Source organism: Halichoerus grypus, chromosome 5, assembly GCF_964656455.1.
Source record: "Halichoerus grypus chromosome 5, mHalGry1.hap1.1, whole genome shotgun sequence".
Classification (NCBI taxonomy): Eukaryota; Metazoa; Chordata; class Mammalia; order Carnivora; family Phocidae; genus Halichoerus; species Halichoerus grypus.
In genome coordinates this window covers 91530682-91819039 of record NC_135716.1, presented here as the reverse complement: position 1 = coordinate 91819039, position 288358 = coordinate 91530682, and the positions used below count along the sequence as shown (strand labels likewise).

Sequence of the window (288358 nt, the reverse complement as noted above, 5' to 3'; positions counted from 1 at the left end):
CCAGGGACGATGCACCTTCACTTCTATTGATCTTCAATTGGCAAGGACACTGAACTCCCCATCACTGCATGCCCTCGGCCTGGTGCTTAATGATTTATGAAAAATCCAAATGCCCCAGAGGTGGTCCACACTTGAAGGGACTACCAGAGTAAATATTTTAAGTGGATCCTTTTTGAAATGAAAATAATCACAGCAGTGTTCATCTCCTTGGTCAGGTGGGATTTTGCTTCCTCTAATTACGGGAGGGAGGGGCTGTTTGCATGTTGTTTGGGGGAACACACCTATACCTTCCAAGCTCATTTTTCTCAATGAGTAAGTTGGTCTCACTTTAACTGAAAACAAAACTTACTCTCTTTATAGCGTAGAGCCACCTGGATTTCCACGCAGTAAACTCCATTGCTTCAAAGAGTTCTGCCCTGGAGTCTGGGCACCTTTGAGAGACAGAAATGTGCATCAGGGCATGACATTCAATAATGAAGTTATTACTCAGGTTTTTACATCCATCGTTTTATTCTTTTATAGCTAGTCAGTGCCACCCATTTTTCCGCTTTGGGTCATCTCAGACATGCAGAACCTTTTTCTTATTTACAGAACACATTTGAATATAAATTCCCATTCCCACCGTTCCCACCCCAAATAAAAGGCCAGCTGGAACTGCGTGCAGGGAGGGCTAAGCAACCACGGGATTAGCTGAAACTCTGCCTCTCTTGCTCTGGGCAAGATGGTGCTTGGACCCCAGCTGTTCCCAACACAGCATCTGCTCCATGGTTTCAAGTTACTTGTCAGCACCAACCATGAGTGAAAGAAATTCTTACATTTTCCAATCAAACACCCTGTCTCTAAGTCCTAAGACCTATTTCTGACTCCTCTTAATATCACGAGTTACACCCTTCTTTCCCCAAGTCCACAGGAGGCCTGCAGACACAGAAAAGTCCTAGAATAGATTAAATTGATGAGCATTTGAGGCAATTTGGGGATGAAAATCAGACTCCTGGAAATCTCAAAAGTTACATTTTCACATTATGCAGCTGAATTCCCTTTCAAAGGATCAAATTGTCCTTTTATTATTAGAGATTATGGTACATAGTAGGAACTCCATAAAGTTTTCTTTAGTTTTAAGAAATCACAGAGTAGAATTCACATTTTGGTGCACAGTGTGTACATTTTTACACAGGCATAGATTCTTACAACCAGCTTTACAACCAGGGTAAAGAACAAGTGCAATATCCCAAAGAATTCCCTCCTTCTACCTCTTTTTAGTTAGACCCTCTTCCCATTCATAATCCCTGGAAACCACTCATCCGTTCTCTGTTCCAACACTGTGTCTTTTCCAGAATGCCTTATAAATGGAATCCTAGAGTATGTTACCTTTTGATACTGAGACTTAGCATAATGCATTTGAGTTCATAGTTCATTCATTTTTATTGCTGGTTAGTATTCCATTATGTGGATGGATTATAGTTTGTTCATCCCGTCACCCACTGAAACTATTTGGTTTTTCTAGTTTTTTGTGCTTATGAATAATGCTGCTATAAACATTTGTGTGCAGTTTTTTGGGTGAACCTAAGTTTCATTGCTCTAGGATAAATGCCTGGAAGGAGGATTGCTTGGTCATATGGTAAGTACATATTTAACTTGATAAGAACTTCCCAAACAATCTTCCAGAGCGACTGTACCACCTTATATTACCACCAGCAATGTATGAGAGTTCCTCCTGATTTGCATCCTCACTGACTCTTAGAATTGTCATTTAATCAGCACATCACTAATAAATTATATTGAAGCATCTTTTCAACCATGTTATTAATCTTATTAGTCTTAAGCAGCTTATTTGCTATCCATATATCTTCTTTGGTGAAGTGTATGTCAATGTTTTGCCCATTTTTAAATACGGTCTTTGTTTCTGGTCATTGAATCTTGAGTTCTTTATGTATTCTGGATACAAATCCTTTTGTCTTACAGGTGATCACAAATATTTTCTTCTAGCTTATGACCTTTCTTTTCATAAGATGTTAACAATGTCCTTTGCAGAGTAAAGGCTTCTTTATTCTGATGAAGTCAACTTCGACCATGTTTTCTTTATGGACGATCCTTATTTCTTGTTTCTAAGAACTCTAACCTAAAGTCAAAGCTTTTTCCAGTTTTTCTTCCAAGAGTTCAATTTAACTTTATATTTAGTTCTAATTTAGCTAATTTGTTTAAAATTAAAACTAATTTTATATTCAGTTCTGTGATCCATTTTGAGTTAAGCTTTGTCTATGTCGTAAGGTAGAGTTCTTTTCCAGTCTGCTGTTGAGTCTTTCCAGTGAATTTTTCAATTCTAAAACTTCCATTTTGTTCCTGTTGATAGCTTTTGTTTTTATTGCAAACTTCTATCTTTCCACTCATATACAAAATATATACCTTCTTGAAGCATATTTATAATAACAACGTTAGGGTCTTTATCTAGCAATTCTAATATTTTAGTCTTCTCAGGGTTGGCTTATATTGACTGCATTTCCGTTGAGAGTGATTTAGGTCTCCCTGGTCTTCTGTATGTGGAGTGATTTGTGGTTGCCGCTTGGATATTTTGAATATTATGTCATGAAACTCTGAATCCTTTTTAATAATCTAGAAAGTTTGGGCTTTTTTTTTTTAACCAGGTAGGCAACCTGTTTAGGTTCAGACTGCACAACCTGGTCTGCTTTCTATGGTCTGTGATTCCAGTGTCGATTTAGATTTGAACGTATTTACAGTGCTCTTCTGATCTGCCCTGCCTGTAAACCACTCAGCTGCGAGTCTGAATCCTGGGCCGTGGTCTACCCTATAGTTCCAAGTTCAAAGTCTGCATGGTGCTGATTCTAGGCCGTTTTACACATGCTCAGCTCACATGTGAGCCAGGAACTTCACATGCGGTGGTAAAGGAACGATTTCTCCTGCTCCTTCCTCATGACTCCTCACCCCACTCTGTAACCTCTGGTTCCCAAGGTGTCCCCTTCCCAGTGTTCTGGTTGGAAAGCTGGGGCTTTAGCTTGCCCATGGGCTCAGCTATGTGTTAAGAAGGACCTCTGCCTCTTTGCTAGGACTCGGCTGGTATAGGGCAGGTAGGATCAACAGGACTCTGTCCCTTAGTGACCAGTTCAGCTGCCAGGGGGGAGTGGGTGTGTGGAAGGGTAACCAGTTTTTGCTGGTGGTTACCTGGAGAAGGGCTGGTAAAGTCAAAAGAGTTTGATCCCACTGGGTCCTCCCTTTCCAGATGCCATGGCTTTCCCTGGGCGTTTTTTTTCCCCCAGGTTTCAGGCTGTTTTAATATCTGGGTCAGGATATATAAGAGGCAAAAAGAGGAACCACCCCCAAAAAAAAAACCCAAAAACAAAAACCTCAGAAATCACTGCCGGGTCATCTTCTTGAGTCCAGGGATCCTTACCCACTGTGCCTTTTTCATCCACCTGTCAAAGCCTTCTGATAGTTAAATTATGTGTGATTTTGTCTAGGGTTTTTAGCTGTAGTTAATAGGAGAGGTGAGGCTGAGTGTACTTATTTGATCTTGCTTGGAGCCAAAAAGGTAAATATAAATTTTTCTGAGTGAATGGGGAAAAGGAAAAAATTCTGTCTCATTTTGGGAACTGCCTGTTTTCTATTCCCAGATTCATGTATACCTAAAAATGTCAGCCTTCTTATCTCTTAAGAAGTAACAAAATTTCTTTATAATCAATCCAGGCTCCAGAGAGATTAGCACTGGCTTTTCTTTAAACGATGACTGTCACAATGCCAGCATTGCCACCGCCCTTCGCACGTGGCTGATGTGGACTGGAATGACGGGTACACGCATGACATTCTCACTTGGGCTCACACGCTCTCTGGCCGTGTGCCTCCAGAAGAGTTCTGTGGTAACTCAGGGCTCCATTCATAAAACAAGCAACTAGGACTAGCGGGGGATCTCTAAGTTCTCCTCCAGCCTTCACTTTCTAACAGCCCAACCCTTGGTAAGCCTGGTGTTACCACATCATCCTCCCTCCCGCCCAGGACACACTCTGCTCATTTCCTCCTGCAGACGATCTACTCCAAGAGCTGCCAGGTTTGCCCTCTGCTCCGGCTCTCTGCATCCACCATCTTGTGTCCACCATGCGATCCTTGATTCTCTCTTCTTTGAACTACAAGCTCTGGCCCTTCTTCTGTGAGGAATCTTGACTTAATTTTCCTCAGACTTAGTAATGACAGCAGGGGGTTTCGTCTAAGCAATCATGAGCAATCACACCCACAACTCCTGGATCAAGACTGCCATGAGGTTGACTGCCAAAGACCATGCTCTTGAAGCTTTACACTTTGCAGAACTTTGCAGAACACTTTGGTTGATTTCTCCTGACACACTTGTCAGAGAATATTCTGGAATCAACAGAAGCATCAATAGGTTCCTGGGGGTTGCTAAGCCATTCCTTGGCCAGACATTATTCTTCTTATTGGCCTCCTGCCCAGTGGTTCTCAACTGTGGGATTTTGACACATTGGTGTTCTGGAGCCAGTTACGGTTTTTCTGGCTGGTTACTTGTTACTATCCATATTTTGAAAAACTCATGTTTAAGAAAAGGTTTCCTTTTTTACAGTAATTGTCCCTTCTTTGTAGTTTTGCCTTCCACGGTTTGTTACCCATGGTCAACTGTGGTGTAGAAGCAGATGATCCTCCTTCTGATATGTTGTCAGAAGGTCAATAGTAGCCTAACGTTACGTCACAATGCCTGCATCCTTCACCTCACTGCATCTCACATCATTCCAAGAAGAAGGATGAGTACAGTACAAGAAGATATTTTGAGAGAGATTGAGGAAAACCCCATTCATATACCTTTTATTACAGTATAATTGTTCTATCTTATTAGTTATTGTTAATCTCTTACTGTACCTAATTTATAACTTTTATCATAGATACGTATGTATAGGAAAAGACAGAGTACATACAGGGTCTGGTACTTTGCGCTGTTTCAAGCATCCACTAAGGGTCTTTAACATATGCCTCACAGATAAGGGGGGATTACTGTATTTTTTAAATTGTTATTTATGATCATGTATGAACCCAGATTGTGTACACCAGCCTGAAAGAGTATTTCACTGAATATCAGCCCCACAGGTTGGAAGTCAGATTTATTTGAAAATACGATGCCTCCATGATCACGTAAGTTTTAGAAATATTGGGCTAAGCAATGTTGATCTTTCCGGTAGGACTTGACCTTATATATAGTTACTTTGTTTTATGACTGTCTAGATGTGCTAGGGAGTATACAACTGCTTTGAAAATTTATTTGAATGCAGTACTTTTTGAAAGCGACACCTTGAAGGATTTGTGTGCAGGGAAACTCACTCTAGCAAATGGTGGTTTCCACTGTCCCTCCTTCACATTAGCAGGATACGGCAGGGAACCCTAACTCTAGAGTTAAGTTATTGAAGGTCATTGCTGCTTTTTCACATAAACGTTCCCTCTCTGGTCCCCCATCCAGAGATTCACACAAAAGGAAAGGCTTTTTATTACAGTTGAGACAAAGACCAAGTTCTTAATATAACCTACAGCATGGCTTTGTCTTTTACCACTCTCCCCCTCTACCTCTACACTCTGGCTAAACTTTTTTTGTTTTTTGGGGTTTTTTTTAAATTATTATTATTATTTTTAGTTTTAAAAACTTAAACCCTTCTATTCCAGACCCTTTGCCCCTATATTTCTCCTTGCCTAAAACCACTTTTTACCCCTAAACTTGATTTGTTCAATCCCTAGTTATTCTTTAGATATCAGCTCCAACATTATTTCTAGAAAGGCACCTCTGAATGCCCTGCGTACCCCTCCCCCCTTTTCACTTTCCCTCCTTAGATGGGGTCCTATTGTTACATGTTTTCATAGAATGGTGACCTTTTCCTTCAAAGTACATGTATCAATTTTAATTATAGACTCATTTATGTGTTTGTTTAATGGCAGTCCTCTCCTCTACCCCTGCACTGGTATGAAAGTTCCATGAAAACAGGGACCATGCTAATAGTCATCATCATCTATGCAATGTTTGCTAAATGTGAACAAATGGTATCTGTTGGTTCTTGAGTGATTAATTCAAAGTCAATAGAAGAACCTCGTAGGCTTTAAAGCAGTCCAATAACCACTCAGAATGGCCACAGGTCTCACGATGAAGTGGACTGGAGCCCTGTGTCATGTACATGCCATTGATGATCTTGTGGATTTTCTTGTTGATCCAAAGAAATTTGTTCTTCTGTCTCCTTCAAACACACTTTTGTTATGCCACAAGATCTTTTACTTGGCTTTGTTAATATTTAGTGGCAGCAAAGAGCATAGAGCAATGGATCCACATAGCAGCAATGGTTACCCAGGGCACCCTTCCTTCCAGGACTCTGATATCAGAAAGTACACAGTTGAGGGTGCCCAGAAAACCCATGTGGGGGCCTCAGCTAGTAATCTGGAAAAGTCACTTTTGGAAGATTCCTTAGAAGTCACTCTTCATTCTTTGGTCAGTTGGTCCCTAGAGTATGTCTCAGTTATTTTTCAAAAACTGACCAGGTGCTTCTAGTGGTATGAACATTAAAAAGACATGGTCCCTTAGAGATACTAGATTGTTAGAAGAGGGACATGTACATAGACTGAACTGCCTTTCTGCTCTTCCTGGGTATCCTGTTAATGTATTTCAGCTGGCTTTGCAAATCTTCCAGAATTATAATAACCCTTAGATAGCACCAAATAGGTCACAGTCAATTGGATTGTTCACAAGTATTCTGCTTCTCCTTCCTGTAGGGATGTGGTAGGCTCACAATTCCTTGCCCACTTGAAGCAGTCACCTGCTTCAGCCAATGAAATGTGTGACATATCTGAGAAGAAACTTAAGACCAGTGCACATCCTATTGTGTCTCTTTCCCTTGCCAAAGCAATTGACAGTTCTAATAGTGGAAGCTCTATCTACCTAGATCTTGCAATGAGGAGATACGGAACAGAACCTGAGCAGCAAAAACCACATGGGGCTCAATGGGCATTTCTTGGTGTTGGGTAAAGAAAGCCATTATAGAGCATCCTAAGTGTTCTCCCCCTGGCCTCATGGATCTCTGTGCAAGGGCTCAGAGATACTCCATTCCAAAGCTTATGCATGGGATTGTTTGCCTTGTGCTACTTGGCCTTCTTTGCATGGAGAATACCACTTTTTTATTAAGACGCTAGTATTTGGGATTTCCAGTTACTATACCATAACCCAGACCATTCTGACTTATATTATTTCCCAGGCTCTGTTTTAAGCAACTTAGGTATAACGAGTCATTTAATTTTTATCACCACACTACAGAGAAAGTACTATTATCCCTATTCTAGAAATGTGGAGATTAGGTGACAAATGGAGAATGTGGTAGAGCTGGGACTCAAACCTAGGGAGTTTGACTTCAGAGTTCATGATCTTAACCATTGTACCCTACTGCCTCCTGATAACCCTGTGGCCTATTTCTTTTGCTGTCTCCCTGCTTCCTTAGACCTGACCCAGAGGCTAGATTTATACTCCTAAAATTCTGAACTCCAGGCCCTAGTTTGTCTGAGAAGGAGATTACCAGCCAATCCTTGGAGAAAGCCCATGTACAGCAATGCTATTACCATTTAACTATTTTCTCTGCTCCGGTTTGAGCACCTGGACTTTGAACATACCATCTAAGATATCCTCAATTGGGACATCCCAATTCCAGATTACCATATTGGGGAGATCCTAACAAACCCATAATTTAATCTGTGATATATAGGCAGTGTCTCGTCCATCAATAGCTCAGTCACTAACAATTAGAAATAAATACATCAGAGCATAGGAGAGAAAAGAGACAATATTTTTGGACTCAGAGTCATAGAATTAGATTAACGATAATTCCTTTCTCATGAAACACTCTCATTTTTGATCCATGCATGGCCCTCTTTGTTTCTATGCATGTTTTCATATATATATATTTACTGACTCATTTTTCTTAAATAGAAGTAAAATGCACGAGCCCTCTACTAACAGGGGAACAAAACTACTGGCAATAGCTTACGTCGCAATAGCTTCCGTACTCCTTTTGCTCCCTGTCCTTCTGCGGCTCCCCCTACTACCCTGATTCCCGTGTCTGTCATTCCCCTGCTGTTTTTAACATGAAGTTTTGTTTTGGTATTTTTATTTTTGTATTTAACTATTCTTTATATTAAGTTATATTAACTGTTCTCCTGGATGCAGTCTTCTTGGTTTTATTTCCCCACTCAATATTATATTGCTAAGGCATCTGTGGTGACCATGAGAATGCGAGTGTACTTGACCAAGCGCCCTCTTCTGCACTCTCTATTGTGAACATGGCACGCAGCACCACGACCATGCCTCCAGCTGCTTCCTGGCACGTTGCTCCCAGCTGGTGACTGAGTGTGGTTGAGACACTGAGGCAGTCCCAGTCCTGGGAGACACAGGGCTCCTCTGACAGCTGACGCTTGCTCAAAGACACATAGGTGACCTTGCCAAACCATCTGTAGACTTAGTACAGTCTACTTCCCTTCCATCCTGCCCTCCTTTCCTCCTCCTTCCATTGGGGTCAGAGCCGCATCTCAGGCTGTGGCTTTCCCAGCCTTCTTCCCATTTTCTCCCACAAGCATTTCTCCTAAGAAAATCTTTCCACAGTTAATCCTACCTTGGCATCTTTCCTCAGAGGACCTGGTCAAACACAACATTCACACTGTTGCATGTAACTGAAATTTATTGCTTCCACTGTTGTATAGTGTTCTATTATATGAATATGCCAAGAGAACAGATGAATACATTGTAGTATATTCAAATAATTGCATATTTTGGTTGTTTTCAGATTTCTAGATTCCATTATGAAGAATCTGCTATAAACATCCCTTATATGTTCAGTAATGTGTATATATGTCTAGAAATTTCTGGGTCATGGGGTAGGTGTCTGGCTAACATTTAAGATAATGCCTAACTGCTCTCTAAAGAGTTTGTACACATTTACACACCTACCAGTAAAGTAAAGAAGATCCTGTGGATTCCTAGCTTCTCCCATACTTAGTATGTTGGAATTCTTAATTTTTGCTACTTAAGTGAATATAAAATATCCTTGTGGGTATGATTGGCATTTCCCTCAAGCTGAACAACTTTCGATGTTATTTCCTTTTCTGTAAACTGCCTGTTTATGTCTTTGCCATTTTGGGAAGTGGAGGGTGGGGCGTTTTCTGACTGAACTGAAGGAACTCTTTATGCACCCCTGATAGTTATCCTGATAATCCATTGCTGGTGACCTGTGTTGAAAATATCTCTTCCCAATTGAATTTGTAAGTTGTCTTTCACATTCTTTAAGGTGTCTGTTGATGAGCAGAAATTCTTAATTTTAGGGGTGCCTGGGTGGCTCAGTCGTTAAGCATCTGCCTTCGGCTCAGGTCGTGGTCCCAGGGTCCTGGGATCGAGCCCCGCATCGGGCTCCCTGCTCCGCGGGAAGCCTGCTTCTCCCTCTCCCCCTCCCCCTGCTTGTGTTCCTTCTCTCACTGTGTCTCTGTCAAATAAATAAAATCTTAAAAAAAAAAAAAATTCTTAATTTTAATAAAACTTATCAGTTTTTAATTTCATAGTTAACATTTCTGTTTAAAACTTTCTCCGTATCCCAAGATTAGAAATATATTCCTTATATTTTCTCCTAAAAAGAAAAGAAAGGTATTGTTTTTTCCATTAAAGTCCTTGAATTATCAAGAGTTATTTTTGTGGGGGCGCCTGGGTGGCTCAGTTGGTTAAGCGACTGCCTTCGGCTCAGGTCATGATCCTGGAGTCCCTGGATCGAGTCCCGCATCGGGCTCCCTGCTCGGCAGGGAGCCTGCTTCTCCCTCTGACCCTCTCCCCTCTCATGTGCTCTCGCTCTCTCATTCTCTCTGTCTCAAATAAATAAATAAAATCTTTAAAAAAAAAAAAAAGTTATTTTTGTGTATGGTACAAACTTAGAACCAATTTCGTTTTTTTCCCCACCATATGGATATCCTTTTTTCCCCCCTCAGGTTAATTTATTACATGGTCTTTTTTTCCCTGCTGACTTTCCATGCCAGGTCTTTCAAATATCAAAATTCCATATATTCAGGGGTTTGGGTTTTTTTATTATTATTTAAACTCAATTAACATATAGTGTATTATTAGTTTCAGAGGTAGAGTTCAGTGATTCATCAGTCTTATATAACACCCAGTGCTCATTACGTCCCATGCCCTTAATGTCCATCACCCAGGTACCTCATCCCCACCCCCTTCCCCGCCAGCAACCCTCAGTTTGTGTCCTATGATTGAGAGTCTCTTATGGTTTGTCTCCCTCTCTGATTTCGTCTTGTTTTATTTGTCCTCCCAAGGGTCTGTTTCTGAGGTCTCTATTGTGTTGGACAGTTTGTCTCCACTAGAAACACAGAATCTTAGGGGCGCCTGGGTGGCTCAGTCAGTTAAGCGTCTGCCTTCAGTTCAGGTCATGATCCTGGGGTCCTGCATCGGGCTACCTGCTCTCGGGGAATCTGCTTCTCTCTCTCTCTCCCTCTGCCTCTCCCCCAGCTTGTGCACTCTCTCTCTCTCCCTCTGACCCTCCCCCTCTCATGTGCTCTCTCTCTCTCATTCTCTCTGTCTCAAATAAATAAATAAAATCTTAAAAAAAAAGAAACACAGAATCTTAATACAGGTTCTTATAAACTCGATATCTGGTAGTCTAAGTCTCTCTTCCTTATTCTTTGAAACATCTTGGCTAATCCTGATTCCTTTATTCTTCCAAAACTAAATTCTGTATTCTTTAAAAGTTACTATTTTTAAAATCAGTTTTTCAACCTCTATGAAATAATGTTGAAATTTTAATTAGAATTGCCTTGAATCTGTTGGCTCATTTTGTGAGAAAAGACATCTCCGTTGCTGAGGATTCCAACCTAGGAGCATGTTCTATCTCTCCATTTTTTGAGGTCTTTCTTTTTTCTCGTGGAAATATTGCAGATATTTTGTTCAGTTCACTGCTTGGGTACCTGTTTTTGTATGTGGTGTTGTCCTTGTTGTAAATGGTATCTTCTTTTCCATTGCACTTTCTAGTTTATGATTGTTATTGTCTATGAATGCAATTGACTTATGTATTAGAAAAAATATTCTGGTGAAAATAATGATCATGGTAGCAACTATTATTCAGTATTTTTAGCTTTCATTTGCTGAGCACATATTCCATGCTGGCCATGATGCTAAGTGCAAACATACATTTTCTCCTTTATTCTCAACACAGCCCATGAGTTTGAAAATAACTCTAATTAACAGATTAGAAAACCAAGGTACAGAGAGATTGGAGCACTTAAAGTCACACATCTAGACAAGTGAGCAACTAGGGTTCAATCCTAGACTGTTCTGACTCTAAAGCATATACTCCTATCACCAATTCACAGCAGTCCTTAGTTTTAAGGGGAAGCAACAATAACAAAACTAACATCAACCACTCTATAATTTTTCTGCATTTCCTGCTTTCTCAGTTAGGACTTCCACATATAGGTGGTATCTCAATGTTGTTAAGATAGACCATCCACAGAAGGTGCGGAAAACTGGTTCTCTAAGAGTATGGTCACCAATGTCTTTAATAGAGGAGCCAATTCATTCTTCACTGGCAACAACATCCACCTACTGTATCTGTCCCTATTATAATCAAAATTTTAATTTTGATCTAAGGCTAAGGAGAGGGCTGTGACTCCCAGAATCTGGATTTCTTCTCAGAGAGAGAGAGAGACTTGTTCTGCTTTGTTTATTTTTATGTGGCTTTCCTGGTCACGTGTTAATTGTGGTGCACTCCATTCAGCCTGGTTTGTGATGAGCAGGGAAATGCTTTCAGTTGTGAACCTGATCTGTCCTACACTCCAAAACCACCACAGCAGTGGATTTACAAGATCATACAAGACTTAAATCCTCACACCATCATAAGCCAACGTAGAGTAGATACATAATCATTCCTTAGATGTGCATAACAAAGCAATTTCACAGTGCCTTGGGAAGTAAGCTGGGTAGGTGCCACTATGCCCACTTTATAATGAAGAAAGTGAGACCCAGAGAAAGTGACTTGTCCAGGGTCACCATGCAGTTGAGAAATAGGAGCTCCAGCTCGCCCCATGGAGATTGACTTCCAGCCTGGTGTTCTCTCTACCTCTCTATAGACCGTCTCCTTTAGGTTCTACTTCCCAAAGCTGCCAGGGAAAGGCAATCCCTTTTCAGCTGCTCTGCTCTAGAGAGGGTTAATTTCCTATGAAGGCAGAGAAGCACTGAGCAGGCCAGATAGCCCTGACCATCACAGGCTGATGCAGATAATCACTGGCTTTCACCTTCTCTTCCTCAGTTTAAATTCACATTCCTGCTAATGAGGTAGAATTCTGTGTGGCTCTTCTCAAAGCCACAGCTCTTTTCACTGTATATTGAGAGGGGAGAATCCTATAGGAATGTTGGTAGGATCCTGTGACCCTGGGGACAAATCTGGAAGAGCACTTCTTGTCTTTGAGTGATCCTAAGTGCTTTGGATATGTGAGTGAAGGGCTCCCCTTTCTTCCATCATTGGACCTCCCGTACCCCCACAGTGAGAACCAGACTTCCTTCTCCATAACCATGCCAGTGTAGAATCCGTTTCCCAGGTGGGCTGGGGTCCTAAACCAGGAACTCCAGCACGCTCTTGAAGCAGGATTTGGTAAATATGTGCATTTTATTCCAGTATTTTTCAATGTGTGTATTTTGTTTTATTGCATGATGAAATCATGATGTATGAAGTTTTATATCCTTTCTAATTAACATATTTGGGGCATCTTTGAGGTCTCCAAAATTTTTTAAATTTTTATAATTTTTATTTATGTTTTATTCTTTTATTCAAGTACAGTAGACACAATGTTACATTAGTTTCAGGTGTACAACATACTGAGTGATTGGGCAGTTTCATACATTATGCTCTGCTTGCCACAAGTTAGCTACCATCTGTCACCATACCACACTATTACAATACCATTGACTATATTCTCCATCCTGTACCTTTTATCCTGGTGATTTATTCATTCCGTGGGTGGAAGCCTATACCTCCCACTTCCCTTCACCCATTTTGCCCATCCACCCCCTCCCCCCCGCCCCTTTCCCTCTGGCAACTATCAATTTGTTCTCTGTATTTATGGGTCTGTTTCTGCTTTTTGTTTGTTTTGTTTCTTAGATCCCACATATAAGTAAGCATATAACATTTGCCTTTCTCTGTCTGTGTTCTTTCATTTAGCATAATACCCTCTAGGTCCATCCATGTTGTTGCAAATGGCAAGATCTCTCTCTTTTTTCTGGCTGACTAATACTCCATTGTGTGCATACACCACATTTTCTTTATTCATTCATCTATTGGTTGATACTTGGGTGCTTCCATATCTTGGCCATGGTAAATAATGCTGCAATAAACATTGGAGTGCACATATCTTTTCGACTTAGTGTTTTAGTTTTCTTTGCATAAATACCCAGTAGTGAAATCATTGTGTCATAGGGTATTTCTATTCTTAATTTTTTGAGGAGACTCAATACTGTTTTCCACAGTGGCTGCACTGATTTATATTCCTACCTTCAGTACACAAGCGTTCCTTTTTCTCCACCTCCTCGCCAACACTTGTTATTTCTTGCCTTTTTGATTCTAGCCATTCTGCTAGGTGTAAGGTGATATCTCATTGTGGCTTTGATTTGCATTTCCCTGATGATCAGTGATGTTGAACATCTTTTCATGTGTCTGCCGGCCATCTGTATTTCTTTGAGAAAATGTCTATTTAAATCTTCTGCCCATTTTTACTTGGATTTGTTTTTTGGGTGTTGAGTTGTATAAGTTCTTTATATATTTTGGATATTAACCCCTTATTGAATATGTCATTTGAGAATATCTTCTCCCATCCAGTAGGTTGCCTTTTCATTTTGTTGGTGGTTTCCTTTGCTGTGCAAAAGCTTGCCCTTTTTTTTTTTTTTGGTGTAATCCCAATAGTGTATTTTAAAAATTTTTTTGAAAACTGACTTTTAAAAGCCTGCAAAATATTCCATTATTTTGATATACAACAATTTATTCAGGCAATAACACATCCTTACTCATTTAGGTAGTTTTCCTTTTTTGTTAAACATCTTTGTGTATAAAATGTGTTTGCCCTTCTGATTGTTTAGGATAGATTCATACATGTAGAATTCTTAAGGGATAAGACCATTTTTAAGATTTTTGATATAAGACTGCCTAACTGCTTTCCAGAAAGACTGCACTAATTTATACTCCCTCCACAGTGGGGGGAAAAATGCTGATCTTACCAGATTTTGAGTGTTGTCATTTTTCAAACACTTTGTTATTTCAATAGATTTAAAAATGGTATCTCAAGGTTATTTTATTTGTTTTGGTACTCTTGAGGTGAACTTTTGTTTTTCTAAGTCAATCATTTATATTGTCTTTGCCTACTTTTTCTTTTTTTTTTTTATTGTAACAACAGTGCTTCTCTTTCCTTCTTTAGTTATTAAGGATATAAATCCTTTTTCTGAAATATTTGCAGCAAATGCTTTCTGCCAGACTGCTGTAAGGCTTTTAAAAATTGTAATAATTTTTTGATGTACTTAAGTTTGGTGTTTTCATTAAGGAGTCTACTGTTTTGTTCTGACTCCCCCTCTTAGTTATCTGTACAGGAAATCCTTTCCCATCCAGAACTCTGACAAATATTCATATCAATATTTTCATAGTTTGGTTCCATTTAAAATTTTCTCCTATCCATCTGGATTTATTTTGATATATGGTATATGAGGCAATAAATTTTCTCTGTTTGCAAATAGCCAGATTTTTCAACAGATTTGCATAGATTGAATCTTGATGTTAAATTAGACCCAAAAAGTCAGGGAAGGGGGAGCAATAGGAAGATTTGGTGCTGGAGGGATTCATACCTGGGGTGTTGAGAATGCTGATGGATTGCTGGGTAAGCACCAGGAAAGGAAAAGAGGAAAAACAAGTATTTGACAGCTACTGGTCGGATTCTAGATTGTTTCTCCTTTTCCCCTTCTCCACAAGTATGGGATCTCCTGTATTACAATGAACTGTCCTAGGTTTAGGTAGTCAAACGCCAGGGCAGACCCCAAATTGTTTCCTGGTGTTAAGACCTCAGTCAACTACTGGAAAATGGGATTCTCTCAGAGCAAGTTGACAAGGATGCCAGGACGGGGTAGAAAAGTGTAATTCTCATGTAGATAGAGCTCAGCTGGAAGACTTGTCCACAATCAAGCTGTTTTTGCTCCTTCCATGTTCTCCCATAAAACTCTGTGCATGTCTCTAGCATTACACTTACAAATCATATTATAATTTTTCTTCATGTGTTTTCTTCCCCCTTTTCCTACTTCTGTTTTTTTTTTTTTTAATATTTGCTTATGGAGGTATAATAACAGTAAAGTGCCTAGATCTTAAATGTACCATTCAATGAGTTTTGATAAATGTAAGAACCCATTTAACTAACACCCCAAATAAGACATAAAACATTGCCGTTACTCTAGAAAATTCCTTTGTGCCCCTTTCTTGTCCTCACCCTCTCCATCCAGAGGCAACCACTATTCTGATTTCTATCCCCACAGACTAGTTTTACGTGTTTGGGGACTTCATTTTAACTTTTAAGTAATATTCCTCTGCATCTGGCCTCTTTCAGTCTGCTACACAGTATTTCTGAGGTTCATTCATGTTGTTTCAAGTATCCATAATATGTTTCTTTTGCTACTGAGTAGATTCCAGCATCATTTGTTGAAGAGCCTGTCCCTGCCCCATTGATTTGCCTCGGCACCTCTGGCAAAGATCATTAGATAGTAATTGTGGGGTTTTTTTCTGCCCCATTGATCTATTTGTCTGTCTTTACACGATAACTTACTGTCTCAGAAACTGACAAGTTAATACTAACATTTAGATGGAAACATAAAAAAAAAAAAAAACCCAACAAAATCGTCTTAAAAAAAATACCACAAAGTTTTACAGTGACACTTAAAATCAGGTTGTGTAAATCCTCCAACTATTTCCTTTTCATCAACTCATCAATTTCTACAAAAACCTTCCTGGGAATTTGACTGGAATTGCATTTAATCTCTAGACCAGTTTTGGGAGAATCACCGTCTTTCCAATATTGGTTGTACTGCCCTGTAAGTATGGTGTATCTCTCCCCATTTATTAGTCTGTCTTAATTTCTCTCAATAATATTTTATAGCTTTAAGTGTAGAAGGCTTACACGTCTTTTTAAAAAGTGATTTGTAAGTATTTCATGATATTGATTCTATTGTAAATGCTATTACTTTTAATTTCCTTTTCCAGTTGTTTATTGATAATACGTAGAAATATAATTACATTTTCTATATTGGCCTTGTATCCTTAAACCTTGCTGAATTATTAGATTCAGTAGGATTTGGGCGTAGATTCCTTTGAATTTTCTATATGCAAAATCATGTCTTTGTAAATAAAGATAATTTTATCTTATTTAAACTTTGTCTTTCCCAGTCTTCATGACTTTTATTTCTTTTTCTGCCTGATGGAAAGAAGTCATAGCCAGTGTTGACTAGTACTAGTGAGAGTAGACATCCTTACCTTGTTTCTGACCTTAGAGGGAAAGTGCTCCATGTTTTATCATCCACTGGTTTTTATAGATGTCTTTTATCAGATTGAGGAAGTTCTTTTCTATTCCTAATTTGCCTAGAGGTTTTATCATGAAATGACGCTGAAGTTTGTCAAATTCTTTTCCTGGATCTGCTGAGATGTTAATAAGATTTCTCTCCTTTATTTGTTTAATGGGATAGGTTACATTGTTTTCTCACTTTATTTTTTTTATTTTTTTTTTATTTTTTAAAGATTTTATTTATTTGAGAGAGAGAATGAGAGAGAGAGCATGAGAGGGGGGAGGGTCAGAGGGAGAAGCAGACTCCCCGCTGAGCAGGGAGCCCGATGCGGGACTCGATCCTGGGACTCCAGGATCACGACCTGAGCCGAAGGCAGTCGCTTAACCAACTGAGCCACCCAGGCGCCCTGTTTTCTCACTTTAATGGACTTTGCATTTATTTGTGATAAACCTCACTTGGCCATGATAGTTATCCTTTTTCTATATTGATGGGTTTGATTTGCTAATGTTTTGCTGAGGATTTTTGCATCTCTGTTCATGAGGAATATTGGTTTGTAATTTTCTTGTAGTGCATTGTCAGATTTTGATATTAGGAATATGACAGCTTCATAAAAAGGGTCAAGAGATAGCCCCACCTCCTTTGTATCTGTAAGAGATTAAGACTGGTATTATTTCTTTCTTTTTTTTTTTTTTTAAGATTTTATTTATTTATTTGACAGAGAGACACAGCGAGAGAGGGAACACAAGCAGGGGGAGTGGGAGAGGGAGAAGCAGGCTTCCCGCTGAGCAGGGAGCCCGATGCGGGGCTCGATCCCAGGACCCTGGGATCATGACCTGAGCCGAAGGCAGACGCTTAACGACTGAGCCACCCAGGCGCCCCTGGTATTGTTTCTTTCTTAAGTGTTTGATAGAATTCACCATTGGCAGTATCTGAGCCAGAAGCATTCTTTGTGGGGAAAAAAGTTTAATAGTGAATTCAATTTCTTTAACAGATTTCAGGTCATTTATTTTTTCTTGTGTCTGCTTTAAAATCATACATTTCAAGTGATTATTCATTTCATTCACATTGTCCAACTTGTTGGCATAAAGTTGTTCATAATATCCTTTTATTATTCTTTTAAGATCTGTAGGATTTGAGGGAATATCTTTCCTTTCATTCTTCATATTGGTCATTTGCATTTTCTCTTTATTTTTTTCCTTGTTCAGTTTAATTAGGGATTTATCAATATTGATCTTTTCAAAAAATCCTTTTTTTTTTTTTTTTGGCTGTTTATTTTCTCCATCGTGTGTTTTCTATTTCATGGATTTTCACTCTTTATTATTTCCTTTCTTCTATTTACTTTATTTACGTTATTAGCTTAAGGTAGAAGCTTAGATCACTGATCTTAGACCTTTTTTATTTTCTTTTTTAAAGGAGCTAGAAGTTTATTGAATACACTGCAAGGGGGTGGCGAGCAGGACAGCAGAGGAGAGGCTGTCTGCCAGACCTTTCCTATTTTCTAATAGAAGCACTTAAAACTCTGAATTTTACTCTTGGCATCACCTTAGTTGCATCCCAGAAATTTAGATATTATGTGCTTTTATTCGCTTTCAGTTAAAAATATTATCTAATTTTCCTTGAGATTTTTTTCTTTAGAAGAGTATTGTTTAATATCTAAATATTCTAACATTTTTGAGATCTCTTTTTGTTACTGGTTTATAAGTAAATTCCAGTGTGGCCAGAAAATATACTCTGTATGATTTTTATGTTATCCAAATTCTTCTTGGTGTTCCTACGGGAATGAGGATGTGCTGCCATCTTCGTGCTAACCCAAAACAGAATTCTCTCCCTACTTAACTTAGTTTCTCGAAGGCAGGAATTACACCTTAGTGGTTTTACATGGTAGTGCTTGTCACATAACAGAAATTCAATAAATATAAGAATTAACTTATTAACGTTGAAGATGGGAGGGTGGGGTTATGACTGAAGCATAGATTTAATGTCCAGTAACTCACAGTATAACACATAAACACATGGCTCTATACTCTTTTTAAAAGAACTGTAGGAAGATGGAAGGATGGGTATGAACTCTAAAAATCTAAATATGGTTGAAATTGATCTCAAAATATAATAATACAGTAATTATCATTTTCATTGTACTTTACAGTTGATAGTTTAGATACATTTTCTCATAGAGAGGAAGGCATAATCTAGAATGATCCATGTGGTTTCTAGAGAACTCACTATTGAGCTCAGAAATTTAGTGTACATAAAAGAAGAGAGTGGTACATAACCAAGAGCAAATATAATAGAATTACAAGACACTGTTAATGCCCCCCACACACACTTTCTCTCTCTCTAAAATAAATAAATCTTTAAAAAAAAATAGAATCTGTTAAGGAAATGGATACTAGCAAGAAATATAAAGTATGGAAGGCCAGTGCTAATGAGGCTGATAATAACAGCCATCATTTACTGAGCATTTACTTTATAATAGGCATGATGCTGAATGGTGGATGCTTCCAACAACCCTATCTTATGATACCCACCTTACAGATGAGAAGACTGAGACAGGAAACTGACTTGCCCAAGGTCATATGGTAAAAACATGAAGAAGCCAGGATTTGATCCCAAATACTTAATGAGATATGTGAAAAAGTTCTGAGGGCTGCTATTCCTTACTCCCTGGGACCTTGGCTGTCCGGGTAGGGGATAGGATTTTGCATACAGACTTGGTCTGTATTTCCAGAAGTAGAGTCAGCATGGGATTTTCAGCATAAAGGGAGTCTTGTCAAAAGCCAGGGTGTGGGGGCAGGGTGGGGGGAGGAGGGTGAAGCCAGTCCATGAAGGGCAAGTAGAAAATTAAAGTTTGAGAGAGACATAGCACAGGCTGAGAGGGGATAGACAAAGGACTGGTGACAAGAGTAGAACCAAATAGAGACAAGAACAAGGCAGAGACCAGAAGGTAAGAGTGTACAACCACTGTTCAACCCCACATGGGCCAGGCACTGTACATGGTACTTATAAAGCAATTATGTCATGTGATCCTCACAGTCACTCTGTGGGGTAATTGCTAGTGTTCCTCCCTTACAGACTGGCCCCTGGCCACATATATAGTGTGTGTTGGCATTTGATGGACTTAGAATTCCACGATCTTAAACACTTTCTCTGCAGTGGTAGTGGGGGTTTTGGACCAGAGTCCACGGATGGGAGATGGAAGCAGGGGACAGTCAGGAAGCCAGGCACTGGGACAGACACCCCTTAGTAAGCTACTGCCATGGCAAGCTGGCTTGTGGTGAGCCATCTAGCTTTTTGTTGATACTGCTCCCAGGACTGCTAAGAGACACCCAGACTCTTCAAACAAAGAAAAGTTTTCAGTTAATATTTGGTAAAGGACAAAAACATGTCCACTGCTTGATCAATATTGTTACTGGCACAGTATGGGAACAGATGACGAAACAGACCCGTTCAGCATTTATATTCTTTCCATACTCCCTATCCCGGAAAGTAACTTCAAGTTGGAAGAGGTAAGGTTCCCACAGATGTTGGTGACAAAAAATGGAAGCCCAGGCAAGAAAGAAGTTTCTAAAAGCCCCCTTGGGGTCCCAGGGCCTGGCCAGATAAGTTAAGCTCTAGGAGGCTCACTGTCTGCTTTGAAGGGCTGAGGCTTTAAGGAAAGGTGCTAGAAGCCCAGTCATAGGAAAATTGTGATTTATTTTATTTTATTTTTTGTTTTTAGGGAGAGAGAGGGCACAAGAGCATGAGCAGGGGGAAGGGGCAGAGGGAGAGGGAGAGAGAGAATCTTAAGCAGGTTCCACACCCAGCACAGAACCCTGACATGGGGCTCGATCTCACAATCCTGAGATCATGACCTAGCCAAAATCAAGAGTTGGACACTTAACCAACTGAGCCACCCAGGCGCCCCTGTGATCTTTAAAAAAAAAAAAAAAGGCAGGCATGTTAGACGATCTTTGGTCAGGTGAACTGGACATGGTCTCCAGGTGAGAGGCAAGGAGTCAGTGCATTTTCTCAGACTTAGCACGTTTCTGAGAGTTGCTAGACTGGTTTTGGGGTATTGTACAAACAATGCATTTAGGTTTCAGCAGTAGGTTTGGCAGATAAAGTCCCTGTCCTTGAAAACAAGATGCACTTCTGGGCAGGAGCTGAAGGTAGCCAGGTCAGGTAGATGAGTAACTGATTGAATATAGAGTACTAATTAATAGGTTGATGACGATCTGGAGAAAGGATCTTTCCCACCACAGGTTTCTGGCCTCCGTCTTGCCTTGTTAACTATTTTTATTAATGACTTGGATGAAGACATTGATGGCCTGGTGATAAAATTTGTGGGTGACACAAAGCTGGAAGAGCTAGCTAATACATTGGACGACAGAATTGGGATGCAAAAAAGACTTGACAGACTGAAACAATGGACCAGATCTAATAAGATTATGTTTAATGGGGATAAATGTAAAGTTCTGCACTTGGTTAAAATAAACAAGCAAATAAGATGGAATAAACAGCAGATGTGCTTTGATGGTAACCTATGAGAACATGATAGAGATGTTTCAGTTGGTTATGGGCTCAAAATGAATGACTAGTGCACCGTAAACTTAGATTGTAACGGGAGGGCAGGTCGAATATAAGGGAGGCAGTAACCTTTCTTCCTCCAAAATGATGGCTCACATTTGCAGTGTTTGCCATCTGGTAAACATCTCTCTATGGATTCCCTCATCTAGTCTCACTCACCTTTCAGGGGCTACTATTATCCCATTTTACAGATAAGGAAACTGAAACTCAGGGAGATTAAGTAACTTGTCCAAAGTCACATACAAGAGCCAGGCTGTGAACACAGTGTCTGACTCCACTTGTACTAAAACCACTGCCCCAGGCTGTCTTTGGGCCCTTTAGTTTGTCCCTAGAGAACTGTGCTAGGTTTTGGTGTATCAGCTCACCTTATAAAAGTGACATCTCTAAGCAGACAGAGTTGAGGACTTGAAATCATAGCCATATAGAATGAGAAAGGATTGGTGCTGAGCTATGGTGGGAGGCATGCAGGGGAGAAGGCGGGTATTAGGATCCCTGTCCTCGTAAGTGTAACAGGCTTAGATTGTTCCTTCCTGGGGTCCTGAAAGGCAGAGCCATGGCCAAGCAGGTGAAAATACAGAAGCATATTTAGATCCAGGCAAGCATGAACTTTCTAATAATTCGAGCACTCTGACAATGGACTGGCCCCATCTCATGGGGGAATGTCATTCGGTGGCATCCGGCATGGTCCAACTTGTCAGGAACAAACGCTGGACCAGGTGATCTTTGAGTTCTCCTCCTATTGAGGGCTTCTGTGCTTCTAGATAGATCCTAACATCTGGATGAGAGAGTCCAGGCATTTTCGGGCCCAGGGGAACGTCCCGGGGTTTTCAATTTATTGCATTTCAACAATGAACACTGATAACTTGTTCCCCTCCAGGGAGTAGCTTTATTTTTTTTTAAATGTTTATTCTTTGGGGATTTTTTGAAGTATGTACTACTCTTTATTCATATAATGACAGCTACCAGACCACTGCCTCGGAGCCCCCATGGAAGGATTTAAGAACAACTAAGGAAACAAACATATAAAGTGTTCTCCACTTCATTGTGCCTATTTGTGCCTCCTCACTTACTGTCAGATTATCAGATAGCACTTTCTGATACTGCCAGGATTTTATACAGACCTAACAGGCTCTCCCTCCATCTCTACTATCCCATAGTTGGTCATTCTAAATCCTATCTATTCTGCAGTGGTCTAGTGAAAGAACGATCACATTAATAGTTAGAATTACAAACAGGAAATGAGTAAATAGGTTTGGAGCAAGGAACTGAAGGACCTGTTCAATTAGTAAACTGCCCGGTATGCTCTCTCTATAATACAGGGACTTTGGTCCATCGATTTGATTAGAGCCTTCCTTTTCCCCCGCTTCCAAAAATCTATAGAGTATTTTGCATCTATGTTCTGGGAAAATTAGGACGTATGGACTCGTGGCCCCATATATAAAATGTTTTTAAAGTGCGGCCTCCCATTTCAAGAGAAGACACAGTGGCCCAGCAGTGAGACCGTCACCCCACCCTGCACAAGCCAGCTAATCCATCCTAGCAGCTTGTCTGGCTCCCAGGTGGTGGGGAGCGCAGCAGCCACCCAGTGTAAGAGACCCCCATCCAGCCCTGTAGGCAAATCTGCTTGGGCCTATATTCCACAGTCTCACGCTGCAGTTGTGTGTTCCTAGGGAGCCCACACCATCTTAATCACGCCTGCCAGGGAAGAAATTCTCCTTTCTCTTTTTTTCCCCAAGTCGTATTTCCCCGGTATCGTTTAAACATATTAAATCACTGTTAGTACGCAGAGTGGGCATCATGTTAGCATAAGATCTAATCAGAGCGAGTCTGCTGGTCTCCAAAGGCTTTATTCTTTTTGTCTCTTTCCTCTGTTTTCTTGTTAGACTGAAGAGCCTTTTCTGACATCCTCATTTGTTCTGCTGTGTAATAGCATGGGATCTTTCAGAGCTGTCGACATCTGCTCCACTCTAGAGAGCTGCAGAACCGAGCCAGCAAAGCAATAATAATTATGCCCGAATGGACTGCAAAGGATGTAAGAGATAAGAAGGAAGACAAGAAAAAAAAAATACATTCAATGCAGTGGTGTTCCAACCCGGCGTAAGTGTGTGTGTGTCTGCGTGCGCGCACTCACGCGTGCGTATGTGTGCATATAAATGTACGTGCGCTGAGGCCATACACCTATACATGCATTGTGGACACAAATCATTTTCCTGAGAGCAATGAACTGGGAATCAGTCCAGCTCAGAGTTCCCCAAATTCCCAATCCTTGCTCCTTCCCCAAGAAGGCCACATGCAATGTGGGTGCTGCTTCCTACATGGCAATGGTGGTTTATAGGACACTGGAGAGAGGGGTCTTTTTCCTTCTGCCGCCACCTTTAGACACAGCTGTGTCTTCTTCCCTGGATACCACTCTGGGGATAAATTAGACTTGTTGGGAAGATGCTATAAGTGTTCCTGATTGTCAAGACACTAGGTATTAAACAGCTGGCCTGCTGGCCTTAGACTAATATTAAAAAGAGCAATTGGCATCTATTGAATACTTAGTATTTGCCGGGCACTGGGGGAGCCCTTCATGTGCAGGAACATTCTTCCTTAAAGAACTCTACAAGGCTGGGGCGCCTGGGTGGCTCAGTCGGTTAAGCGTCCAGCTCTTGATTTTGGCTCAGGTCATGATCTCAGGGTTGTGGGATTGAGCCCTGCATGGAGCCCCACCTCGATTCCACATTCTCGGCATGGAGTCTGTTTGTCCCTCTCCCTCTGCTCCTCCCCAACTCACGCTCTCTCTCAAATACACAAAATCTTAAAAAAAAAAAAAAAAATCTACAAGGTCGGTGTTACTATTATCCCTATTTGCAGATGAAAAGATGAGAGCATGGAGTGGTCCCACAGCTAACAAAGAGGGGTTTCAGAAATTGACCCCCGGCCTCGATGACCCCAGCATCTGCATTCTTAGGTACAAGGCCATATTCCCAGAGGCCTCGCTTATGCACTAAAAGAGACTAGTTTTTTTGTGGCTGTTGTTACACAAGAACAGAAGAACCGGTCATATCATTCGTTTGTGATTCTTCGGCAAAGCCACCAGGCTGCTCAGTGACACACTTGGTCAGTTCCATGAACAACCAGTCAGTTTAACAAAGAGAACGGAAATAAACTCCCCAAACCAGAGAGCCCAGTTTCTTTTTCATTAGGTTAGTGGATTATTTTGCAGAATCCAGGAAACCTACCGAGGCCAGTTGTCTTGAAGTCAATTAGGGCCCAGGGCAAGCAAGCCCTGCACCTAGTCTCAGGGTCCTGCGTCTTCCGGAAGCCAACGCACCTAGGGTGGACCAGCCCTGGGCAACGGCGGGAGGCAAAGGAAGCTCGTCAGTCCAGAACATATTCTTCCAGCCTGTGCCATCCACCGCCCTCGACCTTTTTCCCACCTTGACCCCACCATATGGCCCCACCATTCCCACTCTGGAACTTACACCATAATCTCCTGACATCCTTTGCTTCGTCAGAAGCCTCCTTAGAAGGCTCAGGTGACTCATTTATGCTGAAGCAACCCCTCTTAGAAAGATTCATTTTAACTAGAGGAAATGTCTTAATTAGGCCAAAGGATTACATTCCAGTAGTGGCCTCAGAGGTTTCCCCTAACAAGGGAGCTGGTGGCTTAGGGGAGGGCAGCCTCCATGGCGTTTTTCTGATCATACTCTTGGAAGAGGGAAGAACCTTTATTCACCTGCTTCTGTGGCTGGATGAGGATGGAGCAGAGACAGGGGTACAGAACTTCACACAGGTGCCCAGCTCAAGACTTGGGAGTCATGAGGGTCTTTATGGGAAAGCATTTCACAAAGTGAACATTGTGAAATATGAAATGCAACCCTCAGTGACGTTTTAGAGAAGAAAGAGAAAAGGACTGACCTAAAAATTAAAAGCTTAGGCAGAAAAAAGGCAAACAGATTATTCTGGGGAGGGAGGGAATAAACCTTGAGTGAGAGAAAAAAACCACGTGCATCATGACGTCTGTCTGCAGCTGAGCTGCTGAAAGTCCCCCACCCGGCAGAGTGGGCAGTCAGCTGGATGGACACTGCCTGTGTGACCAAGCGTCCAGGAGGGCCAGGGCTGGGGATGAAACTGGAGCACATCTGAAACCAAGAAATAACATGGCTGCCCTCTGTGTGTGCCCAGCATCGGCACACGTGCCTTCAGGCCCAACCTGGGCCAGAATGAGCATCAATAGCCCAGTGACAGTAATAGCGATGGTCACACCATATTTATAGATGGTAGCTCCTAGGACCATGAGTAGCCAGCAGGTGAAATGTGCTCAGCCAACCAAGATTCCGGTTATAACACCTCACATTGTCTTTTTGGCTTTTTTTTTAAAAAATAATTTATTTATTAGAGGAAGAGTGAAAGCGGGGTGAGGGACAGTGGGAGAGGGAGAAGCAGACTCCCCGCTGAGCAAGGAGCCCGATGCAGGGCTCCATCCCAGGACTCCAGGATCACGACCCGAGCTGAAGGCAGATGCCTACAGACTCAGCCACCCAGGCGACCCTGGCTTTTGTTTTTTAATGTGATAATTCTTCCACCTCCGTTAAGAGTTGTAAGCCATACAGGAACTCCAGTGACAATTTAGGAATTCAAAGGGTATCTGGAAGATTCTGTATTGCCTTCCTGAGTCCCTGAGTTCAGTCATTTGGGTCTATAGTTGATCCTCCCTGGTGAGTTGGAGCAATGTGTCTGGAGCCCCCAAGGGAGGGAGCCCTGAGATCCCAGTGAGGCCAGTGGGTGCAGGGTTCCCGTAGCCCTTTCTGGAAGGGGTACCAGATGCGAGAGAGCTGGCCCCTGAGAGCATCTGTGCAGCCTAAGGCCACTGCCTGGCTCAAGTCCATCCAGATCAGCAGATCTGCATATTGTAGTTCAGTAGGGACTGCTGCTCTTGATTTAATTAATAGTTTGTTTGCATAATTTTCCTTAGGAAGGACTATTAGCACATCAAAAGGACATTAAAAGTATCCTTGGTAATAATAAATACAAACCTAGTTTATCACTTTGTCAGTTTCCACAAACACCACTCTGTTGTGCTAACCTTGCCCATCGAGGCGCCCTGTTTAAGTCAACAGCCAGCCAAGTGGGAAAAGTGAACAGAGGCCCGGTCTGTGAACTGGTTGATGGTGAAAGCCAAAATAATTTTTATGAGGATATATTTCTTTTGAGTTCCCAAATACCTGAAAAATGCCACAGGCATGTGTATGACTCTCCCCCCTCCCCCCGCCACCCCCTACTTAAACGTAAACGCTTTTGTGGAGAACCTGCTGCGTGACAGCACTTTTCTTTGCATCTCAAGGGAACACTTTGTAAAAATGTTTTTAGAACACTCATTTTTATAACACCCCAGGGGAAGAAGGAAAGGTGGGTCATTTACATAAAATTAAGATTCCTGTACAGCCCATTTCTGTCCCACCGCCAAAGAAGAGAGCGGGAGAATAGCCAATGTCCTTGAAACGTCAGCAGCCACAGGAGGTTTGACTCAAGAAAGAAAATGCCTCTGAAGGCAGAAGGTAGAGAAGCAGAGAATCTGACCAAGCCCCTCCGTGGCTCAAGACACGCCAAAGTGCAGGTGAAACCAAACCACCTCATGAGGTCCACCTCTGGGCGGAATCAAGGAAGCTTGGGTCTGTGTGGTAAGTCTACCCCGTAAAATCTCTCCAGGCTCTCCTTGGAAACTCTGGCGGTTAAAGCCTGTGGACTATTTTCAAAAAACTAAAATTCAACTCCTTTGACTAAAAATGAAGTGTTTATTTTAGTCATGTATGTACTACACCCCACCTCATTCTCTCCAACAAAAGATACTGAACATAGTGAACTTTTTTTACAGTCATCACCTGGCATGTCCAAGCCTGATCTTACTAACTGAAAACTGGAGGGATAAGTCCAGAAATTAACAAAATCTCACCAAGGCCATGAGCGTGACATCCAAAATGGCAGGGCGGTGTTGCCCTTTGCCCGCATCTGTTCCTGTTCCTCCTTGCTGCTCGGAACTCTGGCACTGTCTGGCATTTCCCTCTTTGCCAACGAGCCCCGGGCCTCCAGGGAAGTGGATCCAAACCCAGTTCCTCACCTCCACTCGCTCCAGGGGAGGGTCTGATCTGGTCAAGGGCAATCTCAACCCATTGGCTGTGGTTGGTTCAGAAATGAGCGTGTAATCATTTGGGCCAATGAGGAAAAGAAGAGATTTTCTGAGACCCTCTGGGGAAAATATCCTTGTTCTTCAGAGCCTGCCTTGGTGAGAGTTTCTCTGAACGTGGTCGTTCGTTGGATGGGAGGTCTCTGCTGCAGCTGTCCTATGGCCAGGCTGAGGATGAAGGGGCAAGTACAAGAGGGCAGAGTTATGAGAACGACAAGAGAAGGGGCAGGAGCCACAAGACCCTGTCAACCCCAAAGCCTCAAGTACCTCTAGACTTTGGTTTTGTGAGCTGTACTTTATTTTAGCTTATAAGCCAGTTTGAGTTTCCTGTTGCTTGCAATAAAGGAATCGTAACTACTATGAGTTGTCAAAAACTAAAAACTTCTAAGTAGTACTAATGAGAAAGACAAAACATGTTGCTTGTGTAAAGAAAAAATGTAATATTGACTAATGGATAAAAAGAAGAGAAACTCAATGTAATAGAACTGAGATAAGATGGCTGCCTCCTCCATGCAAAGGGTTTAAACTATCAAATAATTTAGCACTGAACCTAAAGCACTGTCATCACTCAGGATGGTTTGAATATGACCAGGTAAAGGGAAAAATCTTAGCTACCTACCAGGGTTGTACTCAACCTCAGCATTAAGACCTGTTGTAGAGCATGAAGTAGATACAACCTAACGTACAATTTAAAATGGCCCTCAAACACCCTGGTCAAGAGACCAGAGACTGTTCTGGAGGCTCTAACAATAACCATACAGTTCCCAGTGGAAGGGCATGGGCTGGAGGAAAGTCATTTAACTTTGTGGAAGCCAAAGTCCGTTTTGTGCATAAATGAAAATGGAAGGCTTTAAGGAGGTGGAAAGAAAAATGGAAGGCTTCATGGACTTGGAAAAGTGTTCCCTCCCCATCTGAAATACACCCCCCAAATCCCTGCTGTTTGCAATTGTTACCTCAGGAGTAAAGATAGAGATAAAGGACCCCAAATGCAAATTTCCTGAGAGCATGAATATAGTACTAAAAACTTAGCCACCCAAAAGTCTGTCTCGCTAGCTCTAGAAAGGAAGCTTTTCGAGGCCAGAGATATTTTTGTCTTGTTCATTATTTTATCCCTTCTATCCCTTATAAAAGGGTGTCTAATCCACAACACATGCAAAATAAACAGTTGCGACTAAATGAATGACCGATATCTGAGTCTTACCAAGAGCAAACTTTTCTAGGAGAGGAGAAAATCTCCAGAGGTGGATTTTTCACGCAACTTGTGTAAGGTAAGCATTAATGACCCTCAGTTTGCTAGGAGGAACCCTACCAGTGCATTCACTTGTCACATGTTTTTGCAAAATTTGTAAAAGTTAGATATTTTAGTCTCAACAGGTCAGACTTCTGTCTCTTTCTAATCCAACCTGCTCTCCTACCAGGTTGCATCAGTCACTGTGGGCATGGATTGGGGGAGGGGGGCAGCTAAGGCAAGTGGATTTGGAAATACATTAGCTTTGGTGTAGCAGGATGTATTTATGTGATTCCCAATCACTTGTACATATGATATTTCTAGCCTTCCTCTTGTGGGAGTGGATTTCAGGAATATTCCTACAGCCTACTGTGGAAACACAGCTGATGTCTTCACATAAAGTGGCAGATCTAAATGTTGTATCACAATATGAATGTGTTCTATGACCTTAGTGGAGGAAAAGAAATGTTTGAAATGGAGCCAGAAGCAAGTCTGTGGAAAATTCTTTCCAATCAATTGTAAACAAAGCATTCGGTTTTCATTGACACATAGTCAACATGAAGTTTTCTCTTATTGGGAATACACATGAAGATGCAGTGTATACTTCTGTGGTTTTGTACCATAGAATAAAATCATTTTTCATATATTTGCAAATGATGTTAATAGAAATTATTCTGACATTTAGACATGAATTGTAACAAAAAAAAAGATGATTCCAAAAGTAGTTAATCATTAAGAGGAAGAGTTAAATTGCTAATGGAAATAATAAATAGGCTCTTAGATTATTTAATCCAATTAATGAAGAAGAGTGAGTTATGTGAACGTATTTGAAAAATATTTAAATTTCTTTACGATTTGACAAGAATTTCATATTGACAAAGATAACATAACTCATGATACACCACTACAGTGAAGACATTGACAACAAATTTCTTCACAGTGAGCACCATTGACTCAAAACATTTAAGAATAGGCACCAAACAACAAAACCTGGAAATGCCCTGAAATCTTATAACTTATATATGACAAAATGTTTCCCCAAATTGACTATAAGCCTGAACATTTCTGTGATGGTACCAATAATGAGATAAGGAGCTCACAAACTTTTCTAAATCATGAATGAAAGACAAATTTGATCGACCATGTACAGGAAAGATTGATTCACACTCTCTAGGTAATAAATATCACAAAATCTTTTCCATATGAAGAGGTAATCCAGTGTACAGAGTTAAAAAAAAAAAAAAGAATGAAAAATCATACAGAGGTTTTAGATAGTCAAGTAACAAATATATCGTGGTAGAATAGTATATGTGTGTTGAGGATGGAATTCAGGAACCCTCTTAGAGTTTCTAAAGTGGAAAAATAAAAATGAGGGTCACTGCCCTGAGCAATGGTATCTAGTGGAAAGAAAACTGACTTTGGACTTCAGGTGTCTTGGGCTTAAATCCCAATTCCTCCACTTAAATAGTTGTGTGACTGTGAGCCTTGATTTCTACATTTGTAAAAATAGGCAGAATATTAAGTGTCTTTTAGAGCTTTTGTGAAAATTAAATGCTACTACTGAAATTAAATGAAGCTATAAAAATTAAATGAATAGGGCTGTCCTAAAGTCAATGTGCTCAGTAAGAGGTGTTCTGTAAATGTTAGCTTCCTTCTGAAATATATAGAGGAGGATGTCAACTTATGCAAAGAATGTAAATTTGTTCTGGTCATAAATGTCAACGCATTTTCTGACAATGCCGGTGAATTTGTACAGACTATATGGATTATGTTTCACCTTTTTGCTTTATCCTGAAGCTAATACCAAATAGGGCAATGACATGTATGGGCAATTTATGAAAGAAGAAATAAGAATGTCTGGTAATATAGCAAGAATTGTTTAACATTCCCGGTCATCAAACATGATGTAAACAATCAAATACCATTTAATCACTCAGATTGGCAAAGAGTAAGAAGAATGGAAAAGCTTACCCGCAGTTGGCAAAGGAGGGGCGCTCTCATAACATTAGGTGGCTGGAGTTCAAATTGGTACAACTGTTTGGAGGTCAATTTAAAAGTACAGTTGACCCTAGAACAATGTGGGGGTTAGAGGCTCCAAGCCCCCACTTCCCACACAGTTGAAAATCATGTATAACTTTGGACTCCCCAAAAACCTAACTACTGGTAGCCTACTATTGACCAGAAGCCTTACCCATCACCCAAGGAGTCGATTAACACATCTTTTGTATGTTATTATGTCTCATCTACTGTGTTCTTACAATAAAGTAAGCTAGAGAAAGGAAATTTTATTAAGAAAACTATAAGGAAGAGAAAATACATTTACAGCGGACTCTACTGGAAAAAAATCTGTACACATGTGGGTCTGTGCAGTTCACACCTGTGTTGTTCAAGTGTCAACTGTAGAGCAAAACAACAACAAACAAAACCCTTTAAAAAATATTTTCCCTGCATTTAAATCTAAACATGCCTACCCGATGATCTACTCATTCCACTTCTAGTTTGCTTTGAAATAATATGTACATATGTCCTCCAAAAGGCATGTACAGAAATATTCATGGCAACTTTATTCATAATGGTCAAAATGTCCATCAGCAACAAAATGAATCAATTGTAGTATATCCAAAAATAACATATTGCACAGCAATATAAAGGGTGAATTACTGCTATACACTACAGCATGGATGACTATCACAGACGTTATGTTGAGTGAAGGAAGCCAGAAACAACAAAAGTACGCACCCTGTCATTCCATTTCAATGAAGTTCAAGGACACGGAGTAGGTACCGATTAGGAAGGGGCATGAAGGAGCAGTCTGGGGAGCCGCACATGTTTAATACATTGATCCTAGCTAGTGCTTACAGTTGTACACACATATGTAAAATTCAACTAGCTATATACCTAAGATTTATTCATTTGATGTATATATGTTATGCTTCCACTAAAAAGTTTTATGAAAACATACGCTTTGATTTAGCAATTATGTTTTTATCCTAAAGGAAAAATCAGAGGAATATTAAAAAAGGTTTACATGGAAGAACGATCACCACAGCATTGTTTATAGTACCAAAAACCTAGAAAGCAGTTAATAAGGAAGTAGTTAAATAAATTATGGTACCTTCCAACAGTAGAATGCTGTGTAGTCATTAAGTAAGATGAAATAGAATAGTTAAAAATATGGAAAGATGTTCATAATATATTGTTGGGAAAGGGTAGGTTAACCAAATGTTATTTAAAGTTTAATACTATATTCGGTTAAAATATGTGAGATAGACATATATCTATATCTCTCTATATAGAGATCTCTCTCTATATATATGTATATATATGTATATATAGATAGATATTCCTATGGAAATGTATATACCCATAGAAAATGCCGTGTAGTATGCAAACCACACACTTATCTATAACGGGATTTTTTTCTTTCCCTTCCTTTAAACCATTTCCTACATTGAATATGTCTTATGTTTTGTAATCTGCAAAAAAGTTTAACATTTAGAAAGGGAAAGAAAAAAGCAAGAGCAAGCGAACTGTTAACCTCTCCCTATACAAGTAAACTGTTACACACATTCTGCCTTCTAGGTGTGCCCTTAATGAAGGTGAGTTAACCTCTCCAAACCCAGTTCCTATCTGTAAAATGTGGATAATAACAGCACCTGTCTTATAGCATTGTTATCTGATTGCATTAAATAACCTACATAAAATAATCTCTCTACGGTGTGTGATGGCCACAACGTCATAAACACATTCTCAATAATAGCCATTGCATTACTCTGGGCCATTGGCCAAGATGCCCGAGTTACCGGCACAGACTTAACTGTTCTGTTGACCTTGGGTATCTGCTGACCTGGTCATCACTTGCTCTTTAAAGGGTAAGCAGAACACTGCTGGCGATGGGGTGGCACGTCCCGTAGCATCCGGCCATCTGACAGGCCCCGGGGAGACCCCATCTGATCAGGGGCGTGCATTCTGACAGCCAGGCCTCAGCATTCTTGGGCAGATGCATCAAATCCCAACTGACAGGAGAGCCTAGAGCCGGAAGCCCGAGCTTGTGAGTGCCCCTCAAAGAGGCGTGGGGGCCCAGGTGCCACAGCGTTCTGAGCCCTATAAACACAAGCAGAAAGTTAGGAAAGCGCTCATTGCTTTCTGTCTGGTTTTTCTGCCCCTGCCCCCGCCCCCTGCTCCCCTACCCCTACCCCATCCCTAGGGACGGGGATTGCACGGTCAGGTTTAATTTCATTTTTTTCATTGTGTCCTCTTTCCCTTACTCCTGCTTTCCTTGTTTTCTGTTTCTGTTTCTACTTTTTTTTCTAAAACGCTCATTTCCCGGAGCTGCCCCTGTGTTTTCTTCTCCCCACACCAATCCGCCCCCACTTTGTCTCCTTTCTCCCCTCCTTCCTTCCCTTTCTCTCTCTTCCTTTTCGTCTCTCTTGAGACAGGTCTAGTGGCCTGGTTGCCATCTGCTGTCTTTTTTTTATGAGGTTGAGATCAGATGGCATCTAATCGATCGTCATGGTCTCCATGGTTACCAGGGTGACAGAGCACTTGGGAGAGACACATTCTCCAGCCTGGGGCTGTCAGACCATTCCTGTGAGGGGGAAAGAAAATAAAACCTCTTCCATCATATTCACACATTTACATCTTTCTCAAAGGCACCAAAACACAGACCCTGAGTATGTTTTACATGGCTACCTAGTGGCTTGAGGCCAGGGAATGCAGAGTGACTTTTTTCTATGAAAAAAACAAAAAACAATACACACAAGCACAGGACTTCACTTCCGGTAAAGATTTTTTTTTTTTTTTTAGCCCCAGAGTACCCCCTTACTTCCATATACACAGAGCTTCACCTTTTTTCTTTCCCCTTTTAATGTTTGGACATTAACTTACTAATTCTAATGAGTTGTTATTCTTACAATAAATCACAGAGTAGTTCTGCAACTAACCATTGACACCTATTTGCTTTAGAGAAAAGGAACAGCAGCTACTCCTAGAAGGATCCACACGTACTTGAACCTTTGAATAGGATCAGTGGTAACGTTTCTCGTGACTTGTTCTTTGGCCAAGAACTATTTGTAGTACAGGAAGCCATTTTTCCCACGAAGAGCAGTCACATATGATGAAATGTAAACAAAAATAACCCTTCCTAATGCAAAACAGTGCGGGGGCATGACTGTGGTCTGTAACGCTTTACTGCTCTGGGCGGGGGGCGGGCGGGTGGAGAGGCAGAGATGCTCCCGGGCCTTATTAGAATAGAATACGGTGGCGTCGACAGCCAAGGTCCGGTTGAAAAAGACAGGAGACATGTCTTGGTGGTCAGGATATATATAACTAATGGAACACGTGCTAGATTTTTGAAAAAACTCATAGAAAAGAAAACAAACAATCTGCGTATCATTAAGTAACGGTAAAACCGCAAATAGAATCCTTTGATTTTTTCACATACCTTGAATGTCAGGCACGGATGACTGGAGGCTATAGACTGTTTTACTTCCTCTCTTGGTAATATTTCATGCTCCATAATGATTCTTAGGAATTCTGTTCTTTTTTTGTCTTTGTCAGAAAAAAAACCAACTTAAAATTATGGCACAGGGAGAGGGCCTCTAATTCTTTGTCATTTAAGGAAACGTGTCACCCCAAAGATGGGCAGGGCCTCCTTCCTGCTTTCTTTCCTTTGTCTCTGACGTCCCCTCAGACCTCCTCCGCCTCCTTCTGTACAGTATCTTAGTAAGATTCAGATATATTCATCCGCAGTGCCTTTGGCTGTTAAGCAAATATCACACTGATATTTGAAATAGAAATGATGCCATCAATTGGAGGAGAGACTTTAATATAAAGGGAAAATAATTTCTCATGAACATGAACCCTCTTACTCACTTTGCACCTCTGCATCTTCGCTAATGCTTGTCTCTCCCCTCCCTCCCCGCAGCTTTTCCACCCTCCCCTCTTCCCTGGGTCTCCCATCTCCGTAGCAGGGCCTCTGGGAATTGCTTTGACTGCAAGTCCCACCTCCTCAGAAAAGCTCCTCCCCACCCCCTACTCCCCATCGCACAGAGGCTTGAACTCCTAATGTTCTTAAGGTCTACACCCATTCAGAACTTAGCTCTGCTACCTGTACCCTTGCTGATATATTTGTTACGTGTATCTCTTGCCTCTCGTTTCCGTGTAAGCTCCAGAGGGGGAGAGACTGTGTCCCCTACTTCTGGGCTCTTCCCTGACTTTCCACCTAGTCAGCCCACACCAAATGTTTGCGAGAGGCGGTAGCAGCCTGTGGTGCCTACAGTTTGCGGGCTTTCCTTCTTAAGGAGTTGGTTCTTAGCATGTCTTGACCCGCAGTGGTGTTGCTTTGTGTCAGCCAGGAAGCTTTCTCTACCTCCTTGTCTCGTCTCCCCTACTCTTGCATACAAACCTGCTTTTCAGAGAAGGTGGGTTCCACCTTGGAATGAAATGAGTCATTTGCTCCCATCAGGACAACTGCCACAGCATGGTGTCAACTCAGTCTTGCCTTTGGTAAATTGAGTTTGTCAGTGCTCAGCCACACAGCTGAGTGAAGTGTTGTGTGATGCGGGCTGTCTCCTGGGAGAGAGAAACTGGCATAAACCACATCCTAATGGGATCCAGAAACAAAGAAGCGTGAATGAAGTGTTAATTGCATTCATAAAGACATTAACAAAGGAATTAAAATGGCAGAAGCTTCAGTCCCCCTCTCAAGATTCACAGGAAAACATGTTATCCAAAGAATGTTTTAACAATAATCGTCGAAGTTTATTGCTTGCCCACTGCCAGAGCTAACTCTCAATAAATATTAACTTTTCAAAGGACAAACATTTTTGTTCATTATCTCGAGGATATTAACTAACAGACAGTTTATTTTATCCAACCTCCAGTTCTTTTCTTGCTCCTTGCTGCCTTTGTATGATTTAAGTTTCCAGAGAATCAAGAGGCATTTTCAATGCTGCTTCATTAACCATAAGGATGTCTGTTAACAGTTTGAACCTAATCAATCCTACAGTTCGTATTAGAGCAAAATGCTCATTATCTGGAAGCTTTTTTGCTTTTTGAAGTAAAATTACAGGACTGGGGGTTTATTTTACAGTCCTTCTTAAATATTCCCGAGATAATCTGCAACGTGGGCAACCTGGGGCTCCCTCCCCCTGCCCTTTGGCAGGGCCCTCAGCTGCAGACAGCAGAGCTAAGCTGGTAAAAGGTCAGAAGGCTGCATTTGACTGAAGATGGGTCACAGTGATGAATATCGCGCCTGCCTAATGAAGTCAAGGCCACGGATTTGGGGCGTTTATGCTTCTTCTCATTTCACTCAATTTCACCTTCACAGACCGCACCACTAATCCCAGCCACTCATTTTGCATCTATGTGCAACCGGTGACAGAGGGACAAGAAAAAAAAAAAAAAGTCAATGAATCTCATCTGGAAAACGGTGACCGGAAATCTCTGTCCCTGCAGAATGGGAACTACAAAGTGCCTCATGTAATTCACACAGCAACTCCATGAGATACACGGAGCAGACACTCCTACCCTCATTCTGCAGATAAGAAAAGGAAAACTCCAATCCTGTCAAATGCCGGGATTAGAACTCGGGTATTTTTGATCATCCGACGGCTCTTTCTATGCAGCAGGGTCTAACTCTCTTGGGATGTCATTTGATTCTCACACGAATCCTGTGAAGTAAGGCAGGCTGTATAAACAAGTGGGTTGATTTGCCAGGAGCCAAATTCACGCAACCAGAGGAGTAGGTGCTATCGAGCTCATGCCTGGAATTTGGCGGAAGCCTCTGGTGACCTAAAAAACTACATTTTTCCGTCTAGTCTAAACCATATTCATGGATAGTGGCAGATTTAAAAGTGACAAAATGCTGGCATGTTGTGTGTGGAGGGCTGACCAACATGGGTCAGTCAGAGGAAGGGGGCTCAGGAGTGCTTACTTCCTGTCTTCGGAATCAGACCCACTGACTCGCCAGGGGCATCTGCTTCCATTGCAGATACTGGGGGCACTTTCTCCCAGACATGAGCTGTGCGTTACATTTTGGGATATTATAAAACCTAAAATAAAAATGTTTGCATTCAATGCTGCTTTGTATTAGTTGTGCTTGGTGTCCTATATCACCGTATACTCAAGAGCTGGTTGTCTTTATTTCTTCTCATTAGAACACATCGTCAACAGTACTTGACTCCATAATGTCCAAGTAATGGCAGATTGAGCTCCAGTGTAGACGTGTCGCCAAGTTGTTCAAGAGTGCAATCCAAACAAATATCTAGAAGTTATTAATATTACTTGTATCTACATTTCTATTTTCATAATTTTTTGTCCTGGTTAGAGGACCTTAATGTTGCTTCTAAGATGGGAGACTAGTAAATTGCGATCTTACTTGTCTATGCCTAGGCGTGGGAGGCCAAGATGCATGATGGGGGGAAAAAAGCAAGTAGTCGGTCAGTTACATATTTAATATAGACAGCTGAGGTTAAAGCTTTACTTTTTTTTTTATCAGTAGCAGAAAGGCTGAATGTCTTTCCTCTGAATTCCCTTGATCAGAATGCATAACTTTCAATTTTCTATAAATGCTGACTGAAGACACGAAGAAGCCTGATGCTATAATTATCTACTGATATTCCAAACACCTAGGTAATCATGGGGTAAGAAATCTAGTCTTCTAAATTATTTTCTTTTTATCTTGATATTTGGGTACTGAGGAGACACAGCCTGAGGCCACCTGAATACCAGGACATAAAATCTTTCAGATACTTATTCATTCTGCTTATGTCAAAAATAAAAGAATTAGTTCATGTTCCTAAGTCAAAACTGCGTCATTGTCATAGGGCGATCATTAATTCACTTCTCTTCGTGGAAATCCAAGTGGATGAAGTCATTTCATAAGGGCCATACTGGCCATTCTGGTCGCTACTAGCCATAGGTAGCTATTTCAATTAAAATTAATTAAAAATAAATAAAATTGAGAATTCAGTTCCACATTCCCGGTGCTCCATAGCCACAAGTGGTTAGCGCCCACTATATCAGAGGCTGAGATTTATAGACCATTTTTGTCCTGTAGAAAGTTCTGTTGAACAGAGCCGTTCTAGAGCGAGAGATCGGAATTCACACCGACCACAGAGATACATCCCATATCCGATCATATAGTTGTCTGTAAAACAATAAAGTTTCAGTGACAGTGACCTGTGGGACCAGGCTGCTGGAACCTGGGCATCGGGGAGGGGGTGGCCTGCAGCTTTCTTTCCGAGTGTGCACTGGCCTTCTGTGTCATAGGAGAGGATGAGCCAGATCTCTGGAGAAAGGGCAGGTGCGGATGAGCCATTTCCATTTTCCACTCCTGCACTCCCAGAACCTCGAGTCCAGACCTGCCGCCAAATCACACTTGCACAGAAGCCCAAACCAAAGCGCGTTTTGGATTAATTTTCTGGCGGTTATTTCCTTGCAAAATCTATCTTGTGCCTTTGATTAAGGACTTTCTTTCTTTTTGCCATGAATTTCAATGAATCTGAACCTAGCAGTGTTTTCCACCAGCCATGACATTTAGCATAGGCACTGACCAAAAGAAATAAGGTTTCAGACAAGCCAGAATTATAACAGAGACTGAACTATACAATCCAGAACTCCTGGACTGACCATCTTTAGGTGGATGACATTCACTGGCTCATCATCATTGCTAGTCAGCAAGCAAACATATCCATAGACTGAAGAAAGGTCTCTTCCTAAGATGGAGAAAGTGGGAACCATCTCTAGTGTTCACTGCATTAGCCACTGGAAATTTTTTTTTTTTTTTTTTTTTTAAAGATTTTATTTATTTATTTGAGAGAGAGAGAATGAGAGAGAGCACATGAGAGGGGGGAGGGTCAGAGGGAGAAGCAGACTCCCCGCCGAGCAGGGAGCCTGATGCGGGACTCGATCCAGGGACTCCAGGATCATGACCTGAGCCGAAGGCAGTCGCTTAACCAACTGAGCCACCCAGGCGCCCCACCACTGGAAATTTAAAAGTACTAAATCACCAATCGTATCCTTGTCTCCCATGTATCTCACTATCTCTGCTGTACATATTCAGAGATCGAGTCATGGTGTTTCTATAACATTGTTCAGTCATTTGCAGCAAGCACATGAGAAATACAACGTTATTTTATCACGTAATTCATCTGATTTGGCCTTGTTAGGAACACGTTTTATTTTCTTAGTAGACTGTAAGCCCCTTGAGGCTGCTGATCATACATATTTGCATCCCACAAGCACCTGATACGGTGGGAGGTGCTCAGCACTTAGGTTCAACCCCATCAATAAGTAAGTGTTGAACAAATTAATGAATGAAAGATCACTGGTAACAAATGTGCCCAGCCTGTGTTAGGGTAACCTTCAGCTGACAGCTATAGAAAAGGGGGCAGGGTGCCTGGGTGGCTCAATCAGTTAAGCGTCTGACTCTTGATATCAGCTCAGGGTGGTGAGTTCAAGCCCCACGTTGGGCTCCACCCTGGGTATGGAGCCTACTTAAAAAGGGGGCGGGGCAGGAAGCAGAGATGCAAAATTTGAGAAGAAACACAGAGTGTGAGCTGATTGAAAGCGTATCACTTCAAGGTTTTGAATCTCCATAGGGATGCTGTGGGACAGAAAACATCTTTTTATGGGCAACTGTGTGTTTCAGTTGTGCATTTGGTCTGTCGTCTCCTTTACAGAACTTCTTTTCTGACATTCTGCCTGAAAGAGGGGAACTTAAAGGTATCCTATTAACTTGGATTGGATTGGTTTGTATTAATGGCTGAATGGCACAATAATGGAACTGGCAGACACTGAAAACATTGACAGAGTTGAGCCCAAACCCATGCACTTCCAGATAAACCAAAGGAAAATGAATCCTAAAACGGAAGTGACCACAGGAACATCTTGTAATCCACCCCCATATTTCAAATCATCCCTGAAAATCAAGGTCCAACCCAATCTTCGACATTTCCAAGAACAGAGAACCAGAGTAGTATGTGTAAGGCCATAAAGAGGAGTTTTAAAAAATGTGTGTTCAAACCTCTTTTGGGTTTTAAAAATGCCAGTCCCTAACAAATCTTGCGATGTAACTTTTTAGGTCTTGCATCTTTAAATCATGACGACTCCTATTTGTCTCTTGTTCCAACTGTTTTCTGGTGTCTCTCTTGCCGAAATGGTTTCAATTAGAGCCTGGAAAGGCTTGATATCGAACTCTTGCACAGTGCTTGCCAACGTGGGAATTGGTTTTAAACATTGCTGTTTTTCATCCAAAAAAAAAAAATCCCCCCTTCCTGCTTTTGAGTTAGAAGAGATTATTCTCAGACAGGCGGTTAGCTGATTTTTAATGTCAAAGAAACTTAATTTGCAAACTCGTTAGAAACTCTTCAGTAAAAGCTGCCTAGTAAAACAGATGATTAATAGTAGTAAGTCTTCATTTGCATATTAATTAGTCTCCATACTCAACTAATTAAAACTGCACTGCCTGTTGGAGGACTTTTCTCTAGACTGGTGGTCTTGTTTCGATGTACAAGCGTGTCTTTTAACTAAAATAAGGGTACAAATTATGTCTGTCCTTTTCTAATGTACTCATTTCCCCCTCTGACATTTAGGTCTTCTTGAGAAGTCAGAACCTTCCAAAGCAGCCATTTCATTCGCCCAAAGATCACTTTTGTCCCAGAATTTGTGTGTTCCTTCAGGTTTTGATGGGAAGAAAACAGCTGGATTATCCATGACTGGTAATAATTGAAGATAAGTAAGAAAGGCACTAAATAGTGTCTCAATATTTGTTTTCTTAAATCCTGTTCTATAAAGGTAGCTTTCCAGTGTGACATTTTTTTGGCATTTAATCTTAGCTACTCTAATAATTTATTCTACTTTTTAATTTTTAATAAGCAATTATTGGGCGGGGCAGGGGGCGCCTGGGTGGCTCAGTAGGTTAAGTGTCTGACTTTCAGCTCAGGTCATGATCTCAGGGTCCTGGGATCGAGCCCAGCATTGGTTGGGTTCCCAGTTCAGAGGCGAGTTTGCTTGTCCCTCTCCTTCTGCCCCTCCCCCCACTAGTGCTCTCTGTCTCTCTCTCTCATATAAATAAATAACCTAAAAAAAAAAAAAAGAATTATTGGGTGGGAAAGTAGCCTAATCTGTTTTAGAAAATTATGCCTGCAGAAAGCTCAGTTATTGGAACCACAAGACTCTAGTTCTTATTGGTGAGAACATACTTCCATTGTAAGCAAAACAAAACCAACTAAACAAACAAAATACCTATGTAAATAAACAACCTTTGAGTAGAGTGCCCTCAAATGAGAGTCAGCAGAAATTGTATTAGTCCCAATAATCAAGTGACATCAGTCAAATAGCTGAACTTCTCTCTCATCTACCACAACCAAAAAATAAATATGCATTGTGTGTCTACATTAGGCATTTTCCTTTGCTGCTCTGTCCCCAAACTGAGTTATGTGTCACTGCTAGGATCTTAAATAGCACCCAGAGTTTACCCTTCAGATAGCCCATATCTTGTAGTACTGTAATCATACCTTTATTTTTTTCATACCCTTTACTGGATGCTTCTCTATGGCAAGGCCTTTGTCTTGTTCATTTACATCTCCCAGTGTTTATCACAGAGTCTGTGATATATAGCATGTGCTAATTAAATCATTGCTGAATGAATGAGTAAACAAGTAGTACATAGATACAATAATAAATAAGTTATGGTTCAATATCTATTACTACATAACAAGCAGCCCGAAGGCTTAGAGACTAAAAACAATAATTTATTATTTCTTATGATTCTGTGAGTTGACTGGACGGTTCTTGCTTTTATGTGGGCCCATTCACAGTGCTGCCTTCAGTTGGGGGTCTCTAAGGGTTGGGCTCAGTTGGGATGGCAGAGGGTCTGGAATTCTCTCTCTTGCCCTCAAGTTGGCTCCTTGGATTTCCTAACATGGTGGTAGCAGTGTTCCCATGCACAAATCCTTACTGAGCTTGCATCAAGTGTGCTGACATCTCACTGGCCGAAGAAAATCATGTGGCCAAGCCCAGCGTGGGTGTGGGAGGGGATTGCACAAGGGCATGACTATTTGGGAGGCCCTGAATGTAATGATCAACTACAACATGTCCCTACCTTAAGGGAGCTCCTAATCAAGGGAAATGAGTGAGTGTATAACTTTCCCAGTGTGGTAAATGATGTACCAGAGATGCCAACATCCTGCTAAGGACATAAGCATTAGGGCCAGAAGATGTTAATTTGAATCTCTTCCCTTTTACGAACTGGTACACAACCTTCCGTGGGTAAGCTCGTTAACCTCTCAAAATGCTGGCTTTACAAAAATGCCTGCTTGACATTTGGTGCAACCTCCTTCCAGTATGGCTGCCTGATCTGCAAAGCCTTAAAAAGTTAAAAACTATATTCATTAGACTCCTTGAAGCTAAAGATCTTGATGTGACTTGGCTGCATCCCATCAGGTGTACAGCATGCAAGCCAACTTTGGGAATCGTGGGCAAACAGGCTTGGAGGGCGTCAGCCATCACTGCTGTGATCTAACAGCCACAGCACAGCCCTGGGGCCAACAGTCCTTGTTGGAGTCATGTCCCAGATGCCCGGGTTTGATGGAAGGCTCTTAGAGTCTGCAGTAGGGGGGCAGCTTCCAGACTCCTGCAGTCAAAAGAGCAAAACTAACCATGGCAGGTTAGTTCGATGGTGGTGTTTGGGGAGCCATTATTCCTGGAGGTCTGGTCTGAAGCTTGCTCACTGAGGCCTTCCAGTACTTTTGTAGGTACTAAATTCCCTTTCTGTTTAAAATAGCCAGAGTAGTTTCTGTTTCCTGCACTGAACCCTGATGGGTATATCTCCTTCCAGGATTATTATGGAGTTCGTGTGAGATTTTTTTTTATGTAAAAATGACTGGCACTTAGTGAGTCCTTAGTAAATACTAATTTTCCTTCTCTTATAATCTATATATAAAAAAACACAGATGAAACATCCGGATGCTTGAAAGATTCTGATTAACTCTTTCTTTCTCTCTCTCTTAGTTTTCAGTTGATGAGTCAATGCAATCTTTAATCAAAAGCCTAAAGTCGGGGCACCTGTGTGGCTCAGTTGGTTGGGCAACTGACTCTTGATTTCTGCTCAGGTGGTGATCTCGGGTTCGTGGGATGGAGCCCCATGCATCAGGGCTCTGCCCTCAGCACAGAGTCTTCTTGAGAGTCTCTCTCCCTCTCCCCTTCTCCCTACCCCCCACGCGCACCCCTCTCTCTCTCTCAAATAAATATTCCCCCCCAAAAAAAACACCTATACACAAACATAGAAATAGAGATGCAAACTACATCCTTCTTTTACACATTCTTCTAACCAAGTCTGATTGACTATGTATTAAAATTAAGTACCTGATCTTAACCTTGAGCAAATCATTTTATCTCCGGGGGCCTCAGTTTCCTCACTTAAAAAATGAAACATTTGGACTACATAATTTCTAATGTTTCTTCCTTCCTTTTTTCAATATCATGTGTTCTTTGTATCATTAAGCAATCAACTCCCAGTCCTGAGCTATACACAGGGAGCCCCAGTTTGTCTCGGGACACAAGGTTTCTCTGGAGGTTTGGAATTATGTGAGAAGAGTTGATATGTCTTTATATACTCATTATGTCTCAAATCGGTTAGGACAGTCACTCCCTTATCAATAATAATACATTTTCTTAACCAAATGGATTGTGGATCTGACCTTCTTAAACACAATTCCTCTTTCCCTTCCCCTTTTAAGAAAGCACTACCATCATTATCATCACTGATAACATTTATTGAACAATTATTATTTATCAGGCACTTTATATTTTCTTATACACATGATTTATTGCCCATGTAACATCCACAGTGCTCTATATACTTTTTTGATATCATGAAACTGAGGCTAACAGCAGTTAAGCAAGTTGCCTGGAGTTGCAGAACTAGTAAGTGGCAGAGCTAGATCTTGACCAGGTTTATTTGAACTGAAATGTTCTTTCTTAACCCCTGCATTAGATGGTCTCTCAGTAGTAATAATAATAATAATAATATTAGCAGTAGTAGTAGTTTTGAAAGCAGTGTTATTTTAGCTCCACTTTATTGAATATTTACTATATGCCAAGCACTCTACTCTTTTATTCATGTTCTGAATTAATTCTCATAATTTACAGCTGACATTTTTTATAATCTAAATAATTTACAATCCTATTATAACCCCCATTTTATAGATGAAGAATGGAGGCTTATTAATTTCAACAGTCTTGACTAAAGTTGTTCAACTTGTCCTTGGTGTAGCTTGGCTGAGAGCTTAGGGAGTATGGAACCAAAGTGTTCTCACATGTCATGCCTTATTGCCTCCTGTTTCCTCTAGCGATGGTATTGAGGAAAAACACCTCAATCTACCTTAATTTATGGAAAAAGAAAATTATCTACAAACTTAAAAGCCATAAGTAACAAGTAAACGTGTTGCTCCCCACAACCGACTCTGCCCAAAAGTGCGCCATGACCGACGCCATGACACCATGGCTGGAAAGGGAGACTTGTGAGCACAGATGGAGGGAATGAATCAGTGATCTGTGTAAGTGAGAAGAGCTGTGGTCTGGACACATTCTCCTTTTTCTCATATTGGTTTGGAAGAACCATAACAACCCTTTTCATTATCTTCCCGGAGCTGGAGTTTCTAACCCTGTTTCTATCAGGGTGGTGGTGACTATAGGACACCATTTTATATTTCCGTTTTAAACATAATTTCTAATGTTATATAGACTGTGTGTTTAAAATTTATGTTGTTTGGGAAAAGAGTATGGTCATTTTAAAATCCGAATCAATCTTATAAGTGCCTATTAGATTTAATAAGGAAAAAAATTATAAATCCAAGTAATTAATTATTAAACATCTAACAGCCAAATATAGTACCTGTGGGCAGAGAGGCCCTCTCCTTTGAGGAGGTAAAAACTAATTGCAAAAACAGAGTTGCTGAGAAGTCACACTGGGAAGCATGGGGTGCCCATAGTGGTTGTCGTTTTCTGCGTGTTGAGGCACATTAGAAGAAAGGTGGAGATCTAAGAAAAAAATATTTAAAGCCCCTCTGGGAATTTATTCAATAACTACACATGAAAAAGAATAGGTGATAATGAGAGCCAATGAGGAAGGCAGTAAAGGGGTGTCTACTCTGGGTTGCAGGGAACTCTGTGAGCCCTGAGGCTTTCAGTCCCTGAAAGATCGAAGGTCGGGCACTTAGTCGGTGCTCAAAGATAAAATTAAAATAACCAGGTAATCAATGAATGGACGGATGACTTTTTTCCCCCAAGTTTGAGAAAAAAGGAACAATGTTTATATTCTTAAACATTATTGAAAATGGAGCCTGTTATGTTTATGTGCCCCGCCCCCAGATTCATATGTTGAAGCCCTAACCCCTATTGTGATGGTATTTGAAGATGTGGCCTTTGGGAGGTCATCAGGGTTAGAGATCATGAGCATGGGCCCCTGGTCTGATGGGATTAGTGCCCTTGTAAGAAGAGACACCAGAGCGCTTGGGCTCTCTCCCTGCAAGGACACAGCCAGCAATGGGTCATCTGCAAGCCAGGACAAGCGCTCTCACCAGGGGCCAGAAAGGCTACCACCTTGATTTTGGACTTCTCAGCCTCCAGAACTGTTAGAAAACATTGTTATGGCAACCTTAACACCCAAGTCCTTATATATCTTTAAATCTTGCTCTACTTGGGAACACATATAATTATACCATACATAGACATACCTAGATAGATAGATAGATATAGATATATACACATATAATACATATACACTCTATATTGTATACTATGTTTTATTTTTCATTGTATTAATGTTTTATTTTGTAATAAATTGTAAACTTTGAATGTAAAATAACTTCCTAATTGGATGAAAACCACACTATTTTCTGACTTGGAGGTCCATGTCTGAGGAGAAGTTGGTATTTAAATCATGGGGCCCAACATGTAGGCAGCATATCAAGTAAGAAATTCAGATTTCTATAGTATGGGTGAGGCACAAATCCACACGTTGCAACTCACTTTCTCTTGTTTTCTCTCTTTTTCTTTTCTCTTTGTATTGGGCCTTTGGGATACATAATAGATAGAAAAAAACAAAAAACACAGACCAGGTGGTCCCAAGATGGAGTGTGCTGGATGCACTATGGGGCTGCCGTAACAAGAGCTTTCAGAGGAGGTTCAAAGCCCTTGGGGCCTACTTCCTGAGGTCAAGTTTCTAGAGCTAGAGAACAGCAGGAGATCTATTTCTCTCTCTCTATGTCTCTCTCTCTCTCTCTCTCAGTCCTCCTCACAGTGAATGCAAACCACTTCTGAACATGACATAGACAGAGTACTAACAAACCCCCAGTTAGGAGAGCTCTCCCTTCACCTGTGGGAGCAGCTCCTTCCTTGGGTATGCATCGCCAAGAGCTGATAGCTTTTTCCAAAATTTGTTGTAAAGGTGAATATCTACCTGGGAGCATGGGAAAAAAAAGAGTAGCAGATTCTGGAGACTAGGGTCAGATCTAATTTGTAATTCTTATTAACTGTGATCCATAGTAGATTACTCGGTCCTTCTGAGACTCTCCTTCTCTGTAAAATAGGGCAAATAATTTCTTCTCTACCTGCTTCAGTGGGTTGATCTCAGAAACAAGTGAGGTACGTTTGGGTATATGAAATCCTTTTGTGAATTCTAATATCCTACACCAGTGGATGGCAACCTCTGGCCCACAAGCCAAATCCCTCCCACTGTATGTTTTTGTATGACCTGCAAACTGAGAGTGATTTTTACATTTTTAAATGGCTGAGAAAGAGAATACTATTTATGATGTGAAAATTATATATGATTCAATTTTCAGTGTCCACTCAATTGAGCGTAAATGCATATTATCTACGGCTATTTTAACACTATCATGTCAAAGTGGAGTATGGCCCACAAAGCCCCAAATATTTACTCTCTGGCCCTTTACAGGAAAAGATTGCCAACCCCCGCTGTATACAATTCAAGGGATTGTTCTCTTTTTATGAAATGGATGCACCTTTATTTATGAGGTTTTCCCAAGCAACCTGGCCTGCCCATCGTTGAAGGGTAAGAGCTGACCCTCTCCTAGCCATTAAGCTGGGCATACCCAGCAGCTCCTTATCATCAGGAGAAGTGGTATCATGTAGGGGCAGGCTGAAAGACCCTAAAGATACCATAGTCACAGGAGCAGAACCTTCTCCATGGCAGGTCTTTTTCAATCCACTCCTATGGTCTTGAAAGAGGGGGGAAGAGAGAAAGTCTTGTTGAGAGATGGCTCTGCATGATACGATGACCTCAGTGGAAGTAGATGGCACAGCATGACAGCCCTACTCGGGGTGGTCCTAAAGGACAACCAGGAAAGAAAATCACTCCAGAAGGCAGAACTTCAAGAGGGACACCCGTGCACTTTTCTTAGAAGGAGACATGGCCTGAGGTCAGGATCTATTCTGTCTCATAGACAGTAGCCAGTGACATGGTTGAATGGTCAGGGACTAAGAAAGTACAAGATTGGAGGATTGATTGCAAGAAGGTTTAGAAGAATGGATGGTAGATCCCTGAGAATGGTCCAGAAATGTGAGGCTATCAGGGTCCCATGGAAATATTTACCCCTTCTAAAGAGGAAAATTTTAATCAGGTGGCTGAAATTACTTGCTCTGTGACTTAGTCACCCTCCTCCCCCAGGTACCGTAGGACTTGTTCAACAGGCTCCTGAACAACCATCACCAGCTATGATAGTAGAATCAGAAATATTCCTAGGCTTAACATCATGAACTGCCCTTCTCTCCTGCTGTTGGCTTTTGCCATTTCTGAGTGCCCAACTTGCTCTCAGTGTTCACCAACATGGAGTCCTAATATGGTACCATATCCTCAGGAGCCCAACTGACACATCCCTGTTCCGCCCTGGTAACATTGGACTCCAGCCTCCAAGTGTCCTCTCTGGAGTAGATCTATGCTCTGAGTTCCCTGCCCACCACGATTCTAACTCCCTTGTTAGACACAAATATGCCTGACATACTTCCATGGCATCCCACAGAGCATTGGTTCTGACCAAAAAATTTGCTGTTCTCTGAAAGATGTAAAGCAATGAGACTCACAGGATTTATTTCCCATTACCCAGAAGCAGCTGGCCTGATAGAATAGTAATGACAACCAACATTTACAGATCTTCCTTGACTTACAATGGGGTTATGTCCCAATAAACCCATCGTAAGTCGAAACTATCGTAAGTCAAAAGCGCATTTAATACACGTAACCTTCAAAACATCACAGCTTAGCCCAGCCCACCTTAAGCATGCTCAGAACACTTATATTAGTCCTCACTTGGGCAAAATCAGCTAACACACAGCTTATTTTATAGCAAAGTGCTGTATATCTCATGTAATTTATTGGCTACTCTATTGAAAATGAGAAACAGAAGTGCTGTGTGGGACAGAATGGTTGTCAGTGTATCGGTGGTTCACCCTCAGGATCCCAGTGGATGACTGGGAGCTGTGGTTGCTCAGCATCACGAGAGGATCGTAGCACACGTCCCTAGCCCAGAAAAAGATCAAAATTCAAATTTCAAAGTATGGTCTCTCCTGAATGCGTATCGCTTTTGCACCATTGTAAAGTCGAAAAATTGTTAAGTTGAACCATCATAAATCAGGGACCATCTGTGTATTCCGGGCACTGTTCTTAGAACCTCACATGTGCCGGCTCATTTAACCCTTATAACAGCCCTCCAAAGTAATTACATCATTACACCAGTTTCTAAAGATGGTTAATAAATTGCTTCTGGTCACCTGGTTAGTAAAGGGGGACTGAGATTTGAATCCAGACAGTGTAGCTGCAGAGCCTGTGTTCATAACCACTACTATATACAGCCTACAACGGGGGAGTGGAACGGGGTTGTGGAGCCTCACTGGAAGCTAAAGCAGGTTAGGTTAGCATGTGGCCTTGTGAGACCAAGTTTATTCTCTAAACCAGCAGCCAATATGTGGTGCCATTTCAGCCATGGCGAGGATAAACTTATCTGGGAATCAGGAAGGTAGAAGCAGGAGTTATACCTCACTACCACTTGTAAAATTCCGCTTATGTTCCCCATAAGGGGAACCCACTGATGTAGAGGGCCCCACTGATGTAGAGAACTGAGAATCCAAAGAAGGAACAGTCCTGGGGGAGAAAGCAAAAGTCCCACTGAATTAGAAGCTGAGACTGTCACCTGGCCATTTTAAGGTCCTCATGCCAATGGTGAACAGGCAAAAAAGGGAGCTCTGCTGTAGGTCAGTGTGCTTGAGCCCAACTATTTAAAGGGAATATATCAGGGTTCATTTGGCTCTAAATAGCAACGACAGCAATATACTTAAAAGTGATTTAAATCGTAACAACGTAAATCATGGGAAGGCTGGTGGGAGGCATCCAAGGGTGGATTCAGCTGCTCTACAATGTCATCTGAGAACCAGGCTCTCCCCAGCTTGCCACTCCTCCATGCTCAGCTGCTTGGCCACGTCTCTCCGCATGGCGCCAAGATGGCTGCCACCCAGCCTGAGGGAGGAAGTGAGGGAAGCAAAGCACCAGACACCAGTAGGCAGAGCACAGGGGATTTTTAGGGCAGTGAAAATACTCTGTACGGTTCTGTAACTGTGGATACACATCATTATACATTTGTCCAAACCCGTAGAATGCGCAACCCCAAGAGTGAGCCCTAGGGTCAACTAGGGACTCTGGGTGATAATGGTGTGTCACTGTAGGTCATCAAGGGCAACAAATGCACCACTCTGGTGGGGGGGGGGGGGTGTTGATAACGGGGGAGGCTGTGGAGGTGTGTAGGTACAGGGTTGATGGGGAATCTTTGTACCTTCCTCTCAATTTTTCTGTAAACCTAAAACTTCTCTTAAAAAAAAGAAGTCTTAACAAACAAACAAACCAAGGGATAGCAGAGAATGTATTTTGCAGCTGGCCCTCACATTTTCCAGGCCAGCAGTGCTTTGTGGCAGCATCAAGGTCCAGTGCTGGCGGGGTGCTGGCCCAGGCACCCCCACTCAGCTGTGCAGGCAGTCCCCGTGGGCCTCCATTCGTTCCCGGGCATGCCCCTGACTCTCCAGCTTTCCCAGTGAGTCAGTGAACTACCAGTACCTCTGCGGTGGACCTTCTTTCTGCTTCTACCTGCAAGAACCAACTTTTGTTGTTTGTATAAGAAGTCTGATAACGTGGCTATTTAATCAGTTCATTGAAAATGAAGAGAGGTTTTCTCTTTTTGTTGTCATTCTTTTGGGTGTTCTCAAGGGTTTTAAAAGATGGCCAGAGAATAAATATACTTTACTGAAGTGTAGACCACATAGACTTTACCAAGTCTCTATTGTCATGGCCCCTCCGCAGTCAAATTCAGGCCAAAAAGATGTCCTCGGGAAAGGGGTATGGCTGCTGACCAACAACATTTACTGAGCACTGAATATGAGCCAGGTACTACGAAAAGTACCTTAGTACATAAAAGTACTTTACTTGTTGGGTACCTGGGTGGCTCAGTCGGTTAAGTGTCTGCCTTTGACTCAGATCATGAACAAGTCCCAGGTCAAGCTCCCTGCTCAGCGGAGGAGTCTGCTTCTCTGCCCCTCCCCTGGCTCATGTGCATTCTCTCTCTCTCTCTCTCTCTCTCTCTCTCTTTCTCACCCTCTTTCTCTCTCAAATAAATAAATAAAATCATTTTTTAAAAAAGTACTTCTTAAGAAAAGTACTCCTAATAGCCCCATAAAGTTTAAAATAGTACTATGCTATCTACGCTTGCAGATAAGAAAGCTGGTTTGGAGACTGGTCTCACTTGGTGCACGTGACAAATGACCTGGGTGTGCCTGACCGAAAAGGCCCCGGGCTCTCTCCGGTGTACCAGACCATTAATTTCATCTCTTTATGCTATCAGAGGGTAAAACAACAGATTTTCCCCTACCGATCTTCATAAGACTGCTCAGCCATAATACCAAAAGCATCTATCTTGGAGTGCATCCAAAGGATTTTGTTCTGGAAGGACCGTAAAGACACTGATCACCGTTTAATGCAGAGGGAGGTCAGCAACACAGATACTGAGGTTACCGTGAATGTGTGGCTGTAGGCAGTGTGCTCATTTTAACTCACTTCACCTGCCTTGTCCTGCCTGGCTCATGGAGCATGTCCGCCCACACACCCTGTAAGAGAAACTTCCCACCCCCATCCGTCCCTGCAGTCCAGGCAGACGCATTTAATACTAATCGCCGCCGCTGATGGACGATGGCCAACTGGCCCAAAGGCCACCAATTCTGAGACAGACTAGCCTGTGGCTTATGCAGCCTGTCTTGAAAAGATGGACCTCTCAGAGAGCTCTCCTAGGAATTAAGAACCGGGAAACGGGAAGAGTGAGTGAGTTAGCAGCAGAGATGAAGTGAAGGGTGCTTGATGCCAAACAGATGAGAAAAATCACACAAAAGCTGATGTTATGAGGAGGTAGAGTCTATGCTCTGGGAAATAGAGGGCAGGGGATTTGGTTGGCGGAGAGAAGATGACCAAGCCAATGGGCAGAGGGACACACAGAAGCTCCGAGAGAGGACAAGGAAGGGGCAGAGAGGGAGGAAAGCAGAGATGTCAAAAGAGAGACCTGGCCGCAGGATTCTGCGATTTTCGGCATCGCCCAGGAAACTTTGGTGGAGATCTGTTGCTCACAATCACATGATCCTGTTCAAAACTCTCATTCTATCTACTTTTAAAAAGGAAGCTCGCAAACGAATTTGTCTTTCCTCGTTTTGGTTTTACCCCTTTCTTCCCCCTGTGACTTGACTAATGGTTCCAAAGGCCGGAACCCCGAGAGAAGCAAAATTGAAGCAAGCCGTGGGGATCCTCGACAGATCTCAGAAGCAGACTCTGAGGGGGAAGAACCTGATTATGTGGCTGAGACCGGGGCTTTGATAACCCCTCTGCTCCCCTCGGGGGATAAAGGCAGAGCTAAGAGCATTTTTCATTCTATATATTCTAAAAGCAGAAGCAAAATGGAATTCTTTCTCTTTCCATTTCAGGACGATGAACTCAACACATAGGTCCATTTCCTTATAAAAGGTATCTTTTTTCTGCTTTAACAACCTGCTGTACTCAGACAAAGGTGGTCCAGACGCGCATGTCTGGATCGTACCTCTGCAATGCCAGGCAGGTGGTGGGTGAGAAAAGGTGCAGCAAGCATTTGCTATATTTGTTCCCTGAAAGACTAACATGTTCCTCTTTCACATGAATTTGCTTCAGCCCGGAGGTGTCAGCTAACAAAGACTGGGGGCCTCTCTCACTCTCGGAGCCCACGATACTGATCCCTTCCCTGAACCAGCTCAGGAGTTGACAGAGACACAGAGGGTAGTTCCATCTCAGGCTGTGTGGCTTCCAAAGCTTCTTCAACCAGTCCACAGAGCCAGGTCTCTCGGCTCCTCCCTGTTTCTATCCCCTCTTATATGCTGTTGTCTTACTTTGCCCGCCATAGCACAGAACATGAGTTAGCAAAGAAGGAAATGGTGCAGCGCTTAAGCCCCTGGACTCTGGACACAGACTTCTCGTGTTAAAATCTTGCCTGTGCCACTTACAAATAGATCTCTCTGAACCTCAGTCTCTTCATCTGGAAGATGTTGATGATATTATTAGTTTCCACTGTAAGAGAGAGTTCATATTTGTAAGGGGTCTGGATAGTGCCTAGTACATAGTACACCAGAGAAACGCTTGCTAAATCAGTCAACAAACCTGCTCCAAGGAAAGGAGACTCCTCCCCAACAGAAGAGCCAGGCTGGTAGAAACAGAACTTGGCTTCAAAAGAACTGAACTGTATTTCTTATTATTGAGTGATTTTTTTTTCCCTTGTAGGAAATTTCCATTTGCTAATTAATCTTCACTAGGTCAGTGAATATTCTAAAGTGAGAGAGTGAGTGTTTCAAATTATTGGTGGTGACTTGTTTTTAAGAAAAAAGGAAATTAAATACAGAAACGCACCATTTAGGTCGAGGTTAATTAATTGGCAATTTAGAGCATGGCAATCAGCGCCGATGCAAAAGAATGGAGGACTTGAGGGAGTTGTGCCAGAAGACCTGGGCTGAATCCCAGCTCTTCAACCTTTCAGGGGACATTTGGCAAGGCCCTTTCCCTCCCCGAGCTTCAGCGTCTGCAGAATGGGGACACTTTGACCCAACTCACAGTGTGGTCCCGAGGATGAAGTAAGAAACGCAGCACAGTGCAGGCCACAATGTATGGCGCTTCCTGACTCAACCGTTTCGGGAATTAAATTTGAAAATAGTTTCCACCGAGCTCAGACACAGAGCCCTTTGGTGTTTGGCTCGGGACCTGTCACTTCTTCAGGCTCTCTCCTAGCAAGCCGGGCCAGCTCATTCCCCAGCCACAACCGACTCATGAGGTGGACAGCTCAAGAAGACTGCTGGGGAGGAAACACCCTGACAAGTGATAAAGGAGACAAGGCTCAAAGATACAGTCAATACACAAAGAAGGAGAAGACGGAACATTTTATAAAAATAAGACAAAACAATTCCAAAGTAGAGTGGTCTGGTTTTTAGTGTAGGCAAAAATAGCTTTCCAGACCCAGGTCGCCTCTGAGGGCCCCACTGCCACACAGCCCGCTGGGATGATTGACGGTCACATTGTCTCAAGACTGTTGGTGTACACAAAGATACATAAAGGATCTCTCTGGAAGATCCCGTGAGGGCTGAATGTGCCCACACCCCAGGGCAAAGGGACCCGGAGGAGGCAATCACCATATTGTCTCGGGTTATTTGAAAACGAACCTTGAGAAGACTAGGAAAGAGGCTGCTTGAGGTCCCAGCACCTCACCACAGGACCTTACAAATTTGAAAGGCCGGCCTAAGAGGATACGCTTTCCCTAATTAGGTAGAAGAATCACTCAGAGGCTAGTTAAGGTGTGCTCCTATCTGCTAGACAGGAAACTGTTTCCCCTTGAAGAGGAAAAGAAGTCCCATAACAGAAAGGATGAGCTGGGAAAGGGGGGGCGGGGACGGTCAGCCTCACAGGGCAGGCAACCCCTTACCATAAGTGGTTCAGTGCTCGGCTGCTGGAGCCAGATTCCTGGGTTGAAACCCAGCCCTGACTCTCATTGTTAGCATGACCTCTGGCTTGATCCGACTCAACCTCTTCTGTGTTAAATATACACTTTATAACGTTGTTGTGAAGATCATTGTGTTAATACACTTGAGGCACTTAAAACACGGCCCGGGACACTGCCACCATTTGGCCAGTGTTAGTTGTTGTCAAACACATCCCTCCCATACCCTTTACTTTCCTGTGCTTCTAGAAACGGATGATTGGGTTGCCTCGAATCCACTTACCAAAAACCATGTTGTGATGAACACCTTCAAACTTTCACTCAACATGCATTTATTGCTGAGCAATATTTCATCTTGGTCGTGGGCAAGAGTTTCCCAGAGGCACATACCCAGGAATGGGTTGCTTACCTGAATGTTGACCCCCTGCGCACACGAGGGCTTTTGTTTCCTCACACTTTTGTCAACACTCAGTGTCGGCAGACTTTGAATTTTTGCCAGTCTAATAGGTGAAAAGTCATATCTTAATTTTCATCTCTGCGTAAAGTGAGCTTGAACGTGTCTTCATATACTTGTTAACTATTCCGATGTCCCCTTTGAGAATTGTCTAGACATGTGTTTTGCCCATTTTTCTGTTGGGCTTCCTGTCTTTTGTTGTTGTTGTTGTTGATTCAAAGTTGTTTCTGGTCTATTTTAGATGTGGTGGACATTGGAAATATCTTCTCCCAATTTATCACCTTTTCATTACCTTTGCTTAGATTTTCTTTATTGAACAGAAATCTTGTGCTGTACTGAAGCTACCAAACTCAGCTCAACTCCCGGCTATATTTACTTAACCCTCCATCTCTAGGGACAGTCAGAAAAAAAGCATCTGTTTATCTCAGTTTTGACTGTGTTTTTACATACAATGACCAGTATTCAACCAAAAATTATAAGACATACAAATATCAAAGGGTAATAACGTTATCAAGACAAAGCAATCAAAGATCCTGACTCAGAGATGACCCAGATGGTCCAATTATCAGGCAAGGATCCTAAAGAACTACAATTAATACACAAGTTGGAAAGGAGAACAAGAAGCAGGAGGGAATTTCAGCAGAGGTAGAAACCATAATAAAGAGTCAAAAGTCACAAACATTCTATCTTTATTCTTCTGGTTATTTTCTTAAATTATTAAGGCTTTTTCTTACATTTATTTTTTTTCTCCTTTCTCAATATTTTTGTTTGTTTTGTTTCTCTCTTAATTTGTTTTGACAGTGTGGCCAGTTTGTCAACCTCTCTCTCACTTCTTTGGCTTCCCTAGGACTGAGACTGAGCGATGAAACAAAGTTTACCTTTTTGTCAGGAATCGGAAACCTCCCATGCCTCAGCTGTGGTCTTCAAGCTCTGAGAAAAGTGGTTTCAGTGAAAATATCAAGAAATTGCCCCAGAGCTTAAATGGAGGACCTATATGATTTTATGAAAAGGGTTAATTTTTTTTTTATTCCAGTAGATTATCTCATTCTCCGATAGGGCCACAAAATGGAATATTGCCTACATTTAGAATAATATTACTAATAGGCAGTCAGATTATAAAACAAAACAATTAAAGCAGCTCATCAGCCAATGATTATTTGTCCTATAATTAGGTCCATTTTTTTTCTCTCAGTTATATCAAAGTCACTATTTTTTATGTCCACAGCCACGTACCCTGAAATATTCAGATTTGGATCAGATATTTTAATGTTTACTGAGCTTTGGTTCTATTGCAATTTTTACATAGCTCATATTTCCCTTCATTCATTCACAGATGGTTTATATCCTAGATTAATTCTTTTTATATTCTAACTGCAAGGTAGGAATTCTTTGAGGCTAAAGAAAGATTGCCAGAGGAAATGGAGGGATGGGCACATTGGCCAGTTCTGCTTCATCTTGTTCCATCGCCGGAAATCAAGAAAATTGGACCCTTGGAGACAGGACACTGAGACACCTTCCCCTAGGTTATTTATCCATCAGGTACTGAAGGCATGGTGCCATCAGCCTCTGAGTTTTTAAGGACTTTCAGAAATGTTTGAGATCTGAAAAAATTGTCTCTCCAATACCAAGAGAAACTTGTATGTTTTATACGCTGTAGGATGGGGTAATTCCAAAGGAAAAGTGCTTAGACCCTTTGCAAGTCCTAAGGCAGCCTTGAACCTTCATAGGAATGATCCCCCACCTACTTTGTTGTTTGTCTGCTTTGTTCTTTTTCTTGTTGGTTGAGAGCATTGGCTGATAGAGTACAGTGGAGAATAACAGAGAATTCGAATGTTTAATGCTGAAAGCTATAGTGGAGACCATTTGGCCAGAGTTTCAAACTGTGCCTCAGATGCAAAGGGTTTGTTGAGGCAGGGGGCTCTGGTCCGTCCTGCTCCTGTTTGTACCCCATCTCCTTCTGCTCTCTGTTCTTCCTGCCATCAGACTAGCTCCCCTTGGATATATTTATTTATTTTATTTATTTATTTTTTTAAGATTTTATTTATTTGACAGAGAGAGACACAGTGAGAGAGGGAACACAAGCAGGGGCAGTGGGAGAGGGAGAAGTAGACTTCCTGCCGAGCAGGGAACCCGATGTGGGACTCGATCCCAGGACCCTGGGATCATGACCTGAGCCAAAGGCAGACGCTTAACAACTGAGCCACCCAGGCACCCTCCCCTTGGATATATTTAATGTATTGAGATTTTCCGTAAAGTTTTGTCTGGAAACAGAGTTCAGGGGCGCCTGGGTGGCTCAGTTGGTTAAGCGTCCGACTGTTGATTTCAGCTCAGGTCTTGACCTCAGGGTTGTGAATTCAATCCTCACATTGGGCCCCACCTGGGATGTAGAGCCTAATAAAAAAAAAAAAAAAAAATAGACTTCTGGAAACAGAGTTCACTGCTTAGCGTGAAAAAACCACTGACCTGTCTGACTTCATCATTTTACTGATGAGTGCTCTGAGGCTCAGAGAATTTAAGTAACTTACCCAAGGTCTCCCAACCAGCTATTAAAGCCAGGTTTCCTGAATCCCAGTTCAGGACTATTTCTTTAGGCAGAGCAAGTTTGTTCCAGAATCTGGTCTGTTTTGAGAAGGTGTGACTTCTGCCTTGGGAGGCATGTGGGTTTTGCTAGAGTCCTCGAGAGGTGGTTCTATCACTCTCTCAGCACCCATGTGCTGTCTTTTGGGCCTAGATCACATTCTGGACATTTTATCTCTTTTTTAGTACATGGGTTATTCTCCAACTTCTGCCCCTTAGGGGAAAATTCCCATTTCCCCACTGAAGAAAATAAAAACCAAGACTTACAGCTAATAAGAAATCCAATAAGCAAATATACAACAAAACCAGAAAGCATAAAAGAGTAAAGGAGTGCATCCATAATGGTGCTGTGCAACTACTGACCAAGTAAAGTTTTATTAGTCACCCCAAAAGGCCAACACTGTAGCCACTAGCTGCATGTGGCTTACCAAGCCCTCGAAATGTGGCTGGACCAAACTGAGATGCACTGGAGGCATAAAATAACACACCAGAATCACGACTTAATATGAAAACATTTAAAAAGAATGTACAAATCCCTCAATAATTATTTTATGGATTCATGTTGAAATAATGTTTTGGGTATATTCAATTAAACCATCATTAAATTTAATTTCACTTGTTCTTTTTACCCTAATATTAAAGATTTTATTTATTTATTTGTTAGAGAGAGAGAGAGAGCACGAGCACAAGTGAGGGGGGAGGGCAGAGGAGAGGGAGAAGCAGGCTCCCCCATGAGCAGGGAGCTCCATGCCAGACTGTATCCCAAGACCCTGGGATCATGACCTGAGCTTAACTGACTGAGCCACCCAGGAGTCCCTCCTTTTGCTTTTTTAATGTGGTGACAGGAAAAATTTAAATTCTGTATTTAAAAATACCGCTTACGTCATACTCCTATTCAAGGCACTGAACGTCCAGAACACCTGTCCATTGCAACTCAGCTGAGAAGGCTGGGGTTCTTTCTAGGAGCAGCTTCCTCTCTGTGGGCCTGAGACTAGGGTCTCCTTCAAAGACCAACTCCAGGCTTCCCAACTAACGCTCTCTCGAATTATGTGCCCTCAGGGAGTGATCATTAAAGTTAAGAAAAGGGGCGCCTGGGTGGCTCAGTTGTTAAGTGTCTGCCTTCGGCTCAGGTCATGATCCCGGGGTCCTGGGATCAAGCCCCCTCATCGGGCTCCCTGCTCAGCAGGGAGTCTGCTTCTCCCTCTCCCACTCCCCCTGCTTGTGTTCCCTCTCTTGCTGTCTCTCTCTCTGTCAAATAAATAAATAAAATCTTTAAAAAAAAATAAAGTTAAGAATAATTTGACTTTCACCTGGGGATATGTAGTTTAGCAGGTTTTCACGGGCTGGAGATAATGGCCTCAAGGGCCAACTCATTTCAGTTGATTTTCAAGCACCAGTTCCGTCAAGTCAACGTAGAAAAGCACAAGACCCCCAGCAGTGAATTTCTCCCTCACCTAGGAGGGACGGAGGGGACTGGGTCTGCTAAGATCAGAAACACGAAAACATGTCACTCAGCACTTTGCTGAGTGACCAGAAATCTCTGGGTGTTTTATTTTCTGACATCTCTAAAACAGATTTTTAATCAGATAAATATTTACTTTAGTTTCACTTGAGGTGCCTTTCCAAAGAGATGCCTGATGTAAAACAAGACTCTTGTGTTGTTGGCTTATGATACATTTGCTCTTCCTGATAAAAATAAAGTTTTGGTCAATGAGAAATGAGAGGCAAAGTTTGATTAGCATTGAAAATTGCTGGAGCTCTGAAGAATAAAACAAGTAAAAAGAACCTGTTGAGTTGTAAAAATAAACCCCACGCCAAGCAAATAGAGCACCTGCTTTTTTTAAAGAGGCAGTAGGCTAGAGATTCAAATTTGAGATGGACCCGCGGTAGCCTGATTGATGGCCCTCAAAGATACATATCCACACCCTAATCCCTGGAACCTGTGAATGCTTCCTTATATCAAAAAAGGCAGGGGCGCCTGGGTGGCTCAGTCGTTAAGCGTCTGCCTTCGGCTCAGGTCATGATCCCAGGGTCCTGGGATCAAGCCCCACATCAGGCTCCCTGCTCAGCGGGAAGCCTGCTTCTCCCTCTCCCCCTGCTTGTGTCCCCTCTCTCGCTGTGTCTCTCTCTGTCAAATAAATAAAATCTTAAAAAAAAAAAAAAAGACAGATACTCTAATTAAAAAAAAAAAAGGCACTTTGCAGGGGCGCCTGGGTGGCTCAGTCGTTAGGCATCTGCCTTCAGCTCAGGTCATGATCCCAGAGTCCTGGGATCGAGCACCGCGTCGGGCCCCCCGCTCAGCGGGAGGCCTGCTTCTCCCTCTCCCACTCCCCCTGCTTGTGTTCCCTCTCTTGCTGTCTCTCTCTCTGTCAAATAAATAAAAAATCTTAAAAAAAAAAGAAAAAGGCACTTTGCAGATGCGATTAAATTAATGATCCTGAGAGAGAAAGATTATCTGTGGTATAGGAAGAGGATCCCGGTTTGTCCAGGTAGGCCCTAAATGTGACCACACATGACCTGGCAAAAGGGAGGCCGAGGGAGACTTGACCACAGAAGAGAAGGCAAAGTGAACAGGAAGCAGAGATTGGAGTGATGTATCACAAGCCAAGTACTATGGCAGCCACTGCGAGCCGGAAGGGGCCAGGAACAGATTCTCCCCTGGAGCCTCCAAGGAGGTTGCTGACCCTTGAGTTTAGCCCCATAAGACTCTTCCAGACTTCTGGCCTCTAGGACTGTAAGGGAGTAAATTGCTGTTGTTTTCAGCCACTACGTTGGTAATTTGTATAGCGGCGATAGGAAACTAAAATAGGACCCCAGTGACTTCACAAAATTAACCCAGAGGCTGAATATTTTTTCCCTTCAATCACATTAGTTTTTGCAGGCTTAAAGCATGGAAAATAGAAATCTCTAAGGGAAGGGTCTTGGGACAACACAAATCAAAGGCTAAATGCTCCAAATGCCATTTGCTCCCTCAGTTTTCCTATCATCCCCATTCTCCAGCCCTGGGCTCTCCAGCCCTTGCCCTCCCCCTCCCAGTACCCTCCACCCCTACGTCCAGCGAACCATCCAGATGCACCTCCGGGTTACATCTGACTTGCCAAACCTCCACAGTTTAACAAAAACATCCCAATGTTCCTCATGAACCTATGTACGGCATGGCAGTTAATAACTGTCTGTCAGCTCATGGTTTATTATCCATATCAGTTCTTTTATTCAACAAATACTTACCGAGTGCCCACTATGCCCAGGGCGCTATGCTAGATCCTGGCAGAACAACACCAAGCAAGGTCCACGTGCTCCCTGCCTTCACTCACAGATTACGGGTTGAAACAAGTAAATACACAAATGCGTAAAATTACCACCTGCAGTCAAATGCTATGGCAGAGACAGAGAGCGTGGCGACAGGGACAGCAGAGCTGGCCTCTCTTAGGAAGCCACACTGGCGTATTCAAGGAGCTCCCCTCCTAAAGAGCGAGGTGGGGAAGAGCTTAGTGTGTTTTGGGAACAGAAATGAAACCCCTCTGGGCGGAGCACTGTGGGGGGGGGGTGGTTAGGGAGGCAGGTGGACGAGGACCTAGGGGTTCAGGGGTGATGGCAGAGTTCCGGTTGCCTTTTCTCCTAGTGAACAGCCGCCTGGAAGTGTCAGGAGCTGAGAAGTGGCTACCTAAGCAATACGCCAAGAGTCGAAGCTTTTCCAAGAGAGACAGGCTCCTTTAAATTCATCAGAATATCCTCTAGACCAGCACTTGAACACATTATCCGTTAATGCTTTGGTGTGAATTAGCTTTCTGGACTCCTTTCCTTCATCCAGCATTTCTTGCAATCCTTTCTGTGCCAGACTGCCCTGCTTGGGGTGCAGTGTGTGCCCTGGGTATGGAGGGTCGGAGACCCCGGCCCTGCCCTCGTGGAGCAGAGTGGCGGTCAAGCACAATGAGGTAAAGTGGCAGGGAGCAAATGTGAGGGGCTCGAGGAGCCCCCAGACTGATCGGGGCAAAGGAGGAAGGCTTCCAGGAGGAGTGGCCCCGGAGCCAGGAACTGAAGGATGGGGTATGTGTGCAGGGGACCCAGGAGACACGTTCCAGGCAGAGGGAGGCCTATGGAATTAGCGCCCTAGAGGAGCTGGGAGAAGTCCAGTGCTTGAGAAGGAAGGAGGGGCCCCTGAGGGGTAACCGGCAAGACAGTGCCAGGCCTCAAAGACCCCAGTAAATGGATACGAACTCCACTCTAAGAACAAAGAGAAGCTGTTAGGGTTCTAAGCAGAGGAGTGGTAGGATTAGGTTTGCACACCAAAAAGATCACTCCTATTTTGGGGAAAATGAGATCAGAGGAAAGCAAGAATTTAGGTGAGAGAATATTAAGGAGGTGATTATTGGCTTTCAGGCAAGAGATGACAATGGCTTAGGTGAGGATGGTGGCCATGAGGATTGCCTGATTGCAGAGCCTACTTCATCTTTGCATTTATACTTATTCACAGTTTAAGGCAAACAGCAAGTCTTCGTCCATGACGTTGTTCATATACTGGGTATGATTTTTATTCCTTTGCAAAGAAGGAGAATATTATTTGGCATATATGTGAAGTTAATTTCGGTGTCAAGCTGTCATTCTTCTGGAAGTTGGGAATCTGATTTCAGTCAGTTTGGGGGTCTTTCCACCTCCTTGGTATTGATCTGAATTTGGGGAGGAAGGTATGCTGAGATCTTGTACAAGGTGGGTATAGGGCATAGGGTGAACAATCTGGTCTCCTTGATCATGTCTTACTGGGAAGCCCTTGGTCCCATTTGACCTATGGTCAGAGGTTCACCCAGCCTTCCGCTGCACCCTCTTTGTCCCATCTTGAAACCTCCTCTGGTCCCCTCTTCCCTATACCGTGTCTAATCTGTTCTCCACAGGTATAGAAAATGTTCTGCTTCTTCCAAAACAATCTGGCTGTGGACAACACTCTGAGGCCGTTTCAACCCTGCCATATTAATACTCCATGTGTCTCCCTTCTGCTCTAGAATCATGCTTGGTGTGCGGGCCAACAGATTCTTGTTGGGTCTTGGAGACAGATCCAACAGATATCTAGAAGGAAAAAAAATGATTGTATTTGATAGTCATATACATCAAGGGCGAAGCTACAGGAATGACTCAGATTTTTTTTTTTTTTTTTTGCATGAGAAACTGGGTAGTGCCTTTTCATGAGAGAGAATGTTGGAAGAGAAGCAGGTGTAGGGCAGTGGGCTGGAATTATGAGGTCACTTTAGTATGTGATGTGTTTGAAATGTTCAAGAAGAGATACTGAAGATGGGGCTGGTAATGGGGAGTACGAAGGGTGGAAAAAGTCCAGGATTGAGAGCATACACCTACACACACACACCTACACACACACACCTACACACACACACACACACACACACACCCTGAGTTTTTTCCCTGTAAGCTAGATGGGTGTGGAGGCCATGGTGTGGCATGAGATCCCCCAGAGAAAGAGAGTGTAGAATGAAATGGAAAGGGGGCTTCAGGGAAACACTGAGGAATATTGAAAGATTAGGTAGAAAGAGCACCAGCCAAATTGCCACAGAGGTAAGAGCAGAACAAGGAAAATGGCATGGAACCAAAGTCTCAAGAAAAGAGTGTTTCAAGAAGGTGGGAGTGGTTAACAGGATTCAGTGCCACTACCAAGAGATCAAGTAAGATGAAAACTGAAAAGTCTCCTTTGGACGTCAGAGTTATTGGTGTTCCCATAAAGAGCAATTCCAGGATAGAGAAAAGGCAAAAGCCAAATTGGTGTGAAGCGACTACAATGAACACCTGGGGTAGGACTAGACACTTCAGAGGAGTCATGCTTTTGTTGGAGGACTAAATTAGCCCTGCAGTAAAGGCTACTCCAAACCCACTCCAAGAAAGCTTAAGAAAAAGCTTCAAAAGGTCAAGCTGATGCACAAATAGATTAACTGCCTGCTAGAATAAAATCTAATACGCTTTAACTCAGACAAACTCCAGTGCTCAATGACCAAAATTCACAATTTCCAGCATTCAATAGAAAAAAAAGAATTATATACGAGAAGCAGGAAATTGGGACCTATAATCTGGAGAAAAATCAGTCAATACAAACACACCCACAAAGGAAGAGATAACAGAATTGGCAGATTAGCAGACAAGGACTTCAAAAGTTATTATAAATATGCCCTTGTACTTAAAGGAAAACATACATATAATGAGAAGTGGAAGCTATAAGAAATGAAAATATAAGCAATCATATCAAGATTTGTTTTTCAGTGAACTTCCGTCTCCCCCCCCCCCCCGCCCCCCAGCTATAACTAGCCGGGCAGCTCCTTTCTATGAAAGATATTGTTTCATGTAAGTTTCTCCTTTTGTTTCCCTGTATGGAAGAATGTTTAAGTGATCTTGGGGGAACATATCATATATAATCCTGAAGGAATAAAATGAAGCCGGGAGATGGGTACGACTGCCATAGAGTTCCAATGCACTCCTGCCCAGAACTGACATTGTTTGTAGCAAATTCAGGACTTCCGGGCCTTTGAGCACAGAGCAGTTGGCTAGGGCGGAAGGCACCACCAGGTTGCTCGTGTCTCTGGTGCACCTGCCTCGTGGCCCATCTGAACCTGAGGTCTACCAGTCCTGAGCCTATTACAGAAGAGTTCTCTCTCTCTCTCTTTTTAAAGATTTATTTATTTGAGAGAGAGAGGGGGGAGGGACCGAGGAAGAGAGAGAGGAAGAGAAGCAGACTCTGCTGAGCATGGAGCCCGACACGGGGCTTGATCTCAGGACCCTGAGATCATGACCTGAGCCGAAATCAAGAGTCCATCTCTTAACCGACTGAGCCACCCAGGCGCCTCCAGAGCTCTCTTTAATTGCTGGCTATATTATCTTCTTTTCCTTATTTGTTTTCCCTCCTTTTAACTATCCTTTCAGAGCTTTAAGGGCATTTTTTTAAGGTACCCTTAAAATTAAAAAAAGAAATATTAATGAAAGGGAAAGCATTAACATTTAAGAGCTCATTTGAAATATTTGTGAGTCTTTAGCATGGCTATGCTGATTCTAGGTCAAATCAGTCAATTTAGGGTAAAAGGAGAAGGGCTGAATCTTCTCGCTTAGCTCTGCATCCCCATCAAGGTGGTGCAGGTCTCCCAGAAAGATATTCATCGCATAAACACTGCCCTCAAAGCTGAATTTTCAAATGTGAGATCTCTCATATCATCAGTCTTTTCAAGTTTGTTCCTAGGGTAGAGAATGCATGGGGCCCACATGACTTTGGTTCATAGATCACTCAGTTCCTAAAACACGACTACCAAGCGTCAACTTGAAAATTATAACTGTTTGGACATATTTTTATTTAGAATCTTTAACTGAAAGTTCATTTATTTCTGTACTGCCCCACGCTAGTAAGGGAATTAGAGATCGTGTTTTTGGCCATTCCCTGGATGGAGGAAAATAGAAACGTGGGTCTCAGTTGAGTGCACCAAGCTGTCATGCTTATATTTGGTGCCAGCTGGTCACCTGTTGGCAGGGCCAGAAGAGAGCCCCAGGATGAAATCCATCCTTGCCTTCTGCATCCAGCGTCCAATAGAACATCTCCATCAGAATGCCTCTTCCCTTTGCAAGCCACTCCACTGAAGAGGAAACCTCTCTGCCTAAGTGATGTCTAGTTATCAGCTTGTATTTTAATAGCCCACAAATTAAAAACTAAATGAGCTTTGAGGAATTATCTTTCCATTGTATGTTGTTCGAAGAGACACCCATCTCCTTGCAACCGAGCACGTTTTTTTATCTCACAGACATACAGCTAGAAAAAAGCAGGGATAAAAATAAAGACATAGACTCCAAAGGACTCAGGGATCTTTATTCAAATATCTTTGTTATCATTTGTGTTGGTTTATTTTATGCCCTAGCCATTGTGCTCCTAAAATCCCACCTTCTTTCACCTATCTTAGTTCTTCCTTTGACCCTCCATGGACAGGCGTGGGAGGAAGATGGAGAGGAGAGGGAAAGCTGGTCACCAGGACACTGTCGTGACAATGACGCATCATTAGGAACACAGCCATTTAACAGACCAGGCTGAGAAGACATCATCAACAACTCGGACAGAAGTTCATTACCCCCCATCATCACCTGAAATTAAAAAGTACCTCCAAAAGAACCAGTTGCTGCTTTGTCTGCAAGAGGTGCTCCGAACAGTAAACCAAAGAGACAAACAGTCTTTAGTGGATTGTAGAGGGCTTAAGGAGGTATGTGAATTGCAATTAGCCATATGCTAGACATTCACAGCCCAACAGGAAATATGCCTGATGGTGCAGGATCTCTGTGGCCCAGTTTTATCAGGTCAAAAGCAGAATGGCTGTTGAGTGAGGAATAATCCACAAAGGAAAGCTACAACACGATTCCATTCTTCGGCTTCAGACACAACAGATGAGAGCTCGTCCTGTGTTTGTGATTGCAGTCCCGTTGCTGAGTTATTACATATGCCCACCTAGAGTCTCTGGCTTGGGAGACAGGCAGGGAAAGCCCTATTCAGCCCTCAACCTCAACTTCAGTGTGGATCTGGGGGCACATTTACTCTGTTTACAAAGGAATCAGAGTGCAAATGTGTTACAAAGATAATATTGTTCTATATTCATATTTCCACGTGAGAAAAAATTGCTCAGAGATGGGGCCTATAACGTGAGAGTGGTCTCCGGTAGTTTTAAAAAACAAAAAGGCACAAACTTTTGAGAACTTGGGTTTTCTTGTACTTCTCTACCAACTGTGTGACTTTCTCGACGTTCCTTAATCATTCTAAACATATTATCTAACCACCTGAAATTCATCATTTCTATCATGTCAGGGTTGGACTCCATGATTTTTTAAAAATAGTATCCAAAATATGTGTGTGAGTGCGCCCTCTCCTGCACTCTCCTTTTCCTGAGAAAATCCATCCGCTTGCATTAGATTTGCAAAAAGGCCACGTGACTAAAAAAAAAGGTGACAGAAGCATCTCAGCCCTGGTAGGAGTGCAAAATGAAACTGAGACTATTCAAAATCTTGTGCTAGAATAGCAAATTGACAGGAGGATCTGATTGGTTCTGTCTGGCTGTGAATAAGACACTCCTCTCACGCAAATGAAGACTGATGAAGAGGAGTTTATATTGTTTAAAATGCATTATGATCTTTTGGCTCAAATAGCTGTATGCTAGTAAACGAGGGATTCTTTTGGTTCTGAGGATCCTGCAGATTCTTTTTGTGAATTTGTGCATTATTGTAACTTTCTACTAAGTGACTTTCATTACCGGGAGATAACGATGTTTGGCTACATTCTTCTTAAGGCAGATGAACACAGGGACAAGAGCCGTTAGACTGAAGAAGGTTGACTGGATTGCAAAGCCCCCTTTATGATTTACTTGGTCCATGTCGTTAAGTTTGGATTTGGGGTTGATTTCATGATCAGATAATAGAGCAAGCGTGCAATTTATGTAGTTGCCAACTCCTCCTCCTCCACTCAGGCCATCCAGAATTGTAGCCAAGAAGGAAGTCTTCACTGGAATGCAAGGGCCCAGACAGAGGGAGAGGCTCTGCTGGCTTAATGCCGTATTCCTCACACCCAGAACATCCCCCGGGACGGAGGCGTTGCTCAGCAAGGGTTTGTCGAATGAATTTAATACTTGCATTTTCAGAATAATTTAGGATTGGCGACCTCTCCTTTCTGAGATTGAGTAGATCACACTTGATTCTCTGAAATCTACTTTGGCTGCCTATTTTCTGAGAGCAATGTCAATTGTTGGTTTTAACTGGAAGGCCCAGTTGTGGTTAAAACTCTCCATATGCAGGTTATCATCAGCTTTGAGCAACACTCAACAGCTAAGGTGGTGGAGGCAGTTCCAGCCGCATCCAGATTTTAATCTGGGGCAACTTGGAAGCACTTGTCCTCGTATAGGGTACATGTTCACCCATCCTACTGCACTGTAGTCCCAGTTTATTGACCCCATGAGTAAAGCAAATTCATCATTTTGGGCTGTATTCCCTTGTTGGATAACTCCCGGGTAAGAAATAGTAGCAGCAACCACAGGAACAACAACACGGACATTTTCATTAAAGTTGAGCTTGTTGAATTAAATGAATGTCCTATTATCTAAGCTCAGTGCCTCTTGGGACAGCATGTAAAATTGGACTCTCAGCAAGCAAAACACTCTACTATCTAAATTCAAGCACAATTAATGGCTGATTTCCCTCATATTTCATATCCCTCTACCATAACCTCCTGAATTTTAGACTTAACTCTATTCATTCTTTTTTGTTTTCTGTTTTTTGGGTTTTTTTTTTTTAAATTCAATTAGCCAACATGTAGTACATCATTAGTTTCAGATGTAGAGTTCAATAAATCATCAGTCGCATAGAACACCCAGTGCTCATCATATCATGTGCCCTCTTTAATGCCCATCCTCTTTTCCTTTATTGCTAAGGTTTAAGACATGGGAATGGTCAATTTCTCCCCATTAATTTAGATTTATTTTAGTATGTGAATGACAGTTGTTGGTTTGGGAGGCTGGTTGATGGAGACACATTCATCTCCCTGCCAATTCCATCTGCTTTTTGCTTCTCCTCCCTCAGTCTTCTTGCTCCTTCCTCCCGGGAGGGAGGCTTCCTTGTGATCTGGTTATTCTCATCATATTTGCTTTGTTTATATCAACTTAATGTTGACAGAGGTATTTGTACTTTGGTTATCTTTATTAAGGTGTGTTGCTGTGAAGTATTAACAATGAAAGGTTATCACAGCATGGAAGTTTATGAAGAAGGAAAAATGTTCTTCAGATTTTTAAAGAAGATAGTAATTCTCGGTACATTTAGGTGGGTCTATGACACTGATTTCCGAGGACTTGAAACAACACCTGACATGCGTGAAGTCTTGTTATCTTGCACACCAAATTTCAGTAGCCTTCTGGGACACGAAATTACCAAGAGAGCAGAAGACATGATACGGTGGTTAGGTGTGCAGCTTTTAGAATAATAATTTAGAAAGATTATAATGACTGAGTCTATTTGCCTCAAAGCCTTATATAATTTACCAAATAAAGCTTACCGTTTTTCTTCTCAGATCCCCAAAAGTATGTATTTGACAGACACCCTATCCTAAACATTATTTTAATTTTTTGTTTTAAAAAAAAAAAACAAAACCCGCAATGCTCATTACTCCTGAGTGATAAAGGAAAGATTCAGGTACTATAAAATTATGGTAGGAAAGGGCTTAAGAAAAAGAAAAATGAGAAAAGAATAGTCAGATGGGGAAAATACGCTCTGAAAATGGAACTCTTTGCTAAGAGCCACAGATGCAATACCTTGAACCTCAGGAGAGCTTTAATTAGTCCAGCTCTTTCTTCAGAGCATGCTCAGAAGCTCTGGTGCCGACTGTAAATTAGGGCAAGGAAATCCAGCAGGGGCCTGGGTGGGTTAAGGGGGAAGGGCAGGATCTTAAAGGGGCAATGACCATTTAAAAGAGTAATGCTGGTCTGTGCCACCATTCCTGTCCTAGGCCCTGCAACCCACCACTACCAAGCTACTCCACCCTCTGTGTTCCCTACCTTAGTTAATAGTACCTCCATTTTCCCAGCCATCAAGGTCAGAAACATAGGAGTCATTCCTGATTTCTCTCTCTTTTGCCTGTGCAAAATGCAGTTACTATCAATTTTTGAAATTTTACTTTAAATTTGACTTCACTTCTCCATCTTTATTATTACTGTTCTGGTTTAAGCTCTCAGGTCCTCATTGGTTCTTGCCTGGGCCATTAGAGCAGTGTTTCAACTGGTGTTACATGCTTTTAACACTGCTGTCAAGTCATCTTTTAAAAATCATACCAACTCTAGCTTAAAACACTTCAGTGGTTCCCTATCACTTGTAGGCGAAAGTTTAAGCTCCTTAGCACTGCATCCCTGGCCTCTATCAACCCATCAGATCTCAGTTCTGACAATCCACAGGTTGCACTTTCTGTTCTCACACTAGCCAACTGCTTTAAGCATATATGTCCATATATGTCTAATACAAGATGAATTAATATACAAACTTTTAAGAAGATGAAATAACCCAATTTCTACTTAACAATTTATTAAGTTAGCCATATCATATGAATATTTAACTTATAGTTTTTCCATTCCCCATACATCATGATGTCAAAGAAAAATTTTCAAAAGTTAAAACTATGACTTTCTTACCAATAGAGAATGAACCCATGTCAAAAATTTTATTTTAATTGATGAAAGAACCAGTACTCTGGAAAAGCTGGTGCTAAGAACAGTTGAGGAACTGGTAATTTCTAAAAAAAAAAAAAAAAAAAAAAAAATGTTAAAATAGGATTTCTAGATTTGTACAAAACAAGTGAATGTTTTATACAGTAATGAAGTAATAGGTTATCTTTTCTATTGAACATAGTCGTTTACATCTCTACCAAAAAAAAATCTACAAATTTACATGGAACTGCACAGTATCTGGACTCTAATTTGTAGTAAATACAAAAGTTAAACACAGGTAAATTCTCTTAGAGAATTAAGTAATCCTAGGGTGGATCTGTTAAACGATGCTTCATTACTACATTGAAAGGACACACAGTCCTCTTCTTGCTTTCTTATTATTTCCAAGTGCAGGCTAATTTTTCTTAACAATAGAAGTTTTTTAATAAAACACTTCACACGAATCTTCTCCATCAATGTTTTAGCACCACAACAGTAACTTCTTGAGTCACCTAACAAAGTTTTCCGGAATATAACATCTTTATGCTCTCCAGTGTTTTCTCAGATAAAACGTTCTTGGAATTGTTGGGGAGAAAACATTTTCATTTTACCATTCTAGGTTCTTCGGGTGGTCTAATAATAACATAAAATGGATTAACAGGAGAAAACATTTAATTTCATCCATACAGGGAATATAAATATGAGATCCAAGGACAAGGAGGGCACTTGAGGCTTATATGCTATCCTGAACTAAGGAATGGGATAGGGGCTTGGGGCTTCAGAGGGGTAAAGGGTGATTCATAGGACAGTAAGAAGAGCAGATGTTTGGTAATTAGATGTTTGTCCTGCCACACAGGTAAGACTTTCAGATAAAAGAAGTTATCTCTTAGTAATCATTCTCTTTCTGGGACAGGCCTCCTATCTAGATTCTTTTACGTAGTTTAAAGGAGAGGAAAATTTTCCTTGAGTCTGCTGTGCCTCCATTGCCTTCTGCTAAAAATAGTCAACATGCTAAAGTGACAAATTTTGGGGAGACTTGTTCTGCATCCCTTCAGAATCTTGTGTAGTTTCCTGTGAGTTTGAAAAGAGAATAGATGTATTAAATAACTATGAACATTATAGAAGAGTATATGGTTATATAGATGTTAAAAATATAAGCGTAACTACCAAAATAATAATAATAATAATTAATAATGATAATGCAATCTGTAGGTCCCCAAAAAGCAAAAAGAGAGAAGGGCAGGATGAAAATGGCTTTCAGACTCCAACAGATGGCAAAGAAGGGGGGAAAAAAAGATGATGGCAAACAGAAAATGAAATGGTAGAAATCATCCCAAATATATTGCTCACAATAAATATAAATGGATTTAATTCACATGTTAAAAGACAAAGACTATCAAATTGGATGGACAAAAAGATCCTCCTTCCATAAACATGCCTAGAACATAATGAACACAAAAGGATGAAAATAAAGATTATAAGGAAAATAATACCAAAAAACCCCCCTGATGCAGCAATATTAACATTAGACAAAATTAAAATCAAGACAAAAAGCATTAAAAGAGAAAAAAGCTATTTTATCATGATAAAAGGAACTGAATAATTGGTACTTTTATGAACCTACAGAAATAAAAGGAACTTGATAAAAACTCAAAATGATACACATTTTGGAAGATTTTGACACATTTATTAAAAATTGGTATATCCAGTGGCAATACACATTACTTGAATATAATTAACAAGCTTGATCTAATATATAGAGAACCTTACACCCAAACAAATGGAGAATATTTTCAATCCACTCAGTCTATTTTTCTAAAATGACTGCATTCTTGGTCACAAGAAACCCCTAACAATTTCCAAGATTTAATCATCTCTATTCAAAAAGCAGTTAAATACTTAAATTAGTAACCAACAATAAAAGGATAGTTAAAAAATAGCAATAACATTTACTTGTAAACTAAAAAAAAAAGAAAAAGCCTTAACAAATAGTTCATTGGTTTAAAGAGGACATTAGGATGTCATGGAATGGAATATTCCAAACTAAAGGCAAAAAAACCACATGACAAAACTTGTAGGTCAGAGCAAAGAGAAATGCATAGCCTGAAATATAATTATTCTTAAAAAAGTAAAACTAAAAGTAAATAAGCTAAACTTTCAAGTCATGTAGCTAATAAAAGAATTACACAGTCACAGAAGTAAGGAGGAGAAGAATTCACATAATCCACAAAATAGAAAACAAAGAAATACAGGAAGAAAAACCACAAAATAAAAATTGGGTCTTTAAAAAAAAGAGAGAGAAACCTCTAGCATGACTGGTAAGAATGAAAAATAAATAATAAACGATATTAACAATGAAAAATAGGGCACAAATAGAGCCAGAGCATGATTTTATAAAACCGTAAGGGAACAAGATGAGCACGTTTATTAAAAACCAACAAAAGTCGATAAAATAGAAACATTTTTAGAAAAAAAAGTAATTTGAAAGCAGAAAGCCATTAAAATGTATGTAATCTATCTATCTATCTATCTAATAAAGGGGATCGCCCTGCAAAACAAGCCAATCCAGATGGTTTAAAGGAGAGTTTTACCAAACACTTCCAACTCCTTTTAGGAAGCTGCTGTGAGCTCACTGCCAAACGCAGACGGGGACAGCAGGAAGAAAACTAGAGGCCTATCTCATTCCCTTAGATGTGAAAGCCTAAATAAAACATTCGTTGGTCACCTCTTCCGTCCACATTGTATTGGGGGTCATGGCCTGGACGAGGGAACCGTAGGCAGCTGTTAAAACCAAGCTCAGGAGGTGCGGGAATGAGGGGACTCAAGGCCGGCGACCCCTCACTCGGCCCTGCCTCATCCTCCTCCGCACCTTTCCCGCCTGGCAAATGCTGCTGATCCTTCGAGCACCTTGGCATCCATCACCTCCCGTCCCACACCTTCACCTTCGCTCTTCGGTATTTCCTTTCTACCTCCTGCATATTTCTGTTTGCAAATGAAGCTCGCGGCTTTACGAGAATTCGTTTACCTGTGACCCCTACAAAGCTAGCACGGAGTAGGACTGCAAAGCAAGCCTGAGCAGCACTCTGCTCCGAAGGCTCCACAACGCCCCCAACCCCCCCCCCAACCCCGATTTGTGCAAAAGGACAAACAGTGCTGAGCCGCCACCGGGTCGCCCAGTTATCGCGCCCCCGCCCCAAGCAGGGCCCGGGCGCCGCCGGCCGCTGCTTCCGTGTTTCTCCATCCGCGAGCATGCCTCAGCCCGAGCCCACTTCCTCTTCCCTCGGCCCGTGAGCCGCGCGCTCGCGGACCCAGAGCCCCAGCAGGAAGCCCCGCGGCCCCGGCGCCCCGCCCGCGCACACGCGCCGCCCCGCCCCCCGCCCCTCCCCCGTCCCGGTCCCGGCCACCGCCCCCGCCCCCGCTCCCGCTCCCGCTCCGCGCCGCCGGGCCGCGCCGGGGCTGCCGGGCCAGGCCCGCCATGGAGGTGGAAGAGGCGTTCCAGGCGGTGGGGGAGATGGGCATCTACCAGATGTACTTGTGCTTCCTGCTGGCCGTGCTGCTGCAGGTGAGTCCCCCGCCGCCCCCCCTCCAGCGCCCCGCTTCCCCGCCTCCCGCGGACCATTCCCCCCCCTCTGGTCCCCCCCCCCCCGCCGCCGCGAAGCCCGGCCCGCCGCCGCGTCTCCACAAACCCCGAGGGGCCGGCCGCGAGCCCCCCACCCCGCGCGAGGGCCGGCCTGGGTGGGCCGCAGCACGCCAAGGTCGCCGGCGGGCCTGGCCTGCGGTGCCCGCCCAAGCCTCAGAGCCTGCCCCCTTGGGCGGTTCCGCCAGGCCCCCCCACCCCGCCACTCTCTCGAGTGGGAGAAGGAGTGGGAGAAGGGGGGGGGGTGTACTTCAGCCCTTGAGCTGGTGAATAAACGATGCCCAGTTCCGCGGTTACCTGGACTACACCGTGAAAGCACCAGGGAGTTGTTTCTCACCTGTGGCTACGTCACCTTGGAATCTGGAGCCCAGAGAGAGCCCTGATCGGCAGCTCACGAAGGTCCGATCTGGAGCGGGCTCCTGCAGTTCTGGGCATCTGCTTACCATCTTTTCCCGATTCGAGGGGGCTTCCTGGGCTAGATGCTTTCCGTGCAGAGGCTTTATTTCTCTCCGGTTGAAGTTCTGCTGGGTCATTCTGCCCAGAGGCCAGCGTCGGGCGGAGACTCGTATAAGTTGAATAATGCCATCTGCGAAGTGTGGTTATACACTAGAATCGTTTCTTCCTCGTACAGAACTCTCAGACTGCTTGCCCACCCAGCCTAAAAATGTGGGTTTAGTATGCTCAAGGTCACTATAGATACGCTTTGCCAGGCAAGAGTTACTCCTTTGCCCTTCTGAATGGCCCATTTAACATCAATTACTGCTCCCAGTATTCTAAAGGCGGTTCATTCACAATTCTTTAGTAGTATTTACTGTGAGTGGGTCATTGTACTACTTCAGTCAACACATATTTAGTGAGTGCCTACTATGTGTTTGGCAGGGGCTACAACGGTGGAAAAATCAAAGCCCCTTTCCGGTGAAGTTTGCCTTCTAGTGAGGGTGGGGTGAGGCAGGCAGACAGGTAAGTAAGGACAGTGACCATGACCATGTGATGATAATTTTCCTAAGGAAAGTACAGGGAAGTCCTGAGTCTAACCACCACTCCGCCAGTTGCTTAAACCTGGCATAAGGCAGCTGCTCAGCCAGCAGAAGGGGGTGTGGGGGAAGGTAAGGGTTGTCTTACTGATTCTGTTTTCCATTAAAATGTTTGCAAGTTCGGTTGATTATATCACCAGCCAGAAGAGCTGTTCAAATGATGGACACATAGATGATGTCAGTCCTTTTTCTGGCAAAGCAAGTTCTCAGTTCACAAATATGCAGTATTCTGAGGTTCCTTTAAGTTCGTTCTTTCAGCTTTAAATGTAATTTTTCTGTGGAGGAAAAGGTATTTCCTAAATCACAAAAGAGTATTTCATACAGAGAAAATAGAATTGTGTCCGTGATGCCTGATGTTCATTTATAATACTTTTTCTTTGAGAAAATTCTTTTTCTTTCCTCTTCTAACCAAGAATTCCAGGCACCTGACTCCTCTTCTGAACAATGCCACCCTGCCCCCCCCACCCCTATACTCCACCTGCTGTCCTCTTGCAGGCCTAGCCAGGTATCCACCCACAGGGGATAAGTTTATCTTGAGGGTGTGCAGCACTAAAAAGGCCACTGATCTGGGTTCAGGACCTGCTGTTTCCCTCACTTAACTTTTCTTTATGGCTGACCCAGTTGGTTAGAGTTTAGTACCAAAGAGCTCTAAGCCTGAGACCATGACTGTTGACTGATGCCTGCCTGACATGTGGTCAGTATTTGCCATCAAAGAACCAGGTCTTAAGAGTGTTGGGAATGCGTGACTTTATCTTTAGGTGTGGGCTGGGAAGTGCCTGTGCAGGGGAGCCCTGGGAGCCCCATTACACGGTTGTAACACGATGCTTCCATCATCTTGTGGGGTTTGCTTCTTCCAACAGAGGAAAAAGTTACGAAGCCCTTTTCAGAGTAGGCTTAGATGGGAGGTTGATGTTTGCTTTAAAACCCAAAGCCCTGGGCGCCTGGGTGGCTCAGTTGGTTAAGCGACTGCCTTCGGCTCAGGTCATGATCCTGGAGTCCCGGGATCGAGTCCCACATCGGGCTCCCTGCTCAGCAGGGAGTCTGCTTCTCCCTCTGACCCTCTTCCCTCTCATGCTCTCTGTCTCTCATTCTCTCTCTCGCAAATAAATAAAAAAAAAAAAATCTTAAAAAAAAAAAAAAAAAAACCCAAAGCCCTGGGGTGCCTGACTGGCTCAGTTGGTGGAACGTTGATCTTGGTGTTGTGAGTTCGAGCCCCGTGTTGGGTGTCGAGATGACTTCAAAAAATAAAATCTAAAGAAGAAATAAATAAATAAAAATAAAAACCAAAGCCCTGGTCTCCCGTTGCCCAAGGAACGTAGAGACCACCTGCACAGCAGCCCTGCCAGGGAGAGGGAACCCTGCCAGAGAGCACTGCACATTGTGGATGGGACTGCCAGGGAGAGGGACAGCCAGACAGGGAGCCTCTGCTATGGCAGGATCCTTTTCTGCATCTGCGGTTTGGTAATGGCCATCCCCAGCTGAGAAACACAGCACTAGGGGGACAGAGATAGGAAGTTTATATCCTTTTGCGTTTTCTTCCTTCTGGGGCCATTAGTATTATTTCTAATGGTTTTAACTCCCTTTTCAAACACATCCAAGTTCAAACTAAAAGGACAAAACCACATTACAAAGCCAACTGTAAGGGTCTTTAGGTTAACTGTTTTCTTGGATTATTGATACCATCACATAGCTCATCAAAAGTTACCTCAATATCCAGTTTCCTTTAGCTAGGAGACTTATCTTCACACTCTTTGCAAACACAATCTTTGGAATCTCTATAGTGGTCACCTTTCAGGTATGAAAAGAACAGATGCAGATTTTATAGATTTCTCTTCGCATGATAAGATGCAGATGCCCCTCATAATAGTGCTATGTGGTTTGAAAGTACATAAGCCAAAAGCTTAAAGGAAAAAAATATTTGCCTTATGTAAAAATAGTTGTCTTATGAACAAGCAGTAATATTTCATTTTGCAGTTAGAGAAATTCTTACTCTCCAGATATATGTGCCCTCCCTTGGGTAAGAGCTATTTGTGGTATGTAAATATGAATAATTCTGTGTACTTTATTTCTGTTTCTATTTCCTGACAGTGATTCAGACTTGACGCCATCATCATTATTTGGTGTTTGCGTCTGTGTATGTTTGTTTGCCAGGCTGTCTGGAGGAGGAGTGTTGGAATACAATTCTTTGTTTTTGGATCCCTTTAGACACAAAGTGAAAATGGATCCTACTTCTTTGTTCTAAGCCATAGACTCCAGCTCCTTCATTTTCCTAGGGATCACGGATCACAGATTGTAGTATAATTTGAACAAGATTTAAAACATCCATTAGCCAACATGTAACCTGTAACAAGCATTAGTTTCACCAGCAAAATTGTGATGACATTGTGGACCCAAGCTTGAGGTACGATCCTCTGGTGTTCTGGAATGCATTATTTTAATGTAAACTCTTAATAACCCCAACTTTATTTATCAGCTCCTGGAACTAACAGTGCATTCAAATCATTCACACAATAAATGTCTTTTCGTGGTGCCTTGAAAAGTGGGATGATTGACCAGGCAGTGTTGCAGAAGAGGAAAGTGCATCAGTCAACTCATGAAAAGATGTTTACCTCCAGTGGTCATTTGGGACAGGCATATTAAAATGACTATGAAATATCATTTCACACTTATTAGATTAGCAAACATTAAATGGTCTAACAGTACAGGTGTGATGAAAATGAGGAGAAGTGGGAAACACCGGTTTAGAGACCTATTTGGCCCTGTCTAGTACAATTAAAACCTAGCATTGGACTCCTAGGTGTGTGTCCTCCCAATTTCTCTTGAACATGTGCATAAGGAGGTATGTCTAGGATGTTTATTGCAGCACTGTTTGTAATAATAAAAATGAGTAGCCACCTAAATGACTCATAAAGAGGGACCGGATAATTAAAATGTGGTATAAATTTGATAGAATATAACAGTTGAAGTGAATGGAGCGGATCTATAAACAGCTACAGGAATGAATTTCTAAAACACAATGTTAAATGAAAAAAATAGCCAGCATGATGTATACAGTGTGACACATAACTTCATAAAAATTTGTAAAAACTGGGGCGCCTGGGTGGCTCAGTCGGTTAAGCGTCTGCCTTCGGCTCAGGTCATGATCCCGGGGTCCTGGGATCGAGCCCCGCATCGGGCGGGCTCCCTGCTCAGCGGGAAGCCTGCTTCTCCCTCTCCCACTCCCCCTGCTTGTGTTCTCTCTCTTGCTGTCTCTCTCTCTGTCAAATAAATAAATAAAATCTTTAAAAAAAAAATTTGTGAAAACAGGAAACAATACCATATTTGGTTTATGAATATGGACAATGTAAAAGTATAAACATATAGAGTAGAAGACTCCACACCCAATTCAGGAGATCGATTACCTCCAGGGGATGAAGGGACGAGTGGGAATGGGAGGGCTACAAAGGAGATTTGCTCTGTATTCATAATACTGTATTTTTGAAATCTGAAGCAAATATAATAAAATGAAACTAGTTAGTTGTGATGGCGGGTTCATGAATTTTGTTTTGCTTCTCTGTGTTAAATTTTGAAAAAACTACAAATGTGGTGTAGATAAGATGTGCGTACTTAGAAGAAAATGCTACAGTTCACTGTATGAGACTAACCGTCCACTTTCCCTATTGCTGTTCCTTTAACCTGTTAGGGCTGTGAGTCGTGGTCTGTGAATTTAACATTTAGGAGCGTGAGGTAGAGGGAATTTTGTTCAGGGTGCTTTATTAAACTCTGTATAGAACACTGTCACAACGAACGTCTCCCACCTGCTTGCATTTGCCTCCATGTCTTAATCTCCCCAGGAGATTCACGGAAAGGCTTCTTTTGGTGAGGTATCTCTGAGGTGGTTCTAACCTCTCAACCATCAGCAAGTAATGAAGTTCCTTCCGTACATATTGGTGAAGACCTCACTGGGTTAGTCGTTAAGACCAGCCCTTGTGCCTCAGGGGCTTGTCACCACCACCAGGGGTTCAGCCATGATGAGAACATAGGGCATTCGTAAGAGCTGCTCTGTCATGAACTCCAGAACACAGGAGCATCTACCAGCGTTCTCTGCTCGTTTGAGCAAGTGTTATGCTGCCCTTACCCTCAGATTTAGTTCTGCTGCCCTCAGACAGTGGCCGTGAGTTTGGGTGATAATCTGGGGAACCTTGGCTGGTGTTCTTCCATCACTTCAGGTGAGTGGGGCACCATAGTTCAGAGAGACCAGAGCTACACTGCCCCCAAGTCTGGCCTCAGGAAAGCTGTTGTCTATAGACAGACACTGCCCCCTGGCGTAAAGCAGATGAAGTTGCAAATTGATCAGACCAGATTTCCATCCAGGGCGGTTATGGACATACAGGGAGTCCCGGGGAGGTTTAGAGAGCTCCTCTGAGCCTCGGGCATCTCAAGAATTGGAATGTGCCTTGGAAAGCAACCAGCTCAACACCTCTACAGCACCCAGATCCCCAGCAGCATGCCTGCCAGGGCCTTCCACAGCACAGCTGCTTAGCATGTGCCCTGACAGAGAAGGTATTCCCTTAATAAGACAGTACACACACACACACACACACACACACACACAAAGTCATTAAAAGTGTGAAGACAAACAATGTGTGACAGAAAGAATGCTAGACTTGAATGCTGTGACCCTTTGCTGTGAGATGGCTGAGTGAGTTTATGCAGGTGACTCCTTGGTCGTTACTGTGCTCTGGGAAATGGCTGGATCATGAAAGTTTAATTAGTTTGTTTTGCAAGTTCAGAATTTCTTAAAGTTGCCCAGTGCCCGGCAGTTGGTTGGCATTGTGTCAATGTCACCTTGAGGTTTGCAGAATAGGAGCTTGGTTCATCACCACGGTCAGAGGCTGCCTTAGGAGGGAGAGCCAGCAAATCCCAAGACACACGCAGCACAGGAATCTCACCTCTGGTTTCCTTAATCAAATGCTCAGACAGAAATAGACATCTGCACTTAAGGGAGTCATATGATGCTCATCAAGTAGTATATGGTGATTGTACAAAAAAGAGGAAATATAGAAAAAAGAAAAAAAAACACCAGAACTCGACCACCCAGACATGAAACATGCTCACATTTTGGTGGATTGCCTTCCAGACTTTTTATTATACAAATGTGTACATTTGCCTTTTTTGCATAAATTTGTATCTTAGCCAGATTTTTGCCTCTCAACAGTATCATGAATGCCTTGCTGTGCTCATAAGTGAACAATCACCTATTTTCTAATGGCTACGTTTAGTGTTCCAACGTATGGCTGTACCATAATTTGCCTATTCCGTGCTCTCTTGTTGCAAATGTAGGCTGGTTGGTTCCTGTTTTCCACAGTTCTGAAACCCATGCTCCTGGGCCGTTGTCTGGCTCTGGCCTGCACTTCTCCTACTTGGCTGTTGACCACGCTTCCTAAGCTCAAATTTCTCCCGACTCCATTGCTCGCTTTCTCCCCAGACGTTCTTTGTTCCAACTTTATGGGTGGACTAGAAATGTAAACTTCCTAAACATCCCTTCCTTTTACTTCAGAATTAATTTTGATCCTCACCTATCATTATATTTCTCCACAGTGTCCAAGAGACATCTCTCCCCTCCTTCCAGAGATATCCTCTCACCTTTGTTCTTGATTCTCTATTACTCCATCAGTCATTTCTAATCTTTTTTTTTTTTTTTAAAGATTTTATTTATTTGACAGAGAGAGACACAGCGAGAAAGGGAACACAAGCAGGGGGAGTGGGAGAGGGAGAAGCAGGCTTCCCGCTGAGCAGGGAGCCCGATGCGGGGCTCGATCCCAGGACCCTGGGATCATGACCTGAGCCAAAGGCAGACGCTTAACGACTGAGCCACCCAGGCGCCCTCTAATCTTTTTTTTTAACCTATTTTGTTAGTGAACATACAGTGCAGTCTTGGTTTCTGGAGTAGAATTCAGTGATTCTTCACTTTAAATATACCACACCTGCTTATCACAACAAGTGCTCTCTCATCGTTTCTGATCGTCAATCTTTCTGCATTCTCTGATGTCCCAAAGAATGGCTTGCATGGTAGATTTAGGTGGTATATGGAAATAGTATTAAATAGCATTGGCTTATAAAGTGAGAGGGTTGTTTCCTCTTCCGTTCTTCCTTAATCTGTCTTTTATCTAAGAAGAAAATCTCGTGTCATACTAGCACTTCCCAAAACATTTGCAAATATTTCTGTTTTAACAAAGGGAATGAGCTAGAAGTAAGAACTATAGAAGGGGCCAGACGTCGGCAGAAAACATTGCCTAGTTGGAATGTAGTGACATTTTTCTGTTTTCATTGTATTTATTATTCCTTTTCTTTTAAAACTTCTTTTTAAATTATGAAACATTTCCAATGAAATACAGGAAATAATATCACAAACACACATGTACCTACTTCCAGATTTGGTAAGTCCTAATATTGTGCCATATTTGTTCAAGGTAGTGTCAGTCACAGTTCAACCAGAGAGGCAGGAAGCAGAACTCCTGGGATGGAGACTCACGTATGTGTGTATATGTGTGTGTGTAGCATATATATTTATATGTATATGATTATACATGTAGTCAATGAGTAATTTATTACAGGGATTTGACCATATACAATTGTGGGAGCTGGCCAAGCAGTCCCTGTGAGGCTGTTGTCTTTGTGTCTGCTGTTGGAGCTTGAAGTCTGCAGGAAAGTCTGGAAGGGAAACTATGACCTGGAAGCCATCAGAATTGACCGGAATCTGTCATTCTCACTGCTTCCAGTCTTGATGAAGCAACTGCCTTCCATCACGGAACTAAACGCACACCTGGCCAGGAGTCAGAGATGCTGAGAGAGGGTCCAGGGGAACGTGGCTCAGTTGTAGGCCCAGCTGCCTGCTGCACCAACAAAGTGAGCCAGCAAAGAAGTGGCATGTATGTGAGGCACCAAAGCACCTGCCCCAGGCTTCTGAGCATAAAAACAAGATGGCTGCTCCTTTGCTTTCATCCCTCCCCCCCTCCAAATCCTGCTTGAAAATCTCTCTTGTGAGATTAACAAGTCAGGAAATGACAGATGTTGGCGGGGATGCAGAGAGAGGGGAGCCCTCCTACACTGTTGGTGGGAATGCAAGCTGGTGCAGCCACTCTGGAAAACAGTATGGAGGTTCCTCAAAATGTTGAAAATAGAGCTACCATACGATCCAGCAATTGCACTACTGGGTATTTACTCCAATGATACAAATGTAGGGATCCGAAGGGGTACGTGCACCCCGATGTTTATAGCAGCAATGTCCACAATAGCCAAACTGTGGAAAGAGCCAAGATGTCCATCGACAGATGAATGGATAAAGAAGATGTGGTATGTATATACAGTGGAATATTATGCAGCCATCAAAAGGAATGAGAGCTTGCCATTTGCAACGACGTGGATGGAACTGGAGGGTGTTATGCTGAGCGAAATAAGTCAATCAGGGAAAGACATGTATCATATGACCTCACTGATATGAGGAATTCTTAATCTCAGGAAACAAACTGAGGGTTGCTGGAGTGGGGGGGGTGGGAGGGATGGGGTGGCTGGGTGATAAACACTGGGGAGGGTATGTGCTGTGGTGAGCGCTGTGAATTGTGCAAGACTGTTGAATCACAGATCTGTACCTCTGATGCAAATAATACATTATATGTTAAAAAAAAAGACAAAGATGAAGAAGATAGCAGGAAGGGAAGAATGAAGGGGGGGAATCAGAGGGGGAGACGAACCATGAGAGACTATGGACTCTGAGAAACAACCTGAGGGTTCTAGAGGGAAGGGGGGTGGGAGGATGGGTTAGCCTGGTGATGGGTATTAAAGAGGGCACGTTCTGCATGGAGCACTGGGTGTTATGCACAAACAATGAATCATGGAACACTACATCAAAAACTAATGATGTAATGTATGGTGATTAACATAACAATGAAAAATTAAAAAAAAAAAAGAAAATCTCTCTTGTGGCCCACCCTAAATAAAAACATACTAACCAACACTTGGCATTATGACATGCTGTTTATTTTTATAGTTTCTATCTGGCTGGCCGTATCTCTATTGATATAAAATTGTATTTCTCTGCAAATTTACTTCAGTTAAAAATTTTGAATCGAATTTGCAAATGACATATCTGATAAAGGGCTAGTATCCAAAATATATAAAGAACTAAAACTCGACACCCCCAAAAATGAATAATCCAACTAAAGAATGGACAGAAGACATGAATAGATGTTTTTCCAAAGAAGACATACAGATGGCCAACAGACACATGAAAAGATGCTCAACATCACTCATCATCAGGGAAATGCAAATCAAAACCACAATGAGGTACCACCTCTCACCTGTCAGAATGGCTAAAATCAATGACACAAGAAATAACAGGTATTGGCGAGGATATGGAGAAAGGGCAACCCTCTTGCACTATTGATGGGAATGCAAACCGGTGCAGCCACTCTGGAAAACAGTATGGACCTTCCTCAAAGAGTTAAAAATAGAACTACCCTACGATACAGCAATTGCACTAGTAGGTGTTTACCTGAAGAATAAAAAAATGCTGATTCAAAGGGATACATGTACCTCGATGTTTATAGCAGCATTATCTACATTAGCCAAACGTGGAAACAGCCCAAGGGTCCATCAGTTGATGAATGGATAAAGAAGATGTGGTATATATATAAAATGGAATATTACTCAGCCATAAAAAGAATGGAATCTTGTCATTTGCAATGACATGGATGGAGCTAGAGAGTATTAAGTGAAATAAATCAGAGAAAGACAAGTACCATATAATTTCACTCATATGTGAAATTTAAGAAACAAAACCATTGAGCAAAAGGAAAAAACAAGGCAAACCAAACAACAGACTCTTAACTCTAGGGAACATACTGATGGTTACTAGAGGGGAGGTGGGTGGGGGGATGGGTGAAATAGGTGATGGGGATTAAGGAGTGCACTTGTGATGAGCACCAGGTGATATATGGAAGTGTTGAATCACTATATTGTATACCTGAAACTAATTTTACACTGTGTGTTAACTGGAATTTAAATAAAAAAGAAAAAATTTGAATCTATTTAAAAGACTATTAATAGTAGAAAACAGAAAATGAGCACATAAAACTCTTGCAGGGGGTATCCAGGTGACCAAAGTTTGGGAAAAGCTGAGCTAGCCCTGTAATACTTCTTCAGAGAACACTAAAAATATGTTCTTTGCTGTCCTGGCTCTGATTGGCCTGGTTTTTGGTTTGTTTTTTTTTTTTTGGCCTAAAAATTTTGGTTTTGATTAACCCACTACCAGCTTTCACTGCCTCACTCAGGTATCACATTTGCAACCTTTTCCTTATTCTCCCAGTTGGAATTCCCATCCACTTTCTTTGTGTTCTCATTAATCTCATATCTACCCTGGCTAATATTGCATTTGTCAAAATCGGCCTTGTTTGTCGCTTTGTGTATATTTGTTGTCCTCACCTGAATGTATTTGCCTAGAAGGAAGTAATTGTTTCTTATCTATCCTTATTATCGCCTGAGGCTCATAATACGAGACGTGTTGCAAAGTGTTGGTACTCGCTCAAATTGAAGAATGAAGCTGAAGTAACAGAAGGAAGTGGTCAGGTGGTGGTATTACCATTTTATTCGGGAGAAAGATTGAGAGAGAGGGGGAAACAGATGCAGGTTAAATCACTGTTTACCCAAATGCTTAATTTGTCCAAAGTCTTAATTAGTGGTTGGAACCAGGATTAGGTCCTGGAATTACTGGGTTGTCATCCATCATCATCTTTTTTTTTTTTTTCCCTACACCATTCTGCAAGGAATTGATTAACAAAATATATCATAGGCTGTTACATATACAGTGGTGTGTTGGGTTTACTTGGAAGGATATAGAAATGTAAATTCGGGTTTCTTTCCTTCAGGAGAGAATCATTAACAAATTAGAATATCACCATATCTACCCTGTTAAATAATTATACAGAATAGCATTTTCGCGGTAATAGTGTAGCCACCGAATAGATGCTTTGGAAGTTAAGAAGGGAGCCCTCAGTGTGGTCTGGAGTGGTTAGTTGAAGACTTCAGAAGGGCTGAGCTTGAGCTGAACTTGGGAGCTTGGGTTTAAAGAGAAGTGGGAAGGTCATTTCACATGGGAAACCAGAAAGGTGGGAAAAAACATGTAGAAGAGAGAACAGCCTGTACCCTTGTACACCAAGTGTGACCCAGAGCAGTAGCCTTGAGCTCACGAGAGCGTGCTAGAGCTGTGTGGGACCAGGTCTCCCCCAGGCTGTAGGATCAGACCCTGCTCAGTAACGTTTGGGAAGCGCCGATAGATACCATTTGTATGGGGCTGTACAGTTTAGGGTTGGCTAAAGAAGCATCCTATTTGACCCTCAGAATAGGTTAATTAGATACCAATGAATTAGATAAAGAGGGGGACTACTAGTGTCCAGTCTCACTGAAAGAAAACGTGACGTTTGGAGAGGTTTTGATTTGCTGAGAGTTTACTTAGAGCTGAGGTTCTAACTCAGGCATATAGATTTCATATGCTTTTCACACCACGTGATGAGAAGTCACGTTTTGGGATTTAAGTAGGCTAGTACAGAAAGCTTGAGTGTGGATTAGGTAGCAGTTGGGCCATACAGTGGAGATCTGGAATGCTAGGACATTTATTACTTATCCACTAATATGTTTTGGCCAGAAGAGCTTCATGAGGAGCGTCTCAGGGAGACCTATCTGGCGGCATTACGTGGATGAATTAGAGTTGGGAAGAAACAGGACTCAAGACACCAGTTATTCAGAGCACAATAACTAAATATTTTAAATAAATAAATAAAATAAGTGGTATCCGTAAGTCACCCAACAAATAGTTATTGAATACCCAATTTGTGCTGGGCGCTGGGCATTTGGTCCTGCCGTCCATGATATGCTTGCTTAGGTCATGCTACTGGTTGAGTCAATTACATAACTGAGTCCTAAGTGCAGAAAAGACTAACAGTAATGATAACAATAAAGTCATCTTTGAATGTTCCTCGTTTGTTTGTTTTTTCCTCTGAGGAGCTCTGGCCTCAAAGTTAGGTGACTCCCATTCTCATCCTGGTTTCGCTAATAGTGTCATACGTGACCTTGAACGATTCACTTAATTGCTCTGTTGCCCATTTTTCCTACTTAAAACATCAGCGTCATACTTACCATGACTTCACAGCACAAGATATTGTGATGAGATCATTAATGGGGGACGTTTTTGGTTTCCGGAGTATTATAAAAGCTTATAATGCTGTCGATATAAATTCATTTTTTAAAACCTTCACTTTTTGCAACTTCAAAAATTTCAGTCCCCTGGTGCATGTTGGTCACTTTTCTAATTATAATGACATTGAAAGGGGGGAAAAAAGTGCAGCCATCTGGGGCACTCGTTCTTCCCTAGAGGTAGCGTTGGAGAAGATAATGGTCTGTTTGCGATGTGGTGGGCCCCATTCCGAAGGCACATGGATGGTGGTTTCTGATTGTGGCTTTAAGGCCCATCTGCTGATGGGTGCCATCATTAGACAAGAAGATGTGGGTGAATGTGTGCGCGGTTGTTGTGGAGTAATAGCAGAGACACGATCGAGAGAATATTTGGACTCTGGGGGAGAGAAGTAGGTGGCACCATCCTAGAGTTCTGAGCTGCATATGCTGGACCCTTCTGGTGTCATAAAGCCATGGCGCTGGGTGTGCGGTTGAGGTCCCTGGGTGTACGAGTGTGCGTTCAGGGGCCGGGTGGGCACTGGAAACATTGTGAGGGGTGGGAGGAGGACAGAGAAGATGAGAAGGTGAAAGTGCTTATTGAGGCAACAGGTTGCTAGGGATAATACTGATGAACTAAGTTTCACTGGTCCCTTCCATGAATTAGGATATGTATCAGCACCAGCTCTTTGTATCTGAACTGCTTTCTTTTTTTAATTTTTAAATTAAAATTTTTAAATCCACTATAGTTCACATACAGTGTAATATTAGTTTCAGGTATACAATATAGTGATTCAACACTTCCATATATCACCTGGTGCTCATCACAAGTGCCCTCCTTAATCCCCATCACCTGTTTCACCCATCCCTCCCACCCCCCTCCCCTCTGGTAACCATCTGTGTGTTCTCTGCAGTTAGAGTCTGTTTCTTGGTTTGTCTCCCTCTCTTTTTTTTCTTTACTCATTTGTTTTCTTTCTTAAATTCCACATGTGAGCGACATACAGTATTTGTCTTTCTCTGATTTATTTTGCTTAGCATTATACTCTCTAGCTCCATCCATGTTATTGCAAATGGCCAGATTTCATTCTTTTTTATGGCTGAGTAATATTCCTGTGTGTGTGTGTGTGTGTGTGTGTGTGTGTGTGTGTGTACACATACCACATCTTCTTTATCCATTCATCTGTCAGTGGACACTTGGGCTGCTTCCACAGTTTGGCCAATGTAGATGATGCTGCTATAAACATTGGGGTGCATGTAGTTTCTGAACTTTCTGCATATCATAGCTATTGCTGAGAATGGTGGTTTCCATGAGAAAACACACCTCAGATTAGAGGACCCTTTGAGCGTTTCCTCTCTTACCTAGAATAAGAAATATGATGTGTGAACATATTTCCGGCAAAGCCCTTAGAACAGTTCCTGGCACCTAATTAGCCTTAGAGAACTGTTTGCTGTTGTTACTAGCGTTCCATCCTGGTCATTTATTCATTCATTCATTCACTTGAGTGTGTGCTATCACGTATCGAGGCCCTGAGGTGTTTGCTGTGGAAGCCCAGGGCTGGATCACACAAAGATCCTGTCCTCAGAGATGGAATGTTCTGCTGGGAAAAATAAGATGAGCAAACACATAAATATAATGGAGTGAAGAAAGGGATACGTGTCTAACAAAGGTCTAGCATGGAGCTTTTGGGGGGTAGGCAGAAGCTGGAGAGGGCTTCCAGAGGGTTGGAGAGGAAAGCGAGGTGGGGGGAGGTGGTACCTGAGTTGCATCTGGGAGGATGGGAAACGTTCAAAGACTCTGCTGAACCTCGTGAAGTGCTTTCCAGGTGAAGGGAATGGTAGGACCAAAAGCAGAAAATAGCATATTTAGAGAGAAAATATAACTAGTTTGCTTTGCCCAATTGAAGGCTGTGTTTTGAACATGTGTTCTGCCTCATCTCCAGAGTTCCCTTGCCCCATATTTTTTCATTTCTTTACCCATCAATTAAGTCCAGCAGATTGTAATAAGGAGGGGCAGTTACTAAAACGACGCAAACGGGTTTGGTAATTATAGCGGCTGCTAAATGTGTAATCTCTCTGTTCTTGTAATTATTAAGGTTTTTATTTTTATAAACTGAATGCCTCTTGTTCTAGAACGTCCTTAATAGTATGCAAATAGGGGCCAGGAAGCAATAGAAATCTAGAAACATGATTTCCTTTGCATTCCACAATAAATCACCCACGCAGACTGACCGATGGTGGCTTGGTACATCTCGAGAGGCCCACTGTCACTCGCCTCAAAATAGATTGGGGCTAGATCGGGGCTGCCTTCTGTCCTCGCAGCCTTTCCTAGAGTGCAAAAATCACACCTTGGGTTTTACATTAGCTTTCTGCTATGACACACACAATGTCATGACTTCTTTTCTCTTTCCTTGACAGTAATTCCATCATCTGCTTGTGATAAATCACTCTGCCTTTGGCGGTTTAGCTTATCCACTTAACAGCTGAATATGCCCCTACAGAGTGGTGTGGAAGAAGCTCCAGGGTTCCCTGGTGGATGGAGCTGAAGCTGTTGGCAAGTCTCCACCTCTTTGTGCCTCAGTCAGCGCATCCATCCAGTGGGGGTGTTACTATATGCTGTGGAGAAATCACAGCCTTGTATTTTGTGAACACTTGTTCTGCTTAAAGGTATTTCAAGATACCAGGTTCTAAGTTAATAGGGGTAATTTCTTAAAATAAGATTGTCTCACTTAGGGAGATCTCGCTGGAACAGATGAATTCTGTGTTTTCCTAATTTATTTGAAGCTTGAAATAATCATCCAACAACGAGAATATAAATGGAAATTCATAGCATAAAAAGGCTGCATAGGGCTCAACAGCTTATAAACCCAATTGTGAATAGCTATAAGGCCCAGAACAATCAGAGACAAATGGCTTATATGCTCAATAAATATTTCTAGAATGAATTTTTTTTTCCTTGGGAGAACAACTATGTTTAGATTAAACAGTGATTTAAGTAGGGCTAAGGGTTATAAAGGGAGTATGTCTTACTGGGATTTTGAATTTCTTTACATCTTATAAGTTGTGTACTATGTTTTAAAATAGTACCTATTCAAGTACATATTATGATTACCTGTTTTAATAAAGTATTTTTGCTGGTGCTCATTCTCTATATTATCAATATATATACTCTGTCTATATATTTTTTCTGTGTTTATACTCTCTATACTCTGTTCTTTCCATATATACACATTGTACATAGTCTATATGATTATATACTCTATGTGTATATACTCTGTGTATTCTTTTACTATGTATATAAATATATTCTCTCTCTTTATATGCCGTTTTCTGAGACATTTGACTTTGCCACAAAGGGTTTAGATTGTGAATCCAAGGCCAAGATACTCTGGGGCCCTGATGCCTGCTTATCTGAACAGAGGGTGTAGTGTCGAGGGAAGATAGCTGGAATGTCAGTCTTCCAAATCAGAGCCAGTAATATTCCCCCCCTCACCTTCGCCAGTGTTGAACCATCGGTGTGCGGTTTCCCGAGCATCAGAGGTATCTCAAATGTAGAAGGAGATCCCCCTGGAAAAAGCCCTAGGGTGCTTTGCAGGGGAGATCGCTGACGACTCTGTCGGTGGTAGATCGGGAGGAAGCTTCCTTTTCACGTTTCTGTCCTTTGCTTGGATGCGCCTAGTTTTCCGAAAAGCAGGACACCGATCTTGTGAGGCCTTTCAGCCTGCTGATTGCGATTCCAACACAGACGGGTTTGTGTGTTTGCTCCTTCAGCTCTACGTGGCCACGGAGGCCATCCTCATCGCCCTGGTGGGGGCCACGCCCGCGTACCGCTGGGACCTGGCGGGGCTCCCGCCCAATCAGAGCCTCGGCAACCGGTCAGCAGCTGACGATCGCGCGCTCGGGGACTGGCTGCGGACCGCCAACGGCAGCGAGGTCCGCAAGCACGTGCACTTCAGCGGCAGCTTCACCTCCATCGCGTCCGAGGTAAGGCCGCCGCGGGGGCGGGGGGAGGGGAGGACGGGGGGGGTGGGGGGGGAGGCAGAGGCAGCCCGTTCTGACCGCGGGAGGAGCGGTCCTCCCGGTCCACGTGGACCCGCTTGCCTGTCTGGTTGGTTTCAGGGTCAGCCCCATCTTCAGTTAGCTGTCTAGTCAATTTGAGAGTTAAAGGAGACCATCCTAGGAAAACACATTCTTTTTCTTTTTCCTTCTTGCTACAAACGGCGAGAGCGGGAGCCTTCCCAAACTGGTTAGTCGAAGATAGAAACTCCAGAAGAGCCGCATTTCACTTAGCGCGTCCTTCGAAAAAGTGAATGCAAACTGTCTTTTTTTTTCCTTTATATATTGCTGAATTCTATTTGCTAATGTTTTGTTAAGGATTTTTGCTTCTGTATACATGAGGGGTATTGATCTGTCGTGTTCTCTCTCTCTTTTTTTTTTTTTTTGGTCTGGTTTTGGTATCAGGGTGATACTAGCTTCATAAACTGAACTCGGGAGTATTCCACGCTTTTCTGTTTTCCGGAAGTGATTGGGTAAAATTGGTGTTCTTTAAATATTTGGTAGAACCCTCCAGTAAAATCATCTGGGCTTTTTTGTTTTTTGTTTTAGATTTCTTTTTGGGGAGTTTTAAAATTATGAAGTCAATTTTCTTAAAGGTTATAGGGATATTTAAATGATTGTGAGTTGTGATTTAAATGATTTTGAATTGTGAGTTGTGGCAGTTGGTGCTTTTCAAGGAATTAGTCCATTTCATCTAAGATTTATGTGTGTAGAGTCGCTCACTGTATTATCTTATTATCCTTTTGATGTCTGCAGATTCTGAAATGAAATCCCCTCTCTTATGTCCTGATATTGGTAATTTGTGTCTTCTATCTGATTTAATTACTTGTCAGTCATACAGGTTTGTATCTTTTTAAAGAACCAGCATTTTGTTCATTGATTTTTTTTTCCCTATTATTTTTCTTTTTTTAATTGTATTGATTTCTGCTCTTACCTTTATTATTTCCTTTCTTCTGCTTGCTTTGGGTTTCTTTTTCTTTTTTTCTTTTTTAGGTTATAGACTTGATAGCCTGTATTTTTAATGAGTCTTCCTCTTTGCAAATGTAAGTATTTTAGTGCTATAAATTTTCCTCTCAGGACTGCTTTAGCTGTGACCCACAAATTTTGATATGCTCTATTTTTATTTTCATTTAGCTCAGTGTATTTTTTTTCTTCTTATGACTTCCTCTTTGACCCAGCGATTATTTAGAAATCTCTTGTTTAATTATCTAATATTTAGAGATTTTCCTGTTAGCTTTCTGTTTTTGCTTTCTAGTTTGATTTCATTATGGTCAGAGGACACTCTGTATGATTTCAATTCTTTTAGATTTGTTGAGGTTTCTTTTATGACTCAGGATGTGGTCTCTTGGTGTATGTTCCATTGACACTTGAACCAACTACTGCTGTTGGGTGGAGTGTTTTATAAATATTGTTTAGATCCTGTTGGTTGATCGTATTGTTGACTTCTTCTGTATCCTTGCTGATTTTCTCCCTAGTTATTCTAGAGATTGTTGAGAGAGGGGTGTGTATGTCTTCAATTCCAAGTTTATTGATTCTTTCATCTGTCCCTTTCATTCTGCTGTTGAACCTACTCATTGTATTTTTCTTTTAGTTCTAAATTTTTCATTTTGTTCTTCATATATTTTATAGCTCTGTTGTTTAGTCTATACATATTGGTGATTGCTATGTCTTCTTGGTGGATTTACTTTTTTTAAAATCATCTTATAATATACCTCTATGTCCCTGGTAATTTTCTATGTTCTGAAATGTGGTTTGACACTAATCTAGCCACTCCTGCTTTCTTCAGTTAATGGTAGCATGATATGTATTTTTGCCCTTTTTACTTTCAACTTGCCTATATCATTATGTGTGAAGTTAGTTTCCTGTAGACAGCATAGAATTGGGTCAAATTTTTTTTTTTTTAAGATTTTATTTATTTGAGAGAGAGAGCACAAAGGGAGACTGAGAGGGAGCAGCAGACTCCCCGCTGAGCAGAGAGCCCAATGTGGGACTCGATCCCAGGATCCTGAGATCATGACCTGAGCCAAAGGCAGAAGCTCAACCGACTGAGCCACCCAGGTGCCCGAATTGGGTTAAATTTTTAAATCCACACCATCAATGTCTGTCTTTACTTGTGTTTTTAGATAATTTACATTTGATATATTTATATGCTAGAACTTACGTCTTCCAGTTTATTATTTTTTGTTGTTTTCTATTCTCTGTTCTTTTCTTTAATTTTTCCTATTTTTCTGTAGGTTACTTGAACATTTTTTAGTATTTTATTTTGACTTACAGTATTTTTTTTTTTTAAGATTTTATTTATTTGACAGAGAGAGACACAGCGAGAGAGGGAACACAAGAAGGGGGAGTGGGAGAGGGAGAAGCAGGCTTCCCGCCGAGCAGGGAGCCCGACGCGGGGATCAATCCCAGGACCCTGGGATCATGACCTGAGCGGAAGGCAGATGCTCAATGACTGAGCCTCCCAGGCGGCCCTTGACTTATAGTATTTTTTGAGTGTATCTCTTTGTATAGCTTTTTTAGTGATTGCTCTTGGCATTGCATTATATATACATAACTTACCACAGTCTACTGATGTTGTCAGATCTCCAGTTTGAGTGACATACAGAAATTCTACCTCACTTTACATTCCTTTGCCCTCTTCTGTTTATAATATAATTGTCCTAAATATGGTCCCACATACTCTTGGGATCACATTACACAGTGTTCTGTTTGCTTCAACCATCAAACATCATTTAGAAAACTTAAGAGAAGCAAAGTTTGTTGTATTTACCCCAACTTTTTCTTAGTGTTCTTTTTCCCTTCCTGATGTTCCAAGATCCCTTTTTTATGTTTTCTTTCTTTTTTAGAGAACTTCTATTAGCCACTGTTTTAGGGTAGTTGTGATGGTGACAGATTTTCTTAGTTTTCCTTCATCTGGGAATATCTTGATTTCTCCTTCATTTCTTGTTTTCACTGGTAATAAAATTCTTGGTTGACAGTTCATTTCCTTCAGCATTTAAAAACTCCTGTGCCACTTTCTTCTGGCCTCCATGGTTTCTGATGAGAAATATGCTATTATTTGAATTGTCTTTTTCCTATAGCGAAAGTGTCATTTCCTTCTTGCTACTTCCAAGATTTTTTAGTGTTTTAGTCGCTAGTGTTTAGAAGTTAGATTATGATGTTTCTTGGTGTGGATTTCTTCAAGTTTATCTTCTTTGGGATTTACTGAGCTGCTTGGATCTGTAGGTTTATGGCTCTTGACAAATTGAGAAATTTTCAGCTATTATTTATTCAAGTACTCTTTTTTTAGCCTATCCCCCTTTCTCCTTTCTTTCTAGAACTCCAAGACAGAAGAAATATCAGTTCTTTTGTTATAGCCCCATAGATCTCTGAAGCTTTGTTCATTTTCTTCTGTCTAGTTTATCTTTGTCTTCATATTGGATATTTTCTATTGTTTTATTTCCAAGTTTATTGATTCTTTCATCTGTCCCTTTCATTCTGTTGTTGAACCTATTGTATTTTTTTTTTAGTTCTAAATTTTTCATTTTGTTCTTTTTAAAATACATTCTTTTTATTTAGTGAGACTTTCTGTATTTTCACCGAGTCTATTTTGTCATCAGTTTCGAGCATGTTTGCAGGTGCTCATTGAAGCATGGTTGTTATGGCAGCTTTAACATCTTTCTCAGATAGTTCTAACATCTCTATCATCTCAGCAGTCTTTTTTTCATTCTACTTTGAGATTTTCCAGTTGTTAGCACCACAAATTATTTTTGTTTGAAACGTGAAGTTTCGGAGATTATGTTAAGAGGTTCTGGGTCTTAGTTAAATCTTCCATATTAGCTGACTTTCTCGGACTCAGCTCTGACACAGAAAGAGGGGAGGGGTGCCTCATTACTACCTCGTGGTGGTGGAAATCCAGTCTCCCTGTGTGCTCACACTGACACCAGTGGTAGTGGTAGTGGTAGTGGTGGTGATGGTATGGAGAGCTCTTCAGTGCAGGCGGCAGGAATGAAAGTGCTGGCTCCCTGCTTGTCTTTTTCTGACACATCCAAATGGAGTGAAGTGGGATGACTTATGACTGCTCAGCCAGGGAGGGGGAGGTATTTAGGTTCCCCACTTAGCCTTTGTTCCTGTGAATGGGGTTAGAGCCATAGCTTTTGTTTTTGTTTTGTGGTGGTGAATGGCTGGAATAAAGCAGTTCTTGTCTAAAAATGTCCTGTCCTGCTGGGCTGCCCCTTTCCTGGGCCTTTGGCTGGAGAGAGCAGGCTTGGTTGGGGCTTCTTTTGTCATTCCTCTTGGCATTTCTGAGTTGCTTCCTGCTCCAGCACCCAGTCTCGGGTATGTGAGGCAAAGAGAAACCCAGGGACTCACCACCGGGTCATTCCTTGGGTCCCTGGGTCCTCGCTGGTCTTCTCTCCACCTTTCAGAGTTGTCTTATGTTTGTTTCGTACATGATGCCCAGGATTTTTAGTTGTACATAGTGGGAAAAACAGGGAAAAGTACATTTATTCCATTTTCCTGGAGCTGAAAGTCCTCCTGTGTCCTTTTGACGTGCCCATCACTTTGGGGTTTTTTTGAGCACTTAAAAAATTTTTGGCATAACAAGATATTCCAGATTCATCTTTTACCTTCCCCTGTTCCAACTGTGAAATTAGCCATTTCTCCAAAAGGCCCTTGTTCTGTTTATTGCCCCCATAGGATTTTGCAGTGGGTGAGAGCCATAAGTCTGCACTCCAACAAATCCATTACCACATTACAATGAAAGTGGATCTCAGACCAAATTCTGCCACATGTCAAAACATTTATTAACTCAATTCTTATTATCAGAGAAACACAGAATAAAATATCTTGCAGGCTTGAGAAGTCCTAGCTCTGTGGTTTTATTGGTGTTCTGAATACTGTTTACACAAAAGGTCACTACAGAAAAACCCCCACTTTTCCGTAGGGAGGGTACTGACACTTCCCCTCCCCACCAGCCTCAAGCAGGCAGAATCTTCCAGAATTCATACTGTCTCAGGACCAAGGAGGGATTTTAGCCTAGGGCATCACTCCTATATAAAGCATACAGAGCACCCTGGATTATCTCACAAATTCACGGAAGGGCAGTGAATGTCTCTAAAATATATTGAGCTAATTCATGTATCTTGGGTGTCTTTAATTTCACCAGAGATAGCCCATTTTTTTAATAGTCATCATTGCTAGTCAGCAGGCCACTATTTTAATCAGATAGAAGCAAAGTAAGCATTGCTGAAGAGACCATGATGACTGAAGTCCTTGTAGGAGCTCCCTCTGGAGAATGGGCTTTCTGAAGAGAAGGCCAGCTGACCAGCGCTGGACAGCGCAGCCTCAACGAGAATGCTCGTATACCAGCGTGGGAGCTAAGTAATGTTTATGCCGAATATCCCACAGCATGTGCTTCGTACCGGAAGGTAAATCGGATCCCATAGCAACACTGTGCTTCAGCACAGCAGACCTCAGTGCATTTCAGTGGAACTGAATTAAATTAATACTAATGAAATCCGTAATTGGGAGCCCTTTTACCTATCACCAGAGGGACACCATTATTAGCAAATATTCCTTGAGCAACTACTGCTCGCCTGATTCTAGAGAAAGCCTTCATAGCCAGCTAAGGAGGGAGAGCGCCATCAGACCCTACGCTCCAGGACAGTGGGAAGGGGCGCCCTGGTCACCAGCGCACCTCCTGTGCTGGCACCCCGGGGGCTCACCCTTCACAGGGCTCGACTGGAGGCTGAATATGGACACAAGGGAGCACGGAGAGCTACTGCTCCCCAGATAAAGAGTTGCTAGATGCAGGAGAAATGGGATGGAATAGCTTCCCCAGCAAGGGCTGGCGATGTTTAAAGCAGCTCTGAGAAAAAAAAGACGATGGGCTAAGATGGCCTCACCTTACCCACCTGTCATGTCTCCCTGACCACGGCTGGGGCGCATCTGTGAGTCACTGTCCTTCTTGCCATCTGCTTTTGTCATCACACCATGACTGTGTGTCTGTCTCCCTTCCTCCTCTCCTCTCCCGTGCTCTCTCTTTTCTCTCTTTCTTTCTCCCGGTTCCTATCATTTTGTCTTTCGGCACCTGTGTCTCTCTCTTTGCACCTCTCCCCATCTGAGTTTCTCTGCCTTTCTCTTCTGCCTCCCATTTCTTTCTCTCTGCCTTTCTCTGTGTCTCTGTCTCACTGGCTGCCTCTGTCTTGCCTTTCTATCTGTCTTTCTCCCACGTTTTTGCCTCATTCTCTCTGCCTGTGTCTCCCTGGTTTTCTCTTTGTGGCTCACTCTTTCTTCCCCACCCCCTCTTCCTCCTCCTGTTACTCACCCGTCCTTTCTCATTCCCAAGATGCACAAAGACTTGGATGTATATGCTGCTATCCATCTGGATTATACATCTATCATTATAGATTTATAGGTGCCTGCTACATTCCTCCCCTGGTAGAGAAGCACACATCAGGTTCCCATCCCATCGGGAGGTCAGGCGGTTATCTACCTCAGGGGAGGATCTCAAGGCAGATATTCTCTGTGCAGACAATGATCCTCGTCTCTAGCAGGTGCTCCAAGATGTGTCCAGAATGGCGGGTGGGGGTGGGGTCGTCCAGCTGCACAGTTGGGGATATCAATGCACCACTGCTCTGTGGGATCTCCAGGGGATGTTCCACAGGGACGCCGGTGTCGTGATTTGGGATGAATTATCTTTGGAGCATCCCGGCTGCTACACCGGCTGCTTCCGGCCTGAGTGGGTTCATAATGCTTTGCAACGGTGGCCGTGGCCTGCCCATTCTGTGGATGGAGGAGTACAGACAGAGGCCCACAGTCCCCGTGGGATCCTCAGCTGCAATGAGACCATTCCATACCAAGAGCTTGTGGCTGCAGATGAGTTTCATAAGGTTTGGTAGGTAGAGGACAGTGAAGAGGCCGATAACTGTGACTACCTTTTCCTTTGCTCTTGTGTGAGCGGCTCTCTCTCAGAGACCTTCCCCGTGTGCCGCTTAGTTAGCCCTGCCAGTAGCCCTGAGCTGTAGATGGAACAACTGGCATGTAGAGAATTTAGAGAATTTGCCCGAAATCACACATTTAATAAGTTGCTGGTCTGGGTTCAGTGAGCTCATATTCTTTCCACTACCCCAGTGATTTTCAAAAAAAAAATTTTTTTTTTTGGAACTAACAGAAGCCTTTAGGTTTAATGGTATCTCAGTATTTAGAAGAGCTGGGTGCTTTGCTGCTGTCAGTGAAGAGGAGCGGGCTCCAGGGCTCCAGGGTCCCAGTGCCTCCCCAGCCGTTGCCAGCCGTCCTCGGCAGCTCAGAGCACTTCCGCGCAGAACAGGGGGAGGAGCTGGGCTCCGCCTGGGAAGAGTGGGTGCAAGTATGGGTGAGTGGATTGGTGGGAACGAAGGTGGGCCAAGTGACCGTAGCACAATGGCACATGAGCGAAATAAATACCTACCCCGGGCTGCCCATCACCTGCTTGGATTTGCCTCTGACAGTGAATTCTAAGGAGGAAGGGCAGACAGTCATAGTGTTTGTACTGTGGCTCATAAATGAAAAATACCAGAATGTGGGGGCTCAGAGTGGCTGGCGACTTACTCAAGGTCACACAGTAGATGGTGGAGCCTGGCCACAGATTCCTGTGGCATGTGACCGAAGCAGAAGGAAAGAGGGAATCAGCCTACCTGCGAATCTGTCACTCCGCAGATAGCTTGCCTTCCCCAGGGTGATCATGCAACTCTCAGGATATTTGTATCCATCTCGTGGGGATCCTGGCTAGCAGTTCCCCCCACCCCAACCCTCCAAAAAAAACCAAAACCCGAAAAACACACAAGTACTACCAAAGTAGTAACGATTCAGTTAAGCTTTAATAATTGTCAAGCCCAAAGAAACTTAGCGGTTTACTGCTATAACCAAAAGTAGCCAGGTAGAATGAGGTCCAGCAAGCAGCAGCCCCCGAGCTCCACGGAGGTTCGCCTGCATCGGGCTCTTCAACCAGCTGCCCTCGGTGACGGGGCCACCCACGTCTCTCCTCCGAATGTATTCAGGCAGACCCAAGAGGACGCTCGTCTGCTTTCCATTTTTAGTGCAGATCTCATGTTTTCCCTGAAGTCATTTCATTTTATTTCAGGGTACAAATAAAGCATCCAGCTCGTGTACCCTCATGCCCAGCACGCAGGGTGTGCGAGTCCCGTGTGAGTTCCCGCACTCTCCTTCCGCCTTGGACACCGGAGCCCCGTGTGGGTGGTGTTCGGGTCCTGGAGTGGTTCGAAGCAGGTGGTATGGGTGGCTTCCAAGTTTCCTGCTGCCGCTACCAAAATGACAGTCAGCAGAGAAGCCACGGTGGAGGGAAGAATAACGAGAATGAGGATCAAGGAGCTGCCACTGGGGCCAGCAATGCTGGGCGGGATGGGAATTGCAATCACTCCTTAGCCAGCCCCTTTTTAAGGGCTGCTGTCTCTGCACCCCTAGTTGAGCTCATCTTTGTTTCGGTGCATGCAGTCCCCCCCAATCAAACCCTTCATGAATTTCTCAGCATTAATTCAATTTTAATTACCTCTGTAGTTTCTCGGTTGCTCCTCCAAATCTACAAAGTGGTGGCATTGAAACTGGTCCCGGAACTTGTCAGGTAACTTATCCATTAGTTGGTAAATATTCTTAATATATAGATTTGTGGTATATAGATACAATATGGTTTTTATTGAAATAATTTGGTATAAAATGAGAGTTAAAAAAAAAAAAGCAAGTATAAAGCCCGTTGACCTCACATAAAACCCCTGAAAATAAATATCAAGATAGAGCCCGTAGAATCCTATAGTTTAAGCAGATTGTATTTAAAAATGCATATTTTAAACCCCCCACCCCCTGCACCTTATTACATTCAGGTCAGGGCTTGCAGAAGTTATTGATGGAGGGTTTGGGGAAGGGTGAATAAAAGGTTATGTAGATGTGATTAACTTGGTATTAATGCAAAAAAGAACCCCTCTAATCTAGAAGTATTGACTATTTTAAAATGAGCTAGTAGCCATTGGGGTGAATTTATGTAGCAAATTGCTGTCTGCTGTATTCAAATTATTCCCCGAGCTCTGACTCATTCAGAAAGTACCAAATATCACGGAGGCACACAATTATCATGCTTAATTAATGTTTGCAACCAAAAAGAGTAAGGTTGGAATCTTTAATATCATCGTCGATATTGAAGAACTGAAATTGACTGATTATTATCTTGAGATTAATATATTTTCCCCAAGACATACCCTGGGGTCAAAAGACTGAGTATTAAAACTATGTGAAAAATTCACTGCAATAATTGCTTTAGGGGCTAATTTTTTTTAATGTCTTGCTTCCTTATGCCGGTACCACTGATTGTTATAGCCTGCACACTTCACCCATTAAGTGGTAATTCAGAGTGACAACTACATTGGAACGAAGCAAGTTAGTTAATCACCATGAAACCATCCCTGAAATACCCTGTCCGAGTGCTCCCGAGTCACTGGAGGCGTCTGCTTACCTGATTTTCTCCTGAAGTGAGATCTTCCTGTACAAAGTGGTGAACATGTTTATGGGGCTGCAGGACGGTGGAGGGCTGCAGCTCGGTTGGGCTGGTTGCCGGAGCACCGAGAATCTTTCAGGGAGCCGAACCCGGCTTGCTGCTTGCCCTGTGGGGATTCCTTGAGGATTGTCCTGCAGGTGCATGGGGGACCCCGTTGCTGTTCCAGTCCTGCAGCCTCGAAATACAGACACGCTGAGGGTCTGGGTCGGTCTCTGGCCCTTGTCCTATGACCTGGTTTTCACCAAAACAGGACTGGGGGTGAGCAAGAGCTCTGTCAGTAAGCACGTGCCCAGTGCTGTCTGCCCATTTTGGCTGGCCTGTCTGGACTGCTGGGGGAAGCTTCCTTTGTCTTTCTTTTTCTTGATGATCAAGTAGGCTGTGCCATTGGGTCCATTCCCCCCCACAGGGAGGTCCGAGTTGGGACTAGTGATGTACCCCGGGCTCCTGAACAAGTTCACCTTTAGAAGAGACACGGCAGCCATGCGAGGGGCTTGGGTGCCCCTCAGAGACCTGCCATGGCCCCCGCCTGGCTTGCTGCCCCCACCCCTATGCTCTGTGGGCTGTTCATGGCAGTGTTCCTCCTCCTCCCTGCTTCTCCCAGTGGGGCTCTCTGTGGGCCAGTGAAAGTGCTTTCAGGGGCCACACTGCTTCTGTCACTCAGGCTTTTGGAAGTATGTTTCAGTGGCACAGATTTTGCCTCTCTAGCCAGAAAACTGCAATGGTTTTGTTAGGGGGAGGGGGGTGTTTCTCCATAGTTTTCTTTCTCATTGATGTAGAGGCTAAAGATAAAGCCAAAGGATTCTACATGTCATATGGAAGACAGAAACCCCTCTGATTCCAGACCTGCTTCATTCTTCCTGTTGCGAGAACACCCCTCAGTGGCTCCTGAGTGACGAGGAAGGCAGTTCCTGCCCTGCCTATCCATAAGCTCACAACTTGATCCTCGAGTTCGTGACATTGAGATGTTGTGTGTGAAGATGCCTATAGACCGTAACACTCACTCTTGTTACATAAAGAATTCAGCAAATATTTCATTAAGTGCCGGCCCTGTCACATAAGCACTTAGACACCAGTATGTCCTTAAGAAGCTCACAGCACTGTACGCGAGAGACAAGTCAACGTGTAGTTCACCGAACATCATTTTTGAAGCAAAAATAGGGAGAGAGCAGAATGGAGAACGTGGTCAGCTCCAGCGGATCAGGCAGGGCCGTGGAGGGTGAACAGGAGCTCACCGGGGACGAGGCGGGGCTGGAGTGAGCGTGGGAGGACGGGGCACTGCCTGAGCCGAGGGCAGTCAGTTCCTGGAGATGCCAGGCTTCACACGAAAGTGGGGTGATGGATGTTTGCTTTCCGTGGGGAGCCATGCCCACCCCAGGGCTCTGCATGCCGGTCGCCCTCCATTATTCACTTGTGAGTGAGGCGTTATTCACATTCACCCACTGTGGGTCCAAACAAGGAGGACAGGCACACACAGCCTCCTCAGGGAAGGGAGAGGACCCACTGCTTGGATAGCTTAGGGTGCATGGTTTTAATTTACCGTGCACTGTCTCTTCTGTTACAGTGGTCTGTGGCTACAGCGTGTTTCTCAACTCTTATTCCATGAAATGTCACCATACATGGGGGGGGAGGGGGGGAACGGACAGTTCAGGTCACAGGAAAAAACTGAAGCAGAGACAGACAAATTTGTGACATTGACAGAGCTGGTGAGAAGTTGCGCAGGGCAGAGACTGGATATGTGTCTGAATTCTCAGAGTTCATTTAAGAAGGGTTCCTCTTGCTTTTTCACCTTATTCACGACCAATTTAAGAAGCATCTTATAATCTGTGTTCCAGTGCCATAGGGAAGGGATAGCATCGTGCTGTTCAGCAGAGGGGGAAAAAAAAAAGCAAACAAGCTGGGGGTGCATTTTTGTGTCATGTGGGTATATGAGGATATCAATAGTACATAAAAGTTCAATTAAAAATACAGAAATTTTAGGGGCGCCTGGGTGGCTCAGTCAGTTGAACGTCTGACTCTCAGTTTTGGCTCAGGTCATGATCTTATGGGTCATGGGCTGGAGCCTGGCATCTGGCTCTCTGCTCAGTGGGGAGTCTGCTTGAGATTCTCTCCCTCTGCCCCTCCCCCCAACTCATGCGTGTGCACGCACATGATCCCTCTCTCTCTGAAATAAATCAATCCATCCTAAAAAAATATAGAAATTTTAGGTATTTGTATTTAAAGCATATACTGTGGAATGTGATAAATCCCTCCTCGCCCCAAATAAAACACTTTGGAAGTTGATTTTTAAGTACATTATTCTGTTCTCTGCACTCCCAGCCTTCTCATGTTCCCAAGCACAAGGCCTACATGATTTAACTAGTTCAAGCATACAGTACTCAAAGAAGGTGGTTTTGAGACCAATGCCAGCATCGGGTGCAGGCTCCCTGGTTTACTCTAGGGTGATCGTGTCTGAGCTACAGCTGCATCATCTATAAAATGGGAATAATAATAATAATACCTGTTATAAAAGGTGTTTGTTGGGATTAGGGGAGAATATTATGTGAGAGTTGGTTGGTTTTTAGCTATCTGGTTGTAAGGTGCTGAGCCTTCCCATTTGATATGTCTTTGATACATAGTTTTCATCACTTGGACATTAATTTTGTTTTTAGGATTGTATAAGCATGCAGTCCACTTTAAAGCAATAATTAATTTTTTTAGATTATCCTATTTCTGCCATGTCAGAAAAATGACTGTTTTGACTTGTGATATTTCCATAAAGCTGAAGGTTTGATGATTTCAAGGGAGATGCTAAAAACACATTTTGTTATTTCCTTTAAAACTTATCTTCAAGCTTCACTCAATCTGTGATTGATCTATTTGGCATCATATAATAGCTATTCATGGGTGGTTCAACCCAAGTCTCTATTTCCAGCTTGAATCCATTCTCTTCTCTGAATCCCCCACCCCATCCAGGCTGGTTTGGATCACCGTAATGACCTTTGACGGGTCTATTCCACTCTCTGTGTTGCAGCTAGAGCACCTTCTCTTGACATCCACAATATTTTACCCCTTTATGGGAGGGGCCATCTTATTCTTAGCCTTGGAGCAGTAAGAATCCAAATATGAGAAAACCTCCTGGATGCTTCACTCCTACCCAGTGTTGTCAATAGTCAACACTCTTCACTTCTGCTTGCGTGCCTTTTTTTCATCCTTAAGAGCTAGATGGCTCTGCGTGGCACCTGGCTCTGTACTCAAAACCAGCATTCACCATATTTATGTTCCTTTCATCTTTTATTTTTGAGGCACCTGCTGCTGGTGCCTGATTTCCCTTCAGCCCTACTTTCTTTTGATGAGTGAATGATTGTGCCAGTGTCTTTAGTGCCATCCCGCTCAAATCCTTTTTGAAAATACAGTATAATACATGCCCGGCTTATGAACTCAATGATTGTGATAATCATATGATCAAAAATACAGATGTTGGCACCAAAGGCAAGGGAGCAAGGGCAAAAATGAACTATTGGGACTTCATCAAGATTAAAAATCTTTTGCACAGCAAGAGAAACAGTCAACAAAACCAAAAGACAACCGACAGAATGGGAGAAGATATTTGCAAATGACGTATCAAATAAAGGGCTAGTATCCAAAATCTATAAAGAACTTATCCAACTCAATACCCAAAGAACAAATAATCCAATCAAGAAATGGGCAGAAGACATGAAGAAACATTTTTCCAAAGAAGACATCCAAATGGCCAACAGACACATGAAAAAGTGCTCAACATCGCTCGGCATCAGGGAAATCCAAATCAAAACCTCAATGAGATACCACCTCACACAAGTCAGAATGGCTAAAATTAACAAGTCAGGAAATGGCAGATGTTGGCGGGGATGCAGAGAAAGGCGAACCCTCCTACACTGTTGGTGAGAATGCAAGCTGGTGCAACCACTCTGGAAAACAGTATGGAGGTTCCTCAAAAAGTTGAAAATAGGGCTACCATACGATCCAGCAATTGCACTACTGGGTATTTACCCCAAAAATACAAAAGTAGGCACCTGAAGTGGTACGTGCACCCCGATGTTTATAGCAGCAATGTCCACAATAGCCAAACTGTGGAAAGAGCCAAGATGTCCATCGACAGATGAATGGATAAAGAAGATGTGGTATATATATACAATGGAATATTATGCAGCCATCAAAAGGAATGAGATCTTGCCATTTGCAACGACGTGGATGGAACTGGAGGGTGTTATGCTGAGCGAAATAAGTCAATCAGAGAAAGACATGTATCATATGACCTCACTGATATGAGGAATTCTTAATCTCAGGAAACAAACTGAGGGTTGCTGGAGTAGGGGTGGGTGGGAGGGATGGGGTGGCTGGGTGATAGACACTGGGGAGGGTATGTGCTATGGTGAGTGCTGTGAATTGTGCAAGACTGTTGAATCACAGATCTGTACTTCTGAAACAAATAATGAAATATATGTTAAGAAAAAAAAAGAAGCTAGCAGGAGGGGAAGAATGAAGGGGGGGAGATCGGAGGGGGAGACGAACCATGAGAGACGATGGACTCTGAAAAACAAACTGAGGGTTCTAGAGGGGAGGGGGTTGCGAGGATGGGTTAGCCTGGTGATGGGTATTAAATGGGTACATTCTGCACGGAGCACTGGGTGTTATGCACAAACAATGAATCATGGAACACTACATCAAAAACTAGTGATGTTGGGGCGCCTGGGTGGCTCAGTCGTTAAGCGTCTGCCTTCAGCTCAGGTCATGATCCCAGGGTCCTGGGATCGAGCCCCACATCGGGCTCCATGCTCCGCAGGAAGCCTGCTTCTCCCTCTCTCACTCCCACTGCTTGTGTTCCCTCTCTCACTGTGTCTGTCTCTGTCAAATAAATAAATAAAATCTTAAAAAAAAAAAAAAAACTAATGATGTAATGTATGGTGATTAACATAACAATAAAAAAATTTTAAAAATACAGATGTTGTTTACAAGACGAAAATAGATTTAGCTAGGTCATCCTGAAAGACTGAAAATACCTTGTCTTTATATTCTTCCTTTTCTGTTAATGTATGGGAAAAAAAGATTTCCAGCTTTTTCAATTTGCAAGTGATTTTTCAATTTGAAGTGAATTAGTATAAAAAGAACATTCTAGTTTTAGAATTTGGCTTGTCATTTAAAAAAATAATAGGAGAGTCATCCCTTTAATAATCTCTAGCCAATTAAGGGTTTGAGTGACTTATAAATTTATGAATTTTACAATTTAGAGCCTCATAAAAAGCACATTTTTCAAGACTGTAACAGTTGTCACATGTAGTTTTATTATAGTTTAGTTTCCAATGTCCTGGTGATATCCTGGTTTGGATTTTACCTTGGTACTAAGTATTGACCAAAGGGACAAGAAAATATGCTAGCAATTGAGTCTAGTCTGGCAGGTGATCTCTTTCCAAAACTTTAAAAATAAGTTACACCAGTACATCTTCTCAAATACTACAGGGACCACTGTCCTAGTGTATCTTGTCTGAACCTTGACAAAATAAAACTCTTTAGATCACATGATAGGTATGTGATAAATATATAAAGTATATTTGAAAAGTTTTAAAAGTTGGAAACAAAACATTTAAACCAAAATCTCACATGTTGGGGGATGGTGCATGTGGAAAGCTGGTTGTAAACATATTGTCCTAAGTCTTTTGAGTTGACGTTTCTGAATCCACCATACCCAGTTTACCTAGATTTGTCAGGGAGTTCTGCATTTCAGCTTTGCATGCTTTAATTTGCTTTTTTAAAATTTGACAATACCTTTTGATTTTTCTATCCATTCCTGAATGTACTCCAGGAGAAATAAGGAAGTGCTTTACCCCAATCAGCACTGACATGATGAAGAATTACTGGAAATTACTTTGACACATGAAACTGGCAGCCTGAGAATCAGAATTTGGAATTTGCTGGTCAAACATCTCGTGGGCTACTTCTTCCTAAAACTGCCATCCAAGTTGACAGCTTTCAAGTTGTTGGAAGGGTGACTATTATGGCCTTTTTGGTGGATTTGAGAAGTTCTGCAAATGTGGTCAACAGAACAGTTGATTATTGACAAGACACATTAGCCACTTTTTATTAATTAAGCAGAAAACAGATCAGTATTAGCTTAAACATCTTGGCCATATAAACAGACTAGGAAAAATTGATGTGCAGGATAATCAAAGCTAGAGGTGCTGGCTACATTTTAAAGGCATGAAAACACCAAAGCAAACACTAACACCATGAAAAACATAAAAAGAAATTGTTTAAACTTCAAGGTATTAAAAATGAGTACAATGAGGCCTTTTTTAATTGGCCATTGTAGGAGAAGGAATATCCCTGTGACAAATACAATCATCCATTTTCTAGGCCAACCAGATATCTAAGATTGGATTTATTTTTTAACCTGAAAAATGTCACCATAGACATTTCTCATGAGTTGAAAATTCTATCACAGAACTATCTATAATCCAAAATAATTAATTTTTCACAAAATACAATTTCTCCTTCAAATTCCAGAACTCTTCTAATCTCTTTTATGTGAAATTTTACAATATATTTTACCCTTTTCTTTACACATTCTTAAATCTTCTTACCATGATTTAATCTTTTTTGCTGATTCAGGCCATACTTACTGTAGAGTGTGGTGACCAGGGGTCTTGAACAGGCTCAAGAATATTAGTAGTAGGGTACTGGGGGAAGTGAGTTGGAAGAGTAGGGGATGGGAGGACAGCGAGTAGGATATTCAAAATCAAGATTTTAGAGATGATACAGCTATTGAGGATGACCAGGTCTAAGACAGGGGTTCTTAACCTGATTACCTATGAGAATCATCTGGAGAACTTAAAAATTGTGCCAATACCTGGGTCCTACCCCATTGTTCTCAGGGACCCAGGCTCCTTCAGCTTTTAACTTCACCATCCCTAAGATGTGGCCCTCTTCATCATGGCCCCAGATAAAGCTCCAGCTTTCATATGGACATTCTAAGCAGTAGGATAGAAAGGAAGAAGGGGCAAAGGGTAAATCAGCTGTCTCTTAACACAAAGCACCTGCCACATGGTGCTTCTGTTTGCGTTCATTGTGCAGAACTTGATAATGTGTCATACCTAATTGTGAGAGAGATTGGGACATTAGTCTTCAATCTGGGTAGCCATATGCCCAGCAAACATACTGTTACTATGGAAGAGAGGAAGAGTGGTTATTTTAAAACAAGCTAGCATCTCTATCAGCTCTAGAAGGGTAGTGGATTACACCATCTGGTAATGTGATTTTTAGGCGATTTGATGATTTTGAAGCTTGGTTGTCTTCTCCCATCCCAGGCTCTCAGGTCCATGGGTGTAAAACGAAAAGCAGTCTCCAGTTGAGAAGGATCCAGTTCACTGAATGATTTCTGCAAGGGATCACCAAGTTTCAGTTAGGGCAAGAATGGGAAGTACAGGAAAGTTAATGATGTAGGGGATTTTTCTGATGATGACATTATTTCTCTACCCACCATCCCCGTATGTCGGCCTTTTCTCCTTAAATAGCATATATTCCATTATTACAATAATCACTCCTTTGCAAATCCCCATAATGTCCTGGTGCCTCTCTCACTTTGTAGTACTTCTTGGAAGTCCCCAGCTCTATGTAAGCTTAACTCCCAACATCCTCCTCACAAAATTAGTAACCACAAAGCTTTAATGTCTATTCACCATGGCCTGGCAATCCCACAACATTTCCCTTGAATAGGTCATGTCCCACTCCTGAGAGGAGTCTGTCTGTCATATTCCTCCTGAAACCTGAAATGCCCCCTCCACTTCTCTCCTTCAGCTGGTGACCTCACTTGATACTTCAGTGAAAAAGAAATGAAGTAATCGGGTGGGAGTTTCTTCGCTCCCTGCTTCTGAGCCCACCTTCTGCCTTCCTCTCTTGCTCGCTTTACTTTGCAGTGACATCTCCCAACTTCTGTGAGAGGCTAAGCTCTCTACACTGTAACTTATGAGTTTTCTATAATGGGTCTTTTCTACTCAGCCTCTGAACATGGCAGTGTCCCGGGCCCCAGTCTTGAACCTCTTCCCTCTCTGTAGGTTCATAAGCCCTCATAACCTCTCCCTGGAGCTCAAGACTCATGTCCAGATATCTGCTTGGCATCGCCACTTGGGTGTTTTGTAGATCCTAACCTCTGCAAGTCCAAACAAAGCTCTTTCTTTCCCACCACATACATGATCCCTGCTTGCCACCTTCTTCATCTCAATAAAGGTCATCCACTGAGTGGCGAAAGTTAACAACTTAGGTGAAACCCTTGATTCTCTGTCCCCCACCATATGTCATTCATCAGCAAGTCCTGCCAGTTCTGCCTTCAGCATCCATCCTAAGTCCTCATAATCCTCCATCCCCATTGCTTCCACCCTCATCCAAGCTGCCATGGTCTCCTGAGCTAGTACAGTAGCCTCCCTGCTCCCACTTTTCTCTGTTGTAATGCATTCTCTAAGAGTGGCCAGAGTGATCTTTAGAATCTTAAGTCCAGTAATGCAGCACCTTCCCTTTGCGCTGGAATAACACCTCAGCTCACTGTGGCCCAGGGCCCAGTGTGATCTGACGCCTGTGTACCTCTTGGCCCCATCATATCACCCCCGCTGGGGGCACACTGGGGGTGCTTTACCTTAGGGTAAGGCACTTACTCTCATGTTCTCTCAACAGCTTTCCAGGGTGGTCACCCCTTATCATTCAGGTGCAAACGTCACCTCCCCAGAGAAGCCTCCCCTCAATCCCTTATTTGAAGAGGTTCCCTCCCAGTCTCTCCCTCTGTGTTTATTCTCCTGGCACTTACCCTCCCTGAGGGCGGGGACCATGTCCAGCTTATTCACATCTGTATTTCCAGTGTTTAGTATAGTGATTAACCTTCAGTAGAAACGAGTCAATTTATTGAATACCCAAATGAAAAACTGTCTGGGACATATCTCAGATTTTTGTCACATCGCTTCCATCCCTCTTATTTGTACCATGAGTGCCACCAGGAGCAGTAACTTCCTGATTACTATTTCTAAAAGCAGTGACACCCTAGTTGACGATTTCTCATCCGAGAGGGGCTGGGAAAACCAGTTAACTAACCTGGTTAAGAACTGCATGTAAAGAACAGGGGACTTTAGAAGTCAAGTCCAGCATTATTAGTGAGGGGGCCTTATTCTTGTTTATTTTCCAGTGAATATTATTGCCCTAGCGTCATGAATTTTGTTATTGTTGTTGCCGCATAGAGATGCCCAGAAGCTGTCTGGTCAGGATCTTCACCGTCATGGTCTTACAGGAAATACAAGAGAAGAAGTCAGATGTGCTCTGAGCCTTGATGGAGCCAGGGAAGGGAGGTCCAGGAGGTGAAGGACAGCCAAGGTCGGGGGGCGGGGGGCGCCTCCTTGCGCATTGGGGCTCTTCCTAAGCCTGTCTTCACGGACTCCAGGAGAGGGGGCCGTGAGGGGGAAAGATGAGCATTCCCTGGTTGTCTGTCTCTGTGTGGCAGCTTCACTTATAAACCTTTACAACCAAAGATCTCCTTAACACACCACCAGATGGGGTTTTAGATAATAGCATTTTAAGCAGGGGATGACTGCTTTCTCTTTAAGTTCCTGAGTTTCCTTAAAGTAGAAGATAATAGTACTTAAGGGATTGTGGGATTTTTTTATTGTGGTAAAATATACATAAAATGTAACACTTTTAGCCATCTTAAGGGTACAGTGGCATTAAGTATATTCATGTCATGCAACCATCACTGCTGTCCATCTCTAGAACTTTTTTATCATCCTAAACTGAAAATCTGTACCCGTGAAGCTATTAACTCCCCATTCCCCCAGCCCCTGGGAACCCTTCTGACACCTTCTATCCGGAGGTAGCTTCAGATCCCACCCGTTTCAGGGCTCCGGCCCACGAGGCTGACCCCGCCCCCGCCTTCCGATGACAGTTGCAAGTCCACATTGTTTCCTGTGCTTCTGAGCGACCAGAGAACAGAGGTTCCTGCAATTTCCTCCTCGGGATAGATTAATTTGCTAGAGCGGCTCACAGAACTCAGGGAAACCTCTTACTCACTAGATCACTGGTTTATCATGAAGGATAACTCAGGAACAGACAGATGGAAGACACACAGGACAAGGCATGTGGGAAGGGGTGCAGGCTTCCAGGCCCTCCCTGGGCCCCACTCTCCTAGCACCTCCACGTGTTCACCAACTGGGAAGCTTCTCGAACCCCTGTCCCTTTGGGTTTTAGGGAGGCTTTGTTACATAGGCATCATTGATTAAATAATTGGCCATTGACAATTAGTTCAACTTCCAGTCCCTCTTCCCCTCCCCGAAGGGCGGGGCAGGTGGGAGGGAGGGGCTGAAAGTTATAACCCTCTAATCATGAGGGTTGGTTCCCCTGGCAACCAGCCCCCATCTAAGGGCCTTTCCAAATGTCATCTTATTAAATAAACTCAGGTGTGGTTGAAAGAGGCTTGTTATAAATAACAAAGGACACCCATTTCTCCTTTATTGCTCTGAAGTTTTTTTCAGGAACTGGGATCAAAACTAAGTACCATAACCAAAGATGCCCCTATGGCTCTTCTGTAGGAAATTACAAGGGTTTCAGGAACTGTGTGCCAGGAACAGTGGATGGACACCAAATATAGATTTCTTACTATAAATCACAATATCCCCGTCATAAATAGATTCATACCATATTTGTCTTTTTTTGTCTGCTTATTTCTCTCAGCATAAAGTTAAGGTTTTCTATGATCTAGCTTGTCAAAAATCTCATTCCTTTTCAAGGCGGCAGAGAAATGGGAATGGGTGGGTCATGGCTCCTTCTCTCAAGAAATACAAGGACTGTGGAGAAGGGACCTATTTTATGCATCACAGATGCATGAAAAAAATTAGCTATTATATACTATATTTAGTGCTGTAATAAGATGTGTATAGAGTGTTACGGGAGCACATTATAATAATAATGATTTCTAGCGTTTCTGAAGACAAAACCTCCTTGGATGTTTTCCAAGATAGATGATCTACCACATTTTGATTAGTAGTGGGTAATGCGGTAGAGAATTTCCAGTGTACAAGTTTTGGTTGTACATTTGTTTTTTTTTTAATAGCTAACAGTCCATCCACCTTTTCTGTGATCTAAATGTCTCTTCTGCTTTTTTCTTCCTTTAGTGGTTTTTAATTGCCAACAGATCTTACAAAGTCAGTGCAGCAAGCTCTTTCTTCTTCAGTGGTGTGTTTGTGGGAGTTATTTCCTTTGGTCAGCTTTCAGATCGCTTCGGAAGGAAAAAAGTCTATCTCACAGGTAATCAGTTAAGAGTGTTCATGAACTGAATAGGAGGACTTACTTCCTTAAGGTTCTCAGGGAATTGCCATGTGGATACAGAACTGATTTTTATTACACTGGCAAGAGGCCACACTGCAGCCAGAGTTGATTCTGGCCAAGCGTTTTAAAGGGACCAGCAGCATACCTGGTGAAGGCCATGTATTTGCATCTAAGCTTTTCATGATGATGGTGCTTTTGGCAACCCCCGAATTCTAACTTATGCCACGTTTCTAAAGAGAACAGAGACTGAGCCAGTGTACTAGATCCATTTCCTTGTATCTTGTTCATTTGTTCATTTCAAATATGCTCTATAAGACCCAGCATAGTTCTTTTGACAAGCTGAGCATGAGCTGGGATTTTTCCATTCCCCACACTGTTGTGAAAATTGAAAACTGTGCATGATTGACAGATATCAACTTGTAACAAAGAAAGAGAAACCTTAGTTTTTCTTTATAGTTTTTAAGAGAAAAGTTTTTTTAAAAGCATAGCTTAGAAAACTTAACTTTACAAAGATGTATCTTTACAAACGTAAAATAAGTATAATTTATTGCTTTGATCAAATGCTGTTTTACATCCGGATTATTGACTGCTGTTCCTGTCATTCTAGGTTTTGCTCTTGACATCTTATTTGCTATTGCAAATGGGTTTTCCCCCTCCTATGAGTTCTTCGCAGTAACTCGCTTCCTGGTGGGCGTGATGAACGGAGGAATGTCGCTGGTGGCCTTCGTCCTGCTGAACGAATGTGTGGGCACCGCCTACTGGGCACTCGCAGGTACTGCTCACTCCGTGCAGATGACGGACATGGTGAGCTGCCCCAGAAAACCTCGCAGGGAACCAGCTGAACCCCAGAATCTAAAAATGCACTTGGACTTGAGGCATTCTATCTCACCATTAGATTTGCTTTCCGGGGTTTGTTCTGTATGACCTTGAATAAGTCATTTTATTCATATCCCTCTGTAGAAAGTCTCCCTAGGACCTGCCTCATAGATGGTGAGCTTGCCTCCAGATTATTCCAAGAGTGTCAGTTTCCTCGGGAGGGCATTAACCGTTTACACCTTAAACTGAAAAATAGCACAGACATAAGAAAGCCTAGACACTCCTTTCCCAGCGCTTTCTTATTGTATTTTTATTAAATATTTATCTCCTAGGCAGGGGAGGGACAAGTTGGAGGGACCAGATGATGTAGGGCCTGTGCTAGGCCAAATGAGGAATTTGTTTTTATTTGAAGTGCAGTAAGAAGCCAGTGAGCGAATTAAATAGTGGAGCGATAGGATCCGATAGGATACAGAAAGACGACTGTGGCAGAGGTGTGGAGAATGGACCATGGGTGGGGAGAGAGAAATTGGAGGAGAAATTGAGGGGTCATTCAGGAGGGGATTGTGGTTGGCCCGTGAAACATGACAGGGGCTTGCTTAGACACAGTGGGGGGAGAGGAGCAGGGAAGACGGCCATGGGAGCTGGATTTTGATGGGACAGTGACTTGCTGAAGGATCGGAGTGGGGAGAGCTGTTCTGAGCAATGACAGAAAGTGTTATTCTTGGAAGCCAGGTGCTATCTGATGCACCGTAACGAAACTGTAATAGCTATTGATTATCTTAAATTTCCAGGGAAATCATAGTGTCCCCACTCCCTTACTTATCGGACCACATGTTCGGATTTGGTGTCCTGAACATGCGTCCACTTCAGCTGTCCCTTCTGCTCCCCGCCTTTTCCTCACTAGGGCAGAGTAGACATGTCATTATGGCTAGAGAATTGATCATCTCTGGGCAAGAAAACAAGAACACAGTTCTCTTACAGAATTCTTGTAGAAAGTTCTTGTAGCAAGATCAAAAAGGTCCTGTCGCTGTGGGGTGCCTCTCCCTAGGAGGGTGGAGAGAGAGGCCTGGGACAGCACGCAGGCTCCACAGTCAGGCAGACACGGTAGGGTCCCAGCCGTCCTGCACGCAGCTCCATGTCCTAGACAGCGGCCCTGACCTCTCGGTGCGGTTTCCTCTCTGTGTAGGGCTCGGATGGCACCTGCTTTATAGGACAATGTATGTAAAAGGCTGCGCGGTAAACAGTCCTGAGGACTACTGTTCACTGTGCTGGTAGCAGTTACAGAAGGTGTGTCAGAGGTATAAATTCACATGTATGTTGGGCAAGCCAGTGGACTTAATACCCATCTCAGCATTTATTTTGAAAAGCATAGTCTTTTTCACAATCCCATGGTTGATTTTTTTTCCTATCAGTGTGCTGGCAAAAATCCACGCTTCGTGGAGACAGACAAGAAACAGAGCTAGGGGCGCCTGGGTGGCTCAGTCGTTAAGCGTCTGCCTTCAGCTCAGGTCATGATCCCAGGGTCCTGGGATCGAGCCCGACGTCCAGCTCCCTGCTCTGTGGGAAGCCTGCTTCTCCCACTCCCGCTGCTTGTGTTCCCTCTCTCACTGTGTCTCTCTCTGTCAAATAAATAAGTAAAATCTTTAAAAAAAAAAAAAAAAAGAAACAGAGAGCTATAAAATGTCCTCTATCTGGTGCTGATACACCAAATGGGGAAGGGCAAGAGGGAGAAATGAAGAGTAGCCTGTGATTTAAGATGAGGATTTGAGGCACAACCTTTGTGATAAGATGAGGTCTCAGTATTGCAATAATCTGATGACCTAAAACCCGTATCGCCAGGCAGCAAGGCATCCTTCCAAGCTTCAGCTGATGTGCAGGCGGATGTCAGCACGGCCTTCAGTGCAGAAAGCACTAGGGCAGACCCTTAAAATTCTTCCTGACCACATGTGGTTTGTATTTTTTGCCTGTGCTTCCTCCTTTTCCACCCACTCGCTAGCCTCTCTGCCACTTTTCTCATCTGTCAATACTCATGTAGGCTTTTCTTTCCTGCTGACACCTCCCAAAGAAGGCTTTGGCTCTTTGGGGCGCCTGGGTGGCTCAGTCGTTAAGCGTCTGCCTTCGGCTCAGGTCGTGATCCCAGAGTCCTGGGATCGAGCCCCGCATCGGGCTCCCTGCTCAGCGGGAAGCCTGCTTCTCCCTCTCCCACTCGCCCTGCTTGTGTTCCCCTCTCTCGCTGTGTCTGTCAAATAAATAAATAAAATCTTTAAAAAAAAAAAAAAAAAAGAAGGCTTTGGCTCTGTGACTCGGGTTGGAAAGGGTGGCGTGGATGGTGCTTTCTCTAGTAACAGGTGTCTTTTCCCTGAATTAGGATCTATCGGTGGCCTCTTCTTCGCAGTTGGCATTGCCCAGTATGCCCTGTTGGGATACTTCATCCGCTCCTGGAGGACCCTCGCTGTTCTGGTTAACCTACAGGGAATGGTGGTCTTTCTCCTGTCATTGTGAGTAGTTTTTCCTCTTAGAGGTTTAATTTAATATGCAGAAGGAATGTCTTAAGAGGATGCGGGTCAATGAGCAGCGTTATTCCCTTTCAGGAGTTTGCCTGAACTGACTTTGGTGAAGAGCTAAATCCCGCAAGCGGTCCAATGCTTGGCAGCTGCTGGGAAGAGAGATGCTTAATTAATTCAGAATGCAGGTATCCCTTGTTTCAAGTAACGTCTCCATAGATTGCATTTTAACCTTCAAGTTGTTGACCCAGGGTGCCAGTTTCTTTTGTAACCTAATGCCTCAAGCCTGAACATCTTCAGGCTGGATCAGGTCAGGTGCTTGGCATCTGACTCAGGTACAATGTTGCAAATATCACAGTCCATTCATACCCAATATGTAGCGGCAACTATCCGTCCTACAGGTGACCCTTATTTCAGGGCCTCTAAATGTGGACGTGGGAAGACTCTCAGATATGGGAGAAATCCTTAGGGTAGATGGCTCAAAGCGGTAAAAGGGTGATTCCCTGGTCAGGGCAGGATGCTCCCAACAACTTGTTCAGATGTCATACCGTGGTGCCCTGAATGCTGTAAGGCGAGCCCCCAACTTAGAGCTCTTTTACAAGTTCTTTCTTCCCATAGCAAATACTTTATTAATAATGTCATTAATAGTGTTTGTTATATAATACATATTACATAATATATAATAGAATAATATTATGTATTAATATTCTTCCCTAAATAGCCTCAGGCTCCGGTAACAGTAAAACAAATATTTAAGAGACATTTACAGAGTTCTCCATAAAATTAACATTACTGACCATCTTGTTGGGGCTTAGAAACCAGTTTCACTCATAAATACTGTGTCACAAAGAAGTAATACTATTCCATTTCTTATTTCATCATTTTAATGATGTGTTTAAGAAGTTTGACATTTGAGGGGCACCTGGGTGGCTCAGTCAGTTAAGCATCTGCCTCCAGCTCAGGTCATGATCCCAGGGTGCTGGGATCGAGTCCCAGGTCGGGCTCCCTGCTCAGCGGGGAGTCTGCTTCTCCCTCTGCCCCCACTCATGCGCTCTCTCTCTCTCAAATAAATAAAATCTGGAAAAAAAAAAGAAGTTTGAGTTTTTAGTTTTATTTCACCAGAAGTTTTAATGTGCTTGTGAAAGGCTTTCTCCTGAGGTATCAGACCTGTAATTTTAATCATTAAAATCTTTGGAATAAATAAAATTTTCGGCCAGTGGAGTGAGCGACATCTGTGGCAGAATTTTCCTTCAGATGCATCTTTAATGTAGTCGTTCTTTTTTCAAGTTCTACTAATTGAGATTTGGTGGATTGAGGATTGAACTGAAATCTGTTTTTTTGTTTTGTTTTGTTTTTTGTTTTTTTTTTTTTAAAGATTTTATTTATTTATTTGAGAGAGAGAGAATGAGAGATAGCACATGAGAGGGGTTAGGGTCAGAGGGAGAAGCAGACTCCCCGCCAAGCAGGGAGCCCAATGCGGGGCTCGATCCTGGGACTCCAGGATCATGACCTGAGCCGAAGGCAGTCGCTTAACCAACTGAGCCACCCAGGCGCCCAAACTGAAATCTGTTTTTGTATTCTCTTTGAAATAAGAGAATTAAGTGCAAAAATGAATATAACAGTGGGGTGCCTGGCTGGCTGAGTCGGAAGAGCATGAGACTCTTGATCTCGGGGTTGTGAGTTCGAGCCCCACATTGGGTGTAGAGATTACTTAAAAATAAATAGATAAACTTTAAAGAATGAATATAATAGAAATAGTTTACCTGTACTTAAACAAGCAAAATGTATTAAATGTACTTAGTTATGTGAATTGGAATGAGATAATCCTACCAGAAAGGGAAACTAACAACATTTTATTAGTTCGTGTATTATACATTTTTGGAATAAATGGGTACCTAGTGTCATCCTTGAATTAATAAGCAGTCATGTAAATGTGGGTAGATAAATGAATTTTCTTTTTAAATAGCCAATAAGTCTTCTTTAGAGCAACCTTGATGGACGGAATGAGCTGTTCTGCCTGCCTTTTCTGAATGTGGTCTGAGTTTGTTACGGTCCTAGTGCTAGGTGGGGCCGTCCACACCCTGGGAGATGAATTCAGGTCGGGAAACAATAGGAAACAGAGAGAAAAGAGCATGTAAACCCAAAATATATAATTATTCCATTAGGCCTTCCCACGGTCAGCCTGCAGTTTATCTTTTCTGATCGTCTCCCAGCCCATTTCCCATATCCTGTGTGCCAGGCACAGCGAGCTGCTTATAGTTTCTGGCGTCATCTTGTGCCGTCCTGCTTCCGGGCCCCCTGCTGGATGCTGCCCCTGCCCTTCCCACGCCCTGCTCTCCAGTTCTTCCTAGTTAACTCCTGGCCTCCCGGGTTTGCTCAAATGCTACCCCCTCCAGACTTCTCCCCATCACACCTCCAGCTACCAGTCATTTGCTTTGGCTTCTGAATTCTCCAGCACTTACCCCATACCCTACGAGTGCTCTATTTCCACCTCACGCTGGAGCCCGTCTCTTTCTGCACCAGGAGCTTCCTCCTGACAGCTGCAGGTGCTGGGCTTGGTCACACGTCCCCCAGCACCAAAGCCCAGGGCCTTCCGCACAGATGATCCTTCAGATCCATTGGGCAGGTGTGGGCACAAAAATATGGGGAAATAGCCTTCAGAATTAGCTGTCAGCAATGTAAGAAAAAGTCACATTATTTTAGAGTCATACCTTGTTTTTTTTGTTTTACTAGAAACATTAGTGTGTAGTTTAAAAATTCCTCATTTTCACAGTATGTGGATTTGAACAGTTTTACTCTAAAAATCAGCGCCTCCATACTTTACAAAGATTTTCCACCTTCTAAGAAATTCACAGGACATATTCTGAGCAGAGACAACATTGTTAAATTAGCACTGTAGCTTCTGAAGGTGCCCCCAGCACTGTGTAGAGGGCAGCGTGTTCAAAGACTGCTTTTTCTTTTAAAAACACGTCTTGCTGTTTGATATGCAAAATCTGCATGTGTTGGAATTTATATTCCCGAGTCCATCCGTTGGCAGCGAGGTGAGCCTTTGTGTAAGTAAGCTTACTGGCTTCTGCAAATGTGGGGACAGTCAGGTCCTCGGTTTGTGTACAAGACAGACCCTTCCCCACGCAGAAATAGTTTAGTAACTCAAATTTCCAAAGCTTGAATATCTCTCAAGTATAAAAAGGATTTATAAACATTTAGCAGTAATGTAAACATTTATGTAACAGTAATTTACAAACATTTATGTAACAGTAATTTACAAACATTTTAACAGTGACTAATGCTTATCAACCATTCTGAAAACAGGGAAGTTTGAGGGAAAGGGGACAGTGACCTAAATGACCCAAAGATAGTGACTGTTAGTATTTCAGCTGTTCCCTGGTCTCCTCTCTCTCACCTCCCTGTCCCCCTTGGTTTTAATTTTTATTACAACAGATTTCTGGTGTCTCACTTACTTTTCCCTCCCAGCGGTACTCTCCATCTTCATCGTAGGCTTTATGTTCTTTATATGTTAGAGTCAATCAGGTGGTTTACGTGGTAGCTCGTAAGCCACCTGGTTGTTAGGGCCAGTGGGTCCGCTAGATGATCGGCAGACTAACTCCCAGCAGAACAATATTTTGCTTGATTATCTGCTTGTGTATTAGTGATAATAATCGCATGGTAATGATGCTGTAAATCAAGGGATTTTTCAGGCTGTTGTAGAAGGCCTGAGTCCCTGCTTTTGTTGATGATCAAATGTGCACAAATATTCTCTCCCCAGTAGCAAAGCTCTGCGAGAATTTCTGCCTTCTTGTTTCCTCTGAGCACCTGCTACATCACTCGATACAAAATGAAAGTGCTCAACAAGTAGTTATTGATGGACTACTGTCCACGAAGTTCCAAATTCCATGGTATTTGTTGCCACTTCACTATCCTTACGGAAAGGCACGGAGAATTCTAAAAGGCATCTTCAATAGCCAGTGGTACTTATAGGTAGAAGTTTCATTTTAAGCAAATCATGTCACATTAGATCAAAAGGTACTGGATGCTGTATTTACTAAACAAGGTGTCCCTGTTCCTGTCCCAGTTTGTCTCTGACCAGTCCTCTAGCTGTGCACACAGAAGTGTGAAGAGGAAAAAACACATCAGAGAGCTAAGTCTTAAAACTATTGGAAAATATCAGTGGCAATATAACTGTTCAGTACTTTGTAGTTACAGCAGAAAATAATTATTTGGTACCTGGAAGTTAACCAGAAAATGACTTTTATTCTTTAAGGTCTTGGGGGGCAGGAAATATCCTGAGGACATAGTAAAGCAAGTGTGTCGACTGATTCGAGTATTTTGAAGCAGGAAATGCTCAAAAGTAGTTGAGATGTGATGAGCCCTATTTGATTTTTATGTAGAGTCTTAATCTCTGCCTTCTTAATAACGTATCACTATGTTAAAAACATGTTTTAAAAATTTATTTTTTCTGATGAGACAATAGAAATTATCTTCTTTGTGAGGCTTTGTCAGAACTCAAACACCTGCTATCTCTGTATTATTATTCTCACACTTGGCTAGGGTTTAGAATGCTCTCTCTGACTTGTGCTTGATGAAAAATTTGTATCACTCAGTATTCTAGGCTTAATTTAGCATTATCTATTAAAATTTGTTTAAAAGTAAATGCATACGGCTTACCTCTTTTTTTTTTTAACTGCTGTTTTGGAAGTATGTTCTTGGTTTCCATTCATAAAGCCACCACCTTTTAACCCTTGCACGCTGTTGAAAGTGGCCCCCTCTCTCTTTCACCTGTCATTGGGAGAGAGAGTTTTAATCCTCACACGGAATCCGGTTGTGGTGAGGGAATCCACATACTCCTAGGTGAATTGTCTCCTTCGTGTGCCCATGTACCTATATGAATATACAGCCTTTAATGACGTCTCTTTCAGATTCATTCCTGAATCACCTCGTTGGTTATACTCCCAGGGTCGACTGAGTGAGGCTGAAGCGGCTCTGTACCTCATTGCCAAGAGGAACCGCAAGCTCAAGTGTACGTTCTCCCTAACATATCCGGCCAGCAGGAGCCACAGGGAGACGGGAAGTTTCCTGGATCTATTCCGTTACCGGATCCTCTTGGGGAACACGCTGACCCTGATGTTCATCTGGTAATTATACCTAAGGGGTGTTGTCTTGATCTTCAACTCAGGTTGCTAACGGGCTGTTGATAATGTGTTCCTTCTGCAGGGTTACAGAAAACCTTACCTGATTTGTCAGCTTGAAGTGGTTTTCACAAGAACAAGTCCTCTGTCTCTTAATGCCCGTGTTGTGCTCAGCTCTGCTTTCGCAGCACCCTCCAGTCAAGGAGGAACCCGCAGTTTATGGATGGCAGGTTTACCGAACTTGAGTAAATAGCAGAAACACATCTTTGCTCCTGAGCTCTTTCCTGTAAATACTTAAGTACCCCCAACAACCTCCAGTAAAAGGGGGGGGGAAGCAAGCATATTAAAAGAGCTTCTAAGTAGGAGTTTAAAGTCCCTACCTTTGGTGTTAGCATCAAGTTGTTCAGATGGCATGCTCTAGTTGTAGCGCCCTGTCCTGTACTTCGTGTGACATTCTCACTCGCTCGCTCGCTCACTCCCGGGGGGTGGGCAGTGTTGTTCCTTGCACAAATGGAGTCCTGGGAGTGTGAAATGATGGACTCAAAGCCACGTGTGCAAATCAGTGCATGAACAGATAGGCATTCTCTGAATCTGATTTTCTCGCTTAGCTTATTCCTACCCGCCGCCCAACATGCTGTCAGTGTTCATGTGAATCGCACCAAATGATTCAAGATGGCTCCGCTTAAAGAATGAAGCGGAGAGGGGAGAAGTGGACGGGCGGTGCATGCAGGGTGTGAACGGCACACGTGCTGTAGTATTGTACAGGCGCTCCACGTTTTACTGTACTGCTCAGAGACTGTGTGTTTTATGGGTGAAGGTTTGTGGGCAACCCTGCACCAAGCAAGTCTACTGGCACCATTTTCCAGTAGCATCTCCTCACTTCGTGACTCTGTGTCACATTTTGTTAATTCTCACAGTATTTCAGATTTTTTCATTAGTATTAGATTTGTCATGGTGGTCTGTGATCAGTGATCCTTGGTGTTACTGTTATAATTGTTTGGGGCACCACGAACCACATCTGTATATGACAGTGAACTTAATAAATGTGGTGTGTGTTCTGACTGTTCCACTGACTGGCCATTCCCCCGTGTCTCTCCCTCTCTTGGGCCTCTATTCCTGGAGACACAACAATACTGGAATTGGGCCAGTTAATTAGGCCTACCATGGTCTCTATGTGTTCGAGTGAAAAGAAGAGTCACATGTCTCTCACTTCAAATCAAAAGCTAGAAATGACTCAGCTTAGCAAGGAAGTCACGTTGAAAGCCAAAGATAGGCTGAAAGCTAGGCTTCTTCACCAAACAGTTGGCCAAGTTGTGAATAAAGGAAAAGTTCTTAAAGGAAATTAGAAGTGCTACTCCAGTGAACACGTGGATGATTAAAAGCAAAACAGCCTTATTGCTGATATGGAGAAAGTTCTAGTGTTCTGGACAAAAGATCAAACCAGCCACAGCATTCCCTTAAGCCAGAGCCTGATCCAGAGCAAGGCCCTAACTCTCTTCAATTCTCTGAAGGCTGAGAGAGGTGAGGAAGCTGCAGAAGGAAAGTCTGAAGCTAACAGAGGTTGATCCATGAGGTTTAAGGAAAGCAGCCGTCTCCACAATATAAAAGCACAAGATGAAGCAGCAAGTGCTGATGCAGAAGCTGCAGCAAGTTCTCCAGAAGATCTAGCTCAGACAACTTATGAAGGTGGCTACACTAGACAATAGATTTCCACATAGATGAAACAGCCTTCTTTTGGAAGAAGATGCCATTTAGGACTTCTATAGCAAGAGAAGGGAAGTCAGTACCTGGACATGCTGACTCTTGATAGGGGCTAATGCAGCTGGTGACTTAAAGTGGAAGACAGTGCTCCCTGACCATTCTGAGAATCCTAGGGCCCTTAAGAACTACGCTAAATCTACGCTGCCCATCTCTAAAGGGAGCAACAAAGCCTGGATGACAGCACATCTGTTTACAAATATTTTCAGCCCACTATTGAGACCTACTGCTCAGAAAAAAAAAAAAGATTCCTTTCAAAATATTACTGCTCACTCACAATATACCTGGGTGCCCAAGAGCTCTGATGGAGACATGAGATCAATATTGTTTTCATGCCTGCCAACACATCTGTTCTGCAGCCCATGGATCAAGGAGTCATTTCAACTTTCAAATCTTATTAATTAAGACATACATTTCATAACAATAGTGGTGCCGTAGATAGTGATTCCTTTCATCGAGCTGGGGAGAGTTCATTGGAAACCTTCTGGAAAAGATTCATCATTCTTGAAGACATTAAGAACATTCATGATTCATAGGATGAGGTCAAAATATTAACATTAACAAGAGTTTGGAAGAAGTTGATTCCAACACTCATAGATGACCTTGAGGGGTTCAAGACTTCAGTGGAGACAGTAACTGCAGGTGTGGTGGAAACAGCAAGAGAAAGAGAATGAGAAGTAGAGCCTGAAGATGGGACTGAATTGCTGCTATCTCATGATCCAACTTGAACAGATGAAGAGTCACTTTCTTACGGATGAGCAAAGAAAGTGGTATCTTGAGATGGAATCGACTCCTGGTGAAGATGCTATGAAGATTGTTGAAATGGCAACAAAGGATTGAGAATATTGCATAAACTTTGTTGATATAGCAGCAGCAGGGTTTGAGAGAATTGACTCCAATTCTGAAAGAAGTCCTCCTGTGGATAGAATGCTATCAAACAACATCACATGCTACAGAGAAATTGCTCATGAAAGGAAGAGTCGATCGATGCGGCAAACTTCAATGTTGTATTATTTTAAGAAATTGCCTCAACCACCGCAGCCTTTAGCAGTGACCACCCTGCTCCGTCAGCAGCCATCAACATCAAGGCAAGACCCTCCACCAGCAAAAAGATGATGACTCGCTGAAAGGTCAGATGATGATTAGCATTTTTTAGCAATAAAATATTTTAAATTAAGGTATCTACATTGTTTTTTTAGACGCAATGCTTTTGCACACTTAACAGACTACAATATAGTGTAAACATAACTTTCCTGTGCACTGGGAAACCAAAAAATTCATCTGACTTGCTTTACTGCAATACTCACTTTATTGCAGTGGTCTAGAACCTGCAGTATCTCCTAGGTATGCCTGTCCATTCTGCTAGGGTGCCATAGACTGGGTCCAGGATTGGGTGTGAACAGCATAGTTACTGGCTCGAAGGACTTTTGTACTGTGGTTGGAATATATTTGCCATGAAGACTGCATAGAAACCTACATTTTCATGTGGGAATTAAGGAGAATAATTTTATATGAAAGTGATCTTAGATATAAAGCTGTAAAGACCAGCAGATTGAGGGGAAGAAGCTGTGCATATTTTTTCTATATCGTGATTCTCTTTTTCTACCCAGCCAAGCACTGGCTGCCACCTGTATGGTTAGGGGCCAGGGCATATCCACTGCTGCCTTCCCCACAGACCCAGCACCGTGCGGGAATATCACAGATGCAGAGTAAATGTGGAACAGGGGACGCAAGCTTGGAGACATGGAGATTAAGGGAACTTTGAAAAGCCAGACCTGACGACCCAGCCCAGGAGCTACTCATCTGGGTTCTGCCTATTGCAGACATTTACAAAATACGTTCAGGTGCTTCAGCCTCCATAAAACTCTGCGTTTGCATGTCATAGAGACAGTCAAACTCTCTGCCTGCTTCTTGAGGATTATTTACTTCTTGTGTTTAGGTTTTTTGGGTTTTTTTTGAGGCAGATTAACTTTTGGATTCTGGCCTTCAGGGGATAAAAAACAGACGAACAAACAAAGTAGCCTGGGAGCCAGGGAGAATGTCCCTGTTTCTTTTCTTACCTTACACAGCCAAAGGAGTTCTTCTTGAATAAACCTCTTCCCCCTGGGCTCCGAATGCTGAAATACGCAAGAATAGAGACAGTGTCATTCCACATAACTGCTGTTGTTTCTGAAGATGCTGTAAAATTCTGAAGTCTTTTCTGTGGGTCTGTCATTGAAGAAAGCCCTTACCGGGGAGCAAAATGAGACCTCTGTGGTTCACATCTGTTTCTTTGGTTATTTCCCACACTAGTTTCTTTTTAAATAGTTCTTTGATGCCCTAAATATACTGTTAAATATTATGCAAGCATTCTAAATTTTGCTTGGGGCCCATAAAAAGGATTGAAATGATTTTAATAGCTGTAATTACGCTTCCCAATGACCAACTTGCCATTAAGGAACCTTGCAAGCAGAGTCCCCGCCATGGGACCATAGGCCCTCCTTGCCCATGCTCTCCGTATGCTCACCGACCACCAGCGGCTTCTGCATGCCTCTCGTGTCCTGAACTGGCCTTGTTTATTTATGCCTGACTTGCTACCATCCCGACTGGGTTTAAATATGTGTGTTTCCACGGCTGGAATTATTTCACTGGGATTTCTATTTGATTGATTGATTGATCGAGTGTGTGTGAGAGTGAGCTTGGAAGGGGGGTGGATGGACAGGCAGAGAGAGAGAGAGAGAGAGAGAATCCCAAGATGCAGGGCTCGATCTCACGACCCTGAGATCATGACCTGAGCTGAAATCAAGAGTTGGACGCTTAACCGACTGAGCCCCCCACGCACCCCGGGATTTCTATTTTAAGTGCAAAGTAGGCACACGCTGATGCATACAACACATGGCAGAGGAGGGTGCCTCCTGATGCATGGGTTTAAATTTGTTTAGCTGCATGGGTTTAAATTTGTTTAGCTTACTCCTTGCAGACAGGGTGCTAGGGGACAGGGAAAACAGGCAGCTCGGTGTCACTTTGCATCCTTACACATGACGTCCTGGCTCCGACACTGCTCATCATCCTTAGTACGTGAGTGACAGCTCCATCCAGTGAGCCGTAATAGGAAGTAGCTGCTGCCGCTGGCTCATTTGCCAGGGAGGGATGCCCCACTAAGCATCCAGCTCTAGACGTCTCTCTCCCCTCCTCCCATCCCTCTCCTGTTCACTGCTGCCCCTTCTTAATAGCCCAGGGCACTTGGCCCACTTCGCTGTTTTGGCAGAGATGGAGAGAAAGCTTTCCTTCTCCTGTTTGATCTCATCATAGTCACAGCTTATCGGACTTTTTCTAAGGGAAACAAACAGAAACTTCCCTGTAATAAACACCCATCAAAGCAAATTGCAAAAATGTAAAAACTGATGGACTTCCAAAGCCTGTAGTACATTTTATAGAAATGTTTGGTTTCCAAAATATATCCATAGACCAGTAAAGCCTAGTTTTAGGGTTTTGTTTCTGTTCGTTCTGTTCTGTTTAGTTTTGTTTTTAATAATTCAGTTTCCTTAGGCACAGGAAACTTCACTCTGTTTCATAAAGCCCCACCTTGGAGCTTCAGGATGGCACTTTGGGCTCCTCCGTTCCTAGCCCATAGGAGGTGAGCTCAGTGCCTGGCCCAGTGCCTGCCGCCCAGGAGCCTCTCCCCAAGTGCAGAAATAAACCGATGGCTTCTCAAAGGGTCCTTCCTCAGCTGACCCTCCTGGAGGATCCTGCCTCTGCTGGGCTCCTGGTCTTCTCTTTCCTGTCTGGGTGGGTCGAGAACCTGGTCAGGGGGTTGGAGGGCCAGTCACTTCTGGCCTGTAGATGACCCACCGATCATCCAGCCACTTCTCAGTGCGCCTTCTCAACACCATCCCCTGTTGGCTTTCCCCTCGGGAGCTCTTTCCTAGAGTCGTTTATCGCCTACAGCAAGTATTCATAAACTGCTGGATTAAATAAAGCAAGAATAGTCATTCTCTTCTATTAAATGCAGATATGCTTGATGAAAGGACAGACAATGTCTTTGCTCTTTCAGGAGCTGACCACTCATCTGCTTTAGAGAGCATCTAGGCGTAGCTCAGTAACTTCCAAGGCCCCTTTCATTTGTATTTTTTCCTAGTATACATTTAGATTGGGATAGGAACGCTCAGTGGGAATGTCAAGCTGATTGCTTAAGACAGATGACATCATACGGAACCAGTGATTGGATCTTCTCTGGCAGATTCTCATGTGCTTTCTCGTTTGGCCTTCTTGTCTCTTACCCCAACTGCAGGTTTGTGTGCAGCTTCGTGTACTACGGCCTCACCCTGAGCGCAGGGGATCTAGGCGGAAATATTTATGCCAGCCTGGCCCTGTCCGGCCTCATAGAGATTCCATCTTACCCTATCTGCATCTACTTGATTAACCAAAAATGGTGAGTATAGTTGAGTTTGAAGTGCCCCACATAGGATCCTGCTCTTGTATCCATAAATACCTAAATATTATTGTCTTTGTCCAGAGGCAGTATCTGCTCAGTACTCCAGGGTGATTAGAATTCTTTTTAGACCAAATACAGTTGGAATTCATTTTTTAGTGTGGTATTGCTTGGGTTTCATGTTTATGAGTTTTTCCGTAGGTTTTCAATCCAGTATTAAAATGCACTACCACCGGAAGGGTTTTGGATAGTCCGTGTGTAGTTTGTTAGCCCCAAGAGATAGGATTATTGGCTCTGTGTAGATAGAGCTCCTTCGACCCAGCCCCTATCATGTAGGGGTTCTTACACAAGGCATAGAATTGGAGGACCTGGAAAGACTTTTCTTACCTCTTAAGACCCACTCGACTTTGTGGAGGGGAGAAATACACCCTGCTTTTGCTACTTGTTAGTGGGGAGTTTTACAGTACTTTTTAAACAGAGCGCCATGTCCTCAGTTTCTCTATTAGGTCACTTCTGTTACTGAGCCCTGACCAGAGCAACTGAAAATCCCATTCAGTGTGAACCAGCCAGATTGTGCCGTTTCCCATTATCCAGAAATCATCATTTTAACCCAACAGCATTCCTTTTGCACTGTACTTGGTGCTGTTGTTGTGGATGGTGGGTTCAGTGCATCTTGAAGGGTAGGTTTGGATTCTGTTCAGTTGAAGGCTTTTCTCTGGGGGTGGTCCCGGTTGTCTCTGCTGACCCCTCTGTTAGGGACTGAGCTTGCTGTCACCGTGGTCCAAGAGCCGAGTCAGGCTGTCTATTCAGAAATCGGTCCCCATCACCTCCAGTGAGCCAGATACCCCTCCTTTGTGCTGTCATAGCTTCCATGCTCACCTCGGATGACCACCTGTGGTTTTAGAAGGATGCTGTCCCAGGGAGTAGCCTGTGTGGCTTTGTGTCCCCACTGCCTGCCTAGCGTGGCACCTGTCCATTGAAAGGCACTCAGTACTGATGTTAAATGAGGCACAATGACCTGGAGACCCACGTGTCATCCTGTCTTCCAGCCACTACCACTGAGTTCAAATCTGGTCTCAGCCACATGTTACTTTGATGGCTTTGACAGGTGATGGCTTTGACAAGTAAAGCTTCCATGTACTTATCCTTAAACTAGGGCTTATAAAATTCCCTGGCAGAATTGGTATAAAGGTTACAAGTACTATGGAAGTTCCTGCAGGGGACCTAGCAAGTCGTAGGCCCCCAGTGGAAGGGAGGCTTGTTAATGACAGTGCCTTTCATCCAAGCCTCCAGCAATTCTTTGAAAATTAGTTCCCTTAATAAAGTGTGCAATACATGGCGCTTAATTCTGACATACTAACAAGAAATTTTTTTCAGTTTGTATTTTTAGGAGAGAGAGCCTTGTTTTACAGTGTTTAAAATTTGCAACGACGTGGATGGAACTAGAGGGTATTATGCGAAATGAAATAAGTCGGAGAAAGACAGCATATAATTTCACTCATATGTGGAATTTAAGAAACAAAACAGATGAACATAGGGGAAGGGAAGGAAAAATGAAACAAGACGAAATCAGAGAGGGAGACAAACCATAAAAGACCCTTAATCATAGGAAACAAACTGAGGGTTGCTGGAGGGGAGGTGGGTGGGGGGATGGGGTAACTGGGTGAGGGACGTTAAGGAGGGCATGTGATGTAATGAGCACTGGGTGTTCTATGCAACTGATAAATCACTGACCTCTACCTCTGAAACTGTTAATACACTATGTGTGAATTAATTGATTTTAAATAAAATTTAAAAAAGGAACTGCTAAAGATTCATGTAACGAGAAGAGGAAGTGAGCTGAAGACTCCGTTCTCCATGGTTCATTTCCATTCTCTGGAAGATGGAGAGCATAGCGCATGCCTTACAGGTTTATTGTGAGGACTAAGTAAGATATCGATGGGAATCATTCAGCACTGCCTGGAACATAGTGAACCCTCACAGAAATCAATAGAATGATTCTCTGTTCTTTTCCTGCACACGTCATTCAGTCCTGAAATTGGCCAGTTTTCTCTTGTTTTGTGAGGGTTACGTATTTTATGTCCTGGTCAGTCACATCGGCCACCCATTCCTTAAGCAACGATGAACGTATATAATGAAACTGGGGACATTTCAGATAGAAGGTTCGGGAGACGAAGCAGATGAATTTATAAGATCCTCAAGAGAAATGTGTAATGTCTTTCTGTTGTTTAGGTTTGGTCGGAAGCGGACATTAGCGGCATTTCTGTGCCTAGGAGGACTGGCTTGTCTTATTATAATGTTTCTTCCAGAGAAGAAAGGTATGCCTTTCAGATTTCTACACATAAGGGTTTGAACAGCACTTTTATTACAATGAATCTCAATATAGTAGAGAGATTACCATATGCCATGCTTCATTTTTATGATTGCATATTATTTAGCGATTGTGTGGGGTATAATGGGCCAGATTCTTCCCGTTGCCTAAACTATTCTCTGGGTGAATAATGTGCTTAGAGGTGCACTATTAATTCTTTCAGGCGATTAAGCTACCATCTGGGGTGTCTGGGCTGCAGTACTGGTGACGTTAGAGTTGTTTATTTGATGATGGGGAGGACCGTTGAGCTCTGCAGAGAGAGAAACTCCACCCAGGGCTACGGATCTGTACTCCCCATTCCGGACAGTCACAGAGCAGAGTCACTGGTTCCCAAAGGCCGCTTTGGTGCCCTCTGCATATCCATCCGTGCTTCCAGGGCCCCCTGGTCATAACAGCACCACAGTAAGAGTGCTGTTCACTGTTGGTGACAACGGATGTTTTCCCAGTCTTATAGAAAGTGTGAACAAATCATCTTTAGGAAACTTTGGTATTTTTATATATTTGTAGCTTTGCTGTGCATCCCTATCTAACTTGATTTCTGCCCTTCTATAGAAATTATGTTAGAGAGCGATGGTTCTCAGCCTTTTTTTTTTTTTTCTCTTTTTTTGCACTAGCACACCTGACGCACGCTAGCTGTCTTGTCCAAACTGATTTGGGCAGTGCTTTCCAACGTGTGGGCTGGGCCATAACAAACACTGGACTGCTGGGGCATGTGGTACCACAAAAGCCCTGTTTGGGGGGATTTGGGATCTCAATAGGTCTCCATCCTGGAGCTTTTACTTCCGGTGGGAATCATTGTGAGGTGGTTAAAATAAGGTTTGACCTGGAAGATGGAGCTGCTCGGAACGCAGCTGAAGAACTTACTTCCTGACCCAACATGTCACGTAGGAAACCCTCCTTTGGTCGCTGCTTCTCCTTGAGGTTCGGTTCTGGCAGTGTCTCACCCGAGACCCCGAGACCACGTGTTCTAGTTCTCTAAGCCCCGGGACACCTGCTGTGCTGCTGGTCACCACCTTGAATTCGATGCCCTGAATCCAGGGGACGGTTTTTCACTGCTGTGGATGTGACCCGTATGTAACACAACCTTGTAGTGATTTTCATGGAATCACAGAAACTAGAGGATTCGATAAGATTACCTATTTCTTACTCTCTAAGGAAATTGTTACCTCTGCTAGTGCCGGAAAAGGGAGAGTCCTCAGCTCTTGGCTTGCTTGTAGAACCAAGCGCCTGGTTCTGTTTGTCTGGGACAGACAGTAGTGGGCTTCAAATCATCATAGCTTTATTTTTTTTTAATATTTTTATTTATTTATTTGGTAGAGAGACAGAGAGAGAAAGCATGAGCGGAGGTAGGGGGGAAGGGCAGAGGCAGAGGGAGAAGCAGACTCCCCACTGAGCAGGGAGCCCAATGCAGGGCTCAATCCCAGGACCCCGGGATCATGACCTGAGCCAAAGGCAGATGCTCAACCCAGGCGCCCCAAGATCATCGTAGCTTTAGATTCAGATTTTGTTTTTCATAGACAGCTTGGAAATCCCATTGTTTTCTCTCTATCAGAGGCCAGTGTTCTAGTTGTCACCTTCTAAAGAAAACTTTCTCCTTGTTGCCATGAGCACCCCTGTAACCTGTCACACCTCTCCCAGCCAGGCCCCCTCCCACATAGCTGTGCACTCCAGGGAACCAGCCCACAGCCCAGCACTCTGCATGTGGCTCTTTCAAAGTGAAAGCGGATGTGTGGTCTCCAGCCAGACCCGGCCTCACTCTCTGCTCACTTGTGGTAGGTTTTAAGAGAGAAGCTTGAGCCCTTTGTCGATGGTGCCCCTGGGTGGACACAGAGTAAGGAGTACTCCAGGAGTGTGCCTCAGCAGTGTGGTACCTCTGTTATACTTAGAAAAGGGGACGTCTAGTCTATTTTTGAAGATTTCCAGGAAAAGAAATCTCACTACATCCCTTAGAAAATTGTTTAGCCATGAGAACTGGCCTCTTCCACCACAACTGAGCCTATTCCCTTTCATTTTATTCATCACTAGAGATAGAGAAGAGATGACCACCCCTCCTTTTTTTTTTTTTTTCTTTTTTGCATAATCCTTTCTATATTTGCTGGGAGTCACCTACTCCTGAATCTTCTCTTCCTTGAGCTGAAAAAATTTGTTCCTTAAACTTTCTTTGAACCTTTCATATTTACTCCTTAAAGCTGAATGGCTCTCTTTTATTTATTTTTTTAGATTTTATTTATTCTCTTGACAGAGAGAGACACAGCAAGAGAGGGAACATAAGCAGGGGGAGTGGGAGAGGGAGAAGCAGGCTTCCCACTGTGAGCAAAGAGCTCGATGCGGGGCTCGATGCAGGGCTCGATCCCAGGACATTGGGATCATGGCCTGAGCCAAAGGCAGACGCTTAACGACTGAGCCACCCAGGCGCCCCTCGATGGCTGTCTTTTAAACCTCAGTTTGTTCAGGGGCGCCTGGGTGGCTCAGTCGTTAAGCGTCTGCCTTCGGCTCAGGTCATGATCCCAGGGTCCTGGGATGGAGCCCTGCATCGGGCTCCCTGCTCAGAGGAAAGCCTGCTTCTCCCTCTCCCACCCGCCCTGCTTGTGTTCCCTCTCTCGCTGTCTCTCTCTCTGTCAAATAAATAAAATAAAAATCTTTAAAAATAAACAAGTAAATCTCAGTTTGTTCAAAGGTCTGAGCCTTAAGCTACTTCTTACAAAAGTTCTGATAAGTATATGTTAAGAAAGAGACCTAATAGTTTGAAAAATTCTATTAGCGTTTTGTGTGAGCTTGGAGACCACTCATCTTCTCATGCTTTTTGTGCCCATTTTACCTCCCTTTTCCCCACCAAACACACCTTCACTCTCTTCTTTCTGCCAACATAGGTGTCCCAGTACCTACCAACTTTTTTTTGGTATGCACGTGTGATTGCGGTTCTCTGTGTCTGAGGCGCAGACAGACAGACATACATACAGGTACACCTCCAGAAGAAACCACCTGTCTGCTAGAAAACAGATCGTTTGGCATTCCTTAGCTTGCGGTTTGTAATTATTAGGCAAAGCGTCCTGCCCAGTGCATATTCGCACATTGGTTGGCCTCCAAGTAAATGTTCTCCCTGGAGGTAGTGTTACCAGGTGGCCACTAATATTTTTGTACAGATTTCTCATCATTCATTTTAGCTGATTTCTATCCTTGCTTAAAGGATCCTAATTAAACCTACAATACTGATTATCATTTATGAAGGGTTGACTATATACTGGGGTCTCTTCATATATAAAAGATACTATATATTATCCCCATTTGATAAGGAAACTAAAGTTCAGATAGGTCAAGCAACTTGTCTGAGTTGGCACAGCAAGGAAGCAGCACACTTAGGATTCAGATTTCAGGTCTTTCGGACTCTAAAGTCAGTGCTGTTTGGGGAATGCTGTTTTGCCCTCTTAAGAGTTTTATAGCCAAAGTATTCATTACACGTGGTGAGGTTGTTGTCTTAGAGAATTAATGCTGCCTAATTAGAGCCAGTTCTTAACTCTTTAGTAGACGGGTCTGATGGGAATTGGCCAGGGTTCAAGAACTTGGGTTGTCAGAGTGACACTGGGCTCTTGTTGGCAAGGATGTTCCTGGTAGTTGTGGTCTGGTCAGAGTCTGAATACTAGGGAGTCACAGCCCACGACCAGATAAATGAGTTTCACAGTTGAAAGAGTGTCCTCAGACTACTCTGAGCACCTTTATATCTCATTTCTTTTATCAACCTTGGTCTGCCCATTCTTTAGTCACTTGACTTCTCTAGTGCTTGCTATATACAGGATATTATTCATAAACAAGACCTAGTCCCTGGACTCAAAGAGCTTACAGTCTGGTGAAGAAAATGAGTGATTAGAGAAAAATAACAACAATAAAAGTCAGAAGGTACCATATGAGAATTGACAACAAAATGCGATGGGGACTTTAACTTCGGACCACGATCATAATAGAGACCCGCTATCCTCCTGTGTTAAACAACTCTAAAACCAGACAAAATATAAGAAGCACTGATTTTCAGACCCGGGACAATAGGCTGCACAGGACAGGCAGTAATCCCCAAGTGGAAGGAAACAAAGTGCTTCCTAACTGTGACCTAGCTCAGGGTCTCTAAGCCACGGTGCAAGGATGAGGAGCCCAGCAAATCCTGGTACTTTACTGAATTCAGAAGACAGTAGCATTAAAACTTGGGGAGGCCAAGATTTCTAGAATTTGCTAGAAAATATACTGGAGAGGGATAAGATACACAGAGGAAGAACTTCAGAGATCTGCAGAACGGGCCTCCAAGTCTTTGGCTGCTTACTGATCCATGCGTGTGTTTGAGGAAGCTACTGAGGCCAGAGAGAGGACCACCAGGAAGCAGCATTCAGGACAATTCTTGGAACCCAAGGCCATGCCCAGTTTGTGTTCTTTTCAGCCAGATGTGCGGTGCTGGGTAGAGACCTCCTGGGTCAGAGAAGCCCTACATTAAAGGCTCTTTGCTTGCCCTCAAAGTGCTTTAAAAATCTCAGAAGGATGAAGTGATCTCAAGTAACTTAACTGCATCCCAGAACAAAGAGCAACAGTATTTAAAGGAATACAGTAAAATCCAGCACCTAACAAGGTAACATCTACAGTATATGGCATCCAGCCAATATTACAAGGCAGGAAAATACCACTTATAACCAACCAGGAGACATATCAATAGAAACAAAACCAGAAATGACCCAGACGATAGAAGGAAGAGAAAAGAACTTTAATAAAACAGCTATTATCAATTTGTTCCACATGTTTAAGAAGATAGAGGAAAGCATGATCATCATGAACACAATAATGGAGGCTATAAAAGACATATGTGTAACATCTAGAGTTGAAGCATACATTATATGAAAAAAAAATTGCAGTGAATAAGATTAGCTACAGAAGATCAGCGAAAGACATAACAAAAGAAAGTATGTAAGGGGCACCTGGGTGGCTCAGATGGTTAAGGACCTGCCTTTAGCTCAGGTCATGATCTCCTGGTCCTGGGATTGAGCCCCATATCGGGCTCCCAGCTTAGCAGGGAGTCTGCTTCTCCCTCTCCTTCTGCCTCTCCCCTTACTTGTGCTCTCTGTCTCTCTCTCTTTCTCAAATGAATAAATAAAGTCTTTAAGAAAAAAAAGTGTGCAAAATGAAGCAGAAAAAAGTAATTGAATGAAAAGTTAACAAAGCATCAGTGAGTTGTAGTACAACACCAAGCCTAAGGTATTTGTACTTGGAGTCAAAGAAGGGGGAAGTAAAGAAAAAATTATTTGCAGAAAAGGTGGTCAGATCCTTTCCACGTTTGATGAAAGCTATAAACACATAACCAGAAAGTCCTGTTCATCAAGAGGATATAACAGTAGTGATTGTGTAGCATCTAGTAACAGATTCAAAATACATGAAAATTGGATAGAACTGAAAGAATAAATAGGTAAATCTAGAATTACAGTTGGATACTTCAGTACCCCTCAACGATTAATAGAAAAATCAGACAGCAATTAACTACAGATATGGAGACTTGAACATAACCTAACTGCCATTTGTCAGACGCTCTCCCCTAAAACAGCAGAACGTGCACTCCATCTAAAGCACACATGAAACATTTACCAAGAAGGGCCACATTCGAGCCATAAAACAAGTTTCAGTAAATTGAAGAGGATTGAAATCTGCCAAAAATAGTTGTTTGATGAGAATGGAATTAAGCTAGAAATCAGTAGCTGAAAAACATCAGGAAAATCCTCAGATATTTAGATTTTAAAAACCACTCTTCTAAAAACCCACGGGTCAAAGAAGAAAGGAAATTAGAAAAAAATATATATTTTTTTAAAGATTTTATTTATTTATTTGACAGAGTACGAGCAGAGGGAGTAGCTGAGGGAGAGGGAGAAGTAGGCTCCCCGCTGAGCAGAAAGCCCAATGTAGGGCTCCATCCCAGGACCCCAGGATCATGACCTGAGCCAAAGGCAGCAGCTTAACTGACTGAGCCACCCAGGTGCACTGAAAATATTTTTAATTAAACAATAATTAAAGTATAACATATCAAAGTTTGTGGGATGCAATAAAGCAGTGCTTAGAGAAAAATTGAATTGAAAATGTGTCAGAAAAAGGTGTTTTCAAATTAATGATCTCAGCTTCTTTCCTAAGAAAATAGAAGACAAACTTAAGAAAAATGACAAATTAAGCACAAAGCAAGGACAAGGAAGCAAATAATAAGAGCAAAAATCAGTGAAATAAAATAGCAAAATACTAGGGGAAAAACCAATGAAACCAAAAGTTGGCTGTTGAGATCAATAAAATCAATAAACCACTCACCAAATTAATATAGGAAAAAGAGAAAAGACACACATTACCAATATCAGGAATGAAAGAGGGGAACCTATAGAACCTGTCAGCTTTTATAAGGGAATATTGTGAACATTTTTATGCCAGTAAATTCAGCTTGGGCAAAATGGATCAATTCCTTGAAAGATACAAGCTGCCAAAGTATACTCAAAAATGCAGATAACCTGGCCTTGCAGACACCACTGCCCCGGAGCCGCCCTCGCCGCCCAGCCGTGGTCAACCCCACCGTGTTCTTCGACATCGCCATGGACAGCGAGCCCTTGGGCCACGTCTCCTTCGAGCTGTTTGCAGACAAAGTTCCAAAGACAGCAGAGAACTTCCATGCCCTGAGCACTGGGGAGAAAGGATTTGGTTATAAAGGTTCCTGCTTTCACAGGATTATTCTGGGGTTTATGTGCCAGGGCGGGGGGTGGGGGGGGACTTCACACGCCATAACGGCACTGGAGGCAAGTCCATCTATGGGGAGAAGTTTGATGATGAGAATTTCATCCTGAAGCACACGGTTCCTGGCATCCTTTCCATGACCAACGCTGGACCCAACACGAACGGTTCCCAGTTCTTCATCTGCACTGCCAAGACCTAGTGGTTGGATGGCAAGCGTGTGGTCTTCCGCAAGGTCAAAGAAGGCATGAACATCATGGAGGCCATGGAGCGCTTTGGGTCCAGGAACGGCAAGACCAGCAAGAAGATCACCATTGCTGACTGTGGACAGATCTAATAAATCTGACTTGTGTTTTATCTTAACTACCAGACCATTCCTTCTGTAGCTTGGGAGAGCACCCCTCCATCCCCACCTGCTTGAAATACCCCAGAATCTCTCTGCTCTTGCTGCAGTTCTGCAGGCTCCATGGTTCCTTATCCCCAGGTCTAGCTGGATTGCAGAGTTCAGTTTATGATGATGAAATAAAACCCAAACCACAAAAAAAAAAAACAAAAAAAAAAAACACAGATAACCTGAATAGACCTATACATTCAAGAAATTTAATCTGTCGGTAAAAACATTCTTACAAGAGAATTCCAGGCCCAGATGGCTTCACTGGTGAATTCCCCCAAACACTTAAGAAAGAAATAACAGCCATTCTATACATTCTTCCAGAAAACACAAGAAGAAGGAATACTCTCCTAACCTCATTTGTGAGGCCAGCCAATTACCCTGATACTAAAACCAAACAAAGACTTTACACAAAAACTACAGATCAGTATAGATGCAAAAATCCTGAACTAAATATTAGCAAATTGACCAAGCAGGGTGTATGCTACCAATGTAGGATTAGTCTGATATTCAAAAGCTAATCAGTGTTATTCACCATTTTAAAAAGCCGAAAGGAAAAAAATCATATGATCATTTCAATACAAGTCAAAAAAGCACTTGTGAGAATTCAATATCCCTTCATTACAAAAACCATCAGCAACTAGAAGTAGTTGATAAAGGGCATCAAGGGGAAACCGACAGCTAACATCACATTTAATGGTAAAAAATTAAATACTTGCTCCCTAAGATCAGGACAAAGGCAAGGATGTCCATTCTTACCACTTCTATGGAGCAGCGTACAGAAATTACTAGTGAAAAGGATAAGGCAATACAAAGAAATTAAAGGGATCCAAATTGGAAAGGAAGAAGTAAAACTGTCTTTATTCACGAGACTACTTGCTTGTGTCCATAGAAAATCCTAGGGAATATACAAAAAAATCTACTAAATTAATAAATGAGTTTCACAGAGTCATATGACACAATTTTATTTCTATATATTAGCAACAATTTAAAATTGAAAGGAAATAATACCATTTATAATAAAATTAAAATGTGATATATTTAGGGATAAATTTTACAAAATATGTTTTAAGACCTGTAGAAAACTATAAAATATAAAACATTGATGAGAGAAAATCAAAGAAGAGACTAAATAAAGGAACTGGTGGTAATAATAATAATAAAATAAATGAAGAGGTTACCATGCTCAGGGTAAAAGATCTTATTTAAGGCATCAGTTCTCCCCCAAATCAGTCTCCCTTCAGCACACTCAATCCCAGTAAAATTTCCAACAGACTTTTTTTTTGTGGACAGATATTGACAAGTTAATACCAAAATTTTTATGGAGATGTAAAGGATCTAGAATATCCAAAATAACTTTTATCAAGAAAAATAAAGTTGGAGGACTTACCTGATTTTAAAACTTACTACAAAGTTACATTAATCAGGATAGTATGATATTGGCAGATAGGAATGGATATATAGATAATAGAATAGAATTTAGTATGAAATAAACCCACACATATGGTCAGTTGATTTTTATTTTATTTTTTGAGGGGGCCTGAGATTTTGATCACCTTTTAAAAATGTTTTATATTATAATATACATAGAGAAAAATGCACACAGTCAATTGATTTTTAGCAAAGATGACAAGTCAGCTCAATGAGGAAAAGAATCTTTCAACAATTGGTGCTGGGATAATTGGATGTCCATGTGCAAACAATTTAACTTCAACTTGCATGTCGTGTCATATGTAGTAATTAGCTCGAAATGAATGGGAGACTCAGTTGTAAAGGCTAAAACTATAGAAGCTCTATAAGAGAATGTAAGAGAAAAATCTTAGTGATTTCGGTTTAGGCAAAGATTTCTTAAATAGGACACAAAAAAGCACAAAGCGAAAAAAATTCATTACTTAGGCTTCAAAATTAAAAACTTTAGCTTTTTGAAAGACATAATTAAAGAAATGAAAAGCAAGGCACAGACTGAGAAAAATAATTGCAAAACATATACCTGATAAAGGACTTGTACCCAGAATATAGAATGGACTCTTGCAGCTTAATAATGAGAAAAAAACATGGGCAGAAGATTTGAACAGACACTTCTCCAAAGGGATAAGAAAATGGTCAATAAGCATGGGAAAAGATGTTCAATTATTTAACATTAGGGAAATGGAAATCAAAACCACAGTGGAGATATACCACTGTGCACCTATTAGAATGGCTAAAATTAGGGTGCCTGGGTGGCTCAGTCAGTTAAGTGCCTGCCTTGGGCTCAGGTCATGATCCCGGGGTCCTAGGATCAAGTCCCATGTCGGGCTCCCTGCTCAATGGGGAGTCTGCTTCTGCCTCTGTCCTTTCTCCCTGCTCATGCTCTCTTTCTCTCTCTCAAATACATAAAGTCTAAAAAAAAAAATAGAATGGCTGAAATTAAAAAGACCAACCATATCATCATTGGCAATGATAAGGAAGAACTGGAACTCTTATATCCCACGATAGAAATGTAAAATAGTACAGACCCTTTGAAAAACATTAGCAGCTTATTTAAAAGGGAGACATACACTTGCCATATGACTCACCTTTACCCAAGGGAAGCAGGAACACAGATGTACACAAAGACTTTGATGCAAATGTTCATAGTAGCTTTATTAATAATAGCCCAAAACTGGAAGGAACCCAAATATCCATCGGCTGAGGAATGGATAAACAAATTGTGACATATTCGTACAATGAAATATTGCTCAACAACAACAACAAAAAAAGGATTGAACTGTGACCTGCTGATAACACACAATAACATGGATAAATTTCAAAAGCATTCATGCTAACTAAAAGAAGCCAGAGACAAAAGTCTACAAACTGAATTATATCATTCATGTGAAATTTTGGAAATGGTGAAACTATAGTGACAGAACTTTGTGCATATATGGTATTTTTCTTTTAAAAAAGGGGGGAAGCAAATGAATGGTAGGTTTTTTTGCCCACCTGTGTATCACAGCAGAGGGCATACTGCTGTATTAAAAATGCATGAGAAATCAAAAATTTGCCATAATCACCCAGTGAATGAAGTAGTTGATTAAGTTGAATTTTTACTATTTGGGGTCAGTGAAATGTGACTATAACATACTGAGATTTTTTGTTCTGGCACCCTCAGATGGGCTCTGAGAAAACTTCTAGATAGCTAGTACCAAAAATGATGTCCTTACAGCTTCATCATTGGAATAAACTTATAACCTCTTGAATTTAGTGCTTTGAAGGGTACAAGTGTTTTGAGAATTATCTTTTTTTCCCTTCAAAGATAATTGAGTTTAGTTTTCCTTTTTTTTTTTTAAGATTTTAGTTTATTTATTTATTTATTCATTCATTCATTCATTCATTCATTTGACGGGGGGCAGAGCACAAGAAGGCAGAGGAAGAGAGCACAAATTGGCGAGGTGGGGGGCAGAGGGAGAAGCAGACTCCCCACTGAGCAGAGAACCTGAAACAGGGCTGAATCCCAGGACCCTGGGATTATGACCTAAGCCAAAGGCAGACCCTCAACCTAATGAGCCACCCAGGCGCCCCTAGTTTTCCTTTTTAAATTACTTTTTTTTTTTAAACAGTCACTTCGGACTTTTGCTAGTAATAGCCAGTAATATCTGATTTTATTTTCAGATAAAGAGCCAAAGTCAGGAATCAAAGGAACCAGCCCAGTGGCTGCAAGGCACTCCTGAACATTGACTCAGGATGACCAACAGCCCAACAGCTCCCCAGGCAGGAGCCCCAGAAAGGATAAGAAATAATTTTCTAATAAACAGAACTGTCTGAATTGACATGGACTACTTGGGGATAGGTGGATTCCGCAAGGTTCAAGTGGTGACTGCAGACTCCATTGTCAGGAATGCAGGGGAGAAGTTTCAAGCATCTGATGAGGTGTTAGGCCGATGGGAGTGCTCTGTGGGTACACGGCTGGAGCCTCGCTCCCCAAAGGGCTTCCAGCTGGAACCGTCCTGAGCTTCACGTGAAAGGCTTCTTCCAGCTTTGGATCTTGTGGATGTTTGGATAAAAGCCTTCTGTGGCATGCCATTTGAATTCAATTTTCAGGACAGCAATCCCCTAACCTGTTGTTAAAGATGTTATAGAGCGTCACTATACAGTTCTGAAAGATGCCATCCCGTACGGGTTGAAAACAGCCCCAGAGATCATCTGCAGTAAAGCAAATGTGCATATTCCTGTTTGCTTCGAGGCTACCAAATACCTTTTCCTGACACACCGAGTTTTCTGGAAAATAATTGAAGAATTGCCCTTGTTATTGGTTTAATGGAAGAGATTGTTAGATCTCAAGTGCAGACATATATCTTGGGGTAAACGCCGAAAGGCAGAGTTCTTTTTCCGGAAGCACTCATGGCTTAAAATAATATATTCAGTACTTAAAAGAGCTAGCATCTTCTTCCAAATAGCCTGGCAGAAGAGGAGAAAGCCCCAGATGGTCGGGTTTGGCAGTGTCTGGGCCACTGTGTTTGGGACACCATCTTTAAAGTAGAAGAAGATTTATTTCATAGTCAAGCAGGGAAGCTGAAGCATACTTTAGGGTGGAGTATTTAAATGCCCCCCTCCTTAGAAGTTGAGAGAGCATTAACACCGATTCTTTTCACTAAATTAATCCCTATTGTAGTCCTTCTACTTATTTGTTCAACAAATATTTAGCAAGCACCGCGGAGGATTGTCCTGTGGGAGATGGTGTGCGGGGCACAGATACAAACGGGATACCAGCCTTAGCCTGAAGTAACTCGAAATGTATTTGGGGCAGACAAGATAGAAAAGGAAGCAGCTCCAGGAGTGTGTCTGAAGCGTGCTAGTTGAATGGATTAGGGAATAGGCACAGTGGAGGTCAAAGGAAGGAAAGGATATTGCTTTTGAGTTATTTAAGGGAAGAGTGGTTTCTATGAGCCAAGCAAGCAGCCGCAAGGAAGGGGACAAGCGTATTCTATTTGGCAGAAATGTCAAGGAGAATGAGAGGCAATTACTTTGGCGATTAGGACCTCGCTGTTGACCTTCAAGAGTAGGACTTTGAGGAGAACATGCTATCGGAAGCCAGATTGTAGTGAGCTACAGGGCAGGTGTATTTGGGGAAATGGAGGATTGGTCCCTCATTGAAGATGTCTGCTAGTCAAGGGGGAAAGTACCACAGAGTCAATGAGATTTTTTTTCCTTAGAAGGAGAAATTGTTATTTTGAAAGCAGAGTCGAGTGGGTTATTGAAGGGAGAGGTTAAATATGTTTGAAAGGGAGTAATTGCATTGCAAGATCCCAGGGAGAAAAATGTTAATAAAGGAAAGAACCATGGGATAATTGATAGTATTTTTGATAGGGAAATGAACTGCCATAATCTGTATTTTTGCATTTTATGTAAAGACATAACATTAAGAAACTGAAATATCATTAGTGATTAGTAATTCAAGTAAGAAGTTGGGCAGGAAGAAAGATTAAAAGTAGTTCCATATTTAGAGTCTCGTTCTTTAAAGAACATTAATGATTTATACCCTCTGGTAGTCATTTAGCGGGATTATTCCTTATCTTCCAATGGAACACTAAGAAACACACACTGAAGAGAGTCGTTTTCCTGGACCTCCCCTCTGCCTCTTACATCCGTCATCCTTAGTGCCCGAACACGCCAGAGCTTGTCATGCTAACCACCATTTCACATCACTGGTTGTTGAATGAGGTTGGGAAGGAGAGGCCCCATGGTGGATGAGACTTACCATCCCCATGAAGCTTGCTTTACTACAGGACAGTTTTCCAAGAGCTCTGTCACTGAGGAGGAAGCGAGTTTAATCACCCACAATGACCACCACTGTGGAAGATGTCGGAGGGCTAGCCAAGACACCGGTGTGTTGTGTGCGCTCACTGAACCTTCTGAATGTGTATTCCATAACACTACCTCCTCACCATTTGAGATCACTATTCATGCCTCTGGCTCCTTCAGAATTCAGTGAGTCATTTAAAGGTGTTTTTCTCCCTGAAGGACCTCACAGTGTTACCCTTGTCCTCCTCAGACACAGGTGTGTTTGCCGTGGTGAACAGCCATTCCTTGTCTCTGCTCGGGAAGCTGACGATCAGCGCGGCCTTTAACGTGGTGTACATCTACACCTCTGAGCTGTACCCCACAGTCATCAGGTGCGCCTCACACATCCTGCATGTTTTGCTGTAGACGCTTGCAGCGGCAGAGGGATGGTTCTCGTTTCACCAGGACCATAGTTAGTGTGGGCCAGCAACGATTCAGCAAGCAGTCCTAAGCCCAGAAACTGCCTGTGTAGACCACACTCGGCCCACTTGGCTGAGGAAAACGTAGCTGTATTTTGGGCTGAACTCCCTTGTGTAAATCATGAGGGAAGTCCTCTACACTGAACACATCCCATCACCCAAAGAGTGCTCGGATGCCATCTTGATTTCAGCGGATTGGATTTATTCAGTCACCCATCCTGTGTCAGGCACATGTCAGGCAAGGGGACTAGGTCCGTGTTCTCACAGGACCTACATTTTCATTCAGAATATACACATTGTTAAAAAGATAATTACACTTAGAAGTGATGATGAGGTTTCCATATTAGTTGTTAAATGTGGTTTCTAATGAGGAGGACATGCTCCTATCAAAAAGAACATACTCTGAAGTTTCCCCTCATAAAATAAGTCTGAAAACAAGATGGGAAGGGCAGGGATGAAGCTCAGTCTTCTTAGAACTGCCTCTGAGGGCCGGGCAGGAGCTCCCTGGCTCAGCACTTCCCCAGGCTTTGCAGAGATCATTCCAAATGTTTCCCTCATCCGTGCAAACTGAATGATTCTTTCTGCCTATTAATTTTAAGTCCCTTTTCCTCCAGTTTTTCCCAGGCTGTCTGTGATTGGCTGGTCATTTCCTAATTGTTCCTCTGACCTGTTTTCTCTGGCTGCGAGCTGTGATGCCAGGATGACCATTTTGCCATTGCTGACAATTAGGCTGGGGTGAGAGGGTGCTGCGTGGCCACCCCACCTGTAACCGCTCTCATTCCCGCCCCCTCTCACCTCTTGCATGTCCGTACTCCTCACGTAGGTCACGTTCCTGGTCTCCTGAGAATATGTGCTCAATTCCTAGTCATACGCCTGACCCTTGAATCATCAATTTGTTGAATTTAAATAAATGGGCAGACTTCTCAGATCATAAAGGCCTGGCTCTTCATGGGTATATCAATTCATAGGAAACCTCACACAAAAACCCGTAAGAACATTTGACAAGAAACATTCGCATGGTCATTTCTACAACCATCCTCTATAATAACTGCACTGTCCAGTATGGGAGTTACTAGCCTCATGTGGCTATTTAAATTTAAACTAATTAAAATGAAGCAAATGAAAAACCCAGTTCTTCGTTCTCACTAGCCCCATTTCGAGTGCTAATAGCTGTCTAGAGGCTTCCACATTGGACAGTGTGGTTATAGGACATTTCCAGGAGCTCAGAATGTTCTAGCAGGCAGCACTGCTCATGCTTCCTCCACCTTGGGATTTATTATTACAGGCCCATTGTCCCACAGGGTCTTTACACTCCCCCCCTCCCCCGCCCCTGCCAGAACTTACTGATTTTTTCCCCCCTTTTTATGCCTTTCAGGAACGTTGGGCTTGGAACTTGTTCTATGTTCTCCCGAGTTGGTGGGATTATTGCCCCCTTCATCCCCTCACTGGTTGGTTTGTACCTCCTAGTTTTGTTTTTCTGGATTCTCTGCTTTGGAAATGCTTGTGCCTTTGAGTAGAAGGTGGTAATGAACAGTTGCCACTTAAGATCAGCCTGCCCCGCATGGGAACCTTGTATCTTTTAGATTACATATCCCTCAGGGCAGATGGGCTTGGACCCAGGATGCTCTTACCCCCGAGGCTCCGCGTGTTTGTTTATCTGCATTCACTGGAGAGTTAGCTAATGCCAGTGTGCCCCTTCCTATCTCCATTCATCAGTTAGCCAGTCAGTGAATATTTATTAAGCTTCTGCAGTGTGCTGGGCTCCATGTTGAGCACTTCAACACATATCATCTCGAGTAAGCTTCACAAGAACCATGTGAGGTGGGCATGGTTGTTGCCCTCTATTAAAGATGAGAAATCAGCAGAAGCAGGTTAGGTAACTTGCCCAAAGGCACACCACTTACTCAAGAAAATTAGAAGAGAAACATGCCTAGCAGTGTGTCTATTAAAAGTTTTTAGCGTTTCCTAAATGTCTTAGTCAAAAGAAAGGGGGTAGACCTAATGGCAGGTCTGGGAGGCTCAGAAAGGAAAGGAAGGAGTCTCATCTTTGTCCATGGGGTTGGGAGTGGTCTGGTGTACGTGTCCTCTCAGGCATCCAGGCATCCAGGAACGGCTTAGTACAAAGACAAGGGCCCCGGTGTTATTCCTTGGAGCCAAGGTGTCTTGGCGTGGAGATGTCTAGAATGTCTCCAGTGGTCTGGAATGCGCATATGATAGCTTCACCTGGTTATTGTCACCTGGTCCTTCCTTAGATGTTATCTATTCTAGAGAAATCATTAAGCCCTGGCCTCTTACAAGAAGGACCTCTATGCGATTTGCGTTACAAGGCATGTGTAAAGTGGGCTGGGAGTGCAGGTCCTAGCAAGAGGAGAAGCAGGAAAAGCAGCAAAGGGAAAACCAGCTTTTTCTCTCATAGCGTCCCTTTGGTTTCCCTGTCTCACTAGTACAGGAGGATGTCTCTGAAATGCCACTGTGGCCTTTTCTTTCTTTCTTCCTTTTTCTTTCTTTCTTCTTTCCTTTCTTTCCTTCTTTCCTTCCTTCTTTCCTTCCTTCCTTCCCCTTTCCTTTCCTTTCTTTTCCTTCCTTTCCTTCCTTCCTTCCTCCCATCCGTCCGTCCGTCTGTCTTTGACTTGCAGTATACTTCCTTTTCATGAGTATCTCTTTCCATGTTTCGTGCTTAATTTTACACTATAAGACCATTTCTCTAATATAAATTAGTTCCATTCTGCAAAGTGTGTGGACATTAAGGGTTTATCTCTAAAGATCTCCGAATCTCGATGGCTGTCCTAGAACATTAGAATACCTAGCACTATGCCTCTATTCCTGCTCAGTTGAGAAGAGATGAGAGTGTTGTGTCCCCCTTGATCCAGCAGCACACCCACAGTGTTGGACCTGTGTTTGCATGTGGGCTCCAGAAGTGAGATTCTCCCCTCCCACCTCCATCCCTCGTCCCACTTTGTCCATCATCTTTTTACTTCTGAAAAATCAGGCAGAGGGTATCCTAACTAGTAGTGGTCCTATCCACACAATTTGGAAGCCCCAAAGAGAAAAGCATAAAGCTAAGCAACTCCTATACAGGAATTCAAGAATGTTGATCAGCTCAGAAAGGCCCCAGAGTAACACCCCAGTGGCTCGAGAGCAACACAGTTTTCTGTGTCATTATCTTTGAGCCAGTTTGTTTTTCAAGAAACTGTAAATTTTCCTGAGAATGTCTGTTGGATCTCTGAAGCAAAGCTGTATCACCGTGTTCAGGTAGTTTTCAAATCACACGGATGTGCTAGGGTTCTTTAGGGTTTTCTTTTTCTTTTTGGGGTGTTCGTAACTTTAACCCCGTCCTCCGGGCATGTTGCTGAAGCGGGAGAGCGAGGTTCTTGTCTCATGGAGTTAAAGAATGAATCTCCCGGACAAAGGAGAGTGAGGAAAGGGATAGAGTTCTTATTAAGCAAGGATACAATAAAAAAGCTCTCAGCAGTGAGAGGGGCCCCAACAGGATCGCCCCTGAGGGCTTTTTTAGGATTGGTCTTTTATTGAAAGCTAACCAGGGAACTTAAATCTTTTTAATTTCTCTACTGATAGCACTTTTGTGTAAGGACTAGTGATAACATCTTTAATGGCTTACTTTTTTTAGGGTCTGGTTATTCTCTGTTGGTCCCAGGTGACTGTCATAAAAAAAGACCCCCCTCCTCCGACACCTAGGGCAGGGCGGTCTGGTGTGTTCCCTTATCTCTGGTTTCCTTACACCTCCACATTTTGGGGATTTCTGTGAGCCTGATCACGGGAGCCCCCTCCCTCTCTCTCCCTACTAGCCCTGCCTGTCCCTCACTCAGTGCTACGTGAATCAGCGAGCATACTGATTGGCTGATTCCAGTGTGGAGAACTTTAAAGTTTATGGTGAGCGAGTATTTGAGGTGTCTCCCAAGCGAAGAGTATGTGGAGATCCCTGTGTTCTAAGCGAGTTGCCTGCAGTGAAAGCAGTACCCACCCCCCTTCTTCCGATCCGATCCACATACCTCTGCCACCTCTCTGTGTACTCACTCCCGCTTCTGCGTGCCTGAGCAACCACTCCATGATTTTCCAGGGTAACTCTCCATGGGGAAGGAAGTGGCTTATTGTGTATGCTAGTGGGAATAGTAAACATGGCCATGCCTCGGACATAAGACTGCTGATGTCACGTGCTGGGAAATGGATACCGAGTTTTTGTATGTTTTTGTTCTACTCCCTGCCCCCACAGAGATACGTGCAGTGGTCTTTACCCTTCATTGTCTTTGGAGCCACCGGCCTGACTTCGGGCCTCCTGAGTTTATTATTGCCGGAAACCCTTAACAGCCCATTGCTAGAGACATTTTCCGACCTTCAGGTGTATTCATATCGGAGGCTGGGGGAGGAAGCATTATCTTTACAGACCTTGGATCCGCCACAGGTATGGCATAGTCTTCATAGTCTTCTTTTTCTTTTTTTTTTTTTTTTTTTTTTTTTAAAGATTTTATTTATTTATTTGAGAGAGAGAGAATGAGAGAGAGCACATGAGAGGGGGGAGGGTCAGAGGGAGAAGCAGACTCCCCGCCGAGCAGGGAGCCCGATGCGGGACTCGATCCAGGGACTCCAGGATCATGACCTGAGCCGAAGGCAGCTGCTTAACCAACTGAGCCACCCAGGCGCCCCTTCTTTTTCTTTTTTTAAGATTTTATTTATTTATTTGACAGAGAGACACAGCCAGAGAGGGAACACAAGCAGGGGGAGAGGGAGAAGCAGGCCTCCCGTGGAGCAGGGAGCCCGATGTGGGACTCCATCCCAAGACTCTGGGATTATGACCTGAGCCAAAGGTAGATGCTTAATGACTGAGCCACCCAGGCGCCCCAGTCTTCATAGTCTTCTTAATCTTTCAGAGGTACCTCTTGGGATGATGATAGTTTGGGGGGCGGCAGAAGAATGTTCTGGTTAGATTTAATAAAACCAAGCAAAACTGTTGGAAAACAGAGGTGTGAGATTAATAGCAACTGGTTTTTTAGAGAAATGAAGGTGGCCAGTAGAACACTTTAGGGTGAAATCTAGGGGAGATGTCATAAAAATGCATTTGTGGGTTGAGTGCTAGCTAATAATGTTCATTTTAGAAATGTCATGGCATCATGTGACCATTCTGGTTCTCCTTTCCCCTTTCAGTCTGCAGACAAGGACAACACTTTAGGCAGTGAGAGTGAGGAAGAGGAGTTTTTCGATGCAGATGAAGAAACCCAGATGATTAAGTGAAGAGCCCCGGCTCCCCCCTCACAAGCAGATGATCTCCTTGCCTCTGGCAAAGGCAGGCTTTTCCAGGAAACATAAGAGTTGTAGAAGCACAGGCTTGAACATGCATGGAAGGTCCTCAGCATGGGCTCATTTTTTTTCAGGCACAAAGGACGGTGGAGAAGAGATTTCATGAGTGAGGACATCACGGTACTGAGGGAACAGTCGTTCGTTAGTCCACAATTCAGGTTTATTTCCGAACCATGACTTCTGGCCAGATAGCTCAAATCCGCATGCCAGAGTGGAAAGCTAATTTGTTTCTGGAAGTCTGACTGTGTTGCTTATCCTTGATCATGACCTAAAGGCAGACATGTAAAATTCCTTCTCACCTCGTTAGTGGGATAAGATAACCCATCCTTAAGATTTCATCCTAATACCATATTTGACATCTACCCCCATCATCTATGCCTCACCAGGAATCTCTTGAGGCCGGCTGTTGTTCGCATTCCAGTTTTTTACCAGAGGAAAAGCGCTGAGAGGTGATTGTATGTGGCCCAAGGCCTCCAGCTTTACCCTAACTGTCCACCCCTTGCTTCCCAAGCTCAGGGTTGGCTTGAGCTCCTCGTGCCTTGAGTCCCACAGACGATCGCCTAGGAAAAGCCAACTGTACTGAAGCGATTTTCTGAGAGCCCGAGGTGTGGCTGCAGTTCCCTGTCCACTCCCTTTGACAGTTCAGACCTGCGTGCGTCTCCAGAAACTGGTCCATCTCAGATTCCAGTACCAGCACTCACTTCAGAACCGTGCTCGGTAAGGAATGAAGCTTTGTGAAGGCGGAGGGCAGTTGCAGAGTGACAGTCATGTTGGGCACTTGAAAGGGGGCAGCTTTTATAAGGAAGAAAAGAAAATGATCTGTCACGGGTTTTTGTTTGTTCTGTTTTCGGCGTTGTGCAATGAGGCACTTGGGCAACCATTAACTTGAACACTTCTGATCCTAGATCAGTCCCTGCCTCTGTAGTCAGAGTGAAAAGCAAGTAATTTCATAGGAAATGTGGTTTTTTTCATGAAGTACTGCCAACTTTCAAATAAGTCTGTCACACTTAAGTTTTCTAAAATCATATGCTGGAAATACCTGTTTCCCTTGAAACTTGAATGCTATCTCAAGTAGGAGTATTACCCTGGAATCAACAAGTTTGTGCAATATGGCCTTAGGCTGCTTTCCCAACAAGGAACATTTCTGTGTCTTCAGAATTTCCATTTTACTAACTCTGGGAGAAAGAGAAGTTGCATTGGAGGTAAAGAGAAGATGTCATGGGGCCTGCTTCTGGAAATCTTGGAGGCATCACCCCCAGTTGGCTCTGACACTTTCCCGTCCTCTTCCATGCTAACCTCTTGGTTTGCACTCTTATCAGTCTGTACCTTTGTATTTGTTAAAGTATTTTTATGTCTTTTATGCCCTTGATGATATTTTGAGCTCTTCATAAATAAGGGCCATCTCTCCTGCTGTTTGTTTCTCCCTGCTATGCCCAGAAGAATATGGGCCTAGACACAATAAGGATTTAATAAATATTACTGTTTCTAACCATCAAGAAAACTGTGGAACTCCTTGTAGTACCATTTTTATAAATCCCAGGCAAATGCAACCCAAACCCCCAAACTGTGGAATCCTGCTTGTCTATCTCTGGCAGATGGACACCCTGCCCCCGACCAGGAGAGGAAGAGAGGAGGAACTTACAAGGACACTGGGAAGGTCTTCTTAGTTGTTGGGCATTAAAAATAAAACACTGAACTAGCATATATGTGCTCTTTGGTCAGTTAGAGCACTCTTTGCATTATGAGAGTAATACGTCCCATTATAGAAAATTTGGAAACTAGAAGTTAAAATATCTATCACCCATAGGCCCAACACCCAGAGGCAACCAGTGTGATGGCTTCTTTCTAACTGAAGACCAGTTGGGAATCCATCTCTCTGTTGGCACTGGGGTTCCCTCTGCCTCTGGCTAAATAAATAGTTCTATCCCTGGGTCTCCTGCTTCCCCAGCTGTGGGGTGGAAAAAGGGAAGGGGGTTATACATGTTGCCTAATAAGGCCAGGCAGGCTACCAACTGCTCGAGTCAGTGTGTCACTGATAAGGTCGTTGTTTCTTTCTAGATGGTCCTTTGGTGAAGTTTAATATTTACTGTTTTTTCGTTCTACCACCTTTTATAAAGAGATTTTTTTCCTTTTGATATTAAATGTTGAAGAATAGTGATTATAGAGAACGTGTACGTGTGTATATTTGCACTGATTAAATGACTGGAAAGCTTTTAATTTACAGGGAACATAATTTGTACAAATGATTTGTAAAAAGCATCTTTTTTTATTCAAAACTAAATTTCTCCTCAAAAACAGCAAGAAAAATGTAAGACACATAAGAAACCCCCAGTTTCTAGGGTCAAAGGTCTTAGAACAGCTTGTCCAGAACCTTGGTACCAATATGTTAAAAGAAACAGTGTTGTAGTTTCCTGATTTGGTGAGTTAAAACCAGTGCCCATTGAAAATGCAATATTTGTCATTTGGCTGCTTTCAAGCAATATAGACATTCTTTAGTATTTAAAAATAAGCAAATAAAATACAACAAATAAGAAGCAAATGAAAGTTTCTGAGGCACTGCTTAAGTGAATATAATCTGGGCAGGTATTTTTGTGGAGGTCAAATTGATGAAGGTACTGTTAGTAGATTTATATTCTTTTTTTTTTCTAAGATTTTATTTATTTATTTGACAGAGTGAGAAAGCACAAGCAGGGGGAGCAGCAGAGGGAGAGGGAGAGGCAGGCTCCCCACTGAGCCGGGAGCCTGATGTGGGACTCAATCCAGGAACCCGGGATCATGACCTGAACCGAAGGCAGACGCTTAACCGACTGAGCCACCCAGGCACCCAGTAGATTTATATTCTTAACAAAAACATTGAAATAATTGTCACTAGCATATCAGAATTACTATCTTTTTCAAGATTTTATTTATCTACTTGAGAGAGAGCACACAAAAGCGAGCGGTGGGGGGGGCGGGGGAGGGGCAGAGGGAGAGGGAGAAGCAGACTCCCTGCTGAGCGTGGAGCCCAATGGGGGCTCGATCCCATGACCTGAGCTGAAGGGAGACGCTTAATCAACTGAGTCACCCAGGCACCTGCATATCAGAATTAAAATACAGCTTTCCAATAGGACTTACTCTTCCATTACAAATTCTTATTAGATCATTGGTTCTGAGATTGGAAAGTTATCTATAGAGAATTTTTTAATTAAAGTGCAGGTATTTTGGCTTCTTATTAATTTAATAAAGAATCACAAAGCATAGACATTTGTTGTTCTTAAAGAATGTGTTAGGATGTATAGAAGCATCTTTGACAAACTGGGCAAATATAGAATCTGCTAGAAATTATGGATGGTATGTGGGACAGGGGCTGTAGCAAAGTTAAGGAGTCATGGCACAATAGGTAACTATAAAAATATTTTTAGAGGGGCGCCTGGGTGGCTCAGTCGTTAAGTGTCTGCCTTCGGCTCAGGTCATGATCCCAGGGCCCTGGGTTCAAGCCCCACATCGGGCTCCCTGCTCGGTGAGAAGCCTGCTTCTCCCTCTCCCACTCCCCCTGCTTGTGTTCCCTCTCTCGCTGTGTCTCTCTCTGTCAAATAAAAAAAAATAAAATCTTTCAAAAAAAAAAATATTTTTAGAGAAAAATGCAAAGATGATGCATTGTTGAAATCGATGCCACCCAGGCGCCCCTCGAGTTGCACTTTGGGTGGAAAGACTACTTAAAAAAAAAGAATAAGGGCGCCTGGGTGGCTCAGTCGTTAAGCGTCTGCCTTCGGCTCAGGTCATGGTCCCGGGGTCCTGGGATAGAGCCCCACATCGGGCTCCCTGCTCAGCGGAGAGCCTGCTTCTCCCTCTCCCACTCCCCCTGCTTGTGTTTCCTCTCTCACTGTGTCTCTCTCTCTCAGATAAGTAAATAAAATCTAAAAAAAAAAAAAGAAGAATAAGTATTGTTTCATCGAAGTTTTATATATATAAATAAAGATTTATGAATATATATAAATATAAATAAAATTTTACAAATATATAAAACTATATATATATATAAAACTTCTTTGAAACAATACTTATTCTTGCTAGGCACACTGATAACTTATATTCTGTTCTATTTCATTTTTTTAAATACCATTTGTGACCCACTAAATTGATTTCATAACCCACTAATACCCATACTGTGAAGTCCATTGTTCACTACTCTGTACTGCAAAGTCTTTAAAGCTAAAATGTACATTTCCCAAAGTCTCTTGCAGCTAAGCTTCTGGGTGTGATTTAGTGTCCTATCAGTCAGATACAGCTGGAATTTGGAAGGTGGGAGTGATGTGGATGCCATACTTGTGATGTGTCATTTTTTTTCAGCTGGGGTCCACGCTGACAGAGGCATTTGGTTTTGCTGAGGCAGTTTCAGCAGCAACATTGACAGGGGCAACATCGATTAAAATTTTAACAAGATTTTAGGTAGAACGTAGATTGAACAAGATAGAACCTAGATAGAACAAGATTTTAACATAGAACCTAGCAAAATAATTCTAGTATTCGTATGGAAAAGTAAAGATCCAAAAAAACTCAAGACAATCCTGAAAATTAAGAGCAAGCAGAGGGACTTGACTTTCCAGATATCGGAACTTATAAAGAATCTATAGTATTGGTGCAGCAATAGACAAGTAGAACAAATTGAACATAATAGAGATCCCAGAACAAGACCAAGCATATAAACAATTTGGCACTTTTCAAAGATGGCATCACAAATCAGTAGGAAAAGAATGAACTATTCAATTACTGATGTGAAAACTACTGGGTTTCCATATCAAAGAAAATAAAATTAGGTCCTTTCTTTTCACCATAACAAAAATAAATTCCAAGTGAATTAAAGACCTAAATGGAAAAAAGTAAAACTTCAAAACTATTAGAAAGTGATATAGGAGAGAGGTGCCTGGATGGCTCAGTCGGTTGAGCATCTGACTCTTGGTTTCAGCTGGGGTCGTGATCTCCAGGGAATCAAACCCCTCATTGGGCCCTGCACTCAGCGTGGAGTCTGCTTGAGATTTTTTCCTCCTCCTTCTCCCTACCCCTCTGCTCTTCTCCCCACACACACGTGCGCACATGTTCTCTTTCTCTCTAAAATAAATAAAATCTTAAAAAAAAAAAGTGATAGAGAAGAATATTCTTATGACTGACTTTGTGGGATAGATGGATTTCTCAGACAAAAAGTGAAAATCACAAGTCATTAAAAAATTGATATGTTTGATTATATCTAAATTTAAAATTTCCTTCTGTATGACTAAACATACCACAAAGTTCAAAGAAAAGCAGTAAGTTAGGAAAAAGTATTTGCAACTTCTGTAAGAGATAAGGATTAATACTCAGAATATATCAAAAATAAGTGCAGCAAATTACCAACATCAAGAATAAAAGCATAGACATCACTAAGATCCTATAGGTTATAAAACATTATTATGAACAACTTTATTCCAGTAAATTTTACAATTTAGATGAAATGGAGAAATATTTTGAAAGACACAAACTATGAGCTCACCCAAGGAGAAATATGTAATCTAAATAGCCTTTATCTTTGAAAAAAATTGAAGTCATAGTTACAAACCTTTTCACAGAGAAAGCTCCAGGCCCAGGTGGCTTTACTTGTGAATTCTACCAAGTATTCAAGGGAGTAATGTTACCAATTCTGCACAGTCTTTCAGAAAATAGAGGAGAGGGAACATCTCCCACCTCATAGAAAGATCTAAAAAATTTACAAAAACACTACTACAACTAAAAAGTTGTACAAGGTGGGTATCTGGATGGCTCAGTTGGTTAAACGTCTGACTCTTGATTTTGGCTCAGGTCATGATCTCAGGGTTGTGAGATCAAGCCCCATGTCCGGCTCTGCGCTCAGCAGGGAGTCTGCTGGAAATTCTCTCCCTCTCTCTCTCCCTCTGCTCCCCCCCCCCCCGACTCTCTCTCCAAAATAAATAAATCTAAAAAAAAAAAGTACAGGTGTAGAAAGTTAAACAAGGTGATAGGATATAGTCCATATGTAAAAATCAATTGTATTTCTATGTCCTAGCAACAAATAATTGGAAATTAAAATAAAAATGTACCTTATTTAGTGGATTACAAGCAAAACAGTAAGAACTTTATAATTAGATTGCCTGGGTATAAATCAGAACCCTGTCATTTACTAGATGTGTGACCTTTAATAACATTTAAGATTTTTCTTAAAAAATGCAAATCAGAAAGGAAAGTAATACGAAGTTTACAAAAATATTGTTAGGCAATTCACAGATGAAAAGATGCTCCATGGTGCACCTGGGTGGCTCAGTCGGTTAAGCGCCTGCCTTCGGCTCAGGTCATGATCCTGGGGTCCTGGGATTGAGTCCTGCATCGGGCTCCCTGCTCGTTGGGAAGCCTGCTTCTCTCTCACCCTCTCCCTCTGCCTGCCACTTCCCCTGCTTCTGTTTGCACGCTCTCTCTCTCTCAAATAAATAAATAAAATCTTAAAAAAAAAAAAAAAAAAGATGCTCCACTTCACTGGAGGGTCAGAGAAATGTAAATTGAAACAAAATTAAGATATAATTTAAAATACATTAGATTGAGGGGGAAGTTATAAAATCGAATTTTAAAGTTATGAAGAAAAAGGAATTCGCTTACATCGTCATAGAAGCAGAAGTTTATTCATCAACTGGCTTGTTAATAGGTTGAAAATGTGCATATTCTATGACACAGAAACTGCTTCTATGTATCACAGAACAGTTTTCAGATATTTTGACTCTAACCCATTATAAGTAAAACGTTTTACACTGTGACATACATGGTACACACATCTGCATACATATCCATTAATATAAAAAAACAAAGTATTTTTAAGATTTTATTTATTTTATTTATTTGTGAGAGATAGTGACAGAGAGAGTGAGAGAGATCACAAGCGGGGAGGAGAGGGAGAAGCAAGCTCCTGCTGAACAGGAACCTGATGCGGGTCTCGATCCCAGGGCCCTGGCATCACGACCTGAGCCGAAGGCAGACGCTCAACCGACTGAGCCACCCAGGTGCCCCAAAAAACAAAGTTTTGTAAGATAATCCTTACCCTTTGTATATACACTGCTTTGTATTTTCTATCTTATTTCACTTGAAAATGAAAAGAATGCTGGTAAAGACACAAAACGTGATTTCACAATTCATAAGCAGGTCAAAACGTGGAACTTAAGAGTGAAACTTGATAAGGTTAGTTTTGGCCTTAATACTTGCCAAGTGCATGTGTGCAAGGAGATGTGTATAAAATGCCCATTGTAGTTGTAGTAAAACAATGAAATTAAATACCTTTAGTAGGGGAATGTATAGGTACAATTTTATACTCAGAGAATGGAAGGAAACAGGAGTTTTATGTATTGAGGTGGGCAGAGCTCCACATTCTTGAACAAAATAGTGTTGGCAAGTTTTTGCTAGATCAGAGTCGTTTCATGGTTAAATTCTTTAGTGAGCGACTGGAGTACTTGCTAATTATAGAGATTCAAATATTTTTTATGCCATATTTACAGTCAAGACTATTGATACTCTGTGGCAAAAAAATAGAGAAATCTCATTGTTATTCTCATTTATCCCTCCTCTCTATAGGGTGAAATTTCTTTTGAAAATGAGCTTTGCCTCTGTGGAAACATTTAGACGTCTTCTCAGCTGAGACCCTAAAGCTCTGTCGTATAAAGTTTAGAAGAAATTACTTATTTATTGAAAAATGTCAAAGGCAGATGTAGCCAAATTAGTATTAAAATAACTTCAGTCTAGACCCCACAGAACAATTGATTTTGAAGAGAATAGATTCTGATGGAATTGATTTCCTTCAAAATATAACTTCAAGAAATTGAATGAAATGATTGTGTAAGATGGGCAAAAAAGACACACTCAACTCAGAGGAGAGTTTAATAAATGAATGATTTACCAAGATGTGAGCAGAGCTCGCAGAAACCACAGAAGAGGAGTCAGAAAGAAAGCCCGCTGATAACAGTGGACACAGGTCAGCCTTCTGGGGCTCAGCGCAGGTGAGGAGTGGATCCAGAGAGTCAGGAGTTACTCAGCACTGGGAGGCACTGGAGCGTTGGTGAATACCCATCACATCAGATCATTAGGGTTTTAAAATCATGGAAGCTAAGCTTTTCTTGCAGGTGATAATACAACAGATTCATTTGCTTCCTAGAGACACTTTAATGATTATAGATGCATTTCATATTACAGGATGCTTGCTTTCCTATTTGCTATTGCAGGCGGCATGCATCCACTTAATTGTGCAGCACAATCGAGTTATATGTTTATGCATGTAAATGTTTATATAAAAGAAGAGACTGGAACATGTCTTACACTGTCTACAACTGGAGTGTGATCTGCCTCTCTTCCCTCCCTTCCCCACACCAATTCTTTCAGTGGGCACTGAAGACATATCGGTAACATCAAGGACGGCATTTCACCACATTTCTGATCCTTTTTGAGGCAATTAAGATTGATTGTCATCAGCAAATAATTTAAAGCCTCATGTCTTCCCCCCCATACACACACACACTAATCTCAATAATAACAAATAGAAAAACTGTAATCTGAAATGAACCATTATGTCTATAACATGCCTGCCTCTAGCACGGCATAGATTGGAGAGTAATTCTCAAGTTTATAAGGAAGAAAACTGGCAGAGAGCAGTAGTTCACTTTCAAGTAATCTTCCTATATTACTTATTGTAATTAATCCTTCCATTATGGTTTCCTCTGAATGGACACTATAATGAAGGGAGAGGAGGAGAATGAAGAGTATTTTGCTTTTATGGGAAAAAATGGCAACAGAAAAGACCAGTGGTAAGGAAATGCCAGTTGCATTAACTGCATTAAGACTCCCGAGGTCCTTTTTGTTGACATAAGTAATAAGGTGTTGTATTAGTTTCCTGTTGCTCTAACAAGTTACCACAAACTTAGTGGCTTAGACAACACAAGTTTATCCTATTATAGTTCTGGAGGTCAGATCACAAAATGAGTCTTCAGGGGCTGAAGTGAAGATGTCGGCAGGGCTGGTTTCTTCTGAATTCTCCAGGGACAACTCCATGCTTTGTCTCTTGCAGCTGCCTTGGTCCTGGCCTCATCACTCCAATGTCTGCTTCTGTGGCCACGTAGCCTTCTACTTCTGATCTTCTGCTTCTGTCTTATAAGGACCTTGGGCCCACCTAGATAATTCAGACTAATTTCTCCATGTCGAGATCCTTACCTTAATCACATCTGTAGAGTCTCTTTTGCCATGAAGGGTAACATTCACAGGTTCTGGGGATTAGAATGTGGATGTCTGGGGGCAATTATGTAGCTTATCACAGGTGTTTTAAGTGTGCATTGTCAAGGAATCCCAAGTAGTCAGACAGGACCTGCTGGCTCATTAGTGTATAATTTTAAGTTTTATGGAATAACCTCATCATTGTTGAAGAAGCCAGACCCAGACCATGGGTAACAGCTTCAAATGTATATTTATTGTTGATCTTATTGACCCAGTTGGCTAAGCCTGGAGTCTTTAACTTATAGTTTGAAAGAATGGACTGCTAACAAAAGAATTTAAAGCTACTAAAACTTTGTTTCTTTTATTTGTTGCTGTGTCTTCACAGTTTCCAGCAGTCTCTTATCAAAATCAGTTCTATTATTACCTCTACCTTGGTTGTGTGCTCTTGGGCGTCCTATACTTTTCCATTATAGTACTTATTGTATAATTTAATAAATGATGATGTCTTCCCTTGGCCGCTCATGGGCCATAAGCTCTATGAAAACCAGGTACATGGCTTTCTTTTGTTTTTACTAAATGCTAGCTCATTGCACTGGACCCCATCCTAGGCATTCAAATACATTTGAAGGAATTCATGAATATCTCACCACTCCTCCACATCAACTCTGTTGCTACACTGCATTCAAAAGCAAACAAGGACTGTATCGTATTCATCTTAGTAACTAAGAACTAGCACAGTATTTGTGACACGGTAGGAATTTAACATTTTAAATGAATGCCCAGACATAAGACAGTCAAGATTAGCTTAACTGGTCTATCAAGTAATGTACTCCAAACGGATATTCTTCCCCAAAATTAACTTGAGAAGGGTCTATGGATTGCTTAGCTGAAAAAGCTACTTGTAGATAACCAGAAAGACCATCATTCCACTTTAACCTTCTTGCTACCTAATCTCACCATTTTGTACAAAATTAGAATTAGGAACAGAATACATTCCAAAAAAAAAAAAAAGGAATAGAATACATTCCAGAGAGAAAATGATCCCCTTTAACAAGAGATGTCTATTTTGAAAATGGAAGTAAGCAAAGAAGGGTTGACTATTAAATAATCTTGTCCACAAAATAACAAGAAATAACAAATGTTGGCAAGGCTGTGGAGAAAAAGGAACCCTCGTGCACTGTTGGGAATGCAAATGGGTGCAGCCACTGTGGAAAACTGTATAGAGATTCCTCAAAAAATTAAAAATAGAAATACGATATGATCCAGTAATTTCACTACTGAGAATTTACCTAAAAAAAATGAAAACACTAACTCAAAAAGATATATGTACCCCTATTTTTATTGGAGCATTATTTTTTTTAAAGATTTATTTATTTAATTTAGAGAGAGAGAGAGAGCAGAGGGAGGGGAAGAAAGAGAATTCTGAAGCAGACTCCCCGCTGAGTGAGGAGCCAGACACAGGGCTCGATCCCAGGACACTGAAATCATGACCTGAGCAGAAATCAAGAGTCAGCTGCTTAACTGACTGAACCACCCAGGCACTCGGAACATTATTTACAATAGCCAAGATATGGGAGCAACCTAACTGGCCATCCATAGATGAATGGATAAAGAAGATGTGGTGTATGTGTGTGTGTATACACACACACAATGGAATATTACTCAGTCATAAAAAGAATAAAATCTTGTCATTTGCAACAACATGGGTAGACCTAGAGGGTATTTTGATAATTGAAATAAGTCAGAGAAAAACAAATACCATATGATTTTACTTATATGTGGAATCTAGAAAATGAACAAAAAGCAAAAACAGACCCTGTAATATGGAGAACAAATTGATGGTTGACAGAGGGGAGGGACTAGAGGGCTGGGTAAAATGGGGGAAGGAGAATGGGAGTTACAGGCTTCTAGTTATGGAATGAATAAGTCATGGGGATTTAAAGTACAGCATAGAGAATATAGTCTATGGTATGGTAAAAAAAAAAAATCTTGTCCATGTATTTATAGACTTATTACTGAAATATCATTCATCCTACTGAGTTACAGAATAAATGAGTTTGGTGATTTTTTTTAACTGGGACATTCCCCTGCCCCCATAGAGAGGCAATGTATTATCTTAATTCCTAAATTAAGGAATTTTTGGTAAAACCATCAGTGTTGTAACATTCAAGTCTCCTAAAATAATTCATCTAATGGAAATGTAAAAAATTTAGAAATGGTGTCAGTTTGATTCCTGGCATTTGAAGGATCAGTACATTCAGAAAAAAAAAAAAAATCATTAGGAGTTGAATCAATGTCTAGATTTTTCTGTTTGCTAGGTAACTGAGAAGCTGACTCTTATATGTTGACTAATATATAGGTCACCCTTGATTTATCAGAGGAATGCTTTGTCAGAGGAATGAATACATACCTGAAAACAACTGGGAGTAAAGCCTAAAGGGGAGGTTGGACAATAAATAGTTGTCTTTATTTCTCCAGTCTGCCACATCCCAGAAGGAGCTATTCATTAACTTGTAAATAGCTTCCCAAACATCTTCAAGCAGAGACAAATTTCTCACAGTGAAAGAATTTATAATCTTCCCAATCCAGTCCATCTGGAGAGGGATGAGGCTTGATAAGGAGTCGGCTGATAAGGAGAAGGGGGATAGATCTAGGGAGGCAGCTGAGAATTTGGGGGAAAATTTTTTCAAGGAGTGAAGTTTGTATTGGTTTGGTCTTGTGGAACAAAGTATTTGAGTTAAGTATAAGAATAGAATCAAGTTTAGTTGACAAGGTGTCATAAAATGGCATCCAGTGAGAAATGGAGTGGCCACCCAAGCTTTGTGTGTCTCAGTTTCCTTTCAAGCATTTCAAACCACCCCAGATAGCTTCAAGTTTATCTTAGGAAGATGTGCACAAAACATCTAAAGATTTCCTTAACTAGTTTCTAGAATTCCAGGGATTATTTCAGGAGGAAAAAAAAATCACATGTATTTATTCATCAAATATTTTGAGTATCTACTGCATGCTGCATTCTATTCTAGGTTCTAAGTTAAAAGAGATAACACGTATTGAGCATTGTTCTAAAAATTTATATTCCTTGGCAAATCTAATCCTCAGAAGAAAAGTATGGAGTGTATGCTATTGGTTCCATTTTATGGATGAGAAAACTGAGGCTCCAGTCAGTAACTTTCCCACGTCATGCAACTAATAATTGGCAAAGCCTGGATCATCTGACTTCACTTCTTTAGGGACTGCTATACTACCATGATTCTTGCAGGGTTCTTGATTTTAGCCAGGCCTTATGTTTCCGTGGGCTATTTGCTGATAATGTTGGCAGTGGGGATGGCAACCTTCATGCATCAAGTGCCATGCGCCATGTCATCATGTTAAATACGTTCTATGGTTATCTCAGAACAACTCTCTTAGGGAGGTTTATAATCCCTCCTCTGTTGGTGAAGATAATGTACTTGGAGTCATTCAGTAAGTTTCTCAAGGGCACAGCTAGTAGGTGGCTGTGCTAGGTCTAGATCTCCTTTTGTCTCTTGCCAAGACCCATGCACTTAATTACCCCTCCTGGCCTGCCTCCTGTGAAAGAGTTAATTCAAGGGAAAGGGGACACTTCTCTTTCAAAGACTGTTTCAGGACAAGCTTCAGGGCAAGAACAGTAAGTTGAGAACAGACTCTGGCAGAATCGTTATGAAACCAAGACTCAGACTTTTGTGTGTGTGGGTGAGTGTAGTTGACATACAATGTTACATTAGTTTCAGGTGTAAAATTTAGTGATTTGACGAGTTTACACATTATGCTGTGTTCATCACAAGTACAGCTACCATCTGTCCCATTACATGGCTATTACAGTATCACTGAATGTATTCCTTAGACTCTGCTTTTTATTCCTGTGATTTCTCATTCTGTAACTGGGGGCCTGTATCTCCCTTTTCCTTTCCCCCATTTGGCCCAACCCTCTGGCAATCATCAGTTTGTTCTGTGTATTTATAGTTCTGATTCTGCTTTTTGTTTTTCTATTCATTATTTTTACTTTTTTATTTTATTTATTTTTTTGAGAAAGAGAGAGAGCACAAGCAGAGAAGGACAGAGAGCGGAAGACAGAGAATCCCAAGAACGCTTCACGCTCAGCACAAAGCTGGACAAGGGGCTCAATCTCAAGATCCCGAGATCATGACCTGAGCTGAAATCAAGAGTCTGATGCTTAACCAACTAAGCCACCTAGGCACCCCTATTCATTATTTTTTTAGATTACATTTATGAGTGAATCATATGGTATTTGTCTTTCTAGTCTGATTTATTTCATGTAACATAATACCCTCTAGGTCCATCCATGTCTCAAATGGACACTTAGGTTGCTTCCATGTCTTAGCTATTATAAATAATGCTGCAGTGAACATAGGGGTGCATATCTTTTTGAATTAGTGTTTTGTTTTCCCTGGGTAAATACCCAATAGTGGAATTATTGGATCAGATAGTATTTCTATTTTTTAGTTTTTGGAGGAAACTCCTTACTGTTTTCCATAGTGGCTGCACCAGTATACATTTCCACCAACAGTGCACAAGGCTTCCCTTTCTCCACATCCTCACCAACACCTGTTGTTTCTTGTCTTCTTGATTTTAGACAAAGGCTCAGACATTTTGATTGGGCTCCTTCTGCAGGCAGACCATGTTAAGAAAGATTCTAATTAGTTATTGTATTTTAGAACCATTGAGATTTTTTTCTCCAGAATTAAATGAGTGGAGGAATACATTTGTCAGTCAATAATATGGATTGAGAAGCTTGTCAAGATTCAGACTCCTCATTAAGGGGCCAAATCCAGTTATGATCTCATAGAAGAGATGGAAAAGTTTTCCTTGTCTCTAGGGTGCCCTTTGGGATTACTTTTGTTATTCACTCTAGGGCTACTATTAACCTGCCATTCCACCAAGTACATTCAAGAAAGATTTACTGTGGCCTACTGTGTGCCTATAATAGGCTTGGCCTTATCAAAAATCAGTGAGGGAGCCCCTGGGTGCCTCAGTCGGTTAAGTGTCTGCCTTCAGCTCAGGTCATGATCCCAGGGTCCTGGGATCAAGCCCCACATGAGGTTCCTTGCTCAGCGGGGAGCCTACTTCTCCCTCTCCCTCTGCCTGCAGCTCCGCCTGCTTGTGCTGTCTCTGTCGAATAAATAAAATCTTAAAAAAAAAAAAATCAGTGAGTGTTGCTGAAGCAGTGAGTCTTCCCAGAGTCTTTGATCTACATGGCATGTGGGAGGGGTTGAAGTACAGCAAAGGTGAAAAGGCCTGTGCGGGGGCGGGGGGGCGGGGAGAAGGAGGATTAGAATCTCTGGGATCCAAGTTTGGGAAACTGGTTAGTAATAGAAATGGATTTCTTTTTCAAGGAAGAATTTCTTGAGAAGTGAGATCTGAGGCTGAGACTTCTACTAGTGATTTCAAGGGAAGTCTAAGTCGTATAGCTTCTAAGCTATCCCTCAACGTATGCCTTTAATTATGCCAATAATTAAAATTAATTAACAGGCTAAAACCTGACACCTGGGAGGAAGAAGCTTGCTGCTAACAGCAAAAGGAAACATAAACATTTTCTCTTACAAATACTCTCTCCCCTTATCAGCTTAGCCACAATTCAAAGCCCAGAGCAAACCAACCAGGCCTTCCCAACTGCCACCACTTTCCCCCCGACATTTGTCATTAAACATCTTTATTTAGTGTTTAATAAATTTTAGCTTTGGAGTAATTCAAAATATTCCCAAAAGATATTTCAAGTACATTTTATAGCCTTCACAATATCACATGAATATGGTTTTATAATCAGGGAGATTTATTTTCTTCTTCTTTAACACGAAATGTTAATAATATGGTCTCACTGATACGAGGAATTCTTAATCTCAGGAAACAAACTGAGGGTTGCTGGAATGATGGGGGGTGGGAGGGATGGGGTGGCTGGGTGATGGACACTGGGGAGGGTATGTGCTATGGTGAGCACTGTGAATAGTGTAAGACTGAAGAATCACAGACCTGTACCCCTGAAACAAATAATACATTATATGTTAAAAAAAAAAAAAAAAAGAAGATAGTAGGAAGGGAAAAATGAAGGGGGGGAAATTGGAGGGGGAGACAAAAAGCTTCAGTGGAGTTTTGATAACTAAAACCATATGTCAGTGAATTGAGAAATAATTATAAATCAGGAAAATACAGTTGACATGTATCATCTATATTTGGCTGAGAAAGAGGTACTGACTCAAGGTCAGAAGAGGATTATTTGTTAATCGTGTGTGTGTGTGTGTGTGTGTGTGTGTGTGTGTGTGTGTGTGTGTGTAAAGAAGTAAAGAGACTAGAGCATGCTTATAGTATAAGGGCAAAGATCCAATGGGGAGAGAGAGAGAAAAAGGAAGTAATTTGTGAAGGAGATCAAATCCAAAGCATTGGCCTTGAGCAGGGGAAGGGCTCTTTCTCTCCAAAAACAGAGAAAAAGATGCGTACTCTTATAAATACTTGTATGAGGTGGTAAATCCATTTGGACACTGATTACTTTTATTTTCTTGATAAACTAGGAGACACAACCAACATTTGGTAAGGGTTAGGGATCGACCTTGAAGAGAAAGGTGAAGACCAGACATGTTTGCTACATTGAGGGAAAGCTTTAAAGGCCAAAGAAGAATTGGGGAAAACAGGTGCTGAGGTAGATAAATCTGTTGTGAAATCTGAGGTAATTAAAATGAACAAACTACTGCAAGGTTAAAAAAATGAAGGGGGGGAAATCGGAGGGGGAGACGAACCATGAGAGACTATGGACTCTGAGAAACAAACTGAGGGTTCTAGAGGGGAGAGGGGTGGGGGGATGGGTTAGGCTGGTGATGGGTATTAAAGAGGGCATGTATTGAATGGAGCACTGGGTGTTATAGGCAAACAATGAATCATGGAACGCTACATCAAATAAATAAATAAATAAATAAATAAATAAATAAAATCTTTATTATAAGTCTGTTGTGCTGATTACTACACACTATGTATGTAAAATTCCAACTGCCAAGTAGGAGGGCTTCAATAAATGGTACCACTTAGAAACTGCCAAAGACTTTAAAACAAGGACTTAATACACACATTTTAAAAAAGCGATGAAAAAAAAAAGTGAACTCTCATGGTGCCATACTTTTTCCAAAAACGTAGCTGATACAGAACGTTTCAAGAAAACATATCTTCATCTGATCCACTTTATTTGCCAAGTAATCACTTAGCTGAGGAGATAAGACTTTTGTAAAACTACTTCCCTCTTCCTTACTGAAGATCTGCCCAATGAGGAATGCCTGGAAGCTGCCTCCCTTTTATCTCCCTCCCACTTTTCTGAGGAGTCCTGGGTTGGGAGGAGGTGGTAGCCTCCGGGTGGGGTGGGAGGGGTAGAAGGTTTATAAAAAAATCACCTCCTCTAGCCCTGCTCAATAGATCTTCTCTCTTCCCCTTTTGGAACAAGCTTGGAGGGATAAATGTGAGAGAGGTCATTGGGAAGGGTGTGTGTGTGTGTGTGTGTGTGTGTGTGTTTTGTTTCGTCTAGACTTCTACAGGGAAACTGGGGAGAGGTATGATCTTCATTTAAATCATAAAAACTCAAGGAAGCCTTAGATAATTGACCAGGAAAGCAAATTCAATTACATATTATGTGCACTACCCTTCAGGTTGATGGACAGGTCTCACAGTTTTAAGGACCAAACAATACTACCAGACTCACTCTTATCTAGTTGTTCCCCTGGGTCCTATCCTTTGCCCTTTGCCCTTTCCACTTGATACACTCCCTGAGCTATCTCAATATCATCTGCTCTGAATATTGAGTTTGATTATCTGCATATTTTATCTTTTTTCTGATTAAAAAATAGCAATATGTTAATTATAAAAAAGGTTACAATGAAAAAAAAAGCTAATATGAAAATAAAAATTAGATATAATCCCATCACCAGGAGAAAACGATTCCTAACCTCCACATATGGGTAGTGTTTCATGACCTGCTTCTTTCCCATTTGTCAATACATTACTAACATTTTTATGTTACTAAATATTCTTCTATGTAATTTTTAAAGGTTGCAAAGTCTTCCATCAGATGTATTATAACTTATAGCCAATGTCCAATTACTAGCTATATAGTTTATGTTCATTTTTCCTATTATAAATGAGGCATACAGAGAGTTAACATACCTGTCATATTTCCTTCAGATAAATTTTAAGATGTAAACTCATTGGGTTAGTGGCCATGAGTTTTAAATTTTAATGAAAATTGCCGTATCAGTTTGATGTGGTTTGGAATATAGGTGAGGTTCGGTGGGGCGAGGTCTGGAGTCACGACCAAGAAAGAATTCTTGAGATGTCTTTGGTGCAAAACGGTGATTTTATTAAAGCACAGGGACAGGACCAATGGGCAGAAATACCTGCTGCACCAGTTTGTGAGGTGTGGCTGATTATATACTATGGGGTTGGGGGAGGTAAGGAAAAAGGGAGGTTTCGAAAGAACTTTCATATGCTGAAGAGGACCTACAAGATAATGGAGGCCTTGCCATTGTCACGTTAAGGTTGTTTACCCCTCTGGTAAGGCATTAATATGAAGATAGTTGGGAGCTTCCTGGAGGAACGTTACACTGCCCGCTTCAATTATCTGTCAATGGGCTGCAGGTTATAATGACATTTGCTTGTATCTACATATCCTTCTGGAAGCTAGGTTACTGATAGAAATGTTTTGTTCTTGTAGGTTGCTAAGACATTTGTAAACCGAGGGAGACTCACGCCTTGCAGGATTGTGATCTCTACAAGTTAACTATTTGTTTTTCCTTTCCTTAGCTTTAGGGCAGCCAGGAGTGCCTGAGGAATGTCACTAGAGGAAGTGATTTTTTTTATAAACCTTCTACCCCTCCCACCCGCCATATATGCCATGGCGGGGGGGGGGGGGAGAGGGGGGGAGTTGTGGGGTGTCGGCTTGTGCTTTGTCCTCAGTTCCCTCATCAAGTTTACACTGCAATTGTTAATATATGAGGGCAGACTCCCCACAGCCTCTAAAGCACTATTATCTTTTTCTGATTTTTGCCAAATTATCAAATTGGCGTGGAGATGAAGGGTTTATCTCGTTGTTAGCACTGAATTTGCATGTTTTTGGTAACTAGAGATGTAGTAGTTTTTGTGTTTATTAATCATTTCTTTTGTGGATTGACTGTAGGTTCTCTGTTTATTCTATACTGCGAAATTACGTTTTCTAATTTTGAAGTTTTGAAACTTCAGTTAAAATTTTCTACACCTTCAGCATGTATTCCTCATACACACAAGCTTAGATAAATGTTCATCTCCTTTTTTTTCTGCTTCCTTTTATGATTTGTTTTTATATTTAACTCCTTCATTTACTTGGAATTTGTTTTGGTGTATGGAGGAATATAAAGACCAGGCTTTATTTGCCTCTGAAGAGGTGAGCATGTTCCTGTCCATCATTTGATCAGTAGTTTATCTTGTCTTCACTGATTAAAAATGCCACCTTGATCTCAGAGCCTGTAAGCATCCAGAGCTCAGGAGTGGACAAGGTTGTTTGGGTGGAAGAAGGGAAGTGGGTGGGAGGGAATGGGACTTGGGAAAGGCAGTAAGGAAGGAGACTTCAACCTTATGAGTAGCATTTTGTCAATTATATATTTTTTAAAAGATCAGCAGCAAAAATGAAGTGTTTTCATTTGTAAAGCCTGGATGTATGCCAAGGAGTATTTTCTGTTTTTCTGGTGCTCTATAAAAAAATGTATGGGAACTCTATATTCCCTGGAAGTTTAAAAGAATTACCAGTGGGCACCTGGGTGGCTCACTTGGTTAGCGACTGCCTTCGGCTCAGGTCATGATCCTGGAGTCCTGGGATCGAGTTCTGCATCGGGCTCCCCGCTCAGCAGGAGCTTGCTTCTCCCTCTCCCACTCCCCCCTCTTGTGCGTGCTCTCTCTCTCTCATTCTCTCTCTCAAATAAATAAAATCTTTAAAAAAGAAAAGAAAAGAAAAGAAAAGAATTACCAGTAAATTGAGCCCTGGACCTTCTTAACAATGTTATCATTTCTTCTATAGTGGTTTCCCTTGAAATGTTCTTACTTCTTTTGAGTCAATTTTCCTAATTAATTTTTTTCTAAAACATCATCCACTTTATTCAGATTTTAAATTGATTAGCCTAGGGTTTAGCAGAGTAATCTCTCCATATTCTGTGCCTGTATCTTTCTGATTCCTATTTTGTATGTTGTAATTTTCTTTTTGCTTGATGAGATTAGCTAAAGCGTCTTGTGAGTGTCTCTGTTGTTTTTAATTATTTAAAAAATATTTCCAAGTGGTTGGAATTGTTTTGTATATAATCACTATTTTTGTTGTTGTTGTTTTTCAGTGGTAAAAGATGTGGCCAGTACAATTTCTTTTCAGAATATTCAAGATTCTCTTTGCCATGATTTTACACAATTTTTTTAAACATTTTATTTTTAAGTAATCTCTTCACCCAACATGGGGCTCGAACTCACAACCCCGAGATCAAGAGTCGCACGCTCTATGGACTGAGCCAGCCAGGTGCCCTTACACAATTTTTATGAGCATTTGATAAAATTGCCCATGTTTCTGTTTTATTTTTTGCCTTGTTGATCTGCCAAAGACTGAAAGAAGCATGTTAAAACTTCTACCACCATTGTGTTTTTGCCAACTTTTTTTTTTGTACTTCTTAGTAGTATATGTTTCATATGATTATTCTTAATGTTAGTACTGGTACATAAGGATTCTTGTTTGACTATTACATCTTCATAGTGTCTACTAAAAAGAGCAGAAAATTGAGATCCTTGCATTGCAAGTGGGAGTCTTTAAGGGAGTTTAACCCGCTAACATTTATTGTCATAATTGATATTTTGAGCTTCTGTCATCTTATTTTTCTGGCTTGTATATTTCCTTGCTATTATTATGTATATTCTATATTTTTCTATACGGACTATGCTTTTTATGTGATAAAATATACATAACATAAAATTCACCATTTTAGCAATTTTTAGGTGTACAGTTGTGTGACATTAAGTACATTGACATCATTATACAACGATCACCACCCATCCATCTCAAGAACTTTTTTATCTTCCCAAACTGAAACTCTATTCATTAAACACTAAATCCCCATTCTTTTTCTCCCTAGCCTCTGGGAACTACTGTTCTACTTTTTGACTCTATGAATTTGACTACTTTAGGTACCTCATAGAAGTGGAATCATACAGTACTTGTGCTTTTGTGACTGGCTTATTTCATTCAACATAATGTCCTCAAGATTCATCCCTTTCGTAGCATGTTGTCAGAATTTTCTTCCTTTTAAGACTGCATCCTGTTCCATTGTATTGTACATCACATTTTGTTGATTCATTCATATGTTTATAAACACTTGGATTGCTTCTACTTTTTGGCAATTGTGAATAATGCTTCTATGAATATAAGTTTACAATATCTGTTTGAGTTTCTGCTTTGATTTCTTTGGAGTATTCAGAAGTGAATTGCTATCTCATGGTAATTATATGTGTAACTTTTTGAGGAATTGCTATTTTATCTAAAATGTAAAATTGCTTCACTATTTTACATTTCTAGCAGCGATGCACAAAGTTCTTATTTCTCCACATCCTCACCAACATCACTGTTATTTTCCAGTTTCTCAAATGATAGCCATTCTAATGGATGTGCAGTGGTATCTCATTGGGTATCTTGTTGTGGGTTTTGATTTGCATTCCTAATGATTAGCGATGCCGAACATCTTTTCATGTGCTTATTGGCTACTTGAAGATCTTTGGCTAAATAATTATTCAAGTCCTTTGCCCATTTTTAAACTGAGTTGCTTTTTTGTTGAGTTGTAAGAGTTCTTCATATATTCTGTATATCAATCTCCTATCAGATATATATATATGATTTGCAAATATTTTCTCATTCTGTATGTTTTCTTTCAATCTTTTGATAATGTCCTTTCATGCACAAGGTTTGAGTTTTGATATAGTCTAATTTGTTTTTACTTTTGTCAGCTATGCTTTTGGTGTCCTATCCAAGAAATCACTACCAACTGCAATGTCATGAAGCTTTTCTGCTATGTTTTCTGCTAAGAGTGTTATGGTTTCAGTGTTAACACATTAGGTCATTGATCCATTTTGAGTTAATTTTTCTATATTTGTAGGTAGAGATCCAGCTTCATTCTTTTGTCTGTGAAATCCAGTTGTCCTCATGAATTTGAGTAAATTTTTCAGGATGGCTATGTAATTGTATGCTTTCTAAATTCTTAGTTATCTGAGAATATTTTTGCTGTCTTCATGATGAATAAGAACATTTTCTTTCAAAACTTTGTCAGCTTGCTTGTAGTCTGTCACTTATTGCTATAGAGAAGTCTGAGGCCATCTTACTTTTTCCTCTTTTTTAGGTTGTTTTTCTCCATCCTGGATGTTGGTAGAATTCTTTGCTTATCATTTTATTAAAAAGATTTACTTGGGCATGCCTAAATAATCTTGACTCTTCGTTTATGTTATAGGAAACACATGAGTCCTTTATTCCCTAGAGAAAAGTTGTTTTATTTTTATTTTTTGATTGCATGTACCATAAAATCCACTCTTTTAAAATGTATGATTCAGTGTGGTACAGGGTAAGTGGCAGGCAGAGGGAGAAGCAGGCTCCCCACTGAGCAGGGAGCCTGATGTGGGACTTGATCCCAGGACCCTGGGATCATGACCTGAGCCGAAGGCAGACGCTTAACCTACTGAGCCACCCAGGCATCCCAATTCAGTGATTTCTTTAAAAAGCATATTCACAAAATGTGTAATTATCACCACTGTCTAATTCCAGAATATTTTCATCCTGCCAGAAAGAAACCTTGTACCCATTAGCAGTCACTCCTCATTCCCACTTGCCCCAGCCACTGCCAATTACTAATTTACTTTCTGTCTATATGGATTTACTTAATTATAGATACTCCATGTGACTCCTTTTTTGTCAGCCTTCTTTCACTTTAGCATGTTTTCAAGGTTCATTCATATTGGAGCATGTATGTAACAGCATTTCATTCCTTTTTATTGTCAAATAATATTCCACTTTGCCATTACAACTTAATATCCATTACAAATAATATACCACATTTTATTTATTCATTCATCACACAGTAGATAACTGGGTTGTTTGTCCTTTTTGGCTATTATGAATAATGCTGCTATGAACCTTCATGTCCAGATTTTTGTGTGGATATAAGTTTTCACTTATCTTGGGTGTATATGTAGGAGTGGAGTTGCTGGGTCATATGATAACTCAATTTTGAAGTACTGTCTGGGTGGCTTAGTCGGAAGAGCATGTGACTCTTGATCTCAGGATTGTGAGTTCAAGCCCCATGTTGGGTGTAGACTTTACTAAAAAATAAATTTTAAAAACAAATAAATAAATTTTTGAGGTACTGCAAAATTGTTTCCCAGTGTGGCTGTACCATGTCACACTTCCACCAGCAATATATGAGATTTCTATCTTCACATCTTCCCAATATTTGTTATTGTCTGTCTTTTTGATTATAGCCATCCTTGTGGATGTGAAGAGGCACCACATTGTGGTCTTCAGTTGCATTTTCCTATTGACTAATAATGTTGAGAATCTTTTCATGTGCTTATTTGCTTATTTGTTTGTTTATCTTCTTTATTGAAATGTATATTCATATCCTTTGCCCAGTTCTTCATTGTCTTGTCTTTTCATTGTTGAATTTTAAAAGTTCTTTATATACTCTGGATACCAGACCCTATCAGAAATATAATTTGCGGGGCGCCTGGGTGGCTCAGTTGGTTAAGCAACTGCCTTCGGCTCAGGTCATGATCCTGGAGTCCCAGGATCGAGTCCCACATCGGGCTCCCGGCTTGGCAGGAAGCCTGCTTCTCCCTTTCCCACTCCCCCTGCTTGTGTTCCCTCTCTCGCTGTCTCTCTCTCTGTCAAATAAATAAATAAAATCTTTAAAAAAAAAAAAAAAAAAAAAAGAAATATAATTTGCAATTATTCTCTCCCATTCTGTGGGTTGTCTTGATAGTGATATTTAAAGCACAATCATTTTTAATTTTTATGAATTCTAATTTATCTATTTTTCTTTAGTTGCTTATGCTTTAAAGTGTCATATCTAAGAAATGCTATTCTTAGGTCATGAAGATTTATACCTAAATTTCTTCTAAGAGATTTACAGTTTTAGCTCTTATGTTTAGGTCAGAGTTCCATTTTTAGTTAATTTGTATACAGTATGAGGTAAGGATCCAAATGCTTTCTTTTGTGTATGGCCATCCATTGTCCCAGCACCATTTTTGAAAGGGCTATTCTTTTTCATCTAATTGTCTTGACACTCTTGGTCAAAATCAATTGGCCATAGATGTATGGGATTTTTTCCCCCTGAGCTCTGAATTTTATTCTGTTGTTCTATATGTCTATATGTCTGCCAGTATCACACAGTCATGATTACAGTTGCTTTGTAGTAAGTTTTGATGAGGAAGCATGAATTCTTCAATTTTGTTTTTCTTTCTCAAGGTTTCTTTGGCTATTTTTGTCCCTTGCATTTGCATATAAATTTTAGAATCAGCTGGTCAATTTAAAATAAATTTGTCCCAAAAGGTAGCTGGCATTTTTATAGAGATTGTGTTGAATTTGTAGATAAATTTGGGGACTATTGCCATCTTAATAGTGGTAAGTCTGGCATTCAACGAAAGTGAAATATCTTTTCACTTATTTAAATCATGTTTAATTTCTGTCAGTGTTTTATAATTTTCAGTGTACAAGTCTTACACTTCTTATATTAAATTTATTCTGAAGTATTTTTAAAATTTTTGATGCTACTATATATGGAATTGTTTTCTTAATTTCATTTTCAGGTTGTTCATTGCTAGTGTATAGTAATGAAAATGACTTTACTGATTTTTGTGAATTGATCTTGATCATGTATATACCAACTTTGCTGAACTTGTTTATTAGCACTACTATGTTCTTGTGTGTGGATTCCTTATGATTTTCTATATATAAAATCATATCATCTGCAAATAGAGATCATTCCTTTCCAATCTGGATGCATTTTATGTTTTTTCTTGCCTAATTACCCTGGCTAGACCCACCAGAACAATGTTGAATAGAAATGGTGAGAGTGAACATCCTTGTCTTGTTCCTAATCCTAGGGAGAAAGTTTTCAGTCTTCACCATCAGGTATGATGTTAGCTATGGGTTTTTAGTAGATGGCCATTTACATAGATGACCTAACAAACTTCATAATTTGTTGATTATCTTCTTTTTTTATCATGAAATGTGTTGGATTTTGTGAAATACTTTTTCTGCCTCTACTGAGCTTATCATGTGGACTTTGTTCTTTATACTATTAATATGATGTTTTACATTATTTGGTTTTTATATGTTAAACAGCCTTGCATTCTTGCAATAAATACCATTTGGTCATCATGTGTGTATGGTCCTTATATATGTTGCTGGATTTGGTTTGCTAGTATTTTGAGGATTTTTCAACCTATACTCATAAGGGATATTGGTCTATAGTTTTCTTTGCTTATGATGTCTTTGTCAGGTTTTCGTATTAGGTTAATAATAAGTTGGATAGTGTTTCCCCCTCTTCTATTTTTTTGGAAGAGTTTATAAATAATTGGTGTAAATTCTTTTTTAATTGTTTGGTAGAATTCCTGTGAAGCCATCTGGTCTGAGGTGGTTTTTTTCTAGGAAGTTTTTTGATTACTAATTAAAACTCTTTAATTGTTTTAGGTCTATTCAAATGTTCTCTTTCTTCTGGGATTGGTTTTGGCAGTTTGTGTCTTTTACAAAAATTTGCTCATTTAGGTTATCTAATTTTTGGCATACAAATGGTCATAGTGTTCTCTTATTATTTCCTTTGTACTTCTGTAGGATCACTAGTGATGTCCCCTCTTTCATTCTTGATTTTGGTATTTTGAGACTTCTCCCTTTTTTTCTTGGTCATTCTAACTAAAGATTTGTCAGTTTCATTGATCTTTTCAAACAACCAACTTTTGGTTTCATTGATTTTTCTCTATTATTTTTCTATTTTCTGTTTCATTTAATTACATTCTCATCTTTATTATTTACTATTTATAGCTTTCCTTGAGTTTAGTTTGCTCTTCTGTTTTTAGTTTCTTCAGGTAGAAGTTGAAGTTATTGACTTCAGATTTTTCTATGTTTTTAATGTAGGCGTTTCCAGCTATATATTTCCTGCTAAACACTGTTTTACCTGCATCCCATAAGTCTTTGTATGTTGTGTTTTCATTTCTATTCATTTCAAAGTATTTTAAAACTTCCCTTGTGATTTCATTTTTGGCATGTTTGTTATTCAGGAGTGTGTGGCTTAATTTTTACTATTTTTTAAAAAATATTTTATTTATTTATTTGAGAGAGAGAGCACGAGTCATGGGGGAGGGACAGAGGGAGAGGGAGAAGCAGACTTCCCACCGAGCAGGCAGCCTGACATGGGGCTTGATCCCAGGACCCTGAGATCATGACTTGAGCAGAAGGCAGATGGTTAACTGATGGAGACACCCAGGTGTCCCTTTACTATTTTTGAATTTCCCAAATTTCTTACTGTTTAAGATTTCCCTTTCTTTCTTTCTTTCTTTCTTTCTTTCTTTCTTTCTTTGAAGTAGGCTCCACACCCAGCATGGAGCCCAAGGTGGGGCTTGAACTCACAATCCTGAGACCAAGACCTGAGCTGAGATCAAGAGTCAGATGCTTAACTGACTGAGCCACCCAGGTGCCAACTGTTATAGATTTCTAACGTAATTCTTTTGTGATTGAAGAACATACTTCATGTGATTTCTGTCCTTTAAAAAATATTGATGTTTGCTTTATGGCCATACATATGGTCTCTCCTGGAGAATGTTCCATGTGCACTTGTGAAGAAAGTATATTCTGCTGTGGATAGGTGAGTGTCCTATAGCTGTCTATCAGATCTAGTTGCTTTATACTGTTGTCCAAGTCTTCTGTCTGCTTTTTGATCTTCTGTCTAGTTCTTCTATCCATTATTGAAAGTGGGGGTATTGGAGTTTTCAACTATTATTGTTTTTGTCTTTTTCTCTCTTTAATTCTGTCAGTTATTGCTTTATTTACATTAGGTCTTTGTTGTTAGGTTTATGAATATGTTTATAATTGTTATATCTTCTTGATGAATTGACCCCTTTATCACTTAAAACTATCCTTCTTTGTCTCTAGTAATAATTTTTATATTGAAGTGTATTTTGCCTGAGATTGATATAACCACTCCAGCTCTATTTTGGTTACTGTTTTTTGTTTTGTTTTTGCATTCTTTTACTTTCAACCTATTTATGTCTTTGAATTAAAGGTATGTCTCTTATAAACACCATGGAGTTGGATCATATTGGTTTTTATGAGTTGGTTTTTAGTCTATTCTTCATTCTCTGCCTTTTCATTAGTATACTTAATCCATTTACATTTAACGTAATTACTGATAAGTTAGAATTTACATTTGCCATTTTGCTATTTGTTGCTGTACATTTTGTCCTTTTTGTTCCTCTTTTCTTCCATTACTGCCTTCTTTGTGTTAGGTAGGTATTTTCTAGTATACTATTTTAATTTTTTTGTCATTTCATTTGCTATATACTTTTGACATTTTTTCGGTGATTTCCTTGAGGATTACAATTAACATCTTAGCTCATAATAATCTAATACAGATTGATGCCCATTTAACTTGAATAGTATACAAAAACTTTGCTTCTGTATACTTCTATTCCTTATCCTCCCCCTTCATGCTCTTATTGATGTATAAATTACACCTTTATAGTTTATGTACCCATCAATACAGATTTATAATTATTGCTTTATGGAGCTATCTTCTAAATCACATAGGAGAAAAGAGAGTTAGAAACTAAAATACATATTTATATTTTATTTTTATTTACCTGTGTAGGTACCTTTACCAATGCTCCTTATTTTTAATATGGATTCAACCTAATATCTAATGTCCTTTTATTTTAGCTTGGAGGACTACTTTTAGTATTTCTGTAGGGCCAGTCTGCTAATGATAACTTCTCTCAGTTGTTGATTATCTGTGAATATCTTCAATTTTGAAGGATAACATTACTTATTATAGAATTCTTGGTTGACAGGTTATTTTTTTCTTTTCCTTTTAGCACCTCATATATGTCATTCCACTACTTCCTGGACTCCATGGCTTCTGATGAGAAGTCAGTAGTTAATCTTATTGAGAATCCTTTGTACACGATTTATCACTTCTCTCTTGAGGTTTTCAAGATTCTTTGTTTTTCAACAGTTTATGATGTGTTTAGTTGTGAGTATCTGAGTTTTTCCTACTTGGAATTTATTGGGCTTCTTGGATATCTAGAATAATGTTTTTCATCAAATTTAGGAATTCAAATATTCTCAAATATTCTTTTTTTTTTTTTTAAGATTTTATTTACTCATTTGACAGAGAGATACACAGCGAGAGAAGGAACACAAGCAAGGGGAGTGAGAGAGGGAGAAGCAGGTTTCCTGCTGAGCAGGGAGCCCAATGCGGGGCTCGATCCCAGGACGCTGGGATCGTGACCTGAGCAGACGCTTAACGCCTGAGCCACCCAAGTGCCCCTCTCAAATATTCTTTCTGCCCTCTTTTCTCTCCTCTTCTTCTGGGATTCCTATAATGCATTTGTTGGTATATTTGATTATTTCCCACGGTCTCTGAGGCTCTGTTGATTTTTATTCTTTTTTCATTTCCATTCATCCAACTGGAAAATTGCAATTGACCTATCTTCAAGTTTGCTGATTCTTTCTTCTTCCTGTTCAGATCTGATATTGATCTTGTCTAGTGACCTTTTCATTTTATTTTTTTATTTTTTTTATTTTTTTAAAGATTTTATTTATTTATTTGAGAGAGAGAGAATGAGAGAGAGCACATGAGAGGGGGGAGGGTCAGAGGGAGAAGCAGACTCCCCGCCGAGCAGGGAGCCCGATGCGGGACTCGATCCAGGGACTCCAGGATCATGACCTGAGCCGAAGGCAGTCGCTTAACCAACTGAGCCACCCAGGCGCCCCTGACTTTTTCATTTTAGTTATTTTACATTTAAACTCCAGAATTTCCACTTGGTTCCTTTTCATAAATTCTCTTTACTGATATTTTCTATTTGATGAGTCATTGTTTGTATACTTTCCTTTAGTTCTTTAGGCATGGTTCCTTTAGTTCTCTGAACATATTTAAGATCATGGACTTAAAGTCTTTGTCTAATAAATCCAATGTCTGGGTTTCCTCAGGAACAGTTTCTATTGATTGCCTTTTTTTTCTTGTGTATGTGCCATGATTTCTTTTTTCTTTGAATGTTTCATATTTTTTGTTGTTGTTGAAAACTAGACATCTTAAATATATAACATGACAACTGTGGAAATCAGCTTCCTCCCTTCCCGAGTGTTTCTTGTTGTTTCTACTTGTTATGAATATTGTTGTTTGTTTAGTGATTTTTCTGGACTAATTCTGTAGTCTGTGTTCTATATTGTATGTGACCACTGAAGTCTCTGCTCATTTAGCTCAGTGGTCAGCTAGTGATTGGACAGAGATTTCCTTAACCCCCTGGAACGAATATGGTTCCCATTCTTTGCCAGGGGACTCTGTTGTGTGTTGGTGGTATGCCTTTAACAAATAGCCAGGCAGTTTACAACTTTGCCTTACCACTCATTTCCTGCTTATACAGAGCCTCAAGTCAGCCAGAGGTGAGAGCATAGGGCCTTCACAGGTCTTTTCTGAGCATTTTTACAGCCATGGCAATATGCACAACCCTGTGTATAGGCATAGACTTTTAGATTCCCAGAAATACACAGGAGCTTTCCAAAGCCTCTATGAACATCTCATTCCCCAGCTCTTCTTTTAAGTTCTTGGTTAGTCCATTGTTTGCCCCAACTACTATTCACCTCTTCAGGCAGCCATGAAGTTAAACAATTGATTATAATCGTTTTGACAAATGTCCTGAAGGAAAAGTCTGTTTGTACTGGAAGAACCCAGAGTCAGATCAAATACAGACAGCAAGTGAGGTCAGATATAGACAGGAAGGACAAGAACTACTAGCCAGATGAAATAATGATAATTCTCTGGGAATGACGCTTTGGAGGAACTCCATCCCTGTCTGTTTCCTCTGGTGGCTGCCAGCCTGCTAGTTTTCACCATGGGTATAGGCTGTTAATTTTCAAGGCCATATAGAGTTGGTAAGTGAAATACAGGGAAAATTAAAACATTGCAAAATTCTTTCTTTTTACCAAAATTCTGCAGGTGTTCTTGAATAAATCCTGCCCAGAATCCTGCAAGGCTTTGTTTAACTTACTGCTTTCTGAAAAAGCTGCTTTTGCCCATTGTTGCCAATTTTCTCATTATTTTTATGGAGGGGAGAAGTTTTGAAGGTTTCTACTCTGCCATTTTCACTGGCATCACTTGCTTCCATGCTTTTGCAGCTGTTATTTTCTTTTCATGAGCACCCTTCCCTTCCTAAACACCCTCATGAATCCTTTTCACCTTTAAGGCTCAGTCTAAATGTTCCTTCTTCAGGGAAGTTTTTCCCTAACCTGGCAGGCAACATCGCTTTTACTTACTTTAACACCATCAGTGGTCTTGCGCATATTTATCTGTTGTACTTATTACACCCTGTGTTACAATTAAGTGTCTATATTTCTCTCATCATTAAAATAGGTCGTTTTCATTTGTCTTCAATGAGTTTGCAACTTTTCAGTGTGGCGCCATGTTTAATGTAATGAAAAGCATTATCGGTGTTCTACAGTGTAACTTAAATGTACACAGCTATTCTACAGATTTTACTTAAGACTTTAAGTTAGGAAATGCAAAATTCACTTATCAAGAGATTAAAACCAAGTTACTGATAGACCCTCAAATTGCAGACAGATTTGTCAGTTATGTATTTTTCTGTCTACTTTACATAGCAGTCTTCTAGAAGTAGTTGGCTTTTACCCAATTCAGGGTTACAAACTATATGAAGAATAATTACTGTGTCCCCAGCTTGTGGAGAAAAACTGTTATAATTCCCCAGTAATTACAGCCATGGTTTGTTATATCTTTAACTGGATCATCTCAATTAACCTGAAATATTTATAACAGATATTTTGGTTTAGGAAGCTTCTAGAGATTGTTCATCAAAAGAAGTTATGGTGAACTGTACTAGGCTTTCAAGCTGGGGTACAAAAAACTGCAGATGTGGTTGACCTCTATGCTGTTTCTTTCATGTCCTTTTTTGTTTGTTTGTTTTTTTTAAGATTTATTTATTTATTTATTTGACAGAGACAGAGATCGCGAGAGCAGGAACACAAGCAGCGGGAGTGGGAGAGGGAGAAGCAGGCTCTCTGCTGAGCAGGGAGCCCGATGTGGGACTCGATCCTAGGACCCTGGGATCATGACCTGAGCCGAAGGCAGACGCTTAACGACTGAGCCACCCAGGCGCCCTTTCATGTCCTTCTTTGATAGGGCTTTTATATGATATATGTGTTGCATGGTGTCATTCAACATTATCATTTATCTTAGATCACTTAAGTTTCATTTAATGATTGAGGTATAATTAGATTGAGCTGGAAAGCTGAGGATTTATATAATCTTGCTCTCAATTGGATATTGAAGAGGAAAGCAGAACCTAAGCAATTCTTGGTGCCAGGAGCCCAAGAATCCTTGGATATCTCCAGGGCTAATGACTGACTGCTCAATGTTGTAATAAGGCAAGAATTTACAGAGAAACAAGATTATTTGAAATAAAGCCACATGAGCTGGAGATAAAGGCTTAGTCTTTACTTCCTGGTTGTTCTGGCTGCTTACGACTGATGGGGGTTGTCATGGTAATGGGAGAGAATGAATTGGGAGGTGGCTGTGATAGGCATTGCAGTGCAGAAGGGGATTTAATGTACATATCCTTTGTTAATAGGACTTTGTCATAGTCTTCTTCTGCATAGGGCTTAAAATATCATGTCTCCTCTTCTGATGCTAGAGTGCAAAATTAAGACGGTAAAAATATACTAAGTTCTGCAAATCAGACTTGTCTCCGTGTTCACTCCATTATCCCATGACCCCAAGGAAGCTTAGATATGAGGCAGAGACTTGGTAATGAAAAATCTTTAGTGTTTGTATGATGAATTAAGGAACTATAGCCAAATATAAAAGAGTTATTTCAATCGGTACCGGTCATTTGGCACTCTGTTCCACAGGTTTTTTTAATTAAATGTTTAATAATTAAAGACTCATTGATGTTTAGGTAACAGACTTCATTAATTTTTTTCTATTTTTATTGTTGTTATTGTTTTTTTCTGGATGGTTTGAGCTTGATCATTTTTATTTTTAGAGCCCCAAAAGGCCAAATTTTATTTTCTCAATATTGACTGTAGATTATAAACTGCCATAAACCTATGGTAAAAAGCCATGTTTTCCTTGACATTTGGTTTCCTTAATCATGTTTCAATAACAAATACTGTGGTTTCTGACTAGTGAGACAGAAGTGGGCTCTGAGTGTTCCTTTTGGAGATGATGCCTCCAGCATGTACTTTGAGAGGTTTTTCCTTTCTCAGAGGAAGGTTAGGGTGTTATATCTAATGTAGCCTTTGTGGACTTTGTGGACTTTTCTAAAGTCCTGAGGGAGAGCTCAGAAGAAAGATTTTACTTTAATAGATTCCTGATTTGGATGCCTACATCAAGAACTCTATGTTACCAAGACAGATCATCAGGAGACTCATTTGAAGAGTACCCACAAGGCCTCCTATAGAGAAATAATAAATGGGTAATTAGGGTGGTGGTAATAGTGAGCTTCCTGTGATCCTAAGATTTGAACTCCTGAGTAAAGAAGAATGATAATGCTGTCCCCAGCTTTGGGGAGAGGTGGGAAGAGCATCAGAAACCTGTCCCAGAAAAGCAAAGAACTCACCCTTCAGAAGACATCAGCTGAAAGGTTGTTCCACCTTCCTGGGGCAACTGGTTGGCTGGTGGGAGAGAGGACAACAAAGGGTAGTGCCACTAAGATGTCTCTCTCCAGCCCCGGAAAACCCACGTGAGTGTGCTAGTCTGCTAGAGCCGCCATAACAAAATACCACTGACTGGGTGGTTTAAACAATGAAATTATTTTCTCACAGCTCTTTTTTTTTAATTTTAAAAATTTTTTAAAGATTTTATTTATCTATATGACAGAGAGAGAGAGCACAAGCAGGGGGAGCGGCAGGCAGAGGGAGAGGGGGAAGCAGGCTGAGCTGAGCAGGGAGCCCTACCTGGGGCTCGGTCCTAAGACCCTGGGATCATGACCTGAGCTGAAGGCAGACACTTAACTGACTGAGCCACCCAGGCGCCCCAATTTTCTCACAGTTCTGGAGGATAGAAGTCCAAGATCAAGGTGCCAGTAGGGTCGGCTTCTCTTGAGGCTCCTTCTAGATGACTGTCTTCTCGTATGTCCTCACATGGCCTTTCCTCCATGCAGACATCCTGGTGTCTCTTCCTTTTTCTGAGAAGGACACCAGTCAGATTGGATTAGGGCCCCACTCAAAAGGTCTCATTTTAATTTTATTACATCTTGAAAGGTCTTGCCTCCAAATACAGTCACATTCTGAGGTACTGGGGGTTAGGAATTTAACAGATGAATTTGGGAGGGACATAATTCAGTTCATACCAAGATGGGACAGGAAACTCTACCCCTGGGGGGCGGAGGAGGGGAAAGCTCACAAAAAAGGGAACTGTAATTGACCTGGCAATTAATAATCATCTAGTTATAATCAAAGTTGCTGAAGCATAGTCAAAAGAACTGAAAGGGATGATTGGGTCCCTTATCCCAATTTATCTTTCTCCCAGAGCAGCAGGAGAAGGTGACAGTAGCAATGGGCATGATATAAAAGAAAATGGTGATGCTCCTGAAGGAAACAAGGGTCAGCAACATATCCAATCAGCCACAGATAGATCTGCTGAGAAGTCAAGAGAATAAAAAGGTGTAAGACACAGTCCCAGACATCAGAGACCACAAAATCCCATTGAAGCATAAGGTGGGAACATGTGGAAAGTTATTAAATACAGAGATATGATCCAAGCACTTACCAAGAGTTTTTGGAGACCCCTATGTGCCCAACACTGGGCATGGCACTAGGAATTCAATGGAGAGCAAACAGACCTGGTCCCAGACCTCTTGTGGCTTCTACTCTAGAGGGGGAGACAGACTAGTAGTCACACAAATAATTTCAAACTGGGATAAGTGCTTTAGAAGAAAAGGACAGTGGGACAGGATTGAGTGTGAGAGAGAACAAATCCATCTCAAGGGAATTCGTGGCTTTTTACCATAGGTTTATGGCAGTTTATAATCTACAGGAACTGAAATGTAAGTTGAGGCCTCAAGAATAAGAGTTAGCCAGGCAAATAATCAAGGGTACCTTGTTCCAGCAGAGGGCATTATGTGAGCTAAAAGCAACACATCACTTAAAAAAATAATAATGTGAAATTTTTTTCTGATTATATAAATGATGTGGGCTTATAGAAAATTTATTTTATACAGAAAAGTATTAAAAATTTACCTGAAACCTCACTTCCTTGGGATAACTACTACAGGAATATATGCTGTTTTATATGGTAAACTGCAGCTGAAAGCCTCTTTTTCTTTTTTAGTTTCTTCCCATCCTGTCTCTGCCTCCTCCCTCTCTGTCCCTCATTTGTGAGCCATTTGTATCCCATTTCTTAACTAATAACCATATCTGTATATTTCCATACTTTTTCCAGGTTATTATATATATACTACCTATAGATTACTACCCTCAGATGCTGATTTAATTGGTAGGGTCCAAGCATCTATTTCAAAAGCTCCCCAGATAAGGGACACCTGTGTGGCTCAGTTGGTTAAGCGTCTGCCTTCGGCTCAGGTCTTGATTCCTGGGTCCTGGGATCAAATCCCGCCATCAGGCTCCTTGCTCAGGGGGGAGCCTGCTTCTCCCTCTGCCTGCCACTCCCCCTGCTTGTGCTCTCTTTCTCTCTCTCTGGCAAATAAATAAATAAAATATTTAAAAAAAAAAGCTCCCCAGATGATTCTATGTTTAACCAGGTTTGAGAACCACTGATTCTAATCATTCTTTCAAATAGTTGCACACTATCATATGATGTGGATGGTCACTTTTTATTCAACTATTGCACCATTGATAGACAATCCTTTTGTCTCCATTATAAATAATGCTATAATATACATTCTTGTGCTTATATTTTCTAGCTCACTTGTAAAATGGAAATAATGATAGCACTTATCTCTATCGGCTTGTCATGTAGATAAAGTGGCTTAATATTTGTAAAATATTTAAAACAGTACCTGACGTGAAATGTATTTAAGATGATGATATCATCATTATTACTTGTATCTGATACTTTTATATATGATTATTTATTTTGGGGGGTTGAATTCTGAAGGGTGAGATTTCTGGGTTATATTTTTTAAATTTCGATAGATATTGCCAGAATACTTTCCAAAAAGGTAACAGTGATTCATACTTATACTGATAATGTTTCAGAAGGATAATTCGCCCAAATCCTTGTCAGCAACAGAATTTTCTACTCTTTTTAGCATTTGCCAGTTAGATAAAAAGTGATATTACTTCTTTAATTCCTTACTTTATTTTACATTTCCTGCACTATAAGATAAGCTTAACATCTTTCCTATTTTATTGATCATTTTGATTTGTTGGTGGTGGTGGTGATGGTGTATGTGTGTGTGTGTGTGTGCATGTGTGTGCGTGTGTGAGAGAGAGCCAAAGACAGATTCTCCTTCTATTTTCCTTTGCCTATATTTTCTATTGGAATATTTGTCTTTTTCTTATCATTTGTAAGAGCTCTTTATTGACACATATAGTAACCGTTTTTCTTCATTTATCTTGTGACTATTTTATCCCAAACTATTATTTACCTTTTTAGTTTTTGTGGTGCCTTTGTTCACATAATCAGTTTTAATGTTTGTATAATCAAATATATCTGTATTTTCTTATATACCTTCTGGGTTTCTTGATTGAAACCCAATTCCTAGATTTTACATATATTCTCTTAAAATTTATTTCAAGATTTAAGAAGCATGAATTTATTTTACCTTAAAAATATGGTGTGAGATAGAGTGAAGAAAACTTAATTTTCTTCAGGGTAGAGAGCTAGTTTTTATACCAGCATTTATTAAATAAGGCATCCTTTCTTGCTTGGTGCTTTTAAAGAAATAAAAAAGATAATTGGGGCTAAAATTTTATGGGAATGGGGGAGAGGAGTAGTGAGAAATGAGAGTTGAGAAGTAGTCAGGAATCAGGTCACACAAGATGGTAGGCATAAAAAAGGACTTTGGAACTTACCACAAAAAGCAATTCCAGGGGTGCCTGGGTGGCCCAGTCAGTTGAGTATCTGACTCTTGATTTCAGCTTGGGTCATGATCTCGGGGGCATGGGATTGAGCCCTGCATCAGGCTCTGCATTCTACTAGGAGTCTGCTTGTCCCTCTGCTCGCATGCATGCTCTCTCTCTCTCTCTCAAATAAATAAATACAATCTTTAAAAAAATTATTTAAAAAAATGAAATTCTATTTAAGAGTTTGAGCAGGAGAGTGATATGATCCAATGAGAATTTTAAGATTGCTCACCCCAGGAATCTCACATCTTTTGGGGGCATATATATATATATATATATCTGTAATAAAAATCAGGCTTTCTCCCCTTCTGTTTAAAAAAAAAAGATTGCTCACCCCAGTGTGGAAATGGTGCTGAGGTACAAGTAAGGAAGTAGAGGGACAGTTTATACTGGAATAGTCCAGGTTAGATGCGATGATGATGTAGAGAAGAAGGGGCACTGGTGGTCAGGATTGGATGGATAGACCCAAGAGCTATTTTGGAGGCAGGCAGGGTTGAAGGGAAGATTGAATGTGGAAGGTGAAGGATGGGAAAGAGTCAAAGATGACTTCATTTTGGGGATGAGGGTGGTTCCTTTTTCTGATCTCCATAAAACTGGACAAAGAACAGATTTGAGAGAAATATCAAGAATTTAGTATGAAAGAGATGAAAACAATCATAAAGGAACATTATTATGCAAAGTCTGTGGCAGTCAACCTGAAAATTTAGAGGAAATGGATGATTTTTGAGTTAAATGTAAACGGCCAGCACTGACCCTAGAAGGGATAGAAAATTTAAACATATCAGTAGCCTTGGGAGATATTCAAAAATGGAGATTTTTCACTTTTAAAAGGACCAGACCAGGCCAGAATGCTTTGGCAGCTGAGTTGTATCTAAGCTTTGAAGAAAAGACATTTCTTATATTATTTAAGCCATTCTCGACTACTGAAAGATATAGATGAGTTGCAGCGTTGTTTCCAGGCAGAAACCTCGAAACAAAGGGAATGCCCATCAGAAGTCGAGTAAATTGTGGCACATTTATACCATGGACTACTATATAGCTAGTCTTTGAAAACAGAATTTTCTATTAGAGGCATCATTGAGGAGCTGAATGGAGCAAATTTGTAAGAAAGGCCTGTGCTGGTGGTAGACAATACCCAGGACCTCTTAGAGCAGCCATTCCAGTCAAAGTGCTAGAGACTTTATGTGTTGCTCAGATCTCTCCTCTTCTTTCTAACCCTCCTGCTCTCCCCCTGGTTCACTGCCTAGTGGTAGTGTGTTATTAAAATAAATAAGCATTTATTTGTAGCATTTACACCACTTCCGAACCAGTCCCCTATGTGTGGCTTCTCAGGGTCTCTGCCTAATGTTAGGGTGCGCACTGCACAAGGATACCTGAGTGAGGGATGAGTGGGGCTGAAATCTAATGTGCTCTACTTACCAAACCATGAAACTTTGTGTGGACTGCTTCTCCCTGGAAGGTCTTGCTCACACTGGCGTGGTCAGCTCACCAGACATTAGCCTTATAGGACTGGGAAAGGGGCCACCCTTCTCTGATTTGCACACTGGGTGTTGAAGTGTCTAGTATCAGTTCTGAGTCCCATGACAACAGCGAACCAGACACAATCTCTGCCTGCGAGGCTGACAGGCTAGTTGAGGTGGATAATCCCATACACAACCAGCTGCAAAGTAAGTTACTTTAAAGAACAGTGTCTGACATATCAGTGCATTGTTCAAAATTCTTCAAAGGCTCTCCGCTGCTTACAAGGAAAAATCAAAACATCCTAGCCTTGAATTCAGTGTCTTGTGTAATCTCTCTAAAGTAGTCAGGCATCCTCCAGGTGGTCTGCTGTGACCACGGTCCCTGACAATGTCTCTATGCCTGTGTCTGGATGGTATCCCTGGCTTAAGATACTCCCTCCCACCTACCTTTCATAGCACTCACCTCTTCAGTATGCTGTCAGTGTGCTCTCAGCCTTCCTTTCCATGATTTCCTGAAGCAATTTGTCTGGGCCAGCTGGAGAGTGACCCATCAGTACAGGACTGATGATACCATTCTTTATACTTTGGCCTTGACTCTCTAACTTTACCTAAAGAAGGAACTTATGGAATCAGTAGGATCTTTGCATTGTTGGCACCCAGCACAGAACTTGTACCAAGCAAGAGGGTGATGAGTTTGGTTGTGTAGTCTGAAGATTCTTTTAAAATTTCCCAACGTACTTGCAAATAGTTCTGTCAAATGCTTGCCCCTGAAACTGTGTAGCTACCTTGAAAAGATAGACATGTACTGCGAAATGATTTATGAATGTTCTCTTACTGCCTCTGACCTACATATATTTTTTGTTTTCTTCTGTTTATATCTTTCCTGCCTCAGTATGATACATCTTAATAAAGAAAACCAGCACAGACATAAATACTTTATAGTTGTGCTAATAATATTTTCCTACTTTCAAACATTTGTAAAATTGAAACTGCTTTTTAATTATGCAGAATAATAGTGCAAAACTAGAAAGCAAATATAAGGGAAGCATCAAGACATGAGCTTTTTGTTTTATTTTAATAACAATTTGTAGCATTTACACCATTTGCTGATTATAAATAGCATATACTCATTATAGAAAGTGTATAAAAAAATGCACGCAAAAAAGCCCGTAATTATTCCACCATCCCAAAATAACAACCATTAACTTCCTTTTGTATTTTTCTTCCTCCTCCTCCTTCTCCCTACATACTCTTAAAAATTTCCAGTATACCTGGTTATTAAAATGTATCATTCAGAAAGGCTACTGTCCAAGGCAGTAATAGGACATTTACATGTCCAGAATGACCCTCCTGATCTTTCTCTCATAATATTAGACTTAATTATTTCAATCTGACTTGTTAGCTCCCTGATTCTGAAGTTTAAAACCATGACTAGCATTTTAATAATTAGCAGTATATGAGATCTAATAACGAGAGTTCAAAACAGACACTACTGGATGTCTGATCTCTGCTTCCACACATAAGGATCTTGTTAGTCGCCACTTCATCCTAACAAGTGAAACATTGAACAGACCAAAAAAATCAACAACTCTTCTTGGATTCATAAGAGAAAAGATGCCACAGGGCAGACCACTGCCCTCTAAATTGAAGAGACAGATAGGTGAATACAGAGAATCCCAGCTTACTAGAGCAGAAATGTGGAGAAAGAAACCTCCCTGGGAACTAACAGCAGGGCAGGAAAACCTGAACTATGATTGACATGTTGGAGGCTCGGTGCAGACAACTCTGAGATAAAAACTCCAGGGACCCAGTCATGAGGGGCCTCCACAATTTTGTGAGATTTTCCTCTAGGTTCTCCACCAGATCCTTACAGTAATTACCAGAAAAAAAATGTCCTCATGCTTCCTGTGGGGGAGGGAGAAGGAACCATTTTTAAATACACCAGAGCAGTCTGTTCTTTTTAACAAGGCCTGCCTTTAGCAGAAACTCATTAACCAAAGCCTAACCTGCTGGGGTATTATCAAGAACTGACCCAGAAGAAGGGAAATACCCAACTCCAGTAAGCTTTAGCCCTCATGGGAAGGAAATAAAACAGCCAACTCCTGCCCACTCTAGCCATCCTGTCCTACTTCAGGAGGGAAGAAAAAACTGAGAAACTAATGAAGTTCACAGTCCAGAGGCACAGGCTCACCAAAAGTCTGCAACCTAATCATAGGACTAGAGAAGGCTTCCCCTCCCCCTGGACCTCAGCACCACCTTACTAAAGGCCTGTTTACAGCTGATCCTTTGACCCAGAATGTCCAGCTGTCAAGAAAAAACTACAAGGCATATGAAAAGACAAAAATCACAATCAGAATCAGACATTATAGCGTATTGGAAGTATCAGATAGGGAATTTAAAACAACTACGTTTAATATGCAAAGGGCTCTCATGGGTAAAGTAGACCACATACAAGAACAGATAAGCATTGTAGGCAGAAAGATGGAAATCCTAAGAAAGAACCAAAAAGAAATGCTGGAGATAAAGAACACTGAAAGAGAAATGAAGAATGTCTTTGATGTGCTCATGATAGACTGGACACACTGAGGAAAAAATCTGTGAGCTGCAGGCTATCTCAATAGAAATCTCCAAAACTGAAAAGCAAAGAAAACAAAGATTGTAAAAAACAGAACAAAATACCTAAGGACTATGGGACAACCACAAAGAGTGTAACATACATGTAATGAGAATATCAGAAGAAATAGTGAAATAAGCAGAAGAGATGTTTGAAACAATAATGACCGAGAATTTCCCCAATTAAATGGCAGATACTGCACCACAGATCCAGGAAGCTCAGAGAATACCGAGTCCACTAAGTGCCAAATGCCAAGCAAAACAAAACAACAAAAACCAAAACAAAACACAAACTAAATCTAGGCATATCATATTTAAATTACAGAAAATTTAAAAAATGAAAAAAATCTTTGGGATTTTAAAAAAAGATTTTATTTATTTATTTGACAGAGAGAGAGAGAGAGATCACAAGTAGGCAGACAGGCAGGCAGAGGGAGAGGGAGAAGCAGGCTCCCTGCTGAGCACGGAGCCCGATGTGGGGCTCAATCCCAGGACGCTGGGCTCATGACCTGAGCCGAAGGCAGACGCCTAACTGACTGAGGCACCCAAGCGCCCCTCTTTGGGATTTTTTTGAAAGAAGGGAAAAAACACCTATCTATAGAGAACAAAGGGAAGAATTATCTCTTACTTCTCCGAAATGATGCAAACAAAAAGAGGGTGGAATGAAATATTGAAAGTGTTGACAGAATAAAAACCACCAACATAGTATTCTGTACCCTGTGAAATTATCCTTCAAAGTGAAGGAGAAAGGAAGACTTTCTCAGACCAACAAAAATTGAGAGAATATGTTGCCAAGTAGACTTGCCTGGAAAGAAACATTAAAAGAAGTTCTTTAGAGAAGAAAAATAACATAGGTCAGAAGGGTGGATCTACATAAAGAAAAAGAAGAACATTGAAGACTTACTTGGCTTAACATAATACTCTTTAGGGCGCCTGGGTGGCTCAGTCAGTTAAGGGCTGCCTTCAGCTCAGGTCATGATCCCAGGGTCCTGGGATCAAGTCCCATGTCTGGCTCCCTGCTCTGCAGGGAGTCGGCTTCTCCCTCTGCCCCTCCCCTGACTCGTTCTCTCAATCTCTCTCTCAAATAAATAAATAAAACCTTTAAAAAAAAAAACCCATAATACTCTCTAGCTCCATCCATGTTGTTGCAAATGGCAAGATTTCATTCTTTTAAATGGCTGAATAATATTCCATTGTGATATATATAGATATAGATGATATAGATATAGATATATCACATCATCTTTATCCATATGTCAATTGATGGATACTGGGGCTATTTCCATTATTTAGCTATTGTAAGTAACGCTGCTATAAACATAGGGAGGTGCATATATCCCTTTGAATTAGTATTTTTGTATTCTTCAGCTAAATACCTAGTAGTGTACTTGCTGTGTTGTAGGGTGCTATTTTTAACTTTTTGAGGATCCTCTATACTGTTTTCACAGTGGCTGCACCAGTTTGCACGAACAGTGCAAGAGGGTTCCCCTTTCTCCACATCCTCGCCAACACCTGTTGTTTCTTGTGTTGTTGATTTTAGTTATTCTGACAGGTGTGATGTGATATGTGATATGATGAGCATTTCCCTGTGGTGAGTGATGATGAACATCTTTTTTGTGAGTCTGTTGGCCGTCTGTACATCTGATTTGGAGACATGTCTGTTTATGTCCTCTGCTTTTTATTTTGCTGTAGTCCCAATAGTTTATTTTTGCTTTTGTTTCCCTTGCCTCAGGAGACCTATCTAGAAAAAGTTGCTGTGGCCCATGTCAGAGAAATCACTACCTGTGCTTTCTTCAAGGACTTTCATGGTTTCAGGTCTCACATTTAGGTCTTTAATCCATTTAGTTCGTTTTTATGTATGGTGAAAGAGAATGGTCCAGCTTCATTCTTTTGCATGTAGCTGTCCAGTTTTCCCAACACCATGTTGAAGAGACTTTTTCCCATTAGATGTTCTTTCCTGCTTTGTGGAAGATTAGCTGACCATATAATTGTGGATTCATGTCTGAGTTTCCTATTCTGGTCTATTGATCTAAGTGTCTATTTTTGTGCCGTCACCATACTGTTTTGATTACTACAGCTTTGTAGTGTAACTTGAAGTTCGGAATTGTGATGTCTCCACTTTTGCTTTTCTTTTTAAGATTGCTTTGGTGATTCAGAGTCTTCTATGGTTCCGTACAAATTTTAAAATTGTTTGTTCTAGTTCTGTGAAAGATGCTGTTGGTATTTTGATAGGGATTGCATTAAAGGTATAGATTGCTTTGGGTAGTATAGACATTTTAACAACATTTGTTAAAACTTTTACTTTTTATTCTTATTTGAGCTAACAGAAAATGGTTTGTTCAAAATAATAGCAACAATGTATTCAATTGGGGCACCTGGGTGGCCCAGTTGATTAAACGTCTGCCTTCAGCTCAGGTTATGATTCCAGGGTCCTGGGATCAAGTCCCATGTCGGGCTCCCTGCTTGAAGGGGAGTCTGCTTCTCTCTCTCTCTCTGTCCCTCCCCTGCTCTCTCTCTCTCTCTCAAATAAATAAAATCTTTAAAAAACCAAAAACCAAAAAACCCCAAAACAATTATTCAATTGTTCAAATGTTCAATTGTTAATTGTATTCAATTATGTGTGCTTATGTATATTCTATGTATATGTAATACTTAAATCTTTTTTTTTTTTTAAGATGTTATTTATTTTGACAGAGAGAGAAAGAGACAGCTAGAGAGGGAACACAAGCAGGGGGAGTGGGAGAGGGAGAAGCAGGCTTGCGGCTGAGCAGGGAGCCTGATGAGGGGCTCAATCCCAGGACCCTGGGATCATGACCTGAGCCGAAGGCAGATGCCTAACGATTGAGCCACCCAGGTGCCCCACTACTTAAATATTCTTATATACAAGTAAAATGAATGATAGCAATGACACCAGGGATAGATGGGATGGGAGGAAGGAGTTAAGATTATTTTGTTATTATAAGGTATTCATACCACCTATAAAGTGGTATAGTGTTATTTGAAAGTAGACTTGGATTAGTTGTAAGTGTATATTGCAAACCCTAGGTCAACAACTAAAAAATGTAAAAATTAGCAAATCAAATCCAACAATACTGAAGGTACAATACCAAGAGTGAAACAATATAAACTATGGACTTTGGGTGGTAATGAGGTTCATCAACTGCACAAATGTACTACTCTGGTGGCAGATATTGGTAATGGGGGAGGCTGTGCATGTGTTGGGGAAAGGGATATATAGAAAATTTCTGTACCTTCCTCTCAATTTTTCTGTGAACCTGAAAATGCTCTTTAAAAAGTCTTTTTAAAGAAAGGCACTATTTGGTTACCTTACACAATATTTATATTTTTTCAGTAAAATAACACAGAATATATTATGAAGAATCTGGCAACCTGATTTTATTTTCATTATAATCAATATTCTTGGGTGTCTGTATTTTAAAAATTATCTATGGTAACAATTTTTTAATGAAAAGTTCTATGGATTTTGACACATATATAGATTCAAGAAAACCCTGCCAAAACTGGGACACAGAACATTTCCACCAACCCAAAAGTTCCCCCAGCTATCTGCCTATAGTCACATCCTCACCTCACCCCAAACACCCTGGCAACCACTGATCTGTTCTCCACAATTATGGCTTGATCTTTTTCGAGAATTTTTCAGAATGCCAAATAAATGGAATCATGATATGTAACCTTGGTTCTTTTGCTCAGCATGGTGTATTTAAGATTCACCCATGTTGTGTTTACCAGTAGTTTGTTGCTTTTTGCTGTTGCATAGTAGTCTGGTGTGCAAGTTTCACAGTTTATTTATCCATTCACCTGTTGAATAGTTTTGGGGGGATGTCCAGCTTTGGACTATCACAAATAAAGCTGCTGCAGGTGTTCACATACAGGTTTTTATATAAACCAAGTTTCATTTCCTTAGGCTATAAACCTCGCAGTGGGATTGTTGGGGGTCAAATTTATATTTAACTTTATGAGAAATCACCATGTCATTTTCCAGAGTAGCTGTACCATTTCACATTCCCAGCAGAAGTGTATAGTGTTCTAGTTGCCCCAAGTACTTGTCAGCACTTGGTATTGTCAGTATTTTAGCCATTCAAATAAGTATGTAAGTAATGGTATCTTATCATGTTTTTAATATGCATTCTTCTAATGGTTAATGATTTTGATTATCTTTCTATGTGCTTATTTGCCATTCTTATATCCTCTTTGGTGAAGTGTCTATTACAGTTATTTTCCCATACTTTAATTGTGTTATTTGTTTCTTGCTGTTGAGTTTGAGAGTCCTTTGTATATTCTGGATACAAGTCTATTATGGAGTATGTAGTTTTCAGATATATTCTCCTAGTCCATAGCTTGTCTCTTCATATGCATAACAGTATCATTGGAAGAACAAAATTTTTAAATTTGATGAAGTCCAGTTTATCAGTTCAGTTTTTTTTTAATGAATCTTCTGTTTGGTTTTATTTTTAAGACCTCTCTGCCTAACCCCAGTCACAAGGATTTATCCTGTGTTTCTTCTAAAACCTTTATTGTTTTATGTTTTTCAGTTAGACCTATGGTCTATTTTGAGTTAATCTTTATGTAAGGTGTGAGCTTTATATTAAGGTTTCTTTCTTTCCTTATGGATGACTTATTGTTCCAATACCCATTAGTTGAAAAGAATATCTTTCCTCCACCAAACTGTGTTTATGCTTTGTCAAAGATCAAATGGCTGTATTTGTGTAAGTCTGTTTCTGGAGTTTCTATTTTGTTCCATTGATCTCTGTGTCTGTATCTTCTATCTGGCTCTCTTTTAACTAAAAAATAATAATAAATAAACCCCAGAAATATTTGTCATGTGTCATGAGCAATAGAGGGTGGATGGGGGAGAAAGCAGTCCCCTGTGGGCCCGAGAACTAGCAGCAATTGATCCTCTCTATCACCTATGTCCTGCCCCCTCCTAGCTCAGACCTGATGGAAACTGAGCTGAATAGATCAATAAAGTTACCAGGTAACTTCATGGTGTAACCAGTTAATAAAACCAAATGTCTTCTTCCTTAAACACTTTCCTCACTCTCACTGTGTTCTTCGTGGTGTCAACTGAAAAATATGCCAGGCTCACATAACTCAGTGCAGAGGGAGGAAGCTGTACCCTGACTTAAGGAAAAGTTTCAGATGAAAATACAACTAACTCTGCTTCCCATGCAGGGAGATACAAAAATGGAAACATCTCTTATGACTTAATTTGAAAATAAATTGTCATCTAAGCCATAGCAGGAGTTTTATTACATCAACAACGGGTCTCTGTTAAAAAGAAGTTTCTGGGGCGCCTGGGTGGCTCAGTTGGTTAAGCGACTGCCTTCGGCTCAGGTCATGATCCTGGAGTCCCTGGATCGAGTCCCGCATCGGGCTCCCTGCTCGGCAGGGAGCCTGCTTCTCCCTATGACCCTCACCCCTCTCATGTGCTCTCTCTCTCTCTCTCATTCTCTCTGTCTCAAATAAATAAATAAAATCTTTAAAAAAAAAAAAAAAAAAGAAGTTTCTGGGTTACCTTTCAGCATGGGCCCTTTGCATGAGGAAAATCCAGAATGACATTCCAGTGCACAGAAATATAGATGGGTGGACACACAGAGAGATGGAAACATTTCTAGATAGTCTCCTTTCCTTTCCCCTAGCCCAAACTGGGATCATTTGATATATACTATTTTGTAACTAAAATAGGTTGTCTTTGCTGCATAGAAAGCTGGGGTTGATAGCACTAATTATTTTTCATTATTTCTTTTGATCACAGGTGATAGCAGTGGTAGAGTCATGGTGTTAAGTAAACACATGTTTTCTCCCTTCAGGCTGATGTTGGAGGACTTCTCTTCTTTCTGGGTGTATTAGGATAATAATTGCAGCTAAGAAATAATGTACTGTTTATTGACATGGCCAGATGGAGCCATTACTTTTACAAAGACACATGGGTGTTTGGATTCCAAGATCCACATGGCATCTTCTAATTATTGGCCAGTTTTTCAGCAGTCCTGACAGTTTTAGGCTATGAATAGTGGCTTCTTTCACATGCAAACATATCTTATCCTGTTTCTCTGCTCTTTCTGAGTTGAAGTCAGCTTTTAAAACAGACATTATCTGGGGATGCCTGGGTGGCTCAGTCAGTTAAGTGTTTGCCTTTGGCTCAGGTCATGATCCCAGGGTCCTGGGATCAAGTCCAGCATCGGGCTCCTTGCTCAGTGGGGAGCCTTCTTCTCCCTCAGCCTGCCGCTCCCCGTGCTTGAGCTCTGTCTCTGTCTCTCTCGGATATAAATAAAATCTTTTTTTTAAAATAAAGGGACATTATCTGATTCCCTTTCTACTATTCATAATGGTGCTCCCAAAGTGAATGAATGAGCATCTATTCATTATTTACCTTTTACTTTTCTCGCTTTATCTTATGCCTCTAGGTAGGATGGGATTAGACTGAAGAATGAGAAAAGGGGCCACCCTCATATATTCATTTGTTTATTCATTCATTCATTCATTCTGCAGATGTTTATTGAGTACCTACTCTGTGTCAAGTACTTTGCCTTCGAGGAGCACATAGTACAACAGGTGCTAGATATAAGTAAACCTCCAAGTGGTCTAGGAGCACTACATAGAGTCCCCTATTCAGCCTTGAGAATTAGAGAAGGTCTGTATATGAGTTAGCCTAGTGAAGGGGGAAGGAGATAGGGGAGAGTACCCAAGCAGAGAGCATTGCCTATGTAAATTCCAGAGAAGATGTCAATGATTTTTCAGAGGACTGCAATGATATTGGTATTACAGGAGTATAGAGTGCAGAGGTAGGTTTTTTATTGTCCAGTATTTGATTGTACAGTATTATTTCAACACACACACACACACACACCCTAGAATATCCTCCCTAGATAGGGAATATATTCTTGAGTCCACCATCGGCCCCACCCCTTTCCATTGTTCTACTCTATCCTGATTTATTTTATTATCTGCCCAACCCATGTAGGTGTTTGAGTTTGGGACCTTCTACCTCTGAACCTAGATAAAGATCAAGCTCAAACTATCTCGGTTGCCATTTCTGGTATGACAGGAAAGGAGACTAGCTTTTTGATGGGACTCTGAAGACCAACCCAGTGAAAGATCTTACCCCAGAGATAAGACCAGGACAGTTACTCACATACATTAAAAGGAGGGTTCCCCTCCCCAGGGAGAAAAATGGAATATGAAAACAAATATTTACTGAGATCCTATCATGTGCCAGGTACCATGCTAAGTTCTTTTATAATAGGCCTCTCTATAAAAGATGATAGTCATTTAAAAGATCACAGGTGCATGTGTGAAATTAAACTTATAATTTATAAAGTGATCTGATGCATCTCCAAATATCCTATATATGAGAATGTCACTTTCATGTGTAATGCAGTCAAATTTTCGTCACTACTGAGGGTCAATTATGTGTTATGTACTGGACTACAGTGGGGATACTGAACAGACAGGGTCACTGCCTTCTTCACTGCTGGGGACTTCCTCACAGCATGGACAATTGTCTCTGGTCCTTGGAGCTGTCAGCTTTGAGTCACCCTAGAACTAAAGGAAATTTTTGAAAAATATGTCAGGGTTTGTGACCTTGGTGAACTTTAACATATTTGTATATTTAAGGTTGATTTGGGTCAAGCCAACCCTTCTCCTGGGAAGGAAAATAGCAGCCATTAGGTAAGTCAATAGGAAACACCTCTGTTGGTGAATCAGGGGTGACATTATCTTCCTAGGACTTTCATATTGTTGGTTTAGGATTTTGAATACCTTGCTAAACTAACTTTAAAAAAATAACTTCTTGGTCCTCACAATAGAAATTGAGCCAAAGCTGGTTTACATGTTCATACTGGCGTTTGGTATGAGTCATGAGAAATGAGGATATTTATTTCCCCAGAAAGAAGGAGAATCTGAGTTAACTTTGAATCCCTCTCTGTGGCCCAACATAGTGCCTTAGGCAGACTGTTGCTCAATAAATATTTGCTAATCCAAAAGCCACTTAGCCAGAGATCTGTATCTACAAAGAAAGGTCTTCTTTGCCAATCTGTCAGAGGCGCACTGTGGAACCGCCCTATATATTGGAACTTTGCCCATGAGGAACTCTAGCAGGGAGTCAGGAACTGGTTGGGTTTATATAACCTTCTGTTTGCCAGGTATGGCATCCAGGTAAAATTAGAATGTAGTAAGCCACCCTGAGCATAGATTTCTTCCTTCTCCCAGGCTCTACAGCTGGCCTGCTGGTCGTTCTCCCTGTTCACATCTGGGAAGCATCACTGAGCCCTAGTGAGAGAAGAATTCCAATTGCAACATTCTGATCAGCGGCTGTGCTGGGGCAATGGAGGAAGGGCAGCCCCAGGCACAGAATGATGCAAGTTTGTGCATCTGATGACGGCTTCTGGGGGAAGCTGAGAACTGTAGGAAAGGCCCCACCAGAAGACCGGGAATCCCAAGTTAATGATTACAGTGCAGTAGAAGTAAGGACAAAAAAACGAGAGCTCATGGGAGAAACTGGGAGGACTTTGGTGAAGTTGAAAATGAGGCAGAGAGGGGATTCTGAATTGTAGGAAATTCCAAGAGGCAGGCTCATGTTCTGTTTGTGAAAAACCAAGTTCGGAATGACTGACCCGTGGTAAGCCAAGAGAAGATTCTGAAATATTCGGGAGCATCTGATAGCAAACGAAGGAGACTTTGAATTACAAATAGAAGAAAATGGAAAATCAAGGCAGTTTTGAGGAAAGGTAGCTTTGCAATCTTTACATAGAATATTTCAATTGACTACAGTATTTAACAGGAGGGATCTATAGAAGCTGGTGTGAAGGCTGGATTAACGAGGTGGGCGGAGCAGGTTGCTATGGTGTGGCTCAGATGCGGCTTTCAGACAGGGCAGAGCGTGGAGTTACGCAAATACAGTGGCTACCAAAAGCAGAGTAGCCCAGGCACCCAGCATGGCTGCTGAGCTCTCAGAGGTGGGTTTGGAAAGACATTTGTTCAGAGCATTGCTCAGAAGTGAGCTGGGCTCCCAGAAGCGCTGTACTTTCTTTAGATCATCTGATAGCAGTCTCCGATGTTTACCAGCTTCAGGGAGATCAGGCCATTGTGAATTTTTTTTTTTTTTTTTTTTTTTCTGTAATAAAACTAGCCCCAGCCAGCCAGACTGGGAACTTACTGCCTGAGCTGTTTTCCAACATGGTTTTGCTGGCAAAACCAGACAAGAGTGTTTCCTTGACTCTCAAGGGCCCTGTTTACACTGACTTTATTTTTACTGCCAGCTTTCAAGTGGGAAGAGGAAGATTCTATTTAAAGGTCAGCAGGTGAGCAGAAGGATCCCTCTCCTGCTATTCCTGGGTGTGCCTGTCCATGTGTGCATGCCTCTCTCTGTTTGTACCTTTGTGTGTGTGTGTGTGTGTGTGTGTGTGTGCTTTTCCACATGCAAATTATTTGTGCCCTGATCTGATTGATGAGACCAGATCACTTGTTTGTAGGCATAATGGTGGGTGCCTGGCTGGTTGTTTGGCAGTTCCCTATTTGTTTATTGTAAAGAAGGTAAATCAATCTGTGGGATTTTCTGGATTGGAGGGCAAGGAATATTTACTGTCAACAGGATAAGAACAAGGAGATATAAGATCCTGGGCTGCAGGGTGCATCTAGTGTTGGGACAAGAGCATAAAAAGGTGGGGAAGAAGCCAACTACAGAGCATTTCTATCTTGAGATTTAAGTATCTGAGTGGGAAATACAACTTGGGAAAATTGCCTTTGGTCAAAGCACCCGTCAATAGAGCTAAATCGAGTCAAATTAAGTTGGACTCAAATTCAGTTTCAATTTCATCAACTCTCCTTTTTAAATTCCTTTTTTTTTTTTTTTTTAATTCCCAAAAGATGACAGACAGATGCTCCCAATTTGGAAATGAGAGCTGGAGGGAAGAACTGAGAAGGCCAGTCTCTGGTCCATGTACACATTCTCAAAGAAATTTAGCACCGAGACTAACATTCTTGAGAAACCAACCTGCAAGTATCCTCCACTGACGGACAAACCAAGACATTGCTGCTCCGTTGAGGATTGACCAAGAAGCCATGAAATCCCTGACTGCAGGAGACTTGGAAGACTGCCTTATGACTAAGGTAAGGACAGGTACGCGTCTCTCCCACACTCCCACCCCATCCCTCCTGCCCCACCAACCTGGATTCAGAAGGGATGTCAGGCTGCTTCCAAAGATACATGAAATGCTCCTCGGGAAGCCAAGACCATCACCCATAAGAGTGTTTAGGGACTTAACCTTATTTCAGTCCTCTCTCTGAGATTCTAGTGCCAGAGGCCCATTGGGTACAGACTGTGAAACAGAAAGTTAGAACGTGGGTTGGAACTCCATCTCTGCCGCTGGTACTGGGTGTAGTTATGAGGGAGGCACGGAACCTGCCTGAGCCTCAGCTTTCTTCTCTGTCAAATGGGGGTGATAATAGGGTCATTGAAAAAGAGTAAATGAAATTAAGAATGCCCTTTAGAAACTGTAAAACTGCTAGATTTAAAAATATATATCACATATTTAGTACAAATGCATTAAGAGTTAATTGAATTTCTTCTGTAGAGAGTCATAGATTCTTAGAGTGTTAGAACTGGAAGGGACCTTACATATTATCTAACTTAATTCAGCCTTTCCATTTACTGATGAAGCTATTAAGGCACAGAGCCACCCGTAAAACTAAAACATTTAAAGTAAGATTAGGGACTTGTCTAAGATTAGGGACATGCCTTCACAAGTAAACAAAGCAGAGTTCATTATCACAGTGATAAGTTGATTTTTTAGGCAAACCACTTAGATAAATAGGGGAAACTTAAAGATGATAAAAATTACAGCCAACAGGGGCGCCTGGGTGGCTCAGTCGTTAAGCGTCTGCCTTCGGCTCAGGTCATGATCCCGGGATCCTGGGATCGAGCCCCGCATTGGGCTCCCTGCTCTGCAGAAAGCCTGCTTCTCCCTCTCCACTCTCCCTGCTTGTGTTCTCTCTCTCTCTATCTCTCTCTCTGTCAAATAAATAAATAAAATCTTAAAAAAAAAAAAATTATAGCCAACAAAGTGATTTCCCATTATTTCCCCTTTTGGGGGGCTATTATAAATGGAAGGGGTGCTGGCTGGCATTTTCCCATGGTCCTGTGTTTTCTGAAAGAAAAAAAGTCCAAATTTCTTTTAGCCTGGCAAGTAATACTTTATCTTTCCACGCTGTTTCCCTGCTCTCCAATAGCAGAAATTCTAAACAGTGCTCTCTACATTGAATCCAGCCTGTGCACAGGTTTTCTTTGGCCTGCAGAGTATTTTTAAATTTTTTCAAATTTGTTACAAACATTTCATAATAGTGGGATTTTGCATAGAAATCCAGATTTCCCTCTTCTGTGGAAAAAGGAAAACATCAGGATATCTGGCAACCACAGGTCCCGTTTCTTGCCTGGCAACCGTGGATTGGGGCTAAGTGTCTGTTCAACAGAGCACGTGCTCACGGGTTGTCTGGGGGCTGCAGCACTCCTGCGCCCCCCTCAGCCTTTCCTCTCGTGTGCGTCCACCCTCTGTCCCTGTAGGTGGTGAGTCTGCCGGGCATGCCCCGCAAATACTATGTCCTGAGAAAGCCTAAGGCCTGAGCTGATCCTCTCTCTTCTGCCAGGGGACACATCCTCTCTCCTCTCCATTTCCATTTCTCTGGCTCATACTCATCCTTCAAATTCAGCTCAGAGCCTACCTTATCACGAAAGATTTCCTTGACACCCTAACCCAGAATGTTTTGGCTTCCCTTTGAACTCCTGTCGTAAATATTACTGACAATATTTGTTTGGCAATCAGTTGTATATTGACTCTTGGCACCTTTCCTATTATTATCTTGGGTGGCAACTTAAATATTATCTCGTTTTATTCTTTACAAGTTTCTGTAGGGGACGATAGTGTCTCGGATATCTTCGTTCCCCTTGACGTTCACAGATGTGGTCAGAATATCTTTAGGAGTCATTGAAGATAATACAAGAATGGTGTAAAAGGTGCTGGCAGATTGAGGCCCAGGCAGGATCTCATGGAATCTATCAGCAACCGTGTGGCTCGTGCACAGTACCTCCAATAACTCGACCAAAGTCACACAGCTAGATAGTGAAAGTGCGAGGTGTCGGTAAGAAAATTCTGGTTTACTCCAAAGCTGTATTTGCTCTGCTAAACCCCTCTAGATCTCCACAAACACACACTGAGCACCCGCTGTGTGCAAAACACTGTGCCCCAAACCCAGGTCCAGGATGTGGCCTGTGAACTGAGAGGGAAAATGTGTTTGGGGTGTCTTTAAGGATGGCCCTCTCCCTCCTGCAGATTTTGCACATAACTCCAAGGGTGAAAGGAGAATGTTCCTTGTGCAGACAGGGAAATAACACATGGCAGACCGCAGGGCTACACCGGAGATTTCCACAGGGTGCTGGAGGAGAACTGAGGAGTGTTGGCTCTCAGGGAGGAGGTGTGGTGCGGCAAGAGGAGTGGAGACTCAGCCTGAGAGCGTGCATGGGGTTTTAACAAGTGGAGGAGTACTGGAGAGGCCTTCCTGGCGGAGGGAACCCCGTTCAAGCAGTCAGTGTGGGTGTAGTGCCCGGCAGCCTTGTCCCTGGGGAGGCCGAGCAGTACAGTGGTTACGAACGTGGGCTGCCAGGTGCCCAGCATGGATCCCCGTTCTGGGGCTTACTGACTCAGGCGGGACCCAGAGCAAATTCCTTACGCACTCTGAACTTGAGTTTCCTCCTCTGTAAAATGGTGATAATCACAGCATCCACCTCCCAGGATTGTTGGGCAGCTCAAGGGGGCTAGCTCTCAGAGAGGGTCCTGCACACAGGAGGGCCTCCCGTCCCAGCCCCGTGGTGCCACTGTTGCTGTGGGTTTTGTGCAGCTGTACGGAGTCTGTGGGGCCCCGGCATCTGGCTCGGGGAAGAATGGGTCTGAGAAGATGGGGATATGGTGGTGGAAGGCCGCCTATCTCATCTGTAGGTAGCACCTTACGTCTCCATCCTTTTAGATCATTCATCCTGGAAGACAGAGATGGTGCTCGTCCTGTGTTTTTTTTTTTTTTAAAGATCCAATTATTGGATTTAATGCAATTCCAGAATTAAAATGTCTGGCAGGAAGTTCTCAGCCTTTTATCCCCAGGGGCACTCACCGTGGGTGACAGCCACACGGGCCACATGCTCTTGGGGGCCAGGCCTGTGTGACATTCCTGGCATGCGACTGAGCGCCGCCCCTCTACCTGTCTCAAGAAAGCACGTCGGAATGCAAGTGAGTCAGAACGGTCTTATGATAGGCAATAACCTTGAATTCTCACTGATTTATATTTGAAACAGTAAATTGTTCTGAACTCGAGCTATTAATAGTAGCAGATGATGTGTGGGGCAACAGTGGGCCAGAGGCTGTGGCTGGGGAGGAGGAAGGTGGCCTGGGATGGGGAAATGTACGTGTGTGGGGACAGGTACACGTGCCCTGGAGGGAGGCCCACGGAAACTACATGGCACCCTTCAAGGGGGCCTCTGATGACTGTTTTTGCAAAAACTCTGCTTCATTAGAGTTCCTGAATTGGCTCGCTAACAAGCGGGGTGTAACTTTCCGGGGTCAGTGGGATGGAGGGGAGGATGAGAAGACATAACCCTGGTCTAGCATTGTGGGTCTGGCTAATTTCACCCAATTCCTTTCTGCTCGTGCTTTGTCCCATCCACAGAGGTAGGCTTTTAAAAAGAAAAGCACACCTATGTTCACTGACCTAATCCTCGGGGGAGGCGAGTGAAACTCACACGCGCACTGAGGTCACGTTTGGACTGAATGTGCCTTGATTCCTTCTTCGGAAGTGACCTTCTTTCCCCCTTACGTGTGTTCCCAAGCTGCGCCGTGGAATGGGTCTGGTGACAGGCCGCCTCAAGGCTGCACCTGGTATCTTCCTGAAGTTGGACCCACATGAAAGGGCTTCTGGGCTCGGGCATGTGACGGGTCTCTGCTTGTGGTGGCACCTCCTTCTTCCCCCAAGATCACTCCCTACAGAGCCGCCTCGGGCCCCATTCCCTGCTTTTCCACACCCTGAAATGGAATCTTCCTGCACCACCTTGCTAGGCTGTGGTCTCCTCCTGGGGTTTCTGGGTGCTGATTGACACCAAGGGAGTGATGAGGGTCTGTGGGACGGAGCCTGGGAAACCTTCAGCGTAAGTCCCTTCTGGGGCTGCTGAAGAGCACGTGGTCCATAGAGATGTAGAGGGAAGAACTGACCGCAGGAAGTGTGGCCAGCGACGCGGCCCATCACCACCTGCAGGGAAGAGGCTTTCACCTGACTCGCACTCAGGCCCCTGCTGTGTTGCCCTGGGGTGCCTGTGGGTGCCAGAACAGTCAGTGATGCCCAGATTAATGGAGACTTTGGATCTGTTACTTCATGCGCCTTGACTTCAGTTCAAGTGGAGGGCATGGTTAGGTTCAGGAAGAGGATCGAGGTAGGTATTACTTCTGGAGCGTCTACTCGAGGATACGGAACAGAGGGACAGAAAGAGCAGTGAGGGATCCTGGACATAGGGCCAGCCCTACTGCCAACTGCCAGTGTGACATTAGGAGAACCACCCATCGCTCTGGCCTCCTGTAGAGTGACACCAGACAAGTTGATTTCTGAGGTCTCTTCCAATTCTAAGATCCCGAGTCAAAATAGCAACGGCAGTAATGGATGAAGGAAATCAAAACCAGAATTTATGGCTCTAGGCCCAGAAAAGTATTCCCTTATTCTGATTTCTACTTTCAGAAATCAAAACAAGTCATAAAGATGTATAATGAGTGAGAGATTACAGGTGTCTTCCAGGGAGTGTGTGACCTGGGAGCTCTGCCCCGTGAGGAAATTCCATCATCCAGTGAGGGCAGAATTTGTAGAAGAGATTCACAGTGGAGAACTTTTATCCGGTAGACCTACTCATCGTACACGCACACACGTACTTTTTCTCTCAAGCTTTTACCAGTTAAAATTTATATGACAGTGTCGGGGCGCCTGGGTGGCTCAGATGGGTAAGCATCCAACTCTTGATTTTGGCTCAGGTCATGATCTCAGGGTCCTGAGATTGAGCCCCCTGTCCAGCTCTGCTCTGAGTGTGAAGCCTGCTTCAGATTCTCTCTCTCTCCCTCTCCCCCTGCCCCTCCTGCTTGCTCTCTCTCTCAAAACAAAATTGACAGTGTCAATATGGTGATGAATCTTTCATTAGTTTATCAACTCAGGAAACAAAATGTACGCGCATGTATAGAGCTACCACTATGTTACTGACATTTGGGTTCTATGAACTCACATCAGTGGACTTGGACGATTTGTGGCTGAGCCTTAGTGCTCAACACAGTCTAAGAAATTAGCTATTTGAGAAGAGTATTTCCCAACCACTCTGACTGCGGTGTTCCGTCTAGTTAGCCTTGTATGACTTTCTCCTGCTATTCTATTTTTTTTTTTATGATTTTATTTATTTATTTATTTGACAGAGAGATAGTGAGAAAGAGAGCACAAGCAGGGGGAGCGGCAGGCAGAGGGCAGAGGGAGAAGCAGACTCCCCACTGAGCAGGGAGCCCGATGCGGGGCTCGATCCCAGGATCCCAGGATCATGACCTGAGCCGAAGGCAGCCCGCCTAACTGACCAAGCCACACAGGTGCCCCTCTCCCGCTATTCCTGATCAGACTTCTGGTCCCTGACATTCTCCAGTGTTCCCTAATCTACTAATGGTTTTGTCCATTTTCTTCCCCCAGCTGGAAAACATGGCCCACCACAGGAACCTTCCCTTGTTGCTTTAGCCTTCTCCGCCCAGCAAGCCCTCGCCTTAGCACCTCCATTGTTACCTTTGGAGGGCCGAGGTGTGGAGACCATCTTACAACTGAGCCCACTGATATGCCACAGCTCCGTGGACCCCCCACAACTGAATCTTGGGACTGCCTGGCAGTCCGCACGTGGTGCCTGAACAGCCCCCATTCCTCAGAGATGTGATTTCCAAAGTCTGTCACCCCGAAGTCCCCTATGGTCCCCTCCCCACCTCACTCATAGCACATTGCCTTGTCTTCTGCTCTGTAAAGAAAACAGCCCTTAGACAGGAAATCTCTCCGATTCCTGCACTCCTACCTTTTTATCTGTGCTTGCACCTTTCTTTCTTTCCTTCTGATGCGCCAACGTGAATTGCTCACCAGGTTTCTGGATTTGCATGACGCTCTGGCTGGGAAACCCTGAGTCAGTGGTTTAGCTCCCTGCTGCCTCTTCCTTCCCCACTGGCTCCTTTCTCTCAGCATTTAAATGTGTTCAAACCTGTGTGTCATTTCGAAAAAACCCTGGTTTTTTTCCCCTTCCCTGGCCAGACTTCCTGGAGGAGTTGCTTACCTCTGTGTTCGCTTGCTCACCTCCCACTCACTTACTCTTTACCCACTGCAATCTGGCTTAAATGCCCACCCCTTCCCTGAACACATCCATCCTGTTCTAGTTGTCAAACACTGTGGACATTTTTGGGGCCCTATCTCATTTCAGCCACTTAATGTTGACTTTGTTCTTGAAATTCTTCTTCCTTGATTTTCAAGACCTCTTGCTGCTTATTCTCCCATTTCGCCATCCTCCTCCAAGGCAGTCTCTTCTCCAGCAATATAGGGGAACCATTGCAACCCCTTGTGCTCCTCATACTAGATACCTGCCATTTGCTCTTTCTTGAACAACCCTCACACCCTTCTCTTTCTAGCTAACTCCTACTAATCTTTCAAGATACAACTCCCCTACACTATGCCTCCAGGAAGAGACCCCAGCCTCCAGACCAGATGATATTTCCCTTTTCTATGTACCCATAGCATCTATGTACCCATAGCATCCCGTACAGACCTCTACACAGCACTAGATTGCTGTGACTTTAATTTCCAGTCTATTTGTCTTGCTCTGTTGTGTCATCTGTAAACCTCTTGACAACAAACACGTACACATAGCACCTGGCATAAAGTGTTCAACAAAATTGATCTAATGGAGTTGAATCACAGCACATAGAGGTCCTACCCTGCAGGGGACCCTTCATCGTGGGCTACTAAATGCATTTTCCTTTATTTTGGGCATGGCAAATGATCTGCCCCCTCTGTGACCACCTTTTCTCTTCCACTTGGACACTCTGGAAGATGCAGAATCTCAACAGCTTACAAATGCTCAAGAAAGGTGCCCTCCCATGATGAATGTAGTGGGTGGACATACGAGAGCGGTGGGTGGGTAGCTGGTGGCAAGAAAATGGCATTAAAAGCCTATGTAGACATGATCATCATATCTAAGGTCAGGCAAGACACATGGATTTTGAAAAGACTATTTCGTGTATATCATGTATTTCCTTCCTTGAGATCAGGAGCCTCATCTTATGTTTCTTGTTATTCCTAGGCATCTGGAGGGTATTAGTTTTTCAAAGACATTCCCCTGTGTGGGGATAGGGACCTTTAAAATAGGTCTCAGGCTTCAGACTAGGTCACCTGCTCCGTTGAACCCAGGGGCACCCTCCACTTCCCTGTCATGGCCCCCATGCTTATATTCAGTACTCACGCCTGTCTTCCCACCTACTGTAAACCATGGTGATGTCTGTGTTACTCATTGCTGGGCCCCAGCAAGTCACAGAGTGCCTGGCACCCAGAGGTGCTAAATAAATGTTTATCAATGAGCTAACTTTATATATGACACTTTATACATGTGACATACAGCATATGTGCATATGCACATTTGTGACCTCTGTCGGGTTTGTTGGTGGGAGGTATGAAGTCCTGGGTGACTGGACTAGCTGATGAGTTAGTTTAGAAAAACAGCTAGAAATCTCTTTGACTTGGACAGTTTTCTTGACTAATTTATGGGTGTCTTCAATGACTAGAGAATACATAGACACAGCCATTATACAAAACAGAGGGAACATAAAGATTCACAGTGGACACTGCATTTAGGTATATCAAATATTGCTTCCAGTCAGTTCCCGGCCAGGTTCAGCAGCCTCCCCAAGGGGGACCCTTGTCATGGCACCAGCCTGAGCAACAGAACAGAGCCCCTCCATTTCAGAAAACACAGACTCTTCCCATTTCTTCTTCATTTGGATCTTCCAAACTCTCCTGGAGTTTACTAAAAGTTCCTGTGTGTTCCCCACAAACACCTAGTTCCCTAAACCTTGAGTATCTCTGAAGCTTCGTATGTAATGTTGGTGCTCAACTTTCTCACAGTAATTCCGGTTCTGGGGAACTTGCAGTGCGGATTCTGAGAGAACATAAACACGTGCCTTTTCTTATGGGTCTAGTAGCAAAAGGAGGGTGAGTACTGGGGCCCAGAGAGCCATCATTTATGGACGACAGAAGACAGGAAACTGTCTGCAGCATGATTACACGCGTTGAACTGCTTCATCTGCACCAACCTGGACCGCAACCATTCTCACCCCATTTCAGAGTCTCACCACGGCACGCAAAGCCCCGTGGGATGGGCTGGCCACGCCAGCCTTTCCAAATTCATCTCCCGTCACCCTCCTTTCCCTTTTCCTGGGTCCAAGCACAGGGGCCCCCTTGCTTTGCCAGGCATGCTCCTGCTTTAGGGGGCCTCGGAATTTGCTCTCCCCTGCTGTTGTCAGGGCTCACTTAGATGAAGCCTTCCCTGGTCACCCGATCTAAAATAGCAGCCCCTTTACTCTCTAGTCCCTTATCCTGTTTTATTTGTTGTCATGGGATTTATCATACCTGATGTTGGATTATACACACACATACGTGTGTGTGCATATATACGTGTATATGCGTGTGCATATACACACATGTACCTCTATCCTCTACATATGGGGACACGTCTATCTTGTTTGCTCTTCTCTCGTTCGCTGTTGTGCCCCAGCGCCCACTGCACACAGGAGCTGGATTAATGCAGAGTGAATGCTTGTATTTCAAAGAACACTGAACCACCAGCGAGTGCCATCACACCTAGGTGCATGTGCCTGCCCTGGGGTTCTTGGGAGGGCCGGCTTGTTTGACGGAGCTCCTGTGGTCCCCTACCACCGGGCCTGTCTCATCATGTCCCTGTGCCGGTTCCTGGGCCCCGCCCTGGGAATGACCGCCTCTGCTGATCCCTTCCCACCCAGGTGAGCGTGAGGCGCCAGCAGATCTCCCAGATTGTGGAGGACGTGCAGAGGGTCGTCCACCAGCTGACCACAGAAATCAGCCACCAAGACATTCGATTCCAGGCCGTCCCTTACTCTGACACGTACAATGGGAACATTAAGGTAAGCAGGGCTCACCTGTTCTGTAAGGTGTGTGGGTGGGTGGGTCTCAGTGTGCCCCAGGCATCACCCGACTGAGGGTACCAATAACCCTTCATGTTCCACAGGTCCTCTTAGTATTTACCACTTACACACTCGCTCCAGAGGTGCTGTGTCATGTGAGCCCCCACGGTCCTACTTTATGGATGATAGAATGGAGGCTTCGAGAAGCCACATGTCCTGATCACGTCCTGTTTGGCACAACAGCCAGAACTGAGCCCGGGGCTTCGGACTCCAAGCACGCTGTGCTGTAACAACTGAAGTTTAGTTAAGCACTCATTCATGTATGCAGCAGCTGCTTAATAGACTGGGGACTGGGGACAGGAGCTCAGGGAGGGCATTGGCGAGAAAAGGGTTGAAAGCGAGAGTCTATGGGCTGCAGGTGCGGGAAGGAAGATGGGGAAGAGGTGGCCCTTAGAAAGTGTAGGGGCAGCCTTGCCACCCCTGTCTCCGCTGCAGACAGGACTCTAAGCCACCAGGGCCCATGCATGACAGCCAGCCTTCCTGCACCAGTGCTGTGTGAGCTGAGCCATTCTCACAGAAACGGCCTCCCTCACACCTGCAGACAACCTTGAGGAACAGACATGGCTCGTTGCCTTTCAGAGATGAGGCAAGTGGGGCTCTGAGCCCTTCTGAGTCCCCATGCTCCTTTATCTCGATTTTTCTTATGGCACCTAAGAGCCCCTTTCACTTGTATTAGATATATATGTATCCGTGCCCTATCTCTCACACAAGACTACAAGCTCCTTGATTGTAAAGATCATGTTTATTGATCGCTTCATTGCTAGCACCCAGCATGGTGTGTGGCCCATGCAGACGCTCAGCTTCAGGGAATGAATGAATAAGTAAAAGAAATAAGTGCCTGGACTGAAGACCCTTGCTGGTCCAGAACATTCCAAGGTTGTTGGGCACAAGTACCATCCACAAGACTCTGGGACCTGTACATCTGGGGACAGAGTACAGATTTTGGGAAATTCGCCCCAGGATGAAAATTCTAAAAGTAGATTCAATCCCCACATCCCACAACATCGTTTGCCCACTTCTATCGCCCTTCTAACCTGCATTAGACCAATAGAGACCAGTGACTAGGAGTAGAAACACAATACCACTTTTTTAAAAAAAGGTTTTATTTATTTATTTATTCGAGAGAGAGAGAGAGCACGAACGGGGATTTGCAGAGACAGAGGGAGAAGCAAACTTCCCGCTGAGCAGGGAACCTGATGCAGGGCTTGATCCCAGGATCCTGGGATCATGACCTGAGCTGAAGGCAGACACTTAACCGACTTAGCCACACACAACACCACTTTTCCTAGAATTATATCCAAAGAAATTTCCTTCTGTGGTCTCACTTAGAATTCATAGGTTAAAATACATCTTGCATTTATATACATCCTGTCCTGCATATTAAGTTTTGAAAATAGTTGGAGTGGGGTGTATAAAAATTGCTTTTATTTTATCTTAGATCAAATCCAGCAAGTATTAACTAAGCACCATTTATGTGACTATTAACATAATAGTTGTGCTCTCGAATTCACATGCGAGTGGGTTCAAAGAAGGTATTGATTTTGAGTGCCGGAGTTTAAATTTGTTCCCTTTTTTAATCCCACCACCTTTCTATGGGCACCAGAAGTCATGTGGATCCATTATCTAAAGTGTCACACTGTTGTTCTCTGAGAATGAGGCAGAGTTTGGTGTTCACCCCTGAATTGGCCAGTGACAGAGACCTGAGCAAAGGTTAACCAGATGCCATGGTCAGAACTTTCCATGAAAAGGAGGTGGATCTTCCAGTGCACAACTGATGACTGATGGGAAAAGGTGTGGTGTGGAGTAGGCTGCCACGTGGTGTGGCCAGAGGTCAAGCTCCTTCCGGGGATACTGCAGTGCTGGCCAATCTGTTTTATCCTTCGGACCATTGACCTGACCACTTTCATCCTGACCTCTGCCTAACTGGTACTTATAGAAACAGAGTAGGTAGATTCTGATCATTTGCTTTATTCTAAGTTTTATTAAACGTAGAATCATCTCAACAGCTCACGTGGTCTCAGCAACTGCCTTTCATTTCACCTGCGATTTTGTAAGGACCAGTCATTAATACTGGCCGTGGGCCATCAGTACCGGCAAAAAGAAAGGGAGACATTTTGCAGAATCCTTTCTCCTCCTCCTGTCTCTTCCCATACCAGGCCTTTCACCTGATCCAGGTCATTCCTCCCTGACTGAGAGCCAGCCCAGCATAGAAAGCAACCCCTGAACAAGCCATCAGACGGCTTAAGCTCTCCCACTTACTGGCTGTGTGTCCCCAGGGAGATCTCAGAGCCCCTCTGAGCTTTAGGTTCCTCCTCCGGGAAATGTTAATGAAGCCCACCTCTTCGTGTAACTGGGAACATCACCCAGTCTAATGCCTGAGACTTGCAGTGCTTAGTATGCACAGAACTCACTGTATACTATTTCCTTCCCCTGCCTTCTCTTCTCCCTGCTTCGGTGCCCCCTCGAGTTCCAGGTCAGGTTCAGTCTTCTCCTTGCAGATTCTTACACCCAGGGCTCAGTGAATGAACTCACCTGCCCGACCACTACAGTGGTTAGTGCGGCAGAACAAAGATGGAACCCGCCTGCAGCGGGCAGGTGCAGCCCTCTGTCCATCTGGGCGCATTGCTGAGGCTTGAGGAGTCACTGAGCTCCCCGGTTCGACAGGTCGGCGCCCCGGGGATTGCGGTTACCTCTCAAGTCTGTGAACTCACACTGCCGTCTCCGTTCTTGACCGCAGGTTTTGTCCCCCAGCCAGTTCCTGGTCACCGTCCCCGTGAAGGGCCTGGCCGGGTACAGGGAGGCGAGGGAGCCACGCTGGCGATATTATACCCTACAGGGGGCCAGGCTGTCCTGCCCCTTGCGGGACCCGGAGGGCCTGCAGCAGTGGCTGGAGGTGGAGCAGTTTATGAAGAGCCTGTGGCAGTGGCACGAGGCAGACGTGAACATTGAGGGAGACATTGTACCCGCCAAGGTCCTCCAGGTGTTCCGGAAGCTGGTAGAAAATGCAGTTGGAACCTGTCATCTCTCAGGTGAGCTAATCAAGAAAAGGACAAAGGGCAATTTCTGGCATTTCCCTTTTGCTTTATAAAACCTCTGCTCAGGGGTGCCTGGGTGGCGCAGTCCGTTGAGCGTCTGACTCTTGGTTTCAGCTCGGGTCGTGGTCCTGGGGTCCTGGGATCGAGCCCCGCATCGGGCTCCATGCTCAGCATGGTGTCTGCTTGGGATTCTCTCTCTCTCCATCTTCCTCTGCCCCTCACACTCATACTGTCTTTCTCTCTCTCTCTCAAATAAATAAATAAAATCGTGAACAAACAAACAAACAAAAAACCTCTACGTAGGTGTTACCTGAAGCTCGGGCCCCTAAATTGAGACATTAACCATGTGCTCCTTACATCTGTTCACTCCTCACAGTATGAATTAGCTCTTTTTTCTGCTTTGACACCGAAGAGTGGAATTCGTACAGCACCCGCTTGGATTTCCGTGGATTACTGCTCCAGCAGAGACATGATGGGCTTTGGGTTGTGTGCCCTTTCCTGGACATTAATTTAAAAACTTAGGTACACTTTTTAAAAAGCAAAATACTTGCAAACCACAGGTCTTTGTTACTAGCACATTTCTGTAACACCCTCCAACTGACTGCCGTCCCCCAGCGTATTGAGATGCCACATTTGGAAACCACTGACTTGTGCCAAAACGCAAAAATGAGAAGCCATAAAGAACTGATTAAGTTTGACAGTCCTCAAATCTTAAATTGTATGCTACCATGTGGCATGTGTGTACATTCGCTCACACACACATTTTGTTCCCACAGAATAAAAAAGTATATTTCACACTGGGAAAAAGTGGCGGATTTCCTTAATTATAAAAGAGTATTTGTAAACCAGTAAGAAAACATACAAGTAGACCAACAGAAATAATGACCAAAAAAAAAAAAAAAAAGACTCACAGAAAAAGAATATAAACAGGTAATAGTAAAAAAGTGGGGAAAAGGGGCACCTGGGTGGCTCAGTTGGTTAAGCGTCTGCCTTCGGCTCAGGTCGTGATCCCAGGGTCCTGGGATGGAGCCCCGCATCAGGTTTCCTGCTCAGCGGGGAGTCTGCTTCTCCCTCTCCCTCTGCCTCTATCCCTGACTCATGCTCTCTCTCTGTCTCTCAAATAAATAAATAAAATCTTAAAAAAAAAAAGTGGGAAAAAATGTTCCATCTAACATATTTCAAGCAATGTGCATTAAAATACCTAATAGATTGACGGCGATGAAAAAGTATGATCATGCTCAGGGTACAAAAGGCCTTTTCATACATTGTTCTTGGAAGTGTAAATTGGTGCCTACTTCTTAAAGGGCGATTAGTATGTTTTTATTTTTATAATGTGCTTAACTTGACAATTCAAGAATTCTAGTTCTAGAACTATATTCCTGCAGACGAAAAAAAAATATGCACGAGGGCGTCCACGGCCATAGGCTCTAATAGTAAATAACTAGAAATAATGTCAGTAACAAAGGGAAATTGTGAAATAAATTGTATTACGTTTGCCTTTAAGAATGGGGTACGTGTGTGTACACACGGAGTTGTGAAAAATCCTTGTGTTGGAAAATGAAGGGAAAAACCAAAGTGCTGAACAGGACGCAATCCCACACATGTGTAGAAAGGAAAAGATTTGAATGTGCTTTTACCTGTCTGGACGGAACTGTTCTGAAAGTTTCCATAATGGAATTAGCCCACGTTTAATGGATTCTTACCACGTATAGGATGCTTTTGTGGAATATGTCCTGCGCATAGCAACCCTGGAGAGTCGGAGTTATTTTTCTGCCTGTTTTATGGATGAGAGCACTGAGGTTTAGAGAGGGCTGAGCTAACATGCAGGAGGTCACACACCAAATGAGCAGAGCCAGGGCAGAGGCGGGGTGTGGGCGGGGCAGGCTGGTTCCAGCATGTGCTGACTTCTTCACTTTGAAACACTGGTAATAGTGAAAGTGCAAATAAGAGCTGGCGAACGGGCCAGGTTGGTGAGATGCTTTCAGTAAATAATGCCAGGGTGCCAGACGTCGTCATGTTCCTGTCTGGGCAGCTCTGATGAGATGCTGACTATAAGCTCTTTATCACACCCCAGCCAAGGAGAGGAATGTTTTCCTTTTGAACAGCTTAACACGATTAATGAGTGAGCTTCCATTTTCTTCTCTGAACAAACAAGAGAAAAATAATCGATCCCGATTCAAGACAGCTCATCCTTATCTGTAATGAAGGCAAACAAACAAACAAAAAACGACTGTGTATCTTTTGAAAGAAGGGGGAACAGATTAGCAAGGAATTCTAGTACAGGAGCTGAAAGATGCGCCCAGATGCATTTATTTTCTCTCTCTCTCGTTGCCTGGTTGGGAGAGGCTGTGGGGGCTTTTTCCCACTCATTCGACACTTTCAGCCCATGGCTATGACACACTTTTGAAGTATTTTATAATTACAAGGGCTTGGGATGACAAATACGTCTGAGGCTAGACTAGCTTAATGGATGGTGGGAACAATGCCATCCGAGAGACTGGGAGTCAGGTAAGGGACGGGTTAAGCTGAACTCCACCAGAGGCAGGTGAATGAGTCAGGGGAGGACGCCGTCCTCAACAAGGTCAGGACATCTGGGCAGAATGGAGGGGGCGTAGAAGAATGGTTGGATTTCATTTTTACTAGCAAATACTCCATCTTTGTCTTCTGTGTCTCTTTTCTTCAGTTGAGCCTTCTGAAAAGAATTTATTACTTTCAAAGAAAAGGTGCCTTAAAAGCCTGGGGGCGGCGGGGGGGTGGAGAAAGGAAAAAGCAACACTCACCCACCATGAGATTTTCTAGCAACGTTTCTATCAATAGTTACTCAGCTAATTGTCTAGTTTTGCCATGAACACCCCACCCTTGGGGTGCTGCCGACCTGTGGCAGTTGCCCCAGCAGGCGCAAGGAGCTGCTCACCGCCACTGTTCCCCAATTCCTCCTTTGAATGTTCGCCTGAGCCAGGCTTTCTCTTCTCATTGCCTCTTTGTCATTTCCCACCAGGTAAGGTCAGCATGCTAACACACCACTCTGCGGTTTGGGTTGCCGTGGAAACAGCCACGTGGCAGGTGGAGCTAGAGCTGGTCCCCGCAGTGGAGATCCCTACTGCCTGGTCTGAGAAAGCTCGGTGGCCTCCCTGTCTGAGGCGCTGGCCTTCCCGACAGAGAGCGGAGTGCATCAAGGTATCGGGGAGCCGGGGGCCCAGCTCGCCAGAGCAGAGGCGCTCACAGCTTGCCCACCCCCAGCATCGCTGACTGTCAGCCAGCTTGGGAAGGGAAAAATGAGGTTTCACTCGATCAGCGGTGCTCCAGGTGCGGGCCCCACAGTCTGCCGCGGCCCCTGAGAGCCTGTTAGCAATGCGGATTCCCGGGCCCTGCTCGGGACCATGAGAGCCGATGGGCAGGGCCCGGCAGTCTGTGTGTGAAGCTGTCCAGGTGCAGGCTCAGCTTGGAGAACCGGTGCCTGCGGGAAAGTGGACACCGTCTCTCCCGTTCCCTGTGCACAAGGAAGGGGGTTTGCCCTGAGCCCCCCTCCGCGTCCCCACGTGGGAGGTTCTGCCTGCCTGGTGGTAGCCCCCCCCCCCAGCGTAGTGGATGGCTTCAGTGCTGGCTTTCTACTCTGGCAAGCAGCCTCCTCCTCATTTTCCTGGTGTTTTTCTCTTTTCCCAGTCATTTGGGTTTGCCTTGCTGGCCCGTTCGCAGTATCACTGGCAGCTGAGCTTCCTGCAGGCCGAGCAGGTGCTGTTGGAGCAACTGGACGAGGACGGGGGCTGCCGCAGCAGGTGTCTCCAGGCCCTGAGGCAGATGAAGGAGGACGTCTGGTGTCCCGGAAAGAGGCCGGTCATCACGTCCCACCATCTGCAGGTGAGCGGGCGCGCCCCGCCTTGGCGTGGGTCCTCTCTGCGTGCCCCGCGGGGCCCGGCCAGAGCCACTCACACCGGGTGTGTGTGTATGCGACCGATTCGAGAGGGGCCCTAGTGTCCCTAGTGTCCCTATGGGCCATCCCATATGTTACTGCCTGCTCACCAGTGAGATCCCGACAGCCGGGCTGCATGTGTGCCCAGGACAGCCCTGCCCAGGCTGAACGGCCTCCGCCTCCTCCCTTCCCTGCCCCACTTGCCCTCTTTCCGCTCCTTTCTTTTGGTTGTTTCCTCTTCTCTCTCCGTCTCTCCCCTCCACTTATTTCACTCACCAAACCAACACGAGTGCCCACTCTGTGCCGGAAACCGCACTGAGGTTCAGCACCAATTACACCGTGTGGCCTGCGCCCCTGAGAAGCTTACAGTCTGGGGAAATCTTGCGGATGGCTCGAACCTCAGGGGAATTCATGTTTCCCCTGGTGTTAGGACTCCCTGGGTCCCCAGTCTAGCCAGCTACGGCCACTGCCCCTCGGGGGTGGAGGTAGGGGAGGGGGGGCCACCAGGAAAAGGGGCTTGCCACGTGAGCAAGGCTGCAGACCTAAACTCGTGGGTTCCAAATCCTCAGGCAGGGATTTCCCCTCACTCTGCAGCACCTGCCTCCCCTTGTCCCAAACCCAACGACACACATTCACGACTGCCTTTACTCACTTGCTCAGCAAATGTTTATTGAGGTTACCGTGGGCCAGACACCAGCTGTGAGCGCTACCCCTGGAGGTCCAAGGTGAGCAAACACAGAAGTGGTTCCTGCTACCTTGGAGCTGATGGTTCAGCGGGGGAGATCGGCAGTCAGGTGGTCCCCCAGGTGCACGTGGAGTCACACAGCATGAGGAGCACCAGGGAGGACGGGCCCAGAGCAGCAGACCCTGACCTGGGCTGGGACATCAGGGGGTCCCCCTGGGGAGGGGGCCTTCCATCACACCCTCAACTCCTCTTTTGCAAATTCCCAACTGCACATGGTGAATGGGACGTTCCCGGAACACGGCTGTGTGGTGCTCTGAGGTCGGGAGGTGGCCGACTTAGAGACAGCACAGCCCAAGCCTAGCTGGGGTCTATCCGGGAGCTTCGTCCCTTCTCCCTGACCTTCTGCACAGGTGAGCACAGGCCGCCTGTCTGTGCGGTGCCTTCCCGCTTGTGCCCCCTCTCGTTCAGGGGACCGCCATCTTCTGGCCCTGGATAACTCTTCTAGCTCCAATGTAAGCTATTCAAGGGCACCTACTATTGCAGCCTTAGTATGTCTCCCAGTGCTGTGTACATAGTAGTTGCTCAATATATAATTATTGAGCAAATGAATGAATGCCTTCACATCATATTCAACTTTTCCCCCATGAAGGCAGTAGTCTTTGCTTGGCTTTCCTCTCTTTCCTAATAACCTGTCCTCCTTGACCTGCCCGAGAATCTGTTAATATCTCATTTGCACACACTGGGGCCTTTCTCTGGAGTTTCAACATTCTCAACATGTGCCCACGCACATTCCCCTAAAAATACCCACCTGGTCTCAAGGGCATGTGCTTCCTGAGGATAGGCTAGTTCATTCTGCGGGTTTGGCTTCTTTCTTGCTTGCCTTTCTAGAAGCCACACTAGGAAGAGTCAGAGCTGAGAAGCAAACTCCATTCTATCTCATATCGGACCTCATGATCTTAACCATTGACTTCACTGCCTCATAATTAAGACAGATGGAAACATATTAAGTGACATGAATATTTTAGACAAGATTGAATAGGGCCACCCTGGGCCTCCCAACCCTTGACTGCTGTCAAAACTGCATTACACCCAAGGATTTACTTTTATTCCAGTGGCTTCTCAATCACTAGAGGATTTTAGGGCAACTCCTTAAATGTGCTTTGTTTTGGTTCTCCCTAACTCCCCAATAGGGCACAGAATTATGCATTCTCAAGAACGGGCATTTGAAAAGGGGGGTTATTTGTTGAGAAGGACAGGACAGACAGAAGCACTACTAGCTGCGTGTTCTAGTGTTCCACCCTCGGTCCAAGATGCCCTCACCTTTAGACGCAGTGATGGACGTGGCTGGTGACAATGTGACACCATCCCGGATGATGGCTTGAGTGGGCGGGATCCTTGCCAAGCCTTCAGTCTGGGGAAAGTAGAAGAGCTGGGTTGCAAAACAGCCTTAGGAAGGATGTGCCAGTCATCATCACCCCACCTTCAGTCTGACACGGTCTGATGAGGTTCTCACCTCGTCCCCAAAGTGGCTCTCCCCACAAAGCAACTCCGTGTGAACAAGAGCTCATCCTTCATTGGCTTATTTATTCCTAAAACCCACTCAAAGGCACAGGGGCTTGATTATAAGAGGCCTAACCACTTCGGGTTTGCTTAGGGAGATAAAAGCTTAACTACAAGAGGAATTAAAACACTTTTTTGTGTCTAGGCTATCTTGATAGTATGACATTATTTCCAACTCATTTACTTCGCACAATGTAATCTAAATCAAAACATACACAGTATCTTGCCATGAAGCTAAAACTGCTCTTTTCCTTTTTAGTAAAGACTGTATTTTAAAAATGCTCAACATCCAAATCATAACATTAGTGAATTATTTCCCTTAGTCACTAAACATTTTTGACTGCCTCCCATGGGCCAGCTCCTCTGCTGGATGCTAGTGACATAATAGCCATTAAAATAGGTATTGGCCTCTTTCACAGAGTTCACAACCTCGTAGGGGATCGCATACATAAATACAGAGATGACAAGTCCTGTGATCATGGGCGTTCTGAGGAGTATGTGGTGAAGAGAGTGTCTAATGGTCTCATAGGAGAATTTGATCTGACAGACGAGTGTCCTGGACAAATTGGGGGAAGGAAGTATGTTCCATACAGCAGAGGTCGGATGTGAGCGAAGTCCCTCTGTGGTAGCAGAGAGCATGATACGAGGCCAGTGGGGCTGGAAGGAGAGAGCAAGGGAGGATGAGGGCAAGCCAAGGCTGGAAAGGACGGTAGGGACCAAACCTTGTACACCAAACCCTGTGAAGGATTGTGGTCTTTCATTAACCAACCAGGAGAAGGCTTGAAACTCTTTCAGACAAGAAGAACCGTGGATTTATATTTCAAAAAGATCACATTGGCTGCAGCGTGCGTGGTGACGGGATGGGGACAAGAGTGGGGACAGAGGTCCGGGTGAGGTGGAAGAGGAGGAAGATGGTGGAGATGAACAGACATGGGTAGATTTGAGAACCACTTCAGAGGACTGGCAGGGTTGATGATGCTGGTGAGGGAGGGGTGACTCCCGACTTGTGTGTTGCGTGACTGGTTGGACAAGCAGCTCTGGAGCCGTACCGGGTCTGTGGGGAGGGGGAGGCCATGAGTACAGCTGGGACATGTTGACGGAGATAACTTTCAGATTCCCAAGAGATAGCAGGTGAGGAAGAGGTCAGAGGAGAAGTCTGGCTTGGAGAAAGAAAATTATGAGTGACTTCTATGTGTTTGGTGGGGATTCAAGCTGCCGAGGAAGGAAGCAAGAGAGAACGAAAAAAGAGGGGGTGGAACCGAGCCTCCAAAACTCCAGCACTGACGCAGGTCAAGGGGATAACATGCCAAGGAGTAGCTGTAGTGCCTGGAGAAATCCAGGGAGCACAGTGGCTTGGAAGCCGGTGAAGAATGACTCAAGAGGGAGGCTGTGAGTGGGAGAATTCGATTCTGCTGGAGGGTCAGGTAAGGCCAGGGCCGGGCAAGTCCTGTTGGACTTAGCAACATGGAGATCATTGGACCTTACAGACAGCAGCTTCTGAGGCCTGAGGGCAGAAGAATCCGTATTGCAGTGGGTTAAGATGGGAACCAGAGGAGAGGAAATGACGACAGATGATGGAGCTGATTGCACTTGCAGAGAGGTGCGAGGTTAGGAGGGGGGTGGGGCAGGAGAGCTTAGAACAGTTTCAAGAGGGAAGTCAGTCCCACACAGCTCCTGGAAGGAGGGATCCCAAGCCCTGCCTGGGGTTCACCCGGCTAGGTGGGGTGGTCAAGCAGAGAAGAAGAGAGGAAGAGGCTTGTGTAGGCAGAACTGTCTAGAACTGTCCTGGTTGCTGCCATGAGGGTTTCCATTTTCCCTGTAAAGTGGGAGGCAGAGGCGTCTGCCCGGGGTGGGGGATCGCAGGTTTAAGGAGAGTTCTGGTCACTGGAAATGTCAGTGGCGAGAGAAACAATGACAAAGGCTCAGGAGACCAGCAGGCTGAGGCCGAGAGCCCACCTGAGGGTGGGGATCATGAAATCATGGCGGAGCCTCCTTGCCCTGGGTGACTCCTTTCTCCCTCCTTCCAAGGCCATGTGAGCTCAGTAACATTTCCGAAGATACTCTCCCCCGTGGCCTGGAACGATGTCTGATACCACCTCTTCCTTCCACAGACTGTGCTCTTTTGGACTTGTGAGAAATACCCACACTTGAAGGACTGGCAGGTCTTCAGCAAAGCCTTCCTGCGCCTGGTGAGGAAACTGCACAAGTGCGTGAGCCAGCACTTTCTGAGGCACTATTTCGTGCGAAAGAGCAACCTCCTCCGGTCTGCCAACTCGGGCGACCTGGACGCGGTGGCCCAGAGACTGGCGCTCTTCCTGAAGAACCCCCAGATCAGCCCGCCCTGAAGCTGCCCCTGCCTGGGAGGCTCTCAGACGTTTTATCCTGGCTTGACCTCGTTCTCTGTAGGATCCTGTCCAGGAGAGAAGCAACCTAGGGCACAGGAAATTACATGGACCCAGGAGCGCTTAAGAGGGGAAAGCTGTACCCCAAGATGTCTGACCCAGGCCTCCCTGGAGCCAAGCAAGTGTTCCAGCCCTCACTAGCTACCTCCCTTGGGGACAGCTGTCCTCAGGCTTCCCCAAACCACTGATTCTGAGCTGATGACGGGCAGCACGGAATGTATTCTGCCTTGCTCGGGCTCCGACTGTCTGCCCGAGAGGACAGAGACGAGAGCCACTGGAAGGCCAGGCACCAGCCTGCGGCCCAGGAGTGAGTCTCCAGACCACTGGCCTCGATTCTTCTTCTTATTGTTCCATTTGTCAAATGCAGCTGTGAATATACCTTTCTCCGCGCCGGGCTGTCAGCGGGGGGTACTGCGCTGGGGCCCTCATCAGGGAAAAACACTGGATCAACAAAGTGTTACTCATTGGTTGGTAGCCGGCATTTGCCTCCTGGATGGGCCCCAACACTGCTAATTAAATGATTGCGTCTGATGGCTTGGCACGCCTGTGTGGACCCTGCTGCCCTCCAGTTCTCCCGAACTGTGGTTCCGAGCTTGTGGTTGCGTCCGCTTCCCCGCTGTCCTCCAAGTCGGGAGAAGGTGGTTTTGCTGACTAGTGTGGGTCAAAGATGAAAGTGCAGCTCTGTTTGCCAGGGGCTCCCCTTGCCTTGCGCCCCGGGGCCGGGTATTGTTGGAACGCACTTGGTGTCACTCACCTCTCACTACCTGCCTTTGCTCACTTCACTCTGTGATAACTCTATGCTCATCAGGCACCGGGAATACCGCCAAGAGCGAAACTGACAAAGGACGTGCCTGGTCGGGGGCGGCGCCTAATGGAGACAGGAGGTGAATGACAGATAACAGACACGATTATTACAAATTGTAGCAAGTTGCCCTGAAGGAAATAAACAGAATATTGAAACAGAGCCACAGAGAGCTCCTGGAAGGATGAGAATGCAAACAGCCGAAGGGGAAGGGAAGCAGGGAAGCGGAGCGAGGGCAGGCTGGGAGGGGCTGGAATAAGTCCGATCACGTGGCCTGGTAAAGCTGGTAAGGAATTTGTTATTTTATTCTAAAGTCAAAGCGCCCTGACATTTGGCCTCTCCCAGAGCAGTAGGGGATCCTAATCTGATTTGCATTTTGTTTCTTTGTTTATGACTTGCATTTGAAATGCCCATTCCGGGGGCTGCATAAAGGGGGCCTAGGGACCCACACAAGAGTCTGAGGCACCGAAGGACAGGAAGCCCCCCATTTTGAATTTCACTGACGTCCACAGGGCCACACCCCGTGCAGCACACGAACCGGGAACGCTGAGAGTTTGGGCAGGTCAGCGGTTTCTCCTGGCACTTACATATGCTTCTCAATTCAAGGGAACCTTTTATTCCTTAGAACATTTTCCCCAAGTACGTAACACTGAAATTTCTTTTTTAAAAAATTTTATTTTATTGTTATGTTAATTGTAACACTGAAATTTCTAAAAGCATGAACTACTTACTGACTTTTTAAAAGAAAAGGCACATTTGAAATTGAAATATTTTTACAAAAATACTGTAACCATAGCTGGGGGCCCTGGGCTATCACATAGGAAATCATGGTTTTAAAATGTTGAAAAAAAAAATCCTTTCAAACATAGAATAAGTTTATAATTTTTGAAAACATGAAACAATGAGCAAACCCATGTTTTCTTAAGTCATCAAAACATGCATTCAAATTCTCACATTCTAGGGCCTTGGGAAACATCATTTTTGAGAAGGTAGCAAATAATTTTTTTAAATGATGAAAACAACTGAGCAAGGTTATTTTTTATTGTTGTTGTTGGGGGAGGAGGGGCAGAGGGAGAGGAAGAGAGACTCTTAAGCAGGCTCCATGCCCAGCCCAGAGCCCAACATGGGGCTTGATCTCATCATCCTGAGATCATGACCTGAGCCAAAATGAAGAGTAGGATTCTTAATGGACTGAGCCCCCAGGCGCCCTGATGCAAGTTTATCAAATGCCAAAAAGTGAAAGTTGGCTGGACCATTGATTGGAAATGTGTGTATGTGTGTGGGGAGGAGTGGGACTGACATCCTCCACAGACCAGATTCCAGTAGATTCTTGCCCCCACCTTTCCCTATCCGCCTAGGGTCTCTGAAGGAAGCAGGGTTATCTGTCGATTCCCGGGTGTTCCTCTGCTGCGCAGCAGAGGGTAGTAAAGGACTGCCCATGGAAAGAGCCTCTTTCCCACCCATACCCCACCCATACCCCTCAGAGCCCAGTAGGTGGCACCCTCCTCAGCCCATAACTTAAACCTGGCTTCTGGCCGAAGGGTTTCAGCTGATGCTCAATGACTGACCTTTCCTGCCACGTTGGCCAGCAATTACAGTCTCCGTGCTTAAAGCTCAGACTTTCAAAGGGAGCCCATGAGAGAGGAGTCCGTCTGCTCTGTTTGCAGGAACAGAGTGCCTGGCTCTGAAAAGTCTGATACTATTCCTTTATTCTGGTCAATATATTTTTTTTTTTTAATTCTCCAAAAGACCTTTTGTTTTAGAGTGGAATGGTTGGTAGTCAGCCCCTGTTGTTGACCTGCTTGCCTTTGCGTCTCAGCTCTGAGACAACTGTATGCCCTTGGCAAGTTGTTCACCCCTCTCTACGTCTCCATTTCTTCATGGGTCCGGTTAGGGGCTGGATTGTGTCCCCTGTGCCCCGGCCAAAATTCGTAGGTGGAAGCCCTTACCGCCAGCACCTCAGAATCTGACTGTGTTTGGAGATGGGGCCTTTAAAGACACCTCTTTAGGTTTTAACACCAGGTTAAAATGAGGCCGTGAGGGTGGGCCCCGATCCACCAGGACTGACGTTCCTGTGGAGAAGGGGCGGAGGCACCTGGGGCAGGGGTGCAGGGAGGAAGGGCCCTCCGCAGCCCAAGGAGTGAGGCCTCAGGAGAAGCCAGGACTGCCAGCACCTTGATCTCGGGTTTCCATTCTCCAGAACCGTGAGGAAATAACGTTCTGTCATGTAAGCCATGCGGTCTGTGGTATTTTGTGATGGCGACGCAGGGCAACGAATCAGGCCTGAGGAGAGAGGAGCTACCTGGCCGCTCTGAGGAGGGGGGTAAGCAGAATAATGGGTGTCAGAAGCTCCTCATTTCAGAATCTGGCACATAGTAACCGTGGAATATGTGCTTAGCGTTTTAGACACCAACTCGCCATGGCCATTGCCCCATCCCTGCCAGGCCTGGTAAGGACCCCCACCCCATGTATAAATCCTTCACGAATAGGCTAGAAGCCATCAAAGGAAAACATGTGCAGGATTCCACCCCGAATTCCACAAACCCATCTTGTCCTTTGTCCCTCTTGCTCACCAGAGAAGTAGCTCCGGACTTCTCCTCGTGTGTTGGAACCGTGCTGCCCAGTCTCAGGGACGGCTTTCCATTTAGCTCCTGTCCTACCCGCCATTTCCTCCTGCAAGTGTTGCCCCCTCTTCCCCCCTTTCACCATCCAGCTTCCTGAGCTGTTGTACACGTGGCCCCGCTTCCTTGCCTCCAAACACCTTTTTTGTGTGAAAGCTACCATACATGTTGGAATTGAGAGTGTTTCAAGAACAATAAAACAGACACCAATAGTCACCATCTGGGTGAAAAAGAGCATTTGGCCAGTACTATAGAATTCTAGGTGCCGGTCCGCCCCCTAGCCCCCTCACTCCCCAATTTTGTGTTAGTCATTCTGCTGCTTTTCTTTATAGTTCGACTACCTATCCTATTTCATTGAACCTAAGCCCCCCACAATTGTGAGGCGAGTCTTTATTTCACGTCTAAGAAAGAAAAAGTGCTGCTAAATGTCATTGCAAGACGCAGCTGCTTATAAGATGCATCCCCCCCCCCCCCCCCCGCCGTTTAGGGAGATTAGAATGTGAAAAGTGTATTTTAGAATCAACAAAATATGACCTGCATGCATCTGGATGTCTTTTTAGTTGTGCCCATATTTTTGAGCTTCATATAAATGGAATCCTACTATACAAAGTCTTTGTGACTGGCTTTTGTCCACGGTGTGCTTCTGAGAGTCTCCCGTGTGCACGGAGGTGGTAGTGGTGTGTTCCTTTTCACCGCTGTGGAATATTCCACAGCGAGCTTATGCCACTGTACTTACTTACATTACTGTAACTGGGCATCTGGGTTGTTTCTAGTTTTAGTGGTTTGAACTGTTTTTATGCACATTCTTACATGTATCTTCCAATGCACTCAGGTCTTTTAAGGGTAGGTACATAAGAGTGAAATCTCAAGTTCAAAGTGTGTGTATATATATATATATATATATATATATATATATATGTTTAAATTAGTGAGGTAATGTCAACATATTTTCTGAAATGGTAGCACCAATTAAAAGGGAACTCCCTTTTAATGAAGGTGAATTTTCAGTGACTTTCTCCATGGAGTGGAGCGCATTTTGTATCTTGTGTAAGAAATCCCGTTTTTTAAGGTCATGGAGGTATGCTTGCTCCTATGTTGTTCTCTAAAATTTTACTGCTCTGCGATGTTCACAATAGCCAAACTATGGAAAGAGCCTAGATGTCCATCAACAGATGAATGGATAAAGACGCAGTATATATATACAATGGAATATTATGCAGCCATCAAAAAAATGAAATCTTGCCATTTGCAATGACGTGGAATTAGAGGGTATTATGCCAAGCAAAATAAGTCAATCATAGAAAGACAATTATCATATGATCGCACTGATATGTGGAATTTGAGAAACAACACAGAGGATCATAGGGGAAGGGAGGGAAAAATGAAACAAGACGAAACCAGAGAGGGAGACAAACCATAAGAGATTCTTAATCTCAGGAAACAAACTGAGGGTTGCTGGAGTGGAGGGGAGTGGGAGGGATGGAGTGGCTGGGTGATGGACACTGGGGATGGTATGTGCTATGGTGAATGCTGTGTATTATGTAAGACTGATGAATCACAGACCTGTACCCCTGAAACAAATAATACATTATATGTCAAATGAAAAAAAAAAAAAAGAAAATTATAAGAAAAAAGCTGTCCTGAAGTAAGTTGGAGAACATATATTTTTGTGGCAAAAAAAAAAAAAAAAAATTTTACTGCTCTGCCTTTCACCAGTTCGGAAATACTCTCTCTTTTTTTCTATTCAATTCTAATAAAATTAGAATAATCTCTTTGCTTGGAAGTTTGGTAAGACTCACCTAAAAAGCTGACTGGGAACCTTGTGTTTTCTTTGTTGGAAGATTTTAAGCTGTTTATTTCCTTTTAGGGATAAATGATATTCAGATTTTCTACTTCTTGAGCTTCTTGTTAATTTGTATTTTACTAAGAATTCATCTGTTTCATCAAAGTGTTCAAATTTACTGGCAAAAAAGTTGCTCATAATACTTTATTTAAATTCTGATGTGTTTGTACTCCTCTTTCTTGATGAGACTTATCAAGTAATAGTTTGCTTTGTTCATCTTCATATGTTTTTCATTAATTTTGCTTATATCTTTCCCTCTACTTCTTCAGGTTTATTCTAATGTTCTTTTTTTTATAACTTCTTAAATGCTTAGCTCAGAACTCCTCAGCGTTTCTTCTTTTCTAAGTATATGAATTCCCTTTTAATACCAGTTTAGTGGAATTCCACAGGTTTTGGTAAATTGCATTTTCATTTCATTTAGTTCTATTTATTTTCTGATTTCTACCATGATTTCCTTGTTGACCCATGTGGTACTTAGAAGTTTTTAAAAAGTATTATTTTCAAACGTATTGGGTTTCCTCATTATGTTTTTGTTACTGCTGTCTAAATAGATTGCATTATAGTCAAAGACAGTGGTCTTGGGGCGCCTGGGCGGCTCATTCAGTTAGGCATCGGACTCTTGATTTTGGCCATGATCTTAGGGTTGTGAGATAGAGACCAGGGGAGTCAGGCTACATGCTCAGTGGGGAGTCTGCTTTTCCCTCTCCCCCTGCCCCTCCGCCTACCCTCACATGCGCTCGAGCTTGCTTGCTCGCTCTCTCTCTCAAATAAATAAACAAACAAACAAACAAACAAATAAAATCTTAAAAAAAAAGTCTTTAAAAAAAAAGACAGTGGTCTGAAGGCTCTGATCCTTGGATGTCCGTGGAGGCCAGCTTTTCACCTTGTGCTTCTGCATCGGTCTGTGCATACAAGGGGGTACATAAGCTTAGATGCAAGGTGCAAGGAATGTCAGGTCATGTGTTGCTCAAAGTTTATGTATATTTCAGATTTCTTTTTTGGCTGCATTTTCCAACATTTACTGAGAGAGTTTTGAAATTTCCCTTTATGAGTGTGGATTTTTCAATTTCTCCTTACAGCGCTGACAACTTGTGCTTAATATACTTTCAGGCTATATTATTAGGGACACACAGGGTTAGAATGTTTGTATCTTCCCACTAAACTGAAGAGTTGATCATTGTAAGGTGACTGTTTCTTAACTATTGTAAACATTTTGTGTAAACATTGATTTTGTCTGATACTAATATCAGGACACCACCACTTTATTTGCCCTAGTGTATCATTTTCTGTCAGTTAGCTTTCCACCTCTTTGTATCTTTACATTGTTGATAACTCTGTCTCTTATAAATGGCTAATTTTCTTAAAAAAAAAAACCATCTGACAATTGAGGTCTTTTGACTCTAATGTTTAATCCATTTACATATATTCTGATGACTAACACATTTGGATTTATTGCTACTCTTGTACTTTCTATGTGACCCATTTTCTAAACCTTCTTCTGTCTTTTGCCCCACTGTCTTGCCTTTTTATTTATTTATTTATTTATTTATTTATTTATTTATTTATTTTAAAGATTTTATTTATTTATTTGACAGAGAGAGAGAGACAGCGAGAGCAGGAACACAAGCAGGAGGAGTGGGAGAGGGAGAAGCAGGCTTCCCGCCGAGCAGGGAGCCTGATGTGGGGCTCGATCCCAGGACCCTGGGACCATGACCTGAGCCAAAGGCAGACGCTTAATGACTGAGCCACCCAGGCGCCCCTGTCTTGCCATTTTAAATACAAAATTAAGGGTTTTTTTCCCCTTTTCTACTTCTTTTTCCCCCTTACTAGTTTGTAAGGTCCACATGCTATCTCTCTGTCCTTTTAATGGTTACCAAGGCTATTTGTACATATAGACTAATTCTATAGGCTGAAGTCAAAAGTTAACCAATATCTTTTTTCTCCCAAAAAGGACTGCAGGGGTTTGGCTCTTATCACTCCCCTTCCCCTGTTATCTGCTATTATGACCCTGGATTTGGAGTCCAGCTTGCTTGCCACTACCCATCTCACACACACACACACACACACACACACACACACACACACAATGTCTTCCATCCCATGGAATCCCCAGTGTGTGGCACCCAGCAGCCAGCCAATAACCCTGCAGGGCACAAGTGCCTGGAGCTTCCAGCAGCAGTGGTGCAGGTTTCTCATGATGATTTTGGTTTGAACATTTGGTGGAACAAATATGCCTGATTGCTTTAGAGCTTCAAGTATCCTGATGTGCTGTCTGATGCCCCAGGGATTCCCTGGTCTCCGCCCACCGCTCACAATCTGGGTCCTCTTCAGTTTTCAGGTCACGTTACTCCTCTGCTCCCAATCCTCCAATCACTTCCCATCTCACTCATCCTAAAATCCAAAGGCCCAGATGATCTGCAACCCCGAGCTTCCTGAGCCTACCTCCTCCTCTTTTCCTTTCTCACACCCACCTCCAGTCACACCTTGCTCTTAATAGAACACTCCAAACATGACTCCACTGCAGGACTCTTTACTTGCTTCCTCTGAAGACCTTCCCTAACCTCCTTATACAAACTAGTATCACTGGTCCCTACTCCCTCCTTACCCCAGTCTTGGTATGTTTAGCCTCCTGCTTGGCTTTATTTCTCTCCATTGCACTCAGCACCACCTGGACATTCTTTCCTTTCTTCCTTTCTTCTTTCTGTCTATGTCTGTCTATCTATCTATCTATCTATCTATCTATCTATCATCTCCCACTAGAGTGAAATCTCTGTGAGAAAGAGACTTCATCTATATTTTCAGGGTTATGTCTTTACAACCCTGGGCACATACTAAATGCCAAATAAATAATATGTTGAATGAAAATGTTTGCAGAACTCCTTCAGAAACTATCCATTCAGGTCTCAAGCTTCTTGGACTTCTACATGCATTTGGTTTTTTCCTCTCCTTCAAAACAATGGAACCATAAAATTTTCTCACTTGAAGAGATGGTAGAGGTCTTTACATTTAGAGTGCAGGTACCTGGGGGTTCAGACAGGTTGAACTGTGAGGCTCAGATCATAAACTTTGAGCTGGTTTGTAATTGAAAGTCTAAAATGCTTTCTTTCGCTCAGAAGCCCCCGAAACTTCTCAAGTGCAAACCTAAGCAATGTAGGAATTGAAATCCAAATCAGACTCTGGCTGGTCAAACATTTTTGGTGATTCTTCCTCATCTGGGGCCTGTGTGCTGACTCGCTCCCCTCGCCCTCCACCCTGGTTCTACTGTCATGGTTATCAGGACATCAGCATGGGAGGGACGCTTGTGGGACCTGCTTTTGTGGGGTCTTTCTCTCTCCCTCTCTCCCAAAGAGAATTAAAAGGGTACTGTTGCTTCTTTTCTCTGGATTCAGAATTTATTAGTGGGTTTAAACGGCATGGGAATGTGTAAGGATTAGGGAAAGTAGCCCTAATCACCACGGAGGAGATCTGCAGGTGACCTATACAACCCTTCGCTGTAGAGGTGAGAAGGGAGAGGCCAGAAGAGAGGCGAGAAAATGATTTGCTCCAATTTGCAATGTCCCCAACTGAACTCTTGATTTCCCTTCTCCAGCCTGCCCCCACTCAATAAATAGAGTCATTGTCCAACCATTTGCTTCAGCCACAACCCACGAGTTGTCCTGGAGCCTCCCCTTCCATCACCCCACACCTTCAGTGCCCCAGTGGATCCTCGTGGCTGTCCTTCCCACATGTAGTCTGCGTGTGCGTCCCTGCGCCCTCCACACTGCTCCCGCTGCAGGCCAAGTTACCCCCTCTCCTCTCTAGAGTGCTACAGGGATGTTCTCACTGGGTCCCTTGCTCCCACTTTTGCCACCCACCCCACCCCACCCAAGTCTTCCCCACAAGACCCAGTCGTCTCTTTGCCATGCAAATCAAATCATGTTTCCCTGTTCCAACCCTTTAGTAGCTTCCCATCCCTCTTAGAAAAAACCTAAAACTCCCCGCTGCCCGCCCGCACGGCCCACATGATCTGCCTGCCACCTTTCTCTCTGCCCTTGCCCCCCACCTCTCACCTCCACTCCATTTGGGCCACAGGATGCCGCCTCCCTTGCCTTGTTTCCTACACAAGCTCATTCCACCCCAGGCCTTCGTACCTGTTTGCCCCTGTGTTCAGAAATCCCTTGACTCGCAGCCAACATAGCCCCCTCCTCCCTGACCAGCCTAACAGATAGCACCCTTCCTCTCTGTGCCGTCACCCTGCTTTACTCTCCCCATAGAGGGTTGCCTGTTCCTTACTAGAATGTGAGCTTCTCATGGGCAGAGTCGTCTTGATCACTGCTGCATCTCTTGCACCGAGAACAGCGCCTGGTGCCTAGCATGTGCTCAGTGAATATTTGTTAAATGGATAGTTAGATGAAGGGATGAATGAATGATTTTGCCCCACAATAGGCTTCACTTCCTGGCAGGGTCTGGACTCGAACCCAGGTCTTCAGACGCTCAGGCCAGGCTCTTCTCCCCCATGAAGTAATATTCCAAAGGGTTGAGGAATCACATCCTTGGCTTTAGAGGAAGAAAAGCTGCTTCCGGGCTCTGGATGCCTTTCTTTCAGCCTCCCTGGTGCTACCTAGGGGAACACTGAGGTGTCCTTGTTGTAGTCAGCTCAGCCAGGATCCAACACCGGCGTTTTGTGGATTGTGTGAGCAACACAACCCCCCTCTCACACACGTGCATACACACACACTTTGCTTTTATTTATTTATTCATTTATTATTATTAATACATCATTAGTTTTTGATGTGGTGGTCCATGATTCATTGTCTGCTCCATGCAGAATATGCCCTCTTTAATACCCATCACCAGGCTAACCCATCCCCCCACCCCCCTCCCCTCTAGAACCCTCAGTTTGTTTCTCAGAGTCCATAGTCTCTCATGGTTCGTCTCCCCCTCCGATTCCCCCCCACACACTTTGCATTTAAACAAAACACATCAGAAAGGGGTTCAAGCCTTCACCCTCCCTTCCTGCCAAGCGTAGGGACAAACAGTAGGGCTCTTGGCCGAAGGTCTCTGTCCCATTCTCTTTGTCTCTGGGTCTAGACCATTCATTTCCTCTCATTCAACCAGCATCATTTTTGGGCTGCATGACTTTCTTTTGTGAGCTTTTATCTTCTGTCCTCAGGCTTTGTAACCTGTGAATCTTCTATCAGGACCTAACCTTTGAAGGCCAAATACAAAAGAGCGGTGCTCCTGTGTGAATCCCGTTGTAAAGGAACAAAACACTTTCACGGCGTAATGCAGAACTCTTGAATATCATGTAAAATGTCACCTCCCTCTTGGGGGCATAGAGGGATATTAGGGTATTAGGCGGAGCACCCAACCCAAACGGCAGTGTAGTTTCACACCTGAGGGATCAGGTGAGCAAGCCACCTGCCCCTCTCTAAGGAAATCCACAGTTTGGGTCATTTGGGGGCCAGGGGTCAAAGAGAGCTGGGTTCTGGGCTCCTGCGCTGCTGGGATCATGACACCTTCTCAGCTTGCCTTTCCTTCCCCTCTCCTCCTCCCTCCCAGAGGTTCTTTCTTGCCCACAGGGTGGATCAAGGGACATCAGGAAAGCTCTCTGCCCTTGACTCTCTCTGTCCAGGGGCTACCATTAGTGACTTGTGGCCTTGGTGGCCAGGATATGGTTTCTTGACTGAGTGAGGAGGAGCACTGGTGGAGGGGCACGGGTGCACCCCTCACCCTGCGGGGGCGGGGTGCGGAGAGTCCTGGGGCTGCGTTGGGGAGAGAGGTCCGCAGCCGCGCTCAGCGCTGTATGACTGCGGAGCGGCAGGGGGCGCCCGCGGCTCCTCTCCTGCGGACCCTGCGAACAGGCAAGGCCACCTGCCCTGAGCGGTCCCGCCAGCAAGTCCTCCCCCCCCCCCCCCCCGCAGAGCCCTGCGCCCTTGGGGTCCTCCATCGCTTCACCTGGCGCCTGGAAAGGCCCTTCTGACCCACCGGGCTGACCGCGTGCTCCCGGGGGCCCCCTCTTTTCTGACTGCACCATGGGTGTCCAGGCCCCCCAGCAGACCGTGGCACATCCGTGCGTTTCTGGGCGCCCAGCGCCTCCCCGCAAGAGTGGACGGGCTGCGGAAGAGAAAAGGCAGACGGCCTCCTATAATCCCTTGTCCTTACAGACCCCTAAGGAGAAGCCCCGAGGCGTCTGGGAAGGAGGGTTAGGAGGGAAGGGGATGCTCCAGGAAAGGAAAGGACTCCAAGGTGTGCTGATCCTTCCTATGCACCAAGCACATTTTTGTGTACTTTCTGCTCTATCTTATGTCGTTGGTAGGTAGGCATCGTAAACCCATTTTGTTGACGAGCATTTGGAGGCTCAGAGAGAAAAAGGAGTTCCCTCAAGTTCACCCCGCTGGCTGCAGGGGAAGCCATGTTTTGTGCCTTTGTCGTAATGAATTTCTCACAGTACAGGGGCCGGGAGAGATGCATGGAGACAAAGCAGACCGGGCCTTCCAGGTAGAAGCTTCAGCCTTCCTGCCCCCTCTGCAGTCAGATGAGCCCTCAGGGGCCAAGGGAGAGGGAATGACCCACACCTTCTGCCCTTGGCAGGGTTCACTCCTCACATGGACGCGGGTCATGGTCCTTGACGGAAAGGGATTGGGTGGAGCACATGGGATGCGGGAAGGAGCTGTCTTAGAATTTGCCCTGGGCTAACATTTTCAAGTTGTACCTTTGAACGCTATAAAAAAAAAAAAAAAAAAAATCCTCAAAACTCACTCTTTCATAGGAGTTAATCATTCATTCTCACCGCAGGCCAGATGACCTTTGGCATGTGGTTGGGGTTTTGTTTGCTTTTCTTAAAAGTCCTAGAGTTTAGAGCGGGACCGATGTCATTTAGGTGAGGAAGAAAGGAATTTGGAGTACAGTACAGGCCTTGGTTTTCTTTCCTCCACCTCCTGGGAGTTTGGAAGTTTGAGAGGGTATGGATTCAGAGCTCAAGCAAGTTGATCATCTGTGGCTGTGGCCCTCATGGGGTGCTGAATGCAGGAGACCCAAGGGGACAAAAGCATACTAAAAACAAAAAACAAAATCCAAGCCACCACCCATCCTGCACCTGATTCCTTTAGGACCTTGCTCTCATGTGGGTGGCAGCTATGTTCACCAACAGAGATGACTTGCTTTATTTCATTACTGTAGTTCCCTAATCAGCTTTGCACAGAGAGAGATGCAAGTTAGCAACTTTTCAATTTTAATATTCGAATCACCAAAAAATAATTGACCTCCTATAAGAATTAGGGAGGGTCAATTGGCTGTGTGACCTTGGGCAAGTCACTCAACCTCTCTGGGCCTCAGAAGAGGAGTGAGTTCCAAGGCCCCTTCCAAAGCCAATGCTCTGCAGCCTGTAATCCCACAAGCTAGCTCCACTGGCTATTTCTGACCCGCAGATGAGAAGGGCTGACATTGTCAGGCCATACCCATCTCTCCAACGTTCTGATAGGTGGCTGGACATTCTTACCAGACATCCCATGGGCACTCAAGCATGAGATGCCCCAAGCAAACGGTTGGCTCCTCTTCCTAGTACCCAGGTGCCCCCCTCAGTATCCTCTTCGATTCCCTCTGACCTTCAACCTCCACATTCATCCACTCCCTGAGATTGGAACATTCTGGTTGTGAAGTGCCCTCTGTTCCTAGTCCCCCAACTTCTGCTGAGTTCAGTCACCTCTCACCTGGACTCTTGCTGCCACCTCAAATACCCCCAACAGCCTCCCTCCTGTCACTCCCACTCTGATCCATGCCAGGTCCGTCCACTAATCCATGGGTCTGGCCAGCCTCTTCCCACTACAGACACTTGGATGGTCTCCCACGGCCAGCCCAGCAAATAGCTGCCATCTGGGTCCTGCATGATACAGGCCCAACCTCACTTCCCTCCCACATGTACCGTACGTTTCAGCGCAGCTCAGTGCTACACTCTTCACGTTCTGTCTGGAACACACGTAGCTACCTTACCAGCTGAAACACCTCCCTCTTCATCAAGGCCTGGTACAAATGCTCGTTTCTCCTTGCAACTTTCTAGGAGACCCCCATTAAGGTTCAATTTCTCACTGATTCATTCAGTCAACAGATACTGAGCACCAACTGTGTCCTAGGTGCTGTTCCAGGTACTGAGAATTCAGTGGTGAGTAGAGATGTGTTCCTAGTCACAGGGAGCTTGCCTGTGTTGGCCACAGAATATAAGCAAACAAACAAGGATATTCTAGATTCCCATAAGTACAACAGAGGAGTCCTTGGATCCATTGACTTTGCTATGGTCTACTGTAACATGCCTATTTGTGATTAAATACGACCTCGTAAGGCGCCTGGAGGAAGAATCTGACTCTCATTTATCTTTGTAACTTCCACGATGCCTAACACCATGACCTGTGGGTTGTAGTGCCTCAGTATGCGTTTGTGAGAAGGGGCGAAGGAAGGGAGGGAGGAAGGCAAGGCTGGATTTGGGAAACATTCAACAAATACTCCTGGCCAACAGTGGAGCACTTACTAAGGTCTTCACTTGTTAAATTCAGAATTGAAGTAAAAGGAAATTCTCATCTTGCGGGTGTCATTTTCACAATCCCTAGAGATGGCGTTCAGTTTGAGAACCTCGCTCCATATAGGAGAGGCGACAGAGGACATGGGAGGGCGCTGCGCAGACAGACCCGGGAATTAGTCCCTGCTCTGCCATATAATTATTGAGACAAGTTGAGCACATTCCTAATCTCTCAGAGCCTTGATTTCCTCATCTGTAGAACGGGGATCATAAAACCTGCCTCAGGAAATTGGAAAGCCAGATGAGACAGCGTGTGAGAAATTGCTTCTTAGACTGAAATAAAGCAGCCCGTAACCATAAAATGGATTCCGGATTACCCCAGGTCCTTTTCCTGGCTTTGTTTGGGGAACACTAAGACAGGCTATCTGCTCCCTAAAGAGGAAAGCTGCTGGAGATAGGAATATTTTAATATTATTTCAAAATCTACCATTCGGGGTCCTTAAGGAAGAAAGAATACTAGGCTCCCAGGGTAACCTTAGGCTGCCTGAAAAGCAACCTGGTCTTTCTTACTCTTCCCTAAAATATGTCCTCCTCGGATTGCCCCTCTTCCAACCATTAGGGATTGTCAATGCAAGCACCGGAGACACACAGTTGCCTTCCCTAAAAAGCATGCCCTGGTGCCTCATGCTCCCAGACAAAATAAAATGAAGTCATTCCGTGCCCCTTGCCATGATTTGCTCATGCCAGCACATGAAATGTGCCTTGCCTACAGTCTCTACTCACCAAACATCGATTGCAAAGGCGCTGCAAACTTCCCCCTTAGCCCACTGCTCCTTTGCAGCAGCATCTCAGATTCCGTTCTACATCTTCAGTGCCTCCTGAAATTCACTCATCCCTGCAGCCCCCACGCCAGACTGACTCCAGTGGCGTTGGAATGGGAAGGAATGACTCAGTCTCAGGATGCTGCAGCCAGAATCAAGCTTTTGAAGCAGGATATCACTCCAAAAAGATGTAATCGCAGTAGGGTAAGGTCTGCACTGGTGGCCACTGGGAGATACACTTGCCCCTTGCTTGTCCAAACTTTCCTGATGGGTTCCAGAGTTTTGGCAAAAGTTCCTGCGGCATCTTGAACTGTTATCCCATTTAAAAATTAAGTCCCCTCAAAATGGCTCTTGACCATCAAGATCTACTCTGATGGAGAGGGGATATAAGCAATTACGTGGACACATACACCCCTTCAGATATTTGATAAATATTAACTGAATTGAAAGAAGGGGAGAGATATACAAGTGTATAACAATCTGTCGTTAGTGCATTTTTCATTGGTGTATTCTTGGCACCTCACTCACTCCTCCTGACCACCTCAATCAATTAGGGCCCCAGAGGGCATCTCCCCCAGTTTCTGCTCTCTCCTCCTCTCTTAACACACATGTGCTTTTTGGGGTAGAGCAGGGATGGGGAGTAGAGGGTATCACAGATAACTGTCTTAAAGTTGCAGGGAATTGAAGAAAATTGAATGGAATCTTCTAGCCGTCTTCATTCTTGCTCTTCCATTCCACCTCCCCATTTACGTGGAACCTGGTAGAATACCTTACCCTTAGGGGATTACAGAAGAAAAGATCATCACAGAAGGAAAAGAAACCCTCTGGACAGCAGGCACCTAGAGAGTGGGGGAAGTCTCTGCTGTGGTGGATTGAACACCATGCTTTCCAGAGATTAGCTGCTGTAGACAGGAGCTTGCCATAGCTTCCATGTGCTGCAAGTTCTCACTCATGAAAACCTTCTGCAGTGAGGTCCTGGCAGCCACTGGCCTTGGGCACAATTGCTTCTGTATTCACTTTCCATGGGAGGGGGTGGCGTGGGGGTAAGGGGTACACAGAATTTCCCTGCCACCACCATCTGGGGTCCAAGCAGAGAGCCAGAGGAGAGCTCACAGGAACTCTGCTGAGAGGGACTTTGCACTGAGGACCTCGACCTGTGGCATAGCTTGCTCCTTAGTACATGTGAAGACATTCCCCCCTCTAAGACCCAGTTTCCCCATCTGTAAAATGAGACCAATAATACACATCTCATGTGATTGTTGGTGAGAAAATTATGTGAAATGTATTTGAAAGCACTTTGGCGAAGGTATTGTACAAAAGCTGGTGACCATCACCAGAGAGCTAACACACACACAAAACACACCCATTTTTAAACTTTATTTTAGAAATTGACATACGGTAAAATTGCCTGGTGTGTGTGTACAGTTCTGTGCATTGTAACACATGTACAGATTTGTGTAACCATCACCACAGTGAGAATATGGAGGAGTATCATTGCCCCATTCACTCATTGAAGGACATTTAGTCACGATGCATTACTATTTTCATATATCGCTAGATTCAATCTGCTACTATTTTGTTGAGGATTTTTGCATCTATGTTCATGAGGGATATGGATCTAAAGTTTTCTGTTGTCGCTGTGTGGCTTGGGTCTTAGGATAATGCTGGCTGCTAAAACAAGCTGGGGAGTGCTCCTCCTTATTTGCCCTTACTTCTTCTTCTTTTTTTTTTTTTAATTTTATTTATTTATTTGACAGAGAGAGAGAGAGAGCACAAGCAGGGGGAGCGGCAGGCAGAGGGAGAGGGAGAAGCAGACTCCCCACCAAGCAGAGAGCCCAACACAGGGATTGATCCCAGGACTCGATCCCAGGACCCTGGGATCATGACCTGAGCCGAAGGCAGATGCTTAACTGACTGAGCCACCCAGGCACCCCTTGCTCTTACTTCTTGAAATGTTTGTGAGCATTCACTAGTGAGACCACGCAGGCCTGGAGATTTCTCTTTTAAAAGGTTTTTTGGGACGCCTGGGTGGCTCAGTTGGTTAAGCGACTGCCTTCGGCTCAGGTCATGATCCTGGAGTCCCAGGATCGAGTCCTGCATTGGACTCCCTGCTCAGCGGGGAGTCTGCTTCTCCCTCTCCCACTCCCCCCTCTTGTGCTCTCTCTCTCTCATTCTCTCTCTCAAATAAATAAATAAAATCTTTTAAAAAAAAAGGTTTTTTGACTATGAATTCAATGTCTTTAATCATGATAAGACTATTCAGATAACCCTTGTCATCATGACTGAATTGGTAATTTGTGGTTTTCGAGAAATTAGTCCATTAGTCCATTTCATCTAAATTGTCAGATTCGTGTGTAGAGTTGTTCGCAATAATTCTCTTATTACCTCATTAATGTCTACAGCACCTGTAGGCTCTCATTCTTAATATCGGTGATTTGTGTTTTTTCTCCTTTTTTTATTAGATGTTTATCGATTTTGTTGATCTTTTCAAAGAAACACCTTTTGGATTCATTGATTTTCTGTATTGTTCTATTTATCATTTCATTGATATCTGCCCTTCTTTTGTACTCCCCCCCTTTTTTTCTTGCTTTGTCCTGATTTTGCTCTTCCTGTTCTAATTTCTTAAGGTATAAGCTTAGATGATCAATCTGATACCTTTCTTTTCTAATATAAGCATTGATGTTTTCTTCTAACTCCTTTAGGTACATCCCATAAGTTTTGATATTTTATGTTTTTATTTTCATTGAGTTGAAAATATTTTCTAATTTTCCTCGAGGCTTTCTAACTAATGGATTGTTTGTAAATGTTTTGTTTAATTTTCAAGTGTTTAGAGATTTGCCCACATATGTTTTTATAACCATTAAACTTAGGAAAGTTATAAAAATCTAAAGAAGCCATTATTTTAGAAATGAAATAATTTACTGAGCACCTCGTGTGTGCAAAGCACTAGGCTAGGTGTTGTTTGGAGTGTAAGGCTGCATGAGACATAGATCCAGCCTCTTCAAGGAACTGATTGCTCAGGAGGAAAACTAAGACGCTCATGCAAACAAATGGGATGCATGGTGGTCAGTGATAAGAAGCTTCTACGTGGTGCAGGGAAGGGCTGCCACGGGGGGGTCAGTCTTTTCCGGCCCAGGTGATCAAGGTCAAAGGTGTGAACTGGGCTTTGAGAATAGGTAGGATTTCCATAGTGAAAATCTTAGGGTAGCACCATGTTGGTTAGAGGGAACTTTGCCTGGCCAGGGCAGTACACCCTGCCCTTGGGCACTCTCCCATGATGCCTCACTGAGCCTGCTACCACGTGGTGCATTTGGCCTGCTTAATTCACACGTGTCTGGGGGAGTGAACTAATAGACGGACTGGACCGAACTCTTCCAGAAATTGAAGGCAGCTCCCAAAGCCTGTAGAGAAACAAGTAGTGTTTTCTGGGCCAGCAGAAGGGAAGGTGGGTGACAAAAATAAAGCTAACAGTGAAAGAGTATTCTACTTCCCTCGTATCCTGCCACCTCACAGATATGGTCTGTCCTTCTGCCTCATCAGAAACTGAGCTGAACTTGGAAGTTAAGGACTCAAAACCCTAGAGCAACTCATTGGCCAACCCTGGAGCATGCGGCCAGGTTGTGGACGTGAGCTGAATCAGCTCTGAGATTTGGGCCTCTCAGGCCTATAGAAGTCAGGGGAATGTTAGAGTCACTGAAGCCAAAGGAGAATGGAATGGCAAGTGGTAGGAGAGAAATATTTGCTCCTGTCCTGAGGGCTTGGGCTCACTACATCAAGGAACAGAGGGGTTCATATGAGATAAAAATAGCTCCCATCCTCTTGAGACACAGGATTGCTCAACCACAGAGAACGAATTCCAGGGGATCCAGAACCACGTCTTCTTCATTCTTTCTGGGGTTGTCAGTCATATTTCACCTTCTTTCCCATTTTTCTGCACAACCTGATTTGCAGGGTCTGCTTTCAGCACATAAGAAAACAGACTAAAAGCAATGCTTCTGAGATTTTTGAATTTGCATTTCTCCCATCAATTTACTTTGCACTTGCATATTTTGTTTTTTACTGAAGACTGATTGTGCATATGTTGGTGATTTAACAAGAAGGAAATATGTTTTAAGTCTCCTAGCAAAGATTAAAATAACTAGATTTAATTTTATAGAAAAAAATTTTAAGAAATGGTTGACTTCTCATTGAATTTTGGGGGGCAAGTTACATAAACTCTCTAGGGGTGGCCACAACATGGGGAAGATAAGACAGCAATCTTAGCACCTAGTACAGCTGGGCAGATGTAGAACCCTTGATATGGAGATGTATTGCATGAAGAAATAAAAGACACTGTGAAATCCCACCATGGAATTTCCAAATGATGCTATGAAAATGGAGCTAATCTTGGTACCTACCATCTGGCCCCAAAATGAAAGGTCTATATGACCTGTTTTCTCATGCAAATAACTAGTTTGTTCTAAAGAGGAATAATTTTAAGGCACAAGAAATTTTTAGGAAGAACCAGATTCTGATTTATGCAAAAACAAGACATCCTAAGGGATTTTATATTTTTCATGGTGCTTTATAGTTCATAAAAGGCTTTAACGGGCCACATCTCTTTCAGATTACCAGAATCGCCCCCAGAAAAAAGGCTGGGCAGCGATCAGTCACTCTGGCCTTACAAATGGGGAAATGACGACTCCAAGAGAGTGAAGAAGTCCATGGCTTATAGGGACTAGAAGCAGTTTCAACCTTTTGTGTCCAGTTCTAACTAAGGTCTCTATGGCCTAGGAGACTATGGTCAAAGCTATTCGAAAGGAAGAATGAACCTTTTCGTACTAATTGGTACATTTTTCTAAAGTGCCTACAAGCATTTGAGTAATGGTTTCAGACTGATATTGGATTCATTTTTATGAGGAGAGAATGTGAGGTTTTACCTAAGTTATTTAAATAGCGGTGTATGCATAAACTCCAGATGTATAATGGGGATGAAGTGAGGGAGAAAGGGGGAGTCCAGCAGGCAGCTCTGTAGGCTGCTCTGGGCTTACCAGCTTGACTGCTAACTAAACCTCCCCACTGCGTGTTGCCTGTGGCTTGGTGATGCCTTTTCGATGAAGGCTGCCAGCACACAGCTTCGTGCCCCTGCAAACTCAGCTGGGGACAGGCTTACAGATGGATCTGGCCCACTCAGGACAGATTATGACCCATTTTAAGGGATCCCTGCTTCCATTCAGGCTCCTCAGGTGAGCTTCCAGCTCTTCAGGGCCTGCCCTGCTCTGGGACAGACTGCGGAAGACCCAGTCAGCCACAGCAGGTCTTGAGGCGCTGCAGCCCTCTGCCAAGCCTCAGCAGCACTGATGGGCAAGATGAACAGACATGGAGGCCTGTGTGTGTTGCGCACTGTGCCAGGAATCCCATGAAGAACCGAAGAGAGTCCTTGCCTCAAGGCTTATATTCTCATTTCTCCTGTCTTTACTACCTAAATAATTGGCTCTGAGAAGGATTTGGTTCTCTACTGTCTTTTCTTTCAGTGAATTCCCAAGGCAATCTCATTGCTACCGGAAAGCAGTGAGAGAGAAGCATCAAATGGTCAGGCTGCGCTCCTCAGGGAGTCGCTCTGGGGGCCTGCCTTGAGCATTGCCAGATGCTTAGCATCCCCAGCTTCTGGGCACCGAGTGGTGCTCACCTGCTACCCCCAGTCACTGTGACAACCATTAAAACATCCACCGCCCCCACCCATTTTGAAATGACAGTACGGCTCTCACATGAAAATCACCAAATTCCTTTGACTAATATTTTTGTTTCGAAATCTCTTACCCAATGACAGTGGAGCCAGCAAACTGTGAACTGCAGGTACAATTTGGCACACGACCTTTTTTTGTGTGATCCTCAGGCTAAGGATGGTTTTTGTATTTTTAAAGGGTTGGGAGGAAGAGGAGGCGAGGAAGTGAAAGAGTCCGCATTTCTTCTGTGGCCCTTTACAGGTGAAGGTCACAATTCATCAAGCAACGATCAAGTACTGCCAGGTGCTGGTGACACCATGCTGGAGAAGAGCTCACTGTTGCCCCGAGGGGACAAAAGTCACGCGTGGGAGAAAATGAATGCACCACAAGGCAAGTGCAGTGTGTACGTTGATGGGGGGGGAGGGCCCTCCACGTATGGAAGCACAAAAGAGGGGCACCAGGCTCAGCCTTGGGGACTTCGGGAGTGCAGATAAGGGGAGCCTTCCAAGAAGAGGTGGCAGGTGAAATTAACCTGAAAAGAGAAGTAAGTATGAGCAGGAGAAAGGTGTGCTGAAATGGGGGAGGGGATAGAAAACAGCCCAGACAGGGAGACAGAGACAGAGAGAGGAAGAGGACCCAGAGGCTGTTAGCGGGACACAAGGTAGGGAGTGTCAGGAGCTGAAGCTGGAGAGGGGCTGAGGGCCGCGCCCAAGCACTTTGTGCCTCCCAGCTAGATGCTTGGATGTTCAAATGATGGCCCCATCGCTTAGTTGCTATGTGGCCTGAAGCAAGCCTTTCTGTGCCTCAGTTTCGTCACCTAATACATGTGCTTAAGAGGAGGACCTGTCTCAGAAGGTGGCCAGGAACACTGAATGACACAGTCCATACAAAGCATGCAGAACCATGCCAGCTCAGGATTCACACTCAGCAGACATGGGTAACTGTAGCTGTGGGGGCCATCGCTCGTTTGCTATCAGCCATAGGAAGGCAGTGAGAAGCTATGAGCATCTGCTGTGTGCCCATCTCTACCTTAAGCTCTAGGAGTACAAGTGGTCTTGTCTCGTGACGTCTGTCCGAGACCCGGACCTTGCAGAAATCCAGGCAAAAAGTGCTAGGACGCTGGGGTTCCCAGGTGCCAGTTGCTGGCACTCAGAAAGTGGTCACGGTCCATCCTCTCTGCACTGAAGGCACCTAGGGGTCTGCTCTGAGCATGAGTGTTTGCGTCTGAGAGCCCAGGAAGGCAGGAGGTCTGGAACAGGGGCATGAAGAACTCCTCAGTTCAAGGAGCCGCATGCTTCCCTCTTTCTCCTAAAAGGAAAATATCAAATCTGGCTTAAGAGCAGAGGAAAGTAGTGAGCCTTCACTGGACCCAACTCGCACTTGACCCTGGACAACTTCTCTTTGCTTCAGTGACCCTCTCAAGTCATCCGGTCTCCGAAATGTCTTTGGGCTCATTGCAATCCTTCAGGGGGTCTCCGTCTCCTCCCACAAAGAACACCTCTCCCTGCAGGTATGGTCCAATCTGGAGCAGAACCCCTAGAGGCGGGAAGACCATCTCCCGTGAGCTGTGTCCCCCTGGGTTGCTTTGCCCCAAACAGAGTCCACACCATGGGGAGGGCTTGCCCTGGACAGAAGAGCAGTCCCTTCCTGCCCTTCCCTGTGGGAGACGGTCTCCCTCTGGCTGCTGTGCCCCAGCTCATCCATACCCTTCTTAGACACAGACATAGGCTGCAAAGGACGCCGGGGAGTAAGTGCCAATTTGGAGCAGGCAGCCCACCCCCCCCATTTCCCCTATTGGCAGTGCAGTGAGCAGAGAGAGATCCCTTGCTTCTGGAAAGCCCCTCCGAGGCTTCTGTGCTTCTAAGCTGGTGGTGACATCCAGGGTCAGCACCGCTCTGTGCAGGTCGGCCACGTGGCCCTGGGCCTGCTGCAGAAGCACTGAGGATACAGTCCTGCTGAGTGTGGCGGGGGCTACCTGGGATGCCTGTGGCCCAGGTTCTGTCATCCCCACTGCAGGTGCAGGCCGGCGCCCGCAGCTGGCCACCTCGGCCACCCAGCCCAGGGCCCACGCAAGTTGGACTCTGACTGTGCAATCTCTAAGTGCTCTGGGCTCCTTTGAAAAGGAGAACATTATCTTCGATATTGTTATACAGTAATGAGAAAATGTTTCTGTGTTCTGCGGCTTTCTGGCTGAGCACTCTGTGCTCCGTGAGGAAATATGCTCTTATTTATTTTCCCTCCAGAATATTAAAGTTGACAGCACAGGGCCTCAGATCTCTGGTCATTTCCAGACCATTCGCCTCTCCCCGCCCCACCCTCTGCTCCTCAGCCACCCTGTCACCTGCCCCCAGGGCCTCAGGCCCTCGCACCTGACTACCCAGGTTCTTAGCTGGCCATGTACTGTCTAAGCACTTTGCTCCGGTGTGTCCATGTAATTCTTACAATAGCCCTAGAAGGTAGGGATTACCGTTGTCGTCATTTCTCAATTGAGGAAACAGCCTAGAGAGGTTCAGTAACTTGCCCAGGGTCACACAGTAAGTGGTAGAACACAGATTCAAACCCAGCCATCTGGTGCTATAATTTGGGCTATTAACCTGCACTACTCAGCCTCCACCTCCGGTGCTACTTGTGTGTGAGTCTCCGTACAGAACAAACTGGGGGCACCGTCACACTTAGCATCTGAGCCAATGGAGACCGTGGAGCCCAGGAGCACTGTCGATCAGCACTGACCTCGTGGAAGCTGTAGGCCAAAGTAGACAAAACTCTCCTTTCTCTCTAGGATGTTCCCAGAGCTTCTCAGGTAACCCTACAGTCTGAGCGTCTGATCCCTCCGGGAAGCCCAGCGCCTCCAGCGCAATTCCTGGGATTCTCAGAGCTTCCCAGAGCCGCCTTGGGTGGAGCAGCTGAGCTGTGGGCATCCAGGTGCCAGACCCCGGGCTCCGGGGCCAGCAGCGTGACCACGGCGACCCTCCCCAGGAATGCCCTGTTGACAGGTCCTGGAGTCTGTCAGGTTGTATCTCTGGGTCTGGGCTGGTCTCGGGGTCACCCGACAAATGTATATCTCATCTCACAGCGGGGTGCCTCACCGGTTGCTACATTTGTGTCTTTATTTTGCCAGTAGTATGTGCGTGGATCAGGGCTGGGGCCCCAAAAATGGGTAGGTACCAATATGAGCATAAAGTGTGTTAAAGCATGTATGTGTGAAAGAGAGGCTGGAGGTGTATAGCTCTGTGTCCACGTGTGTGTGTGTGTGTATGTGTGTGCGGGCGCACTCTTCTGGGGGCTCTCTGCACAGCTGTGGCTCCTGGCCACCTTGGCACTCCTCCTGTGCTGCTCTCAGGCAATGTTCCAAGGTGATCCGGGCCCTGCCTTGCACAGGGAGGCAGCTTAGTTCTTTGTGGGCTCGATTTGGTTCCTGCAGGAAACAGCCCCTCCCGCTTTCCTGGTACTCCCATTGATCTCTGCTCCTCTCTCTGGCTCTGCTCCAGCCATGGGGACTGTCCCCCCGGCCCCCGCCCCCACACACATCGGAGGGAGCTGGCAGACATGTGGTTTCGGGGCAGTTTTTGAGGGTGCCCAAAGGGTCCTCCGAGCACGAATTTCGGCATCTCATCCCCCTATCTCCTGTGGACCCGAGCCTCTCCTCCCACCAGGGGTGGGCACAACTCCTTGGTGAGAGCCCTCTGCTCCCCAGTCATTCTGATTGGTTCACAGTGCGGACTGGCATCACTCTCTGAGCCGCCTCCAACCCCCCCTTCTGGGTCTCTGGAGATTTCACTCGGAGCCTCCACATCACCCTGCAAAGCTGGGGGAACTGGGAACCAGGGCCCGCTAAAACCTGGGACTGCTTTGGAGTCTGATGACTACTCGGCCGCTGGTGGGCTCCTGGGAGAGAGGTAGCTGTTCAGGAGGCAGACATGGGAGATGGGGTCTGCAGCCTGGCAGGGAGAGCAGCTCTTGGCTCAGCTCCAAGGGTGTGATGCCAAGTCCCTGCCTCTGCAGGGGCTCACACTGCCTCATGCCGGCCTCGGCGTCTATGGCCAGCTCTGCCAGGCTGTGGCCACCCTCGGGACCGCTCTCTGGCACGTCGGGCTTAGGCAGGGTGCCTCTGAGCGAGGACTCTGTGGCAATGAAGAGAACAATCAGAAAGCTCTGTGACCTCAGAGAAATTGCTTCAGTACCTCTGTGACTTTGTTTTTTAATCTGTAAAATGGGGATAATGATAGGCTTATGGTAAGAATGAAATGAGTTACTGTGTGTGAAGCATTTGGAAGAGTATGGGCAAGTCGGAAGCACTTAGTAATTGTTATTATGAGACTATCCCAAAGGTCAATCTGGCCTTTTCCCAAGGTCTGCCGGGGGTGGGGTGGTGCTGGGGTGGGATGGGAGTTGTCTTTTGTGGTGTCTAGGCTTGGAAGAAGGGAGGGGCCATGTCTTTCACACCTGGAAAGGATTCACAGGGTCCTGGCATTATTAAGTGCATCCAGGACGCCTGGGGGACCCAGGCCAGGGCCACCTGCCTCCCTGTCAAGGCGGGTGAGAGCTGTCAGCATAGCAAGAACCTGCTCTCCAAGGACAGAACCTGCCTCTCCCTGCTTGCCTTTCATCTTTGAAGTCTTTTCTTAAAGGTCAATAGAACAGAGAGACCCCTCTAGAATTTGTCTCTGGTGATAAGGCCAGCCAACATAGGCTCTAAAAATAAACCTTAATAAGATTTTAGGTAAATACTTTCCACAATAATTCAGATCACGATTCTTTTTTCATTCCTAGAGCAGTGTGACCTATAGTGGGCCCCATTCCCGCAGAGGAAATGTCAAAGGCTTCCAGAGTGCCAGGTTGAATTTGGATAAGGCTCCACTCTGCTCTGGGGCCCAGCCTTGCCAGAAGAACCCGCAGTCTTAATGTGAGAGGCCCCCCTCCAGTCCCATCCATCACAGTATCCCACACTCCTGCCCCCTTCCCTGCTGCCCCTACTGGGCCCAGTGAACAACCTGAGCTCTTTGGGGTGTTTCTGTACCCAGAGGCAGGTGGGGACAGTGTCTTTGCTTTGTTACTGTTCTCTTTTTCCCCCAACATGTGGCTCTCAGAGGTGGTGTCTGGGGACTGCGAGTCTGTCCAGTTTACCGGGACTGGGGGCCAGCCCAGACTGGGCCCACAGGGCAGTGCCGGAGGCGTGGAATGCCCAGGAGCCGGACTCAGGCTGCGGGTCTCAGCAGCATAGCGGGCTGACCAGGACCTGCCAGCCCGGGCATGCTGCTGAGTTGTCTTTCGAGCTCCTTCTCACTGCAAAGCGAGAATAGGTCAGCGGGGTGCTGGGATCGCTGTCAGTGGCACCGGCCTTCCCCTGGGGTGGTCCAGACCGGGTGGCTATAGGAGGTGGGGAGAGGAGAAAGTAGCGGGCGGGGTGAAAGGGCGGGGGAGGAGTTGCGGGTAGAGGGAGTAGAGAAAGAAAAGAGGAGGAAGAGCCAGGGGTGGAGCGAGGAGACGGACTACAAAGGCCCCTCCCGCACTGGCGCCCCCTGCGCTCCCTATCCCCCAGCACGCGGTGGCCGGTGGGGCCCGCTGTCCCCGGCTCTGGCACCCGGAGAAGAAGTGCAGGGGCGGCGGGAGGGGCTGGGGCAGGAGAAAGCGGGTGTGGCCGGAGCACAGCGCAGGGAGGACCCAGCGACGGTGAGAGGGGCGGGGCCTGGCTTGAGCGACGCCCTGGGGGCGGAGGGGGCGGGGCGAGGGCGGGGCGGAGGACGCGCACCGCTCCCACCTGCTCCGCAGCCTCCAGCCGCCGGCGCCCCCCCGTCCCCGCCGGCGCCCCCCCACCCCCACCGCCGCGGAGTTGCCTCCCACCACTTTACTGGTATTTTCTCCCTGCGTGCAGTGGGATGGTGGAATGTTTTCACCCTTTCCTTCCTGGAGCTGGGCTTGCGGCCGACTGTCTCCGCTAGAATGAAATAGTATTGTTCTCTCGCCTCTGCCTTGGGTTTGGGATTTGAGGATGGAGAAGATGCATTCTCTCATAATTAATTAATATAGGTGGCTGTCACTGTGTGGTCCCAGCTGGCCCCAGGCAGAGTAGAGCCCGGGAAATCTGGCCCGAGGGAAGGGAAATAATAACCACAACCTAGATGGGCCGCGTCCTTGGCCCACGGCTAAGTGGTGGACGCAGCCCTCACTGGCCAGTCCTCTCTAAGGCTTCCAGCGAGCCACCAACCACCTACTAAGCACTTGTGACGTCGCTCCGCTTCACCCCCAGAGGCACCCCCAAATTAACTGGTATTAGTCCCATTTTACAATTCAAAGAGGTTAAGTAACTTGCCTCCTGTCACAGCCCCCAGCAGGAAAAGCTCACATAAGAACCCTGATCTCTCTGACTTTGCAATGTTTTCCTGTGCACCAGGCAGCCCCTCCTGATTCTTTTGCGTTCCAACATTACCAGTTTCCTCCTCTCTCTCTCTCTCTCTCTCTCTCTCTCGCTCTATCCCATCTCCAACCCTGCCTCATGCCTTCCCTACCTCACTTCTCCCTTATAATGTGTTCTATGAGAAGGATCTGAGACTCCTTCATGCTGAGGTTTCAGTGACTGATAACAGCCTGAAGTGTTTTCCTTCTCCTCCCTCCCCAAGATTTGCCTTTTAAGTAGAATCCAAGCCTCAAGTTCAAGGACAGGTTCTTAAGGGAACTGATCTAAGTGACAGCCAGAAATGTGGAGCGGTATTGTTTTTTTTTTTTTTTTTTTAAAGATTTTATTTATTTATTTGAGACAGAGAGAATGAGAGAGAGAGAGCACATGAGAGGGGGGAGGGTCAGAGGGAGAAGCAGGCTCCCCGCCGAGCAGGGAGCCCGATGCGGGACTCGATCCAGGGACTCCAGGATCATGACCTGAGCCAAAGGCAGTCGCTTAACCAACTGAGCCACCCAGGCGCCCCTGTGGAGCGGTATTGTGAGGACAGCTAGCTCTGCAGGTTCCCGTGCAGAACATAGGCAAGCCTCATTCCATCTGCGGGCACGGCTTTAGGAGGTGGGTCTGGGAAAGATGAGTGACCAAACCTTGTTGAGAACCTACTGCCTGCCTAGCATGTTCTGCCACGCACTTCAAAATGTTACCCTGTGATTCCTCACGGCTACCCAAGAGGTGGTTTGCTCCTCTCCCCATCTCATAGACAAGGAAACCCGGGTCTCCAAGAGGAGATAACTTGCCCAAGAAAGTAAGCTGCAAGTAAACTGAGTTGGATTTCAAACCCATTCATTCATTAAGTGTATTTCTGTTATTTTGCTGTGTGCAGGGATATGGAGAAGAGATATAATCCTTCTTCTCTCACTGCTCCTGTTCCAAAGCAGGAAAATAGATATGAAGGAATCAGTACAATAAGGTGGTGTATGATAGTCTGGTAGTCACCCTATGGGGCGCTGTGGGTGGGTCATAAACACTAAATAGGAGGTCAGTCCGACCTAGGGGCATGTGGTAGGGAAGTGGAAGGGAGTCAGGGAAAAAAAGAAAATCTTGAAAGAAACCTACAGAGCCAGGCCTTTTTCTTCCCTCTCCCTGGTGCGGCCCTCCAGAAGGTATGTGGCGTGGGGGAGGGGCGCACTGAGGCCTCAAAGGGCTCCTCTTTAAATGTCTCTTGACTCCCCTGCTCTGGGCCACCTGACTTCACTGTGGCAATCTGAGGATTATTAGATCACTATGAAGTGCCTTGTATTTCTGGTGGATTTGGGCAGCCTAAATGTACAGGAATCATCTTTTTTTTTCTTTCCCAGTTCAACAGAGGATGATTTTAAAATATGCTTGACTTGAAGAACAGGGATTTTGAAAAAAAATGTGGGAGCTGGAGGTAAAAATGGAAAATAGATGAAACCCAAAGTATTTCCAAGGTGTCTTTCTCTGTGTTTCTGTTTTGCAGGTTTTAAAAGCAGAATTAAAGTGTCAAGCAGAGGGAAATTTCTCTGATGCAGCATTTACATAAGAAACACGTTCAGAAAAAGAGGCTGTGATTCTGAAGGTGTCCTTATTATACTGCACTAAAAATCTCCCTTGGGATCGGAGGAGGTTTAAATTAGTCTGGGAGAGGAGAAAATCATATCCCCCTTTTCAAATGGCAGATCTCTCCCCAAACTGAAAAATTTCCCGAAGGAAATGGCCATACTGTGTTCAGGAGCAGACAAAGCCCTCTTTGTGTAAGGGCTCCACCTTCTTGAGCCCTCAGTGCAATTCCCTGGCTCCTCCTAGGTCTGTTTAACAAGTCCTGACATTGCACTTGGTGCTACATCATGGGCCTCGAGCACAGCTCTCAAGGAGGCCCTTGTTAGCAGTTGTGCATTTTGCTCTAGAAATGCATCCACAGGCCATTTAGTTGACTCGGGAAATCAAAGTCAGTGGGAATAGCACAAAATGTCATGCACTTTTACAAGCCCACCTTATGTATGTATGTATGTATGTATGTATGTGTATCTATTTTCTCCAACATCTATCAAATATTTGCTTGCTAAACTGCATAGAATTTCACATACAAGAGTAACGCTATGTACACAATGTTCTGGTTACCTATTGCTGAATAACAAACTCCCCTAAACTTGGTGACCTAAACAGCACCCATTTTATTATGTATTGTGATTTTGTAGATCAGGACTGGGGCGGGGCTCAGCTGGGTGATTCTCCTGCTCCAGGTGGCGTCAACTGGGATCACTCGGTGGCAGTCAGCTAGTGGTGAGGCTGATCTAGAGGGTCCAAAGCAATTGTACTCACATACCTAGCACCTTCACAGGGATGGCTATAGGGCTGGACTTGAGGGGCACGTAGACAGTGGCCCCTCCACATAGTCTCTGCAGCAGGATGGCCGGACTTCCTACATAACCGCTCAGGTGTCCGGCCCCAAGTGTGCATAAAGCCAAGATGGACAAGACCTAGTGAAGGCCTTCCTTTGGAGCCCCTATGTTCTAAATTGCTTTCTCACCCTCTTTCCCCTTACTTCACCTCCACCCTGCCTTGGACACCCATTTACTGTGCCCAGGACTGCCACGGTGTCATTGCTACTGCAGTGAAGTCATGGTGTGGCCCAGAAACACAGGGAGAGGAAATAGACCCCACCTGTCTGTGGGAAGAGGATCAAAGAACTTGTGTCCATCTCTGGTCCAATGGCCAACAACAGCCAATGGCCAAACACCAGACTGTTTTCCAGGAATAAGAGTAGACTACATGGAACCATCAAATCCGAGATTTGGAAGGTACCTTAAAGATCATCTAGTTCAACCTCCTAATTTTACAGATAAGTGAGGCTAGGAGATACCTAACAACCTGGGTCACAAGCCCTGATTGCAAAGGCAAGCCTCAACTGCAGGTGTTCTGATCCCAGATTCAAGAAGAGATTTACTGCGTGTCTGCTAGGTTCAAGTGCAGCATTTCTACTGCCAGAAGAGGGGCAAAGTTCAGGGTTATGCAGTTCTGGGTGTCCAAGAGTTCATAACTCAGCAGAGGGGAGGAGTCAAGAAAGGTAGGTAGCATAAGAAAACAAGATTTGCAAATAATTTGCCATGAACATCTACAGAAGGATAAATCTCATCTGGCAAGGGGGTTTAGGAAGGGATTTCTGAAGCCCTGGATTGATGTGGGCCTTTAAGGATGGGTGAAACTTTTGACTGATGATAGGATAGCCCCAGGGTGTCCCAGCCAGAGCACATCATGAGCAAAAGGAGCCAGAATAGCCAGGGATGAGGGTGAGTGTTGCATCATCCCCCACTCTGACCCAGTCACCCTGGAGAACCGGATGCACACTGTTCACAGAGACATCCAGCCCTGCAACCAGCGTGTGGTGGTTTGCTCAGATGCTTGACAGCTAACTCTCCTACTTAAGCAGGATTCGCTCTCTGCTCTAGGCCAGCTGTTCTCAATGCTGACTGCACACGAGCATCTCTGCAGATGCCTTTAGAATATCCCGATGCCTGGGTCCTACCCCAGAATGAAAAAGTTAGATTCTCTGGGAGGGGACCCAGGTCTTGATTTTTTCTTTTTTTATTTCCCCAGGTGATTTTATTTTATTTTTAAGATTTTATTTATTTGTCGGGGCGCCTGGGTGGCTCAGTCCTTAAGCCTCTGCCTTCAGCTCAGGTCATGATCTCAGGGTCCTGGGATCAAGCCCTGCATCGGGCTCCCTGCTCCGCGGGAAGCCCGCTTCTCCCTCTCCCGCTCCTCCTGCTTGTGTTTCCTCTCTGTCTCTGTCTCTCTGTTGAAAAATAAATAAAATCTTTAAAAAGAAAGATTTTATTTGTTTGTCAGAGAGAGAAAGAGCACAAGCAGGAGGAGCGGCAGGCAGAGGGAGAAGCAGACTCCTCGCTGAGCAAGGAGCCTGATGTGGGACTTGATCCCAGGACCCTGGGATCATGACCTGAGCCAAAGGCAGATGCTTAACTGACTGAATCACCCAGGTGTCCCACCCCAGGTGATTTTAATGTGCTGGAGCCGTGTTCCCCAAATGCTAGTGAGCATCAGAATCACATGGAGGGCTTATCAAAACACAGATTACTGGGTTCTGCCCCCAGAGTTTCTGGTTTAGTAACCTGAAAACCAGAAACTCTGGGAAGGGGGCCCAAGAATTAGCATCTCTAACGTTCCCACGTGACGCTCATGTCGCTAGTCCCTGGATCACACTCTGAGAACCACTGCTCCAGACAACTGATCTACCCAGTTACACATCGAATCCGCCTCTTCAGAAATGCTATCATTGAAGAGAGAACTCAGGGGGCGCCTGGGTGGCTCAGTCAGTTGAGAGTCTGCCTTCAGTTCAGGACATGATCCCGGGGTCCTGGGATCGAGCCCTGCATCAGGCTCCCTTCTCAGCGGGGAGTCTACTTCTCCCTCTCCCTCTGCTCCTCCCCAATGCTCGTGTGCTCTCTTTCTGTCTCTCTCTCCCTCAAATAAATAAATAAATAAATAAATCTTAAAAAGAAAAGAGCAGAGAACTCAAGTTGCAGACTGTGTAGCCTAAAGCCCTGAGGTGCCAAGTGTCGTCCGTCCCTGGGCCGGCACTGGCAGCCCCTGGGAGCTTGTTAGAAAACGTAGACTCTCAAGCCACAGCCCAGACTCTGGCAATCAGAATCTTTTAACAAGATTGCCCAGCTGATTTGAAGGCACAGTAGTTTGACAAGCTCTGCTCTTGAGCTGAGTTCTGAGCATAACTGCTCATGGACACCTGAATCTTGAGCCTATCACAAGATGAGCAGAGCTCTTCAGGCATGCCTGCTGTAATGACTTACCTGAGGTGGGGCAGGGGCACGTGGGTAGCACAGGAATCACCGAGCTTTTTAATACAGAAATGATGAATTGGAAAATAGCAGCCAGATAACAAAATTCAACAGGTCTTGGGTAGATGTTTGCTTTGTTCTGTAGACTTACGCAGGTTACTAAGCATTTTTACCATTGGGTGGTTCTACATCTATTAAAAAAATGTTGAAATAGCCAACTCAAGCACAAGGGTAACTCTAATCACTTAACTATCACGAGTGCCCATTACTTTAAATTTCGTTCCTTCACCCCTACCAGTGGGTGGCCTCAGGCCATTTGCACGGCATTTGGCCCTGTTCCAGACAGGATGAAGCTGCTGCTTTGAATTCAGGTATTGCTTACCTCTTTCGCACTGCTCTGATACTCAACTGCCTCTCAGTTTCTTGCCTCGGGGGTTTTTCTTCCTCTTCACCATGTAGAGAGTAAGGATCCATTCAGTAAAATCCATTTCTCCCAGTGGGTTTGGAATTCACCTTATTATCAGGTGACTTGCTCTAAACCAGCTACACCTATGCATTGGCATTGGCAAGATAATGAAAGTCTTCTTAACCAATTCCAGTGTTCCAGACCTCTTGCCTTATCTTTTTATCTGATTAGTTCAGTTTAATCCTACTCAATGGAGGGGTGAAGCGGGGTTCAGGCTGCCACCCTGCCTCATTTCCAGTTGGGTCTCTCCGTCTCCTTTTGCCAATCTCATGATCTGTTGGATTGTTCCAAAACCTGAAATGTGGGCTTTCATAGAAGAGAAAAATCACCTGGGAAGGTCACTTCAGGTCTACTTAGTAGGGTAGGCATGTATTAAATGCCACACTCGCAAGGCTTCAAGCAAGACAGCTCCTCATGGAAATCCTTGCTGTTTGCACAGGATGCTGTATTTTTCTATTTTATGTTTTATTTTTTCATATTTATTTATTTATTTAAATTTATTTATTTGACAGAGCGACACAGCAAGAGAGGGAACACAAGCAGGGGGAGTGGGAGAGGGAGAAGCAGGCCTCCCGCTGAGCAGGGAGCCCGATGCGGGGCTCGATCCCAGGACACTGGGATCATGACCCGAGCCTCAGGGGCACCTAACAACTGGGCCACTCAGGCGTCCCTATTTATTCATTTTTAAATGTATTTATTTTTTTGTATTTGTATTTTTCTATTTTTAACAAAAACCCCACCATTGTCTGGGGATGAGAGTAAAGTTTGGGCTCACTCATATGAAAGAGGAAAGTTACATTAATGCCAATAAAAGGATGAGGTCTCCTGATAGAATAATCAATTTTCTTGTCAAGGTACAGGAGGTTATACTACGACTAGACACAGTTACCAGAATGATCCTAGTCTGGCTGATCAAGTTCTTTTAACTGAGTATATTATCTTGCGGCAGGAAAGGAGAGGGTGAACTATGCTCGGTAGGTTTCTTTGTGGTGCCTACAGGTGTGACCAGCTTTGAAAAGAACAATGTATAAAATGAGTGGTTGTGAATTTGATCCATCAGGGAAGAAGTATCTGCATTGCAAAAAGAATTTGCCACAAGGAATATGAAGGGCCCAGGACTTGGAGGATCTGAGAGATGGAGCTCCTTTGAAGGAAGCTGGCTGGCTGGGTCTCTCAGGATGACAGTACCCACAGGGTATACTGTACAGAGTCTGTTTCTTCACGTTGCAGATCCAGAATGTCAGTCTGGAAATAGAGTTGACAGGACTTTGTGGGACTGACTACCGCTAAACTAATTCATAAGAGCCCAAAGTATAACTTAGTTGCCAGTTTGTCGACTTACTGTGGGATCTCCCCTTTCCATTAATTAATTCATCAAATTTTATTGAGTGCTTGTTATAGGTTCAAATTCCCTGCCCTCATGCTGCATACATTCTAGGGCGAGAGATATATGGTAAACACATATACAGTATGTCAGGAGATATTACCATGTGCTACAAGAACATTAAAGTAGTTTAAGTGGAAGAGAAAGTGTTGGGGTAGAAGCGAGTGTAGGGGTTTGTTCCTATTTCATTTAGGGATGTTAGGGAAAGCCTTTTCTGAGCAGGAGACATTTGAGCAGAAGGCTGAAGCAACTAGAACCAGAGATTTCGGAGGGAGGGGTACCCCTGGCAGAGTCACAGCAGTGTAAAGGTGAGCGTGTACTTGATGTGTTCAGGGAACTGCCAGGAGGCCTGAGGACCTGCTGAGAAGCGGAGGGGGGTGGGGCTCGGGGTGGGGGGATGGTGACATCAGAGAAGTATCCAGGCCCAGATCCCTTGCAGGCCTTTGTAAGGATTTTGCTTTGCTCAAAGTGAGAGTTTGAGCTGAAGGGTGACATAATCTGATTTACATTTTAATGGCATCACTCTGGCTGGCTATGTTGAAAATAGATGGGGGGCGGGGTGGGGAGGAGGCAAGGGAGGAAGTGAGGAGACTAGTTAAGATGCTTTTGTAACAGTGGAGGCAGGAAATGAGAATGGCTTGGACCAGAGTCCATGGCAGCAGAGGCTGTGATCAGGGCTCAGATCCTGGATACATTTTGAAGTAAACCTGCTGGTATTTGCTGACGGTTTGCTTGCGGTGTGTGAGCACAAAGAGCAGAAGCAAGGATGACTCCAAGCTTTTGGCGTGAGGAACTGGGGAGCAAAATCTCCATTTGCTGTGAGCAGGAAGAAAAGCCTAGTGCATGTGCGTGCTGTGTTGCTGGGGAAGAAGCAGCAGCCCAGTTTGGGAGATGTTAATTTTGACGTACCCGTTATATATCTGGAGCTGCATGCCATGGGATGGATGTGTCTGGAATTCAGTGGAGAGATCCAGGCTGGAGATAGAAATCTGGGAGTCACAGCTTGTAGGTGGCATTTCAAATCCTGACACTAGCTGAAACTCCGCAAGTGACAGTGTGCATGGAGGCCTGAGCTCTAGAACTCCCCAACCGATAGAGGTCAGCAGAATGAAGAGCACTCTGCCAAAGAGACTGATAAGGGACAGCCAGAGAGGAGGGAGGGGATCCAAGAGAGATCTGTGGCCAGAAGCCAAGGGAGGGTGTTCCGAGGGCGGAGTGACAAGCTGTGTCAGATGCCGCTAACGAGCTGAGTAACATGGAAACAGACATCACTCCCGGAATCAGGAACCCGGAAGTCATGGCTAACCTTGAGAGGAGCAGTTTCAGTGGAGAGGTGGCAACCAACCAACTTTGGGTTGGATGGGGTTCGAGAGAGAAGGAAAGACAGGAAGTAAGGGGGGCAGGTAGAGAGATGTCAAGAGTTCTGCTGTAAAAGGAAATAGAACGGAGTTCATGGCTGAGGAGGGATTGGGGTCAAGGGAGATTTTGTGGGGTTTGTTTTTTTTTGTTTTGCTTTAGGATAGAAAATATCAGGGGTGCCTGGGTGGCTCAGTCGTTAAGCGTCTGCCTTCAGCTCAGGTCATGATCTCAGGGTCCTGGGATCGAGTCTTGCATCGGGCTCCCTGCTCAGGGGGGAGCCTGCTTCTCCCTCTTCCTCTGCCTGCTGCTCCCCCTGCTTGTGCTCTCTCTCTCTGTCAAATAAATAAATAAAATCTTTAAAAAAAAAAAAAGGAAGAAAAGAAAATATCAGAGGAAGTTAGCTGATGAGGGGCACGTTTTTTGGAATGTCCCTGGCTGGGTGAGAGAAGATAAGGCCCAAAGCACAGATCCAGGATGGGCCTTAAATCGGAGTAGGGCAGTTCGTCCGTAGCAGCAGAAGGGAAACCAAAGGGTAAGATGTGAACTGTGGTGGTGGGAGCGGATTGTCTTCTGTTCTCACTGAAGTAGGTGACAGAATGTCAGTTGAGATTGAGGAGCAAGTGGGGCGGGGTGTGCCATGTCTGAGAAGAAAGAAGAGGCCAAGGGTGCTGTCTAGAACAGTAAGATAGTCCATGATCTGGAGCAGGGGGGCCCAGAGTGTGATCCCCGGCAGGACGCACAGCATCAGGGTCATCTGAGAACTCGCCAGAGATGCACATTCTCAGGCCCCACCCCAGCCCTCCTGGGTCAGGAACTCTGGCGCCACGTCGGGCAGGCTGTGTGCTCTGACAAGCCCCCGGGGGACTCTGATGCGCACTTGCGTCCGAGAAGCACTGGTGTAGGAATAAATAATATCGCGTGTTGCCAGGCAGTAGCGAGAGCCTTCTTGAGGTTAGCGGTCGTGAATCGAGAGTGAAGCCAGTCAGCCCGACTCATCGGAGCCCAGGCCGATCATGCATTCCTCCTCCCGCGACTCCACTAGGAATGGACATAGCGCCAGTTCTCACTAATGCGGCAGGCGGAAAAGTCTGCGGGGAAGGGCTTCTAGCAAAGACTCCCTCAGTCTTAAAAATGAACTCAAGGAAGACACAATCTCTTTTTGCTTTAGGGTTTCGTGGTGTGAGGATGTGGCCGCTGTCTTCTGACCCAGGAAAACAGCCCGAGGACAAGGCCAAGAGGTGAGGAGGGCAGAGTGGAAGGAAAGGAACCAGATTGCTGATGATGCTGTTCAGCTGCCGGATGAACCCAGAGACCCCCCTCCTCTGGACTGACTTACTGATATGGAGGGTACCAGCCTCATGTTCCATCTCCCCATCCTCATCTGTAAAAATAAGAAAACTGGTTGTAATAGCCACCTCCTGTGACGGTTCTAGAGAGTAAGGGAAGATCACGCTTTTGAAAGTAGCTTCTACCATTACAAGACACTACACAAATGTCAAGTACAAATGCAATTTCCATTAGTGCACTTGTATTTTGGTTGGAATTAGGCACATCTGGTTCATATACACTTTTCTACAGAGTGAGCGACGGTGACCGTGAAGGCTTTTGGGGCTTTGTCAGAGCGCTCCCACCTCAAGCAGTCTGTCCTAGTGGGAATGCTTTGTCTCAGGATACCAGCCAGCCTCAGACCTCACAGACAGAGGTTCCTTCACTTGCCGCCGCGCACCAGGGTCCTCTGCAGCTTAGCCGGACAGAACAGGCCCGGAGAGCAGGTGCAGAAGAGCGAATTCCACAGCCCAGAGCACTGCAGCTCTGCACCCCCTGCCGTCCCTCACCTGTTTTGAAATCCTATAGCCCATTTCAAGTCTCCCCCTAAGATTACAGATTTCATTCCGAGTGCCCCCCTCCTAAACAAGCAAAAGCACCCCTTTGCCATAGCAAATCTTCCTTCCTGGATGAAGCCTGCACACTCTCTTCACCCTCCATATTGCTCCCGATTTGGAGTTCATTTCCCCAGTGGGGTCCTTCACGTGACCTACCCTTCTTCTCCCTTCTCCTTGCCAGTCAGTGCCTGTGGGGCCTTCCCCTTGACCATCACATGTCCCTGCGAGTCCACAGGAAGAGGAGTCTCTTTTACTTCCTTAGTTACCCTTAAGCCTCACTTTCAAAGCTCAAGTTAGCCCTACCCGTTACCTTTGGGCGCAGCTCCTAGATCCTACTGGATAAGCGCCATGTGTGCGCTGAGCACTGAAAGGAGCAGAACCCCTTGGCCTGTATAATTTTTAAGGGTAGACTTTCTCTCTCACACTTGGCTGAGGGCGCCACTAGTTCTGCAGCGAACCGGTCGACACCGAGACTGCTGGCGTCTTGAACACTATTTTATTACTCACTACTTTGTTACTGCTCCGTGCTTGGTGCTGACTGTTGCTGGTGCCGGCTCTGCCCCCTGTGAGGAGCCTCTGACCAAAGGTGGCATCAGGAGTGACTTGGGGAGTTTACCTGGGGAAAGAGACATTTTACGTCTGTGTGAGGCAGGGAGAGCAGTAAGAGGGAGAGACCAGATTGCATGCAGGACCCACAATAAAATCGTAATAGTGAAACAATAAAACAGTCCACTAAAGGAACAGGGGACAGGGCAATACACAGAGGGTGGGTGACCCATGGACTGTTGGAGAGCTGGCACGAGGGACTTCGGACTATCATGACTAGATCTCCCCACACCTGTTTGCAGAGAGCCAGTCAGAATAGGCTGAGGCAGGGCAGCACCTGGGTGTGAGAGCCAGCCCATACCCCAAAGCACTCACAGGGACCACTGGATATGCCTCAAGGGACCAGCTCACTCTCCTGCAAATTGTGCCCTCACTGAAATCATGAATGGCTAGGACCCATTATAGGGGCCACATGACTTCAAACTGGAATCTCTTTGCAAACCCGAAGTTCCAGAATGGATCTGGCATCTCTAGGAACACAGAGGACTAGGTGCTTAACCTGTGTGCCCTTCTACTAGACCTTAGACTTCACAAGAACAGAGCTGTACTTTATTCATCAGAGATGAGCCCCGAGCTTGGCAAGAGTCTGTTTACCTTGAAAGTTTGTTGAACTAAAGGCCTAGACCAGGGATGGACAAATGGTCTCCACTGAAGATCTATTTCAACCGTGAAAGCAGCCACAGATAATTATGTACACAAAGGAGTGAGGTGATGTTCTGATAAAACTTTATTGTATGGATGTTGACACTTGAGTTTCACATAATTATCTCATGTGAAGTATTCTTTTGATTTTTTTCCCACCATTTAAAAATGTAAAAGCCGTTCTTAGCTTGACAGCTGCACAAAAAGAGGTAGCAGGCCAGATGTGGCCCACAAGTTGTCCTTTAGGGACCCCTAGTCTAATATAGCAAAAAGGGCCCACTTCCTGTTTCCAATGGGCGTCTCTTAATAGCTGTTGGGATGCGCTTGGCTCAACAGCTGGATCACCCACTCCATTTGCCCTCACACTCCACCCACACCTCCCCCCGCCCCGGGATCTATCTAACATGGTGACTGTTCTGGATACCAGGGTGAGAGATGGGCGGTCTCCAAGCTGCCATGTTAATTGCAGATACACTCTCAGGACTGCTGCTTCTCAGTGAGAGTAAGATGGTAGCCTCTCTGCGACTTGAGCCTGATTTATCTTTCTGCCCTACCACCACCTCCTGGAGCATAGAGGTCAGGGTGGGGGACCATAATTAGGGGGATGCTGAGAGAGAGACTGGGTAGCAAGGAGAGATAACAGTGGTCAAGAAAGCAATTTCTGGGGCACCTGGGTGGCTCAGTCAGTTAAGCATCTGCCTTTGGCTCAGGTCATGATCCTAGGGTCCTGGGATGGAGCCCCGCATCGGGCTTCCTGCTCAGCGGGGAGTCTGCTTCTCCCTTTCCCTCTGCCTCTCCCCCTGCTTGTCCTCTTTCTGTCTCTCTCTCTCAAATGAATAAATAAAATCTTTTAAAAAATCAAATTAAAAAAAGAAAGCAATTTCTAATGTTAGCAATGCTTCCTCTCGAAGCTTTATGTTTTGGGGTGCATTTTAATTGCACACGCTTTGGTTCATTTAGTCCTTACAAACTCATAAGGTGTAATTCACCTCCCTGAGGAACCTAGAGTCCAGAGGGCTCTGGGGATTTGCTCACTATCACATGCTGCCTGGGCAGCAGAGCCAAGACTCAGTTTATTTGTCCATTTATTCCATAAACCAGTTTTGAGAGTAGTAAATGTCACACAACGTGCTGGGCAGGTGGAATATAAAGATGAATAAGACTCGGCTCTTGTCCTCAGGGTATGTCCATCCAGGTTCTCAAGCCTGCCTGATCACTGAATGCCCTGGCGCTCTCCATAAGGACAATATTCAGAGCTAGCTTTTGTGGACTATATCCAGATCTGCCGTCAGGGCAAACACCCTATGGGACAAATGCCATCGGCCGGCCACCTTCCCTCACCTCTGTCTGCTCACACCAACGCCAGGTCTAGAAAAGATGGACTCCGGGCCTCAGAGGACGCTCCTTATGTCCAGAGGAAGCTCCCTCATGGGGGTCAATTCTAGAATAGGATTTAGTGGCAGGGCCTGTTTGGGGAGCCCCAGGGAATCACCAGACCTGCCTGTGCACATTTGAATCTCTCATTCCAGAGGCAGAATTGCCGGGGAAGTTTTCTCATGCTGAGTTGGAATTTGGCACCACTTTGTAGTACAGTGAGAAAAGCTTCCGATTTTTAGCAAGAAGCCCCAGGTGATGTGACCCTGAGCAAGTCACCTAACCTCTCTGAATTTCCATTTCTACATCTGAGGGGACAAGAAGAGTCATGACCTGTTTACCCCACTGGGTGCAAACATTCCAAAGAATGGGGGAGGTGTGGAAGCACCATGGCTTTCGTGCATCCTCCCCACTCTAGGTCTGCCTTTGGCCTTGACCAGTCATGTCGTGGTGTGCGATGTCCTAGGTCAAGTATAGTCAAGATTTTGTCCCTGGATGTCAGCATCACCTTTTGAGAAGAACCAATGTGTTCCAAAGCACTGGATGCCCGGACATCGGGCAAGATGAAGACAAGCCTCAGTTTTCTTCCTGCAGCCAGGCAGTGTTTGAAGTCAACTCCCTGCAGAGGAATACAAATGAAAGGAAATTCACGTTACATTACTTAAAATGTCATAGCACTCAGGTTCCCAATGTATTCTGTTGACAAGTGATATTTGGGGGACACTTTCTGACCTTTAGGTTAGCTTGCACTGTGTCCTTTTTTGTTTTCCAGGTGAATTCTTGCCGTCTTCCCTGCACAATTTGTTTGCGCCATCAGGTAATTTCCATTCGGTGGGATCTACCTTTGGGGCTCTGTGGGTCCGCCCCTCTTCCTACCCCAAACCCAGCGGAGGCTCCGCCCACCACCTCCTGGTCGGCTCCGCTTGCTCATCCTGGGGGAGGACACGCCCCTCTACCTGGCCACTCAACAGCGAGCCCAAGCTAGGCTGGTTTTCTTTTGAGTTAGGGGGCTTCTGTCTCATTTCCATGGTTTCTTACCTCAGATGTGGTTTTTATTTCAATACTTAAATTTTAATAGTTGATTGCTTCAAATGGGCTATAGAATTATTTATTTGCTCTGATCAGGAATCTGTCTTATGATCTAAGATATTAAATCCCTCCCTGTTTTGGGATTTACAGCCTGGCTGCTCTAGGTTCACAAAGCTTTTCCATTAAAGGTCTCTCTCCTCTGCCAATATTTATTGCTAGAGTCACTGTTTGCCCAGAAGCTACTGTCTGCTGCATCTTCTGGGAAATGAAATTTATGTCTCCTGGCACTGATGGGGGTGACATCATTGAGACACTGTTTACATCACCGGGTAGCATAAGCCCTGAGCCGGTCTCTAATGGATGGCAAAGGTGGGGAGTGGGGAGGAACAGAGTGGGTTTACATAAACAAACATGCCTACTTCTTTCCCTTCTTTCCCTGCACTATCCGACCCACCGCTTGTATTGACTGTATCATTGCATAGTTATGGAATCCATTAAAATTGACACCTCCTCTTAAAATTAGTATTGAGGGGCTGAGGTCAACAGTGATGGAGGGGTGGGCAGGAGAGGGATGCCCAGCTTTTGTGTGGAGGGTGTCTGTTCAAAGGGCAATAACCGTGCCTTCCCTTTGTAGCAAGTCACCCCTACATAAACCATGTGACACATGCTTTTCTGTCCTCTGTTGACAGGTGAGCTAAGTAAGGGATGGAGACTCAGAGTCTTGCTAGTCCAAACTGGGATTCCAACCTAGCTTTTCTGACCCGGGGCTCTGTTTCACGATCCCCTGGCTTGGTGGCATGTGCTTGGTGAGGGATGAGTGTGGCTCTCAGCCCCAGCTCCTCTCCCACCTGCCCTACATGAAAGCACCCCCGACCCCAGGCTCCAAAGCAAGCTGGCCCGGAAGAGAGACAGAAAATACCTGAGCAGCAGTTCGCTGGATGCACGTAGCCTCCGCCCCCTCTCTTCTCTCTTTCCCTAGTTAGCCAGCCTTCTTCTACCACACTGTGTCTATTTTCTCCAGTGAGTGCTCATGCCTTTGCCACTTGCTCACCCCCATTCACTCGTCAACCTACTGCACCCATCTCTCCTCCCCCTCCCTGCTTCACCTGAGTTGACCAGTGAGCTCCCAGCTCAGTGGACGGCTTTGGGCCCAGGGCTGACTTCATGGGCACGGGAGGAAGACAGTGGCACAGGGACTCGCACTCAGAAGGGCCCCATGCTTGGTTTAGTGCTTCACTGTTGCTGTCTTGAAATTCTTCATATATTTTTTGAACAGGGGATTCTGGATTCCCATTTTGTACTGGCCCCCCCCAAATTATGCAGCTGATCCCGCTGGGTCTTTTAGAAATGTAACTTCTGTATCAGACATCATCCGTGGTCTACCCAACATGCATTCTCCCTCTGTTCCTCCAAAAGATTCCCATTCTTTTCAGCCACTGTTGGAGACCCCTTGATTTCAGGGAGAGGCCATTCCTTGGCTACAGAGACTGAATGTGATTGACTAAGGAAGTGATGGAATCTTAAGACTCTGGGTCCAGAATTGATCTAAAGGTAACCACATGACCTAGAGAGGAAAGGGAGGAAAGTAAAAGCTTGTTCTGGGAAAGCTTTAGTGTTCCTGAGAAAAATGGACAGACTCAGCTGGCTTGCTTTACTCTTTTGCCCGTCCTCCCTCCTTCCGGTGTGGATGTGGACACAATCGCTGGAGGTGCAGCAGCCATCTTGTGACAGGAGAAGGAAATCCAACACGCTGCCAGTGGCAGAGAGAAAGAAAAGCACTGGGCTGTTGTTGAGGCACTGCCCCTCTGAACTTCCTACCATGTACCAAACAGATAGCAACAACAGCATCAAAACCCTTATCTTTTAAGTCATTGCTGTGATGTTTTTCTTTTTTACTTTAAATTGTTTCATAACTGCTATGACTTCTGCTCAGCATAACTCAACACAATGTTGTCTATTCCCTCCACTTAACACATTCTTCCTTTGGCAGTCATGGCACCATGTCCCTGGATTTTCTAATCACTTCTCATATTCCTCTCTCAGCTCAGTCCTTGATGGTGGGGTCTGGCAGGACTTGGTGGTTCATTCTTTTATTCATTGTGAGGTATTTCCTTGGCACTGCTATGTGTCGGGCTTTATACGAAGCTTGGCAGGTGCAGCCCTGCAGATAGACGATGAGACCCCTGCTCTCGAGCAGCTTACACTGTGGTCCTGGGCACTGCCCCAGCCACTGTCCACACATCTTCTGGGCAACCTCACTCACTTCCTCAGTGTCCCCACATGCTGCTGTCTCATTCCCATGCGGGACTTCACATTGACTTATCTAATTAAGTAACAGTCCACAGATGCTCCTAGAAAAGAGAGAAGAGGCTGAACTGCCGCTTGGTGAGTTAGTCATGAAATTATCTCTACTCCGTACTCCCAGCCAAGATATGAAGAGAAGACACAAAAGAGTTGGCTACCTTTTCTCCTACCTAAGCTCCAACTTTATTTTTCTGCAACACTCACACATGTGAGGAGATTCTAAAGTAGCAAACTCCCCGAACAGAATCCTGCCATATGTGGGGATTCTCTCTTTTCTTCTTTTTTTAAATTTCTTTTTCTCTTTTTAAATTTTTAATTGAAGTACGCTTGAGTGGGGGATTTTCTTTTATTTCCTAGAAAAGGTATTGAAAGTTCCCATCAGTTTTAACAGTTACTGCACTGTTACTCCTGCCTGACCCTCACTCATGCACAAACTGGGCCAGAAAACAGTGAGAGAGGAAGTAAGAAGTGAAAATGTGTCAAATGCCCCCCAAACCACTCGTGAAGGAAGACTGCCACTATTGATAATGGCATTTTTTCAAAGTGTGCTTTATTTGGGAAAAGTTTAAAATGATAAAGCTTCAAATAAAATGGCAACCCATTAATTCCATTTATGAGAATGTTAGGGGATTTGGCCTAATGCTATAATTCAAATGACTGAAAATAATTGATTCATAGATATGCTTATTGTTTGTTTATGATAACAAAAAAATGGGAACAACTACTCTTACTGTTATCCATGTAACTCACTACATTCTTACATTAGAGGAGAAACACTACATGATCATCTCAAGAGATGCTGAAAAAGCACTTGCTTTCAAATTCAATGACCATTCCTAATAAATATTTTTAGTAAGCTGGGAATAAAAGGAAAGCCCTTAATTTAGAAAGGGTATATTAAAAAAACAAAAAACAAAAGCGACCCATAACACACATTATACTGAACAAGGAAACAGAACAAGCCCCCCCATCAGAGTTTGGTAAAACACTCTACAGACACATCAGAGCTGGGACTGTAGTTAGGTGAGTGATGAACTTGACTGAGGTGCAAACATTCAGAGCATGCCAAAACACCCAGTAATCAAGTACACTAAATAATATCTTAATGCAACATGATGAAAAATTAAAATTAATGTAAAAACTCCTTGAAGAATAAAATATCTAAAATTTATAAATTTTAAATATAGACAGGATCAGTATTTTTCCTGATTTTTTTTCTTTTTGCCTCCATCTCTAATATGGCTCTTTAATGTTCATTAAAATGTTCTTTACCTTGATTACTGAACTTTCTGGTACCTCCCCAAATTTTATGCCCAAGACAAGTGCCTCACCTCATCCTGGGGCTTACTGAGATGGAAATGAACTTCCTTGTGGTCCCCTGTGGTGGTTTGTGTAGGACAATAACCCACAAGTAGAGCTTGGTTGTCTCTGTCCTAGCCTCCCTTCTCCTGCCCACCTCTCACCCCTCAATCTAACATCTGAAGAGGGCCTAGAGCACAGGTTTCTTTTCTTTTCTTTTCTTTTTTATTATGTTATGTTAATCACCATACATTACATCATTAGTTTTTGATGTAGTGTTCCATGATTCATTGTTTGCGTATAACACCCAGTGCTCCATGCAGAGTGTGCCCTCTTTAATACCCATCACCAGGCTAACCCATCCCCCCACCCCCCTCCCCTCTAGAACCCTCAGTTTGTTTCTCAGAGTCCATAGTCTCTCATGGTTCATCTCCCCCTCCGATTTCCCCCCCTTCATTCTTCCCCTCCTGCTATCTTCTTCTTCTTCTTCTTTTTTTTTTTTTGACATATAATGTATTATTTGTTTCAGAGGTACAGATCTGAGAGCACAGGCTTATTTTCAACAAATATTTAATGGGCACCTTCCATGTGTCAGCACTAGAAGTCCAATGATCTATACATTCCCAACCTTGTGGAGCTTACAGTTGGCTGATGAAGAACAATAATTCAACAAGCAATAACAGTAAAGTATAGTAGGGGCCATGGTGTGGCAGGGGTACCAGGGGGTTAGGAGAGCCCAGTTTGCCAAGTGAGAGGACATGAGGTCCAATCCCTAACCTGAAGCTGGATTAGGAGCTGAGGAGCGGGAGGGGCTGAGGAGAAGGATGAGGCTCTGAGAGATAACGGTTTATGAAAAAGCTTATTTGAGAATGCGACAGAATTACAGTAAGGCTAGAGCTCCCAAGAGAGGAGTGTGGTGTAGAGAGAGTAAAACTAGAGAGGGAGACAGAGGGCAGGTTGTGAAGGACTTTGTAAACCACATGGAAGAGTTTGGAATTATCCCCAGAGGGATGAGGAACTTTTGAAGCAGGAGAATGCTTGGATTGAGTTTGTGTTTCAGAAAGACCATTCCAGCTGTGCTGTGAAGAATGCAAGAAGGTAAAACTATATCCAGAAGACCAGGTAGGAGGATGTTAGGATAGTTGCTATGGACTGAATGCTTGGGTCTCCCCCCACCCCCGCCCCGACTCCCGCCCCTCCACACATTCATATGTTGAAACCCAACCCCCAGTGTGATGGTGTTTGGAGGTGGGACCTTTGGCAGGTGATTACATCATGAGGGTGGAGGCCTCGTGAATAAGATTAGTGCCCTTATAAAATAGGCCAGAGAGCTCACTGGTCCCTTCTACCATGTTAGGACGCCATGAAAACGTGTCCACCTCTGAACCAGGAAGCAGGCTTTCACCAGACACTCACTGTCAGCACCTTGATCCACGACTTCCCGGCCTCCAGAACTGTGAGAAAACATTTGGGTTGTTTATCAGCCACCCAGTCCGTGGTATTTTTCAATAGCAGCCCACGTGGGCTAAGTTAGTAATCTAGGGGAGAAGTGTTGGTGGTCTGATTAGGGTGGGGGCAGGGGTGTTGATGTTTACGCAAGTTGAGTAGGTCTAATCAACAGGACTTGGTGATTGATTGGCTGTGAAAGGTGATGGGGAATCAAGGATAACATTCAGGTTTGTGACTTGTGCAATTGATTTTTTTTTTTTATATCTCAGTCTTCCCATCTAGCAACCTTGATGAACTTTCTTTTTAGTTCTAAAATGTAACTGTAGATTTTCTATGTAGACAGTTACACTGACTGCAGTTCCGGGTGGTTTTGTCCCTAACCTTTCTGTATATTGATATTGAAGCAGGGAGAGTTCAGTCAGGGCTCTTGGTATTGCAGGCAGAGAGCTTTCATAGAGGGGATTGGATGCCTACAAGACTGTTGCGAAAATGGGATTAGTGGAAGTCAGGGGAAGCTGCTAGCTTTTAGGTTCAGCACTGCAGCCGTGGTCCTACAGTTAAAAAGTTGTTGCTAGCCGGGTCAGGAAACTGCAGAAAACCTCCGCTGATGATCACGGCTGTCCTACAGTTGACAGGGTGCCCTGAGGACTTTGTAAATCCTTGTTTTGGCCAAAGCCCAAGCACCCACAAGCCACTGCCAGAGACAGAACAACACAGCATGCTTCCTAGGCCCTTCCATCTCCAAATCTTAAGCAAGTGTGTCTCATTGGCTGACTGTTAATGGTGTTCAGCGCCCTGGACATAAAGGAGCATGGGATGAGTAGTTCTCAGGCTTCCAGACCCTGTCCTTTATGGACACAGATGGTAAAAACAAAACCTGGTTGCAAAGAAAAACCAATAGCCAGCACAGTTTTGCCTTAATTTGCTAGCCTATCCTTCTGTATGTAAGGCAACCGAAAACACTTTCAAAACGAGCTGGACTCTCTGAGTCCTTCACGCACCATTCTCCCCATGTACCCTGTATTCTAGAAGATGCACAAAATGACATGCAGTTTTCCAAACATATTTCCATGACTTTGCCCTTGTCCTACCCTTGTGAGGACTCTTCCCATTCCTCCGCCACTTACGCCCTCCGTGTCCCGTACCTGCATCAGGCAGCATTGACCTGGATCTCTCAGTACTTTCTCTGCACCTGGTTCACCGTTCTATTATGGCAACTTGTCCCAGTGAATTTCAGTGTTTAGTCAAGGTAGCCGTCTCTTCCAGTAGACGTAAGCATCACAAGGTAAGAGACCAAGGACCTACTACAGTCCTTGGAACATAAATGGTGTTCATTAAAGATTTATTAAATGTATGAAGGACTGTGTCTACAAGGTCACTCAGGGTAAGCACCTGAGGCTGAATGAAGAGCAGCCACTTTCAGAAACAGGCATGCCACTTACTCCTGAAAGGGGGTCTAGACAGTGTTAGAATCTTGGAAGGATGAAAATCGTTTATAAATTGTTTATTAATGCTAGCTCCAAGTTCAAAATTCTTTTTATTTTATTTATTTATTTGAGAGAGAGAGAGCAGGAGCAGGGGGCAGGGGTGCAGAAGGAGAGGGAGAAGCAGACTCCCTACAGAGCAGGGAGCCCGATGTGGGACTTGATCCCAGGACCCTGGGATCATGACCTGAGCCGAAGGCAGATGCTTAACCGACTGAGCCACCCAGGTGCCCCTAAGTTCTAAATTCTTATTTCCTATTTATGTTGACTTTTTCCAGTCTTTTCCAAGCTTTTACCATCTGTCCTTGCTTCTGAAGGTTGTAGCGCTGTTTCCCATTAAAATACAATTCCCATGCCACATTCTGGTTGCCCCCATCACATCAGATTAATGCAATGATGGCTTAAGCTGCAGGGGAAATGTGGGTCATTACATGTTGCTGACAGCAACCCTCACATGACATTGCAGCAGAGACAGAGAACATCTTAATAAATGATTATTTATACAAAATCAGAGAGCTCTAGAGTTTGATGTGTCCTTAGAGCCAATCCTTTTGTAACACAGAAATGGAGATTGAGAATTTCCCATGATTCCTTAGCACTTTGAAAAATTGGTTAGCGAGCTCATCTCTTCCTTCTTCATCCCTTCCTTCTTCCTCTATTGCCAGACCTCTGAGACTTCCCAGGACCCAGTATAGTGTTACATGCAAAATAAGCAATTAACCAAATGTTCTTAAATGGGTGCATGGTTGTCCTATTTTTTAAATCCCTCAAAGCCGATATTGTTTGGTTCTTTAAAGGACACAGATGGTAGAAACAAGGTAACCTGGAAAGTCTTTGTTTTCCTTTGTAGCAGACACAGTTTACTGATTGACTCAGCATCCATTTCTAACCTCATTTCTCTCATCCACTTTGCTTCTAAAGCCCAGGGAAGCTAAGTACTTTCTTCTCAGCCTCCCTGCATTAGGCGTGACCAGGTGACAGTTTTGAAGTAAGTGAGATGTAAGCAGACGCCTGCAGGAGTTTTTTGTGAACATTCTGTTTTCCTGATAGAAGGGACAAGGGAGGTACATACTTTCCTCGCTCCCTTTTCTGTCTGGAGGGTGACCGTGTTGGCTGCATCTACATCAGCCTGCTTATGTCCGTAGGGAAATGTCAAGAGACTATCAGAGACGTTGGCTGGTATTGTGGAGATGCCAGACCATCACCAGCACCATCTACCTCCTGGCTTCTTGTTCTGTGAGAACCACAAACCCTTCTTTGTTTAAGCCACTGAGTTTCTATTCCTTGCTTCTAAGTGCTTTTCTGATACTTACTCAAAACCAGCTGCAGAGCCTGGCGAAATAGGAGGGACAGGTCTGACAGATGTAGACATTACCCTTAATGTACTTCGTAAGTTCAGTTTTGTAACATTTACTTGTAACCACATTAAAAAAAAGGTGGTTTCAATGAATACATAAAATTTGAAAACAAGGGAAACCAAAAGCAGTTGCCGTCTTATCTCGGCCTCATCGGTCGACATGGTTTTGTTTTAGCTGCATAGCATTTAGAGAATCCTAATTCACACACATGAGTAGTTGCAAATGTACAAGTACGTTCACCCTGCAATTTCAGGTCAGAAGGTTTGAAAGAGGAGCGTGAGGACAATTTCCCTTCAAAATGGAGTCAATACCAGCATGTGAGACCTGCTCCCCTTCCTCAAGTGGAGAATGTCCAGTGCGGAGGGAGGGAGTCGGTGAACAGTTTCTTCAACCAAGGAAATCCTCATTGCTCGAGGGAAAATCTAATGTAGCGAAAAACAGTCCAGATTCTGGAGACACACTTTGTGAGTCCAAATCCTGAGACTACCCCTTGCGGGCTGAGTGCCTCTGTTTTGGTGTCTTCCGTTTGCAAAATGGGCACATTAGTGGTACCTACCTTAGAAGGTTGTGGGTGGCTTACATCCGTCAATACAGGTGAGGCTCCAGGATAATGCTGGACACATCATGACAACAGCTGTTAGCAACGATGGGATGTCCAATGATGTCCCAGCTTCTCCATTGCCTGTCTCTGTCAGATATTTACTAAAAAATTTAAAACAGACAAGTCTATTTTGCTTGAAACATTGAATACATATGTCAGGTTCAATGTCTTTGCTGATCAATTCCCTTAGGATTAACCCAGAAGCTTCACCTTGCCAAGGTAAACTTATTCAGCCTTTAAAAGGAAGAGAATCATTGGGATCCTACAATAGATGCTGAAACTATGTATAATGTGCCATGATCATTGCCCTGCAGCCTTTGTCCAACAGCTATTTTAAGACTAATTACTGTACCTGTGACCTTACAAGGTGCTGGGCAAATGTGTATTTCACCTGGCATTTAATTTCTTAGGGCCCATGCGTGCTGTATCTGATACTCATGTGTACAGTTTTATGTAAACAGACGCAGGAAGGCCTGCATTAAAAACAACAACAACAACAACAAACAATAATAATATAGAAAGGACCAGTACAGAGCCACAACATTCTGAATCAACGAACATTCACAAAATATTTATGGCAAGAGCTATATACACAGAAGCATGTACAACTGGAAGCCCAATTGAAAGGTGTTGGTTGTTTCCAGTATATAAACATTTGGTGTGTGAAATATATAACTGTGAATTTTTTTTAATTGAGGAATTTTTAATTGTAAAACAAAATTATAACTGAATTTTATTTATTTATTTTTTTAAAGATTTTTTTTTTTTTTTTTTTTTTATTTATTTGAGACAGAGAGAATGAGAGAGAGAGAGCACATGAGAGGGGGGAGGGTCAGAGGGAGAAGCAGACTCCCTGCCGAGCAGGGAGCCCGATGCGGGACTCGATCCAGGGACTCCAGGATCATGACCTGAGCCGAAGGCAGTCGCTTAACCAACTGAGCCACCCAGGCGCCCTATAACTGAATTTTAATCAAATATTTGTAGGCTCCTAAAGTATCCCTGCATGACTGTAGTTGTCCATTGGTCAGAGTTTAACAGTCACCTAAATTATTCCTAAGATCCCTTCTAAAATTTGGGATTTTGAGTTATAGAAATTAATGCATGAGACTTTACCCAACCCCTCCTGTTCTGGTCATTCACCTGGGGACACTGGCTCTTTATTCTCTATAAGGTGAGTCTACCTCAAAACTAATAGAATTATCTTACTTTAAGACATTCCATAGAAGGTCGTTCTATAGCACGGGACTAATATAAATTAATTAGGGATGCTTTTGCCAACAAGTCATTGTCAGCTCAATTCAAAATGGCTTAACCAACTAGGGTATTTGCTATCTCACGTAACATCAAGTGTAGGAAGGCAGCTCCTTGGTTGGTTAATTCAGTATTTCAACCACCTCATCAAGGACCTAGGGTTTTTCTGTACTTCTGCTCAGCTGTCTTCACCACGTCAGCCATTTTTCCTTGTGGCCTCAGGATGGCTACAGGATGTGCACAGCCATGGTCAGAGATATAAAAGAGATGTCTGTATTCTTTTCAGTTCCCTTAAAAGCTAAAAAACCTTTCCCAGAAGTATCCCCAGAAGAGTTAGCCTCCAATCTCATTGATCAGAATTAAGTTACATGTTCTTTCTGAAGCCGGTTCCTAGCAAGAGGAATAAAATTACCATGATTGGTCAGATTATCAAGATTGATGTGCTGGGCCTGGGAATAGGGCCAAATTCAGGAGAGCCTATGGCCACACTGAAGAATGTGCATGTTGGAAAGCAAACAACAAAGTGGGATTCTGGGTGGGAAATCAAGAGCATCTGCAAGAGTCTCTGAAAGAAAGCATTCTGAAGAGAGCCAGAAACGTTATCTCCTGCTTGTCTGCTATCTCCCCTCCCCAGGCTGGGTGGGAATGGGAGCAAAAGACACAGGAAGCGGTTAGGACAAGAGAGCTACGTTGTGCCTACACAGAGCCCAAAATTCTAATAGAATTGAAGATTCAGTTGATCTGAGTGTTTCACGTAGCTTTTAAAGGTTGTTATACTTGTTCCTACGATTTCATTTTGGTTTGTTGTGATACTGGTGGGGGCAGGGGACAGGTGTCAGGTGCGTAAGAAGTGTTAGCCAAACAGCTTTTCCTCTTATGATGTTTTGTTTAATGTTTTGCTATCATGAAAACATTCATGAATCTGCTCCAACTATGGACCCCCTCCCCAGAAAAAAGAGCACACAGGTACTTTCATGTAAATTTTGCAAATAATTTTAGGAGATTCACTGATGCCCTGTCATTCATGAACTCCAAATTATAGCCTTATGATATCACTGATTGGTATGGGGGGAAAAAAATAAGATTTGGTGTGAGGAAATAAACAAAACAAAACAGCAAAATCTGGAAGTCTGATGGACTTTTGTTAGCTATGTGGCCTTATTTGAATCTTTTTTAAGACCTCCATTTTACCTCTATAAAATGGAACTACTGGAGTTATTTCAAAAACCAAGTGGATGATGTGTAAGGTTGTTTTAAATTAAATTTAAATAGCACTTTACAAATGTTGGCTTAAAAACTTAATTGTTGATAAATCCAAACAGCATGATGGCTCTTACTTCCCAATTGGATTTACTGAATTCAAAATACTGCACCCCGTGAGGTTCCAAGGAGCAGAAGTTTTCTCCTCCACAAGCAATGGTCATTTTCAAACTCATGGATTGAACCCAGAACCCTTTTCCAGCAGCTGGTTTGAAAAGAGGCACCAGCTGAAACATCCCTAATGCACTGCCAAGCACTACTCCCTGCTGGTGAACTCAGGACATACCAGTCCTGAAAAAGAGAGAATGGCCCGGTCTTCTAGATGCCCCTCCTCTGCCTGTCCCACGCTAGCAGCCACCCCGGGACTCCTCATTACTCATCACCACTGGCACTATCCCTGCCCTTGCTTGGTCCCCCCTGTGGACCCACTCCAGGCCTCTCCCGTCCTTCGAGGCAAGAATGCCAAGTCCGGTTTTCTCACCATGGCGCCCATCTGCCATTCTTCGCTGTAAATTCCCCATCCTTCCTTTCTCTCAGTGTGAAAAGCCCAACTTCCTCTCTTGTTTTTATAACATTCTTCCTCTCCATGCCCAACTGCCTTGGCAGCCGCTCCTGCACCACTGAATGGCAAAATGCCCATCCGAGTTTTCCCAGGGATCGATCAACGAAGAGTTACAGGGAGCGGCAGACCATCAGAGACCAACGGAGCTAGCTGCTGACTCCAGAGAGCACGCAGGCAGATGCCCAGAGCCCCTCTTGCTTCTCCCAGTACAGGCAGGCAGCTGACTGTGGGAATTAGGAGATTTGGCTGGGTGACGAAGAGCATCAGGACTGCACTCACACATACCTGTAATAAAACAAAAAAGAGAGAAAAAATCAGATATGCCAAGGCCATAAGGATGCTGCTAACAGTACCGCCACCCCCGGGGGCCTGGGGCCCATAGTCCTCTGCTATGCCCCGGACCCATGCCACCCGCGTCCTAGCTCCAGCTGGTCAAATTGGTGGGGCAACGGTCTATACCTGAGGGTCTCTAGGACTATCAGAAGGGGCGGGCTCTCTGCCTTCTGTGTTTCCATGCCTTCACAGCTACATTAGAGCACAACATACTCCCCCATGCTTGAACTCTCTGGTTGTGGGGCAGGAAGGGAGAGAGGGTCCAGCTCCCAGTCTCTTCTATGGCCATCAACACCCCAGCCCCACACTCATCAAAACAAGACCCTGAGCAGAAAGTGCCTCCTGATTCACACTTGCTTCTTGTCCCACAAACTCCCAGGTCCCTACCACGTGTATCAACAACAGAAGTTGTTGGGGAAACTGATGCCAAGAGAGCTTTCAGGTGTCCCACCCATCCAGAGGGCAGCTGATATCTGGGGGTGCTGGGGGGAAGGCAGATCAGCCAGACCAGGTTAGTCAATGAATGGTGGGCTCGAGAGGAGTCCCTTGCCAATTTTGCTTGAGTTTCCAGAATCAAAACTCACACCATTGACCAAGGGGGCAGCATGGTGTAGAGGTAATTAGCATCCTTGTGTGCAATTAAAGAGACCAAACTATGACTTTGGGTAAGTCAGTCTCTCTGGCCTTCTACATCCTCACTATGAAGAGGAGGAGCTTGGATGAGAAGACTGCTAAGGTCTCTGTAAGTCACAGTAATAATAATAATAATAATAATAATAGCTAACATTTAGTAAGTGCTTACTAAGTGCCAGGCTTTTTCTAAGCGCTATGTTCAATCTTGCATGATTTTCATAACAACCCTAAGAGGTAGGTGCTACTGTTACCATTCCCTTTTTTTGTAAGTGAGGAAACAGCCACAAGGTAGTTTGCCCCAAATCACATCTAGTCAGGGGCAGAGCTGGACACCTGCACACTTAACTCCTCAGCTTTCCTTCCTCTCTAATTTATAGAAAGCATGTTCTGTTGGATGGATGGGTAACCTCATGTGATCACTTCATTATGGCTTGCCCCAGTTTTTTTCCTACTTTAGAAAAAAAAAAGTAGTGTCTGTTTTTAAATACTCCATCACACTGCCTAGGACATAGTAGGTGCTCGTAAATATTTGCTTACCTGACTTTTTTCATCATTCAAAAAGTTGTATGAAAAAGACATGGAAACAAACAAGAATAAAACAAGAAGAGAAAATAATGAGGCTACATAACTGGGAGGAAGGATCTGACTCAGACCTCCTAATAGGAACTGTCTTACTGGAGAATAATCCAAAGAGAATACACAGTGTGAGCCCATAGAGTTCTTATCTTGATGAAACAGCCTCTAAATAAATAGGTAAATAAATAAATAAACACACACATATCATCCCAGCTGCAGAAACTTGATTATTGACTTTGGCAATCCTTTCTCCATCTCTCTGTGCCAATAAAGTTATTAGAATTGAATTGAGAGAGGCAGATGCACAAGAATTGCTGAGACAAGATGCTGAGTAGTTAAAATCAATGACTTGCAGAGCTGATCTCCTGCCAAGGGCTACACCAGCTCCCAGGAGGAATCCACCCCTCTGGCCAGTGGCCCAGCACTGCGGAAGCTGCAGGTCAGGTTTCTTGAGGGGACTCCCGGGTAGTTGGGGACCGACAGGTGTGGGAAGAAGGAAGAAGGTACTCCTCCCATTACTGAGGGCCAGACAGGCCAGCACCCACCAGACTGAGAACAACAAGGCTTTGCTAGACTCACTGTCCTCCTCTGGCTGTGGAAAGAGAAGAGGAGGCAGTGAAGGGGATGGAAGAGAACACAGTGTTATTCACAATCTGTCCGTGACAGGAAGAAAGAGTGGCTTAATAACCCATAGCCCGATGAATGGAATATTCCTTCTTTCCCCTGGCAGAGCTGGGCCTCTGGTGCCATCACCCATAAAACGGACAGCCACCCAAGGAGCCGTAGAGCTAATTAACAAATTTGTCCCCAAGTGTGCCAGAACCCAATCCACTAGAACTGTAAAGTTAGAGAGTGTTTAGACACAAGCTTAATGAGGAAACCACTAGCATTCTCTGGAAGCCACCATGGCGACTTGGCACCTCTTCTAGCCACCTTCTCCTTCTCGGCCAGCTGCCTCCCATATTCTCCTGTGTTGGCCCCCAGCATCCTCATTCCATTTGTTTTCTCCATCATCCACCCACCAACCATGAAGCACTGAAGCCACCATTTAAAGCTTGTGCCCAAATTTCTGAGAATGATTGTACATTTATAAGCATCTATGAAGCTCCTAGCAAGGGTATGGGCTTTTGATTAGTTGTGTGTATATTTGCTTCTCGGGGTACATACTTTCTACAACAACAATAATAAGAGTAACACATGTTGAGCACTTCTTATATGTCAGGCACTCTTTTAAACATTAAGAGTACTTGGGGAATCTGTGTAATTCAAGAGTGACAGACCTAGCAATACTTGACATAGGAGGTTCTCCAGCAATCCTACATCATAGCACGAAGCCCAAAGCTCTACCCACTTGCCTGGAGTTTTAAATCAGCTTAAGGGTTCCCAATCAGATTGACAGATCCACACTCTTAATCATGATTGGATATCCCAGTGCTACCAAACATCTGAGGAGAGCCAATTATGTGGAAGATAAAAACCAAAACAAACAACAAACAAAGTAGTACGTGGGGGAACTGAGAACATGGGAGGAGATGGAGAATTAAAGTGTATATTTATTATATCTTTACAGAGAGAAGATACTGCATCCAAGAAAAAAGAACAGAGTGAAACAAAAAAGGAGCATTCTGAAGCCAAAATGAAATTCTTGGAAATTAAAAACAACAGAAATGAAAAAATAGTAAATATCTCGGAAAGTAGAGCAAAAAATCAAAGAGATTTAAAAAATTAGAAAAGAAAGCAAAATTAAAAGACTAGTCCAAGAAGTCCAGACTGTAAATAGTAGGAGTTCCAGAGAGAGAGAGAGAGAAGAGAGAAGAGAAAACAAGACAGAACAGGGTTAATCACAAATGAAATTATTTCCCCAAATTTCCCAGAGATTAAAAAAAGACAAGTGTTTCCAGCTTTGAAGAATACATCAAATGTTGGGTCGTAGTGAATGGAAAATAAATCCACACTGAGGCACATCATTGGAAATTTTCCAAAAATTGGAGGAAATAAAGAGTCTACAAGATTCTAGAGAAAGAAAAAGGTCACATACAAGGATCAGAAATTAGAATGGTTTCAGACTTCTCAATAGCATCCCTGGAAACAAAAAGAAAATGAACAATGTATTCCAAATTCTGAAAGGAAATGCTCTCTAACCTAGAGTTCCATACCCAGCCAAATTACCAAAAAAAAAACAAAACAAAGATAGAACAAAGACATTTTCAGACACGCAAAGTCTCAAGAATGTATTTCCCAGGCAGCCTTTCCCAAGAAAGGGAAAGATGTAACAGGCACAGAAGTTTCAACACTGGAGGGAAGTAAAGGGGATTTCCAGGAGGATGGTGAAAAACACAGAGGCCAGCAGCCCGGACGGGTACAGCACCAGTCAAGAGACAGGCGTGTTGGGAGATGCCCAGATTCACTCTATCTTTTTTTCAACCCATGGACAGAATGCTCAGGTAAGCTTGGCCCATATTCTTCACCATGTGCTGTTCTCTGCTCTTTGCTTTCTAGCTAGATGAGCTTGTCTCCCCCCACAGGAGCCCTCTGCGGTGACCCACTCCTAAGGGCTAGCTCAAGTTGGCCGAGATGAACTTAGAGGTGGGATACACAGAGCAGTCCATTTTCCCTGGCAGTTTCCCTTCCTGCAGGAAGACCACAGAAGCCTGTATGTCCAAGAATAGTAAAGGGATCTGCAGGGAATATGGGATGCAAAGAGTGCTATAATAACCAACGATATCTGCTAAGCCTACAATTGGTATGAAAGTCCTCAGCAGCTCGAAGTGTGAATAGGAACTCAGCTTTTAGATGTTCACATCCCACTCTCTCCTGAGTTATATTCAGCTAAAGATGCTCTATGCTTGGATTCCAAGGTCACATGCACATATTCAGCCCCTGTTCCCAAAGTAGGTTCTTTGTGCAAGCCTGGTGGGTCCAGAGGGAGAGGCTTCTCTCCTCAGTTACTTACTATGCCTGAATCAGCATTCCTGTGTCAACCATCTAGTCCCTAGCATTGGATTTAATGAGTTTCTCTGGGGCATCTTTGGACCCTTTCCTGCCAGCTAACACCATCTGGAACCATCTCAACAACTGGAAGATTAGAAACGTGTCAACAACGTCTAGGACTTCTAGGTTCTAAGAGGTTCCTTGACTTTAAGCAATTTGGCCCAATTTCTTCCTGGAGGGCTTTATAAAAGGGCAGGCTTTGTCCAAACCAGAGGTTTTTGTCCCTCCTGTCCCTTCTAGGTAATGGGTGTCTGAGAGACTTACATTGAAAGGATACTCAAGCGGCTTGAGAACAAAATCTGCCCTCAGTTGATGTGCCTTCTCCGTCCAGACAGAAAACAAGCGATTGGATGAAATGGCAGTTTCTTTCGCTAAAGTTCCACCTAAGTTGGCACCTGCCCCGCCCTGTAGAAAAACTTTCAATGAAGTCTGAGACTTGGTCACTTTGTATCCAGTGGGGGGGGGGGGGCTGGATACCCCAGTGCCTAGTTCAGTGCCTGACACAGAGTAGCTGCTCAGTGTGTATTTATAGAGTGCACACGAATGCCTAATTGAATTAAGGCTGCCTCCTGTGCCATCCAAGATTCATATACCATGTGGTTAGGATAAGGCAGTTCTGCCAGCTCCCAGGGAAAATCAGATCCACGATTGAGTATTAGAATAACATCTCATGACTCTGAATGTAAGGCGAGAAGTCCTTTTTAAATGAGTGATGATTTTGCATGTGATAAAAATTATTTATAAAGAAGTTCACTTATTTTGTATCCCAAAATTTACCTTAACCCAAACCAGGCCAACGAGGGGTTCTATAAGGGCAGTTTCAGCGGATGGAGGGATGCGTTACTTACATGGTGGTAGTTAACGTATCAATAGATCCTTCTGAAATGTTGAGGGTTTTTGAAAACAATTGTTTTTTTTTTTTTCCCAGTGTTTTATGCATTCCTCATAGAATCGTATTTTATTTAAAAATACTAGAGAGCCGGAGCCCTCACACATTGCGAGAGGGGATCTAAGTTGGCATGAACACTTGGCAGCATCCACTAAGGGTGAACAAATGTCTCCCCTGTGACCCTGCCACACCAGTCTGGGCACCTACCCAGCAGAATGAGCGCTGCGACCCCCACTGTGCGCATACAGGACTATTCATGGCTACCGGCAGTATTTCCAATAGCCCCCAACTGTAGTAAACTCGTATCCCAACTAGTATCTATCAACAGATAGGAACACCATGGTGTTCGGAATATATTTACGCAGTGGAATAAATACTTCACAGCAATAAACAAGAACTTACTAACCATTGCCCACAACAAAAGACATACTGTTGAGAGAAAGAAACTCGATGCGAAAGAACGCACGCCATCTGATCCTATTTATAAGACCAAGAGCAGGAAAAGGTATACAATCGTAGAGGTCAGAATGGAGGTTACTCTGAGGTGAGACCCCACCTGGGTGGGCCATGAGAGAGCCTTCTAGTGAGCTGGAAATATTCTATATAGTTGGAGTAGCAGATTCATGGATGTATACATAGTGTAAACATTGATCAAACTGTACCCTCTTTGTGTTCTTTACTGTATGTAAGTTGCACTTCAATTTTTAAAAAAATGCTATAAAACTCAGTTCCCTTAAAAAAAAAAAAAAAAAAGCACCATGAATTACAACAGGAATGTTTCAGATAGAGTTCCTGCCCTGGAAGAGATGCAAAATGAATTACAGAAGATATACACGGAAGTGACCGTACCGTAGAGCAGTGTGTGAAAACTCGAGGTGAGAGGTCTGAGGGAATGCAGTCGGGCTGCAGACATGGGACAGAACTGGGAGGGGAAATGGAGCATGTGACGCCTGAGCGGAGCTCTGAGCACCCTCCACCCACTGCCCCAGCAGGTGTGCTCTTAGATGTCCCGGACGATCCACTTTTCCTGCGCAAGTCACAATGTTTAAGTCTGCTCTGTTGAACTTGCCTCCTCGGCGCACCCTCCGAGCTCTCTTCTTCCCTTCCTGGCCGCATTTCTGGATGGGATCGGCTACCTGCTGTCACCACTCCCTGCTTTCATCCACTGCTTGACCTTCTGGCTTCTCCTTACATCTCCCCAAAGAATCTCTCACCTGGGCAGCAAAATTACCCAGGAGCCAGAGTTACTGGCTTCCTCTCTTTCTCTTCCTCCTCCTCTTCCTCCTCCTCCTTCTTCTTCTTCTTCTTCAAGATTTATTTATTTTAGAGAGCTAGCAGGGGGAGGGGCTGAGGGAGGGGAAGAGAGAGAATCCTCAAGCAGACTCCCCACTGAGCGCGGAGCGGGATGCGGGCTTGATCCCCACGACCCTGAGATCATGACCCGAGCTGAAATCAAGAGCAGTACGCTTAACTGACTGAGCCACCCAGGCGCCCCATTACTGGCTTCTTTTGAGTCCTTTTATTCCTTGGCCTTTGCATATGCGACACTGTCCTTTTCCTCAAAAATCAGCCTCCTTTGTTTTTCGGCAAGCCTGTCTCCTCCCACCTCTTTGCTTGCTCTCCTTGGTGGGCTTCATTTCCTCTGCCGCACCCTTCTGTGGGGTGGCACCGTCAGCATGCTCCTCTGGTCCTGTTTGGGTTCTCCCTCGGCAAGCCTTCTCCTCCATCTGCTCATGTCTGTGAGGCCTAGGGTCTCCAAACCCCACCTTTCTCCACAACTTGGATCTTGATATACACAGCCTGATGGCTGTCTCGTGCTGCCTCATACAAAAGTCAAGAGTAACCTATTAAAAACTTCATTATTTTCAACGTGACATTCTTCCTATAGCACCCAGTTACCATTCAGTGAATGGTACGTCCATCCACTCAAAGAAACCGGGAGGTTTCTTTTCTCCCTTCGCCTTGTTCCTCTGGCAGCCAAGGGCTATTGGTTCTGCCTTTCGAATAACCTCGGGACTTCGCTGTAGTCCCCAGTCATGTTCTCCTGGATATTGTAATAGTCACCTGACCCATGTGCGTTTAGAGTCTTGCCCACACCCACGTCACTCCCCGGTCATACCTCTTTCCAGCTTCCCTTCCACAATTGGCACTCCGTGCCTTAGCTTGGACCACCGTCCTCCATGTCATCTTGTCTTCTCTCCAGACTCGCCTCCCGCCCCTTTGTCTCGGGCAGCCCGAGTGAATTTTAGCACTTCTCCAGCTGTTCCACACTCCCTGGTCTGCAGAAAACCCTCTCTGCCCCTTCTCATTTCCACCAGGGAATTCCTGGCTGTCCTTTATATCCTGACTCCTGCAGGTGCAGATGGACCCCGCGTTCTCCCTGCTCCTCATCACACCCGCAATACTGGAGCTGTTTGTTTTCACCGCTACTAAACTCTCCGGAGGCAGATGTTGTGTCTTATTCATCCTTGTATCCAAAGCCCATGGCTCAGAATCGGTGCTCAGAAAATTTGTTGTATAAATGAGCAAACATTCAGTTGTTAGGTACATAGACTTTTTTGCATCAAAGATACACAGCTCAGCAACTGCATTTCTAGCACTGTCACTGTTTCTATTTCTGAATCTAATTGCTATTGCACAAAACTGTTCAGGGCAGAAACTGCAGTGAGTGGAATGGTCCAGCAACACCCTTCCAATGCAAATGTTCTATGCTTTTATGAAATTGCTGCAGTCTTAAAAGGGTGGAGGCCTTTGGAATTTTAAGCAGGGAAAAAAAATTTGCTGTCCAGTATTCTGCCTGGAAGATTCTTACCCCACTTTCTCCAGGAATGCTCCCTCCTTTCTCTCCCAATTCAGATGAACGGCATTGAAAAATCACAAATCTGAGAAATCGAGGGCAAAGCCATGGACATAGGAATTGCTGTGTGGGCCAGAATCCAAGGACCAAGGGTACAGAGTTCTCCTCCTTTAGACCTTGCAAAATGCGGGCCGTCCTTCCTGGTGGCAAGTTCAGAGGGTCAAGGCACACTACGCAGTCAACCAACTATGAATTTACCTAAAACTCCTTTCGATGTACTTTTATGCTCACACCCAACTCCCAGTTGGATAATGAATTCTGTGGGTTTATTACTTGCTGGAAACAGGATAGCATTTCCTTTCGCTTAACCTAAAAGTCCCCTTGATCCAATGTCACCGATCCCTTCCTAAACTCTGATGCTGAGCTCGTGTGGACAAGGACTTTGCTCCCCGAGCCCTGCTTGCCCTTTGGGACGTGATGGACATCTCGTACAGCCCCTCCCAGCCTACAGCTTTCTAGACTGAAGTAAATATATAGTGTCTGGAAGACGGCCCTGAACATAATAAATATTGAACACTGACTCTGACTCTGAAGCTGAATGATGATAAGAATGGCCTTTAAGGGGGGATTCAAATTCTTGCCACGAGCCTGAGATGTGAGAATGAGCTAATAGATCATTGCCAAACACAGTGTTGAGATCACATGAAAGCGCACGCACGGGGCCCCCTTGGTCCAGGGTGCACGGGCTCATTTGTTCCCCGATCACCAGCTGCTCTTGTTTCCCAGCAAGAGGGGTTCTCTCAGTGCCCGGGGCAGCCCGTCTTTGTGAGACAGCCGGACGCTGGGCGGAACCTTTCCGAGGACAGTGTCCTGGCATGGGATGATTGCACAAGAGGAACCCTAATGCGGGCCCAGCTCCTGTTGTATGCGGGGCACCGCTCTAGGTGCTTTTCAGGGGTCATGCCCTTTAGCCTTCACGCTAATCCCATCAAGGACATTGGGGTCCCTGTCCTACAGATGAGGAAATTAAGGCGCACAGAGGCTGGGTCGCGTGCCCAGGATGCTGGAGGCGGTACATCCGGACTTCCAAACCAGACCCGTTGGAGCCCAAATCCCATGCTCTGTTAGAGCATGCCCTTGCCCCCTACCTGGGAGACAGCCCAGGTATGTGACCTTCCCCTCCTATGGAGGCAGGGTTTTTGCCCCTGTCCAGGGCAGCAGGACTGATCCCCTGGTCCATCCCCCGTCGACTCCTCTGGCTGGAGCCCACCCAGGCCCACAGGGTGCTAATGAGCTAGCCAGGTGCCCCTCCTTTCCCTTTCCTTGCCTTATCTGCTGGCAGGAAGCACAGGGACAAGATGGGAGCAGTGACTCATCGATAGAAGAATAAACTCTTGAGTGGGGGCAGCCTGAGTGGCAGGGCTGGATGCTCTGACAATGGAAGAACGTCCCCGGAGCTTTGGAAGGGCCTTGCCCTTCACCACTAGGAAACATGGGCAGGCGGAGAGAGGATAGCAGCCACGGGGTGGGAGTGCAGCCCGGGGGGAGCAGGACTGGGGACTGCGGCACTTTCCAGCGTGGAGAGGGAAGCATAACAGGGACCAGAGACTTTTCTGAGGCCATCATTTGAGCTCTTTGCCATGTTAGGCAAACCGCGAGGGTTTTTTATTCACTCCTGTTTTGATTTAGCAGATTAACCTGGCCTCCACAGAGGATGAGCTTTCTCCACGTCACAGGCCAGGCATGCAAAGGACCCCACAGTTTCAGCGGTTTAACCTCGGAAGCATGTGAGGAAGCCTGCCCCAGCAGACTCTGGGAGGCGTCTGTGTCCTGTCCCCAGGGGGGTTCCTGCTTCTGCTAAGTAACAGGTGAGGCTTGTCACCTCTCTGCTGCCTTTTACCCTTCTCGCAGGCGCTCCCAGGGCCTGATCACTGGTGGAGATGGGGAACAGAGACAAGTGGGTGTTGGCAAGGTGCTGGTGGGCTTACCAGACAGACTGTTACCCAAGCAGTTCTGCCGGCCTGCAGTCCTGCACCGGGCCTCAGGGGCCACCACCCTGCCCTCTGCACGGCTGGGTTCAAAGCTGCAGAAAGAAGTCTGAAGCATGGGTACGCCAGAGCGTGAGGGCAGCAAACGCCTCAAAGCGCACCATATTCCCGGAGTATCTCACGGTTTGACCACTGCCATGGCCTGAATTGTGTTCCTCAAAATTCCCCCCTTTTTTTTTTAAGATTTTATTTATTTATTTGTCAGAGAGAGAGAGAGAGAGAACATAAGCAGGGGGAGCGGCCGGCAGAGGGAGAGGGAGAAGCAGGCTCCCCTCTGAGCAGGGAGCCCAATGCGGGACTTGATCCCAGGACCCTGGGATCATGATCTGAGCGGAAGGCAGATGCTTAACCATCTGAGCCACCCAGGTATCCCGTGTTCCTCAAAATTCTTATGTTGAGGCCCTAGTACCCAATGTAGTTTGGAGATAGGGCCCATAAGGAGGTAGCTAATGTTCAATGAGGTCATATGGGTTGATCCCTGATCTATTAGGATCAGTGTCCTTATAAGAAAAGACACCAGAGAGCTTGATTCCTCTCTGTCTCTCTGTCTCTGTCTCTGTCTCTGTCTCTGTCTCTCTCTGCCTTGTGAGGATACAGCAAAAAGGTAGCCCCACCTGCAAGGTAGGAAGAGAGATCTTACCAGGAACTGAATTGGCCAACCCCTTGATCTTGGACTTCTAGCCTCCAGAACTGAGAATACCCAGTCTGTGGTATTTTGTTATAGCAGCTAGATGAGACTAATACAACCACTAAGAGGTCAGTGACCAACAGATCAAACTGACCTTCAGTTTCCCCCTGCTTCCAGTAAGGAATTTTCATCCTACTCTGAGCAACCATTGTGCCACCCTACCACCTTGCAAAAAAATGATTGCAGAGGTGCCACTTGTGGAGAATTTGCTCAGGGGAGGGATTTCTCTGCCTCATCCCTCCCAAGCCACGCCTCTGGTGACGCCTGGAAGCCCAGGTCAGGCCACAGCAGCCTGGCTGCCCTGCAGGGAAACGGGTGCTCCGGGAGAGCTGTGGACGTTCCACCCTTGACAGTGAAAATCCCGGCGAACTGACTCCAGCCCGCCTCATCCCACCCCACCCCACTGTCCAGGACAATATTAGGCCAGCACTAGAGCTCAGAGAGTTCCCCCAACAGCCCGAGTCACAGGCCACCCACTTTGTGGCCCTCCCTGCAAAAATCCTGCAAGGTAAAGCAGCTCACAAGGATCCTAGAGCTTCCTTAGGAAAATGCCATTTTATCCAGGTCTTAGGAGCTCAGTGCATGAAAATGCTGGCTTTAGAAACTGGGTGGGATTTACAAGAAGACTGACCAGAAATCCTTTAACTAGGCCCTTCCGTCTTTTCTATCATAAATATAAGGCTTTAAAAAACTTGTCTTTTTACTTGACTTCCTCAATCAAACATATACTCTGTGAAATAAAGGTCCATGCGGATTTGAAACAGGTATTGGAGTTGATCTTGCGAGGCCTTGGGAACGGTGAGATAAGCCCATGGGAGCCCCTGAGAGAGTAAGAGGGAGAAGAGAGGATGGCCAAGGGTGGCGCGCACAGGGAAGCCTGGTGCCCACTGCTTGGGGGTGCTAGCGCGCTAACCCCTCAGTAACCCTCTGACGTCCTTTGAGCCATTATGTCTCCAGTTCCAGCAGTAACCACGAGCATCTCTGACCACAGGCAGTGTGTGCCAGGAGGCTTGGTTCCATCGGTCCAGGCCTCTCCTCTGCCTCCATCTGAACCACGGCCCCGATGCCACACTCCCACAGTCCCATAGCCCAGGGGCACGAAGCGACCCACGCAGATGCATTCTGCTCACCTTCTCGTCGCAGACATGCAGTGGTAGAGATCCTCCCTCTGCCTCCATGAGAGTGTTGTGTGAACGGCTTCTGGGAACCCCTTATTTTCTTCTTGGATCCCAGACACAAATAAGAATAAGGCTTGCTTACATGCCTAGGACATTTCTGAGCTCTGGTGCCCACAAAATTTCCTAGGACTAAGAATGCAAGTCTGTCATTATGGTATTTGCAGAACCAGAGACTGTATTTAAGTCTTCAAGATGATGCTTATTATAACCCTTTCTTGGGACTATCGTGCCAAAACACTACATGAATAGTCTTTTTCAAGGAAATTTGCCAGGGAAGGCAGCAAGCATCTGATCACATAGGAATAGTTTTGGGGTGGTTTCAAGCTGTAGAGTCTAGGGGAGAAGGAAATTTTCCTGAATGCTGCCCTGGGGAGGGAGAATCCACATGGGGCTGTGCATTGCCCAGGCGGCCATTGAGGGGCTGCCGTCTGCAGAACTCATGATGGCAACAGTGTGCCCCTGGAGCTGAACATGATGGCAGCCCTTCCCTGCCACAGGAAGTGGGCATCTATGGAAGACACTGAATCCTGATTTAAAGATTAATGATGGGGAAAACAGGTGCCTCAAGGGGTAGGCAAGGGTTCTGAGTTCTTCTGGGGGAGAAAGCAGACCCCCAAGCCTGGCGCATCTAAGTCGCCAAGGAATCATATTGGGGTGGGAGGAACTTCCTCTCCAGTAAAATTTTCATTTTCTGAAACTACTTCCCAACCCATTTGCATCACCCAATGATCAAAAGTCATCCTGTCATTTTGAACTTTTGTTTGTTTTAAAAACTCATAATGTAATCAGAGAATGTGCATCCCATATCATTAATATCCCTATGAGGCGATACCACATTTACAAAAATGAAAACATTATATCTGTTCTTGTATCCACTATTACTTTGCCCATGGGGAGGAAAGGAGGTGCCATGCACAATGTCACATTCTAGGAAGACTGATCTGGAAGTGGTAGAGAAATGGACTGGGGCAGGGGGTGGGAATAGCAACAGTCAGGTGGCTCATTTCTTCCTTTATTCAGTAAACATTGATTAGGCACTTGTTGTATGTCACGTGCATGAAGATGGTTTCTTCCTTCCTTCCATGTCATTTTAAGTCCTCCAAGATGCAGACACCAAAACAGAATATGACGTGCAAGAAATGTACTGGGGGACATGCCTATGGAAGATAAAGGAGGAAGAAGCAGGGGCCGGGGACACAAGTCTGAAAAGAGAGCGGGAGGAAGAGTGACAGACCACAGGGCAGGTGGTGGAAAGTCTCCACCAGGCCAACAGGTAGCCCCCTGAGCCAAGGCTGCCCATTGGAGGAGTCCCACCCGGGGCAGGAAGGGACCGGCTCCGGCACGGTCAGTGTGCTTGTTGGTTGAAGGTGGGCTGGGAGAAATGTCAATGCCATGGTGGGATCCAAGAGGAAGCAGCTGGAGGCTATCGGTCAATTACATTTCCCTCAGCAGGTTCTTTGGAAAGAGAGCTGAGTGGAGCATGTCCATGGCCGACACGGCCTTCCAGAACTCTTGATGTAGACATCTAAATATAGGCATCACAGTTATATTCCAAGCCTGTGGACCAGCCTTGGGGGTTAGGTGTCCGTTCCAGGTTCAGTGGGCCACAGCCTGGGTTGTGGATAGGCCCGGGGATAGTGTGTGACTGCTTAGATGGGGAGGGTTGTATGTGCTGGAAGGTGATTGCTAGACCACAGTAATGTATGAGACCCAGTGGCAGGGAGGAGGGAATTAACTACTTGCAAAGGAGAGGCCAGGGAAGGATAAACGGATACAGCCATTGGGTTTTAGAACATGACTAGGATTTGTCGTATACACAGGAGAAGATGCAGTAGAATCTGTCCCATCAGAAACCTGGCTCCCTATCCTGGCCCTGTCGCTTATCTGCTGTGTGACCTCGGGTTAGACTCTTCACCTCTCTTATGCTGCACTTTCTTCACGTGTATCATGGACATCACAGTTTACAGAATTGTGACAATGACACATGTGAATTCATTAGCAGGGGGCCTGAGCTAGGGGACGCGATCCATAAATGGCCACGGAACTGTGTTCTTGCCGCTAATATTCCTGACATCCCAGCCAGTGGAAACGGCCTGTCCAAAGGTCAGCTAGGACACAGGGCAGCCAGTCTGGAGAGCTGCCGGTGGCTCTCTGTGGCTGGAGCCCCCAGTGCAAGGGAAGCTGTGCTAGAAAACAGGGCCTGTTGGATGCAAAGCCTTATGTGCAGTGTAAGATATTTCAGATTTCACACTAGGTTATGAGATGCTATTAAAGGATGTTATGGAGGGAGGGAGAGGATCAGATTTGCATTTTAAAAGTCTCCCTCTGGTAGCAGGGCATTCGCGGGGTAGAGGAAGAAGGGACTGGAGTGGGCAGATGGATAAGGAGGCTTTTGCTCTAATCCAAGCAAAGGATCAGAGGACCCACAAAAGGGAAAGGAGAAGCAGACTTGAAAGATATTTAGCAGGAAGAACTGGCAGGTGCTTGAAACCAGTTGGGCCTATGGGGGAGGGAGGCCTCTCGGGGCAGGGGGATGCCTGGTTGTTTGGTCCGAATGAGTTGGCGGTTGGACGTACAATGTACCCAATAGCAACTATAAGGCAGGGGCAAGTGACCGAGGCCGGTGGTGGAGACGAGACAGTTGAGTCGGGGCGTCTTGCGTCTCAGGAGCCTGTTGGGTGCCCCAGTGGGCCATTTTGGCAGACAGTTGGATGAACTGATCTGGGGCCCCCGAGCAGTCCGGAGGCACTTGGAGATCGTGGGCACAGTCCAGGTGGGGGTCTGAATCAGAGTGACGGTGGGAAGAGTAGAAAGAGGGTCAGTGCAGGGACCGTCACGGGGCCTGTGTGATTCACATGGGCATCTTGTCTGTAGCCACCTTGTAAACACATGATGGAACGTGGAATACGCTGCCGCCCAAGGCTCCTTGAGTCCACAGAGACGCTGAAAGAATAAACAACCATCTGGGATTGCAAGGGTGAAGTCAGTGCAGCCTGAAAAAGAAAAGAGGATTCGTACAGCTAATCAGGCTGGAGGGACACTGTTACAAGCAGCTGCAAAGTTAACAGGAGACCTTGTTTCTCCCAAGGCCACACAGTGGCTGTAAAAATGAGTGACCGCTGCTTTTTTTTTCCCAGTGGTGCCCCAGAGCGGCCTCCCTAACCCATCCGGTACCCAGGGTCCCCAACTGCCAGGCCGCCCTCGCCTCGTGACAGCACCCCATCCCACCACTTCCCCGGATCCCACCTCAGAAAGCGACCCATCCGCCACAGATCCCCGTTCCCCTGTGGTCCTCTCGGAATCCCACAGGCACACAAACCTTCTGGAGGAGTCTCCCCTCCTCCCTCTTGGCCACTGCTCCTCTGGAGGGGAACAAACCGATGATCTGACTGTGTGCGTGTCAGATGCAGCTTGTCCCTGGCGGTCTTTGGCTGCTGCCGGTTTAACAATATGCACATCCTAAACCAGCAGTACGGTTGACGACAGCGGGCTCCCCAGCAGGAGCCGTGGGGACCACGGAACCCCCGGTTGGCATAAGGCATAAGGGGACTTGGATCAGAAATCGGGAGTGAGAGCAGGCCTGGCCACACCTAGCTGTGCTTGTCAGGCTCATTCGGACGACTGCTTCTCTTCTAGGCCACACCTCCAAAGGGACACCAGCAAATGGGCCACATTCCAGGGAGAGTGATAGTGTGTGCTCAGATAACGCAGTCAGTCACATGAGGAATGCCGGTCCGCACTGGAGGGAACTTAGTCCTTGAAGGGAAAATGTTAAGAAAACTGTCTTCTATTGTGCAAGAGACCATAATATGTAACAGGGATGAAACGCGCGAAGGCCTGGAAGGATAGAGCGGGGCCCAAGAATCTGTCCTTGGCAGCACGCAGGCCACAGCAGATTCGAACTCAGGGGAAGAATCTTATTCACAGTCACAGTGAGCCACTTTAGGCTGTGTGTGTGCCTTGTCACAGGGGGTGTTTTTAAAAAGGCTGGACATCGGGGCGCCTGGGTGGCCCAGTCAGTTAAGCGGTTGACTCTTGGTTTCGGCTCAGGTCACGATCTCACGGTTGTCAGGCTCTGTACTGGGTGTGGATTAAGATTCTTAATCTTAATTAAGATTAAGATTCTCTCTTAAGATACTCTTAAGATTAAGATTCTCTGCTTAAGATTCTCTCTCTCCCTCTCCCTCTGCCCCTCCCCACCCCACGGAATAAAATAAAATAAAATAAGAGGCTGGACATTGCCCTGGCCAGGCTGTGGTACCAGGAATCTCAGCCCACAGGGGCTTTAGGCTAGATAACCTTCAAGACCCCCTGTTCAGAGTCTGCGTCCTGAAAACAGAGCCCTGACTGGGCAGGCCCGGCCTCCTAATGCCATCAATGCCTAGAGCGCCCTTCTCAGGGAGGTGAGGCGCAGCAGGGTGGGGGGACCCAGGGGTCATGCAACCAGCCCAGAGCCCTCTCCTAAGGGACATTCCTTCATCAGAAGCCACTGCAGTACCATGTGACTGTGGCCATCTGTCTGTGACGACCTGAACCAGCCGTGGGCAAGTACTGTTGCGAGAAAGCTCTCGCAAAGCAGGAATTTGAACTGGAGGTTATAAGGAGAGGGGTGGGGGGTTGGGGGACAGAAAGAGAAACTGAAACAAATGCGGAGAGTAGGCTGGTAAGCAGGGCCATGAGGCGGCAGGGGTCCTGATGCGTAGATGCTGCGGGGCGGTATAGGGTGACAGGTGTCCCAGCACCATCACGGGGCGGGGAGGGGGGGGGTAGGCAGTCTCCATAAGGGCCTGGAAGGGAGAAGCCCCTGCGGCCAAGACGTGGGCAGAAAGTAGGCTATTACTGTCCTGGCCCTATGGTTCTCGCTCCTGCGCCTCTTGTGGTCTTGCTGGAGCCCAGCAAACCGCGGTCCCCGAGCTCCCACCAGAGCCCGGTTGTCTGTATAGCCACGTCCACCCACGGAAATAAGGCTCATACTTGAACGGAGTGAGATCCTGTTTCTTGAAGCTCAAGGCTTTTAAGAGAAGTTCTAAGGAGGCAAGACAGTGACCTGTTGGGTTTTGAAAAGAGTTTATTCCGTGGTGGAGCTGGTGCCAGGCTTTTGCTCCATTCCAGACCTGGGGAGTGCAGATCCCTGTGTGCTTAGACGTCTTCTCCCCTCAGACCCATCACCCACCGCCCACATCCCACCCTCTGGGAGCCAAGCAGTTCCTATTTTCCCTGTGCATCCGCTTCTCTCCCGACACAGGCCCAGGGAACCATGGAATGAGAATGCAGTGCCCCAGGTGGGTGGGAGTGGGGGGGCTGCCACTAGACAGAATACTAGATGTTTCAGCCAGAAGGAGTTTGAGCACGAATTGAAGGCAGCCTCCCTCTGCAAAAGTGAGAGGGTATCCGAGGTGAGAAAACAGCCTCTGAATCCTCTAATCAATCATGACCTGTTCTCTAAATACTTGCTGCAGAGCCAACAGCCCAGGGAGCCTGAGGCTGCAGAAGGGGCCTGGTGACCTCTCCCAAGGGCCCCTATGCCTCGGCCAAGTCTTCTCCGTCTGTAAGACCACTGTGGCGTCCTCATGAAGATTCATTAACGTCTTATTGATGAAGCCTGATTTGACTCCTACCCTTCAAGCAAGAGGGATCACTCCCCCTTTGTCACTGTGGTGACACTTGATGGATGGGCCCCACAGAGCCCTGCAGTGCGTGCTGGTCACCCACAGCCCCCTCCGTTCTGACTGCTCATTACCCGTGCTCTTGGGACTCTTGTTTTTTGAGTGCTATTTTTTTCACAAGTCATTTCCCTTGAGGGGCAGGGGCCTCATCTTTTTTCTGTATCCCCAGCACTTAGCCCGGTGCCTGGAATGGAATGAGGCTCCATCAATGTCTGACGAATGAATGACCCTCAGATAGAATAACCAAACTTAAGCTCCAAAAACAGCTCAATCTGCCCTCCATCCATCCCCAGTGTCTATTTCTGGACCCCCCTCCACGCCTCCAGCAAAAATACATCCACTTTGAAATACCATGTATATTTATTTATATGCTTCGTTTTCCACTTACTGAGTTCCTCGGCTCTCGGCCACTTCAACACCCAGCTCCAGGCCCCCGGGGCTGTGGCCACATCGCCATGCTCGCCTATTGAGGCTTCAAAGGATATGGTTGGAAAAGGGGTCCTCATCTTCGGAGATTTTTAGGACATAAGTTATTACAAATGTAGACCATAAGGCCACTAAGTCGTGTCCAACCAACCAGAGAGGGGGATGTTGGTACCAAGGTGTGGTCTGTAAGGACGATGATTATAAAACCGTGTTCTTTGTACCTGTGGGACCGGCGTGAGTCTCGGCTCCCCCACGTGCTGTTAGTGTGGCCGTGGACCCGTGTCTGAAACTTCTAAAGCCGCGGTATCTTCCTCTGTGCCAGTGGGCACTCGGCATAGACCTACAGCATGCTGCTATTGACCGTGACTTTCCATCCGCGGATAGACACAGGCCTCAGAGAGATTTTACACATCGCCAAGGTTTTGAGTTCTTCGGCACCTGGTCAAAGGGGCTTTGAGAATTCATCGGGGAAGCAGGGGGAAATGGAGAGGACACACCCTCACTTCAGCCGGAATTGCTCTGCGGGCCTCTGCTTGATTGGAGCTTTTATGGAGATTTTAAGGGAAAGGAAAAGGAAGAGCTTTCGCTGCCAAAATTCATCCACACTGCAGACGAGTGCCAGAATCTGGTCTTCCACATCCTGGCCAAATGATGGCCCTGCCTTTTCTTAAACACTGAAATTCTCTCTGTGAGGCCCCGAACTAATTTGCTGCACGATGTTCATCCTCTTTAGCATATTCAGAAGCTCAAACAAATGGCTAACAAAGTTTTATTGCCTTGTAGAAGTCCCGCCAGACCTTTTTTAATGAAAAGAGCACTGTGCGAACTTAATTGAAGCGCAGTATTCTCGCCACAGTGCCACGGTCATCACCGAAAACGGCTGTCCTCCGGAGGTCGTAAATGTCTCCCAGCCATCTCGGCCACACTCTGAATTGGCTTAGCAAATCCTTTTAGCTATAGCGAGCATAAAGAGAGTTTTTCAGCCTGGACCCTTGAGCAAATTACCGCAAATTCCGAATCAATGGAGTTTGAAATAATAAGATTTCGGTGTTTCCATAATGATGTTTTCCATTCTGTAGCACTGCCGATTTTTGAAAGCATGTTCATCACTGATGTCTTACTTATTAGCCACCCGTCGGAGTTAAGATGAGAATGAAAGGAAATTCTATATTTGGCATGCTCTGTAAACTGCAAAGCTCTGAAAATGTTGCAATTACTAAGTTATTAGACTCCGGGTCTCCCGGCTTTGACTCACAGCCTGGCCTGTCTCTTTAGGCCCTAGCCACACTTGGAAAAATATCCTGGACATCTGGGTGGCATTGTGTCTTGCAGGACCAAGGAGGACATTGGGAGCTCGCAGGTGCTAATGCAGGTGGGTACAGAAATGGCGAATGGGTGGGTACGTGTGTAGAACTATCCAGAAGGGGTAGCTGAAGAATCCCTCATTCACGTGAGAATCTGCCCTTCTCTTAACAGTTGTTAACTGCTCTTTGTTCTGCCTGCTGTCCTCACCCATTTTCATGTTCAGGTTCATAGCCATCTTTCAAGCCCAGGCCACCCAGCTCAAATGCCACCTCCTTCAGGAGCCCGTTCTAAGCATCTCAAGTTCAAGTCATCCCTCCTCCTGTGAACTTTCTGTGCTCCCTGCCCCCCTCCCCTGACCCTTCTTCCACATCGCCTTGTGTCACTGCTAGGGAACAAGGCATTTCTTTCCCGCTAGTTTACGAGCACCCTGAGAGCGAGGCTCGAGCCATTCCACCCTACCTGGTGCACCGTAGAGAGAGCAGGTGGTGGCAGACTATTGTCCCAACTACCCATTCTCCTATTCTTCTTGGGAGTAAGTCTTGGCTGAGTATGTGGCTGCCTAACTAGAGCTACATTTCCTGATTCCTTTGCAGCGGGGCATGGCCCTGTGTGGTTTCTGTCAAGTAGATAAGAGCAGAAGCGAGGTGAGTTTCCACTTCACATTCCGAACAACAGAGTAGCTTGTCCCTTTTGTGCTTTTCCCTTCCCACAATATAGAACAAGAACTATATCCTCGGGATGGCAGAGCCACAAGATGGAAGGAACCTGAGTCCCTAGCAAAGCCCCCCCCACCACCTGGACTCATTCCAGATGCTTACATGAGAGACAAGTAAACTACTATTTTTCTTAAGCTCTTCTATGTGGGGATCTCTTTGTTAAAGTTGCTTTGCCTAACCACTAATCAGCGTACAGGTGCTCTGTACAGTTTTTGGGTGTGTGAATGAATGGATGCGCGGATAAACAAAAGAATAAATAAAAACGAATGCATGAATAAGTAAATGGCCTGGTGCCAATTGCAATGCTGCTTGAAATAACACCTGTCTAACTTTCCTAATGGTGTCTGATTTTGCTGATAGAGAAAGAGCCAGGAAAGAGTTTGGGGGAAGAGAGGGAGGACCCATGCGTCTGATGGTGGGTCCCCAGGGAGTTCAGTGACAGCCTTGCTACCGATCCACTTTTCGTATGGTATTAAGCTGCT

The 288358-nt window shown here is 43.8% G+C and overlaps 2 protein-coding genes, 4 long non-coding RNA genes and 1 pseudogene across 14 annotated transcripts; 4 read left to right on the top strand and 3 right to left on the bottom strand.

Annotated features, from left to right (window-relative positions):
• Positions 1–64494: 64494 nt before the first annotated feature.
• On the bottom strand, positions 64495–73101 carry LOC144381874 (uncharacterized). 2 transcript variants are annotated; one of them, XR_013447969.1, is made up of 3 exons: positions 72784–73101; positions 68835–68935; positions 64495–67567 (listed from the first exon to the last, which is right to left on the bottom strand). It is a non-coding gene; the product is annotated as an uncharacterized LOC144381874 (long non-coding RNA). The 2 variants fall into 2 exon arrangements; XR_013447968.1 differs by having other exon boundaries at positions 72824–73101.
• On the top strand, positions 72255–194867 carry SLC22A15 (solute carrier family 22 member 15). Of its 4 annotated transcripts, XR_013447967.1 has the most exons (13): positions 72256–72411; positions 88494–88706; positions 109458–109590; positions 110219–110383; positions 112796–112925; positions 117848–118063; positions 124086–124226; positions 126459–126544; positions 139728–139848; positions 141311–141383; positions 144167–144355; positions 145096–145965; positions 194788–194867. XR_013447967.1 is itself a non-coding variant. In XM_078072567.1 (12 exons), exons 1-12 carry the CDS (start codon positions 72325–72327, stop codon positions 144744–144746), a joined length of 1662 nt encoding a protein of 553 aa, XP_077928693.1. In that variant the 5' UTR covers positions 72255–72324; the 3' UTR covers positions 144747–145089. The 4 variants fall into 4 exon arrangements, 2 of the variants coding, with proteins under 2 accessions (XP_077928693.1, XP_035969240.1); XR_004923910.2 differs by lacking the exon at positions 194788–194867 and having other exon boundaries at positions 72255–72411; positions 141311–141387; positions 145096–146749; XM_078072567.1 differs by lacking the exons at positions 145096–145965; positions 194788–194867 and adding an exon at positions 144639–145089 and having other exon boundaries at positions 72255–72411.
• LOC118549119 (peptidyl-prolyl cis-trans isomerase A pseudogene) lies at positions 133011–133689 on the top strand (annotated as a pseudogene).
• A 24-nt stretch (positions 194868–194891) lies between the features above and the next one.
• Positions 194892–216772, top strand: MAB21L3 (mab-21 like 3). The gene is made up of 6 exons (XM_078072568.1): positions 194892–195030; positions 204015–204155; positions 206953–207244; positions 210249–210427; positions 210914–211108; positions 215517–216772. The coding sequence occupies exons 1-6, from the start codon at positions 194983–194985 to the stop codon at positions 215748–215750; spliced, it is 1089 nt and encodes a 362-aa protein (XP_077928694.1). The 5' UTR covers positions 194892–194982; the 3' UTR covers positions 215751–216772.
• Positions 216773–226019: 9247 nt separating this feature from the next.
• Positions 226020–230464, bottom strand: LOC118549121 (uncharacterized). Its single transcript, XR_004923915.2, has 3 exons — positions 230348–230464; positions 227011–227169; positions 226020–226261 (listed from the first exon to the last, which is right to left on the bottom strand). It is a non-coding gene; the product is annotated as an uncharacterized LOC118549121 (long non-coding RNA).
• A 26330-nt stretch (positions 230465–256794) lies between these two features.
• LOC118549120 (uncharacterized) lies at positions 256795–287673 on the top strand. 5 transcript variants are annotated; one of them, XR_013447961.1, is made up of 9 exons: positions 256795–261121; positions 261287–261341; positions 269159–269349; positions 269446–269611; positions 270743–271616; positions 273840–273927; positions 275909–276001; positions 277542–277717; positions 285223–287673. It is a non-coding gene; the product is annotated as an uncharacterized LOC118549120 (long non-coding RNA). The 5 variants fall into 5 exon arrangements; XR_013447962.1 differs by lacking the exon at positions 269159–269349; XR_013447965.1 differs by lacking the exons at positions 261287–261341; positions 269159–269349 and having other exon boundaries at positions 269528–269611.
• On the bottom strand, positions 261076–279865 carry LOC118549122 (uncharacterized). Its single transcript, XR_013447966.1, has 4 exons — positions 279716–279865; positions 267550–267915; positions 264513–264658; positions 261076–261956 (listed from the first exon to the last, which is right to left on the bottom strand). It is a non-coding gene; the product is annotated as an uncharacterized LOC118549122 (long non-coding RNA).
• Positions 287674–288358: the final 685 nt, after the last annotated feature.

Bases quoted from the DNA above. Each gene is read 5' to 3' on its own strand.
- SLC22A15 (XM_078072567.1), top strand. From the start codon at position 72,325: ATGGAGGTGGAAGAGGCGTTCCAGGCGGTGGGGGAGATGGGCATCTAC. The intron at 139,849-141,310 runs GTGCGCCTCACA...TATGCCTTTCAG, and splicing joins CTGTACCCCACAGTCATCAG to GAACGTTGGGCTTGGAACTT. The intron at 141,384-144,166 runs GTTGGTTTGTAC...CTGCCCCCACAG, and splicing joins CCCCCTTCATCCCCTCACTG to AGATACGTGCAGTGGTCTTT.
- MAB21L3 (XM_078072568.1), top strand. From the start codon at position 194,983: ATGAAATCCCTGACTGCAGGAGACTTGGAAGACTGCCTTATGACTAAG. The intron at 207,245-210,248 runs GTGAGCTAATCA...ATTTCCCACCAG, and splicing joins TGGAACCTGTCATCTCTCAG to GTAAGGTCAGCATGCTAACA. The intron at 210,428-210,913 runs GTATCGGGGAGC...CTCTTTTCCCAG, and splicing joins AGAGAGCGGAGTGCATCAAG to TCATTTGGGTTTGCCTTGCT.